General features: G+C 36.8%; 1 protein-coding gene across 3 annotated transcripts; it reads left to right on the top strand.

Moving 5' to 3' along the window:
- Positions 1-44,630: 44,630 nt before the first annotated feature.
- On the top strand, positions 44,631-181,838 carry LOC150098493 (uncharacterized). 3 transcript variants are annotated; one of them, XM_090405356.1, is made up of 6 exons: positions 44,631-44,740; positions 69,685-69,766; positions 82,884-83,113; positions 146,339-146,495; positions 168,019-168,647; positions 180,947-181,838. In XM_090405356.1, exons 2-6 carry the CDS (start codon positions 69,742-69,744, stop codon positions 181,265-181,267), a joined length of 1,362 nt encoding a protein of 453 aa, XP_090261482.1. In that variant the 5' UTR covers positions 44,631-44,740; positions 69,685-69,741; the 3' UTR covers positions 181,268-181,838. The 3 variants fall into 3 exon arrangements, with proteins under 3 accessions (XP_090261482.1, XP_090261483.1, XP_090261484.1); XM_090405357.1 differs by lacking the exon at positions 44,631-44,740 and adding an exon at positions 45,363-45,476; XM_090405358.1 differs by lacking the exons at positions 44,631-44,740; positions 69,685-69,766; positions 82,884-83,113 and adding an exon at positions 111,066-111,763.
- The last annotated feature ends 48,272 nt before the right edge of the window (positions 181,839-230,110 follow it).

Here is a 230,110-nt window from a genome sequence, read left to right as displayed (position 1 = left end):
CTTTTTAAAGTCATCCTTCCATAGTTATTCCTCCTTTTACTTGCCACATAGCGAAAGAACTCCTTGGGATTTCTTTTGGACTCATCAACTAGCTTCCTCTCATAATTAGCTTTGGTTTTCCTTACCATACAAGTTACTCACTTTGCTACCTTGTACTGCTCATGGGTATTCTCATCACCTTTTTTTTTATACTTCCTCGACAACGTTTTCTTTATCTGCAACTCCTGCTTAATAATACTATTCGTCCACCTTACTCCTACTCGATTTCTCCTCCTGATTCTGGGAATACAGTCTGATACTGCTTTCCTCTCTGACTATCTCCCAAGCACCATCAACATCTCTCCCCATCAAATTCTCATGCCATAGCACTGCTGAAAGCTGACTTCTCAGCTTGTCATAATCACCAGCCTTGTAATTATACATATATCCTTTTTAACAGAATATTCTGCACTTCTTACAATCTCCCAGGTCAAGACCACATGATCGCTTTCCTAAGTGGAGACAGTGCAACTAAATTAGTTATTGATATGTTCTCCAATGCTATGACCAGATCCAGCACTCTCGAATCTCTTGTCCCTTCCATTACATGCTGTCTCAGGTAGTTATCTCTTAACAACAACTGTATAAACTCCATTTCCTTCCTTGATTGTGACCATTCCTTCTCCCAATCTATGTCCCCACAGTTAAAATGCCCAATAATTATTCGACCTTCACTTATCATGCTAATCTGCCAATGCACACAATCACGTTATAGATTGGATTATAGCAGCAGCCAATTACATATTTCACCCTGTTGATCTCTATCTCACACCAAATAGCCTCAAATGGACTGCTCTCTGCACATACCTGTCATCTTGAGGCACTTCTATCCTTTTTGGATTCAACTCTTTGTCTATCATTAGCAAAATCCTCCCCCAATTCTGTCCTCTCTTTCCTTCCTGAAAATACTTATCCGTTACATTCTATCTCTTTAACTATACCATTCTTAGTCACATTACAGGAATTACAAAATCTCAGTAATTCCTGTAATTTTTAACCAAGTTGTACTAATACCAAAAATTCCTCGCGATTATTCCGAATACTTCTGGCATTAGTATACATAAAATGCAATCCTCCCTTCTTCCCATAACATTCCTGTGTGTGAATTAGCTCTCTGTATACATTTTATTTTCTGAGAACAGTTAATCCTATATTCACAGCGATTATTGACCTTAATAGTATTAACAGCTGAATCTATCACCCACCTCCCTGGCAAATCCTATTTTCCTGTTTTTGACCATTTACTCTATCCTTAATCTTCTTCTTCTTCTTCTTCTGCAACTTGTCCCACTTAAGTGGGGTATCCTCCACATCCTTCTAACTTGGGCTGTAACCACATCCAAGTTCTTCATCCTCAAGTTCTCCTTCACCATTTCCCTCCATTTCTTCTTTCGCGGCCCGCGCTTCCTCCTCCCCTGCACATCCATCTGCATGACCTTTCTTCCCACATATTCGTCCTCCCTTCTCATCACATGATTAACCATTTCAACCTTGCCTCCTGTATCTTCGCTCCTAAGTTCGTAACTTTCACCATTCCCCTTACATAGTCATTTCTCAGACGATCCTTACTGGTCACACCGCACATCCACCTAAGCATTCTCACCTCCGCTACTTCCATCCTGCTGATATTATTTTTCCTCAGGGCCACAGTTTCCATAGCATACGTCATAGCTGGTCTCACTACTGTCCTGTAGATTTAGCCTTTTAGATTGATCGGCACTCTCTTATCGCATAACACTCCAGACATCTCTGCAGTTCTTTCATCCTGCTTGTATCTTGCATCCCACTTTCTTCTCAGCCTCTCCATCCTCTCTTCCACTGTTGAACCTAATTATCTAAAGTCTCCTCACCTCACCTTCCTGATGACATTTCCTTCCAGCTCCAGATCTGTCTCCTGGCTGCTATCCACTTTGCAACACATGTACTCTTCTTACTTCTGCTGTCTCATACCTCTCTTCCAGTACTTTCCTCCATCTTTCCAGTTCACCTGCCACTTCTTCTCTTGAATCTGCACACAGCAAGATGTCATCCGCATACAACATTGTCCAAGGCGCAGCTTCTCTCACCTCCTCTGTCACCACTTCCATCACAATATTAAACAGGAAAGGACTTAATGCTGATCCTTGATGCAAACTAACTGTCACTTGAAAACTTTCTGTCTATCCCAGGCAGGTCCGAACTCTTGTCTTCACATTTCTGTACATCTCCTATACCAACCTGACATATTTCTCCGGTACCTTCTTCTCCCGCAGACACCTCCAGACTTCTTGCCTTGGACTCTATCGTACGCATTCTCCAGATCAATAAACACCGGATGTAGCTCCCGTTGCTCTCTCGAAACTTTTCCATCATCTGACATAACCCAAAGATAGCATCTGTCGCCGATCGACCAGGCATGAAGCAAAATTGCTCCTTTGCAATCTCCACCTCCTTCCTCAGTCTTCCATCAAGAACCCTCTCTAGAATTTTCTTTGTGTGGGACATCAATTTTATTCTTCTGTAATTCTTACAGTCTTGTGCATCCCCTTTACCCTTATAGATGGGGACAAGTGTACTTTCCCTCCACTCCTCGGGTATATTTTCCTGTTGACAAACTTTTATGAACAGGTCCATTCCCTCTTCCCCCAGTGCCTTCCATGCCTCCACTGGGATCCTGTCAGGGCCCACCGATTTTCCATTCTTGATCCTCTTCATGGCCTCCTTCACTTCCACTCTACTGATGTTCTGCACGATCCCCTCATAAGGCTGCCCATCTTCTCTGTGAGTCCTCGCATTTTCTCATTCAAAAGTCCTTCAAAAAATATTCTCCATCTGTTTCTTATATCCACATACCTTCTTAATACCCTTCCACCAGAGTTCTTGATCTGCCTCACATGTACGATGTCCTCTGATGCCTTATTTCTATATTTTGCTAATCGATAAATTTTTCTCTGTCCTTCCTTTGTTTCTAATTGATCATAAAGATCTTGATATGCCATGGCCTAAATGTTCTAAATGCCATGCGTCCAATATATATTTTCACAACAGCGCAGTATGTATGCGAAACGTTGTAACCCACATAAAAACATTTAAAAAAAAAGTGTGCATTTAAAAACTAAATTATCTCCACTATATGAAAATTTAAATTAATACTAAATTAATTTGTAATTTTATATACTGAATTACTTTTGTATTAAAATTAATTTAATAAATGAAATTATTTACTTAGGTATAACACTACGCATTAGTAATTTACATATATAATTACATCTATTTAATGAATTTGTTTATTATAATTTTTTATTTATTTATTATTAATGCATGCGTTTATATATACTTGTATTTTATGTAGTAATCAACTAAACAGCTTAATTCGGATGTATTATTTCTTTCTTTCTTTCTTTTTTTTTTAAATTGGTATGTACTACTATTGAGCAACTATGACATCGAACGTAATGATTATAATATTGTATCAGCGTTATTATATTTCTTCACTTTTAAAAGGAAGTTCTTTGAACTGTTAACACTAAATCAACAAACTATGCAAACACGCCAGCGAACTTGAAATCCTCTCCTGTTAATGTTACTTTGTTATTATAGTATAGCCGGTTGGATTTTTTTTCTTTAAAAATAATTTCCAAGTTACTTCTTCAGTCCTTTTAGTACCCACCAATTACGAACTTGTTCCACTTATCGGAAGGTGAATGGACATTCTTCTGTTGCTAAGTTTACGTTATCAGAGAAAGAACTTTACATTGTGAAGTACTACATTGGCGTTCCCTAGACCAATAACACAGTTCACTGTTCCGAGAAGATGGAGATGAGAATAATAACATAAAAGGTCAACCACACAACTATTAGAGTGTAAACTAAAAACAGAGGTAATTTTTGCATCAGAAAGCTGTCCAGTTTTCTTTGTGTAGATTAACAAAATTAAAAAGAAAACAACAAAGCTTACAAAGCTCGAATGTTTTGGCGTCATTTAAATTATAATAATGACAAAGATGAAGTATATAATGGAGAGAAAAAAATATATCAAATTATAATATTCATTAGGACAGAATATTCATTAGGCTTAAGAGATATAACGTTTAACTTTCAAAAACCACAACGGTTATTAAGACTGTTTTTATATTATTTGATTATATATATTATATTAGTTGTATTATTTATAGTTATTGAGCATTTAATCGAATTTAAAACTTTCTAGAAATTTTAAATTCGAAAATTGCAGCTAAATTCGTTTCAACTTCCACCGGAAGTGATATCATGAAAAGCAAAAATGAACCTCGGTTATTTATGCAAGTTATCCATAGTTTAGTTTCACGTGTATTGACACCTATCTCTTGCCATCTGGAAGCCATTAAACATCTTTTATTGTTTATTTATTTATTTATTTAAATACTGGTAATCCAGTTATAAACAATCAGCACACAGCGATTTTGATAAACAGGACGATATCCTTCTAAGACTAGGTTGTTTGCCATATAGCCATATTTGGAAATAGACTATTGTATAAAAAACGAAAAGTGATATTTTTGCCATCCAAATAAATGAATCATTAAAAATAAATAAAATAATTTATTTTATTCTAAGACTTTATTATATAGTTATTCATAAATATGTATTTATTATAAGAATAATAATTTTATCTAATAAATTCAGAGCAAGGAATGCAACTACAGTGAATTTCTTGCTAGAGAGCTTTCTGATGAGACAAAATGTTCTGAATATATCGATCTTTGTCTATATATATATATATATATATATATATATATATATATATATACAGTATATATATATATTAGGATAACCAAGTTATTTTATAAACTTGGTTATTTTAACTCCTAATCCCAAGTATGCAAACAGTTTGCGCCTGAAACAAAGTTCAAGTCTAAAGATGATACAACACCAGGGCAACTCATTGTAAAGGTGGGTAAAGCTCTGATCACTATTCTTAGTATTTTCCCATAATGTAAAGCACATTTCACTAGAAGATGTATACTGCAATGCATTATGTAATGCAATGTATTATTATTAAAAAATTTATTACATATATATATATATATATATACACACACCAATCCCTCGATTAATGCGTTCCCGATTAGTGCGTTTTCGATTAGTGCTTCATTTTTTTTTAATACCAAATTCGATTAGTGCGTTTCTAAAATTCGATTACTGCGCCTATATATCAATACATCTTAAAAATAAACGTAGCTAACTATTTTAAAAATCTCACCAGGATGAAATAATTTAGTTACTGATTTAAAACATTTTGCCAAGTTATTTTTTAATGGTATACTACAGTATTTCCATGTACACTGTGTTCCAAATTTACCGCCAAAATTTATGTCGTCTGCTAATTGCATAGCATTTTGATGATCATATCTCGTGCCTCTCGTGTTGGGTGGTTTGAGCTTTTCAAAAAGAGAAATAGCCTACCTAATGTTGGAATCACAGGCGAAGCTGCAAGTGCAGATAAGGAGGGTGGCCTCAAATTATCTAGAGATTTTTAAGAAAATTGTGGAAGAAGGGGACTATTGTGACCAACAAATATTTAATATCGATGAAGCTGGCCTTTTTTTTTTTTTTTTTTTTTGAAGGAGAATGCCTTCCAAGTTTTTCCTGGCCAAATCAGAGATCTCAGTCTTGTTATAAAGTCGCATAGTCGAATGAAATTACTGCTAGCAATGTGCGAGCCGTTTGGAAGCACAATCTTCCACATTGTGCAAATGATTTTAGCAGGGGCAAATTCTCCATGCTTGCTATGCTTGCTGCGCAAGCTCATTAATTGAGAAAGAAGTAACATTTCTTTGTTAATAAATGCATGCATTTATAAGCATTCCATTTAGGCTTTTATTTTTGTAGACAGAAGACGTCTTAAGCTTGCGCGGCAATAATTGAGCTTTGCGTTGTGTATCGAAGGCCGATGCTTGCTCGTCTAGTCAAAGCTACCTTGGCTTGCTCGGTTGTAGGAGCTTCCAGGTCCTCGTTGCAGCACTGTGATTTCATGCGCGCTCATAGCCATTTCCGTTCCCTTCACGTCGTCTTAAACACAGGGCCATACGCAGTCAAAGTAGCTCTAGCCAGTGAGCTTCAGCCAGCCTTTACAAGTGTGCGGGTTGCTTGGGAAAATTAAGCTACAACCAACTTTTCATGACGATGTTATTGACCAGTTCATAAAGAAGAACCATAGAGTAAAGAATTTATTATTATTATTATTATTATTATTATTATTATTATTATTATTATTATTATTATTATTATTATTATTATTATTATTCCTGACACCTGAATTTGTATTCAAGTAGCTAAATTGAAAAATATGGAATATCATTTGTAAAATAAATGTTGTATTTGTATGATTAAATGTACATAAATTTCTAAATATAGTTTTAAATGGTCAGTAATTCATTATTCCGCTAATCAGTCTTCAATCATACCTCTCACTCCCTGAGTGAGACAACTTATATGGCAAGACGCCAAATTATCCCAAAGACTTACAAAATATGTGAAAGAAATTCTTAGTGAGCGTTAGCGACATTTGTAAATTTGTATCCATAATGTGTACCATGCAAAAAATATCTGTGTTTTGGGGCTCTCATTGGTCAAATTCTGTTCAGATGACGTAGATTCCCGTGGATTGTAATGCTCGTTGTGATTCGATTAACTTATAATCTTTACTTGTAATATTAAATAAGCGCGTTCATGGTCTACGTAATGTGGTTATCTGATTTATCACCATAATTATTGTATGTTAAGTTGGCAGCAGTGAAATCACTGCCAGTGATGTTATACATTATCATAGCCTTCTAGAATCTAGATACATACGCCTTAATTTGTATGTAAATGATATATGGAGAGGTCTGAATGGTGTTATGCAGTTGTTTGCAGATGATGCAAAGTTGGGGAGAGCTATCAGGAGTAGAGCAGATGCTGTAGCTTTGCAAGAGGACTTGAATACACTGGCTGAATTCCCGTGGGTTGTAATGCTCGTTGTGATTCGATTAACTTATAATCTTTACTTGTAATATGAAATAAGCGCGTTCATGGTCTACGTAATGTGTTTATGTGATTTATCACCACCATTATTGTATGTTAAGTTTGCAGCAGTGAAATCACTGCCAGTGATGTTATACATTATCATAGCCTTCAAGAATCTTGAATACACTGGCTGAATGGGTAAATGAGTGGGGATGTCAATTCAATATTTCAAAGTGTAAGGTTTTGAAATTTGGGAAGCAGAGATGGGATGTAAAGTACACAATCGGTGGAAATATCTTGGAAGAGGTAGAGGAGATGAGAGATCTGGAAGTGATTGTAGACAAAAACCTAAAATTTCGAGGATATGTTACTAAAATTGTGAAGACCATACAGCGGATAATGGGAATGATGCGGAGGACATTGACATGTAGAAGTAAGGATGTTATGGTTCCTTTGTATAAGGAACCATTGATCAGGCCACATATGGATTACTGTGCACAGATCTGGTCTCCTGGTTTTGAAAAAGATGAAGATGCGTTGGAAAAAGTTCAGAGACGATTGACTAAGGTGGATTCTGGTCTCTGGAATGTAGAGTATGAAGACAGATTGACAAAATGGAATTTTCAGAAATTAGTGGATAGAAGGAGGAGGGGGGGGATATGATCGAGACATATAAGTTGTTAAGAGGTTATTACCAGATTAATGTCGGGGAGGCTTTGCGCAAAATGGGTGAGGATAGTAGGAGAACAAGAGGTCATCCCTGGCAGCTGTATAAGGAGGGTGTGAGCAAGGGAGTGAGGAGCAGGTTTTTTGCATGGGGAGTGGTGACTGATTGGAATGCTTTGCCCGAGAGTGTGGTGAGTGCAGAGACAGTGAATATATTTAAGGCACAGTATGATAAACTGCGTGTATAACAGTGGACCTCCCACGATGAGTCTTTGACTCCATGGAGGTTTTTATAATAATAATAATAATAATAATAATAATAATAATAATGACTCATATGACTTTGCTCAATGTCAACGAATGAACGCTACGAGTTGGTTGTTTTTTACGTCGAGTTTGACTTGAATTTTCATTTTTTAAAGGAGAAGTTGTGGCACTTTTTTCAGAGGAAGGGGTAAGTTATTATTAATATCGATGATTGAGCGGTAGCGTGTTCTTAAGCGTTTGTGAGATATTACTATTGTTTTTAATTTTTTTTTTTTTTTCAGAAATGCTTTTAGCACAACATTAGTCACCGATAGTGAACTGGAGTATTGCACAAACATTAGTTTCACGATGTCAAGTTCCTCAAGTGACAGTGAAAAAGAGAAGAAAAGCAACAAAAAAATGAAGCGTGTACAGAAGTGTTTGGGAAGGGAAATATCCATGGTTGGAGCCATGTGGAACAAACTCTTTTAAAGAGTTCTGTAATATTTGAACTATTGTGAATTCAGTATTGCACATGGCCCAGAAAATGACGATAAAAAACGTTCAAGTAGTGATATCCACACAAAGAAAGAGAACAGTAGCAAACAGGGAATTAAATTAGAAGGTTTTTTCGTATCATCCGAAACGGAGAGAAAATCAGTAACAGCCTCAGAATTAGGTTTGGTTTATCACACCTTGAAGCATAATTTATGATATTCAAGTATGGATTGCGCCAATAAAATGTGTCCTGTTATATTTAATGACTCTGAAATTGCTTTAAAGGTTCAATGTGGTAGGACAAAGGCTGAAATGCTTGTCTGCAATGTAATGGCCCCTGAATCAGTCTCCGAAGTTACCAGAGATCTAAAAAAAGTACGTTACTTTTCTGTAGCTGCTGATGCCAGTAACAGAAGAAACAGAAAGCTGTGGCCTCTGTATGTAAGATATTTCACAGTTGAAAAGGGCATTGAATGTAAGGTTCTTGATTTTTATGAGAATCCAGAACAGACTTCAGATTCAGTTTTTTTAAATATCAAAAGTAGGCTTCAAGAGCATTCCCTGAGCCTAGACAATGTCACAAGCTACAGCGCAGACAATGTCAGTGTTAATTTTGGGAAGAAACATTCAGTGTATCAGTTATTATCTAAGGCAAATAACAAAATAATAAAAGCCAATTGTTCAGCCATATTGTAACAGTTCCTGTGGTTTGTCTTTTTAATAATGTTATAGTTCATGTTGTTCTTTATTGTGTTTATTTTTATGTAGTTTTAATCCAAGAAGATATGTTTTAATAAGCTGCAAGTATTAGTGGCAAAACTAGTTCAGTTTCGTTATCGTATATATATTTACGACCAAAATAAAACCAAAATCAAAACTAAAGGCATAGATTAATATGGCAAATATACATTAAAATATATATTTGCCATATAAACGCAATAATCAACGAACGAAATGATAATAGATTAGACTACCCCCGCCAAAAAAAAAAAAAAAATTTCCAGTTCTATATACAATTCAACTAGTTTCATTTGATTGCAAAATCGAAAGAAATCTCCTCAGAATGAAGACAAAGACTTTAGATACTGTCCGACTACAGATGCGAGAATTATAGCTGGCAGATTGCCAAGAATAGTCGATTCATTTTGAAGGGGAGAAAGAAATAATGTGATGTACGAATTCGTCACCAACACACGGAATTACGTGCTTTACAGGTAATATTTTCCAACTGTTGTACAAGCAAAATAGTTACCATTTTAAAAACTAGAATTTTCATAAAAGAAAAAGAAAACTTTCCGACGTATAATAATAAACGCTCATCCCACTAAATGCATTGACTATCCTATTATCGGAATGGATTCGCCTTTTTCTGCCATGCGCAGAAGTGTCGAGAGGTCTCGCATCTATGGTCGGATAGTAAACCTGTGTGATACGAATTCTGTTGTACTGGAAATGTGGATTCCGTTGTACTTAACATATCAAAACCAACAAAACTGCATATTAGGTATATGAGGCGAATTGAGATATATTAGTTGCTTTGGCCGTAAACAACCAACTAGCTGACATAAAAATAATATAAAATAAAATAGACTCTATAATCTTCTTCTGCAGCTTGCTGTTGTTAAACGACAAAATAGTTACCATTTTAAAAGCTAGAATTTTCATAAAAGAAAAAGAAAATTTTCCGATCATTAATCCTCTATGAAGAATAATTTCAAAATAAACATTTGGTTATTACTGATCAGAAGTCACTCTAATTGTATTGGCATTCGTTTTGTAACTGAAGATGAAGTGTGTGAAGCCCACTATGGCATGGATGTTTCTGGCAGTTTAACGACTCACAAACATCCATACCATTCTACGTTTTCTTACTTAACCGTTTTCGCTTATGGGTACAGAATAATTTTCGAAGATTCGACAAGTCAAGCAGTCCGTGATTTGTATAATAGATGACATTGTACTAATTGACATTCAGATTGCCCAAGACCATCTAGATAAACTGTGTAAAAATGCAGCACTAATTAAGTTCTTGGTCAACAGCAATAAAACTAATATCGAAGATGTAGAATATTCAAAACCTTCATTCATATATTGATACTCTAATTGACATAATGAGAAGAAAGCACACAACTCACCAATTTCATAAAAGGCTAAAATATATTTAGAGGATTTATTTATTTAATAATAATAGAAATTCAGGGATTATATAATTCGCCCACCATTTCTAGATCCCTTCTTGGCTTTGTGCCAAGAATAGTCGATTCATGCTGAAGGGGAGAAAGAAATGAAGGATGTACGAATTGGTCGCCAACATGCGAAATCACGTGCTTTCTTGTCTGTCGCTGTACTAGTACTAGCTTGATTTTTGTTGTTCTCTTTTTGCATTATTTTTTTATTATTAATTTGTATGATGGATCCAGTACAGTCAACAAGTTCTATTGTTACACGTTTCAGTAGCTCTTGCAAAAGAATATTGAATAATGTGCTGACATTCTGCGAAAAAGAATCGTCAGAAGGCCATCTTCTTGTTTCCCTTTCTCAAGTCATAAAACGTGCAAGTGCAATTGCGGGCGTATCGGGGTCGACTGTTAAAAGAATTCGTAGGGAATCAAAAGGTGAAGGTAAGCCAAAATTAAAATCTCCTAAAAAAAAAAGGCGCCAGAGTAAAGAAAACCATCGAAACCGTAGCTTTGAATGATTTTGATGTAGACGTTATAAGAAGAGCTATTCATGAATTTTACGTATTCGAGAAAAGAGTGCCAACTATTCTGAACTTGATTCCTGTGCTTAAAGAAAAAATTAATTTTCCTTGGAAAAGAGAAACTTTAAGGAAAATACTTCATGAAATCGGATTTTGTTTTAAAAAGTCCCAGAATAAAAGGAAACTTATCATGGAGCGAAGTGACATTGTTTTATGTAGAACGCAGTATTTGCACATATTAACACTCTACGTACATTTTCCCAACTGTTATACAAGCAAAATAGTTACACTTTAAAAACAGCAATGTTCGTAAAAGAAAAGCTAAATTTTCCGACCTGTAATAATAAACAAACTCAGTTTGTTTATTATTACATCCCAGAAGACAGACTGATTACCCTATTATCGGAATGGATTCTCCTTTTTCTGACATGCGCAGTAGTTTCGAGGGACCTCAAATCGGTGGGCGAACTATAACGAGGATGATAACAATAATAATAATTCGAGCACACGAAAGCTTTCAAATATAGACAGTTTCATTTTTTGATATCATTATTTATTCTAACCGAAAAACGCACCAGACGTCATTCCCACCCATTCATAGTGTAGTAGGTCAATGTATATATGCAACATTAATGGTTGGAATTTATTGGTTTGCAATGAACATCAAACGAATATATCAGTGTTCGTTTGTCGGTGACAGACAAAGCGAATGGGGGACTACTAAAATAGGAAGTAACGACAAAGACCAGGAAACTGTTAATGACAACGGTGTACAGCTATGGATCCGCTGGGCGGATCCCGTTAACAAATCTGCAAGGCTACAACGTAGTAACAGGATGGCAGAAACAGAGAATGTTATTATAACTCCTGTACCTAACTCCTACATTCATTTTTGTTAGCCAACATGTTTGTATTTATGCAATCCAAGTTTGAAAAGATACATTTAAGTACGTTTAGTTCTGTATAAATTAGTAGGATAAAATTTCAGGGAGGTAAGATTCCCCCCCCCCCCTCCCATGATTAACATGCATGAAATTTATATTTCTAATGAAACAGAAAACAATAAATAAACGAAGAGGTAAACAGAAAATTAATAAATATTTAAAGAATTATTCTTAAATTTAAAAAATAATTTAAATGTCTAACTTTAAAATTCTGTTGAACTGTTCGTTTATGTAAAGTTCGGGCTCACTATAAATCCCTGTTATTCTTTTATTGTGTTATTTATATATTATATATGTAATTATGCCTCGCATACGCACACCTGCTTTCGGCAAATAGTTTCATTACCCACATCGCAGACGACCGTTTTGGTCACATGACATTCGTCTCAACTTGCATGATATGCTTCAAGTAGTAAAGCGTAGTTGAAAAATAAAAGAATACTTTGCATTTTAAATTTCTGAGAGGCAAAGAATTTTAATTGGCTGTAATGAACTGTGTAGTTAGCTCTGGAAGCAGGTGAAATACTGAAGAGATTTAGTATCTGTTAATTTAGGACAAACAATAATACCGTTATTCTGCAAGCATATTTTTATTATTCTAACGTTAAAATGATAGCATACACCGCCATCTATTGACGATACCAGATAACGTATGAAATTATATGAAAATGTGTCTTGATATCTTAAATTATAGACCGGTCTTCCTCATAAACAAAAATAGAAATATTATTGTCGTATTTATTAGTAATTTAACTAATAATCACATTTTACAGTTCTAATTACACTGAAAGATGTATACGACTTTTATTTTATTAGTAACAACACCAGTACCAACGACAAATTTGACAACATATAGTACCTAGGCAGTGCCGTAACTAGCTTTTCATGGGTCTGTGCAAGATTTTATTTTTGATCCCCTCCCCCTTTTTTTGTCTTGGAAAACGAAATAAAAATAAATAAATACGATAGAAATAGATCGGTTAATTTTTAACTTTAACCAAAAACATTACGGAATCGGCTCGCGCGGCGGCAAAATTTCAAAATTTAAAATGAAAATATACTGATTATTTTTTTGATAGACTATTTCAGGCCCCTTTCATCCTGAATTTTGTGCCTGTGCACCTATCTAGTTACTGTATTATACCCAGGTGCGGTGAATAGACAAGTTGAAATTAAATAACAATTTCTTACCACTGGATTTGAGGATCTACAGGTCCTCTTTGGTAAACACATAAGAAAGAATGCTGTCTCAAAGGACAGCAGTGGAAGGAAAGTAAGAAGAGAAAGAAAAAGAAAGCGATGATGACTAGTGACCATGAAAAAAATATATAGAAAATACATTCACCAGCAAATGAATGCCTGCGTAAAATACAGTGCCGTGAATTGACAAGACATTGGTCACTAAAAACGCATATCCCCTTCTGTACTGAGGCAAAGAATTTTAGGAAGTTCTGGCGTGTTCTGGCACACACACACACACACACACACACACACACACACACACACACACACACACACACACACACACACACACACACACACACACACACACATCATAATCTCTGGTCCCTTCACCCTCCAAAAAACTTAGTGTCTTTTTCCATTTAAGACACCATTTTTGCCACTCGTAAAACTGTTAATACCATATAAATTCCAACATGATCCAGCATTGAAATACTGTTCCCACATCTAGGGTTGCGCACCACAATCCTTAAAAATGCTTGATGTTATTCCCAGAAGAGACAAAAATACTGTCTATTGATCTCTCTCTCTCTCTCTCTCTCTCTCTCTCTCTCACACACACACACACACACACACACACACACACAGATTACCACAGTCATTCCTCATAGAAGTTCTGTTTTTACCTTAAGCCACTTTTATGTAAATACATGATCCGGAGAGCCTGCTCTTCAGACCAAACATGGCACTTTCTGTAGCCACTTTAGACCACCATTAAGCAAAGCAGTATTCTCACAATAGGCGATGAAATTCATCTTCCCCTTAAAAGTATTCACAAATATCCATGTCCGTGGTAGGACTCGAATCACCAGCCTATTAGTTGAAAAGTAAGTATGTAGAACAGGTGTTTCCAGGGGAGACTGAATGCCAGAGTTATTTAAGAGAGAGGAGGGCGGCTCGCCTTCTCTAGAGAATTAGTTGTAGTTCAAAATATGACAAAGAAAAGGCTTCTTCGAATACTATTCCTCTTTACAAGAAATAAAACATGTTTTCGCTTTATGTACTGGTCTATAGTACTCATTTCTTTAATACGTTTATAATAATAATTTATTTAAATGGAAATATTTCTCTCCTCGTAAAAAATAAATAAATAAAAATAAAATACTCCGAATAATTTTCAAGGATGATCCCTAGTTCTTAGCCCTTTCTTTTGTTTCGCCATTTGAAAAATTCTCTCTTGTATTCATCCGTATTTCACAGTCCTGAAATCATTTTCTTAACTGCCATTACATCTGGTCCAAAGTGTTTTCTTTCCCTCCAAATTCTCAGGTGACTAGATGTCGCCTGATCAGACTTTTCTTCTTCTTCTTTTAATGTTGTAGTGGTCTTTACAACTTGTGTAATATGTCCCTTGAATTTCAAATTCCGATCCACCGTCATCCCAGTATCCTGGGCTTCTTCCACTTCCTCCAGTATACTTTCACATATAGAGTATGCAGTTCTCATATTTATTTATTTCATTCTTTCCTTTTCCCACGTCCAGCTGGCTTTTACAGTTGAATTAATATTTCAAATTATTCCTAATTTATTTATAAATCTAATTTATTCAAGAATTAGAAATGACAATTTAGCGTTATATACTACTGTATATTATTGCGTTGAACATTGGTTATACAGCATTTCGAAAAAAAAAAAAGAATATATAAAAAGAAAAGAATAGAGTATGCAGTTCTCATATTTATTTATTTCATTCTTTCCTTTTCCCACGTCCAGCTGGCTTTTACAGTTGAATTAATATTTCAAATTATTCCTAATTTATTTATAAATCTAATTTATTCAAGAATTAGAAATGACAATTTAGCGTTATATACTACTGTATATTATTGCGTTGAACATTGGTTATACAGCATTTCGAAAAAAAAAAAAGAAAAAAAGAATTATGTTGAAAATTTGATTGCAATATATTACCAGACGATTTCTTATATTTTTATGTCCAGTTTGATTATGATAAAATAATGGAATATTTTGTAAATTCAACTTCAACTTTACTGACTCCAAGGGTGAAGCAAGATGCTTTTCATATTCCCCGCTGTCTGAATGGATACAGTGAAGGAAAAAGTTTATGAGCAATATGCTCGCCCTGAGAGGGCAAGGGGATTATAGATCATTTCTTGAAATCGTGATAGCTTTAGGTCTTTTGTGTTTGTACAGATCCGTTTCATCATAGTCAGCAGCTTGTTACACCAGTGGATTGGGATGTGTAGACGTTTTTAGGAAATACTTTGCTGCAAGAGACTGAAGGAAAGAGTAGATATAAGGGATGTCGATGTCCCGATGAAGTCGAACATCTCTGACAACCCATGGGGCGTTCAGAATCATACGAAGGCACTTGTTTTGCACTCGCTGTAGTTTTAGTATCAACGGTATGGCTTTTATGTCCAGTTTGACATAAAACTACCCTTCTAAATTTTTTGCAGCAGTTTCTGCTGGCGAAGCATGTGTGATTATAGGAATCATCAGTTTGTAGAGGACCAGTTTGATTCTGGTGTGTAATTTACTGTTTCTGTTTATTAGGGGATAAAGCTGGGCGATGGCTTTTGATGCCTTTGCCCACGAGTCTCCTTGATGTGATGGTTGAAGCTTAGTCTTTTGTCCATCAGTACACCAAGGTATCTGACTTCTGTTTTACAAGGAATTTTGGTGTTAAACAGGAAGCTGTCCCCTGTAGGAGATATTGTTCTTCTGGAGAAGAGCACAGCTCTGCTCTTCAAGGGGTTTACTTGTAATCTCCAATTGGAGAACCATTTTTCTAATATTTGTAGGTTTCCTTGGAGTTTTTTGGTGACTAGGTATGGGCGAAGAGATCTGGTTACTATCGCTGTGTCATCAGCGTAGAGAGCCAAAATAGTGACATTGGATTGTGTGGAATATCTGCCATAAATATTGAGAACAGAATTGGGACCGGTAAAGATTCTTGCAGAACACCAGCCAGAATGGGGCGCTTTTTAGATATAGTGTAGTTTATCTTGAACTGCATAAATCTGTTGCTGAGGTATGATTGGATCAACTATACCATCTGTAGTGGGATGTAAAAGGCGATGAGCTTGTGGAGCAGACCATGATACCACACCTTATCGAAGGCTTGGCCATATCCAGAAAGACAGTTCCAGTAAGTTGATGCCAATTGTAGCTTATGGTAATATATATTCAGTTAGTCTATGGATCTGTTGAGTGGTGCTGTGATGTTGACGGAATCCAAATTGTTCATTTGGAAGGATATTCAGCTTATTTACTGTGGATTGGAGTCTGGTGAGGATGACCCTTTCGGCAATCTTCCCCAGGTTTGAAATCAGGCTAATGGGATGATAATTTTGGGGTAGATGTGGGTCTTTGGCAAAGACCAAAGACTCTTTGCCTGGTTTATGAATGGGAGTTATATAAGCAGTTTTCCACGGGGAAGGGAAATATCGGAATCTAATGATCGCGTTGATAAGATGCACAATGGCTGGCTCTGGGAGGTAGTAGTTTAATGACTTTAATAGTGATGACATCTGGAACAGGAGCTTTTTTGTTGTTAACGTTCTTAATCATCTCATAGATTTTTGCTGGTGAAGTAGGGATGTTTTGATTAGTACATGCATCAGGAAGTTTTAGTACATGTCTTACGTGACGATGAATTTTTATACAAGTGGTTGAAATTTAAGTTTTCATGAGCAGGCCGACACTACCCTTCTAAATTTTTTGCAATGGTTTCTGCTTTCTCTGCATCCGTGTGCACAAGGCCCTGGTCCGATTGTAGAGAGGTGAGATATTTGTTTTTGTTTCTGAGATTCCTCAAGCGTTCCCAGATAGAGTGATCCGCAGGTGAGAAGGAAGCCAACTTATTCTCCCACAGGCGATCCCTGTGGGCTTTGAGGGGACCTCTCACAGCTCTCTTAATCCTTTTAAGGATTCTTTTGTCTTGAGGTGCGTGAGTATTATGAAATCTTTTTCTAGCTTTATTTTTTATCTGTGATCAGGTTCATAATATCCTCTGGTAACCGATTTGTTGTGGAGCGAGTTGCGTAAGAGGTAACTACATTAAATTGCTGTGTAAAATTTTTGACTGCTGTTTCAATTTCTTGCTTTGATCTTTTAGGAGGAACAGGGCCAATGAATTTGGGGAGTGCTTTTGCTAATTTTTCCCAGGATATGAATGAGTGTGAGGGCAAGACAGGTTGTGTTGCGATCCCAGCTGTAATAGCACTGAATCATGATCTGATGACAGCTCGTTTAATGTTCTTAAATTATATTGAAATTTAACATATTGCAGGATGGCTATATTCAAGATGTCAGCAGTGCCATTCGGGCTGTAATGAGTAGGTTCAGTGGGGCCTGCGACGACAGCGCAGTTGAATCCTGTGTAGTTGGCAACGATGCGTCCGTTGTTGTTTGTGGTTCTACAATTCCATGCCAAGTGTTTGGAGTTTAAGTCCCCAGAAATAATGATTGACTCTCTAGGATGGCATCCAGATCCGTGTAAAGTAGTGTTTTTTGCGGTGGGTTATAAGCGGCATAAATTTTCAGTCTGCCAGCCGAGTTAGTAAGAATCTTCACACCAGTAACCTCGAGGTTTGTAGTTGGGGGTTGTTCATTGTATGGTGTTGGATATAATTTTTAATGAGGATTGCAGTGCCACTATCTCTGTAATTTGGCCTATCAGTTCTGTAGAGGTTACTGGTGTGGAGATTCTTATTAATTATGGGGTTGTCCGATGGCCTCAGGTGTGTTTCACTTATCAAAATAACGTCTAGCTGAAGTCTCTAAGTGAACTCTTGGAGCTCCATAATCTTATGCTTGAGGCCATTGGCATTCCACACTACAATCTGTAAAGAGTCTATAGTTAGTTTATTCCTGTTCATCAATAAGTGTTGAGAGGATTGATCGTGTTTCATATAGGAATCCTTTTTTTTAGCAGCTGGTCAAGGATTGGACCTGCTGAAATCCTGTAGCATATTTGCTAGCGAGGCAGTAATGACAGTTGTCAGGTTTGATTGCGCTACTGATTATTCTGATTCTGTTCCTTCGTTGTCATTTTGGCACGGGCCACGTCCTCATAGGTTCTTGCCTGCGTTCTCTTAGGGGCCTCAAACTGCGGCGGCAGGACTTCTGTCACATATTGTTGAACACTGCGAGACTGTGGTGCCAGAGGTGTAGGTGTTTGTGAGCTGACAGAGGCGGAGGATTATCTGTTTGTTTCGGACCGTCTGTTATTCGGTTGTTGAATACATCTTTTATAGTTAGCTGGGTGAGGGCCACCACAGTTTGCACAACTAGCTAGGGTGGTTTTTGGCTTTGTGCAGGTTAGTGGGGGGTAGCTCTTGGCACATTTCAGGCATTTATACTCTGCCTTGCAGAGTCTCTGAGCATGGCCAAATCTTTGACACCTGTGGCACTGTCCAGTTGAAGCTTTCTTCCTCAGAAACTCTGGGGTGATGCGGAGCCCACAGACTGATCTTAAGTCATAAATATTTTTGTAAGCTTTATGGATCTCCACTAAAACCAGAGGCATAGGACTTTTATCCACTCTAGTCATCCTACTGACCTTAATAGGTGGCAGGTCTTGGTGGCGGAGGTCGGCCTCTATTTCATCTGTAGTTAGGTGCTCTGTAACACCTTGGAGGCCCACCTTCAGATTCTTCTCTGAGCCGAGAGAGAAAGTGTGGTATTGAATATTACTTGAATCTAACCCTTTGGTCAGTTTTCTATAATCCATTACGGTAGCAGGCTGGATTTTGATGCCATCATCCATGTTCTTAGCTGAGATATATTGTATTTGTAGGTTTGTCATGGTGGACCTTAAGGGTGTCCATTTTTTCTTTTCCCAGAGATTGATCAGTATCCCCCTCTCTTTGGGAGAGGCCGAGGGATCGGAACTGGGAGTGTGATCTTCCATACCGGAATCCATGGGAGGTTCTGCGTCGGTGGTTTTGCACTTCTTGCGCCACGGACCTCTTCAAAGTCTGGGGAGTGGAAATCACCAAATCCAGCTTCTCCTCCATCTGGGCAGTCTTCACCCTCTTCAACTTCTCCTGGCAAGGAGTAGAAATTAAGGATGCCAGGCCACTCGCGTTCGACTTTTCTTACAATCTTTTTTGAGAATGCTGAGTGCCCGCCCTTTGTTGAGCGATTCAATACAAGCGTCGTCTCCCTCCTCGCTCATGGTGATGACGGCACTACAATAGTCAATAATCTGTTATTTATAATATACATATATATAAGCTAACAATGGAGATTCTAACGACAGTATGTAATGGAAGCAAAAATTAGGCTTAGTAAATCGCTTTCGTTGCAACCATAGTTTTCTGAAGTAAAGTGCTTACCTAGAGTAACCAGAACTGCACATCAGATAACAACGCTACCTCAATCATTCTATGCGCCACTCAAATTCCAAAAAACTAATTCGTGATCAACAAACCGTAATCATAATCACTCACACAATCGCTTGTATACTTCTTAGCCATCTAAATATTTATCACAAAAATCTGTATGAAGCAATAGTAGCGCACTCAGGATTTAATCTTGGGGGTGGGGGGAAAGTTGAGTAAGCGATTTGAGAATACAAACTACGCATCGCATACGACCTATGATTGAGCATCTGCAATGATCGCTAATTCATAAGTAGTATAGAAATAGAAGACACGACACAACATAAATAAAAAAAATAAATTCTAATTAGGAAAAGATTTTTGGAAAAATTTTCTAGTGTTCTTTTTTTCTTTTTCTTTGGGGGGATGCCCCCCCTTTGGGTGCGCTACTGTCAAGCAAAGTAAAAAAGAACTTGAAATGTTCTGTGTATTGTTATTACTAGTTATGCTTGAAAATATAATTTTACAAAATAGCCAATCAGATTGTAAATTCAAGCTGCATTTCATATAAATCCAAAATGTTGTTTATTGAACTATCACGATATCGGGTTGAACTTTTGATGAGATTAGACGTGTTACTTTAGATTGATCCTGATTTGATTTTATATAAGGTTTTTTTTCGGGAATCTCACATTGCACTGGCGCTAACACAGTTTGATTCCTACTGTCTCCCCTCTGCATGAAACATGCAAGAGGTCTGATGGCCGTGTGGGCCCCACCAGCTATGAGGACTAGTGGTGGATGTGTGGTATTTTGTGGAGGTAGGTTTTCACTCTGTGGCCAAGTGAATTCTTCGCACTCCTTTCCCCTTTTAGTAGGGCATTATAATCTTGCTTCACTTAGCTAGTAGACTTCCGGGTGAGTGTACAGGATCTGATAATAGGCTATAAGTCTACAGCAGTGTTTCTCAAAGTGTGGTACGCGTATCCCCTATGGTACGCGAAAGGTCGTTAGGGGGTACGTGGCAATTTTCGGCTATGTATAATTAAAGGAGTCATTATATTTTTCAAGAAACAGTGCAATTAGAGACAATCGGGATAAAACGGCACTAACTAATGAATCACATCCCCTCTCCAACAAAAACTGCTGTATAGACCAAGCAAAACCATATGTTGGCAGTGGTTTAGCTTGACACCACCCCCTTCGTTAACATGTTAAAACTAAGAAATATATAGTGAATGTGTTTCAGATATTATGGAATTCGGTTGAAGGGAATTAGCATTTCCACTCAACTGTTGAAATGCTAATTTGTCTTTGGTTCGCGCGATCTTTTGTTAATACCGCACCAATCATAAGCAGTTCTTCGCTGCTCTACGTATCTCAAGTCTTCTAAATTAGTGGTAATTTTTGCTTGAAATAATGGGAAAGAAGATGACGCTATTTGGGTAGATGACTTTGACGATGCACACAAAGAGCTGTTCTCGATGCCAAAAGTAGTGATAGCGAGTAGGAGCTTCTTGGTAAGTCGCACCACTTTCAGTTTTTTTCTGAAAACTTTAGTTTCCGAAAATCCCGCACGTATCTCGCAACACGATTTTTTAGCTTTAATTTTGGGAAAAAAGTTAGAATTATATTCGGGTAAATACAGTATTTTTTTTTTTAGCTTTCAAATTCATACGTATGGATCATTGGTTAAAGATTGGATTTATAAAATCCCCAAAAGAGAGCAATATACCAAATACAAGTAGCTATAAGCAACAAGAAAACATTGATATTGCATCTGGATCAAATGAAATTGATAAGTGTGTCGTCCGACATCTCTAGAGAACCAAAATTTTAAAATAAATTATGTTTTTGTTTACATGAACTTATAAATTCAAATAAAATAGATATTTAATTTTAATTAATATTTTAATTAATTTATTAATTTTAATTCATTAATGGATTTATTTTTTTAATTAATTAATTAGGGGTACTTGATAATAATGAAAATTTAAGAAGGGGGTACGCGAATATCTGAAGTTTGAGAAACGCTGGCCTACAGGATTGCCTAATCAGGCCTAACTGAACAAGAGGTATATCTACCAAGGCGCTCTTTATCCCAGTATGGACATCACGGACGATATTGTTCAAGCCTTTTGCAAATATCAGTTGCTTGACCTGTTCAAGAATATATTAAAAAGGTTTGATATAGAATTCCCGGGATTTATAAACATATACGCCCAGGTCAATGATCAAGAAGGAGAGGATGAGGATACAGAGGGCGAATTCACAACGGTCCCATTGCGCAAGAACCGTCGACAGATTGATTCCCATGGTGCACAGGCAACCAAAAGACGGAGGACATCTGAAAATCTTATGGAAGAAGATATAACACCACAAGTTACAGAAGATAAAAAGGAAAATGTTCCACCAGTGATTCCCCGAGACAAAGAAAAGTGGACATCAGTTTCAAGCACCCTTGGTGAACAAAACAACTTCTCCAGATCCAGAAACACAGATGAAGGAGTTAAGATTCATCCTACTACTGTCTCAGATTATCGCAAAATACAAAAAATGCTGAACAATTCCAAATTGCCCTTCCACAACTTCGCACTAGCAAGCGAGAAAAATCTTAAAGTGGTCCTCAGAGGGGTTGCCAAGGGCATCACAACAGATGAGGTCACTGCCGACCTCATCAGTCAAGGACTTATCCCAATCAAAGTTAGCAGAATGCTGAGATCTGACAAAAGGCCGATGTCTTTAGTACTAGTAGAAATCAGAAACACCCAGAAATGGATATACAAAGTGACAGATATATGCAGGCTCAAAATTACAACTCAGCCTCTAAGGAAAAGAGCATCGGCAGGACAATGCTATAGATGCCAAAAGTTTGGGCATGCTTAAAATTTCTACAGAGCAGCCTATAGATGCCTAAAATGTGGTGAAGGCCACCAGACCAGCTCCTGCACCAAGCCAAGAGCTACACCTGCATGTTGTGCTAATTGTAGAGGACCTCACCCCCCGCAAATTACAAAGGGCGCCTTTTCCACCCAAAAAATCGTGGGTCGTCAAGAGTGAACCCTTCTCCCTCACGTAATGACACCATAAGCAACCATAGGCACTCGACCTTTATTCATGACCAAAACATGCGCAGAGGCGGCACGAAATCAGATTCCTTCATCTCAAGAGCAAACAAGCTCCAACTTAACACCAGTTCTTACTGCTTCTCCTGTCCCCATGCTTCAGGACAACAAAGCAATCTCCCCACCATCTTCCAGAAAGAGATTCTATTTAGAAACCCAATCCTTACTGACAGTTCTATACAATGTATAAAAAAATTCAAACCAAACTCACTCACGATAATAGCATGGAATGCTAATGGTCTGTTAAACAAAATCCTTGAACTGCAAGAGTTCACTCACAGATACAATCCTGATATGGTCTTGATTAACGAAACATATCTTAGGCCAACTAATAGCTACCAAATTAAGGGGCTTCGTGATGTATAAAACAGACAGACTTACCGCCGGTAGAGGAGGCACAGCCGTACACATCAAAAATTATTTAAGCCATAACGTCCTGACCAACCCACAAACCAAGAACCTCGAGATAACAGGTATTGAAGTGCATACTAACAATACCAGTAGCATCAAAATCTTCGCCGCATATAACCCACCCAGCATCCCGCTGTTGGCATCTGATTTGGATTCCATTCTCGGCTCTACTGACTTCATTATCATGACTGGAGATTTCAATGCCAAACACAAAGGTCGTATACTAAACAGTTACTCAACCAAAAACTCAATAGTTAGCCGGACCTACAGAGCCCACTCATCACAGCCCAGCTGGAAGCTCAGATGTACTTGACATAGTCATCCTTAGAAACATTAGATACCAGCAGGGGCGGCTCGTGCATCAAAATCTGCGGAACTGCAGCAACCCCAATTTTTCTCGATTGTAAATATATTTATTAATTTATTTATATTTGCTTGTAATATTTAATTTTATCATCAACAACCCTATACAATTCTCTTATTTTGTACAAAATATAATAAAAATCCATCTTGTAGCCCGTAGGCGGGAGAAGGACTCTAGGCACTGTGTTTACCACAGTGTGCTTATTGCTACGCGCACAAGCATATGCACGTCATAGTTAGATGCGAGCTATTAGCGTAATGCGGCATTGTCCGTCGCGCAGTTCCACCGTTGTTTATATGCACTTTGCGCCAGTAGTAGAGTGTTCGTAGTGCTTATCGTATTTACTCCGTCCAAAATTTCCAAAATTTGTAAATCCATTCCTTTAATTACAATTAAAGGAAGGAATTTTATTTTTAAGTAATTTTGAATTATATTAAACTGTATAATTTTATCAATAATAAACAATATTTTTTCATGTTTAATTTTTTTTTTAAATTTTTACCATAATTTTGATATTTTATCCAAACACATATACGCTGTACTGTAAGTACAGCGTATATGTGTAAACAGCGTAATCAGTCAAATCAAAAAAAGCAATAAATTCAGTTACCCAAACTACAGTCTTTCACCCGATTAGTCGATTCGCGGAGGAAATCATGACCTAATGAGCAAAAAACAAAGCTCGAAAAATATACCACAACACAAGAGTCCCACAAGATAAAACAATACTGAACAGATTAAATCGGCAGGTCCGTGAAACTCTTCAAAAACACCAGAACCTTGATTGGGAAACCAAATTGACTAATCTAAATCCAGAGGACAACTCCATCTGGAAATTCTTAAGATCTCTTCGCACTAAAAGGCAACTTATCCCCAATACAGACCAAGAAGGGAGTAGCCTGCACTGACAAAGAAAAAGCAGAAGCTCTAATAGACAACTTTGAAACACAATGTAACCCCTCTTTTGAAAATTTAAGCATCAACCTTATCTACAAAATTCACCGTCGTGTCAAGCAAGTCTTAAGACAACAAAAGGAAAATTCAGAACCTATGACACCTACTTCTCCAGCAGAAATATCAAATATTATAGCGAATCTGAACAACAAAAAGGCTCCAGGTCCAGATGGCATCACCAACAGAATAATCAAATTACTGCCCAGAAAAGCTATAATTCATTTAGTCAACATAATGAATGCTACTCAGATTTCATCACTTTCCCACAACCTGGAAGACTGCCAACATCATCCCTATCAAAAGGATTGGAAAGAACTCTCAAGTCCCAGAAAGCTACAGACCTATCAGCCTTCTGCCCTGTCTTGGTAAGATCGCTGAAAAAGCTATACTCACAAGGCTACAATCTGAAACAGACAAGTTACAAATCATTCCTAGCGAGCAATTTGCATTCCATAAAAACCATAATACTGTACAACAGATACATCAACTGGTTGAGCAAATCACAAAAGGCTACAATTGGAACCTCCATACAGCTGGTCTTCATAGATGTTGCAAAGGCTTTTGAAAAGGTCTGCTATATAAACTTATAGAATTCAATCTACCAATTAAGCTAATAAAAATAATAGATGCATACCTCAATGACAGATTTATGTAATTAAAAATAAATGAAATCGCATAAAGTAGACGCAAAATCCTGGCTAGTGTGCCTCAGGGCCCTGTTGGTCTCCCTGTTATTTTCAATTTACATAGCTGACATTCCCCCAAACCCTAGTACTACTGTCATCTGCATATAATGCAGTGATGGCAGTAGCAAGATCACTCAACCCCCCGACTGACAATTAGTAGACTCCAAAGCAGTATTCATATACTAGAAAAGTGGCTGATGGACTGGAGGATTTAAGTAAACCCCCCCAAAAAAGTACAGCTATAATGTTTTCCAAAGAGAAGATCCAGAGCAAGAAAGACATATACCTATTAGGAGTCAAGATTCCATGGCAGACCGAAGTTAAATACATAGGCGTGATACTTGACAAAAAACTTAAATTCAACAGTCATATTAAACACATTGGCTCGAAGACATCTAAAGAAATCGTGCAACGCTACCCCATGATCAACAGAAGAGACAAGCTGGATGTACGTAACAAACTACTTATATATAAGATGGTAATACGCCCAGTCATCACGTACGCATCTCGAATACAAATATTCAAAAACTGCAGAGGATACAGAACAAATGCCTGAGGATGATTCTGGATGCTCCATGGTTCATAAGAAACTCCCAGATTCACAGAGAAATCAGCATTCCTTACATTTCCTCCTTTCTCCACGATCTAGCATAAAAGTTCATCAAGGCAAGTAATCATCCAAACCTGCTGATCAAACAAGCTTCGGACTACAATGAAGCGGAATACTACAAATAAAAAAGACCCAAATCAATCTTATGCTCAGCTGAATGTAGCTAATCTCAACGTCGTCACAGGGCGAGCCTAGAGCTCAATAACACTCTACTTAAGGAACCTCCCTCACAGACAAAGGGGAATATGAAAAGCACTAGTGCTTCACCCATCGCCAGCAATGTTCTGCCTTCTGCTTAAACTATCACGCATTTTACTGTTATGCTTTTAAATAATTAACGAATTGCAATTTTAAATAAATTGTAGCTCATATAAATCCAAAATATTCTGTTTATTAAAACGCATGAATAAAAAAGTACTTCTTTTCACTTTTATTTGTATTTCTTTGCCTAGTACGTAAAATTTTCCCAAATTGAGTATACTTTGTGTAACGTGTGGCACAATACTAAATCACGTTTTGTATTAGAGTTAATTTTTAGCATGTATATCACCAGAGGGAGTAAGATCTTATAATTATAATTATTATTATTATTCGTGACACCTCCAAGGAGTCCGAAGACTCATCGCGGGAGGACACCTATTGTACAACTCTCCATCTCCACCACTACACTGAACCTCTAGTACCAATCATCTATATCAGCGCCATTTACCGCGCACCACCACCACCACAACTAGTATTTTTTGTCTGTAAATTGCGTGTGTTCTGAAGGGCCGATTTGTCTGTATGCGGAATGAAAGGTATTTTTTTGCTACCTCTGTATGAGATCGGCTAACTGGAGGGGATTGATTTCTTTAGAAAATTCAGTGCAATAAGATATTTTTTCATATGCATTTATTTACTTATATTTGCAAAACTTTGTTCGTGGGCATTTTTTAAAGATGAATAGTGATAGTAATCATTCTAGAAAACTTGAACTAATATGTTATGATGCACACGCACACACAGTGACATTAAGTGTGTGTTTTTGTTTGTGCACGCATATAATGTCTAATGTCAGTGGAATATTCAGGTTTATTGGAGGATTTTGTACTTCCTTTTCTATAAAAGAAGGCTATATATTACACAGCCTTCTTAAAGAGGAGAGGATACAAATAATTTACATGCCTTAAGAAAGAGAGAGAGAGAGAGAGAAATTGAGACTACATCAAAACGAGAAAGCAGTTTATATTATTCGTTTTGGTGGATTTCTGCATGGGCTTTTTCAGTTGAAAGTGAGTTAGCCGATCTCCCGGGACAGCAGGTTTTTTCCCCCCCCGGAAAGTCGGTTTTTTCATCCCTCGTAGAGGCAAATCGGCCATGCGAACGCACACAATTTACAGACAAAAAATACTCTTGGTGATGATGGGTGATAGATGACGTTGGTAGTAGTTGTGTGTATTGGGAAAATTAGCTAGTTGGGTGAGACGGTGTGATGTTTGTAGCGGAGTGGAGTAGAGTGCCCTCCCGCAATGAGTTCTCGACTCCTAGGAAGTGTCATTTATAAGTAATAATAATAATTAATTTTTTTTACCAGTTGATACAATTGGTGATAATAGAATAAATGTTAATATACTGGAATATCATAGCCCATAAATTCTTGCTTTTTCTGATCACGTCATTAATATAAATACAGATTCAGTTACACAAGTGATCAGAACTGAGTAAAGATTGGAGAAGGAGTAGGTAGAAAGGAGCGGTTTCTTTCAACAACACATATCAAATTTATGAGTTTTACGTGTCGCTGATAATAATAATAATAATAATAATAATAATAATAATGATTATTATTATTATTATTATTATTATAAGGGAGTCTCCATGGTGTCCAAAGAATCATTGCAGGAGACCCAATCTATCATACCTTTCCCTGAACCCATTAACAGACAAAACACTCACAGCTGCCTTTGGAAACCCATTCTACTCATTCACCACACTCCAAGCAAAAAATCTAGACCTCACAACCCAACTGACCACACCTTTATTCAACTTCCAGGGATGGCCCCTTGTTCTGGTCCATTTAGCCAAGTGCTGAAATATTTCGCAGCATTTATCCTATAAGATCCTTTAAGAAACTTAAATGTTTCTATCATATCCCTGCTTTTTCCTCTTATCAACCAACTTCTGCAATCCACACACCTTCAATCTATCCTCATAGAGAACATTCTACAGGACACTCACCATTTTGGCACTCTGAATCCTCTCCACTGCTTCCTTATTCAAAGGAAACCCACGGGACCAGACATGAGCACAGTAATCCAGATGTGGGCGTATCAATGCCTTATAAAGAGGAATTAATTACAACTTTCTTATCTCTACTTGTTAATGTGTTCTTCACCAGCTAAATAATCTTATGTGCTAATTTAGCAACCTTAGCAACATGTCCTGTAAATTTAACTCTCTGTCTACCACCACCACCACCACCCCTAAATCTCTAGCTCCATATATTTCCTGGAGTATAGCGCCACAGATTGTAATCGATTTATACCAAAATGCATAACTTTACCTTTCTTGACATTAAACTGATACCCATTAACTTTTGCCCATACTGACAGCCTATGTGTATCTTCCTGCAAGTTCTGCACATTGCCTTGATTAACTATTACTCTACCGAATTTTGCATCATCAGCAAACAACTGAATATTTCCTTTCAGGTTATTTCCTATGTCATTTATTTACAAATTAAACAGCAATGATCCCAGCACTGAACCTTGTTGCACACCACTGGTCACCTGTTTTTACCTCGATTCTTCTCCTCCATATACCACTTTTTGATATCTGTCCTGCAGCCACCCTCTTATCCACTTAACCAGTGTCATAACTATTCCCGTTTGTTCTAATTTGTGTAACAGTGTTCCATGTGGTCCTTTTCAAAAATCCATCAAAATCATTGTGTACCCATTTCCTTTATCCATCTCAGCTGTTACTCTATTATAAAAAGTTAGAAGTTACTAAGGCATGATCAACCCTTTACAAAGCCATGTTGACCTCATACAGTATCACATTTTTATCTACCCATTCTTGATTCTCTTTTTTACCGATTTTTCTAGTACTTTTACCACCATGCCTGAGATGCTGATTGTTCTATAATTTGCTGTAGTCTGAGAACCTCAGATATATACATTATGAAAATTATGGAAACAACTACCGCGTTACAGTAAAACTGTAGTTTAATAAACCCAAATAAACACTCGACGTTTCGACCTTAAAAAAAGGTCATCATCTGGATATACCATATATTATTATTATTTGACACCTCCAGTAGTCCAAATATTCATCGAGGGATGGCACCTGCTATACAGCTCTATTTCTACAGACAATCACAAATATCCATGCCCACGCCAGGATTCGAACCCGCAGCATTTTGGCTGGAGAGAGAACATTAACCACTCGGCCAACCAAGCCAGCATATACAAAGAAACAAGCTGCACAACAATCTACAAGGTATGCTAAAGTTACTATTCAACTCTTAAAACTATTGGCTTGACCTCTGGTGTAAAAAAAAACTTACTGCATTAAAGCTAGAGTCCTGTTATTATTATTATTATTATTATTATTATTATTATTATTATTATTATTATTATTAGGTTACAAAATTAAATTAAGCTGAGAGAATGTTCACACCAAAAATAAATTATTTATGTAAGTATACATATTAATTACAACAAAGTATGGATAGTGGCCAATAAAAGCTGAAAATTGCTTCGAGTTCTAAAGTCAGGGTTTGCTGGAAAACTAAGTGGGCTGAATGCATTCCATCCAGATTTTTGGGATTTTTATGCCGCCATTATTATTAATATTAGGGTGGTTAATTAAAATTTCACAGGTTTCTTTAAATTTCTGTTCATACCAGGTTTTTGTACGATGTTAGGAACAAGTACTTTTCCAATTAATTCGGTGTAGGGTGTTAAGAGCGTGATCTGTGAGACCTGCTCTCCAAAATTGTTAAATTTAATGTTCCGCTTGTGTTCATTTTTATGTATATGGATTGTATGTCCAGTTTCTCCAATATAAGGTAAGTTACAGGTGCAATAGATGCAATAAACTCCAGGGTGTGCCAACAAGGGGAGAGGATCCTTAGAGGAGTTGAATATGTTTTTTAATTTTAAAGGTGGTTTAAAAGTGGCATTAAATTATAATGGTGTAGAATTCTATTAATTTTTTCTGATAACCTTTTAATGTACAGAAAAGCTATGATTTTACTGTAATCTGTATTCCTTTTTGATGAGAACTTTATTAATAGCATTTTTGCTATAGCCATTATTTATAAATGTATTGCTAATAATTTTTAATTCTTGTTTAAGAGTTTGTTTTCATTAGAGCGAATTGTTATAGCTCTGTTTTTGATGGTGCTAATGATTCCACGTTTTTGCGAAGGATGGTGATGACGAGTTAGCATGCATATATCGACCGGTATGTGTAGGCTTGTGGCAAACAGTGAAGGATAGACTGCCTAAGGGAAGACGTGTGATCACTGTATCCAGGAAAGTGAGTGAGTTCTGATTTTCAATTTCAATAGTAAATTGTATGCGCTCATGTTGTTTGTTCAGGTGGCTAAGGAATGTGTTTAACGTTTGGCGGCCGTGTGGCCAGATAACGAAAGATTTTTTTTTTTTTAACACCAGAGGTAAGGCCAATAGTTTTAACTGCTGATCAGTAACTTTAGCATACAATGTACGTAGGCTGTTCAATAAGTTATAAGACTATATTTATAAAGAAAACAGATTACCTTTAATCGTCATCATTTACATGGTCTTTTTCGAAGTAACTACCGTGAGACGCGATGCATTTGTCCCAACGTTGCGTCCACTTCTTAAACACATGTGAAAGTCCGTTTTTTGAGAGTTCTTTCAAACCGCCTCCGCAGCTTTTACACATGCTTTGTTGCTTTCGAAATGGCGGCGTCTTAGTGGTTTCTGGAGCTGAGGAAACAGCAGGAAATCGCACGGTGCGAGATCAGGACTGTATGGAAGGTGTGGTAGGATATCTATGTTGTTCTTCTGCAAAACGTCGACTACACAACCAGCAATATGTGGTCTTGCATTACCGTGGTGCAATAAGAAGCCATTCTTCAGCAATGGACGCTTCCTTTTGACGTGCTGTACCATTGTCCGTAAAACAACGGCATAGTATGAGCCGTTTACAGTATTCCCGGGTTCTACAACGTGTTGGTAAACAATGCCTTCCTAGTCAAAAAATATTATGGTCATAACTTTACCAGCCGATTTTACAGTTTTTGCTTTCTTGGGGGTAGGCGAAGACGGTTGCTTCCATTCATTGCTTTGTTGTTTCATTGTAGAGTCGTAGTGATACAACCAAGCTTCATCTGCTGTAATGATGCGTTTTAAGAAGTTGTCGCCTTCTTGTTCCAGTCTTTCTTTCCATTCTGTGCACACATCCACTCGATGCTGCATTTGCTCCGGTGTCAAGAGTTTGGGAATCCATCGGGCGCAAACACGCTTCAATCCCAAATGTTCAGCCATGATTGAGTGAACACTTCCCACAGAAATATTCAGGACAACATGCAGATGGCGTACTGTAAATCTGCGATCCTCTTTGATGATAATCACTGCTGTGTTGATCATTGTCTCTGTGATGGACGTTGAAGGTCTTCCCTCACATTCAAGATCTTCCACATTTTGCCTTCCTTCCTTAAAAGTTTTATGCCAGCGAAAAACACTTGCCCTCGACATTGCTTCAACTGGAAAGCTTCGCATATCATGTTAAAAGTGTCCGATGCCGATTTTTGCAAACGCACACAAAATTAAATCGCATAACGCTGTTCCAAGGACGCTTCCATTTCGACGACTGGTCGCGGCTCGTAGGCGCGCCGAAACAAACGTGCGTTAAGTCACGTGACACTCTGGCACATCATCCCGTATACGCCATCTATCAACCTCTTTTCTTAATACGGACAGCAACATTTCTTTATTCCAGAGAAATTAATATTGTGATGAGTGGTTTCGCGACAGTAAAATTAGTCTTATTACTTATTGAAGAGCCCTCGTAGATTATTGTACAGCTTGTTTCTTTGTATATATGTGTGTACATCAGATGGTGACCTTCGTGTGAAGGTCGAAACGTCGAGTATTTGTTTTGATTTATTAAACTAAAGTTTTACTCTAGTTAAGGGGTGCTTAAGGGTCAAAGCTGTATAACTGAGAGGAGGCCTCCACATAGCCTTTAAAGGAATGCAGAGAACCGACCAGGGCTTCTGACCTAATGTCCAATCCTCACCTTCTCGTGGTGCACCCTGTTGGGTATCTACTTTGATACTGAACGAACGAGGATGGGCTGGCAATTTGGGATTTAGCCGACCAAATTGTATTCCTATTGGTTAAACCAAAATAAAAAAAAAAATGATGGTACATGACAAAATTTCATGCCGGCTGGGGCGTCGCCCGGTTAAACAAGGCCCCTTTTCGCCAGGGAACCAGGGCGAACAGCGAAAAGTCAGCTACTGGAACAAATCTGAAAACAAACCCCAACTCAACATCACCAGAGTTAAAGATCGGTATTATCAACGTAAGAAGCCTGAATGGCAAAGAAATGGAGCTAGCTGAGGAATTAGATAAGTACCAGATCGACATAATAGGGGTGACTGAAACAAAAAAGACCAAAACTGGTGAGATCTTTCTGAGCAATAAATACAAAATGTTATATTCGGGCAATGACAATCAAGGAAAAGAAGGAGTAGCCATAGTATTCAACACAAAATATGAGGCTAATCTTCTTGAATGGCAGTCAGTCTCAAGTAGAGTAATGTGGGCAAATATGAGAATGGGGAACTGGACAATGAGACTTATTTGTGCCTATGGTCCCACAGAAGGTTCTACTAAGGTAGAAGTGGAGGAATTTTTTGACGCTTTAGAAAAAGCAACTGACTCAATGAAAAAGGAAAAGTTGGTCCTTGTTGGGGATCTAAATAGCAGAGTAGGAAGTGGTTGTGAGACATACAAAAATATTTTGGGAAAATTTGGAGAAAAGAGCAAAGCTAATAATAATGGCAAATATCTGTTGGATTTCTGCCCAGGACATGGACTGGTTATTACTAACACCATGTTCCAACATAAAAATGTGCACAAATTCACATGGAGAGAAGAGGCTAGGAATAAGAAAAGTCTGATTGACTATGTTATTGTTGATAGTGATGTTTTCTCCCTGGTGTAGGATACCAGAGTGTACAGAGGATTTGAAATTGGAAGTGATCACTATTTAGTCTTGAGCAGGATAAAATTGAATTTCATATTGAAAAGAATAACATGTAAGAAAATTTTAAAGCGAATAAAAGTTGAGCAGCTCTCAGATGTGAACTGTAGACTAAAATACAGAAAGATTATTAAAAAGAAAATGAAAGAGTTTGAGAACAGGAATCAAACCTTGGAGATTCAGTGGCAAACTCTGAAGAAAGCATTGATTGATTCTACCAGAGAGGCATGTGGTGAGGTTGTGTGCAAGGATAAAAAAATCAGAACTCCCTGGTGGACACAGGAAGTTAAAGAGGCAGTGAAGGAAAAGAAGAAAGCATATCAAAAGTTCCTGGCAAATAAGTCAGCTTTTACTCTTACAGAATACAGAGACAAATCTAAGAAAGCTAAACAGTGTTTAAAACTAGCTAAACAAAAGTCATTGGAGGACTTTGGCAAGAATATAGAAAATAAATATCAAGAAGGCGGCAAAATATTCTTGAGGTTGTTGAAGAAGCTTAGGAATGGAGGAAAGAGTGCTGTAAAAAGAGTTAGAGATGATAAAGGTGACATGAAAACAGGAGAAAAAGATATCCTTGAAGTATGGAGTAATTACTTTGAAAAACTGCTAAATGAAACAAGCAGTGATGACAGCACAGTGATAAAAAACACTGACCAGACATGCAGTCAGGAATACATATCCATACTTGAAGTAGAAAAAGCCATCAAAGGCTTGAAATGTGGAAAGGAAGCAGGAGTAGATGATATTCGACCAGAAATGCTGAAGTATGGTGGTATAAACGTCTTACAGTGGCTGCACTGCATAGTTCAGAAAGCGTGGACAGAGGGTCGAATTCCCGATGATTGGAGTAGAGCTCTCATAGTTCCCATATATAAAAAGGGATATAAAACTGAATGTGAGAATTACAGAGGTATTTCCCTACTGAGTGTTCCTGGCAAGATCTATGCAAGTATGCTTGAGAAACGGTTGAGAAGAATTGTGGAAGAAAAGCTTGGTGAAGAACAAGCTGGATTCGTGTCAAATAGAGGCTGTCAGGATCAGATCTTCACTTTACGAGAAATAGTCGAGAAAGCATGGGAATATAACAAAGATCTGTATTTAAGTTTTGTCGATTTGGAAAAGGCATATGACAAGGTGCCAAGAGAGAAGCTATTCAATATGCTGCAGTTATATGGTGTCAATGGAGCATTATATGAAGCAATACTTAGTCTTTATTTGAGTTGTGAGTTAGCAGTTAGAATTGAAGGAAGTACAGGAAGATGGTTTAATGTTAAATCTGGGTGAGACAAGGATGTACATTATCCCCTCTGTTATTCATTATCTATATGGATCACATTATGAAGGAAAGTGGTATTAAACCTGATATCAAAATTGGAGATGTTAATGTCAGCTCTTTGCTTTATGCGGATGATGTTATACTTCTAAATAAATCCGCTACAAGTCTACAAGATTCTCTGACTAAATTAAATAGCTGTTGCAATAGATATAGTATGAAGGTCAGCAACAAAAAGACAAAGACAATGAAAATAGGCAGAATCATTGAAAATGTCAACTGTGTTGTGAATGGAGAACCTGTGGAACAAGTAAAACATTTCAGCATTTCAGCTACTTAGGCACCATTTTTACTGAAGACGGTAAATTAAATATAGAAATAGACAACAGAATCCGCAAAGCTGGTATGGTGGGAAATCAATTGAATAAATTCATATGGAATAAGAGAGAAATTAGTCGGAACTCTAAATTAGCTGTATACAAGACAGTGTTCAAACCAGTTTTAACTTATGGATCTGAGAGCTGGTCAGAAGTAAAACACTTGACCAAAGACTAGAGACCGCAGATATGAGAGTCCTGAAAAAGATTAGAGGCGTGAACAGATGGCATCAATGGCAATATCATATTAAAAACGAAGATATTAGGAAAGAACTTGACATTGTCTGCATCCAGGAATGCGTTAGCAGAGCTAATCTCATCTGGTATGGTCACCTAAACAGAATGGGCGAGGAAAGATTAGCAAAACAAGTGTTCTCTGGCAGGTTGGCAGGAAAACGACCCAGAGGAAGACCAAGATATAGGTGGATTGATACGGTACAAAGTGCCTTAGACGATAGAAATATAAGATCTGATAATGTTGGAATCTTGACAAGTAACAGACTGATTTGGAGGAAAATTGTAGATAGGAAGTTAGTAATGATGTAATTTTTTCATGTATTACTGTCATATCCTGTACACCCCTTGAGGGTACATGGCAGGAATTTGATGATGATGATGATGATGATGAAGTTTTACTCTATCATGGGGTTGTTTCCATAATTTTCATAATATATTCTGATCACCATGTAAGCATGAAGGATAGGAAGATATATGCTCTCAAAGTGGTTACTCAGTAACTCAACTGTTTTATCCGCTTCTGTCTCCTGTTATCCATCATTACTCATTAAGGTTTATCTTCCATAATTATTCTTTCTCTTATTGCCACATAGCGACAGAACATTTTGGGATTTCCTTTGGCCTGCTTGGCTGAATTCTTCTCATAATCTGATTTTGCTTTCCTTGCTATTACTTTTCCTGCCTGAGCTTTGTCCGTTCGTTAGCTTGCTGGTCACCTTTCTGTTTATATACCCTCCATAGCATTTTCTTCTTCTGCAGCTCGTGCTTAATGATATTACTCATCCATCTAATTCCGATTAGCCCTCCTTATTCTATATACAATTTAATACTGGGTATACAATTTCATTTACTTCCTCTAGATGACCGTTAACTATATCCCATGCACCATTAACATCCTTACTCTGCAGTGTTTTATGCATGGTACAGATTTGAGCTTTATTCTAAGCATGCCATAGTCATCTGCCTTGAAGTATTTTAAAATGATTAAAGTATAAACTATCGAATACTAGAATTAATTTACAAACGTTCATCAAGTACCAAGTACTTTAGACGAAATTAGATACAATTACTGGTTGTTTGAAAAGTACTTAAAGTACTAACCTCTATAAGAGGGTGACTTTTGTTCAGCAATGGACTAATCCAGGTATCTAATTAACGAACAGTCTGTGTTTCTGAGTGATAGGTTTTATATGTGTTGATGAGTTTTAGAAGAAACTGATTATCGCTGGAATGCAAGGTTGGTTGATTACACAGGCAAATCTTGCTTAACGTGATTACTTAATCCATCAATTAATGCGCTCTAAGTCAAATCGCGTTATGCAAATACAATAAACAATAGGGATAATATTAATTCATCCATCAGTTAGCGTAAATTTGGAAAAAAAAAATTGAATATAAGCTACTGTACATAAAAGGATAAAATCACCAAAGTTAATAAAATCAATTGCTTACATTTTTATTTAATGTCTAAGCATTTGATTAAGCTACTTCTTTTTTACAAAAAAAATTAAAGATGTTTGAATCGTGCTTGACTTTTTTTCATCTTGTCATGCAATTTGCGATAGCTGGCGAACGCTTGATAAAGATTTCGGTGGACTTCGAAGCTTTGTTCCATATCAGGATCAGCATCAAACAAAATTTCCTGAGCATGCTAAATGTGATTGAAAACTAGCTCAAGTTCTTTTGCAGTTAGCTTCTTAGTTGTAACATTCTCTTCTTGTTTGCACACCTTATCTTCTTCATATGCAGACTGTTTTTCGAGGTGAGAGAGATCATTCTCGCTTAACCGTTCTGAATGGGAATCGAGCAAGTTTCTCACATCTTCATTATCCATTTCATTAAATCCAAGTTCTTTTCCAATTGTGCTCATTTCTTCAATAATGTTAGATCTTGGATTTTGGGGACGATAAACTAACATAGGCTTGAGTTTAAAATCGCCTTCTGCATTGTCACCGAATAAAAACGTAAGACGATCTTTAGATACTTTGTATCCTGGTTGAGATGCTTCAGTTTTAGCTAAGAAAGTTTTTGTTGGCATACGCTTCCAAAAGAGACCATTTTCATCGACTTTAAATATTTGCCGATCGTCATAATCATCATCCTGAATTATCCTTTGCAATTCTGCACGAAACTTGGCCGCAGAATCTTCATTAGCACTAGTGGATTCCCCAGTTTTTCTTACGTTATGCAGTGCAGTTCGATTTTTAAAACGGTGAAACATCCTATACTCGCAGTAAAGCTTTCACATTCCTCTTGAAATTTGGCCTCTTTCAATGAGGTAAAAATATAGAGAGCTTTTGCCTGAATATTCCATGTACTAAGAGGTAGGTTTTTTATTTTTTACTTGTAATAATCCTGAATCTAGAGTGATGCTCCATCTCGATCAGTAAATGGCTTCTATTTCAGTTGATCTGCATGCTTAAAGAAGCAGTAGCAATTTTTTCTTGTTCTTTGTATTATTTTCTTATTTAATATAGTCCAACCTGTAGACTCGTTTTATCCCAGGTTTCGCACAATCATTGTATTACTAGAGCTACTTTCATGTCTCTTAATGACTTCCAGCTTTTCCACTCGCTGAAGATTGGCGACAAAAAATTTCGCGTAACGTAAAATTTCGCATAACGTAAAAAAATCGCGTTATGCGAATGCGTGCAGGAAGTGATATAATTTTACTCAATTATATCATTTCAATAATTAGATTATATCAGCTAACACCTTTTATTCCCTTATAGGAGTAGGCGTGGCCTTTACATCCTATCTAGCTTTTGGAGACTGAATGGGCAGTTCAATCTCCACTGGTAGCCAATCAGAGATAGCTGGCTCATTACTATCACTAATTACAGACGGCCACCGATGAAGAGAGGGACAAACAAGTGATATCATCTCTTGCTACCTAATCCTAACAGGATATGTTGCTGTCTGAAATACTGTGAGTGCTACAGTCGATTTTCTTGAGTTTACGGGACAAGAAACCCCAGTTTCTGGGAGGAAAAACCCGCTTGCCCGTGCCAGAGATCGACTAACTCGGGAACCGATCGAAGAAAGGCTTAGAAAAAGTTCCTCCGGTCGGCGACTAGACTTGAACTTAAGTCTAAACTTCGAGCGACCAAGTGCAGAGGACGCAAGCGCCACTTCCACTGAGCTACACAGGCCTTTAAATCAATAATGATAATCGCTAACTGATTATCGCGCATATCGAATTCGCGTTAATCGGGATTTTCCTGTACATAGTTTCTTTTCAAAAGAGCATGGGTAATTCTTCCTTAAAGTAAGTCCAGTCTTGCTTTAGTTTTTTTAGTTGCATTTTACACAACAGCACTGGAGGTAGAGGAAGAGCAGGAGAATTTAAATATGTGTGTACTGTGGACAGATGAATGAAGATTTCTGTTTAACATCACTAAATGTAAGTTCGCATTTTGGACCATAAGGCAGAATGCAGTGGACTATGTTGGTGGGAATTGTCAAGGAGAGAGGTGATGGGAGGTTTGTTGAAATTTACAGGGAATAATGAAGCCAGAATAGTAAATACGACACAGAGCAGAGAAGAAACGATAAACACTAGCGAGAGAACATTTATAGTGCTAAATTCAGAGAAAAAAGGAGTTATAATTTTTGATGGCAACTAAATAAAGTTTTTCTCGACTTCCTTAATGTTCCAGAATGTTGGGTTTTAACCCTACAAGTCAGTGAAATCGATCATAGTAATCAACACTATTATAATATAGTGTTAGTGGTAAGGACCACAATTTGAGAGAAGCTATGTGCCATACTCTCCTACTTGAATGCCTTTGAAAATCATTGATGCCTTTTAACAAAGGCAGCCAATCTTGATGGAATTCCACCATTTTGCTGAAGAGATGTGCTCTTGAACTAACACTTGTTCTCTATCATCCAGTTACTAAACTGTATTCAGCATGGAAGAAAGCTGATATACAGTTCTCAAAAAAAAAAAAATTTAATTAAAAAAAGCGATATAAACATTTACCATCAAGCTATTGTCCTACTGCTCTGACATTAGTTTTGTCTAAGGTAATGGAAAAAGTTATTGTGAACTTCAACACTTTGAGAACTGCTATCTAATTAGTGACCACCAATTTGTACTTTGCCACTGTAGATCCACAGGAGATCTCCAGGCCTATGTGCCGTACTCTCCTACTTGAATGCCTTTGAAAATCATTGATAGCCTTAGAACAAAGGCAGCCGATCCTGATGGAATTCCACCCATTGTGCTCAAGAAATGTACTCTAGAACTAACACCTGTTCTCTATCGTCTATTTACTAAACTGTACTCAGCTGGCATTCACCCTTCAGCATGGAAAACAGCCCGAACACTGATCCTTGATTGAGATGAGAGCAGGGGCAGCTCGAGCATAGGCTGCGGAACTGCAGCACCCCCAATTTTTCTCGATATATAAATATATTTATTAATTTATTTATATTTGCTTGTAATGTTTAATTTTATCATCAGCAGTCTTATACAATTCTCTTATTTGGTATAAAAAAAAATAAAAATCCATCTTGTAGCAAGTAGGAAGGCGAAGGACGCTAGCAGCAATTTGTTTACCACAGTGTTATATTGTTACGCGTGCAAGCATATGCACGTCATAATTAGATGCGAGCTATTAACGTAATGCGGCACTGTCCGTCGCGCTGTTTCACTGTTGTTTATATGCAGTTTGCTCCAGTAGTAGAGTGTTCGTAGTGCTTATCGTGTTTACTCCGTCTCTTTAAATATTTGGACATTACAATTAAAGGATTTAATTGTAATGTCCAAAAATTGTAAATCCATTCCTTTAATTACAATTAAAGGAATGGATTTTATTTTTAAGTAATTTTGAATTATCGATAATAAACAATATTTTTTCATGTTTAATTTTTTTTTAAATTTTTACAATAATTTTGATATTTTATCCAAACATGTATACACTGTATTTACAGTGTATGCTTGTATTAGTATATGTGTATATATATTTCGAAATTGCAGCACACCCACGATTTCAAGCCACGAGCCGCCATTGGTGATGAAGTTGGCGGTGAAGCCGCCAACTTCACCACCAATTTGTAATTTGCCACTGTAGATCCACAGGAGATCTCCTGTCCTACGTCACTCATATTTGGACCCATTTCAGGAAGGGTTTGGAGCAACCTGTGCTGTTGCTTTTAACATCTTCAAGGCTTCTGATAGGGTCTGGCATCATGGACTTCTCAACAGTTATCACCATTCGGACTGCATTCGTCCTTATGTAAATGAATCACTAGTTTTCTCTCCCTATGTGTAATGGTGAATGATATTCTCTCCTCAGACTTTCCTGTGAATGCCAACGTCCCTGAGGGCGCCATCATTTCACCCACTCTCTTTCTGATTTATATGAACAACCTGCTCTCCTTGACTGCAAAACCTATTCATAGTTTTGCTGATGATAACACATTCCACTCGCCCTAGTCATATAACAAACCACACAGTGCTCAAACATAACAAGCGTCGAGATAATCTATAATAAGTGCCCTGAACACTGATCCTTGATTGAGATGAAAGCAATCTAATCAACTTCATTACTTCCAAAACACAGCGTTACTTGTTTTTCCATAATAAAGGACTTCAGATATTCACTTAATAATAATAATAATAATTTTAATAATGTTCAGTTCAACAGGTCAAGACCAAATCTCTCTTGTCAGACTGACTCTTACTCGAAAGTTTTCTTAGCGCAATCATATCAGTTCTGTAGCATGATCAGCTTCCAGCTTCCAAATAACTTGGCATCCTTTTCTGGTCAAGATGGTGCTTCTTTGCCGAACAGTTACTAACTCCGTATAAATTCCCAATCCGACCAACAATAGAATACTGCTTTCACATTTGGGAGTAGTGCACCTAAGGCCTCCCTAAAAATTCTTCATGCTATTCAGAAAAGGGCAGTCTGGTTAATTAATGACACTTCTCTTACAAATTTTCTTAAGCCACTTTCTCATAGAAAGTTTCTGCACTGTGTCTCTTTTACAGATATTTCCATGGAAATTTCCCCCTCATGAATCATTACATCATCATCATCATTATTATTATTATTATTATTATTATTATTATTATAATTATTATTATTATTATTACCAAGGGTGCCTGTGTAGCTCAGTGGATGTGGCTTCTGAACACCATGGCGCTTGACCACACGAAGGAAAACCTCTTGGTTTCGAATCTAGTTTGCGACTAAAAGAAATTTTTCTAAGCCTTTTTTCGACCGGTTCCCGAGTTAGTCGATCTCTGGCACGGGCAAGCAGGTTTTTACTCCCGGAAACTCGGGTTTCTCGTCCTGTAAACTCAAGAAAATCGACCGTAAATCCAACATTATTTCAGACATGAAATACGAGTGTTAGGGTTAGGGATCACGAGATGGCGGGACTTGTCGAGCCGTCTCTCTTTACTGTGTGCCACTTATTTAATGATAGCCTTGGGCCAGCTATCTCCGATTGGATACCAGTGGAGATTGAACTGCGCACTCAGTCTCCAAAAGAGCCTGCCCACTCGGTCTCCAAAAGAGGGAGTAGGCGAGGCTTAGCCTCGCCTACTCCCTATATACGGGAATAAAAAGGCGTTAGCTGATTTTTTTATTATTATTATTACTATTACGTGACAGATCCAGGGAGTCCAAAGACTCGTCAAGGGAGGGCACCCACTCTACAACTCTCCGTCTCGCTACCACTCAATCCACCTACTACAGCGAACCACGTCACCTACATCAACGCTATCTATATATATCTATATCTATATTTATATATATATATACATACTGCCCACTATCTCCACCACCAGAATTTTCACAGACAATTTCAAACACCCAAGGAAATCATTTCCAAGGAAATGCTTTATGAGGGGAAACTACAATCTTCAATTATTCAAGAAGAATATCAATAGATTATTACTCCGACCTTACCTTCACACTGAAGCTGTGTACTATAGGCTCTTCTACCTTTCGTGTGTAGATGATTATGAATGGAGATTGGTTGTCCATTCTTCTCATCCTCATCAGCCTTCAAACCGTTAGTTACAGCCAAACGATCTTGCATATTGCCTTTAAGGAATACACCCATTAGCAGATTTAGCAGATTCGTAGGTTCCTTATATTCTGTTCTCTGGAACAGAATACAGGGAAACTACGAATGCGAAACCTACGAATATGAAACAGTTCCTGAAGCCGGTGGAGTTTCCTCCACCATTCAGTTGGTGATTGAATGGTGGAGACGGAGTTGTAGAGCAGGTGCCCTCCCTCGATGAGTCCTTGGACTCCCTGAAGGTGTCAAATAATAATAATATGCGACGAGACAATTAATGTCAGGGACCCGATGTTTCAGTTCTGTTAATAGCATGTATCCTTCGACAGTGTTGTCTGCTTTATTGGAAGTAAACTCAGTCTCAGGGAAGAAGAGAACCTCAATTTTCTGATGTGACTGGTTTCGCACATATTTTTAAAGTCTCATAAATATGCCTTGTTTTTGACTGTTTATGAGTAGTGATAATCAAATAATTTACTACTTATTTATGTATACAATCGTCTGTAAAGCATATATTGCGTCAATTCATAATTTTTGTAAAATAAGCAGCTGATTTGGGCTGCTAATCAACTGCAGGTATATTTTCTGTTCCAGTGTTAGAAACAAACTTTATATTAATTTTATCTTAATATTAATTTACTTTTTACTCGTATATATCCGCTACCACGGCCGTACTTACACTTTTCCCGAGGCGCTCCTGGGTCCGGTCTCATTGTTTGGGGCCATTAAACTGGTGAAAAAATCCCCCCCCCCAGTTAGAGCCTCGTGAGCCTGTACATAAGTACGGCTCTGTCCACTACAAAAGGGTAAAGAGGTCATCTGTTTTGATATCGAGGATCGATGATTTTACAATGGAATGAAACACAAAGGACTTTGCATTCCACTATGAAACTTGAGCATATACACTGAGTTAGTTTACATTAGGAACACTCCCACGATTTGCATATTCGGTGCGGTAATGAAGTGCCACATGATATTAACGTGAAGTTTGGCTACTATAAATGAGCACACCTATCCCTCTATCCCAACAGTAAGTCAATTTGACTGCTGACAGATAGTTGGAGCCTGGAGGGCAGGCATCAGTACTTCAGAAACAGCCGCAGTTGTTGGTTGCTCCCGCACTACTATATCAAGGGTGTATCAGAACTGGATTAACCATGAATAGACATCCAGAAGAATGGCTCACATTGATCAGCCATGCATGGTTGACCCTAGAGGTGTACATTGGATGTCACTACTTGTACCTCAGGAAATGATGTGCAACAGTCACACAGCTTACCCACCGGTACAACAGCCGGGAAGTCCGACCCATTTCCACATGTACCATGTGCTGTATATTGCTTTGCCTGAAGTTTCACAGTCAGAGACCAACAAGGTACCCATGAAGGCTGCCAGGCATTACAAAAAACGCCTCACATGGACCAAGGAACATCGGCAATGGACCCTCGATAAATGGAAGGTCGTTTGGAGTGATGAGGACCATTTCCTGCTGCACCATGCTGATGGCTAGGTTCGCATTTCATGTAAATATCCCCTATCCCTATTCCCTATAGCCCTATCCCCTGGTTGCACAGTTGGGGTTCAACAGGCCAGTGGAGATAGTGTTATGGTCTGGGAAGCTTTTTCCTGGCACACCCTAAGTCTATTGGTTATCAACCCATAAACACTGAACGGTGAGCGCTACAGGATCCTGTTAGCAGACCTTCAAAAAAAGAAAGCTAATGCTTTTTATTCCTGTATAGGGATAAGCTAGGTCGTTTTAGTCCTAACTTTTTGGAGACTGAGTAGGCAGTTCAATCTCCACTGGTAACCAATCAGAGTTAGCTGGTCCAAGGCTATCAATAATTAAGCAGCATGCAGTGAAGAGACAGCTGACAAGTGCCACCACCTCGTGGTACCTAACCCTAACACAAAATTTTTAATGTCTGAAAATAGTGTGGGTTTTGTGGTCGATTTTCTTTAATTTAGGAAAAAAAAACCCGAATTTCCGGGAGAAAAAACCTTTTTGCCCGTGCTAGAGATAGACTAACTCGGGAACCAGTCGAAAAAAGGCTTAGAAAAAGTTCCTCTATTCGGCAACTAGAATCGAACTTGCGACGCTCTTTCTTTGGGCGGTTTAATTCTGAGGAGTAAATAAACACCCCTTCCAATGGCTCACTTTAGCCAACCATATTCTGCAAGAGGTCTACCCTGACCACATTACTATTGTTCAACAATACACCTTGTCATCAGACTCGTATAACTACTGAGTGGTTGGAGGAACACCACAACGAATTCGCCACATTGCTTTAGCCCCAAACTCCCCTGACTGTAACCCAATCGAACAAGTGTGGAATATGCTAGAACGGGGTGTGAGAACTGCTGATCATTTAATGCACGGAATGAGCGTTAAATGACTCAGTTGTTGCAGTAGACATTGGTCGAGTTAGCATGGAGGATGTTTGACACCTTGTGGAATCTGTTCCTAGGCGCCTGTGAGCCGTGACTGCACCGAGAGGTAGAAGAATGCGTTATTACGTGGATGTTCGTAATGCAAAGCTAACTCAGTGTACAGTTCAGTGTATTACTTGGAATCAGTAACCCATTGAGTGATTAGTTTCTATTACTGAAACATCCTATAGGTTTAAAAAGATATTTTTTAATATGGTTATCACGATATTAAGTAAGAAGAGCACCACCTGTTGGAAAAATTCAGTTACAGGACGAGGAAGTTGCGCGAATTTTATGTTATCACATACGTCAGAAGTGGTTTTCGTTTCGAGATGGGTGGTGCATAGTAGTCATGCTATTTCAGTTTGATTGTTGCAAATAATTGGATCATGCACGTGAGTTTTCACTTTGTTTGCTCTACAAGAAAATACATTCTCAGATCTTAAGCACATGCGTAAAGCATCGTCATCCCCCCCCCCCCAAGCCTTTTAGAGTTTCAAGCGAAACATTGCCTAATTCCCACTACCTGAAGTGTTTATTATTAGCAAGAAACAACATTTTTGTCATAATACGGGAACCTCGATACAGTTATGCAGCGGCGCACCCAGGGAGGGGGACAAGGGCTGTCCCCCCCCCCCAAAAAAAAAAAGAAAAAGGAAAAAACACCAGAAAAATTTCCAAAAATCTTTTCCTAATTAAAATTATTTTTTTATTTATATTGTGTCGTGTCTTCTATTTCTATACTACTTATGAATTAGCTGTCACATAAGGTGGGAATATCCTAGCTCTTGGGAATCACGGCCACTGTTGAACGCGAAGCGAAGTATTGCTCCGTCGGACCGAGTGCTACTTCGTTTTCCCGAGCCTGGCCAAAGGGGATTGTGGGTATTATGTATTAGCGATCACTGCAGATGCTCAGTCATAGCTCGTATGCAATTGCGTAGTGTGTATTCTCAAATCGTATACTTAAATCGTTAAAACCCCCCCCCCCCCCCCCCGATTAAATCCTGAGTGCGCCACTGCAGTTATGGGATTATTGTCGGAAGAGGTCCTTAAAGGGCACACAATGCCTAGGTACCTCAGGCACCATATGACATCTACTATTAAAGAAGTCTGCTTATCTCCGCAAAAGTATGTAAATTATAACTGGTATAGGAGAAAAAGCCTAAGCTAGAACGGTTACCCTCCCCCATCCACCATTAATCAGGAAAAAGATTAATCTGACTTTTCTGTTCTGTAAAAAACTTACTGAAGTATTTTTAAAATTATAATGGAATACAAGTTAAATTTTTGAAATATTTTTAGTTAAGTATTGATGTAGTTTTTGTTAACAAAGCCAATACTTGCTTCTCCTTCCTCTCTCTCTCCCAAACTCAAGTATGACTTGAGTATATAAAAGTTTTATATATCACTGATATATAAAAGTGAGTTGAATGCCTGTCTATGGAAGTATATAAGCAAATTGAGTGTTGTCTGCAGAAGTTATTATTACTACCTGACACGTCCAAGGACTCATTGTGGGAGGGAACTTGCTTTACTAAAATGCTATCTCTATAGATAGATAGATAGATAGAGATAGAGAGAGAGAGAGGCATCATACATTGCTCACATGATATTCATGTAATGTTCCTGTGAGGCCTGCATGATGACTGGTTGAGGCAGGCATGGAACACCACTGCCCAATCATTTGTTCTTTTTTTTGGGGGGGGGGGGTAGTATTGCGTGACCAGTCGTAAAGATGTTCTGAAGCGACCAATCTATCGAATCCATTCACCAAAGAACTTCTTGCTACACTTGCTTTACCAGTGAAAACTGGTAAAGTGCCTGGATTTGATAATATTCAACCTGAATTTTTATAAAACTCTGGACCAAATACAGTGGTTTGGTTGACAAAATTCTTTTCTAATATTCAATAGAGTGGTAGATTACTAGCAGAATTTAAAAAATCAAAGATAATAGCCATCCTGAAACCTAGAAAGCCTGCTGATAAACCTGAAAGCTATAGACCTATTGAACTGCTCAGTGTCTGTCTTAAGTTATTAGAAAGACTTATTTATAGAATTAGTACTATTATTATTGACACTCTCCCTCATGAACAGGCTGGTTTCGGGCTCGGGCACAACTGTGAAGATCAAATTTTGGCCCTAACAACTCATATAGAATCTGGTTTCAAAAAATGCCTTAAAACTGGTACAGTCTTTATAGACTTTACGGCTGCATATGACAGCATATGGAGGATCTACAAGCTCCTTAAAATACTGAAATGTAAAAAAATGACCCATCCGATCAATGCTATTCTATCTAATAGAACAATACAGGTAGTTATAGATGATATGAGCAAGCCAAGAACACTTAACAGTGGACTCGCACAAGGGTTAGTTCTGGCCCCTCTTCTATGCAATTTGTATATTTCTGACCTACCAAAGAAAACGTCCAGAAAATTCGCATATGCTGATGATCTATGCATCACATTCCAAACCAGAACTTCTGTACTATAGAGCACGTACTAACTAGTGACCTATAGGAGCTGAACCGCTTCTTTGAAAAGTGGCGTCTTATTCCAAGCACTACTAAGACTGAAACATGCGGTTTCCATTTTTGAACAATAGCTTGCACGACATTAAGAGTGCCACTAAATAGGAACATACTACCACACAATTTTAATCCAAAGTATATGGGCATAACCCTGGATGGAACCCTCTCCTTTAATAGACATCTTTCCAATATTGCTGCCAGACTCAGAACTAGAAATAGCATACACTTGCTGGCACAACCTGGGGGACTTGTGCTTCCACATTAAGGACATCTGCTCTGGGCTTTGTTTACTCAAATGCTGAATACTGTCCAGATGTCTTGCTGAACAGGGCACATGTTAAATGAATTGATACTGTTTTGAATCAGACAATGCATATTATTTCTGGAGCAATATAGACTACATCATATTGGCTACCAGTTCTGAGCCACATACAACCCACGACAACTATGATGTCAAGGCAACCTGATTTGCGAACATAACAAAATTTGCCGGAATCCACTGCTTCCTATTATTATTGTTAACGGATAGCTCCATGAAGTCAAAAGACTCATCACAGAAGGCTCGTGGTAAAGTTCACAATATACCTATGATACCATCCACAATCCAAGTAGAATTTCACCATGAAGCCAGAAGCTATCCATTATTATTATTATTATTATTCAGGCCTCCATGGAGAAAAAGATTCATCGTGGGAGGTCCTTTCTAAGAAACACAAAGTCTATCATACCACTCCTTAAATGCATTGACCGTTCTCACTCTCACCACTCCATCAGGCAATTCATTCCATGGTTCAACCGCCCTCCATGCAAAGAAACGACTCCTCACCCTCTCGCTCACAATTTCCTTTCGTAACTTCCAGGGATGGCCTCTTGTCATCACTCCTTCCCACTGTTCAACCAAGCGAAAGAACTTCCCAGTATCAACCCTGCAACCACCTCTCAACAGTTTAAAAGTCTCAATCATATCACCTCTCCTTCTTCTATCCACCAAACTCTGCAGTCCACATTCCCTCAGCCGATCCTCATAACTATCATTGCACAGTCCTGAAACCATCTTTGTTATCCACCTTTGTACCCTTTCCACAATTAATTTATCCTCTTCAAATCCTGGGGACCAAATCTGAGAACAATAGTTCAAGTGTGGTCTGATCAGGGTCTTATACAATGAAATGATAACTGTTTTATCTCTGCATGTCAGCATCCTTCTCATTATTGCAGCAATCCTCTGCATTACCTTCACTACCTTTGCAATATGTCCCCTAAATTTCAGTTTCTATCATTCATCAAACCCAGATCTCTTGTCTCATCTACTTCCTCCAGTTTAACTCCTCCCATAGAGTATGCATCGTCCCCTTCATTTGCCCATCTATCTAGCTTATTCAAATCCTCTTGCAGGGCTACCACATCTGCACTATTACTAATAACCCTTCTCAGCTTCGCATCATCCGCAATATTTCCTTGCAATCCACGGACAATGTCATTGATATAAAGGTTAAACAATAATTTGTTGAACCTTTATAAACAAAAAGATAAACAACAAAAAATATTATGCACAGAGTACCTACCATACCTCTCCTTAAACTTATTTACAAGCTATTCATTCCAATCATTCACCACCCTGATACCAACAAAAAAAATAAAATAAAATAAATAAATAAAATGTAGACCTTAAATTTTTGCTAACTAAAGCTTTTTTCAACTTGCAGTGACGATCTTTTGTTCTATTGCCACCTGCCATATAATGAATAATTTCTTCCACTTTGATTCTATAAAACCTTTTCACAAACTACAAACTTCAGATGTTTCTATTGGGTCACATCATTCTGTCAATTTTTATAACCACAAATCTTCGATCTCTCCATACAGAACATTCCTCAGGCCAAAAAAATCATCTTGATTACCTGTCCTCTGAATCCTCTCAACCATTGCCACATCACCAAAAAAACCCAGGCAACCATATCTGAGCAAAATAGTCCAGATGGGGACATACCAGCAACTGATAAAGAGAAATAATATAATTAAAGATACCAAGAAATTGTATACTTGGTTTAATCCTTTATCCAAGTGTAAGCAAACAAGTTTGTGCCTGAACTATTTTCAGCACTGGGGCAACTTGTATATAGAAGCTTATGACTTTACATCGCTTGCCTTAGTATCCCATAATGCAAAGCACATATTCTTATGGGTATGTGTAATTCTATGCATTATGGGATGGGTCACTACCCAGACAGGTTTTGACCTTTATTGAGGTCTCATCAGTGAGAACCAGACTCAGAGGTGATACTAAGGTTGAAGTATTGCAGAAGTTATATTTTTCTACACAAGTTGCCAAAAGGTGTCACATCTTATTATTAATAAGGTGTGACACATATTAAAGATACTAAGAAATTATATACTTGGTTTAATCCTTTATCCAAGTGTAAGCAAATAAGTTTGCACCTGAACTGAAAAACTTCTAACAGAGAGAAATAATGTCTTTTCACTGTTATATTAAATGGATGTTATCAATATTGAGATTGAGACTGAATTCCTTAATCTTGTTAAAGGAGTACTACTGCTTATACAAGGTCACATAGAAATGAATTTTAAAGTTTCATATACAGTATGGTGCAAAAAAAAAAAAAAAAAAAAAAACAGAACTGAACTTGACACCTGTTTACTCCATGTCATATATTGTAGTTATTCAGCACTTTTCTTTTACTTATATACATGCTTACTAAATAACTTAAGGAAATTACAACGTACAATAGAATATTCATTAAATTAAACTTTAATATATTTCCAATATTTTGGCAACGTCACGTTACTATCTTCAAAAGGAACTTACAATGAAGACACAGGAGACCTTCAGCCCAACGGCCAAGAATACCTACATAGTCCAATAGGGGGCACCATCAGGACTTTTAGGAAAATCATAGCTACATCGCTTCGTTCTCATTTACTGTGTTTAGTGCCTGCATGCATATGTCTTTATTGTAAGTTCCTTTTGAAGATGGCAACGTGATGTTGCCGAAATATTGGAACTATATTAAAGTTTAATTTAATGTATATTCTATTGTACTTTGTAATTTCCTTAAATTATATAGTAAACATGTATAACCAACGTTTAACCCTTTCTATGAGAATTACATATATACATATTTTTACATTTTTTTTCAATAGGCATATATATACATGCATACATACTGTGTATGTATGTATGTATGTATGTATGCTGGACTGGTTGACTAAATAGTTAGCATCTCTCTCTCTCTCTCTCTCTCTCTCTCTCCAGCCAAAGGGCTGCAGAATTGAATCCTGTTTTGGGTATAGATGTTTGTAATTGTTTTTCACATACTCTGGACGTGGATCCCCATGGGAGATCCAAAACTCCTGCATTAGGAAGAGGCATTCCACAGCCATGGGATTCTACAAGCTGATCACATCATATATATATATATTGCTAGGAAAGAAGTAAATGGACACCATAGTATGAGAAACAAACAGCCATGGCACCTGCCTTAATAATAAATTGATACTGTGTTGACTGTAGTGATGACTGCAGCAATCTTATTGGACATACTTTCCACAAGTGCACGATAACAATTAATGGGAATTTTGGACCATTTTTTCCTGCAAGATTCCTGTAATGAGGTCATAGACTGTTGTAGCACAGATGTCCTTCAAATTTACCTGATGCCCTAGTTCATCCAACAGATGCTCAATAGGTTTTTTTTTTTTTTTTTCAGTAGGGCTCTGCAGAGGCCAGTCAAGTGTGGTGACATTCATGTCCACAAACCACGAAGTTACGGCAGCAGATTTATGACATGGTTGCATTGTCATGCTGAAAGAGACACTGGTCAGGTTCATAGAAATGCCACAAAGCAGGAAGCAGTGCATTGTCCAGAATGTTCAGATACCTCTCAAAGTTCTGAAGCCAAAATAGAACCATTCCATTACATTGCTACCTCCGAATTTCATAGTTGGGGTTATGCACTCTAGTAAGAAACCTTCACATGCATCTGCCACATCTGCTCAGTAGAAGGTGTGGCATGATTCATCACTCCATAGCACAGCTTTCCAAGCTTCTGCATCTCACTGTACATGCTTGTGCACCGCTTAAGATGACATTGCATGTTGTTTGGGTAATGTGGGGGCTTGCATATTGTAGTCCTACCATGGAAATGCATGTTGTGAGCCTCAGTTCTGAATGTTTTTGTGCATATTTTTACTCTAGTCAATGCCCAGAACTGCACATTCATGTTGGCTGGTGAATGTCAATTTTTACATTCAGTAAGTGTGGTGGGTCATCCACTGCAGGTAGCACTTGCAGTTCCATCCTGCACTGTGCACTTCCATCTCAGTATGGAGTATGGTATCACTGATTGTTGACCTAGGATTTGTCCACAATATGCTGAACCGATAGGCCTGCAACATGGCATCCTATCACAATGCCTCTTTCAAACTGTGTCAGTTCCCTTCTCACAGCCAATGCACCCAGACACAGTTGAACTGACTTGGAAGAATCATATTCCTCCAATTATACTGACTACAAACAAGTGACTTGTCATTACATGGAACAATGCACCTTGCCCATGGGGATATCCATTGACTTCTTTCCAAGCAGTGTATATGTATGTATGTAGTATGTATATATCCACTCTTCTGAAATGTTATCTCTCTCTCTCTCTCTATATATATATAGAGAGAGAGATAGAAGTGTTTTTTTTTTAAATATACATATAAATAAATGCTGAATGTCATGTCACATCACTTTCATGATTATATTATGATTATATTTCATGATTATATGTGGTGATAATGTCAGATGAAGCAAAAGTCGAGAGATAGCTGTGCTTATACATAAGTGGCAATGCCCCTCCACACTTGGAAAAATCTTGCCACAACTGTATAAGTTTAGCTGACTCCTAAAAAAACTGATTCCAGATGACTGGAATTCAGAGACCTCTCATAATTAACATACATATTATGATTTCTTCATAGCCTTAATTGCTTTGATGTAATCATGAACAAATATGCCTTACTGAAAATTGTTTTTGGTTGCATATGATCCTTTATATCAGAAATTATTGTACTCACTTGTAATACAGTAAAAATCTTTCAGTGTTTTGTTAAAACCATATATTTTACTGAGAAAATTTAACAACTTATATTGTGTGTATTTTGAACAAAATTTATTATTTTTTTACTTATTGTGAAATGTAATAAAATATGCAAGTAAGTACTCAAAATTTGGCTGTTTATATTCTGTAAAACAATTTTGTAAAATTAACATTTTCTTTATTTTTTGAAGTTTTATCATTGAATAATACTTTGCTAGACTTATATTTTGGCATACTCGAACAAATAACTCCAACATGCTGAGGGGGAGGGATTTCAATTCTGTTCACTAAAAATACTTCATCATTTTGATTCTAAATATAAAATCTTTGATGACCAGTTATTGGTAGTATGTTGCTGCTGCTGTGACTTGAACAGATTCATTTAGAACTCCATAAGCAAATTGGTGGATTGATACTTGGCATGAAAATTCATGCTGGAATTTTACAGTATAATATAATGCACTGATTTCAGATAGGTTATATTTTATAAACTGGGTCTATTATGGTATATGAGGATGAAGCTTGACATTCAGAGGCTATTTTCCATTTAAAAAGATTGTTAAACAGGTTTACAGTAGGAATAAAATATTCATTTCACACCAGATAAGTTAATGTTCATGCTAAGAAATCAGTTTCTGAATGGGAGAACATTATAGTCGCATGTAGTCCGACCTTTTCCATCCATGATATTTTAATGCTTTCAACACTAGTTATAAGTACTATGTTTATATCAAGACCCTGAATTCCAGAGAGCTGCACTCCAGTCATCTGGAATTTGATTGTTTGATCAGACCTATCCCACTATGGGCATGGATGTTTGTGATTATCTGTGAAAAATACTAGTAGTGGTGGAAGGCAGTAGATGGTGTTGGTGTAGTTGATGGATTGAGTGGTGGAGACAGAGAGCTGTAGAGTAGGTGACCTCCCTCGATGAGTCTTTGGACTCTCTGGAGGTGTCAGTAATAATAATAATAATGGTATAGCCATTAAACTGTTTGAGTATTCTTATTGAATATCATCTCTTCCAGAGATATCTTTCCACATATGAAGATTTGGTAAATTTTCTACCTGAAGTATTGATAAAATATAAAATATAAGCCAATTGGAAAGAGAAGGCAGGGTAGACCTCAAAAAAGGACATTGTATGGATAATGAGACCGGAACAGACCAATATGTCTGTAATTAGTGTTATGATGATGAAGTATTGATTAATACACCTGACTGGATTTCTCTTGAATATAATTTTTCTCTGTCCAAGCTGATCTCATTCATCTCATTAGGATGATTGACAACTTGAAATGTCAGTTGGTGAAAGAATAATGAAGGATTTAAGAATGATGACTTCATCATTAGATATATGGTGAATATTAAAGTACAAGATTTGTTTTCCGAGTGAGGGAGAGAGAGAACAGAATGTTTGATATCTTGGATATGAGGAGAAAATAATGAATATTAAGAAATTTTAACTAGAGTAAAAGATAACAGTGTTGTAATAAAGGTAGGAATTGTCTAGGTATGACAGTGATGAGTTCAGACAATCAGCTGAGATCATAAATAATATTTTGGCAGTGCTGTGAGAGGAGAAAGTAATGCAGTTGCAAGTGGTAGATGGACTTTGAATTCGATGGATGGATTGAAATGTATAGAAATGATGGATTACATTTGAATGGATGTAGTGCAAATCATCTGAAGAGACTATTGCTTGGAAGGAAGAGGGATGAGAGAATCAGTGAAAGAAATGAATGAGAGAACCGAGGTGATTTGAAAATGTAGTGGAATGAAGAGTTATGACTGAAGAAGTGATTATGAATGAATTGGGAGAGGATAGTAGTATAAGGCTAGTGAGAGGAGTGAAAGATAATAATGGCAGTGTGAGATTAGAGAAATGAGTGATTGGGATGAACTGTTACACAGTATAAGGAGAGTGGAGGAAGCACTAGTGAATATATATGAGGATGGTTAACATAAGAATGGAATGGCCTGGAATTATTATTATTATCCCAAGACCTCATGGAATCAAAGACTCATCTGGGAATGTTTGGAGAATAATTGCATCTAGGAAAACAAACAGGATAAGTAGGATTAAACCAAGTATATAATTTCTTGGTATCTTTAATTTATAGTATAACCAAGTGGAAAAACTTCCAACTTTACACCTTTTGGCTATTTGTATAAAAAAAATAAGACTTCTGCATTACTTAAACCTTGGTATCACCTCTGGATCTGGTTCCCACTGATGAGACTTCAATAAAGGTCGAAATTGGTCTGGGTAATGACCCCTGCCATAATGCATAGCATTATACATGTCTGCAAGGAGATGTGCTTTACATTATTGGATACTAAGGCAAGTGATGTGTAGTCATTAGCTAAATAGAAAATAGGCTAAATAGCCATAAAAATAATAAGGATAGGTAGAAAGAAGATAAAATAATAAGGATAGGTAGAAAGGAGATAAAGAAGGGGGGAAAAGATCATGTGGAGAAGCCACAGCTGAAAGATGACATGAATAGGACTAGTTATAGACCCAAAAATGTTTTTTTTTTTAAATGCCATCAATATCAGAAATAAAAGGGACAAAATTATTACATTGATTGAGGTGATCTGCCTGAAAATTGTTGTATTAGTGAAACATATTGGATCAGAATTATGGCCTGAAAAGAATATAGGGAAATGATGTTTTTGTGATAACAGAAAGGACAAGAATGATGGAAGGGCAGCACTGTTGAGCACAAGGTAGAAATAATGTAAGTGATTTGGAAGCAATATAATGAAAAGCAGACAGGATATGCCTATACGAAGGAAATGGATATGCAAATTGGCCTTTATGTTTTCTTTGTACAACAGATAGTGGACATTATGCAAAGTCAAGTTTTTGGCAGACAACTACCTTAGACAATATGTAACAGATGGTACACATGGAATCAGAATTTTAGATTTGATAATTTCCATTAGATATTTTCACTTGGGTGATTATTATCTATGTGAAGACTTCTCTGAGGTAAGGATAAATGTTGAATTACAAGGCCTATGATTATGGATAGCTCAGGAGACAGCTGAATCAATGTTGGTGGTTCTGTGGTTTCATTTTTTTTTTTTTCTTATAGTTTCTTAGTTGTAATTTTTTATTTGGTTGGATTTTTTTTATGCTTTATAATGTTTTTGAATTATTTTTTGTGGGAGAATTTTTGTATTATGCAATAAAATCACATTTCTCTGGTTTATAATCTATTGCATGTGGCAATGAAGACATAAAAAGGAAATGGGAGTATGCCGTGAGAGGTTACAGACTCGTAAACATACTGTCCACACAGAGGGAACCTGGTCTCCTGACCATACAAGTCCTTGAATGTCTATACATGTCTCTGACCATACATGGTCTACTTCCAGTCACGAACTGGCAAAATAAGTGGCTGTAGGATTTAATGTTAGCCAATCAAGAAGCTCCTTAAGATTCCTGACTAACTGATTCAGTCCAGTGTGCTACCAGTGGCCAGTCGGTCTCCTTCTCATGTATATGTTACGGTTAAAGTGATAAATCTGGTTATTATTAATAATTACTGGTTAAAGTGAATAATTAGAATTAATCACTTTAACCGGTTAAAGTGAATAATTCCTAGAGGAGTCTGGTAAATGTAATAAAAACATGTTTATAGGTTTTGTATATAGGTTTTCATTCTCAATAGAAATTATAACAGCTTAGGTTAGTTTATAATGAAAAAAGTATTTCTTTTGCACTCAATAAAAGCAGAAATCATTATAAACTAACCTAACCTAACCTTTATCGGTTGGAAATCATTATAAACTAACCTAATCTAACCTTTATCGGTTGGAAATCATTATAAACTAATCTAACCTAAACTAACCTAACCTTTATTGGTTAGGTTAGTTTATAATGAAAAAAGTAAGGAAAGTACTTCTTTTGCACTCAATGAAATCAGAAATCATTATAAACTAAACTAACCTAACCTAAACTAATCTGGATGTTGTATGTCGAACCAGAGTGAAGTCGTAGTTTGTCATGAGCAGATTAATGGGGATGAAAGATAAATGTTGTTGTTGGCCAAGCTTAATGATCGCGGGCAGATAAATGGGGATAACAAACAAAAGTTGTTGTGGATAGATGAATGGGGATAATAGATAAATCAGAGAGGAACTGATCAGTGTTTTTCTCCATTGATGAGGAAAGAGGTACAGCAACGATGTTTATCTATAATCTCCATTCATCTGCCCGTAATCATTAAGCTTGGCCCACAACAACGTTTACCTTTCATTCCCATTAATCTGCTCACGACAAACTACAACTACACTCTGGTTCGACATGCGACATCCAGATTAGTTTAGGTTAGGTTAGTTTAGTTTATAATGATTTCTGATTTCATTCAGTGCAAAAGAAGTACTTTCCTTACTTTTTTTTCATTATAAACTAATCTAACCTAACCAATAAAGGTTAGGTTAGTTTATAATGATTTCCAACTGATAAAGGTTAGGTTAAGTTAGTTTATAATGATTTCTGATTTCATTGAGTACAAAAGAAGTACTTTCCTTACTTTTTTTCATTATAAACTAACTTAACCTAAGCTGTTATAATTTCTATTGAAAATGAAAACCTATATATAAAACCTATAAACACGTTTTTATTACATTTACCAGACTCCTCTAGGAATTATTCACTTTAACCGGTTAAAGTGATTAATTCTTGTAAATTATTCACTTTAACCAGTAATTATTAATAATAACTGGATTTATCACTTTAACCGTAACATATATACATGATCTACTCTCAGTCACCATTAATCCTATCCACAGCTTTGCAGATGATAGTACTTTTCATTTATCCTGCTCATTTGACAAATCACATAGTGCACAGATATCCCAAGCATCAAGAGCTACAATTAGTCCCTTAAGCACTGAATCTACATACTACTCTTCAATGGGATAAGGACAATCTGGTCAAGTCCAATGCTACCCAAATACGGTCTTGTCTCTTCTCTTGCAAAAGAAATCTCAGCTCACATTCCCTTACTTTCAGTAATTCAAAAATCACCAGTTAAGATCAGATCGCTCTGCTTGCACTAACATTCTCCTCCAGCCTCTCCTTGCACAAACACATCTCAGTAATAGTTTCCAAATAACTTCCTCAGTAATCAAATAACTTTTTTATCCAACCAACTGTTAACAATATACAAATCCCAAATCAGCCCATGCTTAGTACTGCTCAGATGTGCTTATAGTCCTTCAACCTCTTGTATATGAGATCAATATAAAGAAATAAAATAAAATCTTGGGATGCTGCTACTGCCAAGAGATTACAAATTCATCATGCCCATCCACCTCATCTCTAAGTTTTCCCTCAAGCTCAAATATGACTATCCACTATGCCTGATAGTGGACTGGGCTGACTCTCCCACTTACCACCTTGCAAAACATCTTTCTCATCATCTATGGAATCTCATTGGTCACACTAATTCTTATATTAAAAAAACCCTAACTTGATAATTGAGACACATTTTTATGTTAGTGATTACTAATTCATATCCTGAATAGAAATCCACCAGTTATTTATCATTATTATCAATTTTTTCTCATTTCCTTAAACCCTCCCCAAACATTTGTTTGTGTGTTTGGTAGTTATTTCTTACTCTGCTGTTCAGATCTATAACAAGAATGAGATTTTTTTTGTTTGTCAGGTGCCCTCTGTTATGACTTGGAAAAATTCTTCTACTTCTTCCCTATCGTAACCTTCTCTGGAACCAAAGGCTATAAATAAATAAATTTCAATAAATATCAACCTACTGCTCTCATCTCATTGCTCTTCAAAGTAATGAAGAAGGTAATCAGTTTTCCTGGATGGAGTAGGTAATCAGCAGTATTCATCTTCATCATCACCTAGAAAACTCTCAGTTAATCATTAACCACCAGTATGAATTCCACCACTCAAGATCTGCAGTTCTTCTTGCCTACATTACCCACCTTTGGATGTATACAATGGAAAGGTTTGAAATATGCTGTGTAACAGTACTCAGATTACACTTGACATTTCCAAGGAATTTGATTGGGTCTGGCATGGAATGGTTCTCAGAAATTGTCATTTTGTGGTCTGCTTTCAACCTTTTGTAATTGGATTGCCAGTTTTATTTCAGGTCATTTGCTGCATGATGGTAGATGCTCTCTCTCTCTCTCTATAGTTTTTTCATTTAATGCAGATGATCCTCAAAGCTTTGAAGAACATCTGTATTAATTGAAAAATCTTATATCATCCACTCTTTTCATAATATATGTAAATGACTTCTTTGACCTCAAATACTGTGAATGCTTTTTCTGATAATGGTACTCTCCATTCTTCCTATTCATACAACAAATCTTACAGTGCTCAAACATTCAGAGTTTCGTTTCATGATCTTCTCAGGATCTTAAAAAGGTAAGGCAAAAGAACTAATTGTCTTTGTTGGCACAATTGATCTGAGAGGTGAGAAATATTCTGTGAGGGAGGATGTAAAGGAGTTGTTATACGAAGCAAAACTGAAGAACAAGAAGGTGAAGATTGTAAGTTTCCTGCCACTCTATGATAGAGGTGAACTGAGGAGGAGTATGTTGGTAGCAAATGTACCAACATATGTTGTGCAGAAGAAATGGTGTAGGATCTGTGTTTGATGGAAAGAAGGATTTATATAATGCTGATGGACTGCATCTAAATGGTTTTGGTGTTAGGTGTCTAGAGAGAGAGCTTTGTTCACTGAGCATGCTGAAGTGCAAATTCAGGAAAATTTAAACAATTAGGGTGGAAGCAGATGAGTTTGCATGAAGGCACCCATGAAGCAAGTTAATGTAAGAATGACCAAGTGCTGAATCTAGTCTCTCAAGTAAAAATATTGAATAGAGTAGTCAATTCATGAAGTAAGGGTTATCTATGTACTAATGCCTGAAGTATCAGGAACAAGGGGGGAGGAGTTTTTTGCATTGGTTAGGACAACCTCACCAGAATTTATAGGCATTAGTGAGACTTGGCTAACAGCAGATGATGTAGTTAAGTCATCTCAGGGATAGAATATGAAGGGTTTAGTATTTTCAGGGAAGATAAAAAAGATAAAATGGGGAAGGAGTACTGCTCATGATATCAGATGAATTGCTGCCAAAAAGAATAGTAGATAAGCAGAAGAGTGGCTGTTTATTTGAAGCAGTCTGTGTGAGATTAAAGCCAGTAATACAGTTGGTTGTTGCTATAGACCAGGCGGCTCCACAGATGATCTGGAAGACATTCATATCAAGTACACTATTGCACAAATGCACACAACCTGGTGCTACTTGAAATGAATGTTTCATAAGAAAACAAAACCTTCGCCATATGTTTTCATTTTTTCCTTTAAATGGCACCCATCCACAAAAAAACTTCTTGTACATTCGTACCATGGACAGGGTAAGGATTTTTTTTATTTTTCAGTTTTGAGTGATTTTATATATTTTTTGGCATTTTTATTCATTTTTTATGTAGTTTTCTCACACTGGATGATGAAATTCATCTCATGGTCATCACATGTGTGCTAAATAATATTATTTTGTAGTTATGTTTAGAAGTGTCTCACCTGTTCTTAGTGTCAGTAGCAGCAATTAAGTGACATGGTATTTTAGCAATTCCTTTGCTAGCTTCACCTCTTTTACAGTGATGGTTCCTGTCTTCAGACTCATTGAGTTTTTATTATTATTCAAGGGAGGGTACATTACTCCTACATATAACTCGCCATCTTCTCTATTTAATCCCTGAACTACAACACACAATGACACTACTACCATCAACATACACAATGAATGTTGGTAGTTTCCTGACAAAAACAGTTCAGAGATGCTTAATTGTGTAAGGCCCTGCCAACATAGCATTCATTATGTACCATCAAATTTGTTTGTAGTTTAAGCCAGTACTTTGGTTGACAGAGTCCCAAATTGTCAAATCATCCTCATTTTTCAGTATCCAGGTGGATAACTAATAATGTAGTGCACCATGAAGAGATGAGAATTTGACATTGGGTTTAGAAGTCCTGTTTGGCACTACATTCCTTATGGGCTATGTGGATATATATATAGTCTGCATTTGTTCATCTTGAGGATGGGGTTGGGTTGTTTGAAATTATATCTAAATTAGCAGCGAAGAATGTGAAGCTAAAATGTTCAGAATAACTCACATTATAAACTTAAACATGACTGTTTAGAAATAACTTCTGTTACGCTTGTTTACACCAAGCCATCTTTAGAACAACTGTTCGAAACAATTTTGTGTGTGCGTGTGTGCACATGCGCACATATGTTATAATATTCTTACAACAAACTTCCATGAAGTTAGCTGTATTGTAGGTCTTCTCAGTAAGGAACATATCTTGTGCAGCAGAACCAGTAGTCAGGCAAGTAGTGTTAACAGTTGACCAAATTAGTGATAATTTGGCATATTGCATGGATTGTGATGTAGCTTGTCTTTTTATGTATGTATGTGTATACTGATCTTCAGTGCAGATAGAACAATACTAATGATTTGAACACAATTAAAAAGTGAAATGCATGGAAATCTTTTTGACATACAGTCATCAAATTACCTTAGGATAAACATTATTTAGAAAACAAACAACAAAAGAAACAACACTTATCCTATTGAACAGGAAGATGGATTGAGAAACATCTTTCAGAACTATATTCAACTTTAATAAGTTGAATATGGTTTGACTTATAAATCTAGATTGACTCAATGTGAAATAGACACTAGCCATGGGATCCTTTGGAACAATACCAAATTACTACATAATGTATATGTAAATGGTGATAGAAAACACTCAACAGGAATAGACATCAGTACTTGAAATAGAAAAAGACATCAAAAACCTGAAATCTGTAATCGATGCTAGATTTCATAATTCAGAAGTGAGTCAAATTTAAGATGATTGGGTTAGAAATCTCATAGCACCATCTATAAAAAAAAAAGCGAAATAAAATTGAATGTGAGAATTCCAGAAGAATTTCCCTAGTGAGTGTTCCTGGACTGAGAAAAATTGTGGAAGGGGAACTTGGAGAAGAACAAGTGATTCAGCCAAATGGAGATTGTGAGGATCAGATTTTCACTTTAAGAAATTGAAACATCATGGGAATATAATATAAAGGATCTGTATTTTTGTAAATCTGGAAAAGGCATATGACAACATGCCAAGAGAAAAGCTGTTCAAAATGCTACAGTTATATGGGTTAAATAGGACATTATATTTGAGTTGTAAGTCAGCAGTTAGAATTGAAGTAGGTACAGAAAGATAGTTTGATGTTAATTGGATGAATTGTGCACATTATTTCCAATTACTCATCTACATGTATCACCTTAAGAAGGTAAGTGGTATTAAATCTGATATTAAAATTGGAGATGTTAAGCTCAGCTGTTTACTTTATGCAGATGATTCTATACTTCTGAATAAATCCAGTACAAGTCTAACTACAAGTCTTCGGATTCCTGATTAAATTGGATAATTGCTGTAATCAGTTTGGTATGAAAATCAGCAATAAAAACACAAAGCCAATGAAAATAGGCAGAAATATTGAAAACATTGACTGCATCCTGTTGGGAAAAACCAATAGAACAGGTAAAATATTTCAGCTATAGAGTGCCCACAGTTGCCAGAACCATAGCTGGCAGAATGACAAGAAGAGTAAATTCATGATTTAAAGGAAGAAATTAATAAGATGATGTACAAATTCTTCAGCAACATGCAAAATCAGGTGCTTTATACATAAAATTTTCCAACTGTTTTATAAGCAAAATAGTTACCACTTTAAAAACAAGAATGTTCATAAAAGAAAAGCTAATTTTCTGATGTGTAATAATAAACACTCATCCCACCAAACACATTGATTATACTATTATGGGAAAGGATTTGCCTTCTTCTTCTGCTATGCTTAGAAGTGTGGAGGGTTCTCTCATATGTGGTCGAACTGTATTTAGGCACAATTTTTAGTGAAGATGGCAAATTAAATACGAAAATATTATTATTATTATCCGAGACCTCCAGGGAGGGAGGCTATAAAGCACCCAAATCAGCTGTCATACCTTCACTTAAATTCATTCACACTAGATGCATTTACTACCCCTAAAGGCAAACTATTCTACTCACTGCTCTCTGGGAGATAAACCCAGCTCTTACCCTCTTTCTTGACTGTAAACAAACTTAACTAACTTGGATGCCTCTGTGTTCTCTCCCTACCTTCCATATAATGAAAAATTTCATCAGATGGTATCCTATAACACTCATTCAAAAGTTTGTAAGCCTCTATCATATCACCCAGAGCCTCTGTAGCTCAGTCAGTATAGACGAATCCCTTTGGTCGGAAAGACTGAGTTTGATTCCCTTCAGATGTGAGGAACCTTTATTCGGTCTCTTTCAATGAAAGGTGAGTTAGCCAGTCTCATATGTAGGGATTTTTTTTTGCCCGGAAACCTGGGTTTTTCATCCCCCAGAACAGTCAAACTGGCCCTGTGAACACACACACGCACAGATTACAGTCATGAATACATTTCCAGGATAAAACTGGGAGAGGGGAAACAATGGTGAATTACCCTGTAAAAAATCTCACCAAGAACACTTTGTGGGCAATTCCTACAAAGTCACCTAGAGTCGGAAACGACTGAAAGGGGGGAACCACTACCATCATGTCACCCTCTTTCTCCTGCCAACCTGTGCACTACAGACTCTGTAGTGCACATACTTGCAATCTGTCTTCATAATCGGAATTCTATAATACAAATATAATGTTTGTAATTCTTCTTTGCACCTTTTCTATGGAACCTAGGAGACCAAGTCTGCGCACAATAATCTAAGTGTGGTTTTATCAAAGCCTTATAAAGAGGCAAAATGACTTCCTTATCCTTACATGACACGGTTCGCTTCAACATCACAATTATTCTCTGAGTTGCATTTGCAACTTTTGCTATGTGACCTTTGAATTTCAAATTGCTATCCACCAATACATCAAGATCCCTTGCCTCCTCAGTTTCTTGTAGCATAATCCCACTAATACAATATGCCACTGGAATTCTAATCATGCTAAAGTGCATGACTTTACACTTATTAACATTAAACTGATAGCCATTTTCATTTGCCCAAATTTCCAGCCTATTCAAATAATTTTGTAAGTGCTAATATCAGTACCATTCATGATTGCATTGCCTATCTTTGCATCATTGGTAAACAATTGCGCATCTGATGTTAGATCCTGCCTGATGTCATTAATGTATAGATTAAATAATAATTGCCCAAGAACAAATGACAACGTTCAATTGGATTGCTTCACAGAACAAACAATCACAGCCACTAATGATTTCTGGGTGCTATTGTTTAGGCACCCAGAAGTCATTAGTGGCTTCAATAAAATTGCCTCGCCTTCTGGGCTGTTTAAAACCACTGGAATGCTAAGCATTTAAAACACTGTTGCATCTGCACATCTGTTTAAAGGGCTCAAATGTGTCTATTTGTGACCACACACCTGAGCTATTAATGCGAATATGATACGATGTTTATGAGTCGAAAAGTGTCCTCGTCATGAAGCATTAGTATATTTTAGGAATCACACAAAGCAAGGAAACAATTAGGGGAGGCTTTAACAGGAATAAATGCAAAAATATAATATTGCTATTATATTGCTATATACAGGGTGGTTCAAAATTCCATGTACAAACTTTGAAGGGAGGTAGAGAACATCAAAATTAATCATATTCACATAGGCACGCATTACCGGAAATGCTACCGAAAGGTACTAACAGGGACACAAAGATTCAGAAATAACACAAGGCAGTAAGTAGTGTAAAAAACTTTATTAGGCATAACTGAACAGTTCAGTAGTAGTTGGATACACAATATGGTAAACGAGGTGCGTGTCTGCCATCTCAGTGTTCATAACAACGTTCCTATGACAACGTTCAATTGGATTGCTTCACACAATAAACAATCACAGCTGCTAATGACTTCTGGGTACTATTGTTCATAGGAACTCCATAGCACAATTGGAAGAATGACGGTACATTGCGCCCTTCGATTAGAATAGGCCTAAGTAAGTTCGATTCTCGTCGCGCCGGAAGGAATCTTTATGTGGACTTTTTCAATCGAAGGTGAGTTAGCCGATCTCATATGGAGGTAGCAGGGGTTTTTTCTCCCGGAAACTCAAGTTTTTCATCCCACATACAGACAAATCAGCCCTTCAGAACGCATGCAATTTACCAACAAAAAATACTAGTTGTGGTGGTGGTGGGCAGTAGATGGTATTAATGGAGATGATTGGTAGAGGTTTGGTGTAGTGGTGAAAACAGTTGTATAGTAGGTGTCCTCCCGTGATGAGTCTTCGGACTCCTTGGAGGTGTCACGAATAATAATAATAAAACGCATGTTCTTTGTACAACGTCAAAAACTTGAATGAGGATGCTCCAACTGCTCACCTGGAGTGCTGGCAAACAGTGCCACCTATCACTTTTGGGTGCTGTTTCCGATCATGCTTTCCTATGTGAATATGGTTGATTTTGATGCTCTCTACCACCCCTCAAAGTTTGTATGTGGAATTTTGAACCACCCTGTATAATTGCAATTTCATGGGTGTGCACCGCACACATTGCACCTGGAAGATTCACTCCTGATATATAAAAGAGATGTCATACTTACTCCTCTTACACTTCAGTGGTCAGCTTCCAAGAATCTGTTTTATTATGGAGAAAGAGTAATAATAGTCTAGCCTTTCTAGATAACTTAATAGTATGTCTTCCAGATGGTAACCTTACTGTTACAGTATGCAGAAAACCTACTTACATAGTCAGATATGTTTAAAAACTTTCTCACCATTTTTCCCTCTTTCCCCCAAGTGGTAGGGTATTAATGAAACAATCCTAATTTATTGTTGGAACAGGCCAGTGCCTGTTCCAACAATAAATCTCTCATAACTTAACAGATTATGCCACATTTTATCTATTAGCTACAATTCCAATAGAATTAACAAATAATGCAACCTACATCTAGCATACACATCAGAAAAAATAACCAGATTTTTTTTAAAAAAATGTTTGCACCCCGCCTTCAAGCTTCACTTGAAACTGGCTGATAACCTTATCCATTCTCCTCAGAAATAACTTCTTCTCTCAGCTTCTAGTGTGTATGTGTGGGGTTCCTTCCTGAAATTTGGCCAGATGTGGGTGGACATAGTAGGCATGGAAGATTAGCAGACATTCACTTGGAAGAACTTAAAAATACATCTGTAATCATGACTGTGGTCAGTCAGGTCTAGTAGAACAATATGAAAGAATCAAATGAAAAATAAAATTTCTTCATTGTGCCAAGTTCAAATGTGAGAGGATTTTTTTTAGAATCTGCAGCTGTCCTTAAAAAATCAATTTAATTTAAACATAAATGGTTCTGTTAAATACTTCAAAATATGGGGAACAATAATTTTTAGGTCTCATAGAATGCACCCTCACTAGTTAGGATTCTTGGCTTTACTAAGTTCCACTTTGTGTTGTTGTGTGTGCATACTACAGTTTATTTTGCACATGTGATGATGTCTCCATGATAGAGATGAAGTATTGCGAGCATTAAGCTATTGTTTAATTAATTCTTTAGGCTGTTTTTGTTCCATTGCATGTCCAGCATGAGTTCTAACAAGTACCCTGAACATAAACGTGTGTTTATATCAAACGCCATTATAACAAACTTGCTTGCTTAAATTATTGAAAATTCTCAATAAATTCCTAAAGTATAATGCTGTTCTGAAGGAAATTTGCTATGGCACATTATCCACAATAATCCTATTCCTGTGATCTCCTTCACTATAGGGAGAGTAGACTGTTAAAGGGAAAGAAATGTCAGAAGCAGAATTGCTTCTGACATTCTGCTTCTTTCCATAGTGCTCTGTTTTAAATTAGTGGTAAATTCTCGATTTAATGGATCCCGATTCAACGGACTTTGGATTTAATGGACATAATTTGACAAATAAATACAGATAATGAAATAATTAATAAAAAAAAATGCTTTGGTTAATTGGAAGCGATCGGCAGCATTTATAAATTGTATCTTCAGAGAATGTTATGAACCAGTTGCCTGTCATCTATTCCAACTCAAGGAATGTCTGGTTCACAAGTGACTTTTTTTCCCGACTGGTTTTTCAATCACTTCATATCTGAAGTGCAAAACACCAAGAAGCAGTCCTGAAAATCTCTCCTGAAGATGTAAAAGCTGCTCTACTTCTTAATAATGCATCAGCCCATCCTAATGCTGAGAAATTGGTTAGTAGGAATGGAAGAATAAAATGCATCTTCCTTCCTGCAAACACCACTTCTATAATACAGTCTATAGACCAGGGAGTCATTGTTGCCTGCAAGAGGTTGTATAAGAATTTTTTTGAGAGGTTATGGTTGTCTTGGAGAATGAAAACGATCCCAAAGAAGATACAAGAGGAGCCAGGACACTTCAAAGGAGATAATGACTACAACATTGACTAATGGCCGGAGCAAGTTACTGAACGGGAGTGAGCCAGAATATGATTTCAGAGGTTTTGAAACCTCTGATTTCTCACAGAAAACTTTGTTGCGAGCTGATGAGAATGACGTTGAATATTGGCTAGACATCGACGAGGGCGACCCAGGCTAATTTTCAGGCAGGAAGAGATTGCTGAAGATGTTCTACGGGGAGATCAGGAGGTTGACAATGAGGAAGAAGAAGCAGTTCCAGCTGGTCCGAAATATCAATGGTTAGAGAACACATGGGTGACATCATCTCGTTTATAGACACATCTTCAGATCCAGGTGATTGCTTATTAGGAACATTTTTGGCAATTTCGTAAAAGTGGAAAGCAACTGAAACTTGATGCTTTTTTCAAGCCCAATCCTCAGTGAAATGGTATTTACATAAAAATGTTCTTATTAAAATATATTAATACTGTACTGCCAAAAATGTTTTATTTTCAGTACTATTCCTAAGGTTCGCGATTTAACTGACTTTCGATTTTATGGATAACCCTTAACCTCTAATAGTTCGTTAAATCGAGAGAATACTCTATTCCTACCAAACTAGAGAGAGAGAGAATGAAAGGCAGCTATTTATTTTTGATTAGGTAGCATATTGAATAACTGATCTTATCTGTGTGGTTTATATATATATATATATATATGTGTATGTTTTCAAAACAAAACTGAACTGAGTATTTTACTGTTAATTTTTCAAGCTGTGTTTATATAAACACCCTTCTTGATCATAGAAATAAGTGTCAAAGTGTTTGAAATTGTTATAGATATTGAAAGGAGAGGTGACTGGGACTGTATCGCCAAGAAAATAGAGCAAAATTATGAAATTTTAGTTAAATAAAATGAATCCAATCTTTGTTTCCATATGATTGCTTAAACGGTATCAGTGGTAGGTCAGTTAATAATAATAAAAAAATCAATGTGAAGTTATCTACTTGGAAAAATAATAATTTCAAGGTGCTAGAATTTAAATTTCTTCCAAAGTTTAAGGACTTTTTTGATCCCATTTGAGAGCAGATATTTTATATTGTCCCATGATTTTTGTTCCAGTTTTTTATGCTCTCTCCAACAAAAACACAAGCTCGATAATTGATTTTCTTTCATCATGTCTTCCTTTAGCTTTTTATTTATTATCCATAAAATATTTTCCCTTTTCTTATTTTTTGAAAGTATGAATATATGCTTTTAAATAACACTAAATGACATAGCTTACAAAAACAGTATATACCAGTGTCTGTTCAAAATAGTACTAAACTACACTCATTGAATATACATAGGTGGCAGTTCCTCCTTTAATATAAGCCACTGCTGATCTCTCCACATTCATATTGGCATTTGGAGAGAAAGTCGATACTACTGCTAATTACTGTAGTCTCTTCTAGCTCATCATGTAGTCATTTCACTATCACAGTTCAATGGAACAAAACAATGTTTTTTTTTTTTTTTTTTTTTTTTTTTTTCTACTCTTAGAAAGACTATTAAAAAAGTTTCAGTAAGGAAATACCGTGAGTAGACATATTACTAACTATTATAATGACGGAATTAACTCATGTCAGTTATTCTTTATTCATAGAATTTTCACCTGGAATTGCAGAACATGCTATCAACACCAGACATAGAGTTAAGTGGAACAAGACAAAAGTCATTCACAAAAGTCGGTTCCTAATGGAACGGCTATACAAAGAAACGTGAAACATTACTTCACTCCCCTAACCTAAACAGATCCGATGGTCTATGTCTTTCCCCCTTGTGGGAGATAGTACTTTATAAAGCAGCAAATCTTTCCTAACATATAATTGTATACACATATATATATTTAAAAAAAAAAAGTTTTTTTTAAATGATTATAATTGAATAATTATTATTTAATAATTAAATAACTAAATAATTAAATTTAAATAATTTAAAAAAATAATTAAATAAATTTAGGAAATTTAACCTTAGCTACTTAGGTGGCACTTTGTGAATATAACAATTATTGTTTAATTAGCCTTGTACTGATGATGCCTGTGATACTCAGGTGAAAATTCTACGAATAAAGAATAATTGACGTGAGTTAATTCGGTTATTATAATAGTGACTATTAAAAAAAGCTGTAGAGATATTCTTTGCAGGCCAAATACAAATAGAAATACTGCCTAACTTTCGAGTTTTGAAAATTAGTTTGTCTTATATAATTCTTCATGGGCTATAAATGTGGTATGATAAACTTTGTGTTTCCTGAAAACGACCTCCCACGACGAGTCTTTTGACTTCATAGAAGCCTGGATAATAATTCATACTTAATTTGTTTATATTATTATTATTCAGGCCTCCATGGAGTCAAAAGACTCATCGTGGGAGGTCCTTCCTAAGAACATTATGTCTGTCAAGACTCATCAAGGGGAGGTCCCCCCCCCCCCCCCCAAGAAACACAAAGTCTATCATACCACTCCTTAAACTCATTGACCGTTCTTGCTCTCACCACTCCATCAGGCAATGCATTCCACAGTTCAACCACCCTCCATATGCAACATAATGTATACAATAATATTATTGTACAGTTTTTAACTTTAAATGTTCTATTTAAAATTGTAATAAAATTAAAATTTTTTAAATGAAGGTATATTCTACATTTAAAGTTAATCAGATGCTTCAATTTTAAATATAATTAAAAAATGGACTTAGCCAACAGAATTGGTCATTAATGTTAAATGTAGAATGGAAAATTTGCTTAATCGACATATTTGACTGAAAAATTCTGCAGTTTTCATAAGTTGAATTTCATTTAGTATCATAGCTTATGTATCAATCTTTCTAAATATTTCTCCAAATGTCATCTGTGTTATATAAGCATATTATTAAACATTTAACATTAATGACCAATTCTGTTGGCCTTAATATGAAGGATGAAAATAATATGTATATATTATACTCCCCCCCCACACATTATTATTACACTCCATGGAGTTTGAAGATTCATCACTATAGGCTCGCACTAACCAGTATACACACAATACTTGTTTGTACCATACAGAACTTGTTTACTGACAAAGCACTCAATAGTTATTAAGTTGTCTTATGTTAAAGTTATTACTTCAGTATGATATTAGTTTCCATAATTTTGTCATAATGAATTAGACTTGTTTATTTCATTCAAGTATTTAATTGATAACATTGACAAATTCACTTCAATGTTTTGTTTTAGTTTCCGGAAGTTTAAAAGGAAGTGTGAGCAGAAAGAACAAATAGCAGAAAAGTTGAAATGGCATGCAGCCCAGAAACAACATGTAAGTTATTTACGTGTTGTGTATTTTTCTTATTAGCAAAGTGTGTTTTTAAATACTAATCATAGCACTTTCATTTTATTTATCTTTAAATTCTTGTATTAATTATTATTATTATTATTCAGGCCTCCATGGAGTCAAAAGACTCATCGTGGGAGGTCCTTCCTAAGAAACACAAAGTCTATCAAGACTCATCGAGGGGAGGTCCCCACTAAGAAACACAAGAAACACAAAGTCTATCAAACTGCTCCTTAAATGCATTGACTGTTCTCGCTCTCACCACTCCATCAGGCAATGCATTCCATGGTTCAACCACCCTCCATGCAAAGAAACCACTCCTCATCCTCTTGCTCACAGTTTCCTTTCCTTGTTCACAGTTTCCTTGGTTGAACTGCTGTTCAACCAAGCGAAAGAACTTCCCAGTGTCAACGCTGTAACCACCTCTCAACAGTTTAAAACTCTCAATCATATCACCTCTCCTTCTTCTATCCACCAAACTCTGCAGTCCACATTCCCTCAGCCGATCCCCATAACTATCATTGTACAGTCCTGAAACCATCTTTGTTATCCGCCTTTGTACCCTTTCCACAATTAATTTATCCCCTTCAAATCCTGGGGACCAAATCTGAGAACAAGCGTTCACGTGAGGTCTGATCAGGGTCTTATACAATGGAATGATAACCGTTTTATCTCTGCAGGTCAGCGTCCTTCTCATTATTGCAACAATCCTCTGTGTTACCTTCACCACCCTTGCAATATATCCTCTAAATTTCAGGTTTCTATCAATCATCAACCCCAATTTTCTTGTCTCCCCTACTTCCTTCAGTATAACTCCTCCCATAGAGTATGCAGTGTCTCATCGATGTTTCCCAAACCTCAAGACTTTACATTTTGCTGCATTAAACTGACACCCCCATTCATTTCCCGTCTATCCAACTTATTCAGATCCTCTTGCAGGGCTGCCGCATCTGCACTATTACTAATAATCCTTCCCAGCTTCGCATCATTCGCAAACAACTGAATATCCCCTAGCAATCCACTGACAATGTCATTGATATAAAGGTTAAACAATATAGATCCCAGTACTGAGCCCTGTGGAACCCCACTTGTAACCCTCTGCTTCCTTGAAACTGCCCCACCATACACAACTCTCTGATGCGTATCGGACAGCCAATCCTGAATACAGTTGACCAATCTGACATCCAGACCCATGTGCTGCAACTTAAATATCAGCTTATCATGTGGCACCTGTCAAATGCCTTCGCTAAGTCTAAGAAAATGGCAGTATATGCCTTTCCCTCATCTAATGCTCTTGTAACTTTATCATAAAAGGCTAGCATATTGCTAAAACAAGAGCACCCCTTCACAAATCCATGTTGACTCTCACAGATAACATTATCCTCATCTGCCCAATCCTCTGTACGGTCCTTCACTACTTTCTCCAAGATCTTACTAACTACTGATGACACACAAACTGACCTATAATTAGACACTTCCAGTCTGCTACCGCCCTTATGCAATGGCACTATCTTACCTTCCTTCCATTCCATGGACACCTTTCCCGCAGCCAGACTTTCATTGAAAAGCCAGGTCAAAGGCACTATCAGTTCCCTAGCACATTCTCTCAAAACTCATGGTGAAATACCATCCAGTTCCACAGATTTACTGGCATCCAGAGTACTCAGTATTTTAAACACACTCTCCTCCTGTACCTCTAAACCTCGAACCAGCCCTATCCCTCTAGCATTAAAACTGACTCCTCCAGGATGAGATACTCCAATAAAGTGTTCACCAAACAACTCCACCATGTCCTCCGCATCAGTCACTCTATCCCCATTTTTATCCCACAATATCAGTCATTCTTCCATAGCATTTCTCTTCCTACTGGCCACATATCTAAAAAATTTCCTAGGATTTTCTTTGGATCTTAGGGCCAATCTCCTCTCATATTCCATTTTCGTCTTCCTTACCATACCGGTCACTCTTCTGGCCTGTGTCTTATACTCTTCATGCATCTTCTCTTCAACTTTTTTCTTATATCTCTTCCAAAGCCTCTTTTTCGCATGTAGTTCCTATTTGATATTGTTTGTCATCCACTTTACTCCAAATTGTGTCCTCTTGTTCACTTGTGGTATACAACTTACCATTGCTGCTAACAAATATTCTTTCATAATTTCCCACATACTAATAATATCCTGGCCTTCCAATTCCTCCCTCCATGAAACTTCCCCAAGTTGATGTCTTAGACTATTATAATCATCTACCTTATAATTCCACATACGTTCCCATCTCTTTGATACTCTTGCATGTCTATTCATTCAAGAAGAGTTATTATCAACTCTTCTGATGCTATAACCAAATCCAAAACTCTTGAACCTCTTGTTCTCTCTATTACATGTTGCCTAAGACATTTGTAACTCGAGAATTCTAGAAATTTCATTCCCTTCTTGCTACACGCATCTTCCTCTCCCCAATTTATACTGCTGTAGTTAAAATCTCCCATAACAATCATTCTTCTTGCACTTGCCAAACTCAACTGTCTAAACATTTCCTAGTCCTCACCCTCTGTGCTCACACCCCCGCTAAATATCCTGTGTTGTCCACCTCTACCTCACACCATATGCTTTCAAAATCATTAGTGTCGCTGCCTTCCAAAGTCTCCACTCTTAGAGGACATAGGTCGTCACTTATGATAAGCAGTACTCCACCACCACACTTTCCCTTCCTATCCTACCGAAAAATGCTGTACCCAGCGACTTCTATTCCTGTTATTATATCCCCTTCTGTCAACCACGTCTCAGTGATCCCAATAATTTTTGGCCAGGCTGATGCTAACTGCACCACCAATTCCTCTCCCTTATTCCGGATACTCCTGGCATTAGTATAAAGCATATAAATGCCGTTGTTTCTATACCCAGCATTATCCCCTCTAGACTCCACTGGGATCAGTGTCATGTCGTCACCCTTCTCCCAAGTACCCATTCCCACAAGAGGCCACCCTTGCTGCTATCCTCCCTGGAACACACTAACTTGTTCAGAACAGCAATCTCTCGAGATGGCTACGTCCTTCCCTCATTCAAATGTAAGCAGTCTCTTGCATACAATTCCTCTCTGTCCTCAAATGCACTCCAAGCATCCACATATTCCAGTTATCTCTTGTCACGCATTCTAGCTATTATGTCATTCAATATTACTGCCCTTCTGCTCAGCTCATTATTATCATACCTAGGCAACACACACTATCTTTCCTCTCTGTCTTCTTTTGTACTACCTCAAGCAAGAATCTCATATCTCTCGCTGCCCTATTTACACCACCACTGAAGTCATTTGTTCCCACCATCACAATCATCTCATCCACTCTTTCACCTCTCTTAACTGCCAAAGCCACACTTTCTATCGTTCCTCCTAGCAAACACTCCTCACGCATCCTATCTCGAACACCATGGATCATTGAGTCCCCATACATTATTCCTCTTACATTTTCATTTTCTTATACATTTTCTCCCCTTCTAGCACTCCCATACCTCTCTCCATTCCCTCTTTCCTACTGTTTCCATTCTCTCCTCTTCTAGCACTCCCATACCTCTCATTCCATCTTTTTTACTGTTTCCATTCTCTCCTCTTCTAGCACTCCTATACCTCTCTCTCATTCCCTCTCTCCTACTGTTTCCATTCTCTCCATTTCCACATTTTGCCTTGCATTTATCTCTTCCATTCTTCTAATCTCATCTTTCATACTTCTCCCAAGACATTCCACCTCCTCTTTCAGCTCCTCCATCTCCCTCTGCAGATCAGTCACTCTTAATCGAAATTCACTCTCCCAAACAAAACCATCTCCTAAACTTTCACAGTCACTCACGCCTTCTACACTATCAACTATTATTTTCTCATTCATATTTTTTCTTCATTCTCTCCTATCACACTACTCGTCTTCCTATATTCATTTCCCATTCCTGGAGCAACAAGGTCAGTTATTGAGATATCTACTGCATTTATTTCCTCCCACTGCATGCACTTTATGCACACACATGCACCCCTCCCCTCTCTCACAAGCCAAATATCTAATTCCTGAGACGCGTACATGTCGCAAGTATTGCATGCCACAAACTCCTTTATTATATTGCTTATAATAGAGTTCTTAAATGGTGGAGGACTTGGCGACATGCCATTTGTGACTGCAGCTGAATCCGCTATCATTCGTTACTGCCGAGGGACTACTAGCGTAATTGTTAATTATTCAAAATAGTGTCACTAATTAGTGTCAAAAATAAACGCTAAATAAGTATTAGGGAGTATAAATAAATAAGAAAAGTACAAACAATTAGAAGGAAAATAAATAAATATTTAAAGGTGACCGGATGAGGAGAACGTCTAAAAAAGATAACTGGTTGTTTTCTTCTATTTCCATAGTAAACTTTATACGAGATGCAAGGAATTAATACTGTTTAAAAAAGAAGGTAAAGATTTTTTGCTGTGAGGCCAAGTAGTAAAGATGTCATCTATATATCTTACCCAAAAGGATGGTTGAGGGAAAATAGATGAGAAGAAGACTTTTCTAAATGTTCCAAATATTTATATCTTAATTAATACATCTTTACTATTTGGCCTCACAGCAAAAACTCTTTACCTTTTTTTTAAGCAGTATTAATTCCTTGCATCATCTTATAAAGTTTACTATGGAAATAGAAGAAAACAACTAGTTATCTTTTTTAGACGTTCTCCTCATCCGGTCACCTTCAAATATTCTTACAACTACAGTATACAGGAAACCAACGTTCACAGGTCGTTATATTCTTAAAGAATCAGCCCGTCATCCTTGTCAAAAAACAGGAATTATAAAATGCCTCATCAGAAGAGCAAAAACTAATTGTTCTACTTTTGATTATCTACAGAAAGAACTTTCTACTATCCAACAACACATGAAACTCAATGGCTTTTCTAAAAAAAGTACTCAACATCTTCTCAATTCTTATAATCCTCCACAAAACAACAAAGTTTCAATACATCAAGTGCCTATTCCTTATATCTCCGATATTTCAGAACCTATCGCAAGAATTTTAAAGAAATATGATTTAACAACTACGTAGTCACCTATCAACAAATTGTCTTCTCATTTTCCTTCTCCTAAAGACAAATGCTCAACTTTATCTCTTCCTGGAGTTTATCAAATTCCTTGCAACTGTGATCTTTCCTATTTTGGACAGACTGGACGTTCTCTTGATAAAAGAATCCAAGAACATCAATCCTCCATTCTTCACAACAAACCTGAAAAGTCTGGATTGGTTCAACACGGGATTGAAACTGACCACAGCGTCTTTTGGTCCAGGACTCACCTCTTACATAGATCCCATTATAGGTTCGAACGTTTGTTCAAGGAAAGCGTGGAGGCCTTACTCCATCGTCCCAACCTGAATCGTAATGACTGTATATCTATATCAAAAATCTGGGAAAGTCTAATCAAGATTACTCATTAATTTTTTTTTTTTTTTTTTTCAATCATGTCTCTACTTCAAAATGTTCCGTTTTATACTTAATACTTAGTGATATAACATCACATGGTGTGTTGTGTTTTTAACGATCTGTTGTTAGTATTCTAGCTTGTATTTTTTAAAACTGTTCTTGTAATACCACTGAAGATGGTCTGCTATTTCCAGACCGAAATATTTGGTTAATTAAATAACTTTCTTGTGTTTACGTGCATTTATCATTCAGTCTTATGTCACAAGTATCCTTAAAACAGCGAACTGTGTCTTTTGACTCCACTGAGGTCTGATGTTGATGATAATAATTAAATAGTAGTAGCCCAAATACAGAACTCTACTGTTCACTGCTAGGTACCCATCTTCTGGATTCTGTACCTCCATATACCACTCCTTCATGCCTGCCCTTCAACCACTCTCTTATCCATATTGCTCTCCAGTTTCATATCGATTCCCATTTATACCATTTTATGTATTAGGGTTCCATGTACTGTCCGTCAGATGCCTTTGCAAAGTCCAGCAATATTATCGTATAGTCATTTCCTTTATCCAGTTAAGCTATCACGTATTACAAAAAGGTGAGTAAATTAGTAAGGTAATACCTGTTCTTCACAAACTATTCTAACCCCTTCCTCCCAAGAAAGCTTCATATTTCTAACCACCAATTCCTGAATTCTGCCTTTGATCAACTTTTCCAATACTTTAAACATTGCTCTTGAGATACTGATTAGTTTAATTTGCTACTTCTATTTTGGAGCTTTCTTTATGCAGTTGAACTATTTTTCTCTCTTTTCATTCTCTTGGAACTTGATTAAACTGAAACATAAATTAAATAGCCTGGCCAAATGTACTCTCAATTTCCTTGCACATGCTTTACCATACAGACTTAATATAGTGCGTGTGTATACACACACTATATATTTCATATTTTAGCATGCACACATGGCTTACATCCATGCTAAAATGTGCTGATATAACTGAGAAAGTGATGAACATGAGATAATATGCCTATTAAGGCAAGCTTGCTGTCATACATAGCATGGAGAACATCTTCACTTTCTCACTTTCTAACATCAGATGGTGAATTCCGATTACAGTGGAACATGGATATTTGTGAAAGTGTTTAGTTAGCAGTTGGTTTTTATTACTTGGTATGAGATCACCTTGTTTGGTCTCTAGACAGTTTTCTAGATTATTCAAATCTTACTTTACCTGATCATCAACAAATTCCTGATGTATGCCTGCAAAGGATGTAAAGGATGCTACGTATTCTGAAGGAATGTGCCAGGGAGTTGACGCTGGCCTTGACATTTTTTTAATACAAGTCTTGCACTGAATCAAGTTCCTAAAGAGTGGGAGGATGGCAAGATTGTGAAACCATACAGGAGGTGATTGAACTCGAACATCAAACTATAGGCCTATCTGTGTGTCAGGTGTTGTAGTTACGTTGTTGGAGAAGCTTGTGAAAACTAGGATCCAGAACTGGGTTGACAACAATGGTATTATCTTTGATGGATAGCATGGATTTGCTTAAGGGAGGTCATGTTTTAGTAATCTACTTACTTATTACAATAAGGTGACTGCTTCCATGGACAGAGGAAAAGGATACATAGTAGTATACTTAGATTTTGCAAAGGCTTTTGATAGATTACCGCATGATAAGTTAATAGTCAAACTAGAACACATTGGATGTTAGATTGATGCATTGAATTGGAGACTGGCTATCTGATAGGTATCAACAAGTTGTGTATGGGGGTGCAATATCCAGGAAAAGGAAAGTTACTGTTGGTGTGCCTCAGGGGTCTGTTTTAGGACCATTGCTGTTTAACTTATATATTAATGATATTGGTAAAGATTTGGATAGAGATATTCAGTTGTTTGCAGATGATGCAAAGTTGGGATGAACCATGAAGAGTAGAGAAGATGGTGTGGCCTTACAAGAAGACTTGAATAAATTGAGTGATTGGGCACTGGCTTGGGGATGTGAGTTCAATGTTGCAAAATGTAAGGTTTTAAAATTTGGAAAACAAAAATGGGATACAGAATTTATGCTTGGTGAGGATATATTGTCAGAGGTGGAGGGAATAAGAGATCTGGGGTGATAGTGGATCAGTATCTGAAATTTAGGGGACACACACAGCCAAAATTGTGAAGACAACACCAAGGCTTCTGGGAATGATGCAGAGGACACTGACTTGTAGAAGTAGGGAGATTCTTGTTCCGTTGTATAAGGCATTGATTAGGCCACACATGGACTGTTGTGCCCAGATTTGGTCACCTGGTTTTCAGAGGAAATCCAGAGGCGACTGACTAAGGTAGTTTCTGACCTCTGGAATGTCGAGTATGAAGAAAGATTGAGAAAATGTAATTTGCAGAGTCTGCTGGACAGGAGGAAGAGGAGAGATATGATAGAGACCTACAAGTTAGTAAGGGGTTGTTATAGGATCAATGCTGGATAGGTTCTACCAAAAATAGTGGGAGATCAGGGGAGAAGGTCATCCCTGGAAACTGTATAAAGAGGGTGTGAGTAGGGGAGTGAGAAACAGGTTTTTTTTTCATGCAGAGTTTTGAATGCCTTGCCTGAGAGTGTGGTGTCTGCAGAAAATTTGAGTGTGTTTAAAACACGGTATAACGAGCTGTGTGTATGATAAAAGGACCTCCTAGATGAGTCTTTGACTCCATGGGGTCTTGGGTAATAATGATAATAATAGTACTATGTTACGTTATTGTTAACCTCCTGTCAATAGTTTTTCTACAGATTAATATGATATCTGTCAGGACTTCAATATTCATCAGGTCTTATATTTCTGTCTTTGAATGCACTTCTAACTGCATTAGTCCATCTAGTTCTTGGTCATGCTTCTTTTTCCTGCCAACTTGCCACCAATAATATTAGTGTTTTTGTAATCTTTCATCTCCAATCCTATGATAGTACTATGTTACAGTGACAGTACCTACTTAGATTAGCTCACATGTTCTTGAATGGAACACGTGCAGCTGCTTCCCAACATTCCTTCACAGTACACCTTGAAACCCACAGAATGAATTTCTTTTCCTCTTTCTTCATCCCTACTACTGTTGTATTGTGGAACAGTCTTCTACCTGATGTGTTTCCCAAGGAATACAATATACAGGCTTTTAAATCAAATGTAACAAGTTTCTCCTTTCCCAGCCCACTACCCACACACACAGTACTAATGTACTATAAGTTGATTAACCAACCTCTCATATATGGGCTCAACATAAAGAAAAAAGAAAGAGTCAAGTTCCTTCTTAATATCTTCATTTTTAACATGATGCTGCCATTGACTTCATCTACCCTAATTTTTCTCAAAATTATCTGTTATCTCTAATCTTTCATCAGTTGTTTTTATTTCTAACCAAATTCTCAGATCCATAAATTAAAATTTTGAAATTCGAAATAAAAGTTTGAACACTATACTACCAGTTTAGTGTTTTGGTTAATTTATATCTTATTCCATATAAATTTATTCACCTAGCACAACATCTCACCTTTGCTAATTCTGTTGTCAATTCTATATTTAAATTGGTATTTTCACTAAAAATTGTGCCTATATAGCTGAATTATTTTACTTATTCTGTAGGTTCTCCATTGAGAATGCAGGTGGGTGATATTTTCTGTGTTCATATCCTCTTTTCATGGTTTTTGTCTTTGTATTGGTGATTTTCATACCAAATTTGTTATTCAGTCTAGTCAAGAAATCCTGAATGCTTGCACTGGATTTATTTAGGAGTATAACAACTGCATGAAAAAGAGGTAAATTGAATATCTCTAATTTATAAGATAAGAATTCGGCAGTAGGCGCAAATGGAATATGAATATGTATGCTAATGGCATGTTCAGCCGAATGGACATGCCTTTGACTTGTTTTATAACTTGAGCCTCAGCTCAGGAAAGATTCCATAACAATGTAAAGAATGTATAATAGTTCTGTCACCAAGAGTGTTGCAAAAACCAATGTTTCTAACTACTGACCTATCAGTATCTCTGGTGGGAGTGATGAAGATTTTAGAGAAGTTAGTAAAAAATTGGATAAAGAAATGGGGAGATGGACAAAGCTATACTCTACAAGGAGATGACTATACTCTACAACAGCGCTTCACAAACTGTGGCCCCCCCCCCCTTGGTGGCCGTTAGTTTTGTTGAAGGGGGGGGCATGAAATAATGAAAACAAATTTAAAATGTTTTAAGACTAAGTAGATATTTTTTATCTTAAAAGAAACGTATTTAGTTTTTATTTATTATTTCTTTTTCGTTATTTTTTATATTTTAATGGAAAAAATCACACATTGGTTCTCAAATTTTGCTTCCTACGTATTTCATCAATTAATGAATATTAGTAAATATCTGCTTATTCTTATAAGTTTCATTTCAGAGGTATTGATAAAAAGCATAAAAAAAGCTTATAAATGCAAAATGTTCCACTCATTTAAATGGTCAAGTTTTTTGCGCTTTAAATTAATGTTTCATTGCTAGCGTATGCAGGTGCGGTGATGCATGGAAAGAAGTATGCTTGGTGTGTATGTTTTGTATTGAATATAAATACAATAAATATTATAATAATATATGTCTGTATTAGGATTTTTTTTTTTCCGATGGGGGCCATGAAATCTCTTAATTTTTTTAAAGGGGACCTTGACATCCATAAGTTTGGGAAGCATTACTCTACAAGGAACAGAATGGATTTACTAAAGGGAGGTCATATTTGAGCAATTTGCTCATATTTTATGACAATGTTATGGCTTAGTTGGATAAAGGGAATGGATACAGTATTGATAGGATACTACATGAAAGGCCGTTGCATAAATTGGAGAATATGGGTTTAGAATATAAACTCTTGATTTGGATAAGTGGATGGTTGACAGAGAGGTATCAGAAAGTGGTATATGGTGGGTGTGAATCTGCCAGGTTGGCAGGAAAAAGACCTAGAGGAAGACCAAGGTATAGGTGGATTGATACAGTATAAAGTGCCTTAGAAGACAGAAATATAAGATCTGATAATGTTGGAGTCTTGACAGGTAACAGATTGATTTGGAGGAATGTAGACTTGTACTATCATATCCTGTACACCCCTTGAGGATACATATCAGGAATTTGATGATGACGAATCTGCCAGATTAAGATGACCAGTGGTGTATCTCAGGGCTCATTCCTTGGACCATTGTTGTTCAATCTATACATTAATGACATTAGGAAGGATCTAACAGGAGATGTTCAATTGTTTGCTGGTAAATGCAGGATATCAGTAACATTCCATTTGTTGTTTGTTCAATCTATGTATTAATGACATTAGGATCTAACAGATCTTACAGAATGATTTGAATAGGCTGGAAACTTAGTCAAATGAAAATGACTGTCAGTTCAATGTTAGTAAGTGTAACATTTTGCACTTTGGAGTAATGAGATTTCCAGTGATATATTAGGGTATTGATGAGGCTAAGGATCTTGGCATAATGGTAGATAGGAATTTGAAATTGAAAGCTCATATAGGAAAAATTGCACTTACAACTAGAGGATAATTGCAATGGTGAATCAAACCTTAACATGTAAGGATAAGGAAGTCATATTACCTCTTTACAAGGCCTTAATAAGACTGCACCTGGACTATTGTGCACAGATTTGGTCTCCTGGATTCCAAGGGGTAAAGAAGCTGTGGAAAGGGTGCAAAGAAGACTTACAAAGATTATATTAGGATTATGTAATTTAGATTATGAGGATAGATTGCAAGTATGTGCGCTACAGACTCTGGTTAACAGGAGAAAGAAGAATAATATTATAGGATTCTATAAACTTCTGAATGAGTGTTATAGGATATCATCTGATGAAATTTTTGTTATATGGAGGGTGAGAATACACAGGCATCCATGAAAGTTAAATTTGTGTGCAGTTAGGAAAGCTGATTTTAAAGCACCTCCGTAGCGTAATTGGAAGAATGATGATACATTGTACCCTTCGATTGGAAAGGGCCTAAGTTCGATTCTCGTCACGACAGGAGGAATCTTTATGTGGTCTTTTTCAATCGAAGATGAGTTAGCCTATCTCATACGGAGGTAGCAGGGTTTTTTCTCCTGAAAACTGGGGTTTTTCATCCTGCATACAGACAAATCGGACCTTCAGAACACACGCAATTTACAGACAAAAAAAAAACTAGTTGTGGTGGTGGTGGGCGGTAGATGGCGTTGTTGGAGATGATTGGTAGAGGTTCGTTGTAGGGTGGAAACAGTTGTATAGTAGGTGTCCTCCCGCGATGAGTCTTCGGACTCCTTGGAGGTGTCACAAATAATAATAATAATAATAATAATTTCTGAGAACAGGAAATGAGTGAAAGGTTGTTTGTTGAAGTAGTGCATCTAGTGTGATTGAATTTAAGATAAGGTATGATAGCTAGTATGGGTGATGTGAGCCTTCCATGATGAGGCCTTAACTCTCTGGAGGTCTCAGATAATAACAATTTTTATATCATATCCTTCATAATATGATGCATGATGATGCATGAGTGGAGATAGTATGCATCTCTATCTTGCACTTGATTTTACATCAAACCATCTTTCTGCACCTCCTTCAATTCCAACTGCTGATTTACATCTTATGTATTTCTCTGTATAATGTGCCGTATCTCATATTGTAGCTTTTGGAAAGTTTTTTTCTTAGCAATTTGTCCTGCATTTAGCTCTAGAAATCCACAAAACTTAAATGCAGATTCTTGTTATACTTCCATAATTTTCCAACTATGTGCTTTAAAATCTAAACAGAGTGAAAAATATTCTTTATTGATAGTCATTCTATACATTGCAGTCTTTTACTTGAGTGTGATTGGTCAGTGGATCAAAAATTTATTCAGAATGCAAAACATTTATTATTTTCTAATTGTGACAAATATTGCAGATAATATATCAAATCTTCAGATCAGAATTGATCACTTGGATGCTAAATCACTGAACATGAAAGTTTGGGAACAAGTAAAGGCACAAATAGTTGCAAATTGTTTCTTAAAGTTGATTTAACTCATTTTTGTAAAATGAAGAAGTACCATCTAGTTTGTGTTTTAAAAAATACTCTATAACAGATTCTTAAAGATGGAACAAACTGAAACCTGAGTTTCTTATGAACTATCTCTTTTTTTTATAAATGAAGCCATAATTGTATGCATAAACTCAGCGATGCTAAATGAAGTAGGAAGAAGATGAATGTGCAGCCTGAGATTCTGGAAAGCTTTACACAAACAACTAGGGAAGCAAGCAAAATGTTCAGCTAGTTCTTTTGATTTTCAGCAGCCTTTACTAATGTGAGTGAAAGAAATTTTTCATTATTTCATTGAGCTCAAATATTTATTGCCTTTTACAAAATATTGAACAAAAGCTGGCAAAAATCACTAATATCCTTAAGGTATGTTTATTTATTTTTGTTTAGTAGCATATGTATAGCATATAGTTCTATAATAAATATATTTAGAATTTTGTCCCTTTCAACCTTACCCTAATTTTAATAAAATAATTTGAATTATTTAAAATTTTGATCCTTACTGCTCTGAATAGTTCAGTTTTGCTGTATTCATTCTGAAAATGAATGTTTAACTTCATTATATGTTATTAGTAGGATATTTATTTCCTTTTTTTAGATGACATTACATCAAGCGATGTACCAAACTGTGAAGAAATGAATCCTGAGGAGTTACTGAATTGCTATCAACACATTATTCAAGAATGCAAAAATATACCCTATTGGGAAGTCCCTTGTAGTATAACCCAAATTGTAGCTGAGAGAATTGATGTTACAACAATTCGGCGAATGGACTGGCAGGATATTGCTGCAGGATTAATACCATCTTTAAGTGTTAAAGAACTTAAGGTTGGTATTTTACATATCTTAAATTAAAAATGCACATGCATTTGTAGATTAACTGTGTAGACACCTAGGTGTTGGTAGTTATTCATTTTATATTTGTTATTAAACAACACTAAGAACAAAATAAATAAGATATTTATTAAGTAATAATTTTTGATGAATTTCAAACCATAACTTCAAGTGCACAAACAGCCCATCACAATGTAGCAATTAGTGTTGGAAGATAATTCAAATTTAATGAACAAAAGAACTAAAGTTCTGGCACCCTGTAATGTTAGATGAAAATAAGAAGTTTACAGTTTTAAGGTTGGAATTAATCTCAAAACGACTTTCTCCCAAATTACAGATAAATTAATACATCCTTGCTGTTGTGGTTATGAGAGTATTTGGCTACTTCTGCTGACTCCAAAAATAGTCCTTTGGACTTGTAATGACGTCTATATAGCAATGGAGTTTTTTTTCCATTTAATCCTATGTGTAGGGATGCCGAGAGGTGGTCTGCCAGTTCTGACTTGCCATAATGATGCTAGTGAATGTATTTCGCATTTACTCATGGCAGATGCTAACAGATCTTTTTAGGCCTACAAGCATAGGGCATTTCATAATTCTAGAATAATGAATGGAGTTTGTCCTTTAGTGAAGAGATGAGGATTACTTGTGTGTTTTGAAGTGTTTCAACATGGTGTGGAAGTTATAGTTTTTTAGCACTCTAGCTGTCTTTTCAGATGTACCCTGGATAGTAGGATAGCAAAAGCTGTGCTTTGATCTTGTTTAGGGAGGCAGAGAGAAATAAGAAATAAGTGGTGATAAATTTACAATGCAATGTAGATGAAATTGTGGTTGTTTTGTAAATTTATTGTCGCTGTCTCTTATAGATAAAGCTGTCAGTGCTCAGTTAAGATTATAACTTTGTTTTCACACCCATACAGGTACCCAAATTGGAAATGATTTCTAATTATAATAATAATTTCTATGCCTTTTTTTAACCAGTTCCTGAGTTAGTCAATCTTTGGCACAGGCAAACTGGTTTTTACTCCTCGAAACCTGAGAGTTTTCATCCTGTAAACTGAAGAAAATCAACCATAGAACCCAACTATTTGAGACAGTAATATATTATGTTAGAGTTACGGATCGCAGGATGGTAGAAGGTGTCTGCTGTACTCTCTTCACTGGATGCTGTATAATATCATTGATAGGTTGGGCCAGCTATCTCTGATTGGCTACAGGTGCAGATTGCACCTCCTCAGCTTCCAAAAGTCATATTTGGAGGTTGAGTCCTTGCCTACTCCCTTTGGGAAATGAAAGCCATTAGCAGTTTATTATTATTATTTTATTATTGAATAAAATAATAATAATAAACTGTCTACTCCCTACAATTCCATCAATATTTGCTTAGATTTAGCAGATTCTAAATCTGCTAAAATTTAGATTTAGATCTAAACCGTGTAAAAACCCAATATGCCATAGAAGGAAATAAGTCTTCAAACAGTCTTACACAATGATAAGAAAATCATATAAAATTAAACCAAGCTGATAAAGTTGTCATGCTGCCCTCATTATGAATGAACAGAATACAACAAAAAATGCATCATCTTCTAAATGATAATTCTATTCACCTGGTAATAGGTCACGATTCAACATTCAAAAGAAAAAAGTTTTTAAATTATTGAAAACATTATCTCTTGGCCCAAAGAAAATCATTAACAAGCTGAAACACTTTCTTGTTTAACCTGTGAATTTTTATGGAGCCCCTCCAAAAAATTCGGAAATCTACTACCCTCTTCATATGCCTTATAGTTGATAGGATAGACATTCCCACTTACAAACTAACTAAGCAAGCAAGCAGAGTCACTTCACTTGTTTTTACATACAGGCACTTCTCCTCCTTTATAAAAAATATTTTCATTTCATGTATACATTAAAACTAACTGAGCCCTCCTGCTTTGCCGAGGTGAACTTACATTGCCAGCGGTTCACTTCAGGATGTTTACTAAAGTATTTGGTGCTGGTGCTTTCGTCATTGTGTAGCATTGTGAGCATTATAACACTTCTTTATAAATAACATTAAAAGTTCCATCATCCTCGAAAAAATAATGACATTTTCAGGATCTAACTAGGGAACATGCTGCATATAACTGCTTGTGTCTGAAACATTCACCTCTTAAATTTGAACCTGCATATTTAAGGGTCTGTTCTTGGGCTTTATAAATCATCATTGTAGAGAAAACTCTTATTGGAAATGTTTGAATGCAAATGGATAGCCTGAAGGAATGATGGGTATCCAAGGAATGAAGACAGTTTCTCCGATACCGATACCAGAACCTGTAAGTAATGATGTCACAGCTTCTGTCATATTTGGTTTCAACAATTTTACTTGAAGCCTAGTTCCATTGCAAAGATTTTTTTTTCTTCCTCGACACACTAGTCACACGTCTTCCTTCAGGCAGTCTATCCTTCACGGTCTACTGGAAACTGACACACACTGGCCAATACATACATGCTAATTCATACCACCACCCATCACAAAAATATGGAGTCATTAACACCCTTAAAAACAGAGCTACAACAATTTGCTCTAACCAGCAAGCCCTGAAACAAGAACTAAAAATCATCAGCGACACATTCATAAATAATGCTATAACAAAAATACTATTAATAAAATACTCCATAAAACAACAACAAAAACGAATCTAGATTACAGTAAAACCATAGCCATCCCATACATTAAAGGGTTATCAGAAAAAATCAACAGAATCCTACAACATTTTAACCTCAGTGCCACTTTTAAACCACCCACTAAACTTAAAACCATATTCAACTCCTCTAAGGATCCTCTCCTCCCATTAGCACATCCTGGAGTCTATTATTATTACTATTATTACGGGCAACTCCAGGGAGTCATTAGACTCATTGAGGGAGGCCCCAAATCATATTCATCACAACTATTTGACATTCATACAGTATCTATCATACCTCGCCTTAAACTCATTCACTGTCACAGCATCCACCACAGACTCAGGGAGCGCATTCCACTCATTCACTACTCTAAAAGTAAAGAACCCAGCTCTAACACCTTTACTAACCACACTTTTGCCCAGTTTCCATGGATGTCCCCTAGTCCTCCCACAACCAGCCCTGTTCTCAAAAATATCTTCTGAATTAATTTTATAGAAACCCTTCAGTAATTTGAATGTCTCAATCATATCTCCCCTCCTCCGCCTATCAACCAATTTTTGCACCACAAATCCTCAACCTGTTCTCATACGGTTCATTCCACAGACCTGCTATCATCTTGGTCACTCGCCTCTGGATCCTCTCCACCTCCTCCCCATTAAGAAGAAACCTAGGTGACCAAATCCGAGCACAGTAGTCTAGATGGGGTCTTATCAAGGCTCGATACAGAGGAACAATAACCTGCTTGTCTCTGCTTGTCAACGTATTCTTCAGCAACCAAGTGATTTGATGAGCTGATTTGGCCACTTTTGCAATGTCTCCCCTAAACTTCAACTCCTTATCCACCAATACTCCTAAATCTCGTGCCTCATCAATTACCCGGAGCACGGTTCCACGAATGCAGTAAACTGCCACCAATCTTTTCACCCCAAAATGCATAACCTTACATTTTGCCACATTAAATTGACATCCATTCTCCTTAGCCCAGACCTCCAATCTATCCAAATCATCCTGCAAAATTTTGACGTCATCTGCATTCACTATTGCCTTACCCAGCTTCGCATCATCCACAAACAAATGAACTGTTCCTCTCAGATCCTTTCCTATATCATTTATGAACAAATTAAACAGCAGTGGTCCAATAACAGATCCTTGTGGCACACCACTAGTCACAGCCCGTCTTGTGGACTCTACTCCTGAGTAAACCACTCTCTGATATCTCTCCGTCAACCACCCACCTATCCATCTCACCAACCCTATGTCCATTCCCATATGCTGCAATTTACTGATTAGAATTCCATGTGGTATCCTGTCAAAGGCCTTAGCAAGGTCCAGTAGAATCACTGTAAACCCATTACCCTTATCCAGTTCAGCCGTCACTGTGTTATAATACGTGAGTAAGTTACTGAGGCATGACCTACCCTTCACAAAACCATGCTGTCCCCGATGCAGTATCCCATTTTCTTCTATCCAATCTTGTATTTTCCTCTTGACTATTTTCTCTAAGACCTTGATAATGATTCCTGTTATTCTGATTGGCCGGTAATTTTCAACAGCAGCCTTGGAACCACCTTTGTGCAGTGGAACTATTTTCCCCTCTTTCCACCCCCTTGGGACTGACCCAGTCCTGAGGCTCAAATTAAACAAAATGGTCAAGGGCACTGACAATTCTTTGGCCGCTTCACTTACAACACGAGCTGGTATACCATCCAATCCCACAGATGTATTGACATGGAGGTTCTGTAATAGACTAGTTACCTCTACTTCATTCATCACAATTCCAGTATAAGCTGTTGGTTCTTCCATTCCTGCAATGTCACCACATGGAAGATATATTCTTGCAAAGTGCTCGCACATTAATTCCACTATATCGACTGATTCGGTTACCTCCCTACCCTCAGCATTTTTTAAAATCATTCTACCATGAACATTTTTCCTTTTACTTGCAACATATTGAAAAAACTGTTTGGGATTCTCTTTAGCCTGCGTGGCCAATTTCCTTTCATAATCTGCTTTTGCTTTTCTTACCACCCTTGTTACCATCCTGGCCTGAGCTTTATACTGTTCCCGCACCTGATGGTCACCCTTCTCCTTAAATTCCCTCCACAATTGTTTCTTTTTTTGCAGCTCAAGCTTAATAGTGTTATTCATCCATTTAACCCCTACTTGATTTATTATTCGGACTCTTGGTATACAGTCAACCATTGCCTCCTGCAAACAGTTCTTAACCACCTCCCATGCACTATCAACATCCAGCCCTTGCAGTTTTACATGCCATGGCATTGAGCCAAGCACACACACACCTAAGCTTGTCATACTTACCAGCCCAGTAATTCCACATGTACCCTGTCTTAATTGTAAATTCGACTCCTTTAGACACCTCCCAAGTCATGACCTTATGGTCACTCTCACCAATTGGTGGCAACATGGTCATGCTCGTTACAGCCACATTCTCGGTTGCAATTACTAGGTCCAGCACTCTCTGCCCCCTGGTATTTTCCAATACATGTTGCCGTAGATAGTTGTCCCTTAATAACCGCATAAAATCCAATTCCTTCCTCCCATGTGCCCTCTCCTCTTTCCAGTCAATGTTACCATAATTGAAATCAAACATAATAATTACCCTCCTTCCACTCATTTCTTCTATTTGCTTATGCATACTATCCCCACCATCCACTCCATCACCCGGTCTATAGCAGCACCCAATTGTATATTTTGTTCTGCTAGATTCTATCTCACACCAAACAGCCTCAAATGTGCTTTTTTCCCAATCATGCAGTTCAACTTCTATACTCCTTGGCTGAAGCTCATCAGCTATCATCAATAACACTCCTCCCCCCTTTTTATTCACCCTGTCACTCCTGAACACGCTATACCCGTCACATTCAATCCCACTAGCTTTATCATCTTCTGTCAGCCATGTTTCACTAATATCGACAACCTGTGGCCTGGACGTGCCAACCATGGCCAAAAACTCTTCCTTCTTGTTCCTAATACTCCTGGCATTAGTGTACATGAATCGCAGAAGCCCATTTGTCCCATCCTACTTTGAAGCCTTATACTAACTATCCCATTCTGATTTGTTGTCCTTCGTACTCGCTCGGGCATAATATACTCATTCATGCACTTAACTGCCCCCCTAAAGTCTGCATATCTACTCCTCCCCCCTCTTAATAAATCTAGTTTCCCTGAGTCTGTACATCCACTTCCACATCATTCATCAATACTCTTTCAAGTCTCCGTACACCAACTCCATTCAAATGCAACCCATCCATCTTATATAAGTCCTTTCGCCCATCGAACTCATTCCACACATCCACAAATTCCATACCACTCTCCATGCATAACCCACGCATAAAGTCATTGGCAATTATGGCCCTCCTTCTAAACACTTCGCTGTCATACCGCGGTAAGATACTCGCCATCCTAACTCTCTCACTCTTCTCTTTTGTTACCTCAAACAACTCCCTCACATCCTCTATCATTTCCATTTTGTCCTCTTTCAAATCATTCGTTCCTGCCACGATTATCATCTCTTTCACCCTCTGTTTTTGCAGTCGAATAGATTCGCTGACGTTCTTTATGTTCGCACCCGGCTGGTATGACTTCATTAAACTCTCAATTATTATGCCTCTTAATAGCGAATCCCCATACAGCACTCGCTCCTTCATTTTATTGACGTTTGCGAACATTCTATTATTTGCCGTCACAGACTTCCGCCGGTTATTTGTCGTTACATTCAACACACATTTTTCCATACGCTCCAGTTGTCTTTTAGCTCTATGTATCGCACCATTCAAACGGGCAATTTCGCTACTCGCATTTATCTCACCATTTTCATTATCGATCAAATCATCCATTCTTTCTGTGTTTCTACCTTCATTTACATTTTAGGCGACGCTCTCACACCTATCTGGCACTACCATGCAATTCTCTAGCACACCGCCATTTTCTACATTCTGACTATCGTTAACAATATCACTCTCGACACACGAAACACGCTTGAAGTCCTCATTCTCTTTACACTTTTTACACATATTAACTCCACTATCACTTTCTAACAGGACTCCCACTGCTCTTCGCAAGGCATACATCTCACAGACAGCACATTGCATAAATTCGTTTACATCAAAACTCTTAAACAAACATGGCGACCCGGCCGCCATTTTTTTCTTTATCGGTGCCAGTGTAAGCTAACATTTCTTAAAAACAATAATTAAAATAACAGAAAACACGCAAAGATTGCACAGGCACACCAAGAAACAAAAAGCAAACAATACTACTTAAAATTCTAGTAAAATATCTAATGTTAACACAAAATACTACTAATCTTTTCAGGAGCTCTCGACAAGCCGACGATCTAATCAGTGCGACACCAAGCGACCCCCTATTGCATCCGCTGCACCTGTAACTTACCGTACATTGGTGAAACAGGACGGACAATCCCTATACACAAGAAAGAACACATTAGACACATTAAATATAACCATTATGGTGAAGCAGGCCTCTCAGACCACGCACTCAACACCTTACACCAAATCAACTGGAAAAGCACTTGCTCTTTACACCGCACAAAAACCTGGTACGAAAGGAAATTTAAGGAAGCCTGCGAAATCCTGATAAACCACCCAAATATCAACAACAAAGATGGCATGAAAATTCCAAGGATCTCGATGGCACACATTCAGCCTACCTAATATATAAGATCCAGCATAAGTCAGGACTCTAGCCAATCTACAGCTAGTATTAGAAACCATTCCATACCAACTGGCTGGAATGTACATGATGTTAATATACGTATATAGATAGATACTTGTTGTTGTGCCCAATGTATTTCTACAACCAACAGATAACACCAATAATAGGACTCTAGCGTTGATGTATAATATTTTTATTTTTTATTTTATTTTATTTATTTATTTATTTATTTATTTTTCACCAGAGGTCAGGCCAACAATTGTTGTAGCGGTTGGTCAGTGTCTTTAACAAACCAGTTTGATTGTAGTGTAACTTGTTTTTTGTGTATAGTTGTATGTATAGTTATATTAAACTAAAGTTTTTATTCAAACACGGTAATTGTCTCCATAATTTTCAAAAATGCAAACCTTTTGTTTTAATTGTGTAATTTGTCAAAATGATTACAAACTATGCCATGATATACAGAAGTTTTCTATCAAAACCAATATGTGTGTTCACCTACATGGAGACTGTAATGCGCATTCCTTCTCCCCAAAATTGTTAAAAATTGGCAATGGTGAAGTATAGCAAAGAGATGGAAAAATTATATTAACACACCTAAATATTGGGAAAATTGCCGAACTGCAAATGAGCTGTTGTGCAGTGTCTACCCATCTATTGAGAATATAACAGAAAATTCACCTTTTTAGTTTAGGAAGAGATCTATTCTCACACTTCGAAATGACGGCGTATCAATAATGAATGTCGTTCTTAATAGAGTAAATGGATCTGTTAGTGTTTACAAATCACATCCTGTGGATGTAGATGATATAGTTCATTTTTTCGTTTAATTTTTAAATTTGCTTAATCCACCTAGATTGCCTGATCATGAAATTAAATTGGAAATAGGTGTTTCTATTATGTTGCTCTGAAATCTGCACCCCCCCCCCTCCAAAAAAAAACAACTTTGCAATGGAACTAGGCTTCAAGTAAAATTGTTGAAACCAAATATGACAGATTGCGTTTAGGGCCACTTATGTTTAGGGCCAAAGTATTGTTAATGCATAAATTGATCTGAAAATCAAAATTAAAAACATAAAATGAGCATAAAGTTAACGAAGTTACTTCATTATTAGCTTATAGCACATGCTTTCTGAGAGTTTGATTTCATTTCAGTAAAGGCATGATAATAATTATAAGGAATGCAGTTTCATCTCAGTGTTCTTTCAACCTCTTCAACAGATGTTTTATGAGACATTGTACATTCATCCCAAACAATCAAAGAAACCTTTTGTAATAATTTTGACAAATTACGTTGTTTTGATATATTGCACATAGGTGTATCATTAGTCACATTTGGAAGTGGTACTTTGAAAGTAGAACGAGCAGTTTGACCACCCTGCAATAGAGTAGCTGCTATAACCTGAGGATGCCACAGCCAGAGCGATTTTACCTTGGCTTCTCCACTTAGCTAATAACACATTTAGTAAAAATGTTTTTCTAGTACCATCTGGAGCATCCAAGAAAAACAGTTTCCCTGATTCACTTTCACAGCTTGTTAAAACGTGAAAAATTTCAGCTAGATCTGAAGTTAATGATTGTTTGTTCTGACTTAATAAATCCTGAAGTTCATTGAAATTGTATGAGGTTTTCTAGATTAAATCTGTATCTAGAAGCAAAGGATTGTTCGATATCGGAAGACCAAAATCTTTAACACTTTTGTCACTTATGGACTTAACAATTGATTCAAGTCTCAGTAATGCCTCGTTGTATATTGTTTTTGTTAAACTGAGCTTCAGAATGAGTAGAATGTTCTTGTTGGAGGAGAAGGGCATCACGTTCTGTGATGTAAGATATCTTCTGAAAAATTATTTTTATAAGTTGATCATAGCAATAGAGGGTCAGTCATGTTTCAGTGAACCAACATTACAGCGAACAGAAGGCGCAAAGATGGTGAGTTTGAAATTATTGCATCACCAAGACAGTCGGACCAGTGAGAATCATCTTCTGTCAAATTCGAAGCCTTGCATCCTGGTATGTCAAATGTCCTACACCATTTACTGTTCTTAGGTTGCTGAATGCTTTTGGTCGTTTTACACACACACATCAAGAGCATTCGTAAATAAAAGCATTCAGCATTATTGGGATGTACACTATAAACACAACCTAGAATATAGCTCTTTTTCACAGCAGGATAACTATCCACGTTGACACCCTGTCTTCTTCTTTGTTAAAATTTATTTTGATGCCAGATGTAGTACGTAGGTACCTCGTTATAGGTCAGCGTTTGGGCAAAATTATCATGGATGCATAGTTTAAAAAAGGTTGATAATGTTGTGTTCCTTGGTGACTACTATGCTGAGTGCATTACTTTCTGTGAAGTATACTCTTTGACCATTTTCGAGATGAACTGTGAGATGAAGTACGATTGGATGGTGTTCATGAATATCGATAGATAAAATCTGCCAATCGGTTTCAGAGGTACTGATGTATCGTCTTGTTTGGTTTAGATCTACTTCATCGTGTTCATTTTGCAAACATAATATAATGTTTTGCAAACATATTTGATGGATTTCACAGAACTGCAAATTTCAACATTTATGTGTGCATTAAAGGTTTGTGACAAACCTGATTACTAGGCACTATATGGCGATTATCAATTTCAACAGTTCCTTGGCTATTATGTATGGTAGCAATTCAGCCACCATCTAAAGGAGCATCTCAACAGTATCATGGATATCCATTCTCACCTGTTTGAGTTTCATTGATAAATGATCTTCGGTATCTCTTCATGCACTTTACTGACTTCATGCATGGTGTGTTTGGATTAACAGGTCTGCATGCACCATATGTTTTGTTATGATATCAGAGTTCTTTGTCACATTGAGGAGAAGGTATCTTGGCGTTTATAATGGAATTGATTTCATGACTCCCGATTTTATCTTTGAGCCAAATCAGTATGTGAGTATGTGGCAATCCCCTTTTTTTGCCATTCTACTGAATACTTATAGCAGCTCCACGCTTCAAAAATCTTGTGCTTTGTGATGAGATTCATCAATTTCTTCAGCTAGCCATGAAAAACTCTTGCAATAATGTCATGCCTGTCATAAGTCTTATTACTGGGTAGCAAATTTTCTGAACTCTCTGGCCAATTACTGTTGCATGTAAAGGTAATGAAAAGGTCAGTGCCACCATACATCATTGCATCTTGAGCCTTTTTTGTGGAAATAAAGGGGACTTCCCATGAAAGAAGCAGGCCATGTTTGAATTTGGCTAATGTTTGAAGCATTTTCATCAGTGGGCAATGCATTGCAGAGATGTGTATAATTTTCTACCTGAAGTTTGCTTTGGTTTAAATGTATGTATGCGAAATGCTCAGACTCAATTTTAGCATATGTCTCAACCCAGTATTGATTGATGAGTTGACCATATCTATGTAGTGGATTTAAATTTTCTATCCATACCATCATGTGTTATGCATAAAAAATTCATTGTTCTTTAGTCTTCTCTTACACCTTGCTGCAAGAGTCGAGAAACTTATAGAACTTGCTCTTCGTCATGACATATTGGGAAAAAAAAATGAAATACCTACTAATAATTATAAAAACTACTAATAAACATATAATAGTAATAACAAAAGAACTTATTATCACAATATCTAACAGTAGAATTTAACAATATCTAAAAAATTTAACATTTAACTACATCAGGCCACAAAATAGTGGCCAGATATATGTAAACTGCAGTATGGGTCATGGAGGGAGGTATTTCCATTATAATTATCACTGTTCCATAATCTGAAGGTGTATATTGATGAAAATACAATAAATGATCTTTGGAACATCCTGTAGCTACTGGTAATGACATTATTAAAATCGGTCAGTTCGTTCTCAAGTTATAAGTGAACATCATAAAATGGACTTTGCTTTATATATATATATATATATATATATATATATATACAGCTAACACTTTTTTTTTACACGATTTTGAAATAACACTGTTTAGAAAACAAAACAATTCTATTTTTACACGATTTTGAAATAACACTGTTTAGAAAACAAAACAATTCTATTTTTACACGGAATATTTTGATTTAACACGGTTCAAATAGTGCTTATTTTTAAAATTTCTATTTAGATTCAGTTCTGTTAAATAGGGTATTTCCATTATAATTATCATTTCCTAGAATGGTACGTATGTACTTAAACTTGAATTTTGGAGAACTCAATCGATGTTTTAAATATCAGGGATTACTCTATGCTACAGAATGTAGACAATTGTGGAGACAACCAAAAAAATCAGTTTTTGTAATTACGATTCCCCGAAGTTAAGCTGACAAATGATCCATTATATTCACTTGCTGTTGGTTCCTGGAAGCAGAAGGGTGTTATACTGATTATTCAAAGTTAAGTTGGTCCATTATGGGAGGCCTGCCTAAATAAAGCTGCTTGGAAGGAGTTAAGCTGTTTGCTAAACAATCATTTCTTATTTACAATTCAAAATTACATGTTCTTGTATTTTGTTCGTACAATAGAGTTATGTCTAAGACCATGGGCAAGGCAATGCAAGGTGTGGATTTTAACATGTTACCAGTGCAAACAAAAAAACTGGAAGGCAAACAAAAAAGATTGGGTTACAAAATAAATTTTTAATGAATGGTTCAATATTTTGTTCCAGAAGTTAAATACTATTTGATGGGGGAAAAAATCTAGACTTTAAATTTTTATTGTTTATAGATAATACACCTGGCCATCCTGTTTTAGAACACCCAAATGTGGAATTTTGTTTTCTGCCATCTAATACAACCACTAGACCAGGATATGATTGCTACCTTCAAAACTTACTAAATAAGAATAACATTCCAATACATTTTGGATAAACTAGATAAGAATAATCTACTGACAGTTATTGATGAATCAGAATTGAAACCATCAACTTTAAATGCATGCTGGAAAGCTACTTGGCCAAAATGTGCGAAAAAATTACGATGATGAAGAGATTTCACTCATTGCAAGATTAATTATAGAAAGGCTTCAAATGGCAGTAAATTGCAAAGTCAGTTTCTTTCACATAATCCAAATACTGAACGAGCTGATCCGTTTAAACATGAACTGAAGTCATGTATGGTGTGACATGAAGATTTATACAAAGATCTGGTCAAAACAGGATATCAATGATTAATTACAGTGTTCGTGGTAAAAAAAAAAATAATCAACCTTCAGAATTATTGAAAATTAGTACTAATTTGATTCCTTTTACTGAAGAAAATATTTTGCCATTGCAGTATGAACAAGATGGCCAAAGTGTTTCAAGTGATGGAAGTGAATTAATGAATGGTTCAATGTTTTGTTCCAGAAGTTAATTCCAATCTCACACAAAAGAATGTGGCTACTATCAGAAAGTGACGGTGAATAAAATTTAATAACTAATAACCATATGTGCAGGTGTATTTGAGCCTTTTCGAATTTCTGTTTTATTAGTCACACACTATTTTCTTTAAGAAAGATACATGTGTATGTTTATTAATTAAGCATTTAAAAAAAATATTCCATTAAAATTAAATAGTATTTTATTCAGTGATTTTCATATATTTTGTTTGAAAATAACTTATTGTTCGTATTGGGTTTTCACTGGAACCATTCTTCTATTTTTCCACGTGCACTGTATTCTTTTTTACACATATTCATTCATCCTTATTTTTCTGGAACCAATCTACCGTATAAATGGAGAATTGGGTGTGTGTGTGTGTATATATATATATATATACAGGGTGTTCGGGATAAATTTGACAGTTTCGTAAGGAAAAAGAAAATCTTCTTTGTATCTATTAAATTTAATGAATTGACAAAAAAACATTACAGGCAGAGTTAATTACAATACTGTCAACAAGATTTACTCAAAATAACCACCATTAGCATCGATCACAGCTTCAATTCTGCTTCGGAACCTCGAACAAGCTGATGCTACAGTCTCCCTGGGAAGGGCCGCAAAAACTGTTTTAATTTTATCCATTAACTGGGCTTTTGTATTACTGGAAGTGCGATTGGTGTCTTTTTCAACTGCGCCCCATACAAAATAATCCATGGGGTTAAGGTCTGGGGAGTTTGGAGGCCAAACATTTGGACTTGTGAAGTCGTAGAAATTTTCAGACAACCATTTTTGACTTTTCCCAGAGGTGTGGCAAGGGGCCGAATCCTGCTGCCATACATACGGCCTACCATTGGCTACCCTTGTTATCCAGGGCTTGACTACAGTTAGCAACTCCACGAACAAAGCCCGAATTCCAATGCCAGGGTTCTTCAACACCTGTTCCTGCAGATTTGCGAGGAATTCTGCTGTACGAACGCAATCAGATAGTCTGCTAGGGATCTTTCTTCTTGCTACATCCTCGTAGTCACCATTGCAAGTCTCTAGTTCATGCCTGATTGTTTTTACTGTATTCAGGGAGCATTGGGCAGCAGTCATAATATCCTTATTTTGATGGCGGGCACGAATTATCATGATACAAGTTATTCTCTTCCATGATTCAGGTGGGTTCCAGCTATCCATCCTTTCTGACATCTTGTATATGAATGAAGAAGGGTCCAAACTTTTAAATGAAGAGAAGTGTGTGTTAATACATGTAACTTACGGAAAAATATAATTAATTATAAATATGTCAAATTTATCCCGAACACCCTGTATGTATGTATATAGATAGATAGATAGATAGATGTCATATCAAAAAATTCAGACACTGTGTTTAGTTTTGAAATCACTTCTCTGATTACTAATGCACCTCACACATCCCCTACGAATAATATTTCTGGCTAGATGGGTGAAGCAAAATTGCTTTTCGTATTCCCCTTTGTCTGAAATGAAAAACTTTGAATGGAGTGTTTATGAGCCACATGCTCGCCCAGTGAGGGCAGTGAAATTAGTTGTGTTCAGCTGTACTTAAGATATATTTTGGCCTTTTATATTTGTAGCTTTCCGCTTCATTATATTCCGAAGCTCCCTTGATCAACGGGTTTGGGTGGTTGCTAGTCTTGTTAAAGAACTACACATAGATCTAGAAGAAGGGGAAGAAATGTAAGGAATGTTGACTTCTCTATGGATCTGGGTGTTTCTGATAAACCAAGGGGCATCCAGAATCATTCTCAGGCACTTATTCTGCAATCTCTGTAGTTTTAGAATTTTTTTTTTGCGGTGTGACTCCATGCTGGGGACGCATAAGTGATGACTGACCGAATCACCATCTTGTAAATTGTTAATTTTGTTTATGTATCCAATTTGCTTTGTCTGTTGATTACAGTGTAGAGTTGGGCTATGACCTTGGATGTCTTTGAGGTAATGTGTCTTATATGATTGCTGAATAGAAGTTTTCTATCCAGGATCACCCCGAGATATTTGACTTCGCTCTGCCATGGAATCTTAACTCCCAAAAGATGAATGTCCTCCATATTGTGGATTTTCTTCTTGTAGTGTGTGGCTTGGAGCAGGTGCTGGTCTGGTGTCCCTCGCCACACTTCAAGCACCTGTAGGCTGCCTTACATAATTTTTGGGCATGCCTGAACCTTTGCCACCTATGACACTGTCCAGCTGATGCCCTCTTTCTAAGTGGCTCAGTTGTTATTTTGAGTCTGCACACTACAGTTCGATCATAGATTTGTTTCTGTGTGTTGCTTATTTCCACCAGCACCAAAGGCATTGGTGTTTTATTTGCTCTGAACATCCTGCTCACTTTTACTGGGGACAGGCCCTGTCTATAGAGATCAGTGCTCACATATTCAGGAGTGATATGGCTGAACAGTATGGCTGAACTCTTCTGTGGGTTAACTTGGATCCTCCAGTCTGCCAGCCATCTCTCTAATTATATGTATACTGGTTTGCAATCTTCTAGTTGCCAGTTTTGGGCTCAGAGATCTTGCCATTAATGCAGTATCATCTGCATATAGTGCAGTGAATGTCGTTCTCAGGTGCTGGTCTGGTGTCCCTCGCCACACTTCAAGCACCTGTAGGCTGCCTTACATAATTTTTGGGCATGCCCGAACCTTTGCCACCTATGACACTGTCCAGCTGATGCCCTCTTTCTAAGTGGCTCAGTTGTTATTTTGAGTCTGCACACTACAGTTCGATCATAGATTTGTTTCTGTGTGTTGCTTATTTCCACCAGCACCAAAGGCATTGGTGTTTTATTTGCTCTGAACATCCTGCTCACTTTTACTGGGGACAGGCCCTGTCTATAGAGATCAGTGCTCACATATTCAGGAGTGATATGGCAAACAGTATGGCTGAACTCTTCTGTGGGTTAACTTGGATCCTCCAGTCTGCCAGCCATCTCTCTAATTATATGTATACTGGTTTGCAATCTTCTAGTTGCCAGTTTTGGGCTCAGAGATCTTGCCATTAATGCAGTATCATCTGCATATAGTGCAGTGAATGTCGTTCTCAGGTTCAGAGGGATATCTGCTATGTAGATTGAGAACAGGAGAGGGGCCAGAAGAGAGCCCTGGGGTACTCCTGCGAAGACCCTGTGTCTGGACGAAATCGATTCTCTGACCCTGACCTGCATATATTTGTCTTTCAGGTATGAGTGGAGTATTCTTATCAACTTGATTGGAAATCTGAATTTTATGAGTTTGTAGAGAAGGCCTTATGCCACACTTTGTCAAGCGCTTTCTCTGCATCGATGAAGATGGCAGCAGTACTGATTTTCCAATTGAAACCTTTCGTAATGATTTCTACTAGCCTGTGGATTTGTTGAGCTGTACTATGGGCCTTGCGGAAGCCAAACTGCTTGTCAGGCAAAACTCCTAACCTATCCGTTTCTGCTTGGAGTCTTGTGAGGATCACTTTCTCTGTTACCTTTCCGAGGCTGGCCAACAGGCTGATTAGTCTATAGCTATCGGGAAGGTGAGGGTTTTTTCCTGGCTTCTTCAGTGGCATGATGGTGACTGTTTTCCATGCAGTGGGAAAATGCTGGAATCTGAAAATTGCATTGGTAATATTGACGAGATGAACTATGGCCTTTCTTGGAGTAATTTTACTATTCGGTTAGTTATGCCATCAGGTCCTGGAGCCTTTTTATTATTTAAGTGTGTGACGATATTTATTACTTCAACTGGAGTAGTCGGAGTGATGTATTCAGAATTAACAGTATGCTGCGATAAAGTTGATCTAATATGCCGGTGAATTTTCTACATAAGGTTAATATTAAGGTTTGCATAAGATGGAGTGCATTGAGATTCAAGGTTATCTATCAGTGCTTCAGCTTTCTCGTCATCTTTGTGAACTGTCCCTTTCTTTGTTTGTATAGGGGGTATGAGTTGCTTTTTGGTGCGGATGGCTCTTAGGAATTTCCAGACGGAGTGATCTTCAGTCTTGATGTTAGCCAATTTGGATTCCCATTGATGGTTTCTGTGTTTTTGGAGAGCTTACCGGACCTGTCTGTTTAGGTTGTTCAATACTGTTTTGTCTTGTGGGGGGGGCTCTGGTATTGTAGTATCTCTTTATGGCTCTATTTTTTGCTACGATTAGCTCCATGATTTCTTCTAGCATACGGTTGGTTGGGTGGAAGACAGTGGATTGTCTGACTGATTCTATTGCTTTCTGAATTTGTATGGTTAAGTTATTTACTGCTGTGTCAATCTCTTCCTTTTTACTGATATTGGGCACTGGACCAGTATAATCTGGAAGGACCTTGGCTAACCTATCCCAAGATATGAATTGATCTGATGAACCTAGATTAAGCACTATGGGACTGTGGTCAGAAGATAATTCGTTAACTGTTTCCAATTTATATTGGTATCTTATATTTTTGAAAATGATGATGTCTAGCACATCTGAGCTACCTGATGGGCTGAAGTGAGTGGGCTCGGTGGTACCTGTCACCACTGCAGAGTTCAGCATTGCATAGTTGAATAGTGTGTAGCCTTTGGAGTTAATTGAAGAGCTGTACCAAGCTGTGTGTTTTGAATTGAGGTATTTTGCTATTATTATGGAATCATTTTGTCCAAGTATGGAGTCCAGATCAGTTGTTAACAGAGGAATGCTCGGGGGTATATAAGTAGCATAAATCTTGAGACTGCCAGCATTGCTAGTATGTACCCCCCACCCCGGTCACCTCGAGGTTTACGATTTGAGGGTTGGCTATTGTATTATGATTCAGGTAACTCTTAATATATATGGCAGTGCCTCCCCTCTCGCACCAGTTCTGTCATTTCTGTACATAGTGTATCCATGGATTTTTGGGTTATTGACTGATCTTAGGTGTGTTTCACCAATCAGGATGATATCAGCACTGAGACGAATCGCAAATTCTTGAAGCTCCAAAACCTTGTTCGTTAATCCATTCGCATTCCATGCCACTATCATGAGCGACTTGGGTTTAAATTTTTTACTCATGATAGATAGCTGTTATAATGGTTTGAGTGTCTTGGAGGAATCTCTTTCTGGAAGATGGTGAAGAGCTTGTCTTGCCGAATTCCTGCAGCATGGTGGCAAGCGAGGCAGTTAGAACTGATGTTAGGTTGGAACCCTCTGGCTCGAGAGATGTGGATAACTTAGTGCTTGCAGCCTCAGCATATGTTTTGATTGTAGTTGTGGGTCGTGTTCCTTCCTGTGTGGTTGAAGGTGAGGCATTTCGAACTGGGGACGGCCCACTAGGTTGCTTATAGTGTCATTATGAGGAGGAGCAAGATTGGCTTTTGCTGACCCGCGATTTTTTTGAATTGAAAAGGCATCCCTTGTAGTTGGCGGGGTGAGGTCCTCTGCAGTTTGCACAGTAGGCAGGAGTAGTGTGTGGCTTGGAGCAGGTGCTGGTCTGGTGTCCCTCGCCACACTTCAAGCACCTGTAGGCTGCCTTACATAATTTTTGGGCATGCCCGAACCTTTGCCACCTATGACACTGTCCAGCTGATGCCCTCTTTCTAAGTGGCTCAGTTGTTATTTTGAGTCTGCACACTACAGTTCGATCATAGATTTGTTTCTGTGTGTTGCTTATTTCCACCAGCACCAAAGGCATTGGTGTTTTATTTGCTCTGAACATCCTGCTCACTTTTACTGGGGACAGGCCCTGTCTATAGAGATCAGTGCTCACATATTCAGGAGTGATACCTTCAGCTATCCTGCGTAGAATCACCTTCAGGTTCTTTTTGCTGGGTAAAGTGAAGGTGTGGTATGGGACATTAGCATTGTCCATAAATCTAGTCATCTGTCTGTAATCCATGACAGTAGTGGGTTGTATTTTAACTCCCTCATCTGAGTTTTTGGCCCATGAAAATGAGATGTTTTATTCTCTGAGGGCTGATGAGACAGGGATCCATTTTTCCTTATCCCTTAAGATGACTGGTGGTATCTTTTCTTTAGGAACTTTGAGTGCTTCCATCCCTGTTGTTTTGGGTTTTTCAACATTGGTGGAGATTTTCCTCCTCTTTTTGACCATTTGAAATTCTCTATGTGTTTCCAAGGTCTGATAACTGCTGTCTTGGGATGTAGCATCTTCCATACTTGGGGAGTGTGCAAAATCTGATTGCATCAGAGTTATGAGATCTTCACTTATGTCATCCATATTGTCCCCTGTGACTGCTGAGGGGGGGGGGGATGTGTCAATGAGCTTGACTTTTCCTGGCCAATTATCACTCAGCAGCTTTCCTAGTCTGAGGAATTCCTTGTATACTTCCTAGAATTTGGCCTCATTCAGAAGTTTTACCATGACAACAATAATTTAGAAATGTGTAAAGACACAGATGGAGAAAGAGTAGAGATTGCTCAGGTGTCCCAAGCAGGTTACAGGTAATCCTGTGGACTTTGGAGGGTCCACTAGCAAATCCCGTAGACACTCTCAGGTGTCTACCAGCAATAAAATACAACTAGATGTCCTACAGTAGGGAAAAGGAGTGTCATCACGAATTCACTTGGCCACAGATTGAAATCCTACCTCCCTAAATAAAACCATAAGTCCACCACCGGTCCTCATTGCGAGTGGGGCCTGCTGGCCATTAGACCTCTTACATGTTTCATGCAGAGGGGAGACAGTAGGAAACAAACTGTGTCTGCGCCAATGCAATGCATGTTTCGTGAAAAACCTTGTAAACAAACTAATCAGATTCAATCTAAAATAATACATCCGTTCACATCAAAAGCCAAAAGCTACATTGCACATTCCCTAGAATTTGGGAAAACTATTTGAATTATTCAGATTTACTGTACATGCAGGTTAGTTTCCATGGAAAGGAAAGAAGACTAGAGGTATTTGTTCTTATGACACAGCACAGAACTCAACTCTCTTTGGCACATATTTTATCCAATGGCGACAAATCCTGTAAAATATAAAATAGAAGAAAATGATACTTGTTCAAATACACAAGACCAGAACACAACTTTTTCTATTCTTGTATCCAGGGTATATTAGAAAAGATAGCCCAAGTGCTAAATATAATCTCCATACCATATTCAAACCACTTCAGAAGAAAACAAGTAATCTTCACCTGTTCATCAAAGGACAAACTCCAATCACTGTCACATCTAGGAGTGTATGTATCATGGAGAGCAAAAGATGGTGTTTTGCCATCATTATGGCAAGTCAGGATTGGTAGACCACTTTTGGACATTCCTTCATATTGGATTAAATGGAAGAAAACTACATTGCTATATAGAAATCCTTAGAAGTCTGAAAGACTTTTTTTTTTCTTTTTTTAGTCAGCAGACACAGTGAAACACTCTCTTAACCTCAACAAGTGTGGCTACATGAATTTATTTCAAATTTGGAAGATAGGTATTTTGAGAACTCCCTGGTGGACACAGGAAGTTAAACAGGCAGTGAAGGAAAAGAAGAAAGCATATCAAAAGTTCCTGGCAAATAAGTCAGCTTTCACTCTTACAGAATACATAGACAAATGTAAGAAAGCTAAACAGTGTGTAAAACTAGCTAAACAAAAGTCATGGGGGGACTTTGGCAAGAATATAGAAAATAAATATCAAGAAGGTGGCAAAATATTCTGGAGGTTGTTGAAGAAGCTTAGGAATGGAGGAAAGAGTGCTGTAAAAGGAATTAGAGATGATAAAGGTGACATGAAAACAGGAGAAAAAGATATCCTTGAAGTATGGAGTAATTACTTTGAAAAACTGCTAAATGAAACAAGCAGTGATGACAGCACAGTGATAAAAAACACTGACCAGGCATGCAGTCAGGATTACATATCCATACTTGAAGTAGAAAAAGTCATCAAAGGCTTGAAATGTGGAAAGGCAGCAGGAGTAGATGATATTCGACCAGAAATGGTGAAGTATGGTGGTATAAGAGTCTTGCAGTGGCTGCACTTCATAGTTCAGAAAGCCTGGATAGAGGGACGAATTCCTGATGATTGGAGTAGAGCTCTCATAGTGCCCATATATAAAAAGGGAAATAAAACTGAATGTGAGAATTACAGAGGTATTTCCCTACTGAGTGTTCCTGGCAAGATCTATGCAAGTATACTTGAGAAACGGTTGAGAAGAATTGTGGAAGAAAAGCTTGGTGAAGAACAAGCTGGATTCAGGCCAAATAGAGGCTGTCAGGATCAGATCTTCACTTTACGACAAATAGTCGAGAAAGCATTGGAATATAACAAAGATCTGTATTTAAGTTTTGTCGATTTGGAAAAGGCATATGACAAGGTACCAAGAGAGAAGCTATTCAATATGCTGCAGTTATATGGTGTCAATGGGGCATTATATCAAGCAATACTTAGTCTTTATTTGAGTTGTAAGTCAGCAGTTAGAATTGAAGGAAGTACAGGAAGATGGTTTAATGTTAAATCTGGTGTGAGACAAGGATGTACATTATCCCCTCTGTTATTCATTATCTATATGGATCACATTATGAAGGAATGTAGTATTAAATCTGATATCAAAATTGGAGATGTTAATGTCAGCTCTTTGCTTTATGCGGATGATGTTATACTTCTAAATAAATCCGCTACAAGTCTGCAAGATTCTCTGACTAAATTGAATAGCTGTTGTAATAGATATGGTATGAAGGTCAGCAATAAAAAGACAAAGACAATGAAAATAGGCAGAATCATTGAAAATGTCAACTGTGTTGTGAATGGAGAACCTGTGGAACAAGTAAAACATTTTAGCTACTTAGGCACAATTTTTACTGAAGATGGTAAATTAAATATAGAAATAGACAACAGAATCAGCAAAGCTGGTATGGTGGGAAGTCAATTGAATAAATTCATATGGAATAAGAAAGAAATTAGTCAGAACACTAAATTAGCTGTATACAAGACAGTGTTCAAACCAGTTTTAACTTATGAATCTGAGAGCTGGGTCAGAAGTAAAACACTTGACCAAAGACTAGAGACGGCAGATATAAGAGTCCTGAGAAAGATTAGAGGCGTGAACAGATGGCATCAATGGCAATATCATATTAAAAATGAGGATATTAGGAAAGAACTTGACATTGCCAGCATCCAGGAATGCATTAGCAGAGCTAATCTCAGGTGGTATGGTCACTTAAATAGAATGGGAGAGGAAAGATTAGCAAAACAAGTGTTCTCTGCCAGGTTGGCAGGAAAACGACCCAGAGGAAGACCAAGATATAGGTGGATTGATACGGTACAAAGTGCCTTAGACGATAGAAATATAAGATCTGATAATGTTGGAGTCTTGACAAGTAACAGACTGGTTTGGAGGAAAATTGTAGATAGGAAGTTAGTAAAAATGTAATTTTTTCATCTAGTACTGTCATATCCTGTACACCCCTTGAGGGTACATGGCAGGAATTTGATGATGATGATGTATTTTGAGACCAATTGCAATTGTAATCCTCTTGTTTTTATTCAACATTATAGGGAGCCAGGTTAGGAACAAACACTAATTGCTATTGCCTGTATTGTGAGAAGTGTTCTTGAAGATTCTAGTTTGAAATCCATCGAAGGATCGTTATTTACTAAATATTTATTTTGTTTTGGTGTTGTTCAGTATCATAAAATATAAGGCAAAAAGCTTTTATACATTTTTTAAAAATGTATAAAAAAAGAATTGTTCTTGAAAACTAAACATTATCATTACAATTGTGTATTGTCTGCTCTCCTATAGGATAAAAATGTTTTGTTGCTTTCTGTTAATACTGGGAGTTAGCTGCTGTATGCATTATAGGGACTTGACAAAAGGAATGCTCATTTTTGTTTAAAGAAACAAAAAAGTGGTACATGTGCATTCATCAAATCTGACATTCCATGTCAGGGAATCTTAAAGTTAGAATTCCTTCTTTCTGTTCTGACCAGGCTCAAAATTTCTTTACCACACTTTGAATGATAAAGACGGCAAATAAATGCAACCGTGTGTCACATTAATTTGCTGTCTTAATGATTTATCTCTATAGTTTGATTTTCTTCACCTAATTATTCAAACAGTGAGGTTTGCTTTCTTGGGAATTTCAGTGCTTGTATCTGAAACTGACATCATTATAACAAACTGCTGAAAAGTCCTGATCAAGTCCCATGGGTATGTACAGTGTTATCTTAAAAGATATTCAGTATAGCACACTATTCACAGCAAACTGTTCAGTAGGTCCTACAAGTTTGTCATACTAAGAGTCAGGGTCAGGTGTATTTACTATTAGTTATGACCTGACCCAAATTGTCCAAGTACCTATAATCTTTACTCACCATCTTTCCAACATAGTGCATCTTTTTTTTAACCATGTCTCCTTCCAAATATACTTAAGACATCAGATCTTCTATTAGTGATGCACACCATAACCTTCTCCATGTTTCCTTTCCTAAAATGTCTTCATCCAGCCATTCTCAGACTTTGGCATCGAAGTGGTGCCAAGTTAGATGACTTCAGTGATTTTTATTCATTCTTTACTTACTTACTTAATTCTCTTTACTCCACCTTGGAGCATAGGTCTTCCAATACTATTTTCCACCAGACTCTGTTTTTTGCTTCTGCTTTTATTTGGTTCCAGTTTTTATTAATATTTGTTATTTCTTTCAGTATTGTTCTTTTCCATGTTTCTCTTGGCCTTCCTCGTCTTCTTTTACCCTGTGGGTTCCAATCTAGAGCCTGTTTTACTATTATTTTATCTTCTTTCCTCAACACATGTCCCAACCATCTCCACTTCCTTTTACGTATCTGTTGCAACATGGGTTTCTGGTTTGTTCTCTGCCATAGTTCTTCATTTGATATTTGTTTTGGCCAATATATTCCCAGTATCATTCTTAAACACTTGTTTAGGAAGACCTGGACATTATTAACTATCTTTTTGTTTAACATCCATGTTTCTGATCCATACATTATTATTGCCTTTGCATTTGAGTTAAATATTCTCATTTTAGTTTTTATAGAAAAATTCTTGTTTTTCCAAATATTTCTAAGTTGGTTGAAAGTTGAATAAGCCAGCTGTTTCCTTCTATTTGTATCTTCAGTAGTTCCTCCTTTTATTGATACTATTGAACCATGGTATATAAATTGTTCTACTTCTTTAAGCAGTATTTCTTCTATTGTTATTTGTTTATTTTGCTTTTGTTTATTTGTTTAAACAAGTGTTGTTGTTCTTTTGTTCTATATGTTGTGCTTCTGTGAAAGTAAGCAGATATCATCTGCAAAATCTAGATTGTGGAGCTGGTTTTGAAGTAGCCATTGTAATCCTGTATTTCCACGAGATACTTTTCTCATCACCCAGTCTATGACAATTAAAAGCATAGTAGGGGAGCATATACAACCTTGTCTTACTCCTGTCTTTGTTTTAAATAGTTCTGAGAGGGTATTTCTATATATTACTTTAATTTAAAAATCTTCATACATTTTTAAAATTATTCTTATTATTTTTTCTGGGAGTAAATAATTACTAAGTAATTTCCATAGGGAAGATCTGTTTATACTGTCGAAAGCCTTGTTCAAAATCGATAAAATTTTAATATAAGCTTGCCTGCCATTCCAATGATTGTTCTATGATAATTCGTAAAGTAGCAATGTGGTCAGTGCATGATCTATTAGCTCTAAAACCTGCCTGTTCTGGTCTTAGTTGTTTTTCTATTTCTATTTTGATTCTTTTTAGTATTATCCTTGCTAGTAGTTTACTTATAACACTCAGCAATGTTATACCGCTCCAATTTTTGCATTCAGATAGGTTCCCTTTTTTGGGTAATTTAACTAGTAATTCAGTATTCCATTCCTTAGGCCACTCTTCTTTCTGCCATATCTCATTTAGTAAGGGATATAATATCTCTGCTATAAGTTTTGGATTTGCTTTTAGTATATTGCCTGGTGTGTTGTCTGCTCCCGGTGCTTTATCTGTTTGGATCTGAGTTTTTCTTTTGTAATTTCTATTTTTGTTATTTCGTTTAAATTTATATCTAATGATGCATTTTGTTCATTTAATTCTAGGCTCTGGTCACCATCAGTGTTTCTTGAAATTTCTCTGAGAAGAATTCCACCCATCTATTTATCTGTTCTTTTTCATTTAATAATAGTTTTCCTTCTTTATTGTATATAGGAACTATCCATTTGTTTCTTTTTCCACTTAATTTCCTTGTAATATCATACAACTTTCTAGTATCATTTATATATGCAGCATCCTCTGCCTCTTATGCTAGATTCTCTATGTATTTTATTTTATCATTTTTTGCACTTCTTTTTATTTCTTTGTTAATTGCTCTATATCTTTCTGCTTGTTCTTTTTCAACATTTTTGCCAATCTTTAACAGTTTCTCTTTTATTCTCTCTCTCTCTCTCTCTCTCTCTCCTCTATTTTTAATTTAGTATTTTCTGATATCCATTCCTTGTCTGTATTAGTTCAAAATCCCAATATCTTTTCTGATGTACTTATTAGTATGTCTTTAATCTTAGTCCATTTTCCCTTTATGTTATCTCCTTCTCTCTTTTCGAGTTTATCCCATTTATCCTGTAGACTTGTTATAAATTTATTTCTAATCTCTTTGTTTTTGAGTTTTTCAATTCTAAACCTTGTGCACTGTTTGTTTATTTTTAAATATTTGTACTTTCATGGCAGCTGTTAGGAGAAAGTGATTTGAATATGCCTTGGCTCCTCTTTTAACTCTGACATCCAGGAGTGATTTCCTCCAATTCCTTGATATAAGTACATGGTCTATTTGGTTCTTTGTCTTTCTATCTGTTGCTATCCATGTCCACTTGTGTATTTTATGTTGGAAGAGACTCTCTCCTATTACAAGCTGATTGAACATACAGAAGTCTATAAGAAACTCTCCATTTTCATTTATTTCTCCTTCTGCATACTTTCCCATAACAGTTTCTTTATTAGTATTATTATTTCCAACCTTAGCATTAAAGTCTACAATTATAAGTTGCATATTTTTTTTATTTGTTGTTTCTATACTTCTGTGTAGCATGTTATAAAAATTATCCTTTTCTTCCTGGATCGCATTATTTGTTGGTGCATGTATAGCAGTTATTATGATGTTTTGCTTGCCAGCTTTAAATCTAGCGTTTAGTAGTAATAGTAGTAGAAAGTTTTTTTAACTTGGGTATACTATGTTAAAGATACCAAGCAATTTTATAAGCTAGGTTTTAACCCTTTTTCCAAAGTGAAGCAAACAGAATATAAGTCAAGTTTGCGCCTGAATGTAGTTCAAGTCTGAGGCAACTCATGGTAAAGGTGGAGCAAGATCTGATCACTTTCCTTAGTATTTCCCCCTAATGCAAAGCACAACCCCTTGTGGAGATGTATAATGCTATGCATTAAAAGCAAGGGCCACTACCCTACTCAAACCGGTTTCGACCTTTATTGAGGTCTTGTCAGTGGGAGCCAGACCCATAAATGCCAAGGTTAAAGTGATGCAGAGCTTATAGATGTAGAAACTTTCTACATCTTACTCTCATCCAGAGATTTTTATTTAATAAGGTCAAAGCACCTTATGGCAACTTGTTTAGGTAAAATCTATATGCTCTGCATCACTTCAACCTTGATATTTATGGGTCTGGCTGCCACTGACAAAGACCTCAATAAAGGTCAAAATCAGACTGGGTGGTGGACCTTGCCTTTAATGCATAGCATCATACATCTCTGCAAGGGGATGTGCTTTGCATTAGGGGGAAATACTAAGGAAAGTGATCAGAACTTGCTCCACCTTTACCACGAGTTGCCTCAGACTTGAACTATGTTCAGGCGCAAACTTGACTTACATTTGTCTGTTTGTTTCACTTGGGAAAAAGGATTAAAACCTAGTTTTTAAAATTGCTTGGTATCTTTAACTAGCATTTAGTATTCTTTTGGATATTGGGTTCTACTCCATTAGTGCACCATTAGCTTTCTTTGTCATCATTAGTGCAACTCCCTTTGTGTGGTCATTCGTATTTTGGTTCCCAGAGTAGATTAAGTAGTGACCAGAATTTAATTTGATTTTTCCAGTTCCTATCCATCTCGTTTCGCTTAATTCCATTATTTCTAGTCTGTATTTTTCTAGAACTCTCGAGATTTGGTATGTCTTCCCAGTTTCGAACATGGTTTTAACATTCCAACATCCCAGTCTAAACTTATCTTTTGGTAAGGTGTCTGTCATTTTCTTCTGCATCTCCGCTTCCCCAGAAGGGCTTTCACAGAGGTGCTTCGTGTTCTATTTTCTTCATCTGGTATCACATTTTGGAAGGTTTCAGTTTGCATAGCAAAGATTTTTTTCTGAGACTGGGTTGCTATCCCTGCACTCAACCCTCCCCATTAATCCGGGCTTGGGACCGGCATGTCAAGTTTTCACTAAGCATGGTTTTATTTGTTCTTTACATGGTCGTATTATTTTCACTTTTCTAATTCAGATGCTTTCTCCAAACAGTTCACTGAAATAATCCTTGCTGGAATGAGTATCCTTCACTCCACCATAAAAAGCTCCAGCTTCTGTTAAAACCTCCAACAAGTGCATTCAGCATATCAAAAAGCACTCAAGACAAGAATCTAGCTTTGCATTCAGCCTGCCAAATAGCTCACAACAACTCAAAAAAACATCAGATCTCTGACTGAAAGGACCAAATGCAAAAAACTTCTCTCATACTCGGTGTACAGTCATGCCTTCTAGTTCCTCACTAGGATTACTGAGTGCAACTTCCAGATATCCTACCCCATCCCTCTCTCTCTCTCTCATATATATATATATATATCCCCCCACCAGATGACAGACATCCAGAAGGTAGCTTTAATCCCATAATAATGCAGTATTTTTGATACCTGGTCTGTGACCAACCAAGTGTAGCAGGAGAAATACCATTCCTCTGTAATCTTGTTTTTCTTACTCGTTTGGCGGTCTAGGAGGTTTGCTTCAAAATTTTATTAACCTGTATTTTATTGTAGCCATGCTTTGATAGGATGGAATTGAGGTATTCTAATTCTTGATTTCTTTTTTTTCAGTACTGCTGTAAATCTATATGCTCTGTTACTTATGTTCTCCCACTTCTCTTTTTATTTAGACATCTCTCACAACTAATAAGATCTCACATGGACCAGATGGAACTCCTTTAAAAGAAATATGACACACTTTATTGAACACACAAAGGACTTGATAATAGATCTGACAGACATACTTGCAAGTCTAGAGATCACCAACCTATTCACTAATGTAACTCAAGAGACCATAGAGTTACTTCAAGAACTATTTCCTCTGGATATAGAGGAAATATTTGTTGAAAGTTTTTAAACATTGCATCATATTCCAAGATAAATTTTACCAGCAGAAAGGAGGCCTTGCAATGGGCTTTCCATTGTCACCACTGTTAGCATACCTGTTCACAGAATGATTTGAAAAACAAGCCTTGGAGTCCCATGAAGTACAACCTAAAGTGTGTGACTAAGATGTGCCGATGATGTGTTCATCATGTGATCCAGCTCTTCAAGTCAGCTACAAGAAGTCATTGTTCACCTAAACTGCATTCACCCTCAAATCAGATTCTTGCAATAGAAACCCATAGATCTCTATCATTTCTTGACATGCTCCTAGAAGTGTCAGAGCAAAACAAACTGTCATTCAGTTTACCAAATGAGAAAGAAAAATGATTACAGAGGAGTGATACTTCTTCTCTTACATTTTGTTAGTCACAGACAAGGTATCAAAAATGCTGCATTAGCAAGGGATTAAAGATGTCTTCTTTCCACTACACAAGATTTCAGCTGTCCTTAGACATCCAAAACCACCCCACCTTCTACTCAAAAAAGCTGAGGTTTATAAGATTACTTGTGCATGTGGAATGTGATTTGTAGGTCATGAGAGATATCCTCACACTTTATTGACAGAGAGAACAATAGCAAACACAAACATGATTAGCAGCATACATAACAGAAACCAAACACCAAGTTAAATTATGGTAAGTCTTTAATTTCATTTATAACCAAGTGAAAAAACTTTCAACAAATATCAAATATTGTGGTAGTGCACTGAATTATTATTTTTTATTATTTTCAACAGACCTCCATGGAATCAAGAAACTTCTCTGGACTCACCACATTCTCAGGCAATGCATTCCAATCACCCTCACTCTCCATGCAAAAAATTACTCCTCACCTCTTGCTCACACCCACCTTATACAGCTTCCAGAGATGGCCTCTCATTCTCCTCCTGTCTCCAGATATATTATGAGTGATAAATCTCATCCATGTTAATTTGGTAATTATCCCTTACCAACTTATACATCTCAATTGTGTCTCCCTTCTTCCTTCTATCCACTAGGCTCTGTAATGTGCATTCTCTCAATCTGTCTTCATATTCCACATTCCAGAGACCAAAAACCAACTTAGTTGATCGTCTCTGGACCCTCTCCAACATCTCATCATTCTTTTCAAAAAAACCTGACAACTAAATCTATGCACAGTAATCCATATGCAGCCTGATCGGAGTCTTCTGTAATGGAATCAAAACATCCTTACTTCTACATGTCAGTTGTTCTCTGCATCATTCCCATAATCTGCTGTGTCGTCCTCACATGTTTAACAAAATGTCCATGAAATTTCAAATGTCTATCCACCACAACCCCCAAATCTTTCATTTCTTCCACCTCCTCCCAAATATCCCTATGCATCCTATACTCTATGTTCCATCTTTGATACCCAAATTTTGAAACCTGACACTTTGTAACATTAAACTGATATCCCCACAAACTTGCCCATTCAGACAGTCTATTTAGATCCTCTTGCAAAGCTACAACATCTACTCTACCTAACTCTCTCCAACTTGGCATCATCTGTAAACAACTGTATATCACCATTTAAACCCTTTCCAATGTCATTTACATACAAATTAAACAACAATGCCCCAAAAACAGATCCCTGGGTCATGCCACTAGTGACTTTCCTTTTCTGGGATATCACTCTCCTGTACACAACCTATTGATACCTATCAGACGGCCAATCTCCAATCCAACACATTAATCTACTATCCAATCCCATCTGTTCCATTTTAACTACTAGTTATGAGGTAATCTATTGGAAGCCTTTGCAAAATCTAAATATGCTACTGTATGTGCATATTTACCCTTGTCCAATATATTCATCACCTTGCTATAATAAATATGCAGATTGCTAAAACACGATCTTCCTTCAGCAAACTCATGCTGTCCATTAAAGAGAATTTTACTGATGTCCACAGAGTTCTGAATTCTTCTCCTCACTAGCTTCTCCAACACTTTGACCACAACTCGAAGTCAGATTGACCTATAATTCAAAGCCTTAGTCTTATCGCTTCCTTATCGCAAAATTGTTCTGAATCAGAACAATTTTGCCATCTTTCCATTCCTTTAGGACCTGGGCTAATCTGACTCATGTTGAAAATGTATGTTAAAGGGGTTAACTCCCTGGAACATTCTCTCAAGAAACATGGTGATATACCATCAAGTCTCATGTCCTTGTTGACGTCAATTCCTCATATATCTTCTACTCACTCATCATCAGTGGTTTCTCCCAATTCCCACTGCTCTCAAGTTCTGCATTATACAATCACGAAGATGGAATACTTTAAAGAACTGCTCAATTAACACCTCTTCGATATCCTCTTCAGTGCTTATCATTCTCCCATTATCACTGACTAACATCATCCTCCCATAATCATTCTTCTTTCTACTTTCCACATATCAAAAAAACTCCCTAGGATTTCTTTTAGCATCATTTGCTAACTGCTGCTCATACTGCACTTTTGCTACCTTTACTAAGTGAGTCACCTTCCTTTCTTGCTCTTTGTACTCCTCATGGAACTGATTATCTCCACTCATTTTGTGCTGCCTCCACAATGCCTTTTTCTTCCAGATTGCATGCTTCACCTTTTCAGTCATCCATTTTACACCTACCGTATTTAATCTCCTAACTTTTTGAATACACCCAGTCTTAGTCTTCCAGATAATTCCTTAGTAGAGACCAAGCAGTATTGATTTCCTTCCCATGCAGTTCCTCATTCCACGATACTGCTGCAAGCTGCTTCTTGAGTTTGCCTTATACTTCCACATATAACTCTTTCTCATAAAAGTCCTGATATGGCTGGCCACTGCCCAAGTGATCACTTCATAGTCACTTTCACCAACTAGTGGATGATTTACACTTCATTTACAACAATATCTTCTGATGAGATAATGAAATCCAAGACCCTTGATCCATGTGGGGCCTCTGTTACATACTGCTTAAGGTAGTTATTCCTTAAAAACTCAATAAATTCATTCTCTTTGGTTCCTGATGCTGTTGCTTCATTCTAGTCTATATTACCATAATTGATATCACTTATAATGATTAATCTTTTCTTATTAGCTAGACCAATTTGTCTAAACATTTCATTCTCACTGCCCTCCACAATACTAGGTGTATAACAACAGCTTACTAGACATTTCATCCTTTCCACCTTCACTTCACACCATACTGCTTCATACTACTGTCAGTATTTGCTCCTGGCATCTCCTCCCTGGATGGACACTCCTCTGCCATCAACAAATAACACTCCTCCTCACTTTTTTGCTTTGTCTGTTTTCACAAAAAGACTACATATTCCTCCATCTCTGTTCCATGTCTCGTTTACACCAACATTTTTGGGCAAATAAACTCTACCAGTGCTACAGTTTCATTCCCCTTCTTTCAAATACTTCTAGCATTTGAAAACGCACACACTAACTCATTTCTGTTTCTATAACAAGTCCCACTAACCACACTTCTTGGACATGACTCCTTTACACTTTCCTCTATCCATTCCTATCTATCATCACTGATACTACACCTCTCTCCAGACCTAAATATCACCCCCACATGCTTGACTGTCTTAATACTTTCTTGTATACTCACACATCTACTCTTGAAACCATCATCTACACTTTCACACAATGTTTCCCTGTCCACCCTGACCACTTTCTATTCCTTCTCTCTCCACTCATGCCACTCAACTCTCCATTCACAAACTTGCCTACCTTGCTATCTGATCCCATTGCCACCATTCATTAGACACTTTCCTCAGCCACCTAAACAAACAACACAAATGCATACAATTCACAACTAGATTGAAAGTCAGAATACACTTCCTTTTCTAGATACACTTGTCACACATCTTCCTTCTGGAAGTATTTCCTTCACTATTTACTGGAAACCTACACATACTGGCCAATATATACAGGGTGTCCCAAAATTCACGCAAGAAGTAATTTTGATAGAAAACACAGGTTTTTAATTAAAAATTGTAATTTCTTATTGATTCATAAAGCATACAGTATAGGGTTATGCATGGAATAGCATATCAGGTAAATGGCCTCCACGGCTTTGCTGGCACATACGCACTCTTTTGTCGAAATTTTCGATGACCGTTTTGCATAAATGTGGCTGAATTTCATTGATACGGCGCTCAATTTCCTCCTTCAAGGTGTTGGTGGTTGTGGGCTTGTTGGCATAAACCTTAGACTTCAAAAAACCCTAAAGAAAAAAGTCCAACGCCGTTAAGTTGCATGATCTGGGCGGCTAATTCTGATCACCAAAACGGGAAATCACATGATCAGGAAATGACTCATGCAGTAATTGAATTGTTTCTCGGGCTGTATGGCATGTGGCACCGTCTTGTTGAAACCACATATCGTCCACATCCATATCTTGCAATTTAGGCACAAAAAACTGGATTATCATGTCGCGATAGCAAGCACCATTAACTGTTATTGCCTTACCAGCCGCATTTCCGAAGAAGAATGGACCGATGATGCCTCCAGCTAAAATTCGCACCAAACAGTGACACGTTGTGGATGCATTTGTTTCTCAACAATCACTCGTGGATTTTCTGAACCCCAAATGCGACAATTTGGTCGATTAACGAAGCCATCAAGATGAAAATGAGCCTCATCACTGAAGATGATTTTGTTCGAAAAATAAGCATCCACTTGTTGTTGTTGTTCCATAATCCATTCAACGAACTCTCTTCGCTGTGTGTGGTCATTTTTAATAACCCTGAACTGTCAGCTGTCACGCCGTCTTTTTTTTCTCGTTGGCAATACTTTACCACACAAATGGCACTAAATTTAAATCTTGCATGAATTTTGGGACACCAATTGTGGTATGAACATAAACTCATGTATAATTAACACACTAAAAACAGGGTTTTGGAGATTTGCTCCAGTGAACAAGCACTTAAAAATGAATTAAAAGTTATCTGCAATACCTTCCTGAGAAATGGCTACAGCCAAAAAATACTATCAACAGAATTCTTCACAAGACCCTGCTTAAAAACAAAAATAAACTAGATTACAATAAAACTGTAACAATTCCATACATTAAAGGGATGTCAGATAAAATAAACAGAATACTACAGAAATGCAACCTTAATGCCACCTTTAAATCTCCTACAAAATTAAAGAACTTATTCAACTCATCCAAGGATCCACTTCCTCCTCTGGCCCATCCTGGATTATACTGTATTGATTGTGCCTGTAATTTGACCTATATAGGTGAAAAACAGGATGCACAATTCCTATCCAAAAAAAGGAACATAAACCGCAATTAAATATAAAGGCTATGGTAAATCCAGCCTTTCCTGGTCATGCCCTGAATACTCAACATAGAATTGACTGGAAATGCACCTGTTGTTTACATACCAAATTTACATACTTAAATTAATGTTCATACCAAAACGTGGTATGAACATAAATTTAGGGAAGCCTGTGAAATTCTTATCAACCACCCTAATCTTAATAATAATGTTCTAAAAATCCCAAGAATATGGAAGGCACATATTCTACCCACATAACCTTTTCTTCTATGAGTTGATTATAAATAAGACTAAGTAATCCAGAATCATAACTATAACAACTCTCATGTTAAATTAGGACACCACTTTTGCTGTAATAAACTATCTATATGAATTTGTTCTCTGATGATGTTATAAATAGAATGTAGTTTTTTTTTCATTAGAGGTAGGCTAGTAGAATAACAGTTGATCAAACTATCATATTTTTTGCATACTATTTGAAATTTTGAAATGTAATATAGCTTGTCTCTGTGTGTTGTGCGCGTGTGTGTGTATATATATATATGTCTATACTCCAGATGATGACCTTAATATGAAGGTTGAATCGTCAGGAAATTAAAGTAATTAATTCTAACATGGTTGTAGTCTCTTTGTCTGAAATTGAATTGTATATCAGAGGATGGGGACCAGGAGATGTTTAGACAGTTAAGTTTGGCAAGTGCAAGAAGAATGATTGTTATGGGAGATTTTAACTACAGTAGTATAAATTGGAGAGAGGAAGATGCATGTAGCAATAGGGGAATGGAATTTCTAGAATTCTTGAGGGACAAATGTCTTAGGCTACATGTAACGGAGGGAACAAGAGGTTCAAGAGTTTTGGATTTGGTTATAGTATCAGAAGAGTTGATAATAACTGAGATGACATATCTCCCACCAGTTGGAGAGAGTGACCATATGGCTTTGACTTGGAAAATGAATAGACATGCAGGAGTATCAAAGAGACGGGAACTTATGTGGAATTATAAAGCAGGTGATTATAATAGTCTTAGACGTCAGCTTCGGGAAGTTTCATGGAGGGAGGAATTGGAAGACCGGGATATCGTTAGTGTGTGGGAAATTGTGAAAGAATATTTGTTAGCAGCAATGGTAAGTTGTATACCACAAGTGAAGAAGAGGACACAATTTGGAGTAAAGTGGATGACAAACAATATTAAACAGGAATTGCATGCGAAAAAGAAGCTATGGAAGAGATATAAGGAGACAGGTTAACGAGAAGATGCATGAAGAATATAAGACACAGGCCAGAAGAGTGACTAGTGTGGTAAGGAAAGCGAAACTGGAATATGAGAGGAGATTGGCCCTAAGATCCAAAGAAAATCCAAGGGAATTTTTTAGCTATGTGGCCAGTAAGAGGAGAAATGACTGTGAAAGAATGATATTGTGGGATAAAAGTGGGAATAGAGTGACTGATGCAGAAGACATAGTGGAATTGTTCAATGAACACTTTATTGGAGTATTTCATCCTGGAGGAGTCAGTTTTAATGCTAGAGGGATAAGGCTGGTTCGAGGTTTAGAGGTACAGGAGGAGAGTGTGTTTCAGATACTGAGTATTATGGATGTCAGTAAAGTTTTGGGACTGGATGGTATTTCACACGAATTATGAGAGAATGTGCTAGGGAACTGACAGTGCCTGTAACCTGGCTTTTCAATGAAAGTCTGGCTGCGGGAAAGGTGCCCAGGAAATGGAAGGAAGGTAAGATAGTGCCATTGCATAAGGATGGTAACAGACTGGAAGTGTCTAATTATAGGCCAGTCTGTGTGTCATCAGTAGTTGTTAAGATCTTGGAGAAAGTAGTGAGGGAACGTATTGGGAAGATGAGGGTAATGTTATCTGTGAGAGTCAGCATGGATTTGTGAAGGGCATTCTTGTTTTAGCAATATGCTAGACTTTTATAATAAAGTTACAAGAACAGTAGATGAGGGAAAGGCATATACTGCAATTTTCTTAGAGTTAGCGAAGGTATTTGACAGGGTGCCACATGATAAGCTGATATTTAAGTTGCAGCACATGGGTCTGGATGTCAGATTGGTCAACTGGATTCATGATTGGCTGTCTGATAGGTATCCAAGATTTGTGCATGGTGGAGCAGTTTCAAGGAGGCAGAATGTTTCAAGTGGGGGCCCACAGGGCTCAGTACTAGGACGTATATTGTTTAACCTTTATATCAATGACATTGCCAGTGGATTGCAAGGGGATATTTAGTTGTTTGCAGATAATGCGAAGCTGGGAAGGATTATTAGTAATAGTGAAGATGTGGTAGCCCTGCAAGAGGATTTGAATAAGCTAGATAGATGGGTAAATGAATGGGGATGTCGGTTTAATTCAGCAAAATGTAAGGTCTTGAGGTTTGGGTCACATCGATGGGATGCTGCATACTCTATGGGAGGAGTTATACTGGAGGAAGTAGGGGAGACAAGAGATCTGGGATTGATGATTGATACACACCTGAAATTTAGGGGACATATTGCAAAGGTTGTGAAGGTAACACAGAGGATTGCTGCAATTATGAGGACACTGACCTGCAGAGATAAGAGGATTATCATTCCGTTGTATAAGTCTCTGATCAGACCACACTTGGACTATTGTTCTCAGATTTGGGCTCCAGGATTTGAAGGGGATAAATTAACTGTGGAAAGGATACAAAGACAGATGACAAAGATGGTTTCAGGACTGTACAAGGATAGTTATGAGGATCAGCTAAGGGAATGTGGACTGCAGAGTTTGGTGGATAGAAGAAGGAGAGGTGATATGATTTTGACTTTTAAACTGTTGAGAGATGGTTATAGGGTTGACACTGGGGAGTTCTTTTGCTTGGTTGAACAGCGGGAAGGAGTGATGACAAGAGGCCATACCTGGAAGTTACAAAAGGAAACTGTGAGCAAGAGGGTGAGGAGTGGTTTCTTTGCCTGGAGAGTGGTTGAACCATGGAATGCATTACCTGATGGAGTGGTGAGAGCGAGAACAGTCAATGAGTTTAAGGAGTGGTATGATAGACTTTGTGTTTCTTAACGAGGACCTCCCTTCGATGAATCTTGACAGACTTTATGTTCTTAGGAAGGACCTCCCACGAAGAGTCTTTTGACTCCATGGAGGCCTGAATAATAATAAAATAAAATACTGCTTGATTTGGTGTTTGGCTAATTTCTCTCTTATTCCATATAAATTTATTTATCTGGCCATCTACCATACCAACTTTGCTTATTCTGTTGTCTCTTTGCAGATTTAACCTGCCATCTTCACTAAAAACTGTGCCTAAATAACTGAAATATTTTACTTGTTCTACAGGATCTCCATTCAGAATGCAGCTGAAGTTTTATGCTCCTGCCTATTTTCATAGTTTTGGTTTTATATTGCTGATTTTCATTCCAAATTTGTTACAGCTGTTATTCAATTTAGTTAGAGAATCCTGGAGGCTCACACTACATGTGTTTAGGAATATAACATCATCTGCATAAAGCAAAGAGCTAAGTTTGATATCTCCAGTTATAAGATCAGGCCTGATGCCACTTTCTGTCATAATGTGATCTATATAGATGATGAATAAGAGTGGAGATCATGTGTATCCTTATCTTACTCCTGATTTTACATCAAACCATCTTTCTGTATTTCCTTCAAATCTAACTGCTGACTGACAACTTAAGTATAGACTATGTATTGCTCTCTATAATGTTCCATTTACCCTATATAATTGTAAGGTTTTAAAAAGCTTTTCTCTAGGTACCTTTTCATATGCCTTTTCCAGATCTACAAAACTTAAAGTACAGATCCTTATCATATCTCTGCAGTTTCTTAACTGTTTGTCTTGAAGTGAAAATCTGATCTTGACAACCTCTATTTGGCCTGAACCCAACTTGTTCTTCTCCAAGTTTCTCTTCCACAATCTTTCTCAACCTCTTTTCAAGTATGCTTGCATAAATCTTACCTGGAACACTTAGTGGAGAAATTCCTCTGTAATTCTCACATTCAGTTTTATTCCCTTTTTTATAGATGGGTACTATGAGAACCCTACTACAATCATTGGGAATTCAACCTACTGACTAGGCTCTCTGAATTATGCAGCGTAGCCACTGCAAAACTTTTTTATCTCCATACTTAAGCATTTCTGGTTGAATATCATCTACTCCAGCTGCCTTTCCACATTTCAAGTTTTTGATTCCTTTTTCTACCTTTTGTATTGATATGTGCTCCTCTTTGCATTCCTCTTGAAAAATTTCTAGTATGGTTCTGTCACTACTTGGTTCATTTAACAGTCTTTCAAATAATTACTCCAGACATCTGGGATATCCTTATCTTTAGCTTTCATGTCACCTTTATCATCTTTGATTCCTTTTAAACAGTACTCTTTCCTCCAATTCTAAGCTTTGTCAATAGCCTCCAGAACATTTTGTCACCTTCTTGATATTTATTTTCTATATTCTTACCAAAGTCTTCCCATGACTTTTGTTTAGCTACTTTTACAAATAGCTCATCTGTCCAGCAAATAGGGCATCTGCCAATTTATTTGCTGGGAACTTTTGGTATGCTTTCTTTTCCAGGCTTCTTCTTTAACTTCTTGTATCCACCATGGTGTTCTTATTTTTCTATGCTTGCAGACAACTTCATCACATACCTTCCTAGCTGAATCAATCAATGTCTTCTTCGGAGTTTGCCACTGAGACTCCAAGGTTTGGTTTTTGTTTTCAATTTGTTTCATTTTTTCTTCAATAATATTTGTATAGTCGAGTCTACAATTTACTTGTAAAAGCTGCTCAATTTTAATTCTTTTTAAAGCTTTCTTACATACTGTTCTTTCCAATGTGATATCCATTTTTATTCTGCTTAGTACTAAGTAATAGTCATTTCCAATTTCAAATCCTCTGTATACTTTTGTATCCTGAACAGGTATGAAGATATCACAATCACGAATGATGTAGGCAATGAGGCTTTTCTTATTTCTTGTGTCTTCTCTCCATGTGAACTTGTGCACATCTTTATGTTGAAACATGGTGTTAGTAATGACTAGTCTGTGTACTGAGCAGAAGTCCAGTAAATACTTACCATTATTATAACTTTACTCTTTTCTTTAAATTTTCCCAAGTGTTCCTATATGCCAGGTAGGATTCATTTCCTACTCTGCTGTTAAGATCTCCAAAAAGGACCACTTATTTCCATTTTTTTATGTCAGCTGCCCATTCAAATGACTCAAGAAATTCTCCACTTCTTCCTTGGAAAAACCTTGTGTGAGACCATAGGCACAAATAAATTTCATTTTCCATGGCCTCATTTTGAAGTTTGCCCACGTAACTCTACTTGAATCTGTCTTCCAATTAAGAAGTTTATCTTCATGTTTGGATATTGAATGCTATCGCTACTCCTTCCTCTCCTTGATCATTATAGCCAGAAAATAACATCCTATACTTATCATTTAGTAAGATCTCACTTGTCTTTATCTTCTTTGTCTCATTAATGCCAATTATATCTATATGGGTACTTTTCTACTTCTTCTGCAAGTTCGATTTCCTTTCCATTAATACTATTCTATTGATAGTTCTTATCTTCAGTTCTTCTGATGTTAGGTTTATTCTTCTTCTTCTTCTAGATGTTGAGTTGGAGCTTCTTCCAGTATATGACTTTTCATTGTTTGCCCTGGTTCCCTGACAAAAGCAGCAGGAGTCTTGTTTAACAGGGCAATGCCCAGCCAGCATGAAATCTCATCATGTTGTACCATCATATGCATTTATGGTTTAAGCCAATGGAGAGTAAAACTTGGTCGGTTAAGTCCCATGTTGCCAGCCCATTGTCATTCATTCATTCAGCACCGAGTAGATACCTACTAACAGGGTGCACCACATGAAGGTGAGGATTGGATATTAGGGTCAGAAGCTTCAGTCTGTTTTCTGCATTCCTGAAAGGCGATGTGGAGGTCTCCCAGTTATTTTGTTTTGACCCTTTAGTGACTCTTCAGTGTAACAAATTATCAGAAAAATTACCCTGCTTCTGAAAATTATTCATGAGGAGAAAAACACTTAGAATAAACTGCTGATTCTACAGTTCCTTTCTTCTGTTCATATACAGTTTCCTTCTTGTTTCTAGTATTAGAAAAAACAAAGCTTTCCATCTTGTAACATATTCTGGCTTCAGTTTTGTCTGTTGACTAGAACAAAAAAGGTGAAGAAAGTAAATCCTTTTAGAAAAACAATATTAGAGGCCTTTCTAGATTTTTATCATCTTGATATCTGCAGACCAAAATTAAGTGAAGTTTCTTGAACTTGAAAACTAAATATATTCATTTTCTCCTTTGCCATTACGAAACATTGCCAAAGTTTAGCCATATTTATAACATAAGCTAAAGTTTCAAACCGTTTCAAATAATCAGTATAAAATTTTATACAATGATTTTTTATCATAATTTTTTTATTCTGTTTGTGTAGATGGTGACAAATAAATTTAATTATAACAATAAATTAAATTTCCCAACAGAGTTTTCAAAGAAACCTGCCTTACATTACTGTAAAAAAATTGGGGGATTAATAATTTAATTAAAGCAAACTCTTTCCAGTTTTTCATTATTATAAGATTGCACAATACATAAATCAACTAATTTATTAACAATAAAATATGGTGTATCTGAATGAATTCATTATAAGGTTTAATTGAATAAGTACAGCATCAGGGAATGGAAGGAAGGTAAGATAGTGCCATTGCATAAGGGTGGTAACAGACTGGAAGTGTCTAATTATAGGCCAGTCTGTGTGACTGGAAGTGTCTAATTATAGGCCAGTCTGTGTGTCATCAGTAATTGTTAAGATCTTGGAGAAAGTAGTGAGGGACCGTGTACAGCATTGGGCAGATGAGGGTAATGTTATCTGTGAGAATCAACATGGATTTGTGAAAGGACGCTCTTGTTTTAGCAATATGCTAGCCTTTTATAATAAAGTTACAAGAACATTAGATGAGGGAAAGGCATATACTGCAATTTTCTTAGACTTGGCGAAGGCATTTGACAGGGTGCCACATGATAAGCTGATATTTAAGTTGCAGCACATGGGTCTGGATGTCAGATTGGCTGTCTGATAGGTATCAGAGAGTTGTGTATGGTGGAGCAGTTTCAAGGAGGCAGAGGGTTACAAGTGGGGTCCCACAGGGCTCAGCTAGGACCTATATTGTTTAACCTTTATATCAATGACGTAGCCAGTGGATTGCAGGGGGATATTCAGTTGTTTGCGGATGATGCGAAGCTGGGAAGGATTATTAGTAATAGTGCAGATGTGGTAGCCCTGCAAGAGGATTTAAATAAGCTAGATAGATGGGCAAATGAATGGGGGTGTCAGTTTAATGCAGCAAAATGTAAGGTCTTGAGGTTTGGGAAACATCGATGGGATGCTGCATACTCTATGGGAGGAGTTATACTGGAGGAAGTAGGGGAGACAAGAGATCTGGGGTTGATGATTGATAGAAACCTGAAGTTTAGGGGACATATTGCAAAGGTGGTGAAGGTAACACAGAGGATTGCTGCTATTATGAGAAGGACACTGACCTGCAGAGATAAGAGGATTATCATTCCGTTGTATAAGTCTCTGATCAGACCACACTTGGACTATTGTTCTCAGATTTGGTCCCCAGGATTTGAAGGGGATAAATTAACTGTGGAAAGGATACAAAGACAGATGACAAAGATGGTTTCAGGACTGTACAAGGATAGTTATGAGGATCGGCTGAGAGAATGTGGACTGCAGGGTTTGGTGGATAGAAGAAGGAGAGGTGATATGATTGAGACTTTTAAACTGTTGAGAGGTGGTTACAGGGTTGACACTGGGGAGTTCTTTCGCTTGGTTGATCAGCGGGAAGGAGTGATGACAAGAGGCCATCCCTGGAAGTTACGAAAGGAAACTGTGAGCAAGAGGGTAAGGAGTGGTTTCTTTGTGTGGAGGGTGGTTGAGCCGTGGAATGCATTGCCTGATGGAGTGGTGGGAGCGAGAACGGTCAGTGAGTTTAAAGAGTGGTATGATAAACTTTGTGTTTCTCAAGGGGGGACCTCCCCTCGATGAGTCTTGACAGACTTTATGTCTTAGGAAGGACCTCCCTCGATGAGTCTTTTGACTCCTTGGAGGCCTGAATAATAATAATAATAATAATAATATTTAATCAAGCCTATGTTTTGTCTGTCACTGAGACATCATCATGGAAACAATACTAAAATTGCCTAAACATAATAATGAATTCGCAGCACGTGAGTTTAATAGTTGATTGTTAATATCTGAATGAAAGTCACCAGATATTTAGAAGAATTGATATGATAGAAACATTTAAATTACTGAAAGGTTTTTATAGGATTGATGCAGAGGAAATGTTTCAGCTGTGTGATAGTGATGGAAGAACAAGAGGTCATCCCTGGAAATTAAAGAAGAGTGTGGTTAACAAGGGTGTCAGAACAAGGTTTTTTGCCTGGAGGGTGGTGAATGAGTAGAATTCATTGCCTGACTTAGTTGTGAGCTCATCGTCTGTAAATGAATTCAAGAAGAGATATGACAGATATTGTTTTGCTAGTTTGGTCTCCTGCAATGAGTCTACTGACTCCATGGAGATACTCGTAATAATAATAATGATATTCCACAAAATGAACTGCCATCCACCTGGCTGTCTTGCTGTGACCTCCCTGCCATTTTTGGCTGCAATTTATCTGTTATCATCATTGGTACTCCTCTCCCATCCATTTCTTTATCCTCTTTTATATTCTATTTGTTTTAAAGTTGAACAGATGTAATTACGAGTTTTTTAAATGTACATAAACAACAAAACAGCAGGTATTTCTGCTGTCTTTTGTTGTTTTTGACTAGGTTTTGCAAGTTATTAGCTCAGTTTATCATTGTCATAACTCTAAATATGGATATAGACCTTATGATCTATTCCTGTCTTATTTTAATCTAATAGTCTCTTTTGAGGTATACCCAGATTTCTCCTCCCAGTTGGCTTAAAATTTATAAATTGGCTAGGATATTGGATGTTGTCCATTGTTTACATGTTTTATCTAATTTTGTTTATATTTGTTTAGTTTTCCTTCTATTGATTTTATTTTAACATGGTAAAAGACTACTCAATTTATTGTTATTATTTTTTGGCTTAAGATTTATTATGTGTTTGAAATTTTATTCTTGATTTTACCTATATTTTTACTCTAACATAAGCAAATGCTATCTTTCAACTGTGTTGGAAGTGACCCTTTTTTTTTTTTCCTTGAAAAACATAAGATTATGGTTTCAGCTTATGAAGCCTTGATCAGGCAGCATGTGGATTACTGTGCACATATTTGGTCACCTAGTCTTCAAAAGGATGAAGAGATGTTGGAAAGGATCCAGAGGCAATGGACTGTGGTGGTTTCTGGAATGTCGAGTACAAAGATTAAGGAAAATGCAGTTTGCAGTCTAGTTGTTAGGTGTGGGAATTGAGATTTTTCTCAATTGGTGGATGATTGAAATGCATTGCCTTGGAGGGTGGAGACAGTGAAAGCATTAAGGTGTGGAATGAAGAGCTATCTGTGTGACAGCAGAACCTTCCTCGATGAGTCTTGACTCCATGGATGTCATCATCATCAAATTCCTGACATGTACCCTCAAGGGGTGTACAGGATATAATAGTACTACAGGAAAAACTTATATCACCACTAACTTCATATCTACAATTTTCCTCCAAATTAATCTGTTACCTGTCAAGATTCCAATGACATTATCAGATCTTATATTTCTGTCTTCTAAGGCAGAAGACAGAAATATAAGACCTATATATTGGTCTTCCTCTAGGTCTTTTTCCTGCCAACCTCACAGAAAAAATTTGTTTTGCTAATTTTTCCTCTCCCATTATGTTTAAGTGACCATACCACCTGAGATTAGCTCTGCTAATACATTCCTTGATGCTAACAATGTCAAATTCTTCCTAATATCCTTGTTTTTAATGTGATATTACATTGATGCCATCTGTTCACTCTCCCTAAGGACTCTCATATATGCAGTCTCTAGTCTTTGGTCAAGTGTTTTATTTCTGACCCAGCTCTCAGATTCATAAGTTAAAATTGGCTTGAACACTGTGTTGTATACAGCTGATTTAGTGGTTTGTCTAATTTCTCTCTTATTTCATATACAGGTATTCAGTTGACTTCCTACCATACCAGTTTTGTTTATTCTGTTGTCTATTTCCATATTTAATTTACCATCTTCACTAAAAATTGTGCCTAAGTAGCTGAAATGTTTTACTTGTTCTATAGGTTCTCCATTCATAATGCAGTTGATATTTTCAATGCTTTTGCCTATTTTCATTGATTTATTGCTAACCTTCATACCATATCTATTACAATAGTTATTCAGTTTAGTCAGGGAATCTTGCAGACATACCAGATTTATTTAAAAGGATAGCATCATCCGCTTAAAGTAAAGAGCTGAGATTAACGTCTCCAATTTTGATATCAGGTTTAATACCATTTTCCTTCATAATGTGATCATATAGATAATGAATAACAGAGGGGATAATGTACATTATCATCTGACACTAGATTTAACATTAAACCATCTTCCTGTATTTCCTTCCATTCTAACTGCTGACTCAAATTAAGACTAAGTATTGCTTGATATAATGCCCCATTGACACCCTACAATTGTAGCATTTTTAATAGCTTTTCTCTTGGCACCTTGTCATATGTCTTTTCCAGATCTACAAAACTTAAATACAGATCTTTATTATATTCCCATGATTTCTTAACTATTTGTGGTAAAGTGAACATTTGATCCTAGCCTCTATTTAGATTGAATCCAGCTTGTTTTTCACCAAGCTTCTCTTCCACAATCCTTCTCAACTGTTTCTCAATATACTTGTGTTGTGACCTCTCCTTACTCGTTTATATGTGGTATCTCCAACATTTAAATAAATATGATACTTGGGGAGTCTTATCGATCTTATAACTTACTCTTATAACTCAATCCTTGCAGTTAGTCTTAAAATAGGTTGCAGTCTTTGCCTATTCCAGTGGTATTGCACTTAGCAGAAGTTAGTAGAAAAATACATCTTATTGATTTGTATTAATCTATAGATTCTCATTGATTAAACTATTCCCTTATTAACATAGAGGAAATTTATATTATCCTGTGCCACTCTATCTCTAGATGCTATGAAAAATAGCCTTGAGAAAAATTAATCAATAGGTACAATAATACTTTTTCTTTAAGTTAAGGATCCCTTAAATATCTCAATAATGTTCTATTTATACAGAAGTGGTCGAAGTTACTCAATCTTTCTTTTTACCTTGGGTTCCTGCTAAGATCTGAATAATTTTATGAATGATACAGTGAATAGAACTCAGGCAAGCACGTGATTATGCATAAAACAAAGGACATTTATTATACTTTAGAAAACACACTACAAGATATATCAATTTCTAGTAATAAGGCAATCACTCAAAATAACTTTAGGATTCTACTTATCTAACAAAGAAACATCAATTTAACACCTATGCTGTATTCAATTAGATACTAACACAATGAAACTACAAACAGAATTAAAACACAATTCAATTTCCTCAATACATGTAATAAAACAAACGAAAGTCCTCTACTAAGTATACACTAATCCTTATGATATCTCTAAGTTAATCAGTAAAAGAGCATTCATAAACAAGTCTTAAACATAGCACATTGTAATTCAATATCAAGTGATCAATATCTCATTCATATATCCCAGTGGAATAACATGTTACACTAATGCGCTTATATGGGGCACAATGCACGCATCTTCTAGGCAAACAATTTCTTTGTCAATTATACGTAACTTAGTACAAATATTCTATGTTAAACAATTCATTCAAAAGGACAAATCACTCAGATATCTATTCTAACACTTTCTCTAGGGACATGCAGTCTTATTAGATTAAGAACATTCCTCTCATGGAATAAACTATAAACGCAGATAATACAATCACAGGTAATGACTTCTGGTTCTAGATATGTTCATTCAGAACAAAGTTTTGCATTAGCTTTCCATTTACTAAGCGCTTATTCATTTAACATTATTTAACTTTTATAATAAAGTTACAAGAACATTAGATGAGGGAAAGGCATATACTGCAATTATCTTAGACTTAGCGAAGGCATTTGACAGGGTGCCACATGATAAGCTGATATTTAAGTTGCATGGGTCTGGATGTCAGATTGGTCAACTGGATTCAGGATTGGCTGTCTGATAGGTATCAGAGAGTTGTGTATGGTGGAGCAGTTTCAAGGAGGCAGATGGTTACAAGTGGGGTCCCACAGGGCTCAGTACTAGGACCTATATTGTTTAACCTTTATATCATGACATTGCAAGGGGATATTCAGTAGTTTGCAGATGATGCAAAGCTGGGAAGGATTATTAATAATAGTGCAGATGTGGTAGCCCTGCAAGAGGATTTAAATAAGCTAGATAGAAGGGCAAATGAGTGGGGGTTCAGCTTAATGCAGCAGAATGTAAAGTCTTGAGGTTTGGGAAACATCGATAAGACACTGCACTCTATGGGAGGAGTTATACTGGATGAATTAGGGAAGACAAGAGATCTGGGGTTGATGATTGATACAAACCTGAAGTTTAGGGGACATATTGCAAAGGTGGTAAAAGTAACACAGAGAATTGCTGCAATTATGAGAAGGACACTGACCTGCAGAGATAAGAGGGTTATCGTTCCATTGTATAAGTCTCTGATCAGACCACACATAGACTATTGTTCTCAGATTTGGTCCCCAGGATTTGAAGGGGATAAATTAACTGTGGAAAGGATACAAAGACGGATGACAAAGATGGTTTCAGGACTGTACAAGGATAGTTATGAGGATCGGCTGAGGAAATGTGGACTGCAGAGTTTGGTGGATAGAAGAAGGAGAGGTGATATGATTGAGACTTTTAAACTGGTGAGAGGTGGTTACAGGGTTGACACTGGGGAGTTCTTTCGCTTGGTTGAACAGCAGGAAGGAGTGATGACAAGAGGCCATCCCTGGAAGTTACGAAAGGAAACTGTGAGCAAGAGGATAAGGAGTGGTTTCTTTGCGTGGAGGGTGGTTGAACCGTGGAATGCATTGCCTGATGGAGTGGTGGGAGCAAGAACGGTCAATGAGTTTAAAGAGTGGTATGATAGACTTTGTGTTTCTTAGGGGGAACCTCTCCTCGATGAGTCTTGACAGACTTTATGTTCTTAGGAAGGACCTCCCACGATGAGTCTTTTGACTCCATGGAGGCCCGAATAATAATAATAATAATAATTATTCAATCCCCAGTTAAGGCAGAGACAAAATTGAATCAGACTTCTCTTACCACATACTGGTGACTTACAGCACATCTAGGTTCTGGATAGCATCAACTTCTATTGTGATTCCTCAAAAACAAAGCAAGTGTCCCTGTATAGTCTGTTCAGTTCCTTGTCTGTTACTGCTCTCGGGCCAATGTAGCATTCGCAGTTTTCCTTGCATGGGCCTTCCTCAATATCAGCATAGACCTTCATCACAGTAGACTTCAGGATTACTTGGCTGCATGTCTTTAGAAATATCAGAGCGCTCCTCGGATATCGCATGTTCGGACTTAGTTTTTCTTTGTTGAAATACAGCTTCTGTAGTACCAACTCTAAGTCATACAACAAGGTGATTCATGCCGAGAGCTCCGAGATAAGAACATCAGCGGTTCACCTGTGACAACACATCTAGGACGAAAATCAGGAACAAGAGAGTCTTACCCAGGGTAGGTAATTAATTTTTATATCTCCCGCTATCTCAACCCATTGGATGTACTCACTTATCAAATCAGCTTTCGTATCACAAGCCAAAAACGCCAAATAGGACTCTGGCGGTCGAGATAGAACTTGTGCACGATGAGCAGTGCTTTCAAAGTGACTGGCGGATAATTTCCAAACCCAAGCATGACTTGCAAATTTCAATGCACGATCATAGCCTGCGGCAGCATTACCGATAATAGGATTAAGTTCCACTAAACATATCTAGACCCATTTGCAATAATATTTCAAGATACAAGGAAAATATCAGAGAGTACACATTTTTAACATATAAGCTGTAAGTGAAAATTACAAATTTAGAACATAATACATTATTTACTCAAACAGCATTGTTCCTGATTCACACTGTCTTTGGAAAATGACGAACTTGTTAAATCGAGAATGATAAGTATTCATTTCATGAACTCGTTCGTTCATGATTTAATGCATAAATCTTACTAGGAACACTCAGCAGGGAAATACCTCTGTAATTCTCACATTCAGTTGTATTTCTCTTTTTTGTATATGGTTACTGTGAGAGCTCTATTCCTATCATCTGGAATTTGTCCCTCTGTCCAGGTCTTCTGAACAGTGCAGTGCAACCACTGTAAGAGTTTTATACCTCCATTGTAAGACTTTTATACTTGAGCATTTCTGGTCGAATATCATTTACACCTGCTGCCTTTCCACATTTCAGGCTTTTGATTGCTTTTTCTACTTCAAATATGGATATGTATTCCTGATTGCATGCCTATTGAATGTTTTTTTTACCACTGCTGTCGCTGATTGTTTCATTTAGCAATTTTTCAAAGTAGTTACTCCATACATCAAGGATGTCTTTTTCTCCTGTTTTCATGTCACCTTTATCATCTCAAATTGCCGGCTTGGTTGGCCGAGTAGTTAGCGTATCCGCTCTCCAGCCAAAAAGCTGCAGGTTCGAATCCCGCTGTGGGCATGGATGTTGTGATTGTCTGTGAAAGTACTAGTGGTGGTAGTCGGCAGTAGATGGCGTTGGTGTTAGATGATGAAGGTTGGTGGAGTAGTGAGACGAGGAGTTGTAGAGTAGATGCCCTCCCTCGATGAGTCTTTGGACTCCCTGGAGGTGTGATGTAATAAAAAAAAAAAATAATAATAATAAATATAGAGATACAAGAGGGAAATGGTGCTAGTGGTTTTGAGGCAGTATGGCGTGAGATAGTGGTGAATGGAATCAAATACTTGGTTGGATGTTGTTGACCAGGTAATGTGGAAGGTGGTGATAATGAAATGTATAATCAAATTAGCCAAGCAAATAAGAAAAGGGTGATCATTATGGGCAATTTTAATTATGGCAATATAGACGGGAATGATGAGATAGCAACTGAAAGTAAAGAAAATGAGTTTTTTTGAGTTTTTGAGGGATAACTACCTCAGACAGTATGTAACATAGGGCACGCGAGGATTGGGTTTGGTCATCTCATCAGAGGATGTAATTATAAATGATGTGTCAAATCATCCACCAATTGGTGAGAGAGACCATTACCTGGATGGTTGCCAGCAGTGTGAAGACCTTTGTGAGAAAAGGGTATATGTGAAACTGCAAGGGGGGGGGGGATTATGAAGAGCTCAGGAGACAGCTTGCAGGTGTAGCATGGAATGAGGAGTTAGTTGGAAAAGAGATCAATGCAGCTTGGGGGATTTTCAAAAACTATCTACTAAATGCAATATCTAAGTGTATTCCAAGGGTGAGTAGGTTAAATAAGGTAGGTGTGAGATGGATGAATAAAGAGATTAAGCATGCAATACAGAGAAAGAGGGCATTGTGGAGGCAGCATAAAAGAAGTGGAAATAACCAATTCCATGAGGTCTACAAAGACCAGGAAAGGAGGGTGACTTGGTTGGTGAGGGTAGCTAAAGAGAGGTATGAACAGCAGTTAGCTAATGAAGCCAAAAAGAATCCTAAGGAGTTCTTTCGATATGTAGCCAGCAAAAGAAATAATGATTATGGAAGGATGACATTGATAGAAGAAAATGGTATAAAGACAGCTCTTGCAGAATGTGTGGTAAAGATACTTAATGAGCAGTTCATAATAGTCTTTCAATCTTGTGAATGTGACTTCATGGAGAGACTGAGAGCAGTAGATGATGGGGAGGAGAGACTGACTGTAAGTGAGCAAGAGGGGTATGGGGAATTGAGTATACTAGATGCTAATAAGGCTGTGGGACTTGATAATATATCACCACGTATTCTGAAGGAATGTGCCAGGGAGTTGACACTTATCTTGACATATTTTTTTAATATGAGTCTTGCACTCGGTCAAGTTCCTAAGGAGTGGAAGGAGGGCAAGATTGTGCCACTTCATAAAGGAGGTGATCGAACTCGAGCATCAAACTCTAGGCCTATCTGTGTGTCAGGTGTTGTGGTTAAGTCATTAGAGAAGCTTGTGAGAACTAGGATCCAGAGTTGGGTTGACAACAATGGTATTATCTTTGATGGACAGCATGGATTTGCTAAAGGGAGGTCATGTTTTAGTAATCTATACTTACTTATTACAATAAAGTGACTGCTTCCTTGGATTTCGCAAAGGCTTTTGATAGAGTACCTCATTATAAGTTGACAGTCAAACTAGAGCAGATGGGGTTGGATATTAGATTAGTGCATTGGATTGGAGACTGGCTATATGATAGGTATCAACAAGTTGTGTATGGGGGTGCGATATCCAGGAAAAGGAAAGTCACTAGTGGAGTGCCTCAGGGGTCTGTTTTAGGGCCATTACTGTTTAACTTGTATATTAATAACATAGATGAGGATTTGGATGGAGATATAGTTGTTTGCAGATGATACAAAGTTGGGACGAACCATGAAGAGTAGTGAAGATGTTGTGGCCTTACAAGAAGACTTGAATAAATTGAGTGATTGGGCACGGAAATGGGGATGTGAGTTCAATATTGCAAAATGTAAGATTTTAAAATTTGGAAAACAAAGATGGGATGCAGAATTTATACTTTGTGAAGATATATCGTTGGAGGTGGAAGAAATAAGAGATCTGGGTGTAGTAGTGGATAAGGATCTGAAATCTAGGTGACACATAGCCAAATTGGTGAAGACAACACAAAGGCTTCTGGGAATGATGCAGAGGATACCAACGTGTAGAAGTAGGGAGATTCTTGTTCCATTGTATAAGGCTTTGATTAGGCCACACATGGACTATTGTGCCCAGATTTGGTCACCTGGTTTTCAGAAGGATGAAGAGATGTTGGAAAGGGTCCAAAGGCGACTGACTAAAGTAGTTTCTGACCTCTGGAATGTCGAGTATGAGGAAAGATTGAGAAAATGTAATTTGCCGAGTCTGGTGGACAGGAGGAAGAGGGGAGATATATGATAGAGACCTACAAGTTGGTAAGGGGTTGTTATAGGATTAATGCTGGAGAAGTTCTACATAAAATAGTGGGAGATAGGGGGGGAACCAGAGGTAATCCCTGGAAACTGTATAAAGAGTGTATGAGTAGGGGAGTGAGAGGCAGTTTTTTTTTCATGCAGAGTTGTAAATGATTGGAATGCCTTGCCTGAGAGTGTGGTGTCTGCAAGGAGTTTGAATGTGTTCAAGGCATGGTATGATGAGCTGTGTGTGAGATAAAAGGACCTCCTAGATGAGTCTTTGACTCCATGAGGTCTTGGGGTAATAAAAATTATAATAATAATACTATCTTGCCACCTTCTTGATATTTATTTTCTATGTTCTTAACCAAGTCTTCCCATAACTTTTGTTAGCTAGTTTTATACAGTGTTTAGCTTTCTTACATTTGTCTCTGTATTCTCGAAGAGCACAAGCTGACTTATTCATCAGGAACTTTTGATATGCTTTCTTCTTTACCTTCTCAACTTCCTGTGTCCACCATGGAGTTCTGATTTTTCTATCCTTGCAGACAACCTCACCACATGCCTCTTTGGCTGAATTAATCAATGTGTTTTCTTCAGGGCTTGCCACTGAAACTCCAAGGTTTGGTTCTTGTTCTCAAACTCTTTAATTTTTTCTTGAATACTGTTTGTGTATTTTAGTCTACAGTTCACATCTGAGAACTGCTCAACTTTTATTTGCTCGCTTTAAAAATTTCTTACATGTTCTTCTTTTTGATATGAAATTCAGTTTTATCCTGCTCAAGACTAAATGATGATCACTCCCAATTTTAAATCCTCTTTACACTCTAGTGTCCTGCACCAGTGAGAAAACATCATTGTCAACAATGGCATAGTCAGTGAGACTTTTCTTTTTCCTTGCTTCTTCTCTCCATGTGATATGTTGGAACATTGTGTTAGTAATAACCACTCCATGTCCTGAGCAGAAATCCAACAGGTATTTGCAATTATTATTAGTTTTGCTCTTTTCTTCAAATTTTTCCAAAATATTTTTGTATGTCTAATAATCATTTCCTACTCTGCTATTTAGATCCCAAACAAGGACCAACCTTTCCTTTATTTATTGTTTATTGCTTTCTCTAAAGCCTCAAAAAATTCCTCCACTTCTACCTTAATAGAACCTTCTGTGGGACCATAGGCACAAATAGGTCTCATTGTTCAATTCCCCATTTTGATATTTGCCTACATTATAAAATGATGGTCCACGGATGTCTGATGATGATAATAATTTCATGCTTTCTCTTTTTTTTTTTTTTTTGTTTTCTAAATATACTATTCCTACTGAATAACACGATACTAACAGTAATATTCTCCTCATTGCACAGAACAACAAAATTAGAAATTTTATTGTTTATAGCATTAAGCACAGTACAACATCCTAATCTGTCTCCAAATAATTCATAAGGGAAATTTATTCTAAGAAGTTTCTCCTTCTAAGTAAAAGAATTAAAGAGTGTAAAAGAATAGACAATTATCCTTCTATTCTTTTACTCAAAAGAAACAACTTCATTTAGTTTTTAGAGTTTATTTCGAAAGTTTATTTCACAAAAAGACTTACTAACCCTTATCGTCAGTTCTGATATTTCACTCAACAGGAGTACAGGATACTCATTGGGCGATGTATTTAGTGCTTTTATAAAATCTGGGATTTTTATCTGTTTTATTGTGTTTTTTCCTCAGAAAATTAGCATTTTATAGTATATTAATCAGTGGCATTCCGTGCCCGTTTCAGTTAGTTGCTGTCATGTGGGTTACGCAACTTGCACTACAAAATTCACATCATACAATTGCATTCTTATTAATAGATGAAAGTTTTAAGAGTGCATAGCGTATCAATGCTCTTCTTCGTTGGTCCTGCAGTTAATTGTAGGATGATTTTGAATACTTTAATTTATCAATTAATTGTAACCAAATCTGTGTAGAGTGAAGAACAGTGTGTTTTTTAAGATATATTAGAAAATAATAATGAAGGAGAAATGGCAAAGCTCTGGCAGAAAATGGGATATTCAGTAGATTGTCAACACTGTTTCCTATTGTAAATATAGCAAAAGAAAAGTTAAAAAATTATTTATAGAAAATTATTTATTAAAAACTTGTCTATATCAGTGTCCTAAAGACTAAACACTTCATGCACTCAAAACAGATGCAACTCAGAAAACAAAAGCAGCAACTCATGACAAATAACAGTGTTTAATTGGATTGGTTTGACACAATAATCTGCTCTGGTAGAAAATGGGACAGTCAGTAGATTGTCAACACTGTTTCCTTTTGTAAATATAGCAAAAAAAAAAAGTTATAAAATTACTAATTATATGAAGAGTCAAGGCTTCAATTCGGCGACGTGAAATTATTTAAGTTAAGGGATATTACATCCCATGCTGTTTCATAGCCGAATAAGAAACTCAGAGTTTCATGCCGAATATAGAAACTGTATATAGTTCGTTGAGTCCAAGCGTAAGCAAATACCTGGATAGTGCAACACCAAGGCAACTCATAGTCCATCTGGTAGTGCAACACTGGGGCAACTCATAGTAAGGGTGGAGCAAGCTCCGATGACTATTCTTGGTATTTACCCATAATGTGAAACCCAGATCCTAGGAGCTGTATTACTGTTCTACATTATGAGAGAAGGTCACTACCTAGACCAGTTTCAACCTTTATTGAGGTCTCATCAGTGAGTAGGTAGACCTAGATAATACCAGGTTTGTAGTGAACAGAACTTACATACCCTACTATAAGAATTGCTGAGAAGGTGTCCCAATAAATTGCTAATTATATGAAGAGCCAAAGGCTTCAGTTCAGCGACAACGTGAAATTATTTAAGTTAAGGGATATTACATCCCATATTGTTTCATAGCCGAATAAGAAACTCAAAGAGTTTCATGTGGAATAAGAAACTCAAAGAGTTTCATCAAAGAGTTTCATGCCAAATATAGAAACTATATAAAGTTTGGCGAGTCCAAGCGTAAGCAAATACCTGGATAGTGCAACACCAGGGCAACTCATTGTCCATCATGAAACAATATGGGATGTAATATCCCTTAACTTAAATAATTTCATTGCTGAATTGAAGCCTTTGGCTCTTCATATAATTAGTAATTTATTGGGACACCTTCTTGGCAATTCTTATAGTAGGGTATGTAAGTTCTGTTCGCTACAAACTTGCTATTATCTAGGTTTACCGACTCACCGATGAGACCTCAATAAAGGTTGAAACCGGTCTGGGTAATGACCTTCCTCTCATAATGCGGAACAGTAATACAGCTCCTAGGAGCTGGGTTTCACATTATGGGAAAATACCAAGCATATTGATCAGAGCTTGCTCCACCCTTACTATGAGTTGCCCCAGTGTTGCACTACCAGATGGACTATGAGTTGCCCTGGTGTTGCACTATCCAGGTATTTGCTTACGCTTGGACTCGCCAAACTTTATATAGTTTCTATATTCAGCATGAAACAATATGGGATGTCATATCCCTTAACTTAAATCGTTATAAAATTATATATTAAAAACTTGTCTATATCAGTGTTCTAAAGGCTAAACACGTCACGCACTCAAAACACATGTAACTCAGAAAACAAAAATAGCAACTCGTGACAAATAACAGTGTTTAATTGGATTGGTTTGACACAATTACCAATCGCAGCTACTGATTTCTGGGTGCTACTGTCTCTGCACACACACTTTGTCTTGCCTTCTGGGTAGTTTAAAACCACTGGAACACTAAGAATTTGATCCCTTGTGCCATCTGTATGTCTTTTCAAAGGGCTCAAAGGTATCTGTATTTGTGACTCTTGCTATTAATGCGAATGCAATGCAATATTTACGTGCCAAAAAAGTGTTCTCTTCATGAAGCATTAGTGTATTGTGTTTAATTTTAAGAATCACGTGAAGCCAGGAAACAATTAGGGGAGTCTTTAACAGGAATAAATCCAAAAATATAATATTAGTGATATTGCCATTTCATGGGTGTGCACTGCATACCTAGCACACCTGAATATACACCACTGATATTAATGTAGATTTTCATGTTTTTAGAGTATTTAGTGTTTTTATAACTTATTTTTATTAGGGTATTGCAATATTAATTACAGCTTACAGTGGCACCAAAAATGCACAAGGAATGGAACACTAATAGGAACAGCGAAATCAAGAACAGGAAGGCTTGCATCGCTAAGGAAAATATTGAAAATGACTTGTCTCCAAAATCACAATGTTAAAGCAGATTGTTAGACAGACAATGTGGGAATTACAGAAAGTCAGGTCACATTTAAAAGAACAAAGGGAAGAAAAGAAAATTAAGTAACAAAATAAGAAACAACAACGGGTTGAATTAGGTAAGTTAGTGCATAAAGAAACTCAGGCAAGTGACATTGATTTGTTAAAAGGAGGATATTATTTGGTATGGTGACTATCATGAAACAGCTATTCATGAATGGGTTATAACTTCAAGTTTTTCCAGACAGAAATTAAAAATATAGCACATGCAATTGAAAAACAGAAAAGCAAAGCAAATGAAATTGTAATACTAGTAGGGATGACGAAATGGTTGTTGGAAGAAATGAGGGTGACGAGTGAGAAAGTGAAAATTGTAAGTATATTACCTGTATATGATAGAAATGAATTAAAGACTATGATGGCAAAGGAATGAATGCAAGTTTGAGGGAAGAATGGATTTGTATAAGAGAGATGGCTTACACTTGAATGCATTTGCTATTAGGCTTTTCGAAAAATTATTAATTGGTATGGGACACAGAGAGGTGGGGAATTTAAATTATAATGGGAAGAGTGGTAAGATTCTGTGTGTAAGAGCGATAATGTTATGTAATAGTATTAATGATAGGAATGATATGGTACGACATGACAAAATTTCATGCCGGCTGGGACGTCGCCTGGTTAAACAAGGCCTCCATTGTTTTCGCCAGGGAACCAGGGTGAACAGCGAAAAGTCAGCTACTGGAACAAATCTGAAAACAAACCCCAACTCAACATCACCAGAGTTAAAGATCGGTACTATCAACATAAGAAGCCTGAATGGCAAAGAAATGGAGCTAGCCGAGGAATCAGATAAGTACCAGATTGACATAATAGGGATGACTGAAACAAAAAAGACAAAAACTGGTGAGATCTTTCTGAGCAATAAATACAAAATGTTATATTCAGGCAATGACAGTCAAGGAAAAGAAGGAGTAGGCATAGTATTCAACACAAAATACGAGGCTAATCTTCTTGAATGGCAGTTAGTCTCAAGTAGAGTAATGTGCGCAAATATGAGAATGGGGAACTGGACAATGAGACTAATTTGTGCCTATGGTCCCACAGAAGGTTCTACTAAGGTAGAAATGGTGGAATTTTTTGAGGCTTTAGAAAAAGCAACTGACACAATGAAAAAGGAAAAGTTGGTCCTTGTTGGAGATCTAAATAGCAGAGTAGGAAATGATTGTGAGACATACAAAAATATTTTGGGAAAATTTGGAGAAAAGATCAAAGCTAATAATAATGGCAAATATCTGTTGGATTTCTGTTCAGGACATGGACTGGTTATTACTAACAACATGTTTCAACATAAATATGTGCACAAATTCACATGGAGAGAAGAGGCTAGGAATAAGAAAAGTCTCATTGACTATGTTATTGTTGATAGTGATGTTTTCTCCCTGGTGCAGGACACCAGAGTGTACAGAGGATTTGAAATTGGAAGTGATCACTATTTAGTCTTGAGCAGGATAAAATTGAATTTCATATTGAAAAGAATAACATGTAAGAAAGTTTTAAAGCGAATGAAAGTTGAGCAGCTCTCAGATGTAAACTGTAGACTAAAATACAGAAAGATTATTGAAGAAAAAATGAAAGAGTTTGAGAACAGGAATCAAACCTTGGAGATTTAGTGGCAAACTCTGAAGAAAACATTGATTCTGCCAGAGAGGCATGTGGTGAGGTTGTCTGCAAGGATAATAAAATCAGAACTCCCTGGTGGACACAGGAAGTTAAAGAAGCAGTGAAGGAAAAGAAGAAAACCTATCAAAAGTTCCTGTCAAATAAGTCAGCTTGTGCTCTTAGAGAATACAGAGACAAATGCAAGAATACTAAACACTGTGTAAAACTAGCTAAACAAAAGTCATGGGAGGACTTTGGCAAGAATATAGAAAATAAATATCAAGAAGGTGGCAAAATATTCTGGAGGTTGTTGAAGAAGCTTAGGAATGGAGGAAAGAGTGTTATAAAAGGAGTAAGAGATGATAAAGGTGACATGAAAACTGGAGAAAAGGATATCCTTGAAGTATGGAGTAATTCCTTTGAAAAACTGCTAAATGAAACAAGCAGTGATGACAGCACAGTGGTAAAAAAACACTGACCAGGCATGCAGCCAGGAATACATATCCATACTTGAAGTAGAAAAAGCCATCAAAGGCTTGAAATGTGGAAAGGCAGCTGGAGTAGATGATATTCGACCATAAATGCTGAAGTATGGTGGTATAAGAGTCTTATAGTGGCTGCACTGCATAGTTCAGAAAGCCTGGACAGAGGGACGAATTCCCGATGATTGGAGTAGAGCTCTAATAGTATCCATATATAAAAAGGGAAATAAAACTGAATGTGAGAATTACAGAGGTATTTCCCTACTGAGTGTTCCTAGCAAGATCTGTGCAAGTATACTTGAGAAACGGTTGAGAGGAATTGTGGAAGAAAAGCTTGGTGAAGAGCAAGCTAGATTCAGGCCAAATAGAGGCTGTCAGGATCTTCACTTTACGACAAATAGTCGAGAAAGCATGGGAATATAATAGAAATCTGTATTTAAGTTTTGTCGATTTGGAAAAGGCATATGGCAAGGTGCCAAGAGAGAAGTTATTCAATACGCTACAGTTATATGGTGTCAATGGGGCATTATATCAAGCAATACTTAGTCTTTATTTGAGTTGTAAGTCAGCAGTTAGAATTGAAGGAAGTACAGGAAGATGGTTTAATGTTAAATCCGGTGTGAGACAAGGATGTACATTATCCCCTCTGTTATTCATTATCTATATGGATCACATTATGAAGGAAAGTGGTATTAAACCTGATATCAAAATTGGAGATGTTAATGTCAGCTCTTTGCTTTATGCGGATGATGTTATACTTCTAAATAAATCCGCTACAAGTCTGCAAGATTCTCTGACTAAATTGAATAGCTGTTGTAATAGATATGGTATGAAGGTCAGCAATAAAAAGACAAAGACAATGAAAATAGGCAGAATCATTGAAAATGTCAACTGTGTTGTGAATGGAGAACCTGTGGAACAAGTGAAACATTTCAGCTCCTTAATCACGATTTTTACTGAAGATGGTAAATTAAATATAGAAATAGACAACGGAATCAGCAAAGCTGGTATGGTAGAAAGTCAGTTGAATAAATTCATATGGAATAAGAGAGAAATTAGTCGGAACACTAAATTAGCTGTATACAAGACAGTGTTCAAACCAGTTTTAACTTTTGGATCTGAGAGCTGGGTCAGAAGTAAAACACTTGACCAAAGACTAGAGACGGCAGATATGAGAGTCCTGAGAAAGATGATAGGCGTGAACAGATGGCATCAATGGCAATATCATATTAAAAATGAGGATATTAGGAAAGAACTTGACATTGTCAACATCCAGGAATGTGTTAGCAGAGCTAATCTCAGGTGGTATGGTCACTTAAACAGAATGGGCGAAGAAAGATTAGCAAAACAAGTGTTCTCTGCCAGGGTGGCAGCAAAACGACCCAGAGGAAGACCAAGATACAGGTGGATTGATACGGTACAAAGTGCCTTAGACGATAGAAATATAAGATCTGATAATGTCGGAGTCTTTACAAGTAACAGACTGATTTGGAGGAAAATTATAGATAGGAAGTTAGTAATGATGTAATTTTTTTCATGTAGTACTATCATATTCTGTACACCCCTTGAGGGTACATGGCAGGAATTTGATGATGATGATGGGAATGAGCATTATCATAGAAATAATTATGAGGAGAGAACAATTTTTTGTTCATTCAGTTATCCAACTGTGGCATGCAGACTACAGATAAGAATATACAAAAAATAAAAGCATGCAAGTAGTTTATTAGGTTTGTACATGAATGCTAGAAACAAAGAGGTAGAGTTTGATGCCTTGGTTAATATATTAGGAGGACCTCAGATTGTAGGCATTAGTAAGACCTGGCTATCAGAAGAATACTAACATATCAAGTGTCAAGAGTGCAGTATTTTAGGAAGGATAGATAGGAGAGGAGAAGACATGCTGCTCATGATTTTGGATGACTTGAATCCAGTCAGCTTTAAGACCTGTGACTGTAATACAAGTAACTGTTTTTCATGTGGCAGTGAGTTTGAAGCCATCTGTTGTGAGGTGGAGTCTAACAAGATCAAATACATTGTTGGGTGTTGTTACAGATCTAGTGGATCAATTGCTAGTGATGAAGCAATGCATCACCAAATAAAGATGATCAGTGTGAAAATAGTAAGCATAATGGAGGACTTCAATTATCCAAACATTGATTGGGTAGCAGTAAAATCTCATGAGAAGAATGAACCTGAATTTATTGAGCTGATTTTGCAAGACAACTTCCTCAATCAGCATGTAAGAGAAGGAACTAAAGGTCAAAGAGTGTTAGATTTGATTATAGGATCAGAGGGTGTTTCAGTTAAAGATGTAACTATTCTGCTTCCAGTTGGTGACAGTGATTGTGCAGTACTCACTTGGGATGTGACTAAGTTTATGAATGTTCCATTCAGAAAAGGTTACATGCTGAACTACAAAATTATGACAAACTGAGGAGTTTACTCAGTTCACTGGAATGGATCGGTTGGGAAGAATATCAACAGTGCATGGGAAGCATTTAAACAATACTTAAATGATGCAATATCAGAATGTGTCTCGAGAGTTCGAAGAATAAATAGGATAGGAGTCAAATGGATTTGTAAGCAAGAGTCCATAAGAAAAATATGATGTGGAAGGGATACTGTGTGCATAAGAATGATGTCTGTTATGAAAATTATAGGCAGCAGGCAAGAGGACTCAACTGCTGTAGGAAAAGTTGTCTGAGTTTTAAAAGAAATCGACTATGCAAGCCAAAGACAATTCCAAAGAATTTGGTTGTTATGCTGCAAGTAAAAGAATGAAAGAATGAATATGAAAGAATAACTCTACTGAATGCAGATGGTGAGAGGATGACAGATGCAGAAGAGATTGTTCAACAAACGAGTGCCCATTTTTCTAAAAGCTTTCAACCTGGTGTGCAACATTTGCATTTACTGTTTCCTCTTATGTGTATGAGGAGGTATTCGAGCTGTTGCCCAAATGGAATAAGAATTCAGCAATAGGGACTGATGAGATAACTGCATGAATGCTAAAAGAGTGTTCGGCTGAACAGGCTGTTCCTTTGACCAGGCTATATAATTTAAGTCTCAAAACAGAGAAGATTCCAAAGGAGTAGAAAGAATGTATGGTAATCCCATTATACATGTCTGCAAGGGAATACTAAGGCAAGTGATGGGAAGTCTTAGCTTCTTTATACAAGTTACCCCAGTCCTGAAAATAGTCCAGGTGCAAACTTGTTTGCTTCTATTTAAATAAAGGATTAAACCAAGTATATGATTTCTTGGTATCTTTAATTTAAAATGAAACCTATAAAACAACTCAGTATTAGACCAGAAGATGTTATTGTTGATGTCCAATTCAGGCTGAACCAGGTCAGATTTTTGAGGTGTATTATGGATGATCTATGACTGGTGTCCTTCCTACAGTCGTTTTTTCTGCAAAATGTCCTGTTTGTCCAAAGTAGGAATGAAGGCAATTGCACGGCCTGGTAAACACTTTATACTTTGTGTAGGATAACCAGGAAGTAATTTTATTAACAGGAAAAAATGTGGGACCTAAATTATATCTTTTAGGGATCTTTGAAGTATATTTAGATATTTCCATGATTTATGGAATTGAGACTTGCCATACAGGGTCTGGATTCCTAGGGACCAGCTGGTGTCACAGATGTGTTGAATCTTCTTTGAGGGGAAGCCTGTAGTACAATGTTTCAGATGGAATCAAGTTAGTTCTAGTCTCATATCTTTGTAGTCAGAGCAGACAATATGTGCTCTATTAAGCAGGGATTTGATGATACTCAGTTTTTGAGAAGGATGATGGACTGAATTTTGTTGTATACAATTGCCTATGAAGGTAAGTTTATGATGAACTAAAGTTGTTTGTGCACCAGATGAAGTATGAGAGTGGTGGATATCCAAGAAGACTAATTTTCCATCTTTTTTTATTTTTCATAGTGAAGTTGATGCATTGCTGAAGGCTTAATCTTGATTAGGAATGTTGGTAGCGACCCTTCAGATTCCGAAAAAATGATGAAAACATCATCATATACTCAAAAGGAAGGTTGCAGTTGTGTTGAAGTGAATAACAAGTCTTGAAGATGCTCTAAGTAGAAATGGGCTAAGGTAGGAGAAAGATGGCTCCCCATAGCAGTACCTTCAGCAATCTGCTTGTTGATTTTGTTTCTACAGATGAAATAGACCGAGTGAATGACATTGTCGAAGAGTTCAGCTGTTTCTGGAGAGAACTCTTGTAATTACAACAACTGGAGAGTGTCAGCAAGAGGTACAATTGTAAATAAGAAGCGGGATGTCAGAACTGACCATGATGTAAGTAGGCTGCAAGGATAAGGTTTTAATTTTTGTCAGGAATTCTGATGAATTTTTCATGGAAAATTGCTTATATGAGCACCTAAGGTAAGCTAGGAATTTGACTAGGCAGCAGGTAGGAGCATCAGCAGTGGACTATGGTTTTGTGAGGAACATCTTTGCGATCTTTGGTAAGTCATAGAAACTTGACATTATCAAAAGCATCATGATACAGAATGGCTTCGCCTCAAAGATCATTTGTAGCACTTACAAGTTATTTCCTAGGAACCCTTGACCCTGTATGGTGAGTCCCAATTTCATACATCATGGGAATCTCAGAATCTGCTTCATAGATCCTTAAAAGATATAATTTAGTTCCCATATTTTTTCCTATAAATAAAATTGCTTTGTTCCCCCCCCCCACACACAAAGCATAAATATCCCCTCACTCCTTCCTCAGTGTTTCCCAGGTTCTGTGTGATTTACTCAAACAGGATGTTCTGAAAAAATGACTGTTGGAACACCAGTCTCATATCATCCATAATAAGCCTGAAAAATCTGACCTGAAAGAGCAACATTTAAAATTTTTTCTGTCCATGATATCTTTGGCATTCTTCTATATAGCCACATCTCAAAGGCTTCAATTTTCTTGAAGGTTGTCGTCTTCAATCTCCAATTGCTCAAGTTAAGGGGAGTAAAACTGATACTTGTAATGATTACTTTGTTTCTTTTTTTTTTTTTTTTTTTGGATAATTTAGGATGATATAATCATAAAATTAAAGTATTGCATGGCATTCGTATACACATCACTAGGTGCAGAAACCAACCCATTTTATATAATGCACAATATTTTATTTTAAGAAGTAACTTAAGTATAAAGAGCTAATAAGCTTCATTTCGGCAATGAAACATTACTTAAATTAAGGGGATATTATTAAATCCCACATAGTTTTAAAACCGAATAAGAAACTCAAAGATTGGAATCAGAGAGTTTCTTGCCGAATATAGTAAACTATAAAGTATCGGCGACACTAACGTTAGCCAATGCAAGTGATCCTAGTACGTAGTACAATACAGAACGACTCGTTGCAAAGGTGGGGGAAGTTCAGATCACTATTCTTAGGTATTTTCCATAATGTAAAAACACAATTCCTAGGAAATGTATGCTGTTATTACATTATGGAGGGAGGTCACTACCCAGACCGGTTTCAGCCTTTTTTGAGGCTTCATCAGTGAGTAGCTAGACCTAATACCAAAGTGTATAGTGAAAAGAACTTATGTACTCTGCGAACGAGGTTTCCAAACAGGTGCAACCATTAAGTTACTTAAGTATAAAGAGCTTTTCATTGCCGAAATGAAGCTTATTAGCTCTTTATACTTAAGTAACTTAATGGTTGCACCTGTTTGGAAACCTCGTTCGCAGAGTACATAAGTTCTTTTCACTATACACTTTGGTATTAGGTCTAGCTACTCACTGATGAAGCCTCAAAAAAGGCTGAAACCGGTCTGGGTAGTGACCTCCCTCCATAATGTAATAACAGCATACATTTCCTAGGAAATGTGTTTTTACATTATGGAAAATACCTAAGAATAGTGATCTGAACTTCCCCCACCTTTGCAACGAGTCGTCCGATATTGTACTACGTACTAGGATCACTTGCATTGGTTAATGCTAGTGTCGCCGATACTTTATAGTTTACTATATTCGGCAAGAAACTCTCTGATTCCAATCTTTGAGTTTCTTATTCGGTTTTAAAACTATGTGGGATTTAATATCCCCTTAATTTAAGTTAAGAAGTTAGTTTTATATATGTGTATGATTATATGACTTGAAATAATATTACATTATTTTTGAAATTTTCCATATAATTAAGACAGTTCAAAAATAGAAATTTTACATGAAAATTCTACCAAAAATAATAAATAAAACTGGAATGTTGTATACGACAAATTTTGTAAAACTGCGTCTACCCATTGTGGAGACATCATAGAGAGTTACAGTTCTCACTTGATTTGCAACATGTGTGAGACAACCTGGAATAAACATGTTAATGAAATCATTTTACAATTTTTTTTTTCTTTTTTCAAGTAATGCTTTGTTTGTTTTGAACAGAGAATTGATCAGTCTGCTCATGATCAAAATAGATCGCCTATGGAAATGTTTTTAAATGACATATATTCAGAGAAAGGAAGCCTTGGTAACCTAATAGATGTTTTGATTAAGAAGGAGATGATCGCTACGCTTCGCTTTTTATGGAATATCATTGAGAGTAAGTGTAAACAAATATTTTTACGTAAGAGAAAATAAATTCTATTTTTATTGTTGTAATCACTCCTGATAAATTCATTTAGAGAGATCTACTTTTAACTAGTATTTTATGTTTAATTGCTTTAAGATGCATTTATATGATGTAACTTTATTTCATATACAGGGTGTCCCTGAATTCATGGCCCAAACGTGAGGAGATGGTAGTACACACCAAAACCACCAACATTCATTTTAGAATATGCGGCTGCAAAGCAGCCTGGTGCCAGTAGGGGGTGCAGACAAGGCGGCACAGCTTAAAAGCGCTGGATTGGCCAAACCCCAGCATTCTCAGCATTGACTGGACATGAGATGGAGCAGTTTACAAATGCAGAGCAAGCTGATATGCACCTGATGTACGGGCAATGGTAGAGAGGCGCAAAGACTGTACCATGAGCAATATCCTATGTGCCATGTGCCCGATCATAAAATGTTTGCTCGACTGCACCGTCAGCTGTGTGAGGCAGGCACCTTCCACGTCAGTCGACATGATGCTGGACAAGCACAGACGGTCAGAACGCCAGCTATTAGCAAGGACATCTTGTGTATGGTGACAGATAACCCAGGTACAAGCACGCGATCTGCCGCCCCGGAGCACGGGTGGGCATCGGAACAGTGCTGGTGAGGACTGCATGAAGAAGGGCTTCACCCCTATCACTTGCAGCGAGTGTAGGCATTGACAGCTGTTGATTATTCCCTGTGCATGGATTTCGCCCAGTGGTTCCTGCAGCAAAGTGTCGTACAGCTCAATTTCCCCGCTGCCCATGTGCTCTTTACGGATGAAATCAACTTTCTCACATGAAGGCGTAGTCAATGTTCGTAATGCGCATTTGTCGGCGGCCCAGAATCCCCATGGTGCATGTCCACAGTCGAACCAGCAACGATTCGCCATCAGTGTCTGGGCGGGGATCGTGCATGACTACTTAATTGGACCCTATCTACTGCCGGACCACTTCGATGGGGGAACGTACTGTATTTTTCTGCAACAGATTTTGCCCGAATTGCTTCAGGATGTTCAAGTCGCCATCCACTCCTGTATGTGGTTTCAGCACGATGGGACACCTGCCCATTTCAGCATGGACGTGCATCAGCATCTTAATGCCACATTTGGGATCCGATGGATTGGCCGTGGTGGTCCCATCCCGTGGCCCCCAGATCGCCCGATCTTTCTTGTCTCGATTTCTTTTTGTGGGGTCATTTGAAGTGTGTGTCGTGTATGAGATGCCCGTGCGGTCCACAGAGGATCTGGTAGCCCAACTCCATCACAGCCAGCAACGTGCGTTACAAGCCCGGTGTTTACTGCAGGTACGCCAATCACTACTCCGCCATTGTGCTACATGTATCAATGTTGGTGGGCAGACGTTTGAGCATTTGTTTTAATGATCTCCAATAAATGTCACTCTGGAAACCTGTGTCTGTCTGTCCTTCATTTCCGACTCCTCACTGCGTTTGCAGCCACATGTTCTATGACAAATATTGGTGGTTTCGGTGTGTACTACCATCCCCTCGCATTTGGGCCATGAATTCAGGGACACCTTGTATATCGGTAATGTTAAATTTGTTGGAAAATGGTTAGTTCAGTTCTTGATTAACAGAGGATCCTAGTAATACTATGGTTTTCCCAATGGGATAATTGGTATATTCAGTATTATTATTATTAACATCTGACCTCCATGGAATCAGAGACTCATGGCAGGTATGCACTGTTGCACACATTGCTCATCCAACCATGCCTTAAACTGATTCAATGTGTCTACATTCATGACACACTCAGGCAATGCATTCTACTCACCAACCACTCTCCATGCAAAGAACCTTCTCTTCACTCCTTTGTTCACACCCTCCTCTTTATACAGTTTCCAGCGATGACCTCTTGTTCTACCTCCCCTCTCTCATTCTATGAAAAATCTCTTTCATGTTTACATGATAACAACCCCTGACTTGCTTTTTTGTTTCAATTATATTCCCCCCCCCCTCATGTTCCTTCTGTTCACAAGTCTTTGCGGCCTAAATTCTCTCAATCTGTCCTCATACTCCACATTCCGAACGCCACTGACTACCTTTATGAATCTTCTCTGGACCATTTCCAACATATCCTCATCACCATGAAAACCCAGAGACCAAATCTGTGCACAGTAATCTGTATGAGGCCTGATCTATGGCATCATATTGGTTATTATGCATAGATTTATAATCAGTCCTATCCAAGCCACTTGTTGGTTGTTATTTCTCCACCACACCTTCCCAATCACCTTTATCATGCAGACCACTTACCACATATTTGCTCAGTCTCAACTTCCCCACCCACATTGCAGTATACTCTATCTTCATACACACATTCACTACCACTTGCAACATCCGCTCTACTTATGCCATGTCCACCTGGACTCCCTCCCATCTCCTTGTTTCTCTTGCATTCCCATTTTCTCTCTCTTCATCTCTCTCACACTACTACTACTGTTTCCACTGCCAAGAACTTCTGTCTTTTCAGTACCACTCTCCTGATTTTTCACTTAATCTCTTGCACACATCACACACTGTACTTCCATCCAGCAACACTTTCTCCATTGCACTCATTCCAAAGTCATTCAAAGCCGGCCTGGTTAGCTGAGTGGTCAGCATATCAGCTCTCCAGCCAAAAGACTGCGGGTTCAAATCCCGCTGTGGGCAAGGATGTTTGTGATTGTCTGTGAAAATCTAGTGGCAGTTGTGGGTGGAAGATGGTGTTGGTGTAGATGATGATAGTAGTTGTGGTAGAGACAGAGTTGTACTCATCATCATAACACTAATTATGGGTATAGACCATATTGGTCTGTTCTGGTCTCATTATCCATCCAATATCCTTTTTTTGATGTCTACCCTGCCTTCTCTTTCCAATTGGCTTATATTTTAGTATTTGTTTAGGATGTCGGGTGTTGGCCATTCGGTTTACATGTTCAATCCATTTTTGTTTATAATTGTTTAGTTTTTCTTCTATTCATTTTGTTTTTAGTTCTTTTAAAATGTCTTTGTTATTTTTTTTGATCTAATAATGTGTATTTTGCAGTTCTTCTTATAAATCTCATTTCACTTGTTTTTATTCTTTGTTTATCTTGTTTGTTTATTGCCCAAATTTCACTGCCATATAATAATTTGGGCTCTGCTAAAGTATTTGTATATTTCGTGTTTTGCGTGTAAAACACGAAATATACAATATTTCATGTTTTACACGCAATTTGGGTTGAGTTCTATTTATCAGGCCGATAATCTGTAAAAATTGTGAAGTTTTTAATTTTGTCATTTTCTCCTTCACATGATATTTCACATCCAAGATAACTGAAAGTATTTATCTGCTCTATTATTTTATTATTAATAACGATTTTGCTTCTAACTGGAGTTTGTCCACAAAATGCCATTGTTTTAGTTTTATCTATGGAAATTTTCATTCCAAACTGTTCTACTATAATGTTTAAATTATATATTGCTCTTTGTAAATTGACTTCCTTATCTGATATTATTACCTGATCATCTGCAAATAATAGCATATTTATTTTGTTATTCCTATAAAATTTCTATACCTTGATTGTTTAAGGTGTTCCACTGTATTCATATTTCATTAATGTAAATATTGAAAAGTGTTGCAGACAGAGGGCATCCCTGTCTTACTCCTTGGTTTATAGATTGTTTTTCAGACAACTTTTCATTTATTTTTATTTCATTATCTTTATATATATTTAATGTTGCATGTAGTAAAATATTAGGTATATTTATTCTTTGTAATATATCAAACAGTATATATATTTTTACTTTGTCAAATGCTTTTTTGTAATCTATAAACAAAAGATGAGTTTCCAAATTAACTTCTTTTTTTTTTTTTTTCTGTAAGTAGTTTTAAACAGAAAGTTGCATCCATTGTAGAGCCCTCCTTTTCTAAATCCATTTTGTCATTCTAATAATATTTTTTCACTGTATATTTTTAGTTTTTCATTAAGTATTCTGCTATATATTTTGTAGCATGTATTCAATAAACTAATACCTCTGTAGTTATCCCCTTTTTAAATATAGGTATTACTATGCTTGTATTCCATTCTATTGGTATTTGTCCATTTGTATATATTTTATTTTATAATTTTAGTAATCTTTGATGAAATTTTTTCCTAGCAGATTTATACAGTTTGGAGTTTATCCCATCTTCTCCTGCTGATTTGCCATTTTTTATTTTATTTTCATTGTCCTTTAATTCTTTCATCGTTATCATATCATTTAAGATATTTTGTAGGTTTCTGGTGTAATTATTTTTGATGCCAGTATTATCGATCCAAAGATCTGTAAAGTAATCCAAGAATTCTTTTACATATATTTCACAATTTATATTTGCAGTTTCTTTTATATCTGCATTCATGTGTTTTAGTATTTTGTATATGTCATTTTCTAGATATGATACAAATTTTTCCTAGCTTTCTCTGTGTCTCTTTCTGGTTTCTCTTTTGACTATTGCTTGTCTTTTTTTATATTCAATTTCATCTTATTATTTTTTGCTACTTAACCATCTTTTAAAAGCCAGCTTTTTATTTTCAATTATTGTTTTTATTTCATTGTCCCATATATGTAATTTTTTATTTTTATGATATTTTTTGTGTTCCTAGACTTTCATATGCTGCTGATGTGATAATTTCTTTTATATTATTCCATTCTTTCTTAATGTCTTCATTTTCTTGTATTTTTTCAAAGTAGTTATTAATCCTCTGTTGGTATAAATTTCTTATACTTGAATCATTTAGTAGTTTTACTTTGTAATTAGATTTTGTTTCTGTAGTTTGTTTATTTTTTTGTATTTTTTGTAGCCAGTTTGGCGGAAATCTTAGTTTTGCCTGTACTAAATAGTGATTTGTTTCAATTTCTAGCCCTCTTCTAACTTTAACATCTAGGAAGAGGTTTTTTTTGTTTTTTCATTTGCTATAAAGTAATCTATTATTGATTTTTGTCCTCTTGCACACCACGTATATTTATGTATATTTTTATGTTTGTAAAATGTATTCATTATTTTTAAATTATTATATATTGTATAATCAATGAGTCGCTTTCCATTTTTGTTTACTGTTGGTTCTCCAAATTTTTGTATATTATTGTTAATTTTTTTCATTCTTATTCTGGCATTAAGATCTCCAGCTATAATTATATGGTCTATTTTATTTAATTTTTCATATATTCCTTGTAACTCTTTGTAAAAGTAATAATTTTCTTCTTCTTTTCCTTCTTCAGGGGCATACACTCCAACAACTATTAAATTTTCTTTATTTAATTTTAATCACACTTCTAATATTCTTTCATTCTAGTATGTATAATGAGTTATTTTTGCTTTAATTGATTTATGGATCCAAATCATTACACCAGCTTTTGCATGTATTTGCTTGTCCACTCCACTATTTATGATATTGTTAGCCGTTTCTTTTGTTCCTTTAAGTTTCTTTTTTGTTTTTGTAAGAACTGCAATTTCTATATTTTTGTCATTTAAAATTTTATCCAATTCTTCTTCTTTATGTGCTATGCTTCTAATGTTCCATGCAGCATATTTCACCGTGTTTTTCTTTTTCTAAAGTTTCTTAACTTTTTTCCAGTTTGTAGTCGTTTCCCATGTTTTCTGTCCAGTTTGGATTTCATTGAGACTTGAAAGTATCCCGATGTCAAGTGACTAGCATGACGATAAGTATCCTAGTGGTGGGGCTGCCACCTTAAGACAACTAGGCTTGCCTTTTTTAGTAGATAGTGGAAACTACAGTTTGAGAGGAAAGAGTCATCCTCTCACCCTCGAATTGCTCTAATAGTACTGGAGACTGGAGGGGAAGGAGTAAGAAGTAAGAGAGAGTAGAGGAAAAGAAGAGTAGAAGAAGAGTCTCCAGATATGATATACCAAGTGTATATTGTGCCAAGTAAGATCAGGTCTAGCTTGGGTATCTTGGGTTTGCAATGCCTATACTCATCACCAATGTGAGCCCCTGAAAAAGTTTTACTCGTAGAGTAAAAATGCAACCCATCACACCTGTATAATTTCATTCTTCCCTCAAACACATGCCATACATCCACAAACTGTGCTCCCTTATCCTCACACAGCTCTGCTAGCATGGCATTTATGATTTTGGCTCTCTGTTGTAACTCATCGTTGTCATGCCTTGGCAACACACTGACAATCTTTCCCACTGGATGTCTTTGGATATCCAGTGGGAAAGAATGGATATCTTTCACTCTTCTCAATAATCTCCTGATATTTTCCCTCACATGCTCCTTATGTCCACTTAGATCATTCATCCCCACAATCATCACTAATGCCCTTGTTCATTTCTTCCTCATGTCCAATGCTGCCTGAATTATCCTACTTATTCTTCCTCCTGGATTGCAGACTTTATTATTATTATTATTATTATTATTAAACAAGACCTCATGGAGTCAAAGACTCATCTAGGAGGTCCTTTTATCTCACACACATCTCATCATACTGGGTCTTAAACACATTCAAACTCCTTGCAGACACCACACTCTCAGGCAAGGCATTCCAATCATTCACAACTCTGCACGAAAAAAACCTGCCTCTCACTCCCCTACTCACACCCTCTTTATACAGTTTCCAGGGATGACCTCTGGTTCTCCCCTGATCTCCCACTATTCGCTGTAGAACTTCTCCACCATTGATCCTATAGCAACCCCTTACCAACTTGTAGGTCTCTATCATATCTCCCCTCTTCCTTCTCTCCACTAGTCTCTGCAAATTACATCTTTTCAATCTTTCCTCATACTCGACATTCCAGAGGTCAGAAACTACCTTAGTCAGTCGCCTTTGGACCCTTTCCAACATCTCTTCATCCTTCTGAAAACCAGGTGACCAAATCTGGGCACAATAGTCCATGTGTGGCCTAATCAAAGCCTTATACAATGGAACAAGAATCTCCCTACTTCTACACGTCAGTGTCCTCCTCATCATTCCCAGAAGTCTTTGTGTTGTTTTCACAATTTTGGCGATGTGACCCCTAAATTTTAGATCCTTATCCACTATCACTCCCAGATCTCTTATTTCCTCTACTTCCAACAATATATTCTCACCAAGCATAAATTCTGCATCCCATCTTTGTTTTCCAAATTTTAAAACCTTACATTTTGCAACATTGAACTCACATCCCCATTTGCTTGCCCAATTACTCAATTTATTCAAGTCTTCTTGCAAGGCCACAACATCTTCACTACTCTTTATGGTTCGTCCCAACTTTGCATCATCTGCAAACAACTGAATATCTCCATCCAAATCTTCGCCAATATCATTAATATACAAGTTAAATAGTAATGGCCCTAAAACAGATCCCTGAGGCACTCCACTAGTGACTTTCCTTTTCCTGGATATTGCACCCCCATACACAACTTGTTGATACCTATCAGATAGCCAGTCTCCAATCCAATGCACTAATCTAATATCCAACCCCATCTGCTCTAGTTTGACTGTCAACTTATCATGAGGTACTCTATCAAAAGCTTTTGCAAAATCCAAGTATATTACTGTGTATCCTTCTCCTCTGTCCAAGGAAGCAGTCACTTTATTGTAATAAGTAAGTAGATTACTAAAACACGACCTCCCTTTAGCAAATCCATGCTGTCCATCAAAGATTATACCATTGTTGTCAACCCAACTCTGGATCCTAGTTCTCACAAGCTTCTCCAACAACTTAACCACAACACCTGACACACAGATAGGCCTATAGTTTGATGCTTGAGTTCGATCACCTCCTTTATGAAGTGGCACAATCTTGCCCTCCTTCCACTCTTTAGGGACTTGACCAAGTGCAAGACTCGTATTAAAAAAATATGTCAAGGCAGGTGTCAACTCTCTGGCACATTCCTTCAGAATACGCGGTGATATATTATCAAGTCCCACAGCCTTATTTACATCTAGTTTACTCAACTCCCCAAACACCTCTTGTTCACTTACAGTCAGTCTCTCCTCCCCATCATCAACTGCTCTTAATCTCTCCATGAAGTCACATTCACAAGATTGAAAGATCTTTATGAACTGCTCATTAAGTATCTCCACCACACATTCTCCAACAGCTGTCTTTATACCATTTCCTCCAATCAATGTCATCCTTCCATAATCATTCTTTCTTTTGCTGGCTACATATCGAAAGAACGCCCTAGGATTCTTTTTAGCTTCATTAGCTAACTGCTGTTCATACCTCTCTTTAGCTACTCTCACCAACCAAGTCACTCTCCTTGCCTGGTCTTTGTAGAACTCATGAAATTGGTTACTTCCACTTCTCTTATGCTGCCTCCACAATGCCCTTTTTCTCTGTATTGCAAGCTTAATCTCTTTATTCATCCATCTCACACCTAACTTATTTAACCTTCTCACCCGTGGTATACATTTAGACATTGCATCCACTAAATATTTTTTGAAAATCCCCCAAGCTGCATTGATCTCTTTTCCAGCTAACTCCTCATTCCATGCTACACCTGCAAGCTGTCTCCTGAGCTCTTCATAATCACCCCCCCTTGTAGTTCCACATATACCCTTTTTTCACAGGGGTCCTTGCACTGCTGGCAACCACCCAAGTAATCACCTCATGGTCACTTTGACCAATTGGTGGATGATTTGATACCTCATTGATAATTACATCCTCCGATGAGATGACCAAATCCAAGACCCTTAATCCTCTTGTGTCCTCTGTTACATACTGTTTGAGGTAGTTATCCCTCAAAAACTCAAGAAACTCATTTTCTTTACTTCCAGTTGCTATCTCTTCATTCCAGTCTATATTGCCATAATTAAAATCACCCATAATGATCACCCTTTTCTTATTTGCTTGGCTTATTTGACTATGCATTTCACTATGTAGAAGTGGACTCTCTTCATTAACTAATGAAGTTATGAAGTTCTTATGGACTCTCTCATTAACTAATCTTCTAATTATGGAATCTTCATATACTACTATCCTGGAATTACTCATCACCTCTTATTCTTTTTTCTTTCATTCTATTCTCTTGCACACTTTCATTAATTTCCACTAAACGTCTAACATCATTCTGCATATTCCTCATTTCATTTTTCATTTTCAGTAACTGTTTCATTAAAACTTGCATTCTCACAATTTCACTCTCTATCACTCTCACATTCTTGCTACCTCTTGTTGTGCCACACCTTACTTCTATTTCCTCATTCATACTTTCTTTCACTACCTTATCACTAACTTTCACTTCTACATTCTTGCATTCTTTCACTCTTTCAGTTTCACTAGCTTTTGTTTTATTTCTGCTTCTTTCATTTGTCTTGACTTTTCATCTGTCATTAATGCACTTGATTTTTGCAGTGCTTGCTTAGGTCACACTGGTCAACGTCCACGTGGTTGACTTCATGAGTACTGCCATTGCATTATATTTAAAGAAGAAATTTTCAACTAATAAATCACACAGAAATCATGCAGACATGCTTCGTTATCTAAATTAAATAGTACAACACTAAAATTTATGAAATATCGCCAATTATTACTCAAAATAGCACTTATCTTTCTGGAGCTCTTTTCTTTGCTTTTCTTTTTGAAATCTGATCTTGGTGACATTAACTTAATTGTTTATTTATAATTTAGAAAGTAATTTTAAATAAAATTGTTAATATTTGGACTTCTTTGGTAGACTGGATCCCTGAATTTGTCACCCAGATTTGGATAATTTTGTAGCCACTATTAAGCAGAGGTTTTGGATAAATTGGTATTCTTACTTCTGTATTGGTTTCATCATTTGAAATAATGCATATTAATGCTTTTTAGTATTTATTTATTAGTATATGTAGCGAGTTTCAAGTGCTGGAATTTTTTTAAATCTGTAACATACAAGAATTTCAAAAAGAAATTTTTGGCATTCTTGTATTCACAGTATGTTGTTGTTTTTCCATGCCTTCGTGGAGTCAGAAGACTCGTTGCAGGAGGCATAACATTCACAGACCACAATACCTATCATACATGGCCTTGAAAATATACATTGTTAGAACATTTATTCTTCTCTGGCAATGCATTTTGTTCATTCATTCATTCACTGCTTGCCATGCAAAAAATTTTCTTTTCACTTCCTTACGTACATGACCTTTTACTATTGTAAGGATGTCATCTCATTCTTCCATCTATTACCCTGTGCAATAATTCTGTCTATCTTATATATATATAATATTATGTATATACAGGAATCCCTCGATTAATGCATCTATTGATTAGTGTGTTTTCAATTAGTGCGTCTTTTTTTTCTACGCCCAAATGCAATTAATGCGCCTCTAAAATTTGATTAGTGCACCTGTACATATCTTAAAAATAAATGTTACAGATTTAAAAAATTTTTTATCTATACATTTTTTTTATGGCTAACTATTTTAAAAAATTACTCACCTGGATGAAATAATTTAGTTATCAGTTTAAAACATTTTTTAATGACATACTACACTATTTCCATGTACACTATGTTCCAAATTTACTGCCAAAATTCAAAATTCCAAAATTCAAATCTCGTCTACTAATTACATAGCATTTTGCTGATCATATCTTATTCCTCCTTTGCAGTTGTTTCCTTACTTTATTTTAAAATATTTTCCCGACCTTTAATCATGAATAAAAGAATTAGTGAGCAAAAAAGTGGAAATCTGAAAAAGATAAAAATCAAAAAGTAATCTCATTGGAAGAAAAACTTGAAATAATAAAGAAAAATGAACAAGATGAGTCCAGAGCAAAGATAGGACAAGAACACAAAATGGGTGAATCGACTATAAGTGCAATTTATGTAAAGCTGCTGAATGCAGAGAGAAGGGTAAGGCTGCTTCCAGTTCATCATGCATGCAGACCACTCAAAATCAAAATATTATAATGATTGAATTAGAGAGACTTCTTTTCACATGGATTGAAGATTGTAACCAAAAACAGATCCCACTAAGCACCAATTAAATTAAAAGCATTAAGCATTATTATTATTATTATTAAACAAGACCTCATGGAGTCAAAGACTCATCTAGGAGGTCCTTTTATCTCACACACATCTCATCATACCATGTCTTAAACACATTCAAACTCCTTGCAGACACCACACTCTCAGGCAAGGCATTCCAATCACTCACAACTCTGCATGAAAAAAACCTGCCTCTCACTCCCCTACTCACACCCTCTTTATACAGTTTCCAGGGATGACCTCTGGTTCTCCCCTGATTATTAAATTAAAAGCATTAAGTCTCTTTGCAACCTTGAAAGATAAGGCCATCAGTGATGGAAAAGAAGAAAAATTTCACACCAGTGCTGGGTGGTTTGAGTGTTTCATAAACAGAAATAGCCTACATAATGTTCGAATCACTGGCGAAGCTGCAAGTGCAGATAAGGAGTTGGCCACAAATTATCTAGAGATTTTTAAGAAAATTGTGGAAGCAGGGGGGGGGGGGCTGTTGTGCCCAATAAATGTGTAATGTAGATGAAACCTGTCTTTTTTCGGAAGTGAATGCCTTTCAAGGCTTTTCTGGCAAAATCAGAGAAATCTCAGCCTGGTTATGAAGTCTCAAAGTTGAATGAAATTACTTCTAATTACTGAAATTAGCAATATGCGAGCTGTTTGGAAGCACATTCTTCTACATTGTGCAAATGATTTTAGAGGTTTTTCAAATGAAATGGATAATGTTGTTGTTGAGGAAATTGCCAACATTGGCACGAATTGGGTTTTGATGAGATTGACAATGATAATATCCATGAGTTAATTAAATCTCATTCTGAGGAATTGAGTGATTCCGACCTGCTAAATTTAGATGCACATCGTGAAGATCCTGAAGAATATATGAAGAAAATTTAACCACTGACAGTCAGCCAGAAGAGATTTCATAGAAACAGTTTGAAAATATTTTTCATACAATTGAAGTTTTTAAGCAGCAGTGCTTAGAGGCTGACCCTGATGAAGAGAGAAACAGTAAAATTTGCAGAAGAGTAGAAGAAGCAATAGGGCTGTACTGTCAGTTGTATGAAAAAAAAAGAAACAGAATTCCTGCCAAAGTATGTTAGCTCAATTCTTTGTGATGAAGTAGAGTAATAAATTTATATTCTGAATATGTTTTATCGACTTTCAGCTTCACGGTTTTCCTTTAACTATGCCCTGAGACATATCCCAATTCTTTTATATATATATATAAAAAAAACTGAGGGTCAAAAATGAAATTGATAGAGGGATTACTGGTAATCTTATTATTATTATTATTATTGTTATTCCTGATACCTCCAAGGAGTCCGAAGACTCATCGCGGGAGGACATCTTCAACTCTCTCTACACCTTACCTCTACTACGAATCAACGCCATCTACCGCCCACCTCCAACACCACCACAACTAGTAATTTTTGTCTGTAAATTGCGTGTGTTCTGAAGGGCCGATTTGTATGTATGCGGGATGAAAAACCCGAGTTTCCGGGAGAAAAAACCCTGCTACCTCCGTATGAGATCGGCTAACTCACCATCGATTGAAATCGACCAGATAAAGATTCCTCCCGTCGCGACGAGAATCGAACTTAGGCCTATTCCAATCGAAGGGCGCAATGTACCGTCGTTCTTCCAATTGCGCTACGGAGGCGCTATATATATATATTTATATATATATTTACATCTATAATAATTATATCTATCTTATAGGTTCCTTTTACCAGCTTGTATGTCTTAATAATAAGATCTCTTCTCCTGTCTGCTCAGCTTTGCAGACTACATTTCTTAATTTGGTTCCATACTCAATATTCTGGTGTCCTAAGGCAATCTTAGTTACTTGCCTCTGCACTACTGCTTCCTTATTGCACATATAATCAAGTGACTGGCTTGATTAGTGCCTTATACAGTATACAAGAAGCTATGACTTCTTGATTGCTACTTATCAGGATTCTTCAAATATAGTACTTTATCAAACACTTTAGCAAAAGCAAAAAACTGAAGCAAAATTCAAAAATTTCATATAAGCATCATCATATCTAATACATCTGTCACCCTCTATGAAATGTAACCATGTTATTGAAGTAAGATCTCCCTTTAACAAGCTACTCAAATTGCTCTCTTGAAAGATTTCCATTCTCATCAGTAAAAGTGATTTACATCTCTAACACCTTTGCCACTAAACTTGATACACCCACTAGCCTATGATTGGATACTACTGACTGGGATTCCCTCTCTTGTACAGTGGCACTATATTTCTTTCTTCCACCTCTTCTGGGATTTTTTTCTTTTGCCAGGCTTCTTCAACAAGTCATGGATGCTGCCAGCTCTTTTGCACATTCTATTCATGTAAATTAATAGAATGTAAAATAATGTAAAAAGAGATCTGTTTTAGGGCCATTACTATTTAACTTGTATATTAATGATATTGGCGAAGATTTGGATGGAGATATTCAGTTGTTTGCAGATGATGCAAAGTTGGGACGAACCATAAAGAGTAGTGAAGATGTTGTGGCCTTGCAAGAAGACTTGAATAAATTGAGTGATTGGGCAAGCAAATGGGGATGTGAGTTCAATGTTGCAAAATGTAAGGTTTTAAAATTTGGAAAACAAAGATGGGATGCAGAATTTATGCTTGGTGAGAATATATTGTTGGAAGTAGAGGAAATAAGAGATCTGGGAGTGATAGTAGATAAGGATCTAAAATTTAGGGGACACATCGCCAAAATTGTGAAGACAACACAAAGACTTCTGGAAATGATGAGGAGGACACTGACGTGTAGAAGTAGGGAGATTCTTGTTCCATTGTATAAGGCTTTGATTAGGCCACACATGGACTATTGTGCCCAGATTTGGTCACCTGGTTTTCAGAAGGATGAAGAGATGTTGGAAAGGGTCCAAAGGCGACTGACTAAGGTAGTTTCTGACCTCTGGAATGTCGAGTATGAGGAAAGATTGAAAAGATGTAATTTGCAGAGTCTAGTGGAGAGAAGGAAGAGGGGAGATATGATAGAGACCTACAAGTTGGTAAGGGGTTGTTATAGGATCAATGGTGGAGAAGTTCTACAGAGAATAGTAGGAGATCAGGGGAGAACCAGAGGTCATCCCTGGAAACTGTATAAAGAGGGTGTGAGTAGGGGAGTGAGAGGCAGGTTTTTTTCGTGCAGAGTTGTGAATGATTGGAATGCCTTGCCTGAGAGTGTGGTGTCTGCAAGGAGTTTGAATGTGTTTAAGACCCAGTATGATGAGATGTGTGTGAGATAAAAGGACCTCCTAGATGAGTCTTTGACTCCATGAGGTCTTGTTTAATAATAATAATAATAATAATAATAAATGTGATATCCCATCCAGTCCCAGCCTTATTAACATTTAGTGCACTTAAAATTCTAAACACATCACATTCCCAAACTGTCAGTCTTTGTCCTCCTTCCTATGTTACTCAGCACTACTGACTTCTTAATATGAGAAATATAGTAACAAAATAATCAATTATTTAGATTTATGTGCTAGTTTGAACTCATTATAGAGTTTAATATATTCCAGCATATAAATAATTTAACAACGCATTTAATCACTGCTATATTTCATCTCATTCACTGAGACATCATTAAAGAAACAATATTAAAATTGCAAAAACATATAAATTTCACCAACACTAAGTTAAAGGATTAGACTGAAAGCTTAAAGTCGTGTTATGGTCACCTTCTATGGGTTCTGTTGACTAGCCTTAGCTGTGTTGGATGGTATGCCTAAGAATTAAAGTTACCCAAATTTTGGGAAGTTTAATGCAGCCATATTTATTAAGATAGGCTTCTTGTGACTATATGAGTAGTATATGACAATATACTTCTCATTCAACCAAATCTCAATATTCAACCAATATTTCACCTTGGTCACCACAGCATCTTCATGAGCACAAAGAAATATTGAACATGTGCCCAAAGGCACACACACACACTATAGATAGGCAAACACACTGATTGTAAAAGCAAGCTCCTACAGTCCTAACTGGCATCCTCTATGAGTTTGGTGATTTGCGCTTGCTGACAATATCAAAATGATGGGCTCCCAGATTTTTGTGATCCTAAAATTTTGTTTAATTTTGGGAAATGTAGTGCTGTGGCAGATTCCAGAAATATATTGAAGGCATAGCTATAGGCTCTCTCTCATAAATCTACAGTATGGCTACATTACATTGATGATGTGTTCTCCATTTGGCCACATTTCAGGTATACATTAGAAACATTTTTAGCACACCTCAGCAACCCCTTCTCTCTAAATCTGCAACAAACAAAATTAGGGATGCACCGAATGTTCAGTTTTGCTTCAGTATTTGGCCAATTCGGCAAGTTTTTTTTAGATATTCGGCTTCAGTCAAATCAGTAGAAAGATTCAGTTGGCCGAAGTAGAAAAATTCCTGTTAAATAATACATCATAAAAAAATGTAACTAATTGGGAAAAGCCTCTCCTTTTTTTTGCATGACAATTCAAATAGAAGGATTTTCAAGGCTAATGAGTAAACTTATTCCACAGTACAATTTCTCAGAAAAATATTTTCAATTCTAGCTACTGGCTTATTTTTGAAAGAGTTTTTTTTTTTTAATTTATTTTAGAAGTTGGAAATATTTACGAAGAAACTAGATGTATGCTACTCCAAAAAATGCTGAAAAATTCATTTTCCAATATCATAATTTATGCAAATTCATTTTGATTATCATCATCATCATGCGTATCAAGGATTTAGGCCTAGCATGGCCTGTTCCGGCCTTAGAAGTCATCGTTGAATCGTTTAAGAGGACGTCCTGGTTTTCTTTTACTTAACGGCTTGTACTTTAAGGCTTGTTTTGGTAATTTTTCTGTTTTCATTCTTTGAATGTGTTCCATCCATTTATGTTTATATTTTTTAATTTTTTCTATTACTGGTTCTTGGTTTAATTCGTTTCTTTTGTGATCAAATAGTGTATACTTTTCAGTTTTTCTCATAAACTTCATTTCTGCTGTTGTTAATCTTTGTTTGTCTTTTTGTTTTATTGTCCAGATTTCGCTTCCATACATTGAGACTGGTAGGGCTAATGTATTGTATACTTTTAGTCTGGTTTGTTTCTGAACTAGGTTTGGTTTGAATATAGAGTTAGTTATTTTTAAATATTTTGCAATTTTTATATCTTTTTATTTTCATATGTGATCATACATCCTAGGTAGTTAAATGAATTCACCTGTTCTAAGATCTTGTTATCTATTACTATTTTAGTTCTTGCTGGAACTTGTCCTTTATAGGCCATAGTTTTTGATTTTTCCGTTGATATTATCATACCATAATCTTTGGAGATCTCATTTAGATCTAAAATATCTTTCTGTAAGTTATCTTCAGAATTTGTAATTATTATTTGATCGTCGGCAAAGAGGAGAGTGTGTAGGTTTACTGTAGAAGAAAGTTTAATTCCTTGATGTAAATTTTTATTCCATTTTATTATTATTTCATTTAAGTAGATATTAAAAAGAGTTGCTGAGAGGGGGACATCCCTGTCAAACCCCTTGGTTTATCTCTCTTGTATATGATAGCTCGTGATTTAATCTTATTTGTATTTGATTATTTTCTTATATACTTGTGATAGCTTTTAGGATATTATTTGGTATTTGTCTTTCTTTTAATATGTTAAATAATATGTTTCTTTTAACTTTGTCAAATGCTTTTTCAAAGTCAATAAATGCAATATGTGTTTCTAAATTATTATTATTATTCGTGACACCACCAAGGAGTCCGACGACTCATCGCAGGAGGGCACCTACAACTGTCTCAATCACTACTCCGAACCTCTACTACGAATCATCTCCATCAACGCCATACTACCACAACTAGTATTTTTTTGTCTGTAAATTGCGTGTGTTCTGAAGGGCCGATTTGTCTGTATGCGGGATGAAAAACCCGAGTTTCCGGGAGAAAAAACCCTGCTACCTCCGTATTATATTCTCTTCTTTTCTCTATTATTAATTTTAGGCAAAAGGCCGGATCTATACATGAGCGTCCTTTTCTAAATCCATTCTGTACTTTTAAAATAAAGTTTTCAGAATATTTCATTAGTTTGTTATTTAAGATTCTGCTATATATTTTGTAACAGGAATCCATAATTATTCTGTTTCACAGTTTAAAATAAGTTTTGCTAATATTTGTGTTATTTGAAGAAATAAGGTGCAATATTTTGTTCTGATTTTTATGCTGCATTGTTTTATAAATACATTGTTCTCTATGAAATTAAATGATAGTTTTATTATATTGGAATGGAGGATATTATGAAACCATCTGTATCTTATAGCCAATTTAAAAAAATAAAGTGAAGTTTCGAAATTTACCAACGAGCTTAAGAGAACAAGCCCGGAATTGGAGTTGCTTTATGTGCACTATTTGAACATCACAAACTCTAATCTACAACCCATATATTCACCTTTTATTGATGCATTGAGTAAGTTTTACCAGCCTGACCAAGTTATTTAAAAGCAGAAGAGCTCATTTAGCACTGTAAGCTATGTCAGAAAGTTAAATTCATCATAAGTGATCTCTAGGTGGGTGCATAATAAAATATTAAACTGTAGAGCTAAGAAGCTTATATAGATGATGTAATTGACAATATTACAGATTCATGTATATTTTATAACAAAATAAAGGTTATTATAGACCAGATAATGTGGATGGTTGTGGTAATGAAATGTATAGTCAAATTAGCCAAACAAATAAGAAAAGGGGGTGATGATAATGGTGATTTTAATTATGGCAATATAGACTGGAATAATGAGATAGCAACTGGAAGCAAAGAAAATTAGTTTCTTGAGTTTTTGAGGGATAACTACTTCAGACAGTATGTAACAAAGGACACACGAGGAATGAGGGTCTTGGATTTGGTCATCTCATCAAAGGATGTAATTATAAATGAGGTGTAAAATCATCCACCATTACCTGGGTGGTTGCCAGCAGTGTGAAGATCTCTGTGAGAAAAGGGTATGTGGAACTGCAAGGGAGGTGATTATGAAGAGCTCAGGAGACAGCTTGTGGGTGTAGCATGGAATGATGGGTAAGTTGGAAAAGAGATCAATGCAGCTTGGGGGATTTTCAAAAACTATCTAGTATATGCAATATCTAAGTGTATTCCAAGAGTGAGTAGGTTAAATAAGGTAGGGTGTGAGATAAATGAATAAAGAGATTAAGCATGCAATACAGAGAAAGAAGGCATTGTGGAGGCAGCATAAGACAAGTGGAAATAACCAATTCCATGAGATCTACAAAGACCAGGAAAGGAGGGTGACTTGGTTGGTAAGGGTAGCTAAAGAGAGGTATGAACAACAGTTAGCTAATGAAGCCAAAAAGAATCCTAAGGAGTTCTTTCGATATGTAGCCAGCAAAAGAAATAATGATTATGGAAGGATGACATTGATAGGAGAAAATGGTATAAAGACAGCTCTTGCAGAATGTGTGGTAAAGATACTTAATGAGCAGTTCATAATGGTCTTTCAATCTTGTGAATGTGACTTCATGGAGAGATTGAGAGCAGTAGATGATGGGGAGGAGAGACTGACTGTAAGTGAGCAAGAGGTGTATGGGGAGTTGAGTAAACTAGATGTTAATGAGGCTGTGGGACTTGATATAGTTTGCCCACCGATTAGAGATCCTTCGACACTTTTGCGCATCTCAGAAAAAGGAGAATCCATTCCGATAATAGGGTAATCAGTCCGTATAGTGGGATGAGTTGTTTATTATTACACGTCGGAAAATTAACTTCTCTTTTATGATTATTGTAGTTAACTATGTTGCTTGTATAACAGTTGGAAAATTTTACCTATAAAGCACGTGATTTCGCGTGTTGGCGACCAATTTGGACGTTCTTCATTTCTTTCTCCCCTTCAGCATGAATCGACTATTCTTGGAAAGATGCGAAGTAGGGACCTATAAATGGTGAGCGAACTATAATATATCACCATGTATTCTGCAGGAATGTGCCAGGGAATTGACACCTGCCTTGACATATTTTTTTAATACGAGTCTTACACTCGGTCAAGTTCCTAAGGAGTGGAAGGAGGGCAAGATTGTGCCACTTCATAAAGGAGGTGATCGAACTCAAGCATCAAACTCTAGGCCTATCTGTGTGTCAGGTGTTGTGGTTAAGTCATTGGAGAAGCTTGTGAGAACTAGGATCCAGAGTTGGGTTGGCAACAATGGCATTATCTTTGAAGGACAGCATGGATTTGCTAAAGGGAGGTCATGTTTTAGTAATCTACTTACTTATTACAATAAATTGACTGCTTCCTTGGACAGAGGAGAAGGATACACAGTAATATACTTGGATTTCGCAAAGGCTTTTGATAGAGTACCTCATTATAAGTTGACAGTCAAACTAGAGCAGATGGGGTTGGATATTAGATTAGTGCATTGGAATGGAGACTGGCTATATGATAGGTATCAACAAGTTGTGTATGGGGGAGCGATATCCAGGAAAAGGAACGTCACTAGTGGAGTGCCTCAGGGGGTCTGTTTTAGGGCCATTACTGTTTGACTTGTAGATTAATGACATAGATGAGGATTTGGATGGTGATATAGTTGTTTGCAGATGATACAAAGTTGGGACGAACCATGAAGAGTAGTGAAGATGTTGTGGCCTTAAGAGAAGACTTGAATAAATTGAGTGATTGGGCACGGAAATGGGGATGTGAGTTCAATGTTGCAAAATGTAAGATTTTAAAATTTGGAAAACAAAGATGGGATGCAGAATTTATACTTGGTGAGGATATATCGTTGGAGGTGGAAGAAATAAGAGATCTGGGTGTGATAGTAGATAAGGATCTGAAATTTAGGGGACACATAGCCAAATTTGTGAAGATAACACAAAAGCTTCTGGGAATGATGCGGAGGACACTGACGTGTAAAAGTAGGGAGATTCTTGTTCCGTTGTATAAGGCTTTGATTAGGCCACACACTATTGTGCCCAGATTTGGTCACCTGGTTTTCAGAAGGATGAAGAGATGTTGGAAAGGGTCCAAAGGCGACTGACTAAAGTAGGTTCTGATCTCTGGAATGTCGAGTATGAGGAAAGATTGAGAAGATGTAATTTGCAGAGTATGGCGGACAGGAGGAAGAGGGGAGATATGATAAAGACCTACAAGTTGGTAAAGGGTTGTTATAGGATTAATGCTGGAGAAGTTCTACATAAAATAGTGGGAGATAGGGGGGAGAACCAGAGGTCATCCCTGGAAACTGTATAAAGAGTGTGTGAGTAGGGGAGTGAGACGCAGGTTTTTTCGTGCAGAGTTGGAAATGATTGGAACACCTTGCCTGAGAGTATGGTGTCTGCAAGGAGTTTGAGTGTGCTTAAGACAGATGTGCTGTATGTGTGTGATAAAAGGACCTCCCAGATGAGTCTTTGACTCCATGACTTCTTGTGGTATAATGATATGGAAACGAGGAAAAGTAAGAAATGTTGAAAATTTTTCTTACTTTCAAAAAATTAGCATATAGCTTATGAGAAGGTTATGTTCTTACAATCTCTGGAAATTTTTTGAAATCTTTTTTTCTACATTTGACCATAAAATATTAATGGATCCATAATATCCTCCATTATGATATCTCACTTATTTCAAATTGAAGCATCTTGGTTCTCTGTTTAAAAATTTGATAGTCATTATATTTAGGGAAAGCAAAATTTATTTTGCTTTCTCTAAATATATATATATATATATTTTTTTTTTTTTTTTTCTTGTAGACACATGATTAAGTGAAGTATTATTATTCATGTATTTTAAACTTTCTTCATTCTCCAATTTGGCCAAAGTACTTAATATTTGGTAAAAGCATAATTAATTAAAATTTACACATTGTGAATTAAATTTTATAAACAATTGCTTTGAACAAAAAAAAATTATGCTCATTAAAATTTCTTATCAATTTTTAATGAATAATAATATTATTATTTTTTAAACATTTGTTTATAAAATTTAATTTGGTGTGCTTTGGCTGAATGTTCAGTGCTTCAGCCAAATTTTAAACCTTTAAACCAAATATTCAGTATTTGGTGCTTTGATCAGAACCTGCTTTGGCGCTTCCTTACACAAAATCCATCTTTTATATCTGGGGCACCCCAGAAAAAATTGCATGCATTCTGAAAAATATAATATATGAGAGATCCACGTCCATCAAGCTTTATTAAAAACTGGCTGCCCTTATCTGCTTATCTGAAGATCCTCTCCACTATCTGGACCTTCATGGAGTCTACAGAATCCCTTGTTCCTGCAAGCTTCAGTACTTTGGTCACACAAAAAGACCTACCAACATCCATCTGGAAGAAGTTGGCAGATCATGATATGGATCACTAGATCCAATGGAAGAAAACCTTCCTATTTTATTTATTTACTATATCTATTGCATGTATAGGAAAGGAGGTATATGCAGTCTTCTAATCTGTAAAGAGAAGGATATTTCTTTGTGAATGTAATAAAATTTTTACAGTGGAGTATTTAATTTAAATTTATATTTGCAGTATGTGTAATTTAAATTATTTGTTTTGCAGAATTTTTGAAATCAAGAAAACTGGATAAATTGCATTGTAAACAACCTCTGGTGGATGTGCATAATACTAATAACTCTGCCATTTCTATAGGAGAGCATTTGTGTTCAGCTGCAGATGCTTCTTCTCAAAGTGTATTTCACGAGCAAGATGTTTTGATCTCATTGACAGGTCAGTCAAAAATAGAGAATAGCCTTCAAAATGAATTGGACTTCGATTCAACGTCAGTAACAGAGTCAACCTTTGAAACTCAAGAACAAGAAAAACCTGATAGTATCCTTGATTTTTTCCCTTTCAGTTCACATACACCTACCAGCATTCTTTCCTATGGACATACTTCAACTTTAAATAATTTGCCAGTAATCAGCTGCCAAATAGATAGAATAAATATGTATCATGGTTTAGTCAGTGCACAGGAAGAATCCTATGTGCCGCAGCTCTTAATGCCATCTTTTGCAAATAACATAGATATTACTATATTTTTAACACATACAGCTAATGACACACCAAGTGCAATGAGGATTGCTCAAGTACTACGACAGTATTTTGGTATACAAGTCATTCTTCCTAATGACGAACAGTTTTTAAGAAGTATTCACGGTTCTCGACATTTGGATATTATACTCAACAAGGTTTGTTTTAATAGATTCTTAATATTTCTTTCTTATTTAAGTGCCACAGTTGGTCTAAAAATATATTTATTTTGCTTGCCTTTTGATGTCTTCCCCATTAAGAAATTATTGTAATTGTGTTAGTATATTTTTATTTATAGCTTATCGTGTATGCTCCTCTTAAATTTGATGTGATTTTTTGAAAGTAGTTTTTCTTTTAAGTATGATATTATTTTTTGTGTCTTGAAAAACTATCCAAGAATTGTGAATTTTGGCTTCTCTCTTTCTTCTTCGCAATTTTTGCTGCATAAAAAACATTTTGTCTTGTGTATCAAAATACAGTAGAAGTTTTTTATAACATTAGCTCAAAATGAGCAAAAAAATTGTTGATATGGCAAATGTTTTTTTAACATAGCCAGTTGAGCATAAAGAAAAGTGAAAATTTCTTCAGAATCAAACAGAAGTAGGAGTTTTATTTATCTGATTCTCACCCACAAAGGTTCTAATCCTATACTACTTTAGTATAGGATTAGAACCTTTTAATCCTATAAAAGATTAAGACTTATATGAATTCAGATTTTTTTATCATTTATTTAAAATTTTATTTATTTCTTATATTTGCTTGTATTTCTTGTATATGGCATGTTATACTCAGCTGGCATCCACCTTATAGCATTAAATCAAGTCTGCAGTTAGGAAAATGGTGATAAATGACTACCTTCAAACTCTCCACCACCTTCACTTCATTGTTTAAAGTAATGGAGACAATTCTCAATAGTCTACCTAGAGAAACTGTCAGCTAATCAGTGACCACTAGTATGGATTTTACCAGTCAAGAACTACACTCTATTACCCACCTCTGAACCTTGGAAAGGTTGGAGAAACCTGTATTGTTTCCACTTGATATTTCCAAGCTATTTGATAGGGTTTAGCACTGAGAGATTCTCAGCAAAATGCTATCTTGTGGGCTGCCTTCCTCCCTTTGTAATCAGAGTTTTCAGTTTTCTCTTAGGCCTTTCTCTACATGTAATGGTGAAGGATATTTTCTTTTCAGATTTTCCTATTAATGCCGGTGTTCCTCAGCTTGGCCACCCTCTTCCTTATAAACACAGACAGCCTACTCCTCACTGCTCTCAAACCCCATTCACAATTCTGATGATAGCACTCTTCACTCATTTGGCCTGTAGTGCTGAAACATCCTTCAAGACCATCTGCAATAAGTGCCTAAATACTGCTCTCCACACTACCCAGTGGAATGATAACAATCTAGTCATTTTCAATGCTTCAAAGCAGTTTTGTCTTTTTTTCTCACAAAAAAAGACCTTAGTTTTTCTCTCTTTACCTTTGACAATGCTCACCTTCAGCAGTCAACATCAGATCTTTCTTTTCAGAGTAACTCTTACTCCTTCCCTTTTCTAGCATAATAGCATCACTTCTATTGCATCCTCAACTTTCAGAAAATTTGGTATCTTCTTTTTCTCAAGACATTTTTATTTGTCCAGTTGCTTGCTTTGTGCAAATTTCAAATCTGTCCATAATAAGTTTAGTTTAATTCTTTATCCAAGTGTGAGCAAACAAAGTTTGCGCCTGAAAATATCTTCAGGACTGAATATGGTGTTTGCTGTGAGTTGCCCAGTACAACACTGGGCAACTCACAGCAAAGGTGGACCAAGCTACCATCACTCCTATTCCAGTATCTCCCATAATGCAAAACACATCTCCTTGCAGATATGTATAATGTTATGCATTAAGGGATTGGCCACTACCCAGACTAGTTTCGACCTTTATTGAGGTCTCTTCAGTGGGAGCTAGGCCCATTGGTGGAGATACCAGGCAGAAGCAATAGCGAGGTCATCTTTACCTATAGGAGTTGCCAAAAGGTGTGCCACCTTTTTTTTATTAAATTACTCTGGATTTAGAGAAAGATGTTGAAAGTTTATTTTTCACTTGGTAGTGGCCAGTCCCTTAATGCATAACATTATACATATCTGCAAGGAGATGTGTTTTGCATTATGGGAGATACTGGAATAGGAACGATGGTAGCTTGGTCCACCTTTGCTGCGAGTTGCCCAGTGTTGTACTTATCCCAGTAAGGTAGTACAACACCATATTCAGCCCTAAAGATATTTTCAAGCGCAAACTTTGTTTGCTCACACTTGGATAAAGGATTAAACTAAATTTATTATAGTCTAACCAAGTGAAAAATAAACTTTCAACACCTTTCTTTATTTATTAAATTAATCCAGAGTAATTTAATAAAAAAAGGTGGCACACCTTTTGGCAACTCCTATAGGTAAAGATGACCTCGCTATTGCTTCTGCCTGGTATCTCCACCACTGGGCCTGGCTCCCACTGAAGAAACCTCAATAAAGGTCGAAACTAGTCTGGGTAGTGGCCAATCCCTTAATGCATAACATTATACATATCTGCAAGGAGATGTGTTTTGCATTATGGGAGATACTGGGATAGGAATGATGGTAGCTTGGTCCACCTTTGCTGTAAGTTGCCTGGTGTTGTACTACCCCTTACCCCAGTAAGGTAGTACAACACCATATTCAGTCCTGAAGATATTTTCAGGTGCAAACTTTGTTTGCTCACACTTGGATAAAGGATTAAACTAAATTTATTATAGTCTAACCAAGTGAAAAATAAACTTTCAAAATCTGTCCACCCTTGTAATATTGCTTTCACATTTGTCATGGTGAATACCAAATACCTCTCTCAAATTCATGATGTTGTTTAGAAGAGAGCTGTGTGGTTGAATAATGACTTTTCTCTTACACAAGACTCTCTTCAGCCACTGTCTCACAAATGGTCAGTTTCTGCATTGTGTCTCTTAAACATGGGCATTGTTCAGCAGTGCTAGCATCCATTATGTCCACCATTTTTGCTAGGCCTACAGCAGTTCAAATAACAGCTCTGCAACATTCTTTTAGTTGAACTGCTGACTTACGAAACTACCCTGTCATCTTTCATTCCATGTAACTCGGTTCTGTGGAATAGCCTTCCCCTTGAATTATTTCTCCAGGACTAACCTTTCAGCTCTTTAAGAGGAATATCAACTGATTACTTTGCTCATTATTATTTGATACAACTGATTATTTACTATAGGGTTTACAGCCACTCATACATGGAAGTGATGTGTGTATATATATATATATATATATATATATAGAGAGAGAGAGAGAGAGAGAGAGAGAGAGAAAGTATATAGACTTTACCAGTTCATGAATATGTAAGAAAGAATTAATAAGACAAAATACTGGAATAAGATGGTAACAATTATTTTAATTAACAACATGATGTTTCATTCTAATTGCATGGGATTTCTTCAGGTTCAAACATACAAATTAGTAGACAAACAGTCCTGGCCTGTCAGGTATCTTCTCCCTCCAGGAGATTGACTACCATGTGTCTCCACCATGTCCTATTCTGCGCCTCTCTGCTGCATTCCTCATATGAGAGATAGGTCCAGTTTTCTATATTTGTCTTTGTCTTCCTCTCTTTTTCTTTTCCTCAGCAGTTCCTTCAAGAAGTGTCCTCTGTAGGCAGTTATGTCTCAGAATATGTCCAAAATATCTGACTTTTCTCTTTTTAATTTCTTTCATCAGGCTCCTGTTTACACCTACCATCTCTAGTACCTCTTCATTTGTCTTTCCATGATATTCTCATAATTCTTCACAGCATCCACATTTCAAAGGCCTCCAGTTTTTTCATACTCAGATTGGAGAGTGTCCATGTCTCTACTCCATATAATAATGTAGACCATATGTAGCATTTGGAAATTCTTAGTCTTGTTTTCAGATTTAATTCTCTAGATGTTAGTAGATTTTTCATCTTGTTGAAAGTTGACCTTGCAATTTCAATCCTTATTCTAATTTAATCTTCTGTTTTGCCATTCTCTGTGATCAAGTGTCCGAGGTATATGTATTTTTGCACCTGTTCTCATTTATTTCCTTTTATATTGATGCATATTTTTGGTATTTTCTTTTCTCTTGAAATTATCATGATTTTTGTCTTTTTAAAGTTGAAACTGAGACCATACTGTTCACTATACATGAGGGTTTCATCTATAAGAGTTTTGAGGTCATATTTGTTTTCAGCTAGAAGAACCGTGTCATCTGCATATCTTAGGTTATTAATATTTCTGCCCCCTACAGTGATTCCTTTGAGGTCACTAATTTTATTAAATATTTCTTCTGTGTACAGGTTAAAGAGAATCAGAGAAAAGACACAGCCTTGTCTCACACCTTTCTGAACTGGGAATTCTTCTGAGGTCTCTCTATTTATTCTCAAAGATGCAGTCTGTTCCCAGTAAAGATTAGTTAATAGCCTAATGTCTTTTCCATCCATGCCTATTTTTGGAAGGATTTCAATTAATTGTTCATGTTAGACATTGTCGAATGCCTTTTTGTAATCTATGAAGCAGAGGTACACATCTTTTTGTTTTTCTAGATATCTTTCTATGATGGTTCTGACATTGAAAATACCTTCTCTTGTACCTACATTTTTCTTGAAGCCACTTTGTGTATTATTTATTTCTATGTTTATTTTTCTTTTATTTCTTTCAAGAATAACGTATAGGAGGACTTTTGATACTTGACTGATGAGGCTGATTGTCCTGAACTCTTCACATCTTTTAGCTTTTGTTTTTTTGGGAATTGGAACAAAAATTGAGTGATTAATGTGTGTGGGTAGAAATCCAGTCTCATATATTTTATTGCATAATTTTGTTAGAAATTTCAGTCCTCCTTCATCGAGAGCCCTCAACCATTCTGCCAAGATGTTATCTATTCCTGCAACTTTATGTGGTTTTAGTTTTCTGACGGCATTTTCAACTTCATAGAGTAAAATGAATGGTCCTTCTAAATCAGTCTGTTCAGGAATATCATTTCTTTGTTAATTCATATAATTTCCTTGTGTATTCAATCCATCTTTCCATGAATTCTTTTTTATCCATTAGAATATGGTCTCTTGAGTCTCTAATGACACTTGTATGGTTTGCTGTATTTGTTCTGCTTGTCATTTCTCTGATCTTTTCATGCATTTCTCTGCTTCTGTGTTTTCTATCAAGGTTTTCTATTTATACATTTATATTTAATCCATTCCTCTTGGCTTTCCTGAATTCTTTTTTTTATTTCTTTATTCATGCTTTTATATTCAGGTTTGTTCTTTAACTTTTTTCTTTGTTCCATCAACGTCAGTATTTTTTCATTCATCCAAGGTTTATTCCTTTTCCTTTTTAATTGTGGGAGTGTATTTTTGGCTGCTTCATTGATACTATTCTTGAATGTTTGCCAGTTCATGTTAATTTCATCAACTGGTGTTCTATTTTCTATGTGAGTTGTGGTGTCAGACTTGTTAAGGGATTTTGTGAATTCTTTTATAAAGCAGTCTTTAACTTCTTGGTTGTTAAGTGAATTATAAGTTTCTCTTATAAATGGTTGGCTTGGTATCTTAAGTTTTATTTTGATTTTTGCAATCACTGGGTTGTGGTCCGATCCTATGTCTGCTCCAGGATATGTTTTTATTTGTGTTATTGCATTTCGGAATCTTTTGCTTATTATTATATAGTCAATTTGGTTTCTATAGATGTCCCCAGTGCTTTTCCAGGTATATAGTCTTCTGGGAGGATGTTTAAACAGTGTGTTGGCAATTATTAGGTCATTGGTTTCACAGAATTGAATTACTCTTTCACCTCTTTCATTTCTGATTCCAAGCCCTTGGTTTCCCATGCAAAATGAGATTTTTTTCTGAGCCCACTTTTGCATTTAGATCGCCCATCATTATAATAACATCATCTGACTTAGCACTGGAGATTGCAGTTTGGATGTCTTCATAAAATTGTTCCAACTCTTCATCTGGGTGATCTTGGGTTGGTGCATATGCTTGGATAATATACAGGTTGAATGGTTGTGCAGTTATTTTGACTGTTATGAGTCTGTCATTTATGGGCCAATATTCCTGTAGAGATTTTGCAATTCTATTACTTAGGACAAGCGCTACTCCATTAAGGTGTAAGTCACTGCCAGAGTAGATTATAGTGTGATTTTTTCTTATTATTATGCCTGTATCTGTCCACCTCACTTCATTGATGCCTGCAATATTAGCCTTCATCACTTCTAATTCCTGGAGTAGGTTATCTAATTTGCCCCTTGTAGAGTGTTCTGACATTCCATGTTACTATTTTCAAGAGATTGCTCCTGGTTTTCAGACAAGGGACATCTGAGAATATTCTCCCTGGAGGGTTTGGGATATTATCTTCATACATTACCTTAGTAGTTCTTGTCTTACAATTCCTGGTTTCAAGCTCTTCTTCCCTGTAGTTATAAGAGCTGATGGTTGCAGGGGTCTCAACAACATCTCTAACTTCATATCGTGACATGGTGTGTTTCATGTTTGACAATGGATAAATACGTGGTGAGGCTCCGATCTCTTCCACGACGGCTGGCCACAAGTCCCTTAGATGTCAGGAGTGTGCCCTTGATGTGCCGCACATCTTGCTGTCATGCCCTTGATGCTATTGATCAGTCAGTTGATTCTTCTGCCATCTTGGCCATTCCAGACTTCGTGCACATAAAGGGTTACATTCCCTATTTACAGGCATTCTATATTGCTGATACCCTCACTTAGTTTAGTCCGCCAGCCGAGGCGGTTTACCGGGGTGTGGCCGCTGGTGTGCACTACCAACTTCTTGGAGCCATAAGTGAGAGTTGAGTGTATGTGAGGAACAGAGCCCAACATCCTGACCCTGAGATCAGCGGCTGACATCGATACTAAGGTGCTACCTCTCCATACACTCCTGTACAGACAAACAGTAAAGACTAATAAAGTTGACAACCAATATTTAGTTATAGAAGAAACATAATATGTTTTTTTTTTTTTTTCAAATATTTATAATTGTACCTTGCATGTTGTACTTGTTTACGCATTCGTGTCCACACATTTAGCTAGTGATGGCCTGGATGTATTCAGACAAGTTGATACTTGGGTTTATATGTAGATGTTTAGGATCTAATGCCATTTCCAAGGACTCCCAAATAAACTAACTAAAGAACTTCAACATTTAAAAAAAATACTTTCCTTCAAAATGGCTAAGATGACCACATTATCTCCAGACTACTTAACTGACATGATATCAGAGATATTTCTAATGAAAAGGAAAACAGAGGCTTCATCATGCTTCTATATATATTAGATCTGTTTCCATAAAAGTGGCAAAAATACTTAAGGAATATAAAATCAAAGTTGTACTTACCCGTTTATCACGATGAGATCACTATTCCGGTTCACAAAACCTCAACATAGCTCACTTAAATATCCTGGCGTTTATTAATTATGTTGCTATTGCCAGTCATCTTACAATGGACAGATAGAAAAATTGATTGAGTAGCATATTGAAGAACATACTGGGATATTAAATACCATAGGAGTGAGGCCTCAGTTTTGTCATCACATGTGCTCTCTTCAGTTGATCCACAGTGCGTTTCTGCAATGAGACATCAAGTGTTATTGGATAAATCAGAACTATTACGCCATTGCTGTGACATAATGAAGAGAAAAATTTGGGAGTCCTTGGGAATGGCCTAAGCATCTAAATATACACACAAGTATCAACTTGTCTGAATACATCAGAGCCATCATTAGCCAAATGAATGCACAACATGCTGAACAATGCAACATACAATTAGAAATATTTTTTAAAAAATATCACTCTCTATAACTACAGGGTTTGTCACCTTTGTTAGTATTTACTGTTTGTCTACTAGTTTGTATGGTTTACACCTGAAGAAATCCTATGCAATTAGAATGAAACATCATGATGTTGTTTGTTGTCTTGTCCTTTGAGGAGTCTTAGATATTTCCATGTGCTCTTTAAACTCCTTTGGTTATGCCAATGATTTTGTTCATATAGAGTTGTTGTTCAGGATTAGGGTCTATTGCTTTTGACCAAATTTCTTATGATACGATTTCAAGGTGACTAACGTGGCAATGGCATGCAATGTTCCATTGAAGAGTCATAGGAAGAAATCAACCAAACATCATGCTATTATTGTCTAGATTATATTTGGTCATTCAAACATAATTAAAATGAAATATATATTGATCTTTAATTGACCATGATTTATAAACATCTAATACCAACAAGCTTCGCCGACGGGGCTGCCCGCCTTCTTCAGGGCTTATAATGGTAAGAGAAAAAAACTCAAAGTGGCTAGCACAGTGAAAATGGAGTAACACTATCGTATAAATTAAACATTAAAACAGGATGTGTAACATTACATGCATGGAGTGTTATGTTAGTCACTGTTGTGAGCGCATGCTCTGTAGTTTTGAGCGAAATTAAATTCTGGCAGACTGAGCGATCTTATTAAAGTTTTCTATATGTCAGTTATTATCATTCCCTGGTTTCTATTTAGATTTTCTCCAGAATGGAGGACTACTATGGCTTCCTTGAAATTTCTACAACGGAAATCTTCTTCTAGGTAAGGCATGGAGCCCAATCAATGGTATGGTTAGTAATCGCAAAATGATAGGCTAGACCTGAGTTGTCTGTTCTGTTGTTATTAACATCTCCTGTATGTTCTTTTTTTTTTTTTTTTGGATTTCGAGGCTTCTTGATGTCTGTCTCCTATATAGTTTAGACCACAAGTACGTGGAATGTTGTACACTCTTGTGTGTTTGAAAAAAGCATTAATGTCTTTTGGCAATCTTAAAACATGACAACTTGTTGGTATTAGATGTTTATAAATCATGGTCAATTAAAAATCAATATATATTTCATTTTAATCATCATGCTATTAATTTAAATAATTGTTTCCATTTTATTCCAGTGTTCTGCCTTATAAACTCTTTTTTCTTCATCATCAATCATAATTTCCTGATATGTACCCTCAAGGGGTAATCAGTCTAATCATTATGACTTTTTGACCATTCCCTCTGAATTATGCAGTGTAGCCACTGCAGAACTTTTATACCTCCATGCAACTCAAGTATTGACATGTACTTCTCTTTGCATTTCTCCTGAAAATTTCTCCTGTTCTGACAGAACAGTAGTAGAAAATTTTCCATTTAACAGTCTTTTAAATGGAACAGTCTTGTTCCATTTAACAGTCTTTCAAAGTATTACTCTAGACATCTAGGATATCCTTATCTTCAGTTTTCATGTCACCTTTATCATGTTTTGATTCCTTTTACAGTACTCTTTCCTTCATTTCTAAACTTTTTCAGTAGTTCACAGAACATTTTGCCACCTTCTTGATATTTACCATCTTTATTCTTAACGAAGTCTTCCTGTGACTTTCGTTTAGCTATTTCACACATACTTTAATTTTTACATTTTTTTTTCTATATTCTTTTAGGCATTTGCCGACTTATTTGATAGAAACTTTTGGTATGCTTTCTTCTCTTCCAGTATTGCTTCTGTAACTTCTTGTGTCCCCCATGGCATTCTTATTTTTCTGTCCTTGCCTCCCTAGATAAGTTGATCAGTGTCATAGTTTGCCACTGTGATGCCAATTTGGTTCTTACTTTTGAACTGTTTCATTCTTTCTTCAGTTATATTTGTTCAGCTGCATGCTCTAGTGACTAGAAAAATTACTCTATTTCTTCCTTATGAGATCCTTCTGAGGGACCATAGATTCAAATAAGTTTCATTATTTATTTTCCCATTTTGAAGTTTACCCACATTACTACTTGAAACTGCTTTCAATCAAAAAGTTTATCTTCATGTTTGGTGTTGAAGCTCTTACTAATATATATTTATTTATTTATTTATTATTTACTGATAATTCTAACCAATACTTGAAATACTTCACTGAATGGCATCTCATGATGTTTGGTGTATGTGTTGCAAATGAATGACTCTTGGCCTGATGACATTTATGCATTATATTCAAAATGCAGCATTCTAGAGCACACATTGCTATGTAACTCAAGTTTCATAATTACCGTGATATGTGTATAGATGTATGCAACATTCACTACTGAATTTTATACTAGAATGAATAATTACTGTTTATTTTATACTTAACATGTTTTGTATTATTGTGTTAAATATTGATTTAATGCAAATAATAATTGATATGATTCCACAAGACTTTTTGTGTATTATGCTACTTAGTAAGTAGGCCTTATCTACTTATTCCAGCATATTTGGATTCTCAAAGCTGCAGTGCACATATCACTATATCTGTTAACAAATATCCCATCTATGTGTAGCAGAAATTGTTACCTTATCTGATTATCTGTGGACTAATGTATTCTTCATATATTAATACTTTGAAGATTTTAACAACAAAGGTGTAGAAAGGGAGTGGAAAGAAGGTAAAATTCTTCCATTATACGAGGTTGGTGATAAGACTGTGGCTTCAAATTATAGGCCAATCTGTATATCTGGAGTTGTGGGGAAGATACTGGACAGATTGGCGAGAAGTAAGATACAGGAATGGGTTGATAACAGCAGTATTCTCTGGGATTATCAGCATGGATATGTTAAAGGGAGATCATGTTTTACTAAATTACTTTTGTACTTTAACAAGGTGACAAATACCTTGAACATGGGAGATGCATATACAGTGGTGTACTTGGATTTTGCAAAAACTTTTGATAGACTGCCACACAACAAGCTGTTAAATAAATTGAAACAGATAGGATTGGAGACATCTGAGTTGGATCAGCGACTGGGGTGCAGTATCCCGAAAGAGGAAGGTCACTAGTCATGTTCCACAAGAGTCAGTTTTGGGACCATTGTTGTTCGATTTGTATGTTAATTATATTGGGATAGGTTTAACTAGTGATATGCAACTGTTTACAAATGATGCAAAATTGCAGATGTTATGTCATTACATGAGAACTTGAATAGATTGCATGAATGGGCAGGTAAGTGGAACTGTCAGTTCAATGTTGCTAATGCATTTTTCTGAGTGTGTTGTGAATGTAGACACATTGAATCAGTTTAAGGCATGGTTGGATGAGCTTGTGTGCAATAGTGTATACTTCCCATGATGAGTCTCTGACTCCATGGAGGTCAGTTGTTAATAATAATAAAAACCTTTCAGAAGTTTTCTCCTTGCCGGTGTGGTTGTCTAAGTGATTAGCCTATTTGCTCTTCAACCAACCAGATGTGATTTCACATTCCATGTTGCATATGAATGTTTTGAATGTCTTCAGATGGAAGATGTATTTCATTGCTTTGTGCCTTTGTGCAAGACCACTACCTGCTTATTGGAGGCACATAGCAGCTTGGATAAAAGTCTCATTTTTGATCTCTCTCTCTCTCAAGCAAGTTTTTCCGATTATCTTATCCATTGCTTACATGTCATTTTACTAGCACTAGTGTCCTGTAAGCTAAAAGTATTTTGTGGACAAGATTTACATAAAAAAAGTTTACTGTGTATGCTTTTATTGTAATAATTTTACAAAGTTAATTATATTTATGCATTTTTGAAAATTATGGAGACAACTACCGTGTTTGAATAAAAACTTTAGTTTAATATAACTAAAATCTACATTTGACGTTTCGACCTTTATGTCAAGGTCATCTTCTGGAGCACTGACCAACCACTACAATTGTTGGCCTGACCTCTGGTGAGAGAAAAATATTTATATATATATATATATATATATAAAATAAAAAAATAAATAAAATAAATAAATAAAAAAAAATAAATAAATAAAAAAAATAAACAAATAAAATAAAAATAAAAAATTATACATCACCGCTAGAGGATGGCACACATTCAGCCTACCTAATATGAAAGATCCAGCATAAGTCAGGTCTCTAGCCAATCCTTAGCTAGTATTAGAAACCATTCCATACCAACTGGCTGAAATGATGTTAATATATATATATAGTAGACAACACTAATAATAGGACTCTAGCGGTGATGTATAATTTTTTATTTATTTATTTTTATTTTTTATTTTTATTTTATTTTTCTATTTTTTTATTTTTTTATTTTATATATATATATATATATATATATATATATATATTTTTTTTTTTTTTTCTCACCAGAGGTCAGGCCAACAATTGTTGTAGCGGTTGGTCAGTGTCTTTAACAAACCAGTTTGATTGTAGTATAGCTTGTTCCCTGTGTATAGTTGTATGTTCCAGAAGATGACCTTGACATAAAGGTCGAAACGTCGAATGTAGATTTTAGTTATATTAAACTAAAGTTTTTATTCAAACACCGTAGTTGTCTCTATAATTTTCTAAAATGCATTTGGATCACCATGTAAGCCTAAAAGAAAGGATTAATTATATTTATGATTACTGTATTTACATATTAATTTAACCTATTAATATCCAATTTCAGGTTGATTTCATCACTCCACTTCTTACCAGGTCTTATATGGAAGAAATTTCATCACCATCACTTGATGCTTTTCTCCCAGCACTCAACGTTCGTTACATATATACAGCTATGCATGAAGAGTTTCATAGCCATGCAAGTCTTAATTATCGTGTTCGGCCATTATTGTTAAAAGGAGTTGGATATAGCGTTATTAAGAAGTATATAATCTTGAAGTATGCCATGCAGGTTTGGACTGAAATACATGATTTTGTCAGAATATTAAGGGATACTAAAGAGTGGATGATGCAAAATCAAGTTCAGTTAACTGCTGAATGCAGTTAGCTTGATGTTTCTTTACATTTCCTGTTAAAACACATGTAGTGATACTGCTCATGTACTTCTTATTATTTCATAATCCTACAGCATGGTTCCTATAATGGGTGCATCTCCAGTTCATGTTTTATTGTTCATTTGTTATAAGTCAGTTAGGTCATGATTTTAATGCAGAAAAAGTCGTGAATTTTGATTTAAAAAATGATAATGGCTTGGCAGTAATCATTATGGTGTTAACAGAAACTCATTTTCATTCTATGTTCCGAGTAAAAATGAGATTCTTAAGTTATACGTATACAAAGTTTGCATTGTAAAAATTGTTAAAAGAGGTTGAAGAGAAGTTTATTAAGGAAATGCAATTTAAAAAAAAACATTCAAGTAGAATGCAGATGATGATGAAGATAGCATTCTTACTTTTAATATGTAAGATAGTAATAACTGTAGAGCATTAAAGTCATATTATTATGACAACAATAAACTGGCTTTGATGATTTTTGAAGTACTAGAATAAGAATGCACTCTACATTTCTAGTAGACTGGTAGCTCAATCAAAAAATAAATTCCTGAAATTAAAACACCATATTCATTCATTCATTCTTTCATACATACTTAAATATGCTCTTTTATTGTGCATTGTTTTAAGAATGTCTTTAAAAAAATTAATTCCAACTCAGTAAATTAATATTACTTCTGAATATCTTAATCAGTATTATTAAAGAGAAATCCTTTATATATCTCATTCAGTAAGTAATGATAATGCCCTTCAGTTGGAAAAACATGGGTTTGAATCTACAATGCAAAGAATCTTTATAAAGACTTTTTAATATGAGACAAAACTAGATTTTTCTCTTGGGCTGACATTTATCGCTATCCTTTCCTGTCACAAACGTATTATCAGATGTAGCTTCCACAGCCTTTAAAAAGTTTGGTATCTTTTCTTCTGAAGATGTTACTAACTTGTGCAGACTCCATGTCTGCCCAACCCTTGGATACTGCTTTTACATTCAGGGTGGTGCACCAAAAATCTCCCAAAAAATTCTTGATGCTGTCCAGAAGAGAACAGTTTGGCTAATCAGGAATTCCTGTCTCTTATGGATTCATTCCAGCCACTATTTCACAGATGATCTATTTATGCTATGCCTTTTCTACAGGTACTTCCATGGATGCTGTTCCATTGAACTGTGTCTATCATCTCTCTTTTCTTTCTAAATCTGCAATAACCATACCTCCACTTTTGTTAAGTCTACCATAACATGAGCAGCAGCTTGCCAACATCTATTTGCATTTCAATTGCTAACTCACCAAGCCTCCTTTTCTCATTTCTCTTTCATTCCATCCACTATTCTCTGGAAGAGTTATTCCTAAGAACAACTCCAGCTGTTAACATCTTTCTTTCTTAATTTTTACTCACATGCAGTATCAATTTACTATTGGAAGTTTATTATTAGAAATAATAAAATGACCAAATGCCTGATTATTCTAAATGTCGGATTAGGCTTAGTATTTTTATTTTGTTTCAGAAAAAGTCTAGTCATTATCATCATTATCCCTGGAATGTATTTTTGGGGGTGCAGTGTGTGTGTGTGTGTGTGTGTGTGTGTGTGTGTGTGTGTGTGTGTGTGTGTGGGAGGGTGTAAAGGATACTATAATAGTCCAACATAAGATTTTTTTTATCAATTTCTTGACTGTCATTGGTTGATGATTCAGTTTGAGTGCCATTACATCATCAGTACTCTCAGTTGGGAATACATTATATAGTCTTTCATGATTGGAGAAATGCTAATACCATATTATTATTAAGAGAGTCCTCCAGGGAGTCTGAGACTCATCGAGGGAGGCCACATACCACACACACCAGCTATCATACTTATTCTTGAATTCATTCACACTGCTTGTACTCACAACATCAAATCGCAACATCCAATGAAAAATTTATGGAAATTTTCCATAAATTGAAAAATTCCATCAATTGAAATCCTGTATGACCCTTTCAGAAGTTTGTAAGTCTCAATCATATCACCCCTCTTTCTCCTGTTTGCTACTGTCTGCAGTCTACAAATTCTCAATCTGGCTTCATAATCAGTATTCCACAATCCTGATATCATTTTAACACTCTCCTTTATACTCTTTCCAATATATCAGAATCACAATGGAAACCAGGAGTACCAGACCTGCGCACAATAGTCCAAGTAAGGTCTTATCATCAAGGCCTTATAAAGAGGCAAAATATGCATAACATCCTTATCTTTACATGTGAATGTTCATTTCAACATTACAATTATCTTTTGAGTTGTATTTGCAGTCTTTGCCAAATGGTCCTAAACTTCAACTTCCTATCTATTAACACTCCAAGATCTCCAGCCTCATCAGTTTCTTCTAGCCTAATCCCACCAATATAATACAACATTAGATATCTAATCATGCCGAAGTGAATGACTTTACATTTACTGACATTGAACTGACACCCATTTTCCCATGCCCACAATTCTAGCATATTCAAATGATTCTGCAAAGACTGCATATCAGCAGCATTCCTGATTATCTTACCTAATCTTTGCATCATCAGCAAATAACTGTATGTCACTTATCAAATTCTTCCCAATATCATTAATGTACAGATTGTATAACAGTGGACCAAGCACTGATCCTTGTGGTACACCACTCTCTCAAGCCCAGCAAAGACTATTTCTCCTTTCCCACTGTCTCCTACCTCATTTTACCACAAGTTGGTGCTTGGTAGGACATATATTTCGTTACTGTCCCGAATGGACAGGGCTATCCGTTCAGCCGTGAGATCATGGCTCCGACTGCCGCCTGACACCCCTACTGCATATTTCCATGCGAGGGTGAAGGATGGTGGGCTCAGGGTTCCATCACTTAGATGGTTGATCCCACGTCTGTGGCTGTCAAGAATCGCAAAGTTGGAACTATCTTCTTCCCCTATCTGCAAAGAGGCTTTCTATAGAACATTAATACAAGAAGACTTTAGGTGGGCTAAAGGCTGGTCCCATTATTAAGGTACCTTAATTGAGTCAGCACCCACAGAACACAAGAAATGGGCATCTCTGTTGCACTGTAGATGGCGCTCCTTTAAAAGAGTCATATCTGGTGCCTCCCCAGCATGATTGGGTAAGGCAGGGTTTTTCAAAGTGTGTTCCGTGAGAAGTTCTGGAATTTGTCATTTTAGTTTTTCATGAATAAATATTTTATAATAGAAATATTCTGAGGAGAATAATATTCATGAATATGTCAAAAAGCTCAGACTCAGAATGCCTAATAACATCTGTGTGTGTATCATTAATTTTTACACATTGAAACCTTTCAACATTTGGGAAAGGGAATATCGCTGTTTATGACGGGTCATAAAAATTGCCTGCAAGCAGATTATAACAATGAGTGGCATATCCTCTGTTCTCAAAACTGAAGGAAATGACATCTGTGTAGCAAATGTCAGTGACCAAGTGGCATATTTTTAAACATGGAAATATTCATGAATTATCGTTAATTTTCACACATTGAAATCTTTCGACAATCAGGAAAGAGAATATCTCTGTTTATGACCAATCATAAAAAATGCCTGCAAGCTGATTACAACAATGGGCAGCGTGTTCTCAAAACTGAATGAAATAACATCTGTGTTGCAAATATCAGTGACCAATCAGCAAGGAAGTATAAAGAAAATTTTTCCACTGAAATTGAAGATCAAGGTAGTGTGTATCCGGTTCTCAAATATATTAATACTGAATACTTTCTTCACAAGTTCGTATTGCAGTGTGTAAGTCTTGTTCTGAAACCGGAGTGCCGCGATTTTTTTTAAAGCAATAGGAATACAGATTTAAATTGTAATATGAATAAGAGACAAGGCACTTTTGTTTAATTTTGGTATTAAGAAATCTCTTATTGAAGGCGTTTGTGACGGAACAGATAGTGAGTCATCAACTTCAAGCCTATAAAGATCTCCAGGATGTACAAAAGGAGGGGAAAACTACTACCACACAGGAGAAAAAGTCTGCATTCACTCGTAAGTACTTATAATATAAATTTTCTGTGATCAGAATAGGATATGTAAATGAAAATCAGCCCAAATTAATTTAATGATGGTTTAATTGATGTTTCATTAATTATTAATTAATAATTAATCATCAATTATTAATTAATAATAAAAATCAGCTAAATTACCAATTAATTAATACATTACAAAATAACCAAGGTGTGAAAATTTCAGGATTTGTGAAGTGTTCTGTCATAGAAAAAGTTTGAGAAACCCTGGGATAAGGGATGGCACCAGACTCCTCCCTGGGTTCATTGACCCTCGTCCTGATAAGGTCAATATACTTGAACTTATCAGGACGAGGGGTCAATGCCCTGCCTACTTGAGCCCGCACAGCTCGATGGGGTAGTGACGACTCAAACTGTAGGGCTGGCTGCCACTACAGTGAGACATTGTCTCATATAGCCCAGTGTTGCTTCATCATCCATGGGGGCCGCTTGCAGAGGCATGACGCCGTGGTCTCCATTCTGAACAACCGCTTTAAGAACAAAGGTTGGGAGACTGTGGCAGAACCACATTATAGGACCTCTGTGGATTTTCATAAGCTAGACTTAGTTATTAAAAGAGATGGTGACGTTTGGGTAGTTGATACCCAGGTGGCAGGAACAGGGCACCCACTAGTCTATAGCCACAATAATAAAGTAAACTACTATAAAAATAACCAAGATCTAGTTAGTAAGATACGGGAGGAGCATGGGGAAACTCCAAGGTTTACCAGCACCACCATCTCTTTACAATGCGTATGGAGTGCAGATAGTTATAAGGACTTAAAACAGCTTGGGCTTATGCAGAAGGATATAAAAGTTCTTTCCTTGAAGGCCCTACAGAGCACACACACTGGTGGCATGGCATTGCCACCAGAGAATGACTACAATGATAACTAGAACAGGCATAGGGTAAAACACTTGTAAAGGCTTAGGCCTATATCAAGTCTGTATGAGATGTCTGGATGTGATGTAAGGGTAGTACTACCATAACCAGTACAAAGATTTAAAAATAAAAAAAAATCCTTAAACCTTGCAGACTCAGATCCCCTGTATACCACTTTTTGATATCTGTAAGTCAGTCATACTCTTATCCATGCTCCATGCTAATATTGTGTAACTCAGTGGTGTAGCTGGAGCTTTTGCTGCCACGGGTGGTCCCTGAGTTTGCCGCCCCTCTCAATACACACCAAAAATATTACAAAAAGTCAAAACGATGTATAGGGAAATAAATTAAAACACAATGTTTATTTTTGAAGTAAAACTTTAATTTCAACATTCTAAAATGTTATTTTTCTTACTTTTCTGTTAGCAAAATCGTCAATGACATTGGCGATATTTCATAGTAATGTAGGTTAATTTTTAATCAATTTTATTTAGAAAAACTCCTCTCACAACTAGCAACTTATGACAATTGTGAGGAAAATTTGCAGTAATATTACAATATTTGGAACTGAGTTCTGGAGACTGTATTTTAGAATTAATTGTGAATGTTCAAAGTGCCGCCTGGGGTGGACCTCCACCCCTCCCTAGCTATACCTCTGGTGTAACCCAAACCCATTTTCTCCAATTTAAGCAACAGTCTACCATGCTGTATTCTGTCAAAAGCCTTAGCAAAATCCAGAAGTATCATGGTGTATCCATTCCTCTTGTTTAGTTCAATGGTAACATTGTTATAGAATGTGAGCAAGTTGCTAAAACATGACTTCCCTTAGTAAACCCATGTTGTTCATTGCAAAGTAGATATTCACTGTCAACCCATTTCTGAATGCAGGTCCTAACCAATTTTTCCAAAATTTTCACCACCACTCCTGAGATACTAATTGATCAATAGGTCAGTCTTTGCACCACCCTTGTGCAATGGAATTACCATACATAATCTTCCCTGTTCTGAGACTCATATTAAACATCCTGGTCGAAGGAATGGTCAGTTCAACCTAACGCTCTTTTAGCAGACGTGCTGATATTCCATCAATCCCTATTTTGTGCAACAGCTCTAATGCCTCGGCCTCACACCCCTGTGTTTCTTCATCTAGTGAAGAGGTAACAGTGAGCTCAGTGTTGCATTCACCAGGTTGATAGCTTTTAACGAAATGGGTACTCATTAACTGAACAACCACTTCTGCACCTGTAAACCTCATGCCATCTGGATTTGGTAGAGTTATCCTTTGATATTCATTCTTTCTTTTACTTGCAGCATATCGATAGAATTCTTGTGGGTTGTCTTTAGCACCAACAACCAGTTTCTTTTCATAATCAAACTTTGCTTTCTGTACAACAGTTGTGACTATTCTAGCCTGCTGCTTATAACGTTCATAACAGACATCATCCTTATGCAAAACGGTATTCCTTCCACATCGTCCTTTTCTTACAAATCTCTTGCTTAATTAGATTACACATCCATTTGACTCCTATTCTATTTATTATTCGAACTCTCGGAACACATTCTGATATCGCATCATTTAAGTATTGTTTAAATGCTTCCCATGCACTGTCGATATTCTTTGCATCCAGCAACCAATCCCATTCCGCTGAACTCAGTATACTTCTCAGTTTGTCATAATTTCCTGCTTTGTAGTTTCGGATGTAACCTTTTCTGAATGGAACATTCATAAACTTAGTCACTTCCCAAGTGAATACCACATGATCACTGTCATCAACTGGAGGCAGAATAGTTACATCTTTACCTGAAATACCCTCTGACACTATAATCAAATCTAACACTCTTTTACCTTGACTTCCTTCTGTCACATGTTTCTTGAGGATGTTGTCTAACAACAGCTTAATAAATGCATTTTCATTCTTTTCATGAGATTCTACTGCTACCCAATCAATATTTGGATAATTAAAGTAACCCATTATGATTACTCTTTTTGTGCTCACCTTTTTTATTTGGTGATGCATTTCTTTATCACGCGCAACCGATCCACCAGGTCTGTAACAACATCCCCACTGTGTAATTTGTCTTGTTAGATTCCACCTCATGAAATATTGTTAGTAGTATTACTGCATTCATAGGTCTCAACTCTAACTGGATTTAAGTCTTCCAATATCATTAGTAGCAACCCCCTCCTCTCCTATCCACTCTATCCTTCCTAAAAATACTGTATCCATGACACTCGATACCAGTTAGTAGGTCTGATTCTGATAGCCAGGTCTCACTAATTCCTACAATCTTCAGATCGCAACATATCGACTAAGGCAACAAATGCTACCCCTTTGTTTCTGATACTCCTAGCATTCATGTACAGGCATAATGATACCAGAAATATATAACATTATATAATTGATTAAATTCAGTTCCATAGGAAAAACAGAAGTAAAGGATTAATTTTTATCTTATTTTTTCCATTAGGATAGGAATAGTAACTGCTTCTAAACACTTACCATGTGCATAGCTATGCGCTGGTCTGTTTATTATGCACAATTTCCCAGTGGGAATTCATGAGTTGAGTAGTTTAATTGCTATGCAAATTAATAGCTGTGCTCATAAAAGTTGAGTAGACTGTATACCATGAAGCATAAATTTTGTTTCCTCATCTCATTCTGTCAGTACTGCTAGGAAAATTCATTATTTTCACTGCCTGATGAATCAGATATTTTGTGTATACATTTATAGTGTGTAATTTTATAAATCAGATACACAAGAATCTTATATGGGTAATCTTCAAACTAAATAATCTCTGCATGTAACCTTTTGTGTAACCTTGCACCCAGCTAAATTACACTAATTAGGTTTACATATTTAAACTATGTCAAGAATTTTCTTCTAAATTAATCTGTTATGTGTCAAGTCATATTGATCGGCCAGTATTGTCAAATTATAATTTAAGTCTTCTAAAGTACTGATAGCTGCATAGATTCATATAGACCTTGATCTTCCTCAGGGTTTTATTTTTTTATTTTTTACATTAAACACCTATCTTTCTCTCCCATTTTGTTTAAGTGATCATACCACCTTAAATTAGCTCTGCTTGCACATTCTTAAATGCTAACTAGTCCATTTCCAGTATTTTCATTTTTAATATTATTCTGCCATTTTAATGCAATCAGTGTTGCTGTCCTAGTTTTTATTATTATTATTATTATGGGCAACTCCAGGGAGTCATTAGACTCATCGAGGTAGACCCCATATCATATTCATCACAACTATTCGACATTCATACAGTATCTGTCATACCTGCCTTAAACTCATTCACTGTCACAGCATCCACCACAGACTCTGGCAGCCCATTCCACTCATTCACCACTCTAAAAGTAAAGAACCCAGCTCTAACACACTTACTAACCACACTTTTGCCCAGTTTCCATGGATGTCCCTCTAGTCCTCCCACAACCAGCCCTGTTCTCAAAAATATCTTCTGAATTAATTTTATAGAAACCCTTCAGTAATTTGAATATCTCAATCATATCTCCCCTCCTCCGCCTATCAACCAATTTTTGCAACCCACAAATCCTCAACCTGTTCTCATACGGTTTATTCCACAGACCTGCTATCATCTTGGTCACTCGCCTCTGGATCCTCTCCACCTCCTCCCCATCAAGAAGAAACCTAGGTGACCAAATCTGGGCACAGTAGTCGAGATGGGGTCTTATCAAGGCTCGATACAGAGGAACAATAACCTGCTTGTCTCTGCTTGTCAACATATTCTTCAGCAACCAAGTGATTTGATGAGCTGATTTGGCCACTTTTGCAATGTGTCCCCTAAATTTCAATTCCTTATCCACCAACACTCCTAAATCTCATGCCTCATCAATTTCCTGGAGCACAGTTCCACCAATGCAGTAAACTGCTGCCAATCTTTTCACCCCAAAATGCATAACCTTACATTTTGCCACATTAAATCGACATCCATTCTCCTTAGCACAGACCTCCAATCTATCCAAATCATCCTGCAAAATTTTGACATCATCTGCATTCACTATTGCCCTACCCAACTTTGCATCATCCGCAAACAAATGAACTGTTCCTCTCAGATCCTTTCCTATATCATTAATGAACAAATTAAACAGCAGTGGTTCAAGAACAGATCCCTGTGGCACACCACTAGTCACAGGCCGTCTTGTGGACTCTCCTCCTGAATAACCCACTCTCTGATATCTCTCCGTCAACCACCCTCCTATCCATCTCACCAACCCTATATCCATCCCCATATTCTGCAATTTATTGATTAGAATTCCATGTAGTATCCTGTCAAAGGCCTTAGCAAGGTCCAGTAGAATCACTGTAAACTCATTACCCTTATCCAGTTCAGCCGTCACTGTGTTATAATACGTGAGCAAGTTACTGAGGCATGACCTACCCTTCACAAAACCATGCTGTCCCCGATACAGTATCCCATTTTCATCTATCCAATCTTGTATTTTCCGCTTGACTATTTTCTCCAAGACCTTGATAATGATTCCTGTTATGCTGATTGGCCGGTAATTTTCAACAGCAGCCTTGGAACCACCTTTATGCAGTGGAACTATTTTCCCCTCTTTCCACCCCCTTGGGATTGACCCAGACCCGAGGGCCAAATTAAACGAAATGGTCAAGGGTACTGACAATTCTTTAGCCACTTCACGTACGACACGAGCTGGTATACCATCCAATCCCACAGATGTATTGACATTGAGGTTCTGTAATAGACTAGTTACCTCTACTTCATTCATCACAATTCCAGTATAAGCTGTTGGTTCTTCCATTCCTGCAATGTCACCATGTGGATGATATATTCTTGCAAAGTGCTCGCGCATTAATTCCACTATCGACTGATTCGGTTACCTCCCTACCCTCAGCATTTTTTAAAATCATTCTCCCATGAACATTTTTCCTTTTACTTGCAACATATTGACAAAACTGTTTGGGATTCTCTTTAGCCTGCATGGCCAATTTTCTTTTGTAATCTGCTTTTGCCTTTCTTACCACCCTTGTTACTCTCCTGGCCTGAGCTTTATACTGTTCCTGTGCCTGCTGGTCACCTTTCTCCTTAAATTCCCTCCTCAATTGTTTCTTTTTTTGCAGCTCAAGCTTAATAGTATTATTCATCGATTTAACCCCTACTTGATTTATTATTCAGACTCTTGGTATACAGTCAACCATTGCCTCCTGCAAACACTTCTTAACCACCTCCCATGCACTATCAACTTCTAGCCCTTGCAGTTTTACATGCCATGGCACTGAGCCAAGCACACTCCTAAGCTTGTCATACTTACCAGCCCGGTAATTCCACATATACCCTGTCTTAATTGTAAATTCCACTCCTTTAGCCACCTCCCAAGTCATGACCTTATGGTCACTCTCACCAATTGATGGCAACATGGTCATGTTCGTTACAGCCACATTCTTAGTTGCAATTACTAGGTCAAGCACTCTCTGTGCCCTGGTATTTTCCACTACATGCTGTCGCAGATAGTTGTCCCTTAATACCTGCATAAAATTCACTTCCTTCCTCCCATGTGCCCTCTCCTCTTTCCAGTCAATGTTACCATAATTGAAATCACCCATAATAATTACCCTGCTTCCACTCATTTCTTCTATTTGCCTATGCATACTATCCCCACCATCTATTCCATCACCTGGTCTATAGCAGCACCCAATTGTATATTTTGTTCTGCTAGATTCTATCTCACACCAAACAGCCTCAAATGTGCTCTATTCTCTATCCAGCAGTTCAACTTCTATACTCCTTGGCTGCAACTCATCAGCTATCATCAATAACACTCTTCCCCCTTTTTATTCACCCTGTCACTCCTGAACCCTCTATACCCGTCGCATTCAATCCCAGTAGCTTTATCATCTTCTGTCAGCCATGTTTCACTAATACCAACAACCTGTGGTCTGGAAGTGCCAACCAAGGCCAAAAACTCTTCCTTCTTTTTCCTAATACTCCTGGCATTAGTGTACATAAATTGCAGAAGCCCATTTGTCCCATCCCTACTTAGATGCCTTATACTAACTATCCCATTCTGATTTGTTGTCCTTCGTACTCGCTTGGGAATATTATACTCATTCATACACTCAACTGCCTCCTTAAAGTCTCCATATCTACTCGCTCCCTGCCTTAATAAATCTAGTTTCCCTGAGTCTGTACATCCACTTTCACATCATTCATCAACACTTTTTCAAGCCTCCGTACACCAACTCCATTCAAATGTAACCCATCCATCTTATATAAATCCTTTCACCCATCGAACTCACTCCACACATCCACAAATTCCACACCGGTCTCCATGCATAACCCACGCATAAAGTCATTGGCAATTATGGCCCTCCTTCTAAACACTTCACCGTCATACCGCGGTAAAATACTTGCCATCCTAACTCTCTCGCTCTTCTCTTTTGGTACCTCAAGTAATTCCCTCACATCCTCTATCATTTCCATTTTGTCTTCTTTCAAATCATTTGTTCCTGCCACAGTTATCATCTCTTTCACCCTCTGTTTTTGCCCTCGAATAGATTCGCTGACGTCCTTTATGTTCGCACCTGGCAGTATGTTTTTGTTAAACTCTCAACTATCACACCTCTTAATAGCGAATCCCCATACAGCACTCGCTCCTTCATTTTATTGACGTTTACGAACATTCTATTATTTTTCGTAATAGACTTTCACCATTTATTAGTTGGTATGTTCAGCACACATTTTTCCATACTCTCCAGTTGCCGTTTTGCTCTGTGTATCGCTCTGCTTAAATGTGCAATTTCTCTACTCGCATTTATCTCACCATTTTCATTATCAATCAAATCATCCATTCATTCTGTATTTCTATTTTCATTTACACTTTCAACGATGCTCTCACACCTATCTGGCACTACCTCGCAATTCTCTATCATACCGCCATTTTCTACATTCTGACTATCGTTACGATATCACTCTCGCCACCCGAAACACGCTTGAAATCATCATTCTCTTTACACTTTCTGCACATATTAACTCCACTATCACTTTCTAACCAGACTCCCACCGCTCTTCACAAGGCATACATCTTACAGACAGCACATTGCATAAACTCTTTTGCATCAAAACTCTTAAACAAACATGGCGACCTCGCCGCCATTTTTTTTTATCGGTGCCATATGTACGCTATCTTATCTTAAAAATAATAATTAAAATAACACAGAAAACACACAAAAATCGCACAGACACACCAAGAAATAAAAAGCAAACAATACTACATAAAATTCTAGTAAAATTGCCATTGATAACACAAAATACTACTAATCTTTTCAGGAGCTCTCGACAAGCCGACAATCATATCAGTGCGACACACCAATTCAACAAACCACAAATGTGGAGGGAATTTAAAGAGAAAGGTGACCAGCAGGTCACCTTTCTCCTTAAATAAAGCTCAGGCCAGGATGGTAACAAGGGTGGTAATAAAAGCAAAAGCGGATTACGAAAGAAAATATTCTTACATAGTTCAGAAACCCTGCCATAGAATAGAGATCAAACATGGAACTTTTTCAAGCCACTTCAAACCTCCAGTAACTAGGGTGGTGGTGGTCTCACACTGAGCAATGAAATTCATTTCCCACTCCTAAAACAATCACAAACATCCTCGCCCATGACAGGATTTAAACAACCTGGTAGAGAGTAGATAGGCTAATAACGTTGCCAATGAGGTCAGCAAAAATTAGGGAAAAATATCATTAATTATTATCAAGGTAGGAAAAACAGGAACATAAATATACAAACTACTATGATTGTAAACGAAAAAAATGTTTGTAATTTTTTAGACACTACATATTCAGACTAGTAGCCTTTACATGAAAATCCTGTATACTAATGTAAAATGTACTCTTGAACCAGAGTTTCAATAAGATAATAAATGATATGTATTTATAAGATTTCAGCAAACATTACACAAAACTGGAATTGCAATATTTGCAGTCAGGTGATATCGGGGGGAAAAAAATGAAGATGAACGTTTGTCATAATGAAAATGCATCACCCATCTTATCATAGGAATGTGATGTCATCAGCAATGTTAAATGAATGCAGATATTGTGAGGTAACTATAAATTTATTGAAATAGACATGAAAATATTTTAATTTTATTTATATATATATATATAAATGTGATTATGAAATAGAATGTTGCATGTAATTATTGTAATAAAAAATGTTTAAAATAATGAAACTGACCATCCCATGAAAATAAATAGAAATTTGTATTGTTAATTTTAAAAAGAGTGGTCAGTTGGGAACACAATTTGAGGAATCCCACTTACTAATGAATGAGATTGGTTATTTCACACTGTTGTGAATTTTGTTTCTTACCATATCCAATACTGGTGTTCATTAAATTTGAATTAACTCCAGTGGAGTTTAAAAAGCTGTTGTAGATTGGAGTTCCTTATAGAGAAGTTTATTGACAAGAATTCAAAAGAATTCAAAGACAAGAATTTTCTTTTTAACTTTGATTTGCCAATGAAAGTCTAGAAAAAGAAAATTATGATAAGAACCACATGTGGATTTTTGGTGCCCTCAAACAGGAAAGAGAAAAGTGCATTTTCATTCCATTTGAGGAGAGAGAGAGAGAGCAATTAGAAACATTTATAACCATGATTAAAATGATTATGATTTTACCTGTTATTATAATAATATCAGACTGTTGGTGGGCATATCACTATATTAGAATAAGGAATTACACTCAGAGAGTAAATGAAATTCTCTGAAATTTCAAACTGCCAAAGTAGATATAAAGAAGTGTTATGCAGGGTGTATTGCAGAATACTAATTCAAGAACTCCAGTCAAGAGCAAAATGGGCATGAATTTCTTCATGAAAATCTATCAGGTCATCCAGGAATACTTCAGCAGCCTCTTTAATGCATTTATGTCAGGCACTCTGCAAATTGTATCATTGCATACTCAATTGCAGAGCATGGTACGACAAATCTTTTTATACTTCTGATTTGCCATCTGCCAGGCTCACTAAAAATCATTGCATATGCTTTGATTGGTTGTTATCAGGATATATAAGTATCTGCTAATTAAGATAATTTTTATAAGTGGTTGGTATGTTTAAATTTCTAAGCTCTATAAATAATTATATTTCAGCTTGCATTAATCAGTTATAGACCACTTTTATGAGTGGCATGTCTAAGAAAAATAATAGGCATGAATACACATAGATGTACAAATAAATAAATATTCATTTACAGTTTTGCTATTATGGATGGTGGAGTAAATTACTATGGTAGAAAATATGTCATATGTCATCCTATAAATTTCAGGTATGCATATGCTCATTTATGAAGAGCTTCAGTTAAAGGGTGTGTGTGTGCACGTGTGCGGATGTGAATAAATAGTATAGTTAATTAATCTTCCCACACCACACTATACTGCACAGGAAATACAGTAAAATACCCTAAAAACAAGAAAATTTTTTTTCTAAGGATTTTTGATGACTTCACATGTATTCTTCTGTTCTTCAACCCCAAGAAAGAAAAGACTTTAGTTTACAGAGTTTATTTGAATGCATGAAAATCCTCTGAGATCTGTTTTTGGAAATCACCTGATGTCAAATTTAACATAAATATTGTGGCTCTTTCTTTCTTTTAAGGTTATATGGTGATCAGCATTCATATTTACGAATTTAGTGACACAAAACACACATGTTTAAATGATTATTTTACTTATTATTAATAAAATAACAATTGATGTTTCGATCATCATCAGAAAAATACATGTGTATATGAAAACAAGCTACATGCTCTTGCACTCTACAAAGGTAAATTGAATCTACAAAGATAATAAAGATGGTATCAGTACCATACAATGTTACTTATGAAGATAGGCAGAGTTTGGTAGATAGGAGGAGGGAGGGGTGATATGAGATACATTTTTATATCATTTATGGAAGAAAAACTGAAAATTCTGTAATGTAAAATTTCCCATATATCTAAGTCTCAAATAAAGTCTCTAGATACATCACCAGGTTTCAAAATGCAGATTTTGCATAAAGCTCCACAATTTTTATTCATATTTACAAATTTAGAGACACAAAACACATATGTTGAAATGATTATTTTACTTATTATTAATAAAATAACAATTGACTATTCTACCCCTGTATTGAGGTCGTCATCAGAAAAATACATATGTATATGAAAACAAGCTACATGTAAAAGAATAAAGTATTCTTTGAATCTGCATCTGCACTCAGGAATCAACCTAATTTAAACAAACCTTATTGCATTAAACTTTCCAAAATTTGGGAAACTTTAATTATCAGAGATCCCTCTTTACATCCCAGGCCACCTGCAAATGCCCATAGAGGACACACCACCTAGATAGGACTTTAGTTTCACTTTGTATTGTATTTGTGTTTGTGTTGTTACAAAAAGTTTTTGTAATCCCCGAAGATGTCTCTGTGACGGAAACGAAATATTGGAAGTTTATTAAAATTAGTTTTAATCCTTTCTCAGTGCTGTTAATATTCCATTAAACCTCTAACATGAATTCTTCACAGCACTTAAGCCTCAACACACATATTCTAAGATTGTCAGCCCAACTGCCAAGACAACCAATTTAGCCTGCTAGGGGACACCGTTCGGAACTCTAGGACTAACTTCTTTGCCTTTCTTCAGCCTTGTTTGCTTAGTGTGAGTGTCTGCATACACATATCATTGTTTTGTGATTTTGAAGATGGCAAATGTAACATTGCTGAAATATAGGTAATTATTAATTAAAGCTTTTATAATTAATAATTTAGTTTACATTGTCATTTCCTAAAATATTAGAAGCTATGCATGTACTAGGTAATATTTTTTTTAGCTTTAGAAGTTTTACTAGTTAATTTATAAAATTAACTAGTAAAAACATGCTTAATACCATAAAAGTTTTATGACATTATTTTAGTATTTTATTGAAAATTTAATTAGTAAATGATTGAATTACATTGCACTGACATCATGCAGCACAAAGTTAGAATTGTTAAATAAATACATAACAATCAGTGATTTCAGAAATTGTCTCTTACCAAATTATGAAACTGCTCATGGTAATAGTAAATTTGATCACATCCATTTCCAGTCAGATTTGAAAGTTATTATTATTACACCCTCCATGGAGGACAGACTCATCATGGGGGGGGGGGATCATTCGACTGACAATATATTTATCGTATAGAATCTTAAAATCCTTAACACTCCTTGCATGAACAACACATTCTGGTAATGTATTCCATTGCCTGAAAATTCTCCATGAAAAAAATCTACTCCTCACACCCTTCTTCACCACACTTTTACATAACTTCCAGAAATTACCTATGGTTTTTCCCCTCTCACCTTCTACTCTTTTTATAATCCCCTCTGGATTAATCTGATAAAATCCTCTCACTAACTTAAATGTCTCTATCATATCACCTCTCCTCCTATCCACCAAACTCTGCAATCCACATTTCCTCAACTCTCTCCATAGCCAGCATTCCAAAGGCCTGACATTGTCTTAGTCGCTCATCTCTGGACCCTCTCCAATGTCTCCACATCACATTGAAAACCAGGTGACCAGATCTGATGGATTTGGTGTTGGACATTTAGAAAGGCTAAAATCTTTCTGAGGAGATGCAGGATCAAGAAGTTAATGTAGCAAATGATCAGTCTACATGTGACACAGGATAGCACGAATCAACAGATTATACAACAAGAGGAAGATGTTTATGAGTTTGAAGATGTGGTTGCAGTAGCAGAAGGTGATGGAATGCATAATGGTGACAGGTAGGAATGGAAATCACAGTCAGGATCAAGGAAACGGGAGTGATCAAACCGAAGAGAAAGAGAGGTGTAGTAGAATAGAAAATGTTGGTGCTGGTAGAATGGCCTCCTCAAACACACAGCGATTGTTATGTTTATATACAAATGTAAGGAGCATTCAAAACAGGAGAGCTGAGTTTGTTGCATTAATTGAGACGATATGCCCAAAAATAATTGGAATAAGTGAAACTTGGTTGTCTGAGGAGGATGTGACATCGGGAATAGAATTAGAAGGATATATAATTTTCCAGAAGGATAGAGATGTGAAAAGAGGAAGGGGAGCTGTTAATGATTGCAGAGGAATTGTGACTGCAAAGTGTGGAAGTTGATAGTGCATGCACAGATTTTGAATCTGCGTGGTGCAAAGTGGAAATAAACAAGTTAGTATATCTGATAGGCTGAAAGCTTACCATTTTTTCAACACTATGCAGAGAATTAAATAGAAGAAAAGAATTCTACATAAATTCAAATACTATTGGCTCTCTTCATCAAAGATGAAGAGCCAATAGCATTGCACTAAGACAACAGGTTTTGTGTTCCTTTTTATTTATTTATTTTTTTCCCCAACTCTTTAAAATTCTTAGTAAAGTTCATTATTTCGTTTATTGGTTTATTTGTGTTCAGGCTCTCTGATAAATATATATACACTCCAACTATTGGTTATTCATCTTCAGTGCCTCCCATTGGCACACCCAGGGAGGGGTCCAAGGAACCCCCCCACACACACACCCAAAAAGAAAAAAAGACTAGAAAATTTTTGAAAAATCTTTTCCTAATTAAAATTCTTTTTTTTTTTTTAATTTATGTTGTGTCGTGCTTTCTATTTCTATTCTACTTATGAATTAGCAGTCACATAAGGTGGGAATACCCTCTGGCTCTCGGGAATCATGGCTGTTGTGAACGCAAGGCAAACGAAGTAGTGCTCAGGTGATACTTTGTTTACCCGAGCCAGGCCAGAGATCACGGGTATCATGTATTGGTGATCACTGCAGATGCTCAGCCATAGGTCGTATGCTCAACTCGTCCCCCAAAGATTAAATCTTGAGTACTTGGGCTCCCTCCAAGATTAAATCCTGAGTACACCATTGGTGCCTCCTAGCCTAGTAGCGCATCAACTCAGTTTATCAAATTCTGGTCCAAAGTGCTATGTAGCAACCTTACCTTTCTAAAAAAAAAAAAAGTGCCCACAGGTATGTCAGAATTAATAATCCTTATTTTAACATAATCTCATTTATTTAGCATTTTTCTAACTTAGTTGGATAATCCTTAAAGGGATGCTCCATCACCAAAAATAGTGATGGTTTAATTTTAAATGTTAGCACTAAGCTAATATGTAAAAATGAAGTGTAAAAATGCAGTAATTTTCTTAAATATTACATATGATTCCTTTCAAGTATAATTAATGCTGATGACATTTCAGCTTTACATTCCATAGTTGTCTTGCCATATATTTCAAGGTTTGTGAGCTCTAGATGCAATTATCTTTGTATGATATTGACTGTTTAGAATCAACTCGAGATATGTGTGATTTGTTAACTGTTTTACTGCTATTGTTTGACATTTTTATATTTTATAAAACAGAGTTTATAAAATGTTTATACCTTATGAAAAACACACATTGTGATTTTAAAAGAAATGGAAATCTTTTTATTTTTGTAAGTCATGTATAAATAAATAAAAATTTCAGTACTTTCTTATCTTGCGTCTTTGAACAGGGGCATGCTGACCATATGTGCAATGTGTGCAATGCACACAGGCGAAAAAGAGGAGGAAATACTTAAAAAAAAAACATTTTTTTAAGTGATTTTTTTATTGGAGGGGGGTAGGGGCACCAACTAAAGTTTTGCACACAGGTGCCGGACACTACTGTCGTGCTACTGGGTATAGGGATGCCAACTATCAATATCGATCGATATCTGACCTTGTTGCTCCAGGAACGGGGAATGAATGTAGGAAGACAAGTAGTGTGATAGGAGAGAATGAAAAAAATATATATATGAATGAGAAAATAATAGTTGATAGTGTGGAAGGTATGAGTGACTGTGAAAGTTTAGGAGATGGTTTTATTTGGGAGAGTGAATTTAGATTAAGAGTGACTGACCTGCAGAGGCAGATAGATGAGCTGAAAGAGGAAGTGGAATCTTGTGAATGAGAGCAGAAGTATGAAAGATAAGATTAGGAGAATGGAAGAGATAAATGGAAGGCGAATCAGAGTAGGAGAGAGAGAGAATTTAGGGAGTATGAGTGAGAGGTATGGGGGGGGGTGCCAGAAGAGGAGAGAATAGAGAATGGAAACAGTAGAAGAGAGGAAATGAGAGAGAGAGAGGTATGGAAATGCTAGCAGACGAGAGGATGGGAATGCAAGAAGAGAGAATAGCAGTAGAGGAGAGGGAATGAGAGAGACCTATGAGAATGAAAGAAGAGGAGAGAATGGAAACAATAGGAGAGAGGGGATGGTAAGAGGTATAATGTATGGCAACTCAGTGATCCGTGGTGTTCAAGATAGGATGCGTCAGGCGTGTTTGCCAGGAGGAACAACAGAAAGGGTGACTATGGCAATTAAGAGAGGTGAAAGGGTGGATGAGATGATTGTGATGGTAGGAACGAATGACTTGAGTGATAATGTAAGTCGGGCAGCGAGAGATATGAGATTTTTGCTTGAGACTGTACGGAAGAAGACAGAGAGAGGAAAAATAGTGTGTGTGTTGCCTAGGTATAATAATGATGAGCTGAGCAGAAGAGCGGTGATATTGAATGGCATAATAGCAAGAATGTGTGACAAGAGAGGACTGGTATATGTGGATGCTTGGAGTGCATTTGAGGAAAGAGAGGAATTGTATGCTAGAGACCATTTACATTTGAATGAGGAAGGACATAGGTATCTGGAGAGATTGCTGTTCTGAACAAGTCAGTGTGTCCCAGGGAGGATGATAGCAGGGGTGGCCTCTTGTGGGATGGATACTTGGGAGAAGGGAGACGATGTCAGGTAACACTGAGCCCAGTGGAGTCTAGAAGATATAATGCTGGGTATAGGAACAATGGCATTTATATGCTTTATACTAATGCCAGGAGTATCCGGAATAAGGTAGAGGAATTGGTGGCGCAGATAGCATCAGCCTGGCCAAACATTATTGCGATCACTGAAACATGGTTGACAGAAGGGGATATAACAACAGGAAATGAAGTCGCTGGGTATAGCATTTTTAGTCAGGATAGGAGGGGAAAGCGTGGTGGTGGGGTACTGCTTATGATAAGTGATGACCTATGTCTCCTCTAAGAGTGGAGGCTTTGGAAGGAAGTGAGACAAATGATTTTGAGAGCATATGGTGTGAGTTAGAGGTAGGCAAGACAGGATATTTAGTGGGGATGTTGCTACAGACCCAGGAGCACAGAGGATGGGGACCAGGAGATGTTTAGACAGCTAAGTTTGGCAAGTGCAAGAAGAATGATTGTTATGGGAGATTTTAACTTCAGTAGTATAAATTGGAGAGAGGAAGATGCATGTAGCAATAGGGGAATGGAATTTCTAGAATTCTTGAGGGACAAATGCCTTAGGCAACATGTAACAGAGGGAACAAGAGGTTCAAGAGTTTTGGATTTGGTTATAGCATCAGAAGAGTTGATAATAACTGAGTTGACATCTCTCCCACCAGTTGGAGAGAGTGACCATATGGTGTTGACATGGAAAATGAATAGACATGCGGGAGTATCAAAGAGACGGGAACTTATGTGGAATTATAAAGCAGGTGATTATAATAGTCTTAGACGTCAGCTTCGGGAAGTTTCATGGAGGGAGGAATTGGAAAGCCAGGATATCATTAGTGCATGGGAAATTGTTAAAGAATATTTGTTAACAGCAATAGTAAGTTGTATACCACGAGTGAAGAAGAGGATGCAATTTGGAGTAAAGTGGATGACAAACAATATTAAACAGGAATTGCATGCAAAAAAGAGGCTATGGAAGAGATATAAGGAGACAGGTGAAGAGAAGATGCATGAAGAATATAAGACACAGGCCAGAAACGTGACTAGTGTGGTAAGGAAAGCAGAACTGGAATATGAGAGGAGATTGGTCATAAGATCCAAAGAAAATCCTAGGGAATTTTTTAGCTATGTGGCCAGTAGGAGGAGAAACAACTGTGGAAGAATGATATTGTGGGATAAAAATGGGAATAGAGTGACTGATGCAGAGCACATAGTGGAATTGTTCAGTGAACACTTTATTGGAGTATTTCATCCTGGAGGAGTCAATTTTAATTCTAGAGGGATAGGGCTGGTTTGAGGTTTAGAAGTACAGGAGGAGAGTATGTTTCAGATACTGAGTACTCTGGATGTCAGTAAAGCTGTGGGACTGGATGGTATTTCACCTTGGTGTTTTGAGAGAATGTGCTAGGGAACTGACAGTGCCTTTATCCTGGCTTTTCAATGAAAGTCTGGCTTTGGCAAAGGTGCCCAGGGAATGGAAGGAAGGTAAGATAGTGCCATTGCATAAGGGTGGTAACAGACTGGAAGTGTCTAATTATAGGCCAGTCTGTGTGTCATCAGTAGTTAAGATCTTGGAGAAAGTAGTGAGAGACCGTATATAGCATTGGGCAGATGAGGGTAATGTTATCTGTGAGAGTCAACATGAATTTGTGAAAGGGTGCTCTTTTTTTAGCAATATGCTAGCCTTTTATAATAAAGTTACAAGAACATTAGATGAGGGAAAGGCATATACTGCAATTTTCTTAGATTTAGCGAAGGCATTTGACAGGGTGCCACATGATAAGCTGATATTTAAGTTGCAGCACATGGGTCTGGATGTCAGATTGGTCAACTGAATTCAGGATTGGCTGTCTGATCTGATAGGTATCAGAGAGTTGTGTATGGTGGAGCAGTTTCAAGGAGGCAGAGGATTACAAGTGGGGTCCCACAGGGCTCAGTACTAGGACCTATATTGTTTAACCTTTATATCAATGACATTGCCAGTGGATTGCAAGGGGATATTCAGTTGTTTGCAGATGATGCGAAGCTGGGAAGGATTATTAGTAATAGTGCAGATGTGGTAGCCCTGCAAGAGGATTTGAATAAGCTAGATAGATGGGCAAATGAATGAGGATGTAAGTTTAATGCAGCAAAATGTAAGGTCTTGAGGTTTGGGAAACATCGATGGGATGCTGCATACTCTATGGGAGGAGTTATACTGGAGGAAGTAGCGGAGACAAGAGATCTGGGGTTGATGATTGATACAAACCTGAAATTTAGGGGACATATTGCAAAGGTGGTGAAGGTAACACAGAGGATTGCTGCAATTATGAGAAGGACACTGACCTGCAGAGATAAGAGGGTTATTATTCCGTTGTATAAGTCTGATCAGACCACGGACTATTGTTCTCAGATTTGGTCCCCTGGATTTGAAGGGGATAAATTAACTGTGGAAAGGATACAAAGACTGATCACAAAGATGGTCTCAGGACTGTACAAGGATAGTTATGGGAATCGGCTGAGGGAATGTGGACTGCAGAGTTTGGTGGATCCCCAAACACCAAACCAAACACTTGGTTTGGTGTTTGGGGATCCCCCTAGTGTGTGTGTGTATATATACACACACACACACACACACACATATATATATATATCATAAAAAGCCCCTCAAAAACCTGAAATGTTGAAAGGCAGCTGGAGTACTTAAAAAATGGCACTGTAGCACATGTTGAGAAAGATTGTACGAATGTTAACAAAGCTGATTATGAAAGAAATCGTCTGAATGCCCATAAGGAAGTGTGCAAGAATGACAGTGAAAAACAAATTGCAAGTAATAGATGATGAGCGAGGTTGACGGAGTAAAAGTATGTGCCTTTGGCATTAAAATGCAAATTTTAATGAAAAAATGAAGCAGGATTTAAAAGCTAAGTTGGTGTAAATGAGTGATGAAGCAAATGCAGAGGGAAAGAAAGAGAACTATAGATATGTATGGAAGAGTGAAGAAGTAGGAAAGGAATAATGTTGCTATGAAAGAGATAATGAAAGGCTCGCAAGTTACATTGGATGGGGATTGATTATAAGAGGTCTGATGAATGATAAGATGCACAAAGTTTGTTTTCTGGTAAATAGAGAGATTGAGGCATTGGATATGAGGAGTAAGCAAGCAAAAGAGTTGGCGGTGGTAGTAGGAACAAATGACTTGATCAGGAACAAGGAGAATGTGGGACTGAATATCGAGATTGTTAAGAAGAATAAAGGAATAATGTGATGGGAAAGCTGGTCAGTGTGTTGCCCAGATATGGCAGTGATGAGATGAGGCAGAGAGCAAGGAAGTGATATGTTAACATAAATGTATGAAGAGAGAAGAGTAATTTATGAATGTGTGGGATGAGTTTGACTGGAATTGTATAAGAATGATGGACTGCATTTGAATGGTTTTGGTGAACATTTGGAGAGATTGCTGCTAGAAGGGAGAATGAGTTCAGAGAATGGATCTGAGAAAGAAAGTAAGAAGTGAGGAAGAAGAGATTGAAGTGGTGCTAGTGAACAGAGAAGTAGTTAACATAAGTAGAGAATGAGAGAATAGATAAGCAAGGGAAATGGGGAGGGAACTCAGCTTGAGAAAGGTCGATGCTCAACGAGAGAAAAAGAAATTGAATTGTCACCGATGTAGGGGAGGGACCAATTGGGCTTTGAAGAGGATACTGAGATAGGTAATGAGAGAGGAAGGTATGGAGAAGTCACATTTAATAAGTGATATCGGTGAAACTTGTTATAAATCCAGTAATGAACCTTATATTTGTATACAAATCAGAAAGAAGGGGAAGAACTTGTTGCAGTGATTGAGTTCGTTCAGCCAGAAATTGTTGAAATATGTGAGACAGTTGCAGCAGGATGACATCCTGGAAGGACAAATATTTTGGGTCGAAAGAAACACAAATCTGTATACAAAAACATTCAAAACTGAGGCTAACAACATGAGTTTCCATGGTAGAATTGCAATATGTAAGCTGCACATTACCTGAGCCAACATGCACTGTCATCTTTAGTGATACAAAGGTGTACAGTGGGATGTAGAAGCTTGAAAAGCTATGTAACCAAAAAACAAGCTACACCCCCTCTACCGAGCACATGGACAGGTGTGGATGTGGCTGGTGCCCAGTAAATGTCTTTTACCATAGTGTAACCCCAAATATGAAATTCGGAGGTGGCGTGTGATGGTATGGACCTGTTTTTCCTGGTTTGGCCTCAGACCACTATTTGTGGTGCCATGTACATTAAACTCCAAGAGGTATCTGAACATTCTGGGAAATGCAGTGCTTCCTGCTTTGTGGCGTTTCTACAGAACTCATTCTCTCTTTCATAAAGACAATGCACTGTGTCATAGGGCTGCTGTAACTGCATCGTTTGTGGACATGAATGCCACCACACTTGAAACCTATTGAACATCTGTGGGATGAAATGGAGCCTCGGGTAAGGTCAAGGGACGTCCATCCTGCAATAGTCCAGGACCTCATTAAATACCTACAGGAAGTAAGGTCCAAATTTTCCATTGATTGCTATCGTACCCTTGTGGAAAGTATGCCCTGTAGGACTGCTGCTCATCACAGCCAATGGAGGTCTTACACATTAAGATGAGTGCCATGGCTTCTTGTTGCACACCCTGTGGTATCCTTTGACTTCTTTCCAAGCAGTGTAGTTGAGATATTAAATTAGCAGTTCATAAAGATATTTCATTCTTGTGAATATGACATCGTGGATAGTTTATGAACAGCAGAAGGGGAGGACAGACTGAATATCAATGAATAAGAGTATAGATAATTGATTAAACTAGGGAGTTGACATCTGACTTAGCACTTGTTTAATGTCTTAGATTGGGTCAACTTTTAAAGAAGTAGAAGGAATGCAAGATTGTACTGCTTTATAAGGGAGATGACAGAACGCAAGCATCAGATTATCGGCCCATCTGTGTGTTGGTTGTTAAGCTAGTGAGACCCAGGATCTAGAATTGGGTTGACAATAGTGGTATTCCATTTGATAGCATGAATTTGCTAAAGGAAAGTAATGTTCTATAATCTGCTTACTAATTATAATAAGATGACGAATGCATTGTACAAGGGAGATAGATACACAGTTGGTAAACTTAAAATTTAAAAAGGATTTTGATAGCTTGCCACATAACTAGATAATAAAACAAGAACAAATGGGGGGGGGCACATACGGTATTAGATTAGTGCATTGGATTGGGGATTGGCTCTCTGATAGGTACAGTAAGTTGTGTATGGTGGTAAAAATATCCTAGAAGAGGAAAGTCACTTGTAATGTGGCTCAAGGGTCTATGTTAGGGCCATTGCTTTTTAATCTGTATGCTAATGATATTAGAGAAAGTTTGAATGGGAATATTCTGTTTTTATACAGATGACATAAAGTTGGGAAGAGTCCCAACTTTACGTTATGAAGAGAAGAGCAGATGATATAGCTTTACAAGAGGTCTTGAATGGATTGAGTGAATGGGCACAGGAATGTGATTACCAGTTCAATGTTGCAAAGGGTAAGCTGCAATTTGGAGAACCAAGATGGGATGTAAAGTATACGCTTGGTAGGCATATGTTTTGGTGGTGGACAGGGATCTAAAATTGTGAGGACAACACAAGAAATTCTGGCAGTGATACGGAGGATCCAAAAAGAAGTAAGGAGGATCTCCTTATTTATAGAAGTAAGGAGATCATAGTTCCCTAATTAAGGTTGTAATTAGACAACATACGGGCTACTGTACACAGACGAAGAGGTATTCGGTATTAATGTTGGGGAAGGGAGAAGGGAAAAGAAAGTTCATCCCTGAAAGCTGCATAAGGAGAATGCGAGCAAATGAGTGGGATATAGATTTTTTTGCTTGGAGAATGGTGAAAGATTGGAAAGCATTCATGAGAGTGGTGTTTGCAGAGAATGTGAATATATTTAATGCCCGTTATTAAGAGCTGTGTGTAGGAAGGGTGGGGGATCTCCCATGATGAGCCATTCATTCCATGGATGTCTGGGAATAATTATAATTCGTAATCCAAAAAGCCTAATCAGTGGCGTATTTGGGTATTCTCGCTCCTAGGCCGCAGAAAGTGCCGCCCCTCATGACCTGCCCGTAGGTGGGCCATGATCCCAACCTCCAGTTTTCAATTTCGTAATTTTCAATTGCGAAATTGAAAATTTTAATAAATTTTCAATTTCGGACAAAATGGAAATTATTTCCTTCCATCCCTCACGAAGACTCCGACTGGCATCATCACGAGCTGAACAACGAATAGGCGAAGGGCGTTTAATTACTTTTGCAGAAGTTTCCAGGTGACTTTCTTAGAACACTCCACCGATGTGTTGAAGATGTGAAAAATACGTACAGTTTCTGAAGGACATCAAAAAATGCGGAAGAGTACGACAGGATTCGCAGCGCAAGTACCAATTAGAGACTATGTTCAGCGCACAGTGTAAATTCTGCCAATGGATTTATTTCAAGAATTCTTGCTTGCAGTCCTGTGTACTTGCTTGATATGTTACTAGCATTATGCCTGCCCTCTGCGATTTGCTACATCAATTCGAAACTCATTTAATGAAGTCCAAACCGCCTCTTGTAACTCTTCAGATTTGTGACTTCCGTTAGGAATGAAACGTTGCACGGTATGTGAAAGAACATGGATCTCCTGTGGAGATCCATGTTCTTTCACATACCGTGCAACGAAGGACAGTTGATCAACACGAGACAAGTCTGGTGTTGAGTCCACACTTATGGAATAGTACTTAGCTATTTTAAGTTCTTTCACAATAAATTTGATTACTTATTCGCCCATTATTTTAATAAATTCCTCATACGTGGCAAAGGAAAGATAGGAAACGAAACCTTCCCCCCCCCTTTGGCAATGTGCTCAGCAAGAAAGGAATCAAATTTACTAATCTCTATTGCATTTATGTCAAGTTACCGACAACAATACAGTGGCTTTTCGTGCACGTATCTCGGTCTGTATAGTTATGCAGAATCTGATTACATGCTAATATGCTTGCAGACTAAACTTACGAGGAAGAGAAAAATATTTCTCTACCTGTGAGTAGATGGGCATATAAGGAACATGTTATAATTACAAAAATGAGAGCCTGGAAATTTCTGCCTCCCCTCAAAATTTGCTGCTCTAGGCCCGGGCCCATACGGCTTATACTTAAATACGCCACCGAGTCTAATTAGAAGGTCGAATATGATTGCAGTAGAGTAGTACTAGCCCTCCATAAAAACGGGAATAAATCTGTAAGAATTGGAGAAATTTCCCTAGTGAGCATTTCATAAGATTTATACAAGTATACTTGAGAAGTGCTAAGAAAAATTATGGAAACAGAACTTCGGAAGGAACAAACTGTATTCATGCCAAATAAGATGGTCAGGATCACATTTTCACTTGAGGGCAAATAGTTGAGAAATCATGGGAATATAACCACGTTTTCTAGATCTGAAAAGGCATATGACATGGTGTCCAGAGAAAAGCTGTTAAAAATTTCAAAAGTATATGATGTAAAGAGAGGCCTGTGTAGCTCAGTGGAAGCGACGCTTGCCTCTGTGCTTGTTCGCTCTAAGTCAGACTTAAGTTCAAGTCTAGTCGCCGACTGGAGGAACTTTTTCTAAGCCTTTCTTCGACCGATTCCCGAGTTAGTCGATCTCTAGCACGGGCAAGCGGGTTTTTCCTCCGGAAACTCGGTTTTTTTTATCCCATAATCTTAAGAAAATCGACCGTAGTACTCACATTTCAGACAGTAACATATCTTGTTAGGGTTAGGTACCAAGAGATGACAGCACTTGTTTTCCAGCCTCTTCATCGGTGGCTGCCTATAATAAGTGATAGACATGGGCCAGCTATCTCTGACTGGCTACCGGTGGAGATTGAACTGCCCACTCAGTCTCCAAAAGCTAGATAGGGTATAAAGGCCTCGCCTACTCCCTATGAGGGAATAAAAGGCGTTAGCTGATTTTTTAATGATGTAAAGGGGACATTATACACAGCAATGTGTGAGTAATTAAATTTGAAAGAAGGCAGGAAGACGGATTGCCTGATGCAAAGGGACAGATGCATGCTTTCTCCACTTTTATTCATCTATATATATAGATCACATTATGAAGGAAAGTAGTATCAGAACTAGAAATGTTCGTCTTAGCTCTGTGCTTTATGGATGATATGCTCGTTCTATTAAATGTATCCAATACAAATCTTCACGATTTCTCAACTAAAATGAGTACTCTCGAATGGTATTTTTATTGCTATTATCGAACACGAAAAAGATCATATTTCAGCCATTAGTACAATGCTTGGTGAAAATGGCAAATTAAATATGGAAATATACGACAAAATAAGCAAAGTTGGAATGGTGAGGATTCAGTTGAATTAATTTTTATGAAATAAGAGAAAAATTGAGAAATCACTGCACTAGCTGTATGTAAAAGAACTGTTCAAACCAGTTGATCCGAGAGCTGGATTAGAAATAAAATAGATGATCAGATGAAAATAGGAGCTCACAGATATGAAAGTTCTGATGATATTAAACATGAAGCTATGAAGAAAGGAACTTGATATCGTTAGCATTCAAGAATGTGTGAACAGAGCGAATATTAGGTGGTATGGTCATAACAGATTGAGAGGGAAAAGGTTAGCAAAGCAAGTGATTGATTCCAGGATAGAAGGCAAAAGATCTCAGAAGATCAAGATATAGGTGGATTGATAAAATTAGAGGTGTCTTTCCTGAAAATACTGGAGTCCTGACGGATAGCAGATTAATTTGGAAGTTAGAAAGGAAAAAGTAAACTTATGTAATCTATCATGGTATCCCATATCAGGAATTGGATAATGATTAACAGAGCAGTCTAACCGGTGTGAAGAACATTATAATTTGTCCATTAAGTGTTGGAAGACCGTGATATGTAGCAGTCAATCATATTGCACCACTTTCTGATCACGTGGGGGACAAGTATCAGTGTGGTCAGTGCTCGCGCAGTGCCTTAGTGTATCATCCCGGATGAAGTTTGGTGACGTAGGACAGTGCTTCCTAAACTTCTGGATGTCAGGACCCCCTTTGGAAAAATTAAAATATTTCACGGCCCCCTCGAAAAAAAAGTCGTAATATAGACTTATATTATTATTATAAAACTTCTTGTATTTATATTCAATACAAAACATACACAGCGAATATTGCAAAAACCAAATGCAAATATTACATATTTAGCATCTTACATACACATTTGACATGGCACATTATCTATATATTTTTATATAGATAGATACTGTATATTGTTATTGTACATTTGCAGTACAAGCGCATGAAACGTAAAACGATTAGTAATGAAGAAAGAAAAACATAAAAGAAGTTTAATAACAATTTAATGTGATGGAGATGTGTTTCAATACTGCTACACAAAAAAGTCAATATCAAGTGAAATATTTGAAACTGCAATTCTTTCTGCTTTGAAATGAAACTTATATGAATAAGCCTATATTTACTAATATTCGTTAAGCGCCGAAATACGCAAGAAGCAAAATTTGTGAACCCGCACCAATGTGCGATTTTTCCCTCCATTAAAATATAAAAAAATAACAAAAAAGTAAGAAATAATAAAAATGAAATGCGTTTCTTTTAAGATAAAAAAACCCTACTTAGTCTTAAAACATTTTTAATTTGTTTTCATTATTTCACCCCCCCTCAACAAAACCTACGGCTCCCAAGGGGGACCACGGCCTACAGTTTGAGAAGCGCTGATGTAGGAGATGCAGTATAGTTCGCCCACCGTTTGTAGGTCCCTGCTTCGCGTCTTTCCAAGAATAGTCGATTCATGCTGAAGGGGAGAAAGAAATGAAGGACGTCCGAATTGGTCGCCAACACGCGAAATCACGTGCTTTATAGGAAATTTTCCAACTGTTATACAAGCAACATAGTTAATTACAATAATCATAAAAGAGAAGTTAATTTTCCGACCGGTAATAATAAACAACTCATCCCACAATACGGACTGATTACCCTATTATCGGAATGGGTTCTGCTTTTTCTGAGATGTGCAGAAGTGTAGAGGGGCCTCTAATCGGTGGGCGAACTATAGTCTATACATAATAAATAACGGAAAAACTCACGTAGAAATATTATTTAATAGTATAATTTTCGCCTGTGTGTCACAGACATCTTCAGTACAATTAGGCACAAAAATTAAACACTAACTGACAATTCCAAAAAGCGCCACCTAAGTAGCTGGTGTAAGATAACTAAAAAGGTCAATAACTTTCCTAAAAATAAAAAATAAAAAATAAATAAAAATAAAAATTAATACAATAAAAAGTTAGGAAAGATTAGCTGATTTGTAAAGTACTATCTCCCATAAAGGGGATAGACGTAAGCCGTCGGATCTGTTTAAGTTAGGAGAATGAAGTAGAGTTTCACATGCTTCTTTATAAAGGCGTTCCATGAGAAACTGACTTTTGTGAAGAACTTTTGTCTTTCTCCAATGAACTCTGTGTCTAGTGAAGATGCCATGTTCTGCAAGTCCAGACTTTTCAGGTTTAAAGTATTCAATATAAGATTGGTGTTCTTCTAGCCGAATGGAGGCAGATCTTCCCGTTTGTCCGAAATAACATAATCCACAAGAACACGGAATCTGGTAGACACCTGGATGATTAAGATGTGGAAGCTTGTCCTTTGGAGAAGCGAGAAAGGTGGAGATTTTTCTAAACGGTCGATCTTTTACAGAAAGAAATACGATATATAACTTCTTCCTTTCTACGCTTTTTGAAATTGTCAGTTAGTGTTTAATTTTTGTGCCTAATTGTACTGAAGATGCCTGTGACACACAGGCGAAAATTATACTATTAAATAATATTTCTACGTGAGTTTTTCCGTTATTTATTATGTATAGTTATGTCTACTCACGGTTTACCTCTTTTAGAACTATAGTCTGTAGCTGTTTCTTCTGGTATTCACAGTGCCTGAAAGGAGAGTTATACACTTCTAAATAATGCCATATTTCTTACATTGTAATGGTTTTAGAAACAAATCCATATCTCTGTTATCATCATATAGCCCTGTTGTACTGTACGTTCTGCAACACAGTCTGTTGGCTGAGTACATAGCACCTGCTGTCAATCCAGTAGGTTGTTGGTCTGATTTTAAGCTACTTTTTCTGTGTTTTGCACAGCACACTAGCAATGTGGAGAACTTCCCAGGTGACTTCTTGATCCCTCCGGTCTGTAGTCCATAATACAGGATATTGTTGACGCTTTGGTCCTACATGTGAGACGATGGCATAGAGTTTAGTGCAAAGGTAGAAAAATAAAATAAAAATTTACATGCCAAAGCTAGTCGCCGACTGGAGGAACTTTTTCTAAGCCTTTCTTCGACCGGTTCCCGAGTTAGTCGATCTCTGGCACGGGCAAGCGGGTTTTTCCTCCTGGAAACTCAAGAAAATCGACCGTAGTACCCACGTTATTTCAGACAGTGACATATCCTGTTAGGGTTAGGTATTAAGAGATGGCAGCACTTGTTTGCCAGCCCCTTCATCGGTGGCTGCTATAATTAGTGATAGACATTGACCAGCTATCTCTGATTGGCTACCGGTGTAGATTGAACTGCCCACTCAGTTTCCAAAAGCTAGTTAGGGTATAAACGCCTCACCTACTCCCTATAAGGGAATAAAAGGCGTTAGCTGATTTTTTTTAATGTCATCGGTAGGATTTGCATAAAAAGAAACAAACCAACCAAACAAAAACCAATACTTATTCTCTTCTAGCCTCATAGCAGCCACTTTTTCCAGACACTTCTATTCTGTGCCGCAAATTCAGGTTTTCTCCATTCTTCTTTCCTTTTCTGTCATTCTCTGACGAGTTAATTTATGTCTTCCAATTTTCCCTTGTGGAATTCATCTGAAATCTATTTCTTGGAATCTCTCTTTCTCTCTGTTGGTCATGGCTTGAAGAATAAAAATGGGAAAAGATATCCTGGCCTGTGCAAACTGCAACATCAGATCACCCCAGAACTGTGTGTGTGTGTGGGGGGGGGGTAATAACAATAAATGGACTGATGGTCACATTGAAAGAATGGTTCAATGTTCGTGGCTTACATTATCATCAGGGAGTGTAGATTATGATGGAAGACTGGAAAGTGCATCCGTGATCGTATGAAGGATGAAGTATCCACATGCTATTAAGGGTGTGAATTGAGTCTCTCTGAAATATAGTAGTCCCATGATTGATTTCAACACTATATAAAAAAAAACTAAAAAAGTTCAAAGATTACATCTTAGTAAAGTAAATTTTTAAAGCATCTTATTCTGCTCCGTTGCAATTTTTTCACTGCTCATGTGTGATGTTAGAAGTGTTATGCTATTTGCATTATATCCACACCGGAACTATGTTCTCCTACACAAGATGTCCACGTGGAAAAATGAATCAGCCCGACTGGAATACTGTTTATAATTTTTCAAAATTTATTGCTGAAGCAATCAGTCAAATACCTATCAATGAAACAAAGTATGAAACAGATTGTGTTGTCGAAGGGGCAACAGCCGCAAATCCAAAAACATCATCTCAATGTACACTCTATCCAAAGGTTTAGTGGAGCTCTGAGTGCCAGGCAACCAAAAAAGATCATGGGAAATATTTCGTAGATATCCTACCACATCAAATCTAAATGCTCTTGAACGTGCTCTGGCCAAAGTACGTTATGTTAGACGTCAGGGTCAAAAAAAAAAAAATCTTGAATCCAGTTTGCGTCATCGATTAATCAAACAAGTACAAAATTTGTATGAGATAAAATCCCGGAAAATGAAAAGTAGATGTAGAAAACACAATTTGTCTACCTTGGAACATAATGGATGTGTGACTTGACTGCAGAGCTATTGCGAATACTTTGTGAGAACTTGCATAATATTATACATATCCGCAAGGAGATGCGTTTTGCATTATGGGAGATACTGAGATAGGAGTGATGTTAGCTTGCTCCACTTTTGCAACGAGTTTCCCGGTGTTGTACTACCTTACCCCAGTCCTGAAGATACTTTCAGGCGCAAATTTTGTTTGCTAACACTTGGATAAAGGATTAAACTAAATTTATTATAGTCTAACCAAGTGAAAAATAAACTTCCAACTTTGTAGAATCTCAGTAACAGCTTCATATCCTTCTGAATTTTTAATATTGAAAGAACAAGCGAAAGAGGTGGATAAACTTTTCTACAAATGGGCCAGAGCAATACAATCAGCCATTCGTTAAGGAGGAACTAAAAAGAGTTCTTTTTACTATCTCTCACTGCCAGAGCAGTAGCATTTGATGATAAAACATCTTCCATCGCATTCTCTGGATTTTCTTCTATCACTATACAGCTATTTACAGAAGTGTTTCCAGATTCTTCAGTCCATTGTCATCCCGACACAGTTATCGACCTATCGCTCTCACTAACTGTCCTTGTAAGATATCGGAGAAAATAGTAAATACCATACTTGTCTAGTATTTAGAAAGCAAGAATCTTTCCAAAATATGACTTTGGTAGACTTAGACTTTACACCATTTATTCCGTTTAGAAACTAGCATAAGAGACGTATTTCTGAAGCAAGAACATCTAGTTTCAGTGTTCTTTGACATGAAAAAACTTAGGATATACCCTGCAGATATGACATGAAGTCTTAACCTAGGTCTGAGAGGATATTTCCTATTTTTATGGGAAAAAAAAAAACTTCCTGTCTAGCCGAGTGTTCCAAGTCCTAGTGGGGAAGCACCTTATCTCGGCAGTGTTATCGAGAAGAGGCGCTGCCCAGCATCCGCTTTGAGCTTCACGCTATTTGCTGTCAAAGTTCGTTCAATAACTGAACAGCTTCCTCCCGCAACAGTAGCAATTATATTTACTTGTGAAATATCTTGTAATATACGAGGGTGGTCTGAAAAGTTTTCGGCCTCGACCATAGATGGCAACACTATTGGCACGATTTTTTTTCTAAGTTGGTACATCTCTCATAAGCATCCATGTGAAATTGCAAGTCATTCTATCAGTAGTTTGTTTTATGCAGCTGTCTGAAGAAATTTATCCCTTGAAATGGATACAATTCTTTGAAAAAGAAAGTTTAATTCCAAAAGAAATTCATTAGAAGTTCATAAAAGTTTATGGACACGCTTCTCCTTCGTTTTCTACAATTAAGAAATGGGCTGCCGAGTTTCAACGTGGCCGTACCAGCCTTGAAGATGATCCACGTGAAGGACGTCCAAAAAGTGTAACAACACCAGAAATCATTGATCAGGTGCACGATATGGTATTGGATGACCGGCGAGTCAAAGTGCGTGAAACTGCTGAGACTATCGGCATTTCAAAAGAATGTTGCAGGATATATATATTTTGCATTGAAGAAGTGCAAATGAAAAAGCTTCGCGCTAGATGGGTGCCACCCTTGCTCACAGCAGATCAAAAAAGCACTCGCATGAAAATATCTGAACATGAAAAATATCTTGAAACGTTTTTAACAAGAATGAAACTGATTTTGTGCGTCGATTCATTACTATGGATGAGACTTCGATTTACTATTATACACCAGAATTCAAACAGCATCCAAACAGTAGAGAGAAGCTGGTTGTTCAGCACCAAAGAAGACAAAGTCAGTTCCATCAACAGGAAAGGTCATGGCATCGCTGTTTTGGGATGCTAAAAGGCATTTTGTTTTTAATTATCTTGAAAAGGGTAAAACAATAATAGGGGAATATTATTCCGATCTTTTAACCAGACTAGACGAAACTATTCGTGAGAAAAGACTCGGTTTGCAGAAGAAAAAAAAATAACATCTTTCATGAGAACAGTGCACCTGCCTAAAAAGGTGTTTTGGCAATGGGAAAATTAAAAGATCTGCACTATAAATTGTTGGAACATCACTCTATTCCCCAGATTTGGCTCCCTCTGACTTCTCTCTTTTCCCAAAACTAAAACTCTTCCTCGCTGGTCAGAGTTTTTCTTTGAATCAAGAGGTGGTTGCAGCTGTAGAGGGGTTTTTGCAGATTTTACGGAGAACCACTACAAGGACGGGATTTGAGCATCACTGGAATAAATGTATTAGTCTTGAGGGAGATTATGTTGAAAAATAAAAATAATTTTGAAATTATAAATTCGTTTTTTTTCATTGTTAGGCTGAGAACTTTTTCAGACCACTCTCGTAAATTGAAAGACATTTCAATGAGCAGTTGATCGCGTCTCTTCATGATCTTTTAGAAACGGGATCAGGTTTTCAACATAAAAGTGTGTGTTTTTATGTTGAAATGTTTATGATATTTAAGCAGTGGCGGGTGAAAATTTTAAGTGGGGGTGCTGCATATACAAAAAAAAAAAAAAAAAAAAAATCCTAATCAGTAACAAATTTATTAATAAATAAATTTACATATTAAAAATTGCTTTGTTAAAAATATTTCATCCTCACCACGAACAAACACCAATAATAAAAGTTTCGTATCAATAGCAATGACATGTGCAAACAAATATTGGCGTTAGATCGCAGTGCATTTGTTTCGTGTAACGATAATTGAAAATATATAATTCTTTGCCAATAATAAAACGTTTCATATCTCAGAAATAACTAGTGCAGGTATAAGATACACTGCCCAAGCGGCAGTGTATCTAATGGCGTAACGTGCAACGACACCGAACGAATATCGACGTTAGATCGCAGTGCATTTGTTTCGTGTAACGATAATTGAAAAAATATTCTTTTCATATTTTCAACAGTGACACTCGTAATAATTCAGCCTTGTATCTATAATAAATAAATAATTATATGTTATTTTAACAAAATAAAATAAGATTCACAAAAAATAGTTCACCACGCACTTGCACCAATAATAAACGTTTCATATCTCACAGAAATAAGGCGCGTAAACATACTAAAAATACTGCCGTTTGAGCAGTTACAGTTGTCATTGCATGTATGTAACTGTGCAATGACAAGCGTAAACTATCGGCGTTAGATCGCAGTGCATTTGTTTCGTAAACTAAAGCGTTAATCGAACAATTCCAATTATTAACTATTCAACCAATGTCAAAACATAAGCTGTAACCTTTAACATGTTGTATTGCATTTTAATTTTTTCCTTGGGGGTGCTGCAATGTCGCAGTGCTTATGTATGGGCTGCCACTGCATTTAAGACTCATCTTTGATAGAAAGCTTACATTCCTTGCAATAAATTAAAAATGCAAGATAACATTAAATCTCCTTCCCACCCTATCTATGCCTTAAAATAGTCTCGTCTTGGATTCGTATCTTTTCTTTGGGTTGAGAAGCTAATATCTCACATCAGATTGGCATATGTCCCTTAGGTATGCATGTTCAAGAGATAATGCAAACTGTTAGTATGATTGACATTATCCCCCACAAACAACAGCATTCCACCATGGTAGGTTTTCTTTCCATCATGTAACCCCACTATGTCAACTAACGAAGTCTCAGATTCTGTCATCGGTCTGCGTGCAGTTATTTAATACAGAACAGAATTCTCTGATTTCCTTCCCATTTATACTGATGGTTCAAGATCTGAGATCTGTGCTGCTGTATTTGCTGACTTATCATATCCCACTTGATAGCAGTAATTATACAACAGAGTTGAATCCGATTCAGCTTTCACTTGTGTGTATAAAAGAAAAGTGCATGATTTATACAGGCTCGTGATGTCTTTACAGGCCATCTCCTCTCCTGTGTACAATCCATATCCAGTGTTTTGCGAGGTTGTAGAACTGTTGCACGAACTGAAGGTTCTTAATTTTGATATTCAGCTGTGCTGAATTTCCAGCTATGTTGGAATTAAGGGAAATGAGATGAGACTGCAGCTGTAGTTGCTAGATCAGTACATTTTCCAGACTTTATCAGTCTTGTATACAGATTATAGACAGTTTATAAGATTAAAGCTATTTACCCATTGGCAGTCATCATGGCAAGAAGCACTGACAAATAAATTGCATGAAATGAAACCTGAAATTAAGCATTGCCGATAAATTAATAAATAAAACCATTTTATTTATTAATTTATCTCTTTATTATTGTTTATTATTACCTTGAGTACTACTGTAACTTTTGGTTTGTAGCAGTATGACCTTTGCTGTATGTACACCAATCCGACTTGGAGAGGGATTCAGCTAACATAAGCCAAAAGAAAGGTTTGGAGAACTTCGTGATTGCTATTGATATTTCTAAGTCAATTGATCGAATCTTGCATAGAGTGCAAATACCAAACTGCTATCTCATAGGTCTGTCTTTCACCCTTTGTAACTGAGTTGCCTGTTTCCACTCTCATCCATTATGTGGCCTGCTGGATGGTTCCACATCTTTAGATTTTTTGACCAGTGCTCTCGTATCCTCAAACTATGCATATTGATTGTAAAATTCACCGTTTCAGACAATAATACCAAATAGGGTTAAGATCATGAGATTACTACAGTTGTCTGCCATACACTCATCACATGTACGTCTACAACGCATCGGGAGAAGTAAATTCCATTACTCTGCTTTGCTACTAAGTCAGGCCTCCAAGTGTTTCGTATGAAAAGGTGATTAAGAATTTCAAGAATTATTATTTGACACCTCCAGGGAGTCCAAAGACTCATCGAGGGAGAGTGTGCCAACAGCATCGAACGATAGATGATTTGTTTTTATTTATTTATGAGATAATGTACAGTGCTGTTGTAATTAATATTCTGTTGTTAATTCAATTTCATTATCACATTTAACATTTTTAGAATTATCAAGTATGACTGTGATAATACATGAATTTACACAAACACACACTGCTCTTATAATGAATATGACAGTTATTCTCTCAAGATTATAATAATCAAGTTCAATTATATTTGAAAAAAAAAATCTCTCAGCAACACAAATACCAACACTTAGAGATTGGATATGCGAAATATTCGAAATGCATTTTATTTGAGGAGTTATATATCTCCTCAAAATAATAATGCCAATAAAATGCATACAAATATTTACCAAAGTACAAAAATTGATACCAATATTTAGTGGAAGCCGCAGTTGCGTACTTACATGAAATCGTTTGCATTGTGATAAAAACGAGTTGTTTGTGTAGCGACAACAGTTAGCATTTCTTGCTCAAACTATAAGTGTGCCGTGGCAAGAGACCAGCTGGAGTGATAAATCACAGTGAAAAATGAACTGTCTATTTGTATTCGAAGGTTAGTTCGGTAACTCTTTTAGCTAATACTTTGCGTGAATAGGAGCATGGCATACCAATATAATGTTCTCTTCTTCTTCTTTTTCAATGTACGTGCATATTTTCCGAGAAACCATCCTTTCCCACTTTTGCAATGATAATATTGCCTCAGGAAACAGAAAAACCGATCGCGATACATAGTGTGAATGAGATATTAAAAACAAACAAAAAACTTTTATTCATGCTTATTGCTGTAATTATTGAAATAAAATTAATCTTAACTATATGAATTTTATAAATACTGTTGTAAATCAAAATATTATTAATGATTTATTGAATTGTTTATTAAAAGGAATCAAAATATACCTTTCAAAATTCTAATCACCGGCCAAGAAAACGCTTTATTTTGCGGGTTATTGACCCTTGTAGCATGTACACAGTTTTCTGTTTATTAAAGTATATAATTCAGTAGAATTATAGAATAATTATAGAATGGAGGTGCAGGAATAATAATAATAATAATAATAATAAGTAGAGTTTAAGTAAGAAAAAAGAATTTGCTTGTTTATTTGCACATGATGAACTATAATGACATTTTCACTTGCACAAAATATTCACGCATAAACATTTTGCGCAAGTGAAAATGTCATTATAGTTCATCATGTAATTCATCTGTAATTTTTTCATGTAATTGCTCTGTAATTCATGATGAATTACAGAGCAATTCAACCGGGTTTTGTGATTTGTACAGCTGAATTGCTCTGTAGAGATACAGAAGTCATTTCGAAGAGACATTTCTTCGGGAGGTACTTCTTCGGGGAGGGGAGGGGATAAGTTTTTCCTCACAAACACCGAATTGTGACCTTGCATATAATTGTTTTATTATTCCACTCTCAATGCCAAGTTTATAAAAACATTCTTAGTTTTTTCAAGTATAACAGCTGGTACGGAGTGAACCTCACGTTCTCCACGGTCTACAGTAGCACTAATAGAGGCTTTGGAATGTCTGGGTTCAGAAGTTGTTTTTTTTTTTTTTTTTTTTGCTTGTAAACTTAAACCTTTGCTTGTTCTCGCTCTTTTAAAATAGTTTTCTTTTTATTGCACAAAATACGCAATCTGTTTGAGCTGAACTCATGAAGATCTAGATTGTATGCTACACATAATATATAAGGCGATAAATATTTTAAATATCTAAGTATCTTTTATCAGAGAAAATCTAGAATTCTATGCCTTTTCCTGTTAGCTTTGCAGAGGAATATTATAACAGAATTTTTTATTTTATTTTATGTAATCAGAAAAAGAATCCTATCAATTCAGCTATACCTAATGTACATCAAAGTACCTTTCATTATCCAGTTTTCAACTAAGACTTTATTTATTTATTCGTGTGGGATTCCTTCCCCCCCCTTTTTCCCCCAGGACTGATTGAGCCCTCCTAATGAGGGATTAAGTGTGTGTATTTATGACTGTAGATCCGTGTGTGTTCACGGACCTGTTTGCCTGTTCTAAATGATGAAAAATCCGATTTTCCGGGTGAAAATACCCTCCAATCCCCCCCGTATGAGACCGACTAACTCACCTTTAGTCGAAGATACCAGAGAAAGGTTCCTCACGTTATGGACGGGAATCGAACCGAAGTCTTTTCAACCAAAGGGCTTCATCTATGCCGACTGAGCTACGGAGGCTCTAAGACTTAAAAGTACTGTACTCTAATGTGTTTTTCAGGTAAGTTCCATGATGCATATCAGCAGAAGAAAGATTTAATTCTAATCACTACCCAAGGGAGCATTTTCTATTTTTTTCCCTTTTTATTTATTACTTTTTTTTTTTTTCAGCGTGTACTCTAATGATAATCGATCTCAGATGCAGAGATTTTTTTCCTCCCTGAAGGGACTCGGTTTTTAGCCTCGCAAATAAGATAGCTAATTGTTTGCGATGGCAGTTATGGACGAGGAAGCTATGGAGAGTCAGTGTAGTATGTATGTTATGACTGGTTAAGCAGTTTTGCGACAAGAAAAACTAGTTTTCTAGACGCAAAAGCTCTCCACCTCCTCTGAGACTTGCCAACTCACCTTGTACATTGAAAAGAAAAAAAAAACCCTCATAAATGTTCTTCGCGTTTAAATGGAATTCGAATCAGTGTCTTTCCAACCGAAGGTTGTCATCGACTAAGTCGCAAAACTTGGCTGGAAAACATACAGTAATTGTGTAATACTCGTTAGGATTAGGAACATTAGTGGGCGACCGTATTCTCGTGTTGCTCTTCTTCTGATCATGCTGGCTAGAAATGCATTCAATTTCCTGAAATGACAAAGAACAGAGTCTAGCTGCCTAAACCAATTTCCAAAGGGCAGGGCCAAAAGGTTAATTACTTGCTCTCTTTGAGAATGAAAAGCAATTACAGGATTTTTTTAAATGCAAGCATGCCATGTAAACAAATAATATTGTTAACTTTATAGCAGTGGCGGTTCATGGCTTGAAATCGTGGGGGTGCTGCAACTTTCGAAATATACATACACACTGTAAGTACAGTGTATACGTGTTTGGATAAAATATCAAAATTATGGTAAAAATTTAAAAAACAATTAAACATGAAAAAATATTGTTTATTATCGATAAAATTATACAGTTTAGTGTAATTCAAAATTAATTAAAAATAAAATTCCTTTAATTGTAATTAAAGGAATGGATTTACAATTTTTGGACATTACAATTAAATCCTTTATGTCCAAATATTTAAAGAGACGGAGTAAACACGATAAGCACTACGAACACTCTACTATTGACGCAAACTGCATATAAACAACAGTGGGACTGCGCGACTGACAGTGCCGCATTACGCTAATAGCTCGCATCTCACTATGACGTGCACGCGCGTAGGAATATGACACTATGGTAAACACTGTGCTGCTAGCGTCCTTCGCCCACTTAAGTGCTACAAGATGGATTTTTCTTATTTTTTTATACAAAATAAGAGAATTGTATAGGACTGTTGATGATAAAATTAAACATTACAAGCAAATATAAATAAATTAATAAATATATTTATATATCGAGAAAAATTGGAGGTGCTGCAGTTCCATAGTGCCTATGCACATGCCGTCCCTGCACTCTAGTGAACAAAGGAACCAACCGCTGAATGTCATCAGGCTAGGATAAAGAAGGTACCAACCAACAGTTAAAACTCTTGAGACCCTTGAATTACTTTACCCTCTGGCAGTAATCAACTTTGGCTGCACAATATATTTGTCACAATATGAGCAGTTCAGATCTTAGTAATTGTGTCAGGGTGAGCTGAAAAAAAGTTTACTACTCTGAAATGCCTTGAGAATTGTAAGATTTTGTGATTCGAATTTCAATTTTTGTTCAGCCTGTTCATGCGATTTTTTGGCATGTTTTTTTTTTTTTTTTCGTTAATGCTGCTTTTATTTGTTCTCAGGATTCACTCTCAAGTCATTCATATTACGAAACGTTTGACCTCTAAAATACAGTTCATGAACTTTTTTTTTTTCTCATAAAAAAGTTGGACATCAAACCTTTTATCAAAATACGTAAAAATAAAAAATTGAATGAAAAAGATTGATTAAGAGATATTACTAGACATTTAATAGAAGCATGCGCATTAGACAGTATAATTTAAAAAATAATAATAATAACGGCTTCACACATGCAAGAGAAAACTGAATAGAATTTACTACTATATATTTCGCTCAATATGTTGCGAGCTTCATTCAGGGGACAAAACAGAACTGGCAGCAACATTTTGAATAAAAGGACGAATCATAGAGTATGCATATAACATCACGTATTCGCAGCGGTTCAGTAAGAGGAAACGCTATCAGAGTTCAGAGATGTGGGAATAGATGTATAATTAATTAATTAAAAAAATTATAAACGATTAACAATAATCACTCCCGAAAACTTAGAGATAGGCATACAGTCTGCTCGATTAAGGTTAAGACGGTGACAAACGACACAAGATTCAAAAATAGGTGATCAAATTTGAATCTACTTTAAGTGCAGCACCTTGATATGGTTCCAGTGAACTCTATGTCTTTTGTTGATAACATGAGAAGCAAGGCCTGAACCTTCAGATTTCAAAAATCTTATAAAATGTTGATGTTCATGGATTTTAATAGTAGCAGAACAGCTAGTCCGTCCAAAGTAGCAAAGATAACAAGAACGGGGTATTTGATAAATACCTGGCAAGGATAGAGGTGATAATGTATCTTTGATAGACGGTAAGAAAGATGACAACTTTCGGGCTGGTTTGAAGGCGGTATACAAATTATATTTGCGAAGGGCCCTTGCTATTTGTTCAGATGTTCCTTTCAGTTAGGATATGCTGATCCTTTTAACATCAGACTGTAATCTGGAAGAGGGATGATATTTGTCAAATATTTTCTGTATCAAGGTCTCACTATATCCATTATGTAAAAGTGTAAGTTTTATTTTAATTCTTCTAATAGAAAAGACTTAGAAGAACAAATTGTGTGCTCGGTGCACAAGTCTTTGTTGTTGTTGTGAAGGATGATGATGTAATGATGCTTGGATGTATCTGCCTGTATATGACTTCCTGTAAACGGAAAATTCAATATTATCCACATAGTGACGATGTATTAAAGTATCCAAAAAGGTGAGACTATTGTTCATTCACGTTCAACAGTGAACTCAATGCGAGTGCATAAGAAGTTAATTTTATTCAGAAATCGAAGTAATTCTGTTTGAGAGCGAGACCAGATTGCAAAGATGCCATCCACAAAATGTTGCCAAATGTGAAGTCGAGGAGAAATTGTGTTATAAATCCGATTCTCTAAATGCTCAATAAAACCATTAGACAAAGCAAGTGATATAAGACGCCAAGTAAACCTGATTTCTAGTAAATTTTCGTAGATGTCTTGAAAGATATTTTGCCAAATAATAAGTAGGAGATCCTATGCAGTCAACTATTGGACATAATGAATGACTATATTTGTGTACTTCAGGAAGACCATAAAAGCGTGGAGGACGAGCATGATGAATCCAAAACTTTTCAATAAAATTAGCTTCTAAGGAATATGTTTAATCGAACAATTTATTGAATTTGTTTAATTGGCTTACTGTAGCATTTCTGTCAGTTATATTATAAGTAGATCTATCCCGAATAAACATTAAGTTCGCGATTATAGTCAGTGGTATGGTATCCATGAATACCGTTGCATTTCCTTTGCCAGACTTTGTTTACAATGATATTATTTCGGCGTAAAGATTGGAGAGTTAGTAAGGAAATCTTCAGAACATTTAGCTTTATACAAAAATCTGTGCAATCTCAAATCTTAGCTTGTTAGCGTCATCTGTACGTAATTCCCTAATGCCTTTTTTCTACACCTAACATGAAGTTTAAATGAGGCAAACAACGAGGTGTTACAACAAAATCTGGACCTCTTCACTTAATTCATCATTGGCAAAAGGGCGGTTAGTATATTATGATCCACTTTTCATTGACAAAACTAGGTGGTTGTTGAACGAACTGATGGCTTCTTTGTTCTAATAATTCAAACTTATAATTCTAACAATTTAGGGTTTAAGTGAGCACTTCTGGTTGAGGAAAGAGACTTCTACAGGTTAAATCAAAAGACTAGGATTGTTATTCCGTAGGTATAGTTTCAAGTTCAGAAATTTTATTGTTATTAGAAAAGAAGAGCTTAACAAAATGTATCCTTTCTGACAAAGGGCCTTGCTAGCTCTTTGGTAAATATTATGAGCAGAGTAAGATTTAATATCCCCCCCTCCATTTTGATAAAAAATGGGAATTAAACGAGCATTACAACATCGTTTTAGAAACACAAGTTGATTAAACAAACATGACTTCTTTAAATGTAACTTAAGAACTATGCGCAAGAGTTTCTTCGAGCAGCCAAGCGCTATGGATGCAAACGTTATCTTCACAGAATTACTCAGGAAACTTTACAAACTTTATTATTATTATTATTATTAAGAGAGACCTCCAGGGATTCAGAAATTCATCGAGGGAGGCCATACTATTCGCACCGGCTGGCATACCTGTTCATTCACGCTACTCGCAGACACACACAACATTCAAAGGCAATCCATTCCAATCGCTCACTGCTCTGTGAGAGAAAAATCTAGCCCTAACTCCCTTCTTGACAGCATTCATTCTCAACTTCCATGGATGACCTTGCATCCTTTCCCCACCCTCAATAAAATGAAAAATTCCATCTACTGCAATCCTGTATGACCCTTTCAGACGTTTGTAAGTGTCAATCATATCACACCTCTTTCTCCGGTTTGTGCATGTGCAAAGTTAACATTGAACTAATTGAATGCACTGATTTCATTCCAAAATTTATGTACTGAAAATAATTTAATTTAAATGTATTCATGATATGAAAAATTTGTTTTCTCATGTTTTTTGACGTGTGCAAGATGTCCTGTTTTGAAATAAAGTGAAGTAACTATAATATGTAATGGGGCTCGTTTTGCTGGCTTCATGACAAATGAAAATAGGAAATGTGACGCGTGATGGGGCAGGCATGGAGCGAAAACAACATTATAATACCGCTGAGAGAAAAATGAAGGGAGTTTGTGGAACAACACTGGGTAATTATGAAGTCTTTCTTATACAAAGAAGAACGTTCAAAAGTTATGCTGCAATAACGACAACTGTTGGGGGAATAAGATATGGCAGGTTGAGTTTTCAACGAGTTTTTTTCTTAGTCTTTTATATCAAGAAAAATGAAGTTCTGAACCTTAAAGGCGATAAAAGAACGGAAGAAAGTTATGATACATTTACGTCGTCACTTTTACAGAAAACTGGCAACTAAAATTGCTTGCATTTTTGTGATTGTTTAAAAGGGAATGCTGTAGTGTTCAAATTATTATTATTATCATCATTATCAACACCCGACCTTCATGGAGTCAGAGACTCATCGTGGGAGGTATTCACTATTGCATACAATGCTCATCCAACCTAGTCTTAAACTGATTCAATGTCCACATCCACAACACACTCAGGCAATGCATTCCACTCACCAACCACCCTCCATGCAAAAAAATCTGCTTCTCACTCCTCTGCTCACACCCTCCCTATACAGTTTCCAGCAATGGTCTCTTGTTCTACTTCCCTCTCCAATTCTATGAAAATTTCTTCCATATCTACCTGATAACAACCCCTGACCAGTTTATAGGTCTCAATCATATCCCCCCCCCTTCCTCCTATTCACAAGGCTCTGCAACTTACATTCTCTCAATCTGTCCTCGTACTCCACATTCCAAAGACCACCTTTGTGAATCTTCTCTGGACCCTTTCCAACATATCCTCGTCACCATGAAAACCCGGCGACCAAATCTGTGCACAATAATCCATACGAGGCCTGATCAAGGCCTTATACAATGGAATCATAACCTGTCTATTTCTGCATGTCAAGGTTCTCCGCATCATTGTCATTATTTGATGTGATGTCTTCACAACTTTTGCAATGTGGCCCTTGAATTTCAGGTCCTTGTCCACCATCACACCTAAATCTCTCATCTCCTTTATTTCTGTTAAAGTTTCCCCACCAACTGTATACTTGACATCCCATCGTTGCTTACCAAATCTCAAAACCTTACATTTGGCAACATTGAACTGATAGTTCCACTTACCTGCCCACTCATGCAATCTATTCAAGTCCGCTTGTAAGGCAACATCAGCCTGACTGTGCATTGCCCTTCCCAGTTTTGCATCATCTGCAAACAGCTGGATATCACTAATTAAACCCAACCCAATATCATTGATATACAAATTGAACAACAATGACCCCAAAAGGGAAAACTGACCCCTGTGGCACACTATTAGTGACCTTTCTCTTTCGAGATAATACTGCACCCCCATATACAACTTTCTGATACCTATCTGACAGCCAGTCACTGATCCAACACAAGTCTGGATGTTCTAGTTGGTTTATTAATTATTCCCTAATTACGTACCTAACTGGGAAACATCAAACCATCAAATCCAGTAAGTTACATTTTTGTAGTTGAGTACGAAAAGAGGATCCATATAATATTGGCGTGATCAGTTTAGGCTTGCTTTATAAATACGATACTCTCAATATTTAGTTTAATATAGTGTAAACACTCTTTAAATATTTTCCCTACTCACTACTATGTGTGTGTTCAGTTTGAAATCATTACCTTGATGTGGTCGCTATGTCGAGTAACCACACATTTTAAGAAAGCTACGAATGTCTACTATAGTTAGTAAATATAAAAAAAAAATTATAAAATATATTACCTTCACATATATAGGAGTTGCTTGTTACAAGAACGTCATGCTTACTATGTCATTGACACAAGAGACAGTGTTGTTTGGAATCAAACCAAGATTCTGCACTCAAATCGATTTAAATTTGATCATCTGTTCCGACTGTTGAGTGCACGTTTATCTCCAAATTTCTGGGAAGTAATTACGATTAACGGTTTACAGCTTTCTTTCTCTCTCTCTCTCAGGTTCATAGGAACTATTTTCAGTGCTTCCATTATTTTGCATACCTTCTGTATAGAGTAAAAAAAAAGTGACGCGCAAAAGTAATTTCAGTTTTTTAAAGCCTACCGACTTCAGAGAACTTTTAAAATGAAGTAACTTTGCTGTATTGCCTACATATTTTAATTCATACATATTTTATACTTCGATTACCTCCCTTCATATTCTTCATTCTTGGTACTCGAGGCTATATCTTGTTCGATTAGTTTTTGACTTTCGTGACAGGAAGGTCTACATTATGCTAAAGTGTCTTTGCCTCGTTTCCTTCCTCTGTCCTGACGTGACTGATAATCTTATGCCAGAAATGGACGAATTTACTGCACGTTCATCACCTGTCCGTTGTCGTTCGACAAACGGGTGGCGTGTTTTCTCCATTGTAAGCACTTTTCAAGTTCTTCGCTCTCCTGCCCACGGCATGTTTCATTTCCGCTTTGATCCTATAAAAATATCCGTTCTAAAGTTGTTATAGGTTTCTGATGTTACTTCACCAATAGTAGGTAAAATATGGAAGATCTGTAGAAACTTGCGTAATGAAACTGCTGTCACAGACTACCAGATCAATACGATATTTAAATACAAATACTATAAGTCCGACTGTTTCTATAAGAGAAACACGATAGACCGATCGATGGTGATATAAATAAAATAGTGATATAAATATAAATCACTAATTCTCCGTGAATAATAATAATAAGGTAGATCAGGTAAAGATTATGTATAGAGATCAGTATGGGTTTGTTAAAAGGCGATCTTATTTCCGTATTTGACTTACATTTTATAATAATAATAATTTTACTTGCAATTTTTAACACATTTTGTAATTTATTTATTTATTTATTTATTATTATTTTTTTTACATTTTTCCTCCATAGTGTAATTGGAGGAACGACGGCATGCGCCCTTCGATTGGAAAAAACAGTTCTATTCTCGTCATGACCGAGTAGAATCTTTATATGAGCTTTTTCAATCGAAGGTGAGTTAGCCGATCTTATACGGACGTAGCAGGATTTTTTCATTCCACATATCAACTGAAGGGGAGTTAGTCGATCTTATACATGGTAGCAGGATTTTTTTTCTCCCTGAAATTCAGGTTTTTCATCCCGCATACAAGCAAATCAGCCATGAGAACACACATACATATACACACAATTTACAGGCATTATGTACATTAGTGGTTTTTCTAGGTAGGTGGTGCTGTGTGTTGATGGTAGTAGTGTCGTGTAGTTGGAGGATTTGAAAAGGAGACGGTGAGTCGTAAGAGTAGTGTGCCCTCTCACGATGAGTCCTTGAACTTCTTGGAGGTGTCACGTAATAATAATAATAATACAAGCAAATAGGGCAAGAGAAGGCACACAATTTACAGACATATACTATTAGTAGTGGTGGTGATAGGCAATAAAAGGCGTTGTGTAGATAGTAGGATAATCATGCAGTTGGAGAATTGAGTAAAGGAGACGGTGGGTTATAGTGGCGTACTGTACCTTCCTACGATGAGTCCTTGGACTCCTTGAAGGTGTCACATAATAATAATAATAAAGCTGTGGATGTGGGATTCATATTATGGAAATATTTCTGGAATTTGCAAAGGCATTTGAGAGACTACCACATAATAAATTGGTGTATAAGTTACGCAAATGGTTTGGATAACCACTTAATTGAATAGTTAGGAAATTGGCTGGCTGGCTGTCTAATAAATATCAGAGGAGTTGTGTTTAGAGGTATAGTGTGTACACAGGAGCTGTCTCTGAGGAGGAGAGTTATCAGTGGAGTCCCACAGGGTTCTTTACTAGAACCCGTGCTGTTTAATATGTTTGTTAATGACGCTACGAGTCGTTTACAACGAATAATCAACTGTTTGCAGATGATGTAAAGTTGCGCAAAACTATTAGGCTGATGTGTTGGTGCTTCAGAGAGATTTGAATAGACTGAACTAGGTGGGTTTTGTAAGGTTTGGCCTTTGGAACTCGGAAAGATAACCCTGTTACCGAGACTTGGTTTCAGTGGCAAGGTTATCTGACCTTGTTGATATGAGACCGGTTAACCCACCTTCCATTGAAAAACACTGACAGAGGTTCGCGTTCTAGATGGGATTCGAACTCACGTCTTTGCAGTAAGTGATATCGTCGGAACAGACTGAGCTCAAAACTGACCTATGTGCTTATACTTGTACAGTTCAAAAAATTATTTAAATAGTTATGAATTTATATTAATTTATTTTTATATCGATACAATATATGCCAGGTGGAGCAATTTCTATTTATTTTTCGATATAATTTGTAATATTTTTGTTAATTATTATTATTATTATTATTATTATTTTGTACGTATGTAATATATTCCGGTCTGGGGTCTTTTCCCCAGAGGCAAAGCTACATGCCACCGGACGGGTCCTCAGGTTGCGGA

This window comes from Typopeltis vanoorti, chromosome 15 (assembly GCF_054136105.1).
Source record: "Typopeltis vanoorti isolate ZY-2024b chromosome 15, IOZ_Tvanoo_1.0, whole genome shotgun sequence".
Taxonomy (NCBI): domain Eukaryota; kingdom Metazoa; phylum Arthropoda; class Arachnida; order Uropygi; family Thelyphonidae; genus Typopeltis; species Typopeltis vanoorti.
Note: the sequence above shows the minus strand (reverse complement) of the source record. Positions and strands in the feature narration are given on the sequence as shown.

Excerpts from the sequence above, each read along its gene's own strand:
- LOC150098493 (XM_090405356.1), top strand. The coding sequence starts at position 69,742 with ATGGCATGCAGCCCAGAAACAACAT. Across the intron at positions 83,114-146,338 it reads TAAGTGTTAAAGAACTTAAG|AGAATTGATCAGTCTGCTCA; the intron begins GTTGGTATTTTA and ends TGTTTTGAACAG. Across the intron at positions 168,648-180,946 it reads TGGATATTATACTCAACAAG|GTTGATTTCATCACTCCACT; the intron begins GTTTGTTTTAAT and ends ATCCAATTTCAG.